This window comes from Erpetoichthys calabaricus, chromosome 8 (assembly GCF_900747795.2).
Source record: "Erpetoichthys calabaricus chromosome 8, fErpCal1.3, whole genome shotgun sequence".
In the NCBI taxonomy this organism is placed as follows: Eukaryota; Metazoa; Chordata; class Cladistia; order Polypteriformes; family Polypteridae; genus Erpetoichthys; species Erpetoichthys calabaricus.
This window is the reverse complement of record NC_041401.2, coordinates 15,439,719-15,728,076: the sequence shown is the minus strand read 5'-3', so window position 1 is coordinate 15,728,076 and position 288,358 is coordinate 15,439,719. Positions and strand designations below refer to the sequence as shown.

Sequence of the window (288,358 nt, the reverse complement as noted above, 5' to 3'; positions counted from 1 at the left end):
TTTCAAGATGTTAATATTTATCAGCGCAATGCTTCAATGCCCAATGGATGTCCCTTCATCCGAGATTGGATTGAAAACTGGTGCACTATGTGCTTCGTAGAGTTTTCTGGTTATTTGGAATCTTGCAATAGTATGTGTAGAGATTATTAGAAATTATCAATAATATAAAAATAACAAGAATCAGGACATTGTATGGCTGGGTTGAATGACCCCCTGACTGAGAGAGATACAATTTTATTAAAGATTTAAGGGTTTTTCAGTTACTGGTTTTGCCTCAACTCTCAGTTATGTTTTCTCTTCTGATCTTTCTAAAAATGAAAAATTAACTACTTGATCTCCAGAATAGGAGGATACAACTGCTTCTCTAGAGCAAGAAGTTGGTTGCATGGTGGCTTTCTGAAGCACCCAGGTTCTTACTGACTTTTGTTTCTGTAGGGGGTGATATAGCTCCCTAGTTGGAATAAGTTCTTTTGTAATTGCGGCGTTTTAAGTAACCGAAAACTATATAGATATGATATCACATAAGAGAAAATAACTTAGCTTTCTTTACTACGATTTACGCAGCATTACAGACGGGAAGCCATAATAGCAAGACAATACCATGGTGGGATCTTGATCTATACAGTCTCCATTTTTCGTCGCTGCGCTAGAAGGCTTTTCAGGACGGATGACATATCGCCCATCCGTCCGTCGGCTTCGAAGTATTTGGCTGCTGTACAAGTCTTTATATACTGTCTTCTCCACATGCAGGCCCTTACTTAGGTTCCAAACAAGGAACGGAGAGGATTCGATTTCATCTCTAACGTACAGAAATAGTACAATGCCCATTTTCGTAGTTGTACCTTCTCTCTTCAAATGCTTGCCTAGCAGTACTAAATGCTGAGAGCCCCTATGTACTAACTTTGGCCTGGCCTATACATGTGAGTGGATTTATAAAATAATTTTGTACAGAGCACAGTGACATTAAACTTATTACACCACACAAGTCCTCACGAGGCACATACTGTAAGTGCAGGAATAAGACACCCTGCTACCCTGCTGTCCATATAAACAAAGGGACCACACCCAAAACACACCCCCTACAGGACAACCCAAGGGACACAACTGTATGCCTTTTCCAAGTCCACAAAACACATGTAGGCTGGTTGGGCATACTCCTGTGATCCCTCCGGAATCCTTCTGAGGATAAAATGTTGGTCTAGTGTTCCACACCCAGGATGCAATCCACACTGTTCCTCCTGAATCCGAGGCTCGACCAACAACCAGATCCTCCGTTTCAGAACCCTGGCATAGGACTTCTCAAGGAGGTTGAGGAGTGTGATACGCCTAAAGTTAGAACACACCCTCTGGTCCCCTTTCTTAAAGATGGGTGTAGCGGCCGACCCCTTTACCCAGACTGACAACTACACACCTAAGACTATTTACTTGGCTAACCTGAGGATTCTCGAGATAATAACAAGCCGTACACCTTATAAACAGTTCTTTTTCCCCAAGCAACGAAATAACAGACAATGGAAAACAGTGATGTAAAAATCAAGTGCAGATATATTGAAAGTAAGCAAATATATATATACAAGGGCAGACAAATACTCAATATTATATATGTGTACACAATTCCCACTAACCCAAAGACACCGGTGAGATATTATATATATAACTTATTTACCCCGAGCACACAAATATATAGTAATGAAAGTAAATACAAGGCCCTCCCTTGCCCCTAAACAATAAATGAATACACACAGAACACGAAACACAAGCACTGATCAAAAACAAACGGCAGATGAAATGTATGTGATATATGAGTCCAAAGTTGTTAAAGTCCAGCAATAATTGAATACTGGCTGAAATGATATTTTGCTCTTTCCCGAGAATACAAAACGATCTCACTGTGTAAGTCCTCGGCAATGGCTGATTGAAATCCAAACCCCAGGGTTTCTCCGCACTGGCTGTCATGATGATGTTCTGGATAATGAAAAAGCAAGCAGTGAAATTGCGCAATGAACGTAAGTGATGATTTGGAAAATGAATGCGTAAAGTGGCTCCTTTCTCCTTCTCTCTCCTCCTTTCCCTGTTCTTCGCTCCCCTTACTTAAGTAACAAATATCCTGGATGTAATGGTTGTGGAAACAGGAAATGCCAGTCTCGGGGTCGTGGTCTCCCCGCATTGTCCTTCCCCATTTGTTTTCCGGGGACAACATTTACTTACACACACACACGATAGTAAATGGGATGATGTGAACAAAATGCGACTCAGCACAAACACAATAAATACCTACTATTATGTAGCCCGCTACATGGGAACCACCACCCCTGTTTGACAATCCAGAGGCACTGTCCCTGACTTCCTTTAAGAATTCAGGGTGAATATCATCCACCCCCTGGAGCCTTGCTACGAAGGAGTTTTTTAACCACTTCAGCTCCAGCTCCTCTGAGTACCCTGCTTTCTCAAAGGGGGGTGTGTTGGTGATATTTAGGAGGTCCTTGAAGTGCTCCTTCCATCGCTCGACAATATCCCCAGGTGAGGTCAATAGCACTCCATCCCTGCTCTAAACTGCATGGGCAAAGCAATGCTTCTCCATCCTGAGTCGCCTGACAGCTTGCCAGAAATGCTTCGAGGCCAACTGAAAGTCACTTTCTAAGGTCTCATCAAACTCCTCTCATACCCTAGTTTTTGCTCCCACAACTGCCATCACTATATGCCATTTGGCCTGCTGATACCTGTCAACTGCCAGTGGAGGACAACAAGCAAACCAAGCTTCTTCAGTCTGATGGCTTCCTCTGCGGGTTTGAGAATTACCACCACAACAGGAACCAATGACCTTATGTCTGCATCTCTGTACTCTATCAGCAATAGAGTCACGGAACATGACTCCCACCTCCTTATAGATAGATACAGTAGATAGATAGATGAGAGAGAGAGAGAGAGAGAGAGATAGATAGATAGATAGATAGATAGATAGATAGATAGATAGATAGATAGATAGATAGATAGATAGATAGATAGATAGATAGATAGATAGATAGATAGATAGATAGATAGATAGATAGATAGATAGATAGATAGATACTTTATTAATCCCAAGGGGAAATTCAAATACTCCAGCAGCAGCATACTGATAAAGAAAATATTAAATTAAAGAGTGATAACAATGCAGGAATAACAGACAATATCTTTGTATAATGTTAACGTTTACCCCCCGGGTGGAATTGAAGAGTCGCATAGTGTGGCGGAGGAACGATCTCCTCAGTCTGTCAGTGGAGCAGGACGGTGACAGCAGTCTGTCACTGAAGCTGCTCCTCTGTCTAGAGATGATCCTGTTCAGTGGATGCAGTGGATTCTCCATGATTGACAGGAGTCTGCTCAGCGCCCGTCGCTCTGCCACAGATGTCAAACTGTCCAGCTCCGTGGCTACAATAGAGCCTGCCTTCCTCACCAGTTTGTCCAGGCGTGAGGCATCTCTCTTCTTTATGCTGCCTCCCCAGCACACCACCGTGTAGAAGAGGTTGCTCACCACAACCGTCTGATAGAACATCTGCAGCATCTTTTCACTCGAGTGTCCAACTCATACAATCATAGATCTGATGATGAGACTACAAAATCACTCATCGACCTACAGCATAGGGTGCTCTGGTGCCAGGAGAACTTATGAAAGCCCTCATGCTCGAACATGGTCGTGATGTGACTATCACATAAGTCCAATTAAAAAGCACCACTCGGGTTCAGACCAGGTAGGCCTTTCCTCCCAATCACAGCCTTCCAGGTTTCACTGTCATTGCCCATGTGAACGTTGATGTCACTCAGTAGAATGATCAAGTCCTCAGTGGGAACACTTTCCAACACTCCACCCACTCCCTCCAAAAACACACTGGCATCTTATTTTTGCTTTATATCCTGTCATTGTTTGAAACAACAACATTAAAACTTCCCTTTTTGAAGCCGCTCATCTAGTGTGGGGTCACCGGGGGAACCAGGTGCAGAACCAGTCAATCCATTAAGTAACTTAAGTGGCTGCCAGGGGCGCCATCATCTGAGGGGCACCATTTATGAATGTTAAGGGGCGTGCACTCTGTTCATCAAACTCTGATAATACTGAATGGGCAGTGTTACCCACTGGGCACTGTTTGTGAAAGAATGCTCCATACATCAAGTCTGCAGTAACTGTATACACAAAGGGGTGCCATTTGTGCTACTGAAGGGGCACACACTTTGAACACTGAAGAGGAGATACCCCACCAGATCTTCAAAGTCTAATAATACCCACTCCCGCTATGGACAACAAAAGGCGATGTCCATCCACCCCACCTGGGGTCCCAAATGGGATTCAACTAGTGTTGGCCAGGTGCAGGGTAGGAACCAGACCTGGATAAAGTGCAAGTCTGTCACCAGGGCAAATAGAGGAGAACCTACTAAAGCCCTATTTGGATGGGATTAGTCTTACGCTAGGTGATGGGGTAAAGTAATTACTGTATAACTGGGGGACCACTCATTTTTAAGCCTTATTAGGATGGAATTAGCTTTATACCAGGAGGTAAGGTAAAGTCAGTGCTTGAATTGTACCAATACTCTGTACTGCCATTTCCCCTTTGTTGCTTCATTAGTACCAGTAGTTAATATATGCTTACCGGTGTGTACCATGAGTTCAGACCACATTAGCTGCTGTTACTTATACCAATATGTCTTTTGGACCTCCCATACCCTGCATAAGGGGACCACCCAATGGAGGTACCTCACCTTCTTTTTCATATATTATTTTGCATACATCACGTGCCTTCGGACCTCCAAGACGATAGCCCTGCTCCGCCATTACTTAGCACGCACAACAACGATGAGTACAGGCAGTTCTTATTTTTCCCCGACTTCAGGCATTGGGTAGATTAATTATTATTACTGGAGGACCTCTGCAATTTTAGCCCACTCCAAATCACTCAAATGGCTGAATTTTACGGCCGTGTCAATTCACACGGGACTAGTTTAACCTGGGGTTATTTTTTACAGACTTGTTCAAGACGTTAAAAGTCTCTACACTCTGAGATGTGAACATGTAGCTCATAAACACCCACCTGGTGTAAAACGAATCCCATCTGAACAAGAGAAAATGCATAAACTCCACACAGATTGAAACCCCAGACTCTGGAGCTACGAGGCACCCACTTTAAAAAGCGTGAGACTTGTCTCGTTATTGCATGATATACTCGGGAGAAGCAGCGGGCCTGCTTGTCATGTAGAATATGAACATTTCACATCCATGAGAGCCTTTGAAGTTTGCAGAGCCAAGCGAGTTAGCGTCTGACACATCAGAGTTAGTTACATGAGAGCGGCCTTCATCCTCGATGTCGGCCAACCTTGTGCATGAATTTTGTTTATGACATTTCCTGCATGCCCTCCTAAACTGCCCACGGTCATTCATGTTTTATATTATAAAATTTAAAAAAAACTGAAAATTTAAGTCCACTGACTCCCAAGTGGCACTGGACTCTCCGGTGCCAGATCGCCGTGCCAAACCTCATCTTTGTTTGCCAGCTACAGTTGGATCGAAGGCATCATTGCATTTTTATACAATAGGAAAGCATAAATATTTGTCTGTAGCATGATGCAAGGATACCACAGTGCTTGAACCACAAACAACAAGCCACAATAACGTCTCAGCAAAAACATACTTCTTAGATGACAGGCTAGTGACTTACCACAAAGTATAAAGCATGAAATAACAGACACCAAAAATGTACCTTGAACTTAAGCCCCTAGGCAGACAGACCCCATAGAATTAAAAAAAAAAAGAAAAACCTTTATTCCAAAAACAGAAAAAGATGTTGATTAATATGTTCCACACGTCATAAGTGGAGGCCTTCTGTATTTGAACTTTGTGCAGTTTGTTTGAATTAGAGGGCACTGTGACCTCTTATTATGTTATACTTTATAAATGTTGGGGTGGCACAGCAGTTAGCATCTCACAGTTCCAGAGTCCTGGGGGTTTGAATCATGGATGGGCACTGTCTTTGTGTCCACATGGGTTTTCCTCTCATATCCCCAATATATGAGTGTTGGGTTGATTGGTGACTCCCATGTGGATGTGGGTGTGCGTATGGCACCCTGTCCAGGTCTGGGTCCCAAGGAGCACTTCCAGGGTAAGTCATTATAAAACTCCACTCAAATGTCAGAAGTTCAGAATAGTCCTACATAAGAGTGAAACAGCAGGTCTGAAGATAGAGAAGGAAAAAAGGACTTGCTGTCAGTGGGTTTATCTGATCCAGTGATCTAAGACAAAAATACTGTGAACAGCCCTACATTGTTTGGGTGATAGTTCTACTTAAGGTAGTTTGCAAACTCCACTCGCTGGCCACCTTATTAGGTACACCTGTTCAACTGCTTGATAACACTCATCAGCCAATCATATGGCAGCAAATCAATGCATTTCGGCATGAAGACCTTGTCTAGATGACCTGCTGAAGTTCAAACTGAGCATCAGGATGGGGAAGAAAGATGACTGAAGTGACTTTGAATGTGGCATGGTGGTTGGTGCCAGATGGGCTGGTCTGAGAATTTCAGAAACTGCTGATCTGCTGGAATTTTCATGCACAGAAATCTCTAGGGTTTACAGAGAATGGTCTGGAAAGGGGAAAATATCCAGTGAGCGGCAGTTCTCTGGGTGAAAATGCTTTGTTGATGCCAGAAGTCAGAGGAGAATGGCCAGACTGGTCCGAGCTTATAGAAAGGCAACAGGAACTCAAATTAGCACTCGTTACAACCGAGGTGTGCAGAAGAGCATCTCTGAAAACACAACATGTCGAACCTTGAAGCAGGTGGGTTACAGTAGCAGGAGACCACACCAGGGGCCACTCCTGTCAGCTAAGAACAGGCAACTGAGAGTACAATTCACACGGGCTCAACAAAACTGGACAACAGAAGATTGCAAAAAATGTTGTCTGTTCTGACGAGTCTCAATTTCTGATGCGACATTCAGATGGTAGTGTCAGAATTTGGCATCAACAACATGAAAGCATGGATCCATCCATGGATCGGTGGTGGTGGTGGTGTAATGGTGTAGGGGATATTTTCTTGGCACATTTTGGGTCCCTTAGTACCAACTGAGCATCATTTAAATGCCACATCCTATCTGAGTGTTGTTGCTGACCAAGTCCATCCCTTTATGACCACTGCATCCCCATATTCTGATGGCTCCTTCCAACAGGATAACACACCATGTCACAAAGCTCAGATCATCTCAGACTGGTTTCTGGAACACGGCAAGGAGTTCACTGACCTCAAATGGCCGTCACAGTCACTAGATCTCAATCCAGTAGAGCACCTTTGGGATGTGGTGGAACAGGAGATTCGCATCATAGATGTACAGTCAAAAAATCTGGAGCAACTGCATGAATTTTCCTTTTTGGTAAATTCAAGTCTTTTGAGTATCTCGCTATTATTCAGGGAGATTCTCACGTTCTAGTATTATCCGTGTATAGACCTCCAAAATTCAACGCGTCTTTCTTTGAGGAATTCTCTGACTTGATGTCAATCTTAATTACGAACTATGACACACTCTTAATAGCCGGCGACTTTAATTTTCATATAGATAATCAATGTGACCAAAAAGTAACAGAATTTATGAACCTCCTGGACTCTTCTGATTTGAGACAGCTCGTTAATCAGCCTACACATAAAGCAGGTCATACGTTAGACTTAGTAATTACTAAAGGACTAAAAGTTGATATAAAGCAGGTCATTGAGAGGGGTCTATCAGACCATTGTCTTCTACTCTTTAATATAGAAATAATGATAGAAAAACACTCATGAGAAGCATATTGTTAAAAAACGCTTCTTTGACTCATCAGCAGCTTTAAAACTTTCAAACATTCTAACCAATCAGTCCGTTTATAGTGCCAACTATAATAGCGAGGAGAATGTAAATAGTAAGGTGGAAAGATTTAATACTCAAGTGAGGGCTGCTGTTGACTTAGTTGCACCTGAAAAGACAGTTAAACAATCTTCTAGCATTGTTATACCATGGAAGACCCAAAGAGTGTCTGATTTAAAGAGAACATGCCGTAGAGCTGAGCGTAAATGGAGGAAAACTAAACTAACTATTGACTATGAAATATTAAAAGTTAAAATAACAGAATACAATAACACAGTCCCGTCTTGAGAGGCGCTGCTATTTCTCTAAGATTATAAATAACAATGCTAGTAATCCCAGAGCCTTATTTTCGACAATTGATCATCTGTTAAACCCAGGTAACTCAAAGGAATGCCTCCTAAGTACTTCCAGTAAAACCTGTGAGGCTATCGCTGTATTTTTCAATCAAAAAATTAATGATATTAGAAATAACATAGTATATCTCCCCAACACTAAGGATCCTCCTAAACCCCAGTACCCCATAATAAACAAATTAAAGTCTTTCACTAGGATAGATTTACCTGATTTACATAAAATAATTTCTCAAATGAAACCCTCCACCTGTGCCCTTGACCCAATACCAACAAATTTTTTCAAAGAAGTATCGGGCGTGCTTAGTGATAATGTTCTTGACATAGTAAACTCGTCATTAGATACGGGGGTCTTCCCAGACTGTCTTAAGACTGCGGTAGTTAAACCCCTACTTAAGAAAAATAATCTCGATCCCTCTGCTCTTGAAAATTATAGACCCATCTCTAACCTGCCTTTCTTAAGTAAAATTCTAGAGAAGGCAGTCATTATACAGTTAAATGAGCACCTCAATAAACATGCTATTCTTGATAAATTTCAGTCAGGTTTTAGAACAAATCACAGCACAGAAACTGCACTCGTTAAAGTAGTAAATGACTTGCGGGTAAATGCAGACAGAGGCCATTTATCTGTTCTCATCCTCTTAGATCTGAGTGCCGCATTTGACACCATTGATCATAAAATTCTTAAGAATCGCCTTAGTCAATGGGTGGGCCTCTCTGGCAGTGTCTTAAATTGGTTTGAATCCTACCTGGCAGGGAGAAAATTCTTTGTTAGTTGTGGTAATTATAACTCAAAGACACATGATATCCTATATGGTGTTCCACAAGGCTCTATCCTGGGTCCACTGCTCTTCTCAATCTACATGCTTCCATTAGGTCAGATTATCTCAGAGCACAACGTGAGCTACCACAGCTATGCTGATGACACACAGCTGTATTTATCAATAGCACCTGATGACCCCAAATCTTTTGATTCGCTAACACAATGTCTAACTTGTATCTCAGAATGGATGAATAGTAACTTTCTCAAATTAAATAAAGAAAAAACCAAAATCTTAGTGATTGGCAATAATGGATACAATGAGGCTATTAGAAATAAACTGGATGCATTAGGATTAAAAAGTCAAATCGGAGGTAAAAAGCTTAGGGGTAACCGTTGATTGTAATCTGAATTTTAAATCGCATATTAATCAGATCACTAGGACAGCATTTTTTCACCTAAGAAACATAGCAAAAGTTAGACCTCTTATATCATCGAAAGATGCCAATAATGGATACAATGAGGCTATTAGAAATAAACTGGATGCATTAGGATTAAAAGTCAAATCGGAGGTAAAAAGCTTAGGGGTAACCGTTGATTGTAATCTGAATTTTAAATCGCATATTAATCAGATCACTAGGACAGCATTTTTTCACCTAAGAAACATAGCAAAAGTTAGACCTCTTATATCATCGAAAGATGCAGAGAAATTAGTTCATGCGTTTGTCTTCAGTCGGCTAGATTACTGTAACGCACTCCTCTCAGGACTACCCAAAAAAGACATCAATCGTTTGCAACTAGTGCAGAATGCAGCTGCTAGAATCCTTACCAGGAAAAGAAAATCCGAACACATTTCTCCAGTTTTGATGTCACTACACTGGTTACCTGTGTCATTCAGAATTGACTTTAAAATTCTGCTTATGGTTTATAAAGCTTTAAATAATCTCGCCCCGGCTTATATATCGGAATGTCTGACACCTTATATTCCAAATCGTAACCTCAGATCCTCAACTGAGTGTCTCCTTAGAATTCAAGAGCAAAACTTAAAAGAAGTGGTGAGGCGGCCTTCTGCTGTTATGCACCTAAAATCTGGAATAGCCTGCCAGTAGGAATTCGCCAGGCTAATACAGTGGAGCACTTTAAAAAACTACTGAAAACACATTACTGTAACATGGCCTTCTCATAACTTCACTGTAATTTAATCCTGATACTCTGTATATCTAATTCATTATAATAACTATTCATTCAAAATCTGTACTAACCCCTACTCTCTCTTCTGTTTCCTTTTCCGGTGTCCTGTTGGTGGTGGCGTGCGCCACCACCATCTACCCAAAGCACCATGATGTTCCAACAATGATGGATGGATTAAAAGCCAGAAGTCTGTATGACCATCAGTATCAAGTGACTCCGTGAAAAACCCGAACTACAAAGAGGACTATTTCATTTATGTTAGGTAGAATGCCCCAAAGGGGACTGGGCGGTCTCGTGGCCTGGAACCCCTACAGATTTTATTTTTTTCTCCAGCCTTCTGGAGTTTTTTTTTTGTTTTTTCTGTCCACCCTGGCCATCGGACCTTACTCCTTTCTATGTTAATTAATGTTGTCTTATTTTAATTTCTTATTTTGTCTTTTATTTTTCTTCTCTTCATTATGTAAAGCACTTTGAGCTACTTTTTGTATGAAAATGTGCTATATAAATAAATGTTGTTGTTGTTGTTGATGCTATCATGTCAATATGGAGCAAAATCCCTGAGGAATGTTTCCAGCACCTTTCTGAATGTATGTCATGAAAAATAATGGCAGCTCTGAAAGCAAACGGGGGTCCGACCAGGCACTAGCAAGGTGTATATAATAAAATGGCCGGTGAGTGTAAAATGGGGTTGGCATACCTGGACTGTGAGCACTAGCACATCGAGTGTAAGGCCACATATTGGGTCAGTGGAAGTGGCAGCACCAAAAAAAGTGTAATTGACCATATATAATAACTCTTTCTAGTTGTGATTTGAAGATCCTTAAAGTGTCACTCCCCACCTTACTACTTGGTAATTTATTCAGTTCATCCATGGTCCTTTGCGTCAAGAAAAACTTTGTTACATCTGTGTGAAATCTGCCCTAAACAAGTATGCAGACATGTCCCTGTGCTACAGTTGCAGCATTTATTTTAAAGCAATAGCCTGGATCCACTGCACTAATTCTTTTCACAGTTTTTAACTCTCCAGTCACGTTCCCCTCTTAATCTTGGTTTGCTTAAACTGAAAAGATTGAACTCCTCCAGTTTCTCCTCATAGTTGATACCTGTTATTCCTCTAATCGGGCTAGTTGCTCTTCTCTGGACTTTCTCTAGTGCCACTTTGTCTTCTTTGTAGCTCGCAGACCCAAAACTGAACACAGTACTTCAGGTGAGGCCTCACTAGTGCATCATATAACTCAAGTGTATTACCTCCCTTGGCTTGTACCCCATGATTGTACACCAAGCACTATATAACCTAACATCCTCTAAGCTCTCTTGTTCACTTCTGTCCACTGTCTTGATGTGGAAAGTGACAAGTCCACTATGACTCCCAAATCCTTGTCATAAGAAGGTTCTTTCAAGTTTCAGACCTCTCCTTGCATATTGAATTCTAACATTTCTACTTCCTACATCTAATACCTTACATTAAATTTAATTTGCTGCAAATCTGCCCAAGCCTGTATGCTGCCCAAATCCCTAACTAACGATTCAATGTATACTAGATTATCTGCCAATCCACCTAGCTTGGTATCATCTTCAAGCTTAACCAGTACTTCCAGTGCCACTATAATGTGCGAAACACTTCCAAGTCTGGTGGAATCTTCATAAACAGTTTGTCTCCTAGTAAAAAAGAGTGCAGTACCCAAGAACCCTGACAGAGCTACTTGTCTGAACTACAAAACCCACAAAGCCTTGTGGCAATCCAGATGGGGACCATGCCAGAGGAGCACTGCCTTCTATTATACTAGGAGACAAGCTGTTTCTGAAATAAACACTCCCCAAGTCCATTCACTAGTCTTTCTCCATAACTAGGATGAAAACGTGGAGCCATTCCAATCGGGTTGCACCTCTGTCTGTATTGTCCCTCCATAATGGCCACCTGGCCTATTAAGGATGAACTCTCCATCCCAGTCGGGACACAATGTCTTTTATGCTCCATTATCTGCCTTTCTACCTAGATTGGTATCATCTGCAAACTTAACCAGCTTGTTATTTATTTATTTATTCATTTATTTATATTAAAAACAGCAGCCACCCAGCACTACACCCTGAGGGACACCACTTGTAAAATCCTTTAATTATGATTAAGTTCCTCATATCATAACACTTTGCTTCTTGCTACCCACAGACCATACTCTGAACTCCCTACATCTTTGAGTTTGAACACTAACCTTTCCTCAGAAACCTTCTGAAAATCAAGGTAAAGAATATTAATAATAATAATAATAATACAGGTAATTCTTTACATTTAGAGAGCACATTTCTCACTTCCCAAAGCTCTTCAGTGAGTGGGAAGCCACTTCAACCACAACCACCACCACCAATGTGTAGCATCCAGTTGGGCGATGCGATGGCAGCCATTTTGCACCGGTACACTCACCACACATTTGCTATTAGTAGATGAAGTGGTGAGAGAGAGATAACCAATTACAATGCACAACAACATTTTTGCTTCTTGAACACTGTTGGATGTCTCTTATTGATTTTTGGGTGCTGATCACGAATATCACATCAAAATTTACCATCACGTACCCTTTCAGTTTTGTCATGATTTTTTCTTTTATTTGTATCCAAACATTTTCGCTCCCGTAAGTGACTTATCAACAACGGTTTATGCAGCCTGGGCATGTCCAGGTATGGAATCAGGCCAGGTTGGAAGCTGTTCTGTGGAACTTGACATCCTGGGCAGGTCTGAACGATCTTGACGCTGTGCTCAGCATGCTATAAAGGTGGCTTGCGTACACCGATCCTGCTCATTTGGTTAATATCGATAGTCAGTGTGTATGTATAGTATCTATCTGTAGCAATATAACAGTAAGTAAGCTTGATGCGATAGACATTTTGGTGTCGGGCGATATGTCTCGTCAGTGTCGTTAACAGCCGTGATACATTCTGCTATATCTGTGGCGAATATACACTTGTGCATCAGAGACGTTGGATGACTGCTCTTGTGAAGAAAGCTTATCATCTGTATTTCGGCTGGTGATCAAGACAAGGAATGGGCGCCTCATATTTGCTGTGCGACATGTGCTGTCAGTCTGAGAGCCTGGCTCAGAGGCACTCGAAAGACAATGCCGTTTGCTGTTCCGATGATATGGCGAGATCAGAAAGACCGTGTGACGGACTGTTACTTCTGTTTGTCTAATGTGTCTAGTTTCTCTTCCAAAAACAAGAAGTCAATTGAATATCTTAATCTGCCTTCAGCAATGAGACCCGTGCCACATGACGACAGTCTTCCAATTACGAAACCTCCAGAGGATTGGACCTTAGATGAACCAGATGAAGAAACTGCAATGCAGGGTACTAACAGTGACATTGACCCGGATTTTGAACCGTGCTTATCAGGCGATCCATATCTGATAACACAGTCCGAATTGAACGATTTGGTCAGAGATTTGGGTCGGTCAACAGCAAAAGCCGAACTGCTGGGTTCGAGACTGCAGGAATGGTGTTTGCTGTTCCCAGGTATGAAAATTCCTGTGTTTCGAGGCCAACATCATGATATAACCAAATTTTTTGTACAAGTCGACAGTCTCTGTTTCTGTTGTGACATTGAAGGATTGTTCTCGGCCTTGGGTTGTGATCACAACCCGGAAGAGTTGCGTCTCATTGATTCGTCAATGTTAAGCCTGAAAGCTGTTCTGCTACACAATGGCAACGTTTATCCTTCAGTATCTGTTGGCTATGCAGCACACATGAAAGAAACATATGAGAATATGGAACTGTTGCTGAAGCATGTCCAGTATAGCAGGTACGACTGGAATATCTGTGGAGATCCTAAAGTTGTTGCTCTGTTACTAGGACTGCAGCTCGGCTATACAAAGTGCTGTTGTTTCATTTGTGAATGGGACAGCCGTGCCAAAGAGTCACACTGTTCTCGACAGAACTGGCCACTCTGTAAAAAGTTAGTTCCAGGACAGAAAAATGTGGCACATGAATCGCTTGTCAACCCGGCAGAGATATTTTTGCCTCCTCTTCACATAAAACTGGGACTCATGAAGAATTTCGTGAAAGCACTGAACAAGGAAGGTGAAGGTTTTCGTTATTTAAGACAGATGTTCCCAAGAATAATTGACGCCAAGATCAAAGAGGTCATTTTTGTTGGCCCTCAGAACAGACATTTTAAGAGTGACAAGCAGTTTGAAGATCTGTTTTGTTGTGCCAGAAAAAATTGCCTGGAAAGCCTTCAAAGATGTTGTTGACAATTTTCTGGCCAATTACTGACCTCCAAACTACATTCAGCTGGTAGACAAACTTCTCAAAGCATACAAGACAATGAAGTGCAACATGTCACTCAAGATTCATTTCCTTCACTCACACTTGGACTTCTTCCCCGCAAATCTTGGTGCTGTCAGTGATGAACACGGTGAAAGGTTTCACCAGGACATTGCTACGATGGAGAAACGATACCAGGGCAACTGGAATCCATCAATGCTTGCTGACTACTGTTGGACACTGCAACATGATGCACCAGACACTGAATACAAAAGACAATCAGGAGCAAAACATTTTAATTTTGTTGAATTTAATAGCTTATGCAAAACATAAATGTGACTAAATACGTTATTGTCAGTAAACATATAAATGTCTATTTCTCAGAGTTTTCCTATGTGATGCCGTAAAACCAAAACTATGTTTGTGCATACCCAGTAGGTACCTGTCACAATCAGCAAAAACTTTTCAGGAAACAATACTTTTCAAAAAAATTGTTGTGCAGTGTTAGAGATAGGAGATGATTAGGGCTTGGAGGCCTACTCTTATCACAAAAAAATCCAATGTTCAAAACAAAAGTGCAGTGCGGATTCAATAAATCTATATATATAAAATCCCTATGTGCGTCCAGGTGTCCGTGTGTGGGTGTCATCTGGTGAAGTGCGCATGCGCGGGGCACGGTGCGATGTGCGATATTATTGTCAGAGAAAGTTAGAGGCGTTTTACGGAAATACAAATCAGTATTACTGTGAGAGGAAATTAAAGGTACACAATACAGTGACGCATATTACAGCCACATACAAGCCAGTATTACTGTCAGAGGAGATTAAAAGGAATATTAGCGACGCGCACGCCTGTATTACTGCCAGAGAAAATTAAAGGTATATTACAGACGTACGGACGTATATTACGGACGTACAAGCCAGCGGACGTACAAGACGGTATCCTTCAATGAGAGCGCGCACAAAAAGGCGAGCCTCAAAAGGACGACCTCAATTGGGCGCAGCGAATAAAGGCGCGCATAAATAAAGATCTGCACCTGTTGCTCTTCACATATTCCAGAGCCATTTGAACTAAATTATCTACGCGCCTATATTGAATAGAGCCGTACAAGACAGTATTACTGTCACAGAAAATTAAAGACACACAATACACGGCAGCAGCCCACGAAGAACGGTCAGCTCAGCAAGTAAACATCAACAAAAGAAAGGCTGAAAGAAAGAAAAATACGACCAACAAAAAGAATGAGGTCAAAGTCCCTTGCATTTAATATAGACTGTTCCTACTAATGTTTATGCACTACTGTTCTAGCGCCCGTTATTGTAACGGGCTAAATGACTAGTAAATAAATAAAGAAATATATGGGCGGCACAGTGGCAGCACTGCTACCTCGCAGTAAGGAGGCCTGGGTTCGCTTCCCGGGTCCTCCCTGTGTGGAGTTTGCTTGTTCTCCCAATGTCTGCGTGGGTTTTCTCCCACAGTCCAAAGACATGCAGGTTTGGTGCATTGGCGATCCTATATTGTCCCTAGTGTGTACTTGGTGGGTGTATATGTGTGCCCTGCAGTGAGCTGGTGCCTTGCCCAGGGTTTGTTCCTGCCTTGAACCCTGTGTTGGCTGGGATTGGCTCCAGCAGACCCCTGTGACCCTGTAGTTAGGATATAGCGGGTTGGATGATGGATGGATGGATATTTTGGGTCATCTTTCACTTTTTCTCTCCAAATGCCTTTTAGCCTTCCTAATAACCTTTTAACCACTGCTCTCATACTCCCTTATCGTTTATGCTTTTGTCACTAGTCTTCTATGCCTCATACACCTTTTTCTTTTCTTTGTAACTTCTTTTTAGCTCTTTACTTATCCACAACCTAGTCTTCTTTAATTTCATACCAATTTTCAGATGAACTCGTCTTGCACTTAATGTAAAACACTTTTAAACCTGCGCTATGTCTCCTCCACAGTCTCTACTCTTAAAAGCTTATGCCAATTTATCTTACTTAGGCATTGCCACATCTGCTCAAAATTTGTCCTACTCAAATTAAATTTAACCATTTTAGCTTTTGAGTATACACTCTGCCAAAACACTGTGAAATCTATTACATAATGGCGCTTGTTCCTAATGGCTCAATTACATTCATACCCTGAATCCTAAATTATTACAGAATTGTTATTAAATCTAGACAGTCCTCCCACCTCATTGGTACTTTACTATAATGTCTTTAAAAAAAAAGTCACTGATCACATCCAGAAACTCCTGCTCTTGTGCATCGAGTTATAATATAGTCTCCCATGACTATCTTATCCCCCTCTGTACTTGCCTTTTAATATTATTAAAAAGATTTAGTGAGGAGTCAAGCAAAATGACACCTTTAATTGGCCAACTAAAAAGATTACAAAGTCCAAGCTTTCAAGGCAACTCAGGCCCCTCAATCTCACCTGAAAAAGGGGCCTGCGTTGCCTCGAAAGCTTGGACTTTGTAATCTTTTTAGTTGGCCAATAAAAGGTGTCATTTTGCTCGACTACTCACTACATCCATAATGGCTAACATGGTACAACAACCTAATACTAAACTGAAACACTGATTTGCACCAGGAGATCTATAACTGCTTTTCTCTTTCTGGGGGTTTAGATTAATATCACCTCCTTAATTAAAGCAGGGTACAATTTATTTTATTTGAATCAGGTTAAGAAAGCCAACCTTAAGCCCCTGTTAAACATTCCAAATTCCACTCAGCCACAAAAATAATCAAGTCACATTAGAAAATGTAGAATGTAAAATGTAGAAAATACTGTACATACATCCATAAACGTATATTGAAGAATGAATGTAAGAAAATAAAAAACTAAACAATGCAAACATCTATACATTTACCACTGGCCCCTGCTCATGTATTCCAACCCCACTCAAAGCACAATTCCTTCCAAGTTTCTTTCCCCTCGCACACGCACCCACATATAGATAATAAAAAATCAACTAACCGAATAAACACATATATACAGTGCATCCGGAAAGTATTCACAGCGCATCACTTTTTCCACATTTTGTTATGTTACAGCCTTATTCCAAAATGGATTAAATTCATTTTTTTCCTCAGAATTCTACACACAACACCCCATAATGACAACGTGAAAAAAGTTTACTTGAGATTTTTGGAAATTTATTAAAATTAAAAAAACTGAGAAAGCACATGTACATAAGTATTCACAGCCTTTGCCATGAAGCTCGAAATTGAGCTCAGGTGCATCCTGTTTCCCCTGATCATCCTTGAGATGTTTCTGCAGCTTCATTGGAGTCCACCTGTGGTAAATTCAGTTGACTGGACATGATTTGGAAAGGCACACACCTGTCTATATAAGGTCCCACAGTTGACAGCTCATGTCAGAGCACAAACCAAGCATGAAGTCAAAGGAATTGTCTGTAGACCTCTGAGACAGGATTGTCTTGAGGCACAAATCTGGGGAAGGTTACAGAAAAAATTCTGCTGCTTTGAAGGTCCCAATGAGCACAGTGGCCTCCATCATATGTAAGTGGAAGAAGTTCGAAACCACCAGGACTCTTCCTAGAGCTGGCCGGCCATCTAAACTGAGCAATCAGGGGAGAAGGGCCTTAGTCAGGGAGGTGACCAAGAACCCGATGGTCTCTCTGTCAGAGCTCCAGAGGTCCTCTGTGGAGACAGGAGAACCTTCCAGAAGGACAACCATCTCTGCAGCAATCTACCAATCAGACCTGTATGGTAGAGTGCCCTGATGGAAGCCACTCCTTAGTAAAAGGCACATGGCAGCCCGCCTGGAGTTTGCCAAAAGGCATCTGAAGGACTCTCAGACTATGAGAAAGTAAATTCTCTGGTCTGATGAGACAAAGATTGAACTCTTTGGTGTGAATGCCAGGCGTCACGTTTGGAGGAAACCAGGCACCGCTCATCACCAGGCCAATACCATCCCTACAGTGAAGCATGGTGGTGGCAGCATCATGCTGTGGGGATGTTTTTCAGCAGCCGGGACTGGGAGACTAGTCAGGATAAAGGGAAAGATGACTGCAGAAATGTACAGAGACATCCTGGATGAAAACCTGCTCCAGAGCGCTCTTGACCCCAGACTGGGGTGACGGTTCATCTTCCAGCAGGACAACGACCCTAAGCACACAGCCAAGATATCAAAGGAGTGGCTTCAGGACAACTCTGTGAATGTCCTTGAGTGGCCCAGCCAGAGCCCAGACTTGAATCCGATTGAACATCTCTGGAGAGATCTTAAAATGGCTGTGCACCGACGCTTCCCATCCAACCTGATAGAGCTTGAGAGGTGCTGCAAAGAGGAATGGGCAAAACTGGCCAAGGATAGGTGTGCCAAGCTTGTGGCATCATATTCAAAAAGACTTGAGGCTGTAATTGCTACCAAAGGTGCGTCGACAAAGTATTGAGCAAAGGTTGTGAATACTTATGTACATGGGATTTCTCAGTTTTTTTATTTTTAATAAATTTGCAAAAACCTCAAGTAAACTTTTTTCATGTTGTCATTATGGGGTGTTGTGTGTAGAATTCTGAGGAAAAAAATGAATTTAATCCATTTTGGAATAAGGCTGTAACATAACAAAATGTGGAAAAAGTGATGCGCTGTGAATACTTTCCGGATGCACTGTAATTATTACCCACAGCTGGCATACTCCCTGGAATCCGGGACATCAATAGTCACAACTGAAGAGAACTGGGCAATGAGGACACATAACAGCAAGAGTAGCTATAAAAATGCTCACTACTCTTATCACAAAAAAATCCAATGTTCAAAACAAAAGTGCAGTGTGGATTCAATAAATAAATATATATATGGTGGTAGTGGTAGTGCCTTGCACTAAGGAGATCTGGGTTCGCATCCCTGGGCCTCCCTGCGTGGAGTTTGCATGTTCTCCCCGTGTCTGCGTGAGTTTCCTCCCACAGTCCAAAGACATGCAGGTTTGGTGCATTGGCGATCCTATATTGTCCCTAGTGTGTGCTTGGTGGGTGTGTGTGTGTGCCCTGAAGTGAGCTGGTGCCCTGCCCAGGGTTTGTTTCCTGCCTTGTGCCCAGTGTTGACTGGGATTGGCTCCAGCAGACCCCTGTGACCCTGTAGTTAGGATATAGCAGGTTGGATAATGGATGTAGATATATGTAAATACTAGAGGGCTTTGCCTCCTGCTCGCTTTGCTTGCCAACCACTGTGCTTGCACTATGCGCTAGTCCTCTTTGCGGTTCTGTCGTTCGCGTATGGAGATGCAGATGTACAATTTACCAACTATTTTACATTACAGCGAGTAAATCCATCCATCCATTTCCCAACCTGCTGAATCCGAACACAGGGTCACGGGGGTCTGCTGGAGCCAATCCCAGCCAACACAGGGCACAAGGCAGGAACCAATCCCGGGCAGGGTGCCAACCCACCGCAGACAGCGAGTAAATAACAATATTAAAAAATATTAAAACGTAATAATAATTTGAATGTAAAGTATGTTTCATGTTGTGTTAGAGTTATTCGTTGTGTAATACGATTTCGTTCTGTTTGGCTTTGAAATTAACACGCAAATACTTTTTAAACTTACATTTTTAACTGTAAAACTGAAGTAAAAACAATTGTTTGAATTAAATTTTCATCAATATTGCATTGAATTGTGATTCTGTGTTTGGACTTTCATTGTGACAACGTAACGTATAACTGCACGTGAGAGAATTTCGTTTCTTTCTCTCTATTAAATAAAATTACTTTTTTAAATGTTTTGCTCTGAGATTTGTAAATTGTCTTTGCAAAAGCTATTCTAACGGGAAACTGTTAATGTTTTAATACAAATGGCATATCAAGATCTCCTTTGTTCTCTAATGTTATACCCTGAAGATGTACTACATTACCTTTCTTGGATACACCCTTCTTTCTACAGTAATTCGTGCGGAGGAAAACCGGACGATGTTAACAGTTGTAGATATTCTTCGTGATATTGTAAGTTGATGTCTTCATGTTCCGTACGATCACCACCAACTGTTTCAGCACAGTCTATTGATACGCATTTAACCAATCTGCAGTTTAACCGATCGTCATTTTTGGCGTTAATTCATTCGACTTCATCGTTTCTCGGTGCTAGGATTGTCCGTGTACTCATTTTTACTGTTGATAACCCTTTGTGATGAAATGTCTCGTCTCGTCAGAGCAAGAAATGTGTCTGTCTAAAGCATTCACATGAATGACAGGTGAGAGTACCGTGTGCGTAGTTTTCTATTGTTGTGAGGAGGGCGGGGCTTGAAAACATCTCATGGCCAAAATCTCAACTTGAATGGACTTGAAAAAATCTTCCGAAAAGTCTTGTCTTGTCACAGGATTTTTTTACTATAATAGAGAGATATAAATCTTGATATATATAAATATATAAATGATCTAGAATGAAAACAAGTGCCTTTTTTGAGGCTAAAAGTCAATACATAAATATATAATTAAACATTCTAGACAGATTAATAATCCAAGTTAAAGCATAGTTAAGACCTGCCCATAAAATCCAACAAGAGAAATGGTGCTTCCATTCCAAGCTGAAGTCTCCTCTGTTCACCTGCTAAGGTCTCCTCAGCAAGAGAAGATGTACACCAGCAAGCGCAGCCATCCTTTTATTGGCTTGCATCTCTGCTGCCACCACTCACCCATCAGCTGGGAATCCCTCATGTCCTGTAATCTTCTCCCACTGCCTTCTCTTGGCATTTTGTGAGGGGCTTCCGGGAGCAGTTAGTCAATCCTGCTCCCCCCGGTGTTCAACAACAGCAACCCTACCCCGTGAGCACCATCCTGTCACTCCATATAAGACCACTTCACAACCACTTGCCTCCATTCCACAATATCGACTTTGCCATAGTCCTGTCCTTCCTTGTTTTCCTCCTCATCCTTTCCATTTAGCCTCTGGACTCTGTTTCTTAGTTCATTTTTGTTCTGTTTCTGTTCCCGTCTAACCAGTTCAGGCTCTTTTTATTCAATTGTGGGCATTGGTGCATTGATTACGATCTCTAGAGCACTAATGAGGAAACCAGCTGGGCTGACCGCATCTGCACATGAATGTGCTATCAGCCAGTTTCCACTTTAACACCCTGGGTCCAGCTGGCCACTCTACTGCCCACAACTACTCCGAGGCGTATGCACACTGTTTTTATTTAAAATTTGCACACTACCACGGATCCCTAACATGCTTTATCACAGTATGCATTCCAGGGATTGCATCTAGTCAAAAAGCAGTAATAGGTTGTCAACTGTGATGCAAGTTCTGAATAAGGTGATTGAGACAATAACAATCCAGACGAAAAGTATACAACTGGAATATCAGAGTCGCATGCCAATCTGATCTGGACTCACTTCTCAAGTACAGTATACTCACTCAAGTATGAAGGTGTACATCTTTTTGGATGGACTGCCATTTAAAACCACAGCTCATCGTCGCTGGTCAATTCCATGTTACGCCACGGTGCTCCAAACCCAAACACCACCCTTTTCTACATCCATCTAACAATCCAGGTTCACCTCCAGACCAAGTTCTCCGGAATTAAGCCATAAAGGGGTAGAAAACCAAAAGGACCCTGAGCATTTAAATGACAAATCAGCAAGATTTTCTACTCCAACAAAAAAGTATAATAAAACCCATTACAACCTTTTGGGGCTCCTCATCTCTACCTATAACCCCAGAGTCATCAGAACCTCCATCCAGCTCATCAAGGTCCTGAACATGGTTGGATACCTCAAACTCTGGGGTTGATGCCCCTGGGCAGTTTACACCTCTTGCCAATGCGTTTATGCCCAACTCTGACCCACCTGATTTTGCCTCTCTGCTCTTGAGTGTCTCTTTGCACTACTTTGGAGCTGCACACTTTCTCCCTAAGGGACATGATCCAACAATTCCTTACTACAATGCAGACTGCCAACTTCCAGAAAGTCCAACATCATACAGTACTTGCATTGTACTGACCTCCTGATTTTAAATTTGTTTTAGAAAGTATTCTGACTCCTGCACTTTTGCCACATTTTGTTACATGGCAACCTTGTACTAAAATCGTTAAAGCTCTTTTGTCTTTCTTATCAAGCAACAATTAATATCCAGAATGACAAAGTGAAAACGTGATTTTAGAAAGATCTGCCAATTTATTGAAAATAAAATAAAACAAAACATCACATTCACGCAAGTATTCATGCCCTGTGCTTTGACTCAGGTGCATCCCGTTCTGTTCACCATCACTGATATGTTTGGAGACCACCTGTGGTCCATTTAATTCACTGACATGGTTAAGAAAGGCACACACTCTATGGAAGGTCCCACAGTTGGACAAAAACCAAGTCACGAAGTTGAAGGAATTAACCGTTTAAGGAAGAGGCAGGAAGGAAAACCTGTAGCCACTGCAGTCTTCCAGGACCAGAATTGGACATCCTTGCCAAAGGGAAACTATTTTTGGTTGTCAAAAGAAGGATGAAGTAATACAATCTGCCACAGATGTCAAACTGTCCAGCTCCATGCCAACAATAGAGCCTGCCTTCCTCACCAGTTTGTCCAGGCGTGAGGCGTCTTTCTTCTTAATGTTGCCTCCCCAGCACACCACCGCATAGAAGAGGGCGTTTGCCACAACCGTCTGATAGAACATCTGCAGCATCTTATTGCAGATGTTGAAGGATGCCAGCCTTCTAAGGAAGTATAACCGGCTCTGTCCTTAATCCACTGCATCCACTAAATAGTATCATCTCCAGACAGAAGAGCAGCTTCAGCGACAGACTGCTGTCACCGTCCTGCTCCACTGATAGACTGAGGAGATCGTTCCTCCCCCAAACTATGCGACTCTTCAATTCCACCCGGGGGGGTAAACATTAACATTATACAAAGATATTGTCTGTTTTTTACCTGAATTATTATCAATCTTTAATTTAATATTGTTTTTGTATCAGTAAGGTGCTGCTGGAGTATGTGAATTTCCCCTTGGGATTAATAAAGTATCTATCTATCTATCTATCTATCTATCTATCTATCTATCTATCTATCTATCTATCTATCTATCTATCTATCTATCTATCTATCTATCTATCTATCTATCTATCTCTAGTTCAGTCTGCCAAAGATGGACCTTCTTGTTATTCCATCTTGTCTACCTTTCCAGCACCTTATCTCTGTTAAGCTTAGCTCATTATTGTCAACACCCACCATGCCAAGTCGGTACACAGATTTGGGGTAGTAATCAATGACCAGCTCACCTTCATGGACCATGTTGCTATAGTCTTTTGGTTTTGCAGAACAACACTATACCATATCCACTAGATCAGACTGTATCTCATAGAGTTTGCAACAACAACTCCTGTTGCAGGCTTTGGTCTTGTCACCTCTGGACTACTGCAACCCTCTGCCAGCAGGAGTACCAGCATGAGTCACGAAGCCAAGGAGATGATTCAAAATGCAGTGCATGTCTGGTATTCAACCAGCTGAGGCAGGCACATCACTCCTCTTTTCAATACACTACATTGGCTCTGTGAAGCAGCACACATTAAGTATATATGGAGACACCTGTGGGTGCTATGGTCCTTCTCAACCACTCAGGTCTGCTGATAAAGGGTGTATAATGATGCCACCTCTGTGTCATATCAAATCTCAGTCCAGACTTATCTCATATGTAACTCCTAGCTGGTGGAATAAGCTGCCCACCTCCATTCAAACTACTTAGTCCCTCAGAAGACCCTCTAGTTTGGTGAATTTCTGTCCATAGCTGTTTTGTAAACTAGCAGTTGAAATTTGCTTGCATTTTATTCTGCACTCTTTACTTATGATGGTAATTTTTTTTGTCGTGAAACACGTGTACCTAAAGAGTCACCCAGACTGACGTTTACTCGATTATATTGGCCTCTTTTGTAAGTCACTGCCGATAAAGGAGTCTGATAAGGAACTAAATGTAAATGTAAACTCTTCACATGATGGACCCACAAAGAATCTTTACTTATTTAGATCTGTAACTGGTTCTGTAAGTAATCAGCAATAAATTGTAACAGATTTGTAAAATACCAATGGCTTCACCATTTTAAATGGACTTTTGCTCAGGGTCACTTCAGGTTTCCTTAATCTATTAGCATCCAGCCTAATATACATTAAAAATGTTTATTTTCTCCACATTAGGAACTTTTTAAAAGCCCAAAGAATCAACTTCATATTCATAGAACTCTCATAATAATAATAAAAATAATAATAAATGTATTTAATATAGCACCTTTCCCCATGTTCAAGACGCTCTTCTTTGTATGAGATGGTTTTTTGTCAAGCAATAGCACTATGGGGGGACCACATAACCCAGTAAAGAGTACACAAAATAGATAGATAGATAGATAGATAGATAGATAGATAGATAGATAGATAGATAGATAGATAGATAGATAGATAGATAGATAGATAGATAGATAGATAGATTAGCACTAAAACATAAGTAACATGATAGTTAGAATTTGTTACTAACCCTCACCTATTCTGGTTCTCTTCTTGGTACTCAAATGTGGCACTTGGTGCCACGGCCCACCTGCCAAGTTGTTTTGCCTGCCTAAGGTAAAGTCATCCCTGATGGAGGATCACAGGAATCGTTGGGTAGAGGGGTCCTTTTATCGGATTGGCTGGCCCAGCGCTGTTTCAGCTGTGGAATGGCCAAATGGGGGAGACAGCTTGATGGCTGAGGTCTCCAGGACTCTAAACAAATCCAAATCCTATTATGTGATATCATCTACTGTTAAATTCTGGTCCATACTTGTAAATTTTTTATTTTTATACTGTATTGAGGATTTGTTCTATTCTGCGTATTGTATTGTATTGACCCCGTTCTTTTTGACACCCACTGCATGCCCAACCTACCTGGAAAGGGGTCTCTCTCTGAACTGCCTTTCCTAAGGTTTCTTCCACTTTTTCCCTACAAGGGTTTTTTGGGACTTTTTCCTTGTATTCTTAGAGAGTCAAGGCTGGGGGGCTGTCAAGAGGCAGGGCCTGTTAAAACTCATTGCAGCACTTCTTGTGTGATTTTGGGCTATACAAAAACTTGTATTGTATTGTATAGATATGAAAGGCACAATAGATAGATAGATAGATAGATAGATAGATAGATAGATAGATAGATAGATAGATAGATAGATAGATAGATAGATAGATAGATAGATAGATAGATAGATAGATAGATAGATGAGTCCATGTAGTATCTGAGCTACAGTCACATTTCTAAGACCGTTATGTGGTGTCACCCTTGGTGTTCCAAGTGAATGTTAAGGTGACTGAGAGCTCAGATTGCCCGATTTTTATTTTTATTTTTTATTTAAACATCCCCACCCCCCATTGTTGTTGTTGCCGGTATGAGACGCTAAACCTGAAAGGTAGTGAAATGCCAAAGGTAACAGCGCGCCGCTGCGCTTATTACAATAACATGAATCTCCCGGAATTGCTTTGCCCGGAGTATCGCATGCATTTCAATTGGAACTTTTTGGAAGGTCGGGGTGTGGATGAAGCTGATGGCTGATATTTTGTAAAGAACACTTTTACGGCCACGTTTCCAACACATCAGACACCTTATTTTCTAATAATCCAGAGACAGCGACAGTCTGCTACTGACGAAGCGTGTCCCCATTACTCAGCTTTGTCCGTTTGGTCGTTTCTTAAAATTTTGAAGAAAAAAAATGCGAGCAAAAGTCTATCTATTTAAAACCAACATTCTGGAGGATTGGCTCCTAACATCTGAAGCCAGTCCTCAGTGTATACGCCTGTCAGGTTGGGATTGGTTAACAGTTAAGGTTAACGATAGGATGTCTATTGCGATGATTATGATTACTACTGTATTTAGATTCAACTAAATAAGATAATTTCACATAACACCAGCGCTACTAAATAAACAAGGGATGCGGTGAAATAATCAGTGGTATTGTGCAGCGCACATTTCCAGCTTCGCAGAATTTGCGGTGTTGATTCAGTTAAGAGCAGAGCGTCTCGTGTTTATTTTTTGAGGGTAAAGAACATTTTTTTTAATGGGAGCAGCTTATTTCAAGTGGTCTGATTTCCCCCCATCACACTGTGTCCAAATATTTCCAGATTGACATGAAGGAAGGTTGCATGATTTGAAAGCAGATGGGATTGAGCCGCCGCCACCGCCGCCGCTTCTTCTCCTTTCACTTTGTCGCTCGCGTTATTCCGGAGAAGCTCGAGCACCGAGGGCGCCGTCTAATTAGAAAATCGACAAATAAATAAATAAACGAGCACGCGAACAAACACAGCACTTACTCAGCCTTAGCCTCGCTCAAAGGACATTATCGAGGGACGGGCCTTTTATTTTACATCATTTTTATATGCAAATGAGCGTCTAATTAGCCCGGTTCTTTAATGTATTCCGGGATTCTAATCACTAGATTACAGAAACAAACTTTAACCTTGTTTATATTTTAAGAAAATTAGACTCTTTGCGCACGGCGATTCCCACCTCATTCAGACGAATCCAGCGCCTCGCGTCAGGTTTCCTTCTTAGTAATTTATATTAAGACAGGCGATAATCGTTTACACCGTTTTTTTGACACCGAGTTTAAACAAGCCTTTTTAACTTCAATTCTCGATGTGGCGGAAGAGCGTGGTCTTCGTTTATTGAGGTATTTTTGAAAACAATAAAATAAAAATATGTGGTGGGTTGGCACCCTGCCCAGGATTGTTTCCTGCCTTGTGCCCTGTGTTGGCTGGGATTGGCTCCAGCAGACCCCCGTGACCCTGTGTTCGGATTCAGCGGGTTGGAAAATGGATGGATGGATGGATAAAATAAAAATAAAGCGGCAGCATGTTGTAATGAATTTGACATATGTTAACACCTTTTAACAGTAAATATTTTTCTAAAAAAGGAAGAAAGAAAGAACTATATAATAGATAAACGTGCGAAAACCGAAAGAAAGAAAGAAAGAAAGAAAGAAAGAAAGAAAGAAAGAAAGAAAGAAAGAAAGAAAGAAAGAAAGAAAGAAAGAAAGAAAGGTACTATATAATAGTGAAGGTTTCAGATGTGAAATATCAGTGGGTTCCTCATTTTAAAAAGACACATATTGCCTGACTCATGGCGACAACGATACATTACAGATTTCTGTTTTGCTCACATGCCCTTTCAAAACCCAAAAAAACCGCGTTAATGTGCAAAGAACCCTTCACAGAATGAAATTGTTCTTTGACAATCTAGATAGATAGATAGATAGATAGATAGATAGATAGATAGATAGATAGATAGATAGATAGATAGATAGATAGATAGATAGATAGATAGATAGATAGATACGAAATGCACTGTATGATTGATAGGGTCTGTATGAGAGAGTGATGGGAAGGGTACTATGCTAGCTAGATATGAAAGGTGCTATATATCAGATTGATACACGAGGACTAAATATTAGCTCAATAGATACGAGAGACACTATATATTAGATACACATTCTTCATCATGAGGTCACTGTTAATACATTTTTCTACAGTTTTAATAAATTGTATTCCTTGCCTGCATAAAGGAACATAAATTTAACATTCAAGTTTAAAACTATACTGAAATATACCTTGTATATTATATGTATGAAACCGAAAAAGTTTCTCCTATAGCGGTATAGTCTGAATTCATTTACAGCTTCATGCTTTAAATAAACCCTAGTCATTCCTTATCAGGATGTTTAGATTTCACTTCTAACTAAAAAAAATCAAGAAAAAAATATTGAGTTCATTAATTGTGTGTGTAACATGCTGCACATACGCAGTGTTTCAGGTTTTCTCGGAGATCTTCCATCGTTTTCTTTTTGAAAAGATTGTGCATTCATGCTAAACAACTAAACACCAAATATACAGGGCATGGGAAACTGAATAAAGTGAAGAAAACTTTCAGAGGCCCACGGTGAAGAAAAAAAAAACAGAACAACGGTCAATTTCAGGTGAAACTCCCAGAAGTCATTACAGCGTGCAGGTCTGTTCAGGTGTTTTGTAACGAAGTTTCGCACGTTTGCTGTGGAGGAATTCACTGCTTTGGCTCATGTAAACTCTTACCTGTGAAATGAGTCTGACGCTTCTAAGTGTTGTATTAAAAAAAAGTAGGTAGCAATTGAGGAAAGATGGACAACACGTTAAAGATTTCCTAAACGCATACTCGTGTTTTAGTTTGACAGGATGGGCGCTACGCTATTAGATAATAAACTGTGACTCACTTCAGAAGTAACCTGCTTTTTCATTTCACTCTCCTTAATCGAATGCTTAATACAAGAAACACTGACGCGATTTATTCTGACTCGAATTTTACATAGCTGAAGGTTCTCTAGATAGATAGATAGATAGATAGATAGATAGATAGATAGATAGATAGATAGATAGATAGATAGATAGATAGATAAGGCACTATATAATAGGAATATATGAATGAAAGGGCACTATATAAAAGATATATAGATTTCCGAAAGTCACAATTCCACAGACTGCGGTGGGCTGGCGCCCTGCCCGGGGTTTCTTTCCTGCCTTGCGCCCTGTGTTGGCTGGGATTGGCTCCAGCAGACCCCCGTGACCCTGTAGTTAGGATAGAGCGGGTTGGATAATGGATGGATAGATGGATGGACAATTCCACAGACGGTGTGAATATGTCCTTTTCACATCCCGTGTTTATTTCTCGTATAAATATAATATTCCGAAAGGTGTTGTATGTTTTTCAGGATGAGTTTAAAACTCTAAAGCAATAATGGCAGAGCCACGGTAGAATTGCCCCCATATAGCGGAAACTGTAAATTAGATTTTGAATATATTTGTATACATGATTATGTTTAAATCTGTTAAAATTAATATTTTACAGCTGTTCGCTGATTATAGTTATATATAACATAAGTCAGAATTATGACAACACTTACACACAGAACTATGACGATTAAATAAATAAATAACACAAAAAGTTAACTTGATCGTGCGCCAGTGAATCGTATAATTAATTCAAAGTCATTTCAGAATTAAATCATTAATATAATAAAACAGAATGGTGAGTGCACATACGCCAGTCGTGAAGTCTTTCACAGATAAGTGTATTCTGAGACTCCTGAAGCTACGAAGAGCAAGCGAGAAAGAAAGAAAGAAAGAAAGAAAGAAAGAAAGAAAGAAAGAAAGAAAGAAAGAAAGAAAGGTAGGTGAGTCATTTTAACAGTTTTTTTTTTATATTTTACAGGTTTATTACAATTAGTCAGTGCGCTTTTTTGCCAACTAACTAAACGCCGCTTACAATTTATAACATCGGGATGATGGTCCATTTTTATTATTTTTATTTATATGCATTTTAGATTGTGTTTGAGTCTAACATCACATTTTTGTAGTACTTAATATTTTTATCCATAACAATGAGAGGTAAGTTTCCCTCTTAGAACAAATAAATTACTATCTATCTGTCTGTCTATATACAGTATCTATTATATAGTGCCTTCCATATAAATAATATCGTATTGTAATTTATCACAATGTATTTTATCTAAGCCCAGTTTTCTATACTTTAACACTGCGTATAGAAGAAACGGATAATAATAAAATAATAAAAATAATGCTTTAATATGCCTATCTGACTCCACATTTTTATTGAGTTGTTTTACATTAAATCCGAAACGTTTGGGCGGATGAAAGTATAAGCCCCGTGAGTGCTTCAGAAGTTTCGAGGAGTTTGCGGCTCTTGTCGTCCAGTCTGCTAAACGTCGCAGTGAATTCTCTTCAGTCCTTTAATGTGGCAAGTGAGCGAACATAAGCGAACTTTGAATTCCTGTCCGATTTCGTTTACATTTTTTCTGCGACATGTTTGCCCGAAGAACACACGCCGATCACTGCCCTCCATGTTCCCGCACCCCCTGATGTCCTCCCCCTGATAATTGGAGTATTGAATGGACGTGACACGTTTGTAGCCATGACGGCGTTCACATGTAAATGAATGACATTTGCACCCACACCCACATGCGGAATTGTAGCTTTCAGGGTAACCGCAGCTGTGGTTGCATTTTAACTGAGACGAGCACAAAAAAAGTGGAAGCGTGCGGGGCTTAAACGCACAATTTAGAACATACACGACGCGAGATTCCTGGTTACAGTAAACGTTTAGTCTTCGCATTCTCGTCCAGCAAAGCCGATGCGGGACTCTCTGAAGATGGAGGGATTATCTGATGAGTCTACTAGGCCCGCAGCAGCTTTATGATTTTAAGGGTTAATCTGCTTGTCTTCGTATTAGCATTTTAATTACACTTGTTTTTACACTTCAATCAAAACAGGTACTTCAAATTAACAGGTAGGCTCACGAGACCCTTTCAGATTATGCAGAATAAATTAGAAGCTTAATTGTTTACAAACTATAAACCTCTTTTCGCCTGCAGAAAAAAAAGGAGACACGTGAAGCTGATTGGCTAGCCCAGTTTCTAGAGAGGTTCGTGCTCCTCACTGGTGGACGACTCAATTATTAGTTTACAGATATTTCTGGTGACTCTTGGGATTTTTTTTTTTAAGTAGGTAGACCTCAAATGCCAAAGGAAAAGGCATCGGCTGTCTGCAGGCACAGGGCAGGCCGGCGCCTGTTGGCTTCTGTCACTCAGCCGGGGCCACACGTTTAATGGGAGAAAACTCGACTTTTTAAATACAGAAAGTTTGAAATTAAACGGATCTGGGTTAATCAATTGGCCTTTGTTGTTTAACGCGGTGATGGATGGACTTTGAGTCAAAAGACTGACTTCAGTAGCGCTACAATGGACGCAAGACTGTTTTGTCCTGACCAAATAAATCATTCGCATTGTTTAAGGTACATTGATCAATCTAATGGCTCGTAATGGGCTCCTAATTGCTACCAGAAAAAAAAAGTAACGCACACTTGCATCTGAACGTGAAAGGATTCAGTTTCGGATTGAAGCGGTGATGGCGGATTTGGTGCCAACAACTGAACTTCATGTCTGGCTGTCGATTTGTCTGCAGCATAGAACTGCACTTCATCTACCTGTCTGTCTAACTCTCCGCGTTTCTATATATTTACCTGCTAATCTATCCATATATCGATATATACATAACTTATGGTTATCGATGTATCTGCTTATCTAAGTTAATATCTAAAAATCATTATTTATCTCTATAGACAAGGAGACTCTTTAAAAAATAACCGTTCTAAAATGGCACGTTACTGAGCTGTGTAGTTCTTTTACATATTATTTCATATAGTGTCTTATCTATCTAGTACTGTTTTTCAAATCTTCCTTTCTAATATAGAGTGCCTTTTTATTTATGTATACAATTGAGTGCCTTTTCAATCTAACTATCCATATATCTCTATATACCTGCCTCTCTTTTTATGTGTCGATGTATATAACTACTCAATCGATGTATCTGTGCATCTCCGTTTATATTTAAACAGCATCTTCTATCTATTGATAGGTACACCCTTAAAAAGAGGGCTTGGAAATACTACTTCATTGGGTTGTCTGGATCCTCTTATCTGTCTGTCTATTATGTAGTGGTTTTCAAATCTGCCTATCAATTATAAAGTGCCTTTCCTTCATATATTTCTAATATATAGTGCCTTATCTATCTATCTATCTATCTATCTATCTATCTATCTATCTATCTATCTATCTATCTATCTATCCTGCCGACTATACTAAAATATCTATCTATCTATCTATCTATCTATCTATCTATCTATCTATCTATCTATCTATCTATCTATCTATCTATCTATCTATCTATCGTCCTTACTGTTATTTAGTTTATTCCTATCTATGATACAATGCTTTTTCTATCTTCTATATACTGCCGTACCTCTGTTATCTATTTATTTGTTATATAGTGCCTTTTCTATATATCCATCTATCTATGATATAGTGACTTTCTAATCTATCTGTCTTATTTATATATATATATATATATATATATATATATATATATATATATATATATATATATATATATATATATATATACACGCACACACAAACCCTAAATACGGTTCTTTAATAGCGCTTTACTGTTTTCTTTGCTTCTATTGCTTGACAGAGCGCCACTTCGTTCTGCGAATGTTTTTTTTTAAAGTATGGGCTTTAAAAAATTCATTTTTCATTTATGGTCCACTGGCGGGATACTAACAGATCAAGAAACTCTGAACTCAGCCTGCGTGTTGCAGTAATAGTACTTTTAAACTCAGGAACCCATTGGCATTTTATAAATCCGCTATGATCAATTCATGGTCATTTTTGAAGCCAGTTACGAATTTTAATAATTTACAGATATTTCTGGAACCTCCTTGAGGATGGTTCTGGTTCCCCTATGGCACCTATGTGATTGACACCTTCATTTTTTAGATAGGACAAGCACTAAATATTGGCTCAATAGATAGACAAAATTGGCACAATATATTTTTAGAGTGTGTATAGATTTATAGATATTTAGATAGAAAAGGCACTATATAATAGAAATAGACGATGATAGATATACATAGCACCAGAATAAATGTAAGACATCTTCTTGATTTGATCGAATCGGTTCTCGTTATCGTTCTCTCTTTAATTCCGTTTTCTTTTCTTTCTTATTCAATTCGGCTATTAATATATAATAGTGATGGCCGCGCTTCTAAGTATGTGTTGCACGGTGGTTTCATTTTAGGCGAAAGGGACCACCCGTAACATTTCATTCGAGTTATCTGCCCCCATATAATAACAACGACTCGGTAAGATTCTCTTAAAATGGCAACTTACTGGTCAACAAACTTTTTCCTATTTTTTTTTCGTTGTCCACTCTTTCACGCGCCTCTTTTATTATGTCAATATTTTAATATATTTCAAAATATTAAATCAACTCCCCCTTTTTATCTTTTCTTTTCTATATCGTGAAAAGCCAATTCAGATAATTATATTGCTTTAAACAAAATGGGGCCGAGGGGCGAACAGGCTTATTTAGATTTCGATTCCATTTCTTTTCTCGCGATTCTCTTTCCACGACAATGTGGTTCACCGCAGACGGGGCTCAAAACGGCTGGATGTTGAATAATCTGAGAATAATCACTCTAATTAAATCCGCGCACTTTGGATTGAACATTCATCTTCCTCTCTGACAAACGATCCCATCCTTTAATTCGCCATGTCCTTTAACCTCCGATAAAAAAGCCAAGATCCCAGATAATTTACCGAGATGCTCGATGAGAAATTAAACTAAACAAAGAATGTGCTCGTAGCGCACTTGAGGGGGGTTGACCTCTAAATGAAAATGCTGCTTTGCTGAGACACTTTAGTTCTCGACAATGTCATTTTAAATGTTTATTTTACAAATATTTAGATATATATGTGTACAGGGAAACGGTGTGATTTGCAAGTCGCTTTGGAAAATATCGTAGACCCCCCACCCCCACCCCCGAAAATTAAACGTATAAGATATCGTAACTCCTGAAATTAATATGCATGCATTGGTAACTGAAATACACTGTGCCAATAAGAAAATTCTGTTTAATGTGTAAAATTGAAAGTAAATAGAAGAAAAGCTATTGATTATGTCATAAAATTGACAAATTTAACGAAAAAAATATCAATTGCGGCAGAAATGCCAGTTTAGGTAATAAATCACGCACATTCGGCTCTATGGAATATATTTGCAGTGTCTCTTTTTAAACTTAACTCGAATGACGAAATGAATAAATGAATGTGAGGGCACTATAAACTGCGGGTCATATTTATTATTTTACACGTCAGGCAAGCTGTTAATATTTGTCACCATTTTGGCTGGTCCATTTTCACGAGGTCTGCTGCCATTCCGCATTTCAATCGAATTTGTTTATGCAGAATCGACATTTAATCGTGCTAATTGCTCTCCAGTCAAATTGCCATGATTGCAAAAAAAGGAAGCAATTTTCAAGCTCCGTGCCAGGGATTTGAAGAAATTGTTTTATATTCACCTCTCTGTAGGTGGGGATTTAAGGCACTGAGCCTCCTGCACAAATTACGCTTGGACTGACTGGCAGCATTCAGGCGCTATAATAGAGCATTATTTGGCCGTTTTGAATACTATAATGTACCGCGTTCTGCTGAAAGCCATTCTGCCGAAAATTGCTTTAACTTTTAAAAGGACGATGATTCACTCCACAGCGGCCATTGTTACGTTGTCATTACCCCTAAATGTTTTAGCAGCCGGAGCAACACATTGGCATAATGCATTGATCTTCGTTTTTCTGTCTTTCCTCAGCCCACCCCCACGCGGCTAGTGCTAAGTGGACTCTTATTTAAAACATTGCGACTTTTTTTGGGGGGGGCATTTGATTAACTGCAATTTCCACCGAAAGTTCGGCTCAATATACTGCACACGTGTGTGATGCCAACTCATTTGAGTTCTTCATGCCAAGTAAACAAGCTGGCATTTCCATGCAGACTTCATTTATTAATGTCAGGTAAGCTGACTGTTATTTTTCACAGAATAAGCTCCGGCCACCAAAGCGTTCCTCTAATATTATAGGGGTGAACCGAAGTTGACTTTGTCCCATTTGGTGTGTGATATTGCAGATTATACGATGGCACATGTACTTACTGACTGCCCTTTCTAATAACCCCTCCCTCTTTCCCCCCCCTTAGGGCTGGCCAAAAAGGCTTTGACACCCTACTGTCATCTCTATTAAAAAAAAGAAAGAAAAAACCGTCAAGTCACACAAACAGCCCATTGCGCCCAAGTTAAAGCAGACAGACAAAACGGTCACCTGTTGTGAGAATTTCACTTCTCTTCTCTTCTCTTTGAGCGTTCCTCTTGACTTTTTTCGTTTCTATTCAGGGGAAAGATAAAAGCCATACTAGTACAACCGTCACCATTTAGGTATAAGATGTACCTCGTCTGTTTCATCACTGATGACAAGTCACGGGTGTCAAATCACTCAGGGGCTCAGTGTTAACGGGACACCGCTTGAAGTTCTTGGTCGAGTAATACTCTTCTTCTACGTCCCAAAGCGTTGTTTGTTTTCCACGGGGGCACGCAGTGATTAGGCATTTCTTTATTTCTTTCAGAACCCCCTCTTCATCCCCTCACCGTCGTGTCACGCGGCTTCCTAACTTCTGCAGCGTCGGACATCCTCTTATTTCGGCAGAACTAAATGAAAGAAACGTCCAAACTGACACACCGAAAGCCTTGCACTGGTTCGTTTCAGTTTTAGCCGCCGAGATTTGAAAAATATCCAAATTCAGAGAGGAAGAGAGGGAGCTCGAGAGAGAGAGAGAGAGGGAGAGCGAGCGAGAGAGAGGGAGTCGCGCACGAGCACGCAGCTGCTACTTCAACTCATTCTTTTTTTTTTTGGAATATCAATTTTTATGCCTCAGACACACACTTGACAAGGAATCGTCGCATTTGGGAAGCACATAATATGTGCCGTCCAGAGATGCTATCGTTGTGTTCAGAACTGAGAAGTGAAGTAAACGAAAAGTAAGATCTCCGTTAAGGTGCGCGCGTTTTGTGTGTTAATACGCAAGAAGTCACAGCTAACAAATACAAAGATAGTAAAAAGCTTTATACGCTTGGGGGAACAAAATCCACAGACAGAAAAAAAAAGAAACTCTCCGACTTTGCGGATTTTGCTGGGATGGCTCCATGCAACAGTTACTGATTGACACAAGCGCGCTGTCATCTGCGCAAAGCCGATTGGTGGCGCCGCAGTTCTCGTGGCGCAGCTCGTACGGCGATTGGCTGCCCGCCCCGGCCAGCTGTACTTCAAAGCGCGCGCTCTCTACAACTGGGTCGAGTTATAGAAGAGAGAAGAGCCCAAGTGAAGTCAGTGTAGTGCAACTCGAGGAGGGCGCCGCAACTGGGATCCAAGTCGCCGCGCATTCTGCTATCCGGTGGTGGTGGTGGTGGCGGCGGTGGTGTTGGTGTGTTGTTTTTTTTTTTTTTTTTTTGGGGGAACTTTTTTTTCTGTTTTTGTTTTTGCTTCTTTGCCCTGCCATTTCAAAGCAAAGCAGAGTAGGCCCTGGCTATGGCTACGTCTATACTCGGGGTAAGTTTTAACAACCGTCATGAAAACCGCCGGATATTGTTTATTATGCAGATAATTTGTTTTCTAAGCACAGCCAGATCTTTTAATGGCAAGAACCAACACCAGACGGGATGCCGGTCTATTGGTAAATGATTTTACTAAATATATCCATCCATTTGCAGAACCCGATTTCGGTAAACGGAACACATTTTGCTGGGGAAAAAAAAATTCTGGACGGGAACCCCCAAATGCAATGCAATCTTTTTGCATTTTCTTTCTTTTAAAACGCCCACTCACATTTTTCCAGTTAGCTGAAAGGAACCGACACTGGACTGGTAACCATTGCCGCTTTATTTATACATTTTTGTGTTCGAATCATTTATTATTATTATTATTAATATTGTGTAATCGTGTATTCGAGAGGGCCGTTTTAATAAAATAATCGTTACTTGCACTTTTATGTTTTGTTTATGTGTGGTAAACATGAAACTGACAAACAGCGTCTATACATGGGGGTAGTAAATGTAGCGCTCCGAACACGGGGAAAGCGCTATATAAATAAAATGATTATTAAAATTACTACCATTGTTAAATGTGCTATGGATTCGAGAGACGTTTTGCGGCTCAGCGTGTGAAGCGGTTCAGTTTATTTGTGCTTATTTTCGGAAGTCTTTCTCCTCCTTCTTGTTTTAATTGTGTTTGCGGCGTGAAGCCATTAATAGCTTTCCCCAACCCCGCCATGCGCCCACCGATTTTCTGCTGCTTGCACTTTTAGCAGTTGATTTCACGGATTTAAGGACTAAAGGAGCGATCGCGGAGGATTTCCGATTATTTTGATAGCGTCCGTGACAAAAGTCACTGTCACAGTAATGTACGGTAGTGCCAGTGGCCGTTTGTGGAATCAAATGGACAGTCTTAAGGTGCGAGTTATTTATTATTATTTGGCCGACACCTTTATCCAAGGCGACTTATACGACAAGATACGATTGGTTACATGAATTTTTGTTTTCCCGAGGTGAAGTGACTTGCTCAGGGTCTCACACAGTGTAAGTAGTGGGATCTGAACCCATCACCTGAAGGTCCAAACGACAGCTTCACACTCCCAGTCTATAGTCTTAAGTGTATGGTTAAGTAAGTTATGGTGGTATGCATTGTGCAGGGCACTATATAACTTTTTATGTTGTTGTTTTTATTGAACTATAGGAAGAACCTCGATTTGGAACTACCCCATTAGCCATGTTGGCTGCGACATGCAACAAAATCGGTAACACCAGCCCTCTGACCACTTTACCCGAGTCCAGCGCCTTCGCCAAAGGGGGATTTCACCCGTGGAAGAGGTCTTCCAGCTGTAGCCTCGGCTCGGGCCTTTCCGGCTTCACGGTGGCCACCGGCCGCGGATCTACTGGACTTACGACGAACAGCGGCTCGGCCAACAGCGCCTTCTGCCTGGCCTCCACCTCGCCGACCTCCTCTGCCTTCAGCGCCGAGTACAGCAGCCTCTTCTCCAACTCCACCGGGGTGCCGTCGCAGGAGTCCGGCCAGTCCGCCTTCATCTCCAAGGTGCACACCTCGGCCGAGTCGCTGTACCCCCGGGTAGGAATGGCGCACCCCTACGAGTCGTGGTACAAATCGGGCTTTCACTCGACCATCTCGAGCGAAGTTGCTAACGGAGCATCCTCGTGGTGGGACGTGCACACCAATCCCAGCTCTTGGCTTGAAGTCCAGAACCCGGCGGGGACCCTCCAGACCCCGCAGGCTTCTCTGCACTCGCAGCTCAGCGGCTACAACCCGGACTTTTCCACCCTGACCCACTCGGCTTTCAGCTCGACCGGAATCAGCCCCACGGCCTCTCACCTGTTGTCCACCAGCCAGCACCTGTTGACGCAGGAGGGCTTCAAACCCGTCATCCCCTCCTACACGGACTCTTCTACGGCCAACGCTATGATTTCGGGGGCAGCGTCGGGCATCGGGGGCTCTGCCCGCTCAGCCCGCCGGTACTCCGGTCGAGCGACTTGCGATTGCCCCAACTGTCAAGAAGCCGAGAGGCTCGGTCCTGCCGGAGCAAGCCTGAGAAGAAAGGGCCTGCATAGCTGCCACATACCTGGCTGCGGGAAGGTCTACGGGAAGACCTCTCACCTCAAAGCCCACCTGCGGTGGCACACCGGGGAACGGCCGTTCGTCTGCAACTGGCTCTTCTGCGGCAAAAGGTTCACGAGGTCAGACGAACTTCAGCGACACCTGAGGACCCACACCGGGGAGAAAAGGTTCGCCTGCCCAGTGTGCAACAAACGTTTCATGCGCAGCGACCACTTGAGCAAACACATCAAAACGCACAACGGTGGCGGAGGGGGCAAAAAGGGCAGCGACAGCGACACCGACACCAGCAACCTGGAGACCCCCCGGTCGGAGTCTCCCGACCTCATCTTAGATGGCGTGAACTCCACTAGGGTACAGGGCAAGGACTCGACCCCCGTACAGAACGAATCTTAGAAAAAAAAAAAAAAAAACTTGTTCCCAAATAACCTAAGAAATGGACAACGTGGCTTTCTTGGAGGTGACCTGTCGCGGCCCCGAACTAAACGTGCAGGCATTTTGGAGGCTGAAAAAAAAAATGAAATAAATAAATAAAAAAGCAAACGGAGGGAGCGATTAAGGTTTCCTGTTTTAAATCGTTTCTGATGGAACTTAACGAGCAGCATCACTTCAAAAGAAAATAAAAAAGATATTCAAAAAACGACCTTCAAGAAGGACCACATGTGTGTGAAAAGATGAGTACTTATTTCTCATTGCTATTGTCTCGGACAGTTCGTCAGAAGAAATGAATAATTATGTTATGCCAGAAAGCGCATAAAACAAAAGTGGAAAAAATCCTGAAAAGGTGAGCAAACTCGACGAGCAAAGCCGGACTGCCATTGTAAATCGTGCATATTTTCTGTACAGACGATATGAACAAGGACACATGCTATTATTATTATTATTATATTATTATTATTTTCTTGTGAATGTTTAATTATGCTAGTTTCGTGGTTGGGTTCCTGAAATTCAGGGAATTTCTTTTTACTTTTAAATGCACTTTGTGGGTATCGAGTATGTATGTAAAAATATTTAAAAAAAAATAATGAGTTAACCATTTCTTTACTTCGAGTAATTGAGCCTCTCATATTTTAAAAAATTCCTTAAAAATATTGTATAAAATGCCGCAAGTATAAACTTTTCATTTTCTTATCATTAAAGGAATCTAATCATCACAGCTATAGAGCTTTTTATTTTTTGCTTCTTTCTTTGTGTGTGCGCAAAACTGCAAAATTAACAAAATATTAAAATTGATTGGAAAGCAGAGAAAGAAAAGCGCACTTTGTTGATTCGTTCAGACAAAAAGCTTTACCTAAAATATCGGGCCGATTATTCGAAAATGTCGCTGTGTCGGGCTCGAGGATTTCGGGTTTTTATCTTTTTCTTTTTTTTTTTTCCCAAGCACACATTTCTCTGTGGAATAAATCATTAGTTAATATCCCGGAACAGACATTTCATGCCCAGATGAAAATCTTGTTAAATCTTATTAATTTGGACTCGCAGCGCACCTCAGCCCCTCGTGTCTTGTAGCCCCTTATTAGGATTCGTGTCTTATCAAATATCTAATTAATCTGCGCGACATTATTTGTGTTCGGCCGAAACGGATTGTCGCTGGTCCGAAGGGAAAACGCTTCTCGATCGCTGTTGACAAAGATTCCCCATGAATATCTTATTTTAATTGTGTGAATTAACTGCTCCCATTTGCATGTCAAATAAGAATGGGGGGGGGGGGGGGGGGTGTTTAGAGAGAAAAAAAAATGGCACCCGAGGATAAAATGTAAGCGTTTTTTTTTTTTTTTTTTTTTTAGAAAGCCAAAAAAAACGGAACACTTGATTTGATGCTCTGGAAAAGGCAAGTGTTTCCATTGCTTTTGAAAAGAGGAAAAGGGGGTCTATGCAAATGGGATGTGTAAGGGGGGTCTGAAATGCTTCTATCGACGTGCAGTCAAATGGTGCTCGCCTGGTATTTGAATATCAGTAGCCGAGAATTGAAAAGGTTCAAGGATGCTCTCTGACTTCTTTGTCATTACCCATCGCAGCGTCCGATTGTAAAGAAAAAAAAAGAAACTCGAGGAATAATTAGAGGCTGCGACCGGGGCTGGGAACACGTTGGGGACAGGAATCTCATTTAGACGCTCCTTTTCACAAGCCTACTGTTAAATTGACCAGAAGGCAATTATTTAGACTAAAATCATTTTCATTTCCCTTTGTACCCCTACGGCTGGCTTTGCAACCATGAAGATAAGGGGCAGACAAAAGTAAAAGATCGCAGCCGACAGACACTTTGGAATTGTAGAGCTAATCCATACGGTGTATTTTTTTTTTCCAAGAGAATTTACATTAACAAATATTGAGGTATACGTATCTGAACAAATATATGCACGGGGGGTAAAGATCGGCGCGTGTGTTGCGATGGCTAAAATGGGAATAATTTAAGGCGCAGCTGTTGCGTTTATTTTGATAGTTTGCACACTCCTTTGTGAGGCTTGAACGACGAGAAAAATTGTGAACTGTAGCGGCTTCACTTTCCAGTGGGATTTTCTGTACCTCAACGGGGGCAAAAAAAAAGTTATAAATTCACTCAAATAATAACGACACGTAGAAAGCGTTAAAATGTGTAGGACCGGCTGGAACAATAAGGTGGCAACGGAAAACAAGACATTAAAAAGAGATGCCGCAAATCTAAAAGAGTAAGAAGCAGAGCGGTCGGGACACTTAAAAGTGTAAGAAATCGGACAAACGAGACAGCGGAGAGCATTCGGTCCATCAAGCCAAGCCGCAAGACTTCCTGTGTTTGTTTTTAAAAATCACTCTAATGTTGTTTAAAAGTGCGTGTTTGAGAGCGTCTCTGCGGCGTTCAGCAGGTATGAAATCGCGCGAGCAAAAATGGAAAGCGGATAAATCGCTAAATCCGAGAAAAAAAGACTCCAGTTTACTCACCGCTGAGATTAAAATTAAATATCATTTGGTATATTTAGAAAACCCAACCTGCGCAAACTAGAATGATTCGGGCGTTTAAATCTATGTTTAAAACAGACTTTTGTAGGCGATTTATAAAGTGCTTTTAAATGATAAATGTGCAGACTTTCTAAGTAGCTCTTTCTGTTTCTTATTATCCCCAGCTCTTCTGTGTTGTGTTATTTGCGTTCATCCTCCTAAATCGTTCGTTTACACGGCCAAACGTATTCTGGTCTTTCCTCCTATCTGTGCCTCTTAGACGCGGCCCCAGGATTACGTCTGAGTCTGGAGAACAAAATCAAAAATGTGAACAGCAAAACCGCCCGCGTTAAACTGTCTGTGGAAGTGTGATTATTTATAGACGTTCAAATTATATTTCATGTATTGTAAACCTGGGAATACACACTCGCACTTCAAAGGCTCACTTTAACACCGTCAGAGCTCATTTAACGCTGCCGGTCCTGCTGGACAGCCGAGCCACTCAAAAGCGGCCAAAGTGTGGCGTGCATTTAGACGGCGACACACTTCTGTAGGAAGTGACATTTATCACCTCCGCTTCTTTGAGGCAAGCGACGAATTTTTATTTTGTTTTGCTTCACAAGGTGATCTGTTTTATCCACCTGAGATAACCAAAGGTCATTGTCGTTAAAACTGAATGGAAACATCGCAACAGGTCAACGTGTAGTTAAATTCCACGAAGAATGCAGCAGAATCAGATAATATTTTTAGGGAAAATAATAGAAAATAAAATCTTAACTTATTGAGTTATACGTATTGTATTCACATCCAGATGTTTTTTACATCCTCTTCTATACCTTTCTTTTCTATGATGTCGTTAAGATCTCATGTACCTATTGTATTGGCACAGTGCCTTTCTGTACTTCTACCCATTATGTCAATGAAGAGCGCTATACAAAAATATATTAAAGTGATATAGTGCCTTTCATAGCTATCTATTACATCAGCACAGAACTAAAGATATGTAAGGCACGTCAGTGAAGAGCACCATACAAAAATAAAGTGAATTAAAGATTATCTCGATATAGTGCCTTTCATATCCGTCTGTTATGTTGACACAGTGCCGCTCATGTCATAAATCTGTTACAGCAGTAAAGAGTATTATACACAAATAACTTGAATTTAATATCGATATAGTGCCTTTCAAATCTATCTGTTATGGTGGCACAGTGCCGTTCATATCATACATCCGTTACAGCACTAAAGAGTATTACAGGTATACACAAATAACTTGAATTTAATATCGATATAGTGCCTTTCAAATCCGTCTGTTATGGTAGCACAGTGCCGCTCATATTATAAATCTGTTACAGCAGTAAAGAGTATTATACGCAAATGACTTGAATTTAATATCGATATAGTGCCTTTCAAATCTATCCATCTATCTGTTATCTCGACATAGTGTTTTTCAGATCTGTAGATCTGTCAGTGAAGAGCACCATACACAAAACGAAGTAAATCGGATATTATATCGATATACTGCGTTTCAACTCTCACTCTATTATATAGCGCCTTTCCTATCTATAGATCCATCAGTGAACGCAAATAAATTGCACTGAATATTAAATCAATGTAGTGCCTGTCACATCTGTTATTTCGACATAGCGCCTTTCTATCTGTAACATTAGTGAAGGGCGCAAAACAAAAATAACGTGAACTGAATATACTGTCGATATAGTGCCTTTCGTATCTGTCTATCTGTCTGTCTGTTATATAGACATATAACTACAAATACGAAATGCACTATCTGTTACATCAGTGAAGCACAATACACAAAATTAAACTGAATAGCACATCGATACCTTTCATGTCTTTCTGTTATATCAACATAATAAATACATTTAGAGATATACAAGGCATTATATGAGTGCAGAGCGCTGTACAAAAATAAACTGAATTAACAATTACATTACTATAGTGCCTTTCAATAACAATATTATTCTATTATATCGACACAGTGCCTTCCATATGTGGTTTAATCCAATATATCAGTGAAGAGCGCTGCACAAAGATAAACTGAATCGAACATCATATCGATATGGTGCCTTTTATATCTCTCCATTATATAGTGACTTACACGTCTGTCTATTTATTACATAGTGTCTTTCATATCTATCTGTCTGTCGACATAGCGCCTTTCATCTGTGTTAGTTTCTTTCATATCTAGCTTTTTATCTTTTATATTTTGTCTTTCACGTCTGTCTAACTTAGCGCTTTTTATTATTTTATATAGCGCCTTTGCTAAAACGCCTACTTTTATCTCTTTTTACTCTTAACATCATAAATCTTTTTTTTTCGCGTTGATTTCTTCCAGACTTGGACGCAGATTTGCTTTGTTGCCCTCGCACGTATTTATGCATAATAAATTCATATTTTCGTGATCTAGCATTCATATGCAATCCTCTCTCGGGCTGTAAAATCGGTGATATCGATATAAAATGGGAACAATAAAACAGAATCAATATGACTATCATACGTTGTATTTTAGATATTATGAATCTTTAGTTATGTGTACTATTTTTATAATAATTCAGTATTAGCTGGTATTTGCACCATAATAAATACCACCATTAATGTCAATACTATTACTTGCTATTTAGCACTAGCCTTATTAACATGATCAACACCAAACACTAATTATTTATAATCGTTTATGTTACTGATCACGATGACAAACGCTATTCGTTTATTTTTTAATGTAAGTCAATGGGCGTAACGTATTTTTATAAACATAAACCATGTACTTTAGGGTCCACATTAAGATGACTTAAAGGGGCCCAGTTTTCTTGTATATTTCTGCCAATAATTCCCATCAAATGTGCGTAATTCTGCTTTCTGGTAACCACAAGTGGCACATACAGGTGGGACCACTTGATTCTTGTTCACTTTTATAATTCGGGTTTCTTATAACAATCCACCGAAAAGAGGCCCCTGGCTGACATGTCGCTTTTCTCCACGTTCTCAGAGCCCCGTTTGCAGTGAGCGCGCCACACCGCCGCCCCTCACGCCCACCCACGCCTGCGGTCCCAAGCCGACTTTCGGGGCTCCCGACGGACACACTTGAGTCCTTGTCGCTGGCCGTACCGGGGTGTTTCGAGTCTGGGAACTTCACAACAAACAAACGAAATAATAATAATAATCGCGTGGGCCCAAAGAGTCGAGAGGGACCCGATGCCCCCGAGGACGTTCGGCCTTCATTCTCTACTCGGAAGCCCTCACTCCTCCTCGGATCAATCAATCGAATTTAAGATCGACGGGTCTTTTGGCAGTTGCGGCCGTGGCTCCCTTCTGTTTGTCGCCTTGTTCTATTTGGGTTCGAAGACTGAGTGACACGAAATTAGGAGGGCTTCGATGTTAGGAGAGGACACGAATAGGACGGTGGTCGACCCCCTTTTCTCCGGAATGCCCCCTTACTGAGCTTTGGGCAGCAGAGGCTTTGTTTTCAAAGCACAATGAAAAGAGATCAAAAAAAGAATATCCAGGTCCTGTCTATGCCGGGGCAAAGGGTGACAATGCGCAGCTCACTGATCAAGGCCTTTTGGAGATGATCTCTCCCCTTTAAGGTCACCGCGTGTCCATCATGTTGGACTCCTCCAGAGGAGCCTAAATTAAATTAGCGCAATGGAAAAATGAAAACACGAGTGTGCTATGTGCAAGGTCACTAAGTGCCACAAACGAATTCAACTAAAATCTGAAACTGGCAAGAAAGGCGTGCAGTACAAAAAACAAGAAAATCCTCAGCAGTCTGCGCCCTCCTGCACAGTAGCCGGGGCACGCCGCGCGAAATTCCGCAAAACCTGTTTGAGGTCCACGCCCGTTCTAATTACTGAGGGCCGTCATGGGACTTCCTCTCGGAGGCTTTTATGTTTTTATGTTTCGCGGCCGTCTACGGTGAGGGAGGACCCTTAAGGCACGAGAAGAAGAAGAAGAAGAAAAACTGTTACTTCGTGGGCTAAAACCACGAAAGATCTCGCAAGTTTGAACATATTCGATGAGTAACGAGCGGCCACGGCAGTCAGCAGTCATTGCTTGGAAGGCAAATTCCGATCAGCTACAAGGGAAGACATAATGGACAACAAAGTCTGCGAAAGCGGCCAACTTTCAGGTAGACTCCAGTACTAGTGTCCATGCCGAAGTACATATAGCTCCTTTAACGCACCGACTTCAATGACTTTATCTCAAGAGTCAGGCGTCCAAGAGTCAGACGCGAACCCAAGGAAATAACGCGCAATTACACCTCATTTGTTTGCACGTTTGTCAGACGCACTTGAACGTTTACTGCCACTTAGCGCCAATTTGACCTTTGGCACTCTGTCGCCATCTAGAGATGAAACGCGGGATAAACGGCCGCTTGTGAAGCAGTGAAAGAAACGCGGGCGGAAAGAGCAGCCGTGGCGCCTACGTGGTGGGCTCTGACCCACCGAAAAGAATATGCGGACGGCTCATAGTGGAAAGATGCCGATTCGGTTAGGAGATCCCAGCAATTAAACCAAGAAACGACGAGCACACTGGCGTCATGTCCGGGGATCCTTCCTGCCTTGCGCCCGATCCCTGCCAAGATAGACTCCAGCTGCAAACATATAATATAATATAATATAATATAATATAATATAATATAATATAATATAATATAATATAATATCCATCCATCCATTTTCCAACCCGCTGAATCCGAACACAGTGTCACGAGGGTCTGCTGGAGCCAATCCCAGCCAACACAGGGCACAAGGCAGGAACCAATCCCGGGCAGGGTGCCAACCCACCGCAGGACACACACAAACACACCCACACACCAAGCACACACTAGGGCCAATTTAGAATCGTAATATAATATAATATAATATAATATAATTGATCCTGCTGTGGATAAGCGAGTTTGCAAATGGATGATATAATGTAATATATGATATCCACCCATTCTCCTAAGCCGCTTATTAAGGAGAATATAACAACATTGGATAAACTGGTTTTAAAATGGATGGATTGATGGATGGATAATATAATGTAATATAATATAATTTAATATCCATCCATCTTCCTAACCCACTTATTAATGTAATGTACTATAACAATCGTGTCCTGGAGAAGCGGTTTTAAAATGGATAGACGGATAATATAATATAATATAATATAATATAATATAATATAATATAATATAATATAATATAATATAATATACTGAATCTGCTCTGGATACGCGAGTTTTTAAACGAGTGAATAGATGGATAATATTATGTAATATCCATCCATCTTACTAACATGTTTATTACGAATAAAATAATATGACACTGCACTGGATAAGCTGTTTAAAAATAGATAGATATAATATAATATAATATAATATAATATAATATAATATAATATAATATAATATAATATAATATATCTTGGTCAATGCGTGGTTACGCGTTTATTCCCGACCCTCCTGTGTTCCTGTTTCGTTCTTTACCGCAAGTCTACGTTGTAAATGAGCAACAATGCGCGATGGACGGCGTCCCGTCCAGTCTCTTCTTAGAGCCGACGGGACCTGCCAGCCATTAATGTAAAAACAGGGTTCAATTTGCGGCGGATGGATTCGATTTCGTTGCGCACACATTGTAGTAAATTCGCTGCTTACTGTGGCTTATAGGCCTACCATTTTCTACCGTGCATGTCAAAGGATCGGATACAATGTGCCTCTCGTTATCTCGAAGTGTTTTTCAGATCGCTTCTAATGTTCACATTGTTGGCGTCGCTTCTTACAAAAGTCAATCTGGTGACATCGTATCCTTGCAGGTAATCTCTTTTTGCTGCATTTCTAATCCGTGCATTTCTCTCGAATTCCCCGAGGTGCGCATGGCTGGATCCAACACTGGACGGGGCGCCTGCCTTCTCCGGCCTCGGTCCCGCACCCGTCAGCACACTTCATTTTGCGGGTTAATCCCCTAATTCGTTTGGCTCAGTCTGCACTCGGGTTACGGACATGCATAGTCTACACGAGATTACAGTTCCTTTAATTGAAATCGCCTCCTTTTTAGCAGAATCGTCAAAACGCGCGGCATTGCGGAGATCCTGCCAGGGTAAAAATCCAAGTCTGTAGCTTAAAGCTAACCTTTTAGCGCAACCGGGTTACCTGAGTGTTGTAATTACAGTAATTATGTACATCAGAACTACATACTAATTACATTAACATCAAATCATTCTTAATCGAAATCTAATGAGCTAGAGAGGAAGAATTAATCAATGACAACATAAATACGGACCCTAATAAATATTAATTTAACAATTCTGCAAACGGTGCACCAAATGACGAGCTACCTGTGCATGTAGGAGAACATCATCACCCCCTCGTAAGCAAAAGAAAAAGTTGAGTTCGCTTTCTTTGAGCTAATCGTAAATATCCCAGTGGGTGTCGTTTATCCTTGCGCAGGTCCCCTGAATGTCATGGCTGAGAGGTAAACATCGACATTGCGACCTGAGGGAAGGAGTGAAGATCAGCCAGACATGTTTGAAAGTCCCGGCTCTTTAACGGTATATCCACCGTACAAGCCATTGCTCGAAAAAGAAGAACCGTTTCGTTCTGGGAATATAAAAGGGGGTTCTTTTAGCTTAATATGTGGACAGCACGGAAATCGTTCATGTCTACAGAACACTAACAGATGAAGAAAAACTCATCGGAGTCTGCAGCTGCAGATGTGTAACACAGGAGATCCGGGAGGACGAAAGCCGGCGACGAGACAACTGTCAAATCCGTTATTATCTGTTCATATTTTTTATTACGCTTCTTACGGATCAAAATTAAAGATTATTAGAACCTTCACGGGGATGGCTGCTTTGGGGTCCTATATGACATCGCCCCAAGAAACCGTCCAGGCCCCTTCATTCATTTTTAAGAGTCATGTCCACCAAAAGAGCCAAAATGAAACGCGTTCCAGAACGGCCACGGACTTGACACGGGCCGCCACCTGTGCGAATGTGTTCCGATTCACATGCCACAAAACGCGACGTGTAAGTAAACGGAATTTGAGGTTCGCACGAAGGTTTTCTGAGAGACCCTTTAAATCGGGGTTAGCCCACCCTGCCTGACAGGGGTTTGGTCATCAGTGAGGATTCTCAGCAGGCAGGTAGAAGTGCGCGGCGTCCCGTCCAGTGATGTCTCCGGCCGGACACACGAAGGCTCTGCCACCGCAAACATCGCACTTGGATTAAAGAAAAGCAATGGAAGGAACTTTTTATTATTTGTAGCAGTTATGTGAATACACTTCTCGCCATTCCACTCCACAGTGGACATGGATGGACGGATGAGACTGCGAGCAAGAGCCTCCGTGCTGAGTTTTCCACAAGTCTTTCCACGTCAAGTTAGCTCTTTGGACTTTGAAAAGGTCCCCGATACGCGGACAAAACAATAATCTCTGATGTATGGAAGCAAAATACTAAAGTATCAAGAAAACCTGAACTTATTTGTGCGGCCTCATCCATGGTGCCCACTATGCCGTGACACTTCTGGTTTGTGATGGTGCCATTGCGTGACCCGTGTCATTTTAAAATTAGGGAATCATTGAGATTCCATGAATATCTAGCTGAGGTTATTTATTATACCTGCTAAAATCTAAATAGAAGTTTAGTCTGGGACCTTCCTGTGCATGTCTCATTTGGGAGCCCAACATGATGTTCAGTATGAAGAACCGCTCGGGCAGCTTCATTTAGAAGAGAGCTGGTGCTGTGCTCGAACTTCAGGACCAAAGAGGACCAAAACACTCACTGGAAACGTTCGGTCGGAAATAACAGCACATCGCAGGAGCCGCACGCACACACACACACACACACACACACACACACATCCTTCAAGTCCGCAAAACGAGACGCGTACACATTACACAGATTCATAGGAGAAGATTATGTTTGCATGCGGCTGGCTCCAGCTTTCCGCCCTGGGCTTTTGCAACCAGAAGACCCCTTCATCTGTGACCCCCAACTGTTTTTAGTAGGTTATGGAGTGAAACGTTATATAACTGACAGATCCACTCTTTAAAACTAACGGCTCTTTAATGTCATTTTACTGGGCTGTGCGGCTCCCTGTTTCACCATCGCTTCATAAACAGACTCGGACAGGGCGCTGGTCCATCACACCGGTGAGTCCCCCTAATCTACACGTCTTTAAGGGGTCAGTGAAGAAGAAGAAGGAAAAAAAAAACAATCAGAGAGAACGCAGAAAACATGGAACTCTCCACTCTTAAAAACAATGAATCTACAACGACACCTCACTGCATGGGCCAAAACTGAAAGTTAAAGAGAAATCTTTAAAGTATAGTAGGCAGGATATTAACAGACCAAGAAAACCTGAACTGAACCGGCATCCTTTTAAAATCACGAAGTCACAAATCCGCGATCATCTTTATATCCCGCTTATCCAGGGCAGGGTCAAGGAGCAGCTGAAGAGTATGCCAGGCAACTGTCAGGCACAACAACACAAACACATTTCCCTCTGGGATAATAAAGTCTGCTTAACCCAACCTGGACAGGACTCCACAGTAACGATCTAACTGTGATTATTTATTATACCTGTTACAAATCTAAATAAAAAAGTTAGTTATTGAACCTTCATGTGGATGTTGTTTTAGGTCATCAAAATGGCACTCCTATGGCAACACTGTGAAGAACCACTTAAGCATCTTTATTTTTAAGAGGATAGATTTTAAAAAGACACATATTGCCTGACTCATGGCGACAACGATACATTACAGATTTCTGTTTTGCTCACATGCCCTTTCAAAACCCAAAAAACCGCGTTAATGTGCAAAGAACCCTTCAGAGAATGAAATTGTTCTTTGACAATCTAGATAGATAGATAGATAGATAGATAGATAGATAGATAGATAGATAGATAGATAGATAGATAGATAGATAGATAGATAGATAGGGCACTATTTAACAGAAATATACCGTATGAATGAAAAGGAACATTATAATTGATACATAGATTTGAAAACCACTACATAGACAGACCTGCGTGGAGTTTGCATGTTCTCCCCGTGTCTGCGTGGGTTTCCTCCGGGCGCTCTGGTTTCCTCCCACAGTCCAAAGACATGCAGGTTAGGTGGATTGGCGATTCTAAATTGGCCCTAGTGTGTGCTTGGTGTGTGGGTGTGTTTGTGTGTGTCCTGCGGTGGGTCGGCACCCTGCCTGGGATTGGATCCTGCCTTGTGCCCTGTGTTGGCTGGGATTGGCTCCAGCAGACCCCCGTGACCCTATTCGGATTCAGCGGGTTGGAAAATGGATGGATGGATGGATACATAGACAGACAACCAGACAACCCATAAAGTGCCATTTTAAAAACTTAATTTTAAAGGGTCTATCTATTTATGTTGATAATAGAGAAATATAAATATATACATATATAGTTAAATAAGCATGTTAATAGATAGATAGATAGATAGATAGATAGATAGATAGATAGATAGATAGATAGATAGATAGATAGATAGATAGATAGATAGATTACTATTAACAGAAATATACTCTATGAATGATCAGGAACTCTATAATTGAAAGATCGAATTGAAAACCGCCACATAATAGACGGACAACCCATAAAGTGCCATTTTAAAACCTTAATTTTAAAGGGTGTATCTATTTATATAGGTAATAGAGAGATTTAAATATAGAGATATATAGTTAAATAAGCATGTAAATAGATAGATGATTTTTTTTTACTTTTAAAATAAACTTTATTTTGCACAATAATAAAAAACATGAACGCAGCAGTAATATGCAGTTAATAAATATGTAACAATTTCTCAAGAAAGCTAATGATTGCATTACTCCACTACTATTGCCCAGTACACCCTTCCTACTCCACATAAAATTGTAGATAGATAGATAGGAAATGCACTATATAATAGATAATAGGGCACTATACGATAGATAGATAGATAGATAGATAGATAGATAGATAGATAGATAGATAGATAGATAGATAGATAGATAGATAGATAGATAGATAGATAAAGGCACTATATAATGGATCCTCGAGGGGTCACATTTTCCATGCATAGCCCTCTTTCCGTGGCTGAATGGCCGCCCGCCTGTCGCTTTGTCGCTCGTCTTTCCAGTTTTGCGCTTTGCAGATAATCAACAGGTCGTTCATTTAAAAACTCCACTAGACCGCCAAACGGTTTCTTTTTTAATAAAATGTTATGTTTCGTCAAACAGAATTCCAGGTGCGTGATAAAAGAATTCAGGCTAACATATACTGTAGGTCTGTGCAGAAGTCTGCTCTATTAGTAAAGTGCCATTCTCACCCAGTCTCTATTTATTTATAGAGCGCCTTTCCCAGTTAGCCCCTCGTTATTTGGCAAGTTCAACGTCTCACACTGACTAAAACGTTTATTATTATTATTTTTATTATTTGACTGACGCCTGTTTAAAACTCCTTATTAGTTGTCTGACGCCTTTTTCTAAAGCGACTTAAGACGTCTGACATACAATTGGTTCCCCTTCTTTAGTTTTTCCAGTTGACGCACAGGCAGGTGAAGTGACTTGCTCAGGGTCACACGTGCAGTGACATTAGCGGGTTTTTGAACCCACAGCCTCAGAGTCTAAAGTCCAGTTCCTTAACCACTACGCCTCCCCGCCCGTCTGTTAACTATTTCCTCGGAGCTCTCAGTCGCCGGCCAGTTAAGGCGCTATATGACACGCGTGCCGTTCGGATTTTAGGAGACACGTGAGTTCTCCTCATTCACAACCCCCCCCCCCCCCCCCTTTAATTACTGAGCGTGTCCTTCAGCCGTCGTCTTAAAAAAACTCCGAAGTGCGCGAAGAGGTTCGACGTCAACTGCAGTTGAGTTTTCCAAAAACAGTTTTCTGTTCAGCGCTGGCATTTCCTCCCGTCCATTACTAAGCTGGCTTGCCGCACCTCCACCGCCTCCAGGGCGCAATAAATTCCTGGGCTTCATATCCGATCGGTGTCCTAGGAGCCAGAAGCGCCTCTTTCAGGAAATGGCTCATCTTCGCTAAACACCTTAATCATATCCGCGCTGTCAAAGGCGGACAGGTGATGACAGCGCAAACGCTTTTGAGAAGGAGAAACGCGAGGCATTTCAACTTTGCAAACTCACTGGAAGAACCGCTTTGACTACAGCGCGCGTGGCCGCAGGGCCAGTCGAGAGACGGCGCCACCGTCGTGCGGCACAGACGCGCGTGTCCATCATGAGCCTTGGTGGTCGCGGCAGGGGAGGGGGGCCTAACCCGGAGACAGGAGTTGCAAGGCAGGAATTCCACACAATGACATCGACGACTCACAAACAAGTTTTTTTGTAAATGTGACAGAAAACACGATGCAGTTAGGCAGAGGACATAATAGTTAAAAGTAATACAGTATGGGGGGGGGGGGATCCACACATGTCATGCAGGACCCCCCACTGATACTGTTCAGTGCACCATATCTACACGTCTTTAGGGTGGGAGAGAGAGAGTATGAAAGATCGGAGAGAACCCCACACAGACACACCAAGAACACGGAACCCTCGACGCTCTGCAACATCACCGTTCCATCATGGCGCTCTATTGGGTTGTGTGGTTCATCAGAGAGCAGTGGCCTGTTATGGAGCCATTTCATCCTGAGAAGGATTCTCTGCCTAAGAAATTACTTCCCTGGGCTTTTGAAGAAGGTCTTAATAATGTGGACAAGCACAAATCTGTAAAGTGTAGTAGGCAGGATATGAACAGATGCGATTGTCCCATGCGATTGTTACCATCCATTCATAGATATTTATGGAACCCTTAACGGATCAAAATGAATAAAAGATCTTTTAGGGAGCCTTCATGTGGATGGCTCTTTCAGGAACTAAAAATTGTTCCCTTATGGCATCACTCTCAAGAACCACTTTGTCGTCTTTATTTTTAAGAGAGTAACAGGGATGGGGTCTCCTGGAAATGGGAAAAAGCTGTGCTAACTACTGCGCCGCCGACCTCTTCTTTACTCTTCATCGTTTCTGAATGGTTCTGCAGCTCAGTAGGAATAAAAAACTAAAAGTTCCATATGAGAACAAACTGTCTAAGGACAGATCCACGACTGGCGTCCACTACGTCCGGATCAATAGAAACAAAGCTGACTCTGGCGTATTGAAGAGCTTCTCTAAATGTTTATACCACCAAAGTATACTAAGAAAGCTTATAGTGTTGGCCATAAAATATAATCGACTAATTAAGACAGAGTCCTGGAATGTGTTCATTAGAAAAGGAGCCATAAATAACTTATAAGTGTCTATTCTGTTGTCTCAACAAGAATTCCTGTGTGTCACTTGCCTTCCTATGCCAGGACTTGTTTGTCACATAGTGTTACGTCTTTGAGGAATCAGGCTGAAGCCCACCTTGTTCCTTTAGCTTTGTCATGCAAAGACAATCCAGCTGATCTGTAGAACTTACCCTCAAATTCTCAGACCCTCCTTATCCATCTCTTGGAGTGGGGAAGAAAGGAATTTTGGGCTGGGGTGCACTGAAGGAACCAGCCCTTTAAAGGGTCCATTTGAGAGTTGTCATTTATCCAGACCGACACATTTGTAGGAATGAGGGAGGAAAAAACTAAGAAGGCATCGAGCGGACTCTCCACCAAGTAAAGTGCCAACAGGATCCTTCAGAGCGATGCCATAGGGGAACCATGTCTTGGGAGTGTTCCTGGGATGAGCTTCAGCTCTTCTGCCAACCTGTTCAGGTTAAGTCAGGTTTGGAAAATGGATGGATGGATGGACGGGCAGACAAGAGGTCCCAGAAAGAACCACACAAGCCAGTAAAGTGCCATTGCAGAATTGTTCATTTTAAGAGTGAATCTGTCTATCATAGAACTGCTCATCTACCATCCAATATCTGACTCACTACAACCAGGTGATGGTCACCGAGAAAAGGGATCTTCAGGAGGAAACCTGCCCTGGCAGCATCAGGTGGGAAACAACAGCCAACTGCAGGTGGAAACCTCTCCTATTCATCCATGTTACGGTAAGTGCCGGTGTCTCATTATGAGTTAGTCGATTTGAAGGATTGTGAAACAAAGAACATGACTGACGTTTTACACTCAACTACTATACTGCATGTATATAGATAGATAGATAGATAGATAGATAGATAGATAGATAGATAGATAGATAGATAGATAGATAGATAGATAGATAGATAGATAGGAAAGACACTATATAATAGATAGATAGATAGATAGATAGATAGATAGATAGATAGATAGATAGATAGATAGATAGATAGATAGATAGATATGAAAGACACTATATAATAGATAGATAGATAGATAGATAGATAGATAGATAGATAGATAGATAGATAGATAGATAGATAGATAGATAGATAGATAGATATGAAAGACACTATATAATAGATAGATAGATAGATAGATAGATAGATAGATAGATAGATAGATAGATAGATAGATAGATATGAAAGACACTATATAATAGATAGATAGATAGATAGATAGATAGATAGATAGATAGATAGATAGATAGATAGATAGATAGATAGATATTAATTTGGTATAGTCAGCAGGATAGATAGATAAATAGAGAGAGCAGAACCCTAATTATCCAAGGTAATGTGACTGTCATTAGCTCCATTTCAGATTAAAAATTATACATATAAAATATTTTGCCAGTTTATATGGTACAATATCACTTTTTCACCTCTTTTTATACCTTAGTAGTGTATTAGATTGGTACTAAAATTTTGACTTTGATATCAATACCAGCTTCTGGACCTCAGTACTGGTGCAGTTAAACCCTCCCTGTTTTATCCCAGCCTCCCTGGAGTGCCGCTTCCCTCTTGATTGCCAGGAAGTCTCGATCACATCGAAGCAATTTCCATATGCGCTCAGTACAGTATTCCAACCAAAGCCTTTATAAATTACTGTATAAGAAAAGTCGTGTGTTACACTTACAGGATCACCTTGGATAATGGAACGCCTCAGTAAATTGAAGCACAGATAATTACTGTTCTGTTACATATACATATATATAAATAAATATATAAATTATATATATATATATATATATATGCATGCTATATAAATACATATGTTTTTATATTCAGATTTATATTCAGTCCTAAGAATTTAATACTGTACTCTGATCTGCACCCTGTGAAATAAACGAACCATACACTGTGGCACAATGTGGCTTTGCCTCAGTCGCTGACATCCCAGGTTTGAGTCCCCATAAGGGGATGCAAATGTGCGCACACCTGATGAGCCCCAATAAAGACAAAGCACATGTCGTGTACTCTTTGTATTATTTGGCAAATACTGTATCTCATATCTATGAGCAGTTTCTCACAACTGACAGGACATGGCAGATGTTTGCCAACTGGCCGACCAGCCACAACCATTACCTGGTAGGTGAGCACCCAAATAATCAGATTGCAGTTCAGACCTATGGAGATTTTATATATGTATATCTACTGTCTATATATAAAATCCTAAGCCTAAAGGTGCAACGATTTTATGTGGCTTTTTATGTCACGTTTTTTGTCACACTTTAAATCAGGCTTATTTTAAAACCTACAATATATATGTTTGGTATCATTCTTTTCAGAATTTATCGAAATTTAATGTGATGTTAGATTTTCAGATTCTTATTCCATTTTTAAATTATAAACTAAAAAATATCAAGAACTCACATCCCGCAAGACGAGACTTTGTACCATGAGATTGAAGCACACCCGGGGCTGGAAATAAAAGACAAAGAGTAGGACAGCTGCTGTACAGGCTTTTAAATGTTCGAAGTGACACACGAGATGCAGATCACAAAGCACAACAGCAGCAGCAAGCCAGCAGCTGATCGAGCAAAGAGGAGGTAAAGAAAAATCGAATTGTTTCCCGTTGTATCTCCGTTTAAGAGGGGGTTTCGGAGGAGCGACCGCATCTCGTTGGGGTTCGTTCAGCCCCCCTCTTCACAACACGAGTGGCAGAGACCCGCAGTGGCTGGCACATAGTGCAGGCTGGGGGGGTTGACGAGTGAAGCGAGCAGGGGGCAAACACCCTAGCTTATATTATATATATATACATATTCATGGCATTTGTAGTCTGAATCACAATCTGATTGTATGGGTGGTTACCTCCCAGGTAACACTTGTGGTTGGTCAGCAAGTATGCTAACATCCCTATTTCAACCACACATATATATATATATATATATATATATATATATATATATATATATATATATATATATATTATATGCATGTTGTAACCACTAGGGAGTGCCAAAGAGCCCCAGACTCCACTCACAAGTGCACAGTCATGGGTTCAAATGGAGATTATTTAATTACACAAAAGCACTTTTTACAGGCTCTTCCTCCAATAATATCATCCCAGATCCAATTCAATGACATCTCCAGTTCTGATTCCCCTTCTCCCTTCTCCTCTCCCCTAAGCCTCATCCACCACCTCCCAACTCACGCTCTCTGAATGAGGCAGACAGACTCAGGAGTAGTTCCTGTGCCACAGCGCTGCTCTACAAAACAGGGAGATCATCTCTATGCAGTACCCCCTTGATGGCACCCAAGGACCCCTAGCAAGGCTGTTCTTCTCCACCACAAGTTCCTGGCAACCCTGTGCATGTCCAAATTGGGATCATGCCAGAGGAGCAACTCCACCTATCATACTGGGGGAAATGATCTCTCTCTGGTTCATAGACGTCCCCAGTCCATCCATCATTCTGTCTCCCTGACTGGGACAAGAACTGTGAACCTCCATCCAAGTGATCCGTCCATCATGGCTTCCCGGCCAGGTAAGACATTTCTTTCCATCCCAGCCAGGGTGCCAGTCCTCCTGCTGTGACATTCACAATGTGTATATGGAGTATGTGTAGTGTGTTACAGTGATGTATTGTTATTTTAATTGGCTGTTTTCATTTCGAGTTGTTTTAGCCCTCCTTGGTCGTCCCACACCTAACAGTCTGTGTCCAACATCTGCTCTCTTCAAAAGAAAGGTGGTGCTTCAGAGAGATGCTATAGGAGAGCCACCCACATGATGGTTGGGTGAAGACCAGCACTTCATACAAGCCCACAGACGCAGTTCAGGCTGTCTTGGTCTTCTAGGATCCTGTCGAGTACACATTTTGTCCACATATCAGGAGCCTTTCCAAAACCAAATGTACCAACTTGACATGCAGACAGCTCCTCCCAGAATTAAACGGTTCTTCATCCAGCCTTGGCTCAACGACAGACAACTAAACCCATTAAAGTGGCATTTTAGAACTAATTATTCTTAAGAACAAATGTGCAAGCCAATTTTGACAACAGAAGGATGTGCTAATTACTGCGCCACCCATCCACTTCTCATTGTCAAGGACCTGTAAAGTACGCTTCTGACGCCAAGACTGTCAGGGTTTACACGGTGCACACCGAAATGGCTGTCATGACTGAAGGGTGACTCACCACATTAATGAAGTGACAGGTGACAACACGGGGGAATGTGGCGCCTTAACGTGGGTTGGGCACACGCTGACGCTTTAGCAAGCTGGTGACAGTTAATTGTCATCTCACCTCAGTTCAACTTGAATGTAACGTCACCAGTGAGGTGTAAGCAGCATCAGAGGGATGAGTTGTACATCAGCAGGCCAACTGGTAATGGAGGACGATCAGCCGGCTAGCGGGTACATGTCGGTCTTCATGAACATTTTTGGCCATTCGGTTTTGCTCAAACCCTCATAGGTCATAGAAGGAGACGTGTTTGAGGTGTGAAGCTACAAACTAAAGTAGACATTCATTAACAGTTTTATAACTCAATTAGTTAGCACAAGGTGGGCATCAGCGCTGGATGGGATGCCAGGGACGCCCCCCTACCCAAACCAACTCAATCAGGGCCCTTTGGGAGGCGTGGCAGCAAAACTAAAACACGGAGAGAACATGCCATCGGCACGCAGATTGGGATTCAGAGCCAGCAGGGCTCACCTTTTACACGTATCGAGTTTTTTTTGAGTGCGTGTGGACAGATGTGAAAGGCGCTATATAAAAACAAGATCTAACAAAGCCAGACCTGAAATGGACCTACAGAAAATACACTCGGGAAAAATCAAGGTACCAAATTGGTCCTTCAGAGCAATGCCACAGGGGATCCACTGTTGGATCCTAAGAGACCCATCTACAGTACATGAGGGTCCCTGGAAGAACTTTATTTAGGAGTAATAAATAACAACAAAGAGATGATAACAGATTACTGAAATCCCAATGGCTTCCTAATTTTCAAAAGGATTCTTGCTGCGTAGAATCACACACATACAGTAAGTTCAGGGTTTCTTGATTTGATGTATCCTGCCTACTACGCCATATATTTCCGTTTTGTCCACATATTAGAAACCTTTTCAAAGCACAAAGGACCAACTTCATATGGAAAGAACCCGTCAAAGGAGAGAAAGGCCTTTTGTCAAGCAAAGGTTCCACAGAGAAGCACACAACCCACTAAAGGACCATTTAGAAGTGTCCAGAGTTGGCACCATGGTTGAACTTCCTGCTTCACAGCGTCAGGGTCTTGGGCTGACATCCCAGCTTGTTCACAGTCTAGAAGTTTGCTTTCTTTAGATACCCTCAAAACCTTGATGTTTTCCACAGAGGAGCAGGTTTGGTCTCTAAATTGTGCCCAATGTTAAGGCGGTGTGATTGGTGGTAGACTGGCATCCCTTCTGGAGTTGGTTCCTACCTTGCACCCAGGGCTGGTAATGGTTCAACACAGGCCTGGCTTCAGGGGGGCCATTTAGCCAAGTCAAGTATGCAGTCAGGAAGACACACGGTGTGTTGGATTTTTGGGACTTCAATTCCATGTTCTTCAGACACCCGGCTTTGCCATCTTACTCTGGGGGCAGGGCTGAGCCAACACAAAGTGGGCACCAACCCAACACAGGGCACAGAAACCCTCAGAAGGTCAAGTCAGAGTCGGTAAATCAATCAACATACGCGTCTTTGAGATTTGGGCGAAAACCTCAGGTTAGACACTGGGATCGGCTGCACGGCCAGGATTTGAATCCAGGACACTCACCTTTACACCCCAACTCTTGAAATGGGGCAATCTCAGAATCAACATTCAAATCTACCCTCCAGTTTTTGGGGATGTGGGATAAAAATAGGAGTACCTGGAGGGGCAGAACGTGCAGCGTCAACGCAACTCTGTAAACTCTTTGTGCAAACTGCAAATGAAGCCTCAGGACGTTTGAACAGGACAGTCACAGTTAAAGAGGGGCGCAGTGCAATGCGCCCTGGCGTGTATCCTGTATCCGGCGGTATATTTCTCATGCAGGTTCCACCAGGTGTTCCGAGGTTTTCTTCTTGCATGCCCGACGACTCCAAAAAACGGTGAACGTGACCCATGGCGCTTCGTCCAGGACGGGTTCCTTTCTGCCTTTAGCGGGTTGATAACGTTACGTTAGAAGGGTCCCGATATACGTGGTGCAAAGCTCCATCCCTCGAGGTTTAGTCAAAACGCTCACACTAACTACTGGAGAAGACGCGAGATGCCTCACAGACTTGGCAAGGACTCGAGTGAAACCTGTGATTAAACGTCCATCTTCAGAACAATTATTACTCAAGTGCCCGCTAATGGCGCTCCTCCTTTTTTATTTTACTTGATGACAGTTTGCAAAGCAGAGGATCTGCAAACTGAAATGACTTGCCACTTTGGCCTCATTTGGTACGCTTCCAGTTGTGCTTCTAGCTTTGATTGGTTTGTTTCTTATTACGGTGACGAGAAGGAGAAAAACACTTGAGGAGGGCGACGGGAGCGCGGAGCCGCTACCTGCAAGACGGCGGGCTGCGCAAGCGCCTAAAGGTTTTAGCACATCTCTATTTTATAAATTACCACAAACAACAATCACCATTTCTTAAAGATGAGATCTACGCTGAGATGTTTTTATTTCTTTTATTCCTCCCAGCACTTCTGATGTGCGGCTTCACTTCTCTACTCGGCGTTTCTTTTCTTAACGGAATTTAAGAGTTGTTTGCTGCCATCTGCTGGCCAAAAAATACATTACATGCCTACCAAGTATAAGGTGAAGTGTATAAAGTGCATAAAGTGAGGATCTTCTTCTATCTTTTATAGGAGCATTCTGCCCAAAAGTGATATTTATTAATGTTATGCACCAAATGTGGCTTATGATGGTGACCGAGGAAATGTTTTAATCTTATGTTTTTTATGGAAAAGGAAGATTAAAAAGTTTTTGCTAGATATAATCCAATGGTGACCAAAGCTGTAAAACGACAAATGATACAAAAAAAAAGAAAAATACTCACGTTACTCATAAATCACATGCCATTTATCCACGCGTTTGCTTCCAACAGGCAAAACATATGCATTTTTGGCTTAAATACTGTTAAATAGATTCTTCCAAAAATCATCACATCAAAAATTGGTAACACATCTATGTTATTCTGTACTTTTGAATTGAAGACCAAAGAATGAGGGGAGAGCCAGACCTTCAAGTCAGAAGTGCACTATTATGGAAATATATTTCCTGTTTAGGATGTGCATTGATTTTTCTGGAAGTTTCTGTCCACCTTAATAAAATAAGGAGTGTCTGTATATCTGGTTGCTACAGCTGTGTCACTCCAACAGATGGCACACCACAATCCTCCACCTTAATAAAAGGATAAGTTACTGGGTGTCTGTCTGTCTGTCTGTGTGTGTGTATGACCAGTTGTTATGTCCCTGTCATTCCAAAAGATGGCACATCACAAACATTTTTAGTAATAAAATGCATTGAATATGTCATTCCAACAGATGGCTTATCAAAAATATTAACTCTGCTGTTACAAATTCCACACCAAATGCCATATAATAAAGACACATGCATTGCATTTGTCATTTCAAACATTTGTAGTATTTTATGACAATGACAAATACAATGCATTTTATTACTACATGCTTTACAAAATACATTAAAATAGATTGTGTACTGCAAACAACACTGAAGTCTACATTGATTATTTAAAATTTAACTCATCATAGATACAGTTAGGTCCATAGATATTTGGACAGAGACAACTTTTTTCTAATTTTGGTTCTGTACATTACCACAATGAATTTGAAATGAAACAACTCCGATGCAGTTGAAGTGCAGACTTTCAGCTTTAATTCAGTGGGGTGAACAAAACGATTGCATCAAAATGTGAGGCAACTAAAGCATTTTTTGAACACAATCCCTTCATTTCAGGGGCTCAAAAGTAATTGGACAAATGAAATAACTGGAAATAAAATGTTCATTTCTAACACTTGGTTGAAAACCCTTTGCTGGCAATGACAGCCTGAAGTCTTGAACTCCTGGACATCACCAGATGTTGGGTTTCCTCCTTTTTACTGCTCTGCCAGGCCTTTACTGCAGCGGCTTTCAGTTGCTGTTTGTTTGTGGGCCTTTCTGTCTGAAGTTTAGTCTTCAACAAGTGAAATGCCTGCTCAATTGGGTTAAGATCAGGTGACTGACTTGGCCATTCAAGAATTTTCCACTTCTTTGCTTTAATAAACTCCTGGGTTGCTTTGGCTGTATGTTTTGGGTCATTGTCCATCTGTATCATGAATCAGTTTGACTGCTGTATTTAGCTGGATTTGAGCAGACAGTATGTCTCTGAACACCTCAGAATTCATTCAGCTGCTTCTGTCCTGTGTCACATCATCAATAAACACTAGTGTCCCAGTGCCACTGGCAGCCATGCACGCCCAAGCCATCACACTGCCTCCCTCCACCGTGTTTTACAGATGATGTGGTATGCTTTGGATAATGAGCTGTTCCACACCTTCTCCATACTTTTTTCTCACCATCATTCTGGTAGAGGCTGATCTTGGTTTCATCTGTCCAAAGAATGTTTTTCCAGAACTGTGCTGGCTTTTTTAGGTGTTCTTTAGCAAAGTCCAATCTAGCCTTTCTATTCTTGAGGCTTATGAGTGGCTTGCACCTTGCAGTGCACCCTCTGTATTTACTTTCATGCAGTCTTCTCTTTATGGTAGACTTAGATATCGATACGCCGACCCCCTGGAGAGTGTTGTTCACTTGGTTGGCTGTTGTGAAGGGGTTTCTCTTCACCATGGAAATCATTCTGTGATCATCCACCACTGTTGTCTTCCGTGGACGTCCAGGTCTTTTTGCGTTGCCGAGTTCACCAGTGCTTGCTTTCTTTCTCAGGATGGACCAAACTGTAGATTTTGCCACTCGTAATATTGGAGCAATTTCTTGGATGGGTTTTTTCTGTTTTCGCAGCTTAAGGATGGCTTCTTTCACCTGCATGGAGAGCTCCTTTGACCGATGTTGTCTGTTCACAGCAAAATCTTCCACATGCAAGCACCACACCTCAAATCAACTCCAGGCCTTTTATCTGCTTAATTGATAATGACGTAACGACGGACTTGACCACACCTGCCCATGAAATAGCCTTTGAGTCAATTGTCCAATTACTTTTGAGCCCCTGAAATGAAGGGATTGTGTTCAAAAAATGCTTTAGTTTCCTCACATTTTTATGCAATCGTTTTGTTCACCCCACTGAATTAAAGCTGAAAGTCTGCACTTCAACTGCATCGGAGTTGTGTCATTTAAAATTCATTGTGGTAATGTACAGAACCAAAATTAGAAAAAACTTGTCTCTGTCCAAATATTTATGGACCTATCTGTAGGTAGCACAACTATCCATCCATGTATTTTCCAACCCGCTGAATCCAAACACAGGGTCATGGGGGTCTGTTGGAGCCAATCCCAGCCAGCACAGGGCACAAGGCAGGAACCAATCCCAGGCAGGGTGCCAACCCACCGCAGTACCACAACTAGGTGTAGTAATAAAATGTATTGCATTTGCTATTCCAACAAATGGAATATCACAAACATTAACACTGCTTTTACGAACCCCATACCAAATAGCATATAACAGAGACATTCACATTGCTTTTGTCATTCCAACAGATGGTACATCATAAACATTTGTAGTAATTCATGTTATTAATTACATGAATTAATAACAAGTAACTGTGTGCATTACAAAATACATTCCAATAGATGGAATTTTAGTATAGTCATCAGGATAGATAGATAGATAGATAGATAGATAGATAGATAGATAGATAGATAGATAGATAGATAGATAGATAGATAGATAGATAGATAGATAGATAGATAGATATGCAAGGCACTATATAATAGATAGATAGATAGATAGATAGATAGATAGATAGATAGATAGATAGATAGATAGATAGATAGATAGATAGATAGATATGCAAGGCACTATATAATAGATAGATAGATAGATAGATAGATAGATAGATAGATAGATAGATAGATAGATAGATAGATAGATAGATAGATAGATATGCAAGGCACTATATAATAGATAGATAGATAGATAGATAGATAGATAGATAGATAGATAGATAGATAGATAGATAGATAATTTTAAAATAAACTTTATTTTGCACAATAATAAAAAACACGAACACAGCAGTAATATGCAGTTAATAAATATGTAAGAATTTCACAAGAATGCTAATGATTGCATTACTCCACTACTATTGCTCCGTACACGCCTCCTATTCTGCACATAAAGTTACAGAATTGTTCATAATAAATAAGTAATTCATAATTATTTCATTATACCACTACTCCCCTGTATACGCCTCCTAATACACACATAAATATAAATAATTGTCCATAATAAATACACATTTCATAATAGAGTAGATGTAGTGCTGCCATCTGGTGGACAGTTATTAGTTTTTTTTTCCAAACTCCCTCTTGAGGCTGCCATTCCAAACAATCCCACACTTCAATCCACCATTTTAATTTTTGTGATCTCCACTTGTACTTTATTCCACCCTGAGCAGCACCAGCCATCCCTGCCAGTCCTGAATAAACAAGACGCGTGCCATTGGCATGCAGATGCTTAAGTTTACCACACAGATGTTACACAGCAAGTGTCCAAAGGATTCATGCAAAGTGTGAGGGAGCAAAGAGGATATCCAGCCCTTGGAGTTTGCAGGTTCTCCCGGTGTACCTGTGGCTTTGTTCCTGTCACTTCAGTTTCCTGCCAAGTTCTAAGGACTGGAAAGCGGACAAGTGCTCAGGTGTGCCTTGGCACAGACTCTCATGCCATCCAGGGCGGGACCCTTCAAGTGCTTCAAAGTATAGAGTGGAAAAGTGCACAATGGAATGACACAGGTAGCAAATAAAAGTTGTTTATTTTTATTATTTCATTACATTAAATAGAGCGATCAGCCTTTTAACTGAAGGACGTTGGGTGTGGGGAGTCAATTCAGCACCAGACAGGCAGCAGACAAGGTAGAATGGGATGAGACCACCCTGCTCCTCCTGGGTGCTTTGACCTTCCATTAATCAAAAGAAAAGAAAAGAAAAGAAAAGAAACAGACTGAAATTCAGGACCAAAGCGCAGAGCTCACCCGAGTAGTGGACGTGATGGTGGGACGTGTGAAGTGTTCTACTCGAGCGTTTAGTAGACGCGGCTCCACGTTGTGGATGTCTAATCACAGCTGAGGCAATTCCACCGACGCCGGGGTCAACAACCAAAGCCGCCATCCACGACGGTGGTCGTTTGAAATTCAGATTTCCAGCCGCACTGTCATATCGCGGGTCTTCTGCCTCTCGAGCTGTAGGACTCTTCACGCTCTGCGATTCGAGTGCACTGTGGTTGGATTCTTAAAGAAAAAAGAGGAACTCTGATTAATAAAAAAAATGAAGAAATAAATAAATAAATAAAAGGCATTTGACAATGGGAATATTTTCTTTGAAACTGCAAGTGGTGTTGAGTAGCGGACCCCAAGTCCAGCCGTGTAGCTGAAGAGCTTCGTCCCTGCCAGCCTTCTACAAACTGGTTTTGCTAAACGTTTACTGAATGAAGCAGGAACTGGAGGGTTCGAGGCATTCCCACGTTTTGCTTTGTAATATTTTGTCCTTTTTAATGTCCTGTTTATTATTAGCACTAAGCACACATATGCCATGCATGGTAAGATATTGTCACGACCCGGGGGAATGGAATTGGCGTCTTAATGTTGAATGTACAAAGGACCGTTGGCATCTTCAGCGCTGTTCCCTCCTGCCGCTCAGGTCTTCAGTGTCGCGATGCGCTCCCAGCTGCTTGTCTTTTTGTCCCTTCATGCACACCGTCCAGCTCTGCCATACCTGCGTTCACAGGCAACCCGCATGCCGCAATATTCCTTCCTGCTCCGAAATCCAGGGTCAGATCGAAGTGCTGTGTCCGAGCAGGGACGTGCAGTCAGGGTAAAAGTAAAAAAAAAAAAAACAAAAACAAAAACTAAAGGATGATAACATAAAATAAATTTGTCCATTAGTCTGTGCTATAAATTTATCTTCTGTATGATTCCAATAATTCTGATCATTTTTATAGTTAAAATCGCTGAATTGACGTATTTCCTGTTCAAATACAGAGGAGAAACACGAGGTGTGGCAGCGACGAGCCTCACCTCCTCTTGGACTGCACGCTCCCTCACACACGGGGTGTTGCTGTCTCTCTGAATGTCGCCAATATAATGTTAGCAGACACGTTTATTATACACCCTGACTTTCCACAGTCTGGCTAATATCTTTAACGAATGTGTGTGACATATTTAGTCTTGTTGATCTGTCATAAAACAGCAGTGAAAAGGCACAGGGTAAGGCAGACAGTACCGTGCTGCCCTGAAGGGGGCGCATGTGAGCCCAACAGGTGCTGCTGTTCTTCCACGCAGAGGCGCCGATAAGTTAGCGACATCAGAAACTCAAGCGCACTGCAGCGTTTATTTTTATTTTTCATTCCTACTGGCTGCCAAAACAAAAGGTCAGGATTTTTAAAACTAAAGGAAAATAAGAACGGACTTTTACAAGAAAGTGACGGAGTGAGAACGGACTTTTACAAGAAAGTGACGGAGATTTTCGTGGAGAAGGATAGGCGCATGGACTTCATTTAGGAATAAACGTTAAGACCATAAACGGCTTTCAATTTTATAAAAAATGAGATCAGACTAAGAAAAAAACAATCGAATATTTAAAAACTAAATTTTGACCTTAAATAAAATATTCTTTTGTTTTTCTTGTTATCCTTTTGTTGAACAGTGTCTATTAAAATAGATTAAAGCATCAGAATAAAACAGCTTTAAAAAAAACTAAATATTTTGATTAAGGTCAAAATTGAAATCCGTTTTTTTTTTTGTATATCACTAAATACTTCCATTTGTAGTTAATGAGTTTGAATTGTGGAATTCATACTTCAGAACACTCCTGCCTTGTGCTCTGTGTTGGCTGCGATTGGCTCCAGCAGACCCCCGTGACCCTGTGTTTGGATTCAGCGGGTTGGGAAATGGATGGATGGATGGATACTTCAGAACACATAGAGGGTGCAGAGCAAATGGCTCTCTCCGCTCTCTCTCTCTTATCCAAATATGCGCCTTACCGATGTGTGTGTAAGGAATTCTGATGAGATGTGAAACATAACCAATGTGTATGCTGCCAATCAAATAGTCAATAAGCTACTCTTTTGCAGAGGCGTAGCTAGGGTTTTCAGCACCCGGGGACAACTGAAGATTTCGCGCCCCCTCCTGTGTGCCAAAATGCAATGGGGAAGAAAAAGAAATTTTTAAAATGGCGCCCCCTGGATGCTGCGCCCGGGGACAGATGTCCCCCCTTTCTCTCCCCTAGCTACGCCACTGCTCTTTTGGGTTCATACATTTGTAAATCTGGCTGGGAGCAGGGGCTGCTCTGGACTCGTGGCGGCCCTGGGCAGAGAAAGAATCGGTGGCCCCTTCGCCCGCCAATGTCAATATGGTATCTTATGCACGGCGGATGGCCACGTCCGTTGCGGACACTGCATAGCTGCCTCGTTCTCATGACACAAGCGTTTAACTTTTGCTGAAATTTGCCGCTGCGTTTTGCCAGCTTTCATGTACTCGAAATCTCTTCATTTTGCTTAGAATGGGTATGCAAATGTCTTGTGTCCCTTATCCGACCAGATACTCACTATGACTATTGCGCTAACACTAATACTTTATTAAAATTAGGTGAAACATTAACTTGTAAGAGGGGAGGGGAATTGCCAAGCTGTTGCCAAACTTAATCTGTACACTGTTGTTTAGACACAACTTAAAATTTGACAACATGCTTAGAAATAAAATTTAATGAAAAATAAAAATTTAGTAATACGGCTTAGACGTTATTAGTGTACATGTCAAATGTCAACGTCATGTCCAAGTGCCAGTACTCTAGTAGCTGCTCATTTACAATGGAATAACTCGCATGATTGAAATGTTCCATTAACTTAACGAAAAACTAGAAACATTCCGTCCTAATATGAAAAATTCCTATCCTGTGCTTTATAACTTTATTTCATCATACTAATAATCGCAGCTGAAAACCACTAATTATCGCTCACACCGATGACCAGAGAACAATAAAATGAATAATTCATAATCTAAACTAATTCCATCCATCCATCCATTTTCCAACCCGCTGAATCTGAACACAGGGTCACGGGGGTCTGCTGGAGCCAATCCCAGCCAACACAGGGCACAAGGCAGGAAACCAATCCCGGGCAGGGTGCCAACCCACCGCAGGACACACACAAACACACCCACACACCAAGCACACACTAGGGCCAATTTAGAATCGCCAATCCACCTAACCTGCATGTCTTTGGACTGTGGGAGGAAACCCACACAGACACGGGGAGAACTATCAAAAATCCACGCAGGGAGGACCCGGGAATCAAACCCAGGTCCCCAGATCTCCCAACTGCGAGGCAGCAGCGCTACCCACTGCGCCACCGTGCCACCCACCTAAACTAATTATTAGTACCAAAGAATTTCAATACTAGATATGAGATAAAATAAATTGCAGTAATGTATATGCTATCCGAAATGTCACGGTATCGAAACAGAAATTGGCAAAAGGCAGTTTTGACCAAATTTTTCGCTGCAACGTTGTGTACTGACAACTAAAACAACTTGATGACATAATGTGGTATATTGTATAGGACTACAGTATATAAATTGCAGTACCGGACAGATAATGTTTAGTAGTTTAGAAAATTAATTTGAATGTCAAACAGTAACCAGTACATAACATTTACTTCATGAAACAGCCGGCCCATGACCAGACCAGAGTCCACGGCCCACCGGACTCTTTAACAGCCAGTCCACCCCTGGGTCAGGGTCATTTTTTTCTTGAGCCTCTGTTACCGTCTTTGTCGATTTTGTGATGACAGACTTGAAAGAATAACGTGTTTTCAACAAGTTCTGTTTCCTTTTGGGGAAAACAGCAGCAGAAGTTGTCACAAAGCTTCGAGAGGCTTTCAAAGAAGAGGCTTTGAGCCAGACAAGGGTCATTATCTTAAGGTGCTCAAGCAATTGCATGATTCTGTGCGGAGAAAACGACTCGAATTGTGGCGATCAGGTGAGTGGCTTCTGCATCACGACGACGCTCCAGCCCACACAACATTGAGTGTGTGGCAGTTTCTCACGAAAAACAGCCATGAATGAAGAATGGGACCAAAACATCCTCTGAGAGCAACTTCTCCCAACCATCCAAGAACAGTTTGGTGACCAACAATGAACAATCCAGCAGGCTGGAGCAACGGGCCATAAGGCAAAAGTGATAACTAAGTGGCTCATCAAAATTTGGGGTCCATGGCCAGGAAACTCCCCATTGAGAACTTGTGGTCAATCCTCAAGAGGTGGGTGGACAAACAAAAACCCACCAATTCTGACAAACTCCAAGCATTGATTCTATAAGAATGGGAGGTCATCACTCAGGATTTGGCTCAGAAGTTGATTACCAGCCTGCCAGGGTGAATTGCAGAGGTCTTGAAAAAGAAAGAAGGGCCAACACTGCAAATATGGACTTTGTGCATAAATTTCATGTCATTGACAATAAAAGCCTTTGAAACTTATGAGATGCTTGTCATTCTACTTCAGTCCACCATAGAAACATCTGACCAAAAGATCTAAAAACACTGAAGCAGCAAACTTTGTGAAAACCAACACTTGTGTCAGTCTCAAAACTTTTGGCCACGACTGTATGCTGTGCAAGTTTGAGACTATTTATTGATTTTTATTATTATTATAATTATTATTATTGTTGTTCATTTTGGATTTGTATCTATGTCATCACACCAATACCTCATTTATGAGATGTCAGTGCCCATGAAAGCAAAACTGTATTTATGAACCTGCACCTGAAGAAAATAAAGAAACATACAGAAGCTGACTGTGGTGCATGCTGGGATTTGGAAGACCACTTGTAAGTAGTCAGACATTAAGACTAGTAGGTGAAAATAATATGAAACAATCTAATTAAATAGTTGCATTGAGTCCCGAGAGCTCGTAGTTTGTATTGTTTTCAAAAATGTCAACCCCAAATTTTGTCGCCATAGGTGACCACCTAGTTGGCCTAAATGGTAAAAGCAAAATGAAAACATGAACAAGACATGAAATGAAAGATCTGTCAAGGATTGGTTTCTGTGACATGAAAGTCTTGTTTTATGTCCTTTTTGCTCTTTGTTGTACCGTTTGTCTGTGTTGATGTTACTTTTGTTAATTATCTGCCTGTGTAATGTCCCATGTGTTTTGTGGGCAGAGCCACCTGCCAATCACCACCAGGAATGTCTGTCCTCCACCCTACAAATCTGGAGGGTCTCCCACAGTTCCTGGTGTTCAATGTGAGGGCGCACTGGGAGTCGTTGACTTTGTCTTTCTGGTTCTTCTGTGATTTATTGGATTTGTAGATTTTCGACTTTCTGCTCTGCTCTGTGTTTTGATCTTGCTATTGGATTATTCTATCATCACCGGTTTGATTTGGATCGCCTTCATGTTATATTTTGCCTTCGTGCTTTGTGGAGCTTCATTGTGACTGGGAAAGCAATTTTTTGTGAAGAATAAAATCTGTAACTTTATAAAGATTCTGGAAGCCCTTCTTTGTATAGTCAGGGTTTTTGAAGGAATTTTCCCCCTATAGATAGATAGATAGATATTTTAGCATAGTCGGCAGGATAGATAGATAGATAGATAGATAGATAGATAGATAGATAGATAGATAGATAGATAGATAGATAGATAGATAGATAGATAGATAGATAGATACTTTATTAATCCCCAAGGGGAAATTCACATACTCCAGCAGCAGCACACTGATAGAGAGTGATAAAAACACAGTGCAAGTTAAAAAGTGCAAGGTGGAGAGTGCGAGGCAGGTATAACAGAAAATAACTTTATATAATGTTAACGTTTACACCCCCGAGTGGAATTGAAGAGTCGCATAGTGTGAGGGGAGGAACGATCTCCTCAGTCTGTCAGTGGAGCAGGACGGTGACAGCAGTCTGTCGCTGAAGCTGCTCCTCTGTCTGGAGATGATCCTGTTCAGTGGATGCAGTGGATTCTCCATAATTGATAGGAGCCTGCTGAGCGCCCGTCGCTCTGCCACAGATGTCAAACTGTCCAGCTCCGTGCCTACAATAGAGCCTGCCTTCCTCACCAGTTTGTCCAGGCGTGAGGCGTCCCTCTTCTTTATGCTGCCTCCCCAGCACACCACCGTGTCAAAAAAGGCGCTCGCCACAACTGTCTGATAGAACATCTGCAGCATCTCATTGCAGATGTTGAAGGACGCCAGCCTTCTAAGGAAGTATAGTCGGCTCTGTCCTCTCTTGCACAGATCATCAGTATTGGCAGTCCAGTCTAATTTATCATCCAGCTGCACTCCCAGGTATTTATAGGTCTGCACCATCTGCACAGAGTCACCTCTGATGATCACGGGGTCCATGAGGGGTCTGGGCCTCCTAAAATCCACCACCAGCTCCTTGGTTTTGCTGGTGTTCAGGTGTAGGTGGTTTGAGTCGCACCATTTAACAAAGTCCTTGATTAGGTCCCTATACTCCTCCTCCTGCCCACTCCTGATGCAGCCCACGATAGCAGTGTCATCAGCGAACTTTTGCACGTGGCAGGACTCCACGTTGTATTGGAAGTCCGATGTATATAGGCTGAACAGGACCGGAGAAAGTACAGTCCCCTGTGGCACTCCTGTGTTGCTGACCACAATGTCAGACGTGCAGTTCCCAAGAAGCACATACTGAGGTCCGTCTTTAAGATAGTCCACGATCCATGCCACCAGGTATGAATCTACTCCCATCTCTGTCAGCTTGTCCCTAAGGAGAAGAGTTTGGATGGTGTTGGAGGCACTAGAGAAGTCCAGAAACATAATTCTTACAACACCACTGCCTCTGTCCAAGTGGGAGAGGGATTGGTGTAGCATATAGATGATGGCATCCTCTGCTCCCACCTTCTCCTGGTATGCGAACTGCAGAGGGTCGAGGGTGTGGCGGACCTGTGGCCTCAGGTGGTGAAGCAACAGCCGCTCCATAGTCTTCATCACATGTGACATCAGGGTGACAAACCCTGAATTCCAGCCTGAATTTCTTGCTACTCCAGCCGCTTTTAGGATCCTCCAGGATCGATGTGTGTGTACTTCGATGTTTGATGAATGGTTCGATGTGGTGAAGCAAAATGCCGACATACAAATGTAATTGTGGTACTTTTATATTCAAGTGTCGCATATTCCCCAAAGTAATGAAGTGATACATTTTAAAAGTCTCACAAATCATCTTCTGTGCCGTCTTTTTTTTTTTTGGCACCTTCACAACACCATCAGAATGTACGGCAACGTATTTGAGCCACAGAGAAAAATAAGGACATAATGAAAAGGTCTATTTTGTGATTAAAGTGGAAATTTTAGCTTTAAACTCGAAATGTCCACTTTAACCTTGTAGTTTACTTTATCATTAAAGTAGACCGTCGTAAACGTCATCTTAAAACCGACCCAGTTGTTAAATCGTTACACGCTTCTGGGGCTTCCTCCTGAACTGACAGCAGCGGCAGGCTGCAATCGCCACACAGAACACATTACATTTGTAATATTCACAATAATATGTTTGTGAATTTCCCCTTGGGATTAATAAAGTATCTATCTATCTATCTATCTATTCCAGCTCTCTGCACATTTACAGTTTTTAGATTTATACTTGATATCACTTTCATGATTAAATATATTAAAGTATGTATGTTACATTTTACAGATAAATCGTTAACTTTGTTTAAATAATGAATACTGCTAATAGTTACACATATGGGAGTGGCATGGTGGCAGAGTGGTAGCGCTGCTGCCTCACAGTATGGAGTCACGTCCCTTGTGATCCCTGCCTGGAGTTTGCATGTTTTCCTGGTGGGTTTCCACAGTCTGCTCAGTTTTCCATCCAAAGACATGAAGGTTTGGGGATTTGGTGAAGCTACAATGACACCAGTGTATGTGTGTGCTTGTGTTCACCTTGCGATGAGCTGATGCCTCGTCCAAGGATTTTGTTTCTGTCTTGCGCCGATGCTGCTGGAATGGGCGCATCCCCGAATTGATGGATGTAATCGTTAAAGATCCTATTCAGAGATATTGTGTCAAGGTGTCCTCGGAATTTAATGGATGTTTTGGGCACACGTGTCGCATCGTTTGAAGTATAAACCCGGCCTTAGGCACCTTACTTTTCAGCTGATGATCTTGACTAGGGCTTATTTTCGGAGTAGGTCAGTATGAGCTAAACAAAAACGCTTGACGGAATGAATGGCCTCCTCTTGTTTGTCAGATTTCTTGTGTTCTTATACCTCCATGTATGTAGTGACATAGAGGGAGCTCTGTACGTGCAAACGCATTACACACATACTGTTCATGTATTAAAGTGAGCATCAGTATAGAAATCAACCTGCCTGGTGCCGGCTATGAGCGCAGCACACAACAGTCAGTCAATAGTAAAGGAGTAATCGCATCACAACAACAAATTCTACAAGCAGCCACAGTGTTTGGCAACATAACACCTCCACTACATACCCCGAGTCATTCTTTGCAATTAGCGGACACCTCTGTAATATATGACTCAAGAATCGACCATAGAACTCCTGTTCTTAAGTTGTTACATTGGCTTCCAGTGATGTTTCAGGCTGATTTTGAAAATCTCTTCCTTACATATAAAGCCTTAAATGGCCGAGGGCCCGTTTACTTATCTGAACTTATCATGACTTACAAACCGGAGTGCACATTAAGATCTCAAGATGCCAGCCTGCTTATGATTCCAAGGAATAATATAATAACAGTGGGAGGTCGAGGATTTATAGTACCCCAATGCTGCGGAATGGTCTGCCTGCTACTATAACAGTTGCCCCTTCAGTGTCAGCTTTTAAAATGAGGCTGAAGACTCACGACTTTAGTCCAGCACACCCTGACTAGAGCTGCTGCCGTGCATATCACATTTCTGTTTGTCATTTGTATAAAGATATAAATCAATGAACCATTACTCACATTACCTTCTGTTGTGCTTTACTTCTCCATATCGTGTTGCCGCCTGTGGTGCCACTGGTCTAATTCTAAGCTGTTTTCCTGTCCATGGAAAAGACACCTGAGATACTATTAGCCTTAAGATTAGAAGGTGGAAATATTAGACAGTTCAGGACAGACTCTACTGTAGAATGACCAGGAACTGGCCGGGGGCTCCAGAACGGTGGTGGTGTCTTCACTTTTCCTGTTAGAAATGACTGTGGACCAAAACGAGTTTTATTTTCCCTTTGTATTTTGCTCACTGGAGTCGAGTTTTTCTTTTGCTCTCCTCTGTTGTCAAGTGCCCATCAATCAAAAATGAATCAACAGACAGATAACGTCGACGTCAATCACTTTCAAAACATTTTGTTTTCCTGTCTGTTTAAACAAACCTGTGTCTTTATAAATTTTCCTGATGGAATTAGTAGTCCGTAAAGTCTGTAATTGCATATTACCTGAGAACTTGTCACAGTGCTCTGAGCCTGTCCTCGATGAAAGGCGCTATAAAAATAATAACTAGTATATTGTACTTGAAAGAATAACATCTCATAAGCAGGTTATGTATGAGTGGAAGGCTTATTAAATACACAGGAGCTCGTGATGAACTGAATATTGACTGAGCTTCATGGCTGCCTACAGCACTTCATATGAGATCAGCAGTGTCTCAAAACATGATGGGAACATCACTGCTTCCTTAGAGGGACCTTTCTGTGTATGCCTCTCACCCCTCAAACATCCACCTAATGGTCACATAGCAAGAGGCTGCTGCATTAAGTGAATTCTTACGAGCAACCACTTATCAACTTATGAACAATATCATAAATCCACAAGAATATTTTGTATTTTCAACAGAAAAAGGTATTATAGCGAACTCAGGGTCCGGACCTGTGAGGGATACGCTCCAAAGGTGGCCATGGACTACCTGGAGAAGCCAGCTATAAAGCAGCCTGTGAGCAGCAGGTAATGGGCACAGATACGGTACGGAGAGAGCACTTCAGACACATCTCCTGGCTGTTAGGCCCAGCGGCGGGATGCTTGGGCACCATCAAGCCTCAAATTGGACCCTGGGCTTCTGTGGGATTACAGTGATCCAGGTAAACAGTGTGACATTCGGGTTTCCTCTGACCATGGGTGAGGTGGAGCTGGGCAGTGTGCTATAGAAGACAAAGTGGCTGGGAGTGAGTGTCACTGATGAAGACCTGTACAGCATGGCATAATCAGCATTGAAGAAGCCAACAGTCCTGTTAAGGTTACTCACCAGCAATCTGCGCAAAAGGCTAATTCCATTCCTCCATCTCCCGCACCCCCTGGGTCGTTACACTACGGGAATTGCTGTATTTGAGACTGTGAGAGAAGACAAAATAAAGATAGAAATCTTAACATAAAAGTTTAATGCAAACAACTTAAGTAATGGAAGTCTATGAAGAAAGATTTGCATGTTGAGCCATAAAAGACTTCATTTGCCCTGTCCAGGGTTGGATAACGCCTTGCTATTAAGGCCTAGTCACATTACCCCACTTTACTAGCGATGTTCAATCATTTTACATTGGTGTTTCCCAACTGGTGGTGTCGGACCGCCACCGTTCAATAGAAAGTTTCTGCCAGTCCATGAGAATCGAGTATGTCACATATTTTAACTGCAGAAGCAAGCAAGGCACATCACCAGAAGCTGAAAACACGTAGAGGGGGAATGCTAAAACCCACCTCTCCAGCTCTTGGGTTGAAAGTTAAGAAATCTAGCTCCTTGAAACTCCAGACAGACCCTCACTCTCTGTTCTCCGGTCTAATGCTAATAAATCAGGCCGATCAAATCTCCAAGCGGACCACCACCCTCTGCTCTCCGATCTAATGTTATTAAATCTAACCACACAAAACTCAAAGGGGGAACCCCACTCCTGATCTTGGATCTAATGTTAATAAATGTAGCCGCCTAAAACTCCAAGCGGATCTCCACTCGCTCTCCGATGTAACGTTATTAAATCTAGCTGCATGAGATTTCAGGTGCCCCCCCCACCCTCTGTTCTTTGATCCAATGTTATAAAATCTAACCGCACAAAACTCCAAGGGGGAACCCCAAACCCAATCTTGGATGTAATATTAATAAATCTAGCTGCCTGAAACTCCAAAGCGGATCTCCACTTGCTCTCCAATCTAACTTTATTAAATCTAGCCACACAAGATTCCAGGTAGTCCCTCCACCCTCTACTCTTTGATCTATTGTTAACCAATCTAGCTGCAGACACTCCAGGTGGACCACCCTCCTCCCTTCCCTTGGTATGTGATTTCTCCCCAAAGGTCCAAGAGGAGTTGCCCAAACTTCAATCGGTCCACATGGCAGAAAGGCTGAACACCACAGATTTGTATAACCTTAGCGGGTTAGGGGTTATCGTTGGGTGCTCCGGTGACGTTCATGTCATGTAGTCTGACATCCCCAGTGCCTCAGTCCAACCAAGATTGCAAGTTGTCCCAAGAGAAACCAAACAGGTTAGATTTTGTCAAAAGTCAAAGGGGTGGGCTCTATGTGCATGACAGAGCTAGCAACCAATGAGCACTCTGTCGGAAATACAGCATTTCTAATGCAATGACATAGGATAAAGGAGACAAGAGGGGGTTTGGACTTCACAAACAGGAGCGAGACTCGTCTGTCTGATGTCTCATGTTTTACACACCATAACAGAATGGAAGAATGAAAACAAGGGCCGAGATTATGGCTGAACTCTCCGGACCTGTAATTCTGTTGCAGTGTCAGGCGGCAGGTGATACTTTGGATATGTGAAACTGTGCTGGAGAGCCTTCTAGCAGTCATCAGATTTGACATACCCTACGAATGCCAGTTGTGTAAGCTCACATACTCGGACAACGAGATGAGCAATAGCAGTCATCAAGTCTGACATCCCCTCTGACTAGGAGTTGTGCAATGTGACATTGGCTTAATGCTGCATGTGACACTTCATGTCATGGTGACGATTATTTTTTTTTTTAACTGGATGATGCAATTATACTCCGTGGGGTTGAGAATGGCGCCTAAAGTGTAACAGTGAATCAGGGATGGTCAAAGACACAAGCAGATGCAGTGATTAGTGCCACTGCACATGTTAACAGCTTTAAATAAAACTTCACTAAGTGCAAGACAGTTTAGTTTTAAAAGGGCGTACTAAGAGGAGAGGAAAAAAACGAGAGGCAAAGGAAGGAGATCCGATCAATCGAGGCGTAGAGAGAGTAGGCAGATGAGAAAAGAATAGATGGGGTGTAGCAGCGGAGAAATGGGCAATGCCAGGAGACAGATGTGTGTGCATGTACAGCAGGGTCATAACTGATTTGCTACAGCGAGGGGTGGGGATGATGGTGGGCTGATGTGCAGTTTGCAGATACCAACCATTGAGTCTGTAAGTGGAAGTTCAAACTGTCTGGGTTCGATGGCGAGGCTTCAGATACAGCGCAGCGAACTAACCCAAGAGCTTGGAAAATGAAGCCTAAGATGGCGGGAGGAAGGATGAGGCAAGTAAGAGTCACTAGTGGACTCGTGAGGGTGAGTGGTGAAGGTGTGACGGGGTCTCATCCATAGGCCGAGGAGATTTGCTGGAAGTGTTGTTTGTCCGGTGAAGGTCTGTTTGGGGATTTCTCCAGGCGTTTGTTTATCGCTTTCACGGATGGATGCCTGGTTAGTTTTTATTTATGAATGTATTCATTTATTTATTTACCATGGATTTACCAGTTTGCACTTTTGGCACATTGATATTGTGTTACGTTTCAGCCATTGTTCCCCTTGCCTAGGGGTTCAAATTACTCGTTTATGTCTGTTTTGTTCATTTTTTTTTGTTAACATTGTTGATCATTTTGTTTCTCAGTGTTGTAATAAACACGCAGAAACAGTAAGAAGTGTTGAGGCACCAGTAGGCAAACCCCAAATAATCAGAATCTTAAAAAAGAAAAAAAAAACACGAGTAAGGGCGTTACGTGACACCTTTTCAGACGGGACACTGGCTTCAACTGCCAAAGATGGCGGGGTCTTCCAGCTACAGTGGACCCTCGGTTCACGGCTATAATTTGTTCCAAAACTCTGGTTGTAAACCGATTTGGTCGTGAACCGAAGCAATTTCCCCCATAGGACTGTACGTAAATACAATTAATCCGTTCCAGACCGTACGAACTGTATGTAAATATATATATTTTTTTTAAGTTTTAAGCACAAATATAGTTAATTAAACCATAGAATGCACAGCATAATAGTAAACTAAATGTAAAAACATTGAATAACACTGAGAAAACCTCGAACAACAGAGAAAACTAACATTGCAAGAGTTCACGCTATACTGAAGCCTTATGACCCGATCGCTGTAAACTTTTTTTTGTTTTTTTTTTAGTTTTAAGCACAGGGAAAAAAAAGGAACATTTGAACAAATCCGAACTTTATTTAAAAGCCAACCATAAGCAACCAAGTAAGTAACATTGCAGGAGTTCACGCAAATAGCATTACAACCCGATCGCTGTAAACACTCTTTCTAAATGAGTTTTAAGCACAGGGGGGAAAAAATGAACATTTGAAAAAAGAGAAAAGTAACATTGCAACAATTCACACTACGAACCAAAAAATGAACATCTGAAAAATCCGTAATACAAAAACTAACCATAAACCACCAAGAAAACTAATCTTGCATGAGTCGAGTTCTGGCATGAAGTGAGGAGGAACTGGGTGGAGAACAATCCGGTCTCGTCGCAGTTTAAGACTTGTAGCGGGATGTAGCCTTCGTCCGCCACTAATTTTGTGAAATTTTACACGAATTCTTTCGCAGCTTCAGCATCGGAACTAGCAGCCTCTCCATGCCTTACCACATTATGAATGCCACTTCTCTTGCAAAACTTTTCAAACCATTCTCTACTGGCTTTAAATTCCTCACTTTCACCACTCGTAGAAGGATAGTTTTGCAGCAAATCACCATGAATCTTCCTGGCTTTCTCGCATAACATCGCCTCGCTTACGCTATCCCCTGCAAGTTGTTTCTTGTTCAGCCACACTAGCAACAGTTTTTCCACCTCTTCCAGCACTTGAGGCCTGTGCCTGGTTAATGCCGTAACTCCTTTCGCAACATCAGCTGATTTAATAGATTCTTTCTGCTTTAGAATAGTCGAAATCGTAGATTTTGACTTCTTGTACTCGGCGGCAAGATCAGTAACACGAATGCCACGCTCATACTTTTCAATAATTTCTTTCTTTACTTAGATTTCAATTTTCTGCAAAACTTTGTTGAAGTTTAGTCTTCAACAAGTGAAATGCCTGCTCAATTGGGTTAAGATCAGGTGACTGACTTGGCCATTCAAGAATTTTCCACTTCTTTGCTTTAATAAACTCCTGGGTTGCTTTGGCTGTATGTTTTGGGTCATTGTCCATCTGTATCATGAAATGTCGCCCAATCAATTTGACTGCTGTATTTAGCTGGATTTGAGCAGACAGGATGTCTCTGAACACCTCAGAATTCCTTCGACTGCTTCTGTCCTGTGTCACATCATCAATAAACACTAGTGTCCCAGTGCCACTGGCAGCCATGCACGCCCAAGCCATCACACTGCCTCCCTCCACCGTGTTTTACAGATGATGTGCTATGCTTTGGATAATGAGCTGTTCCACGCCTTCTCCATACTTTTTTCTTGCCATCATTCTGGTAGAGGTTGATCTTGGTTTCATCTGTCCAAAGAATGTTTTTCCAGAACTGTGCTGGCTTTTTTAGATGTTCTTTAGCAAAGTCCAATCTAGCCTTTCTATTCTTGAGGCTTATGAGTGGCTTGCACCTTGCAGTGCACCCTCTGTATTTACTTTCATGCAGTCTTCTCTTTATGGTAGACTTGGATATCAATACACCTACCCCCTGGAGAGTGTTGTTCACTTGGTTGGCTGTTGTGAAGGGGTTTCTCTTCACCATGGAAATGATTCTGCGATCATCCACCACTGTTGTCTTCCGTGGACGTCCAGGTCTTTTTGCGTTGCCGAGTTCACCAGTGCTTGCTTTCTTTCTCAGGATGTACCAAACTGTAGATTTTGCCACTCGTAATATTGTAGCAATTTCTTGGATGGGTTTTTTTCTGTTTTCGCAGCTTAAGGATGGCTTCTTTCACCTGCATGGAGAGCTCCTTTGACCGCATGTTGTCTGTTCACAGCAAAATCTTCCACATGCAAGCACCACACCTCAAATCAACTCCAGGCCTTTTATCTGCTTAATTGATAATGACGTAACGACGGACTTGACCACACCTGCTCATGAAATAGCCAAAGAGTCAATTGTCCAATTACTTTTGAGCCCCTGAAATGAAGGGATTGTGTTAATAAAATGCTTTAGTTGCCTCTCATTTTTCTGCAATCGTTTTGTTCACCCCACTGAATTAAAGCTGAAAGTCTGCACTTCAACTGCATCGGAGTTGTTTCATTTAAAATTCATTGTGGTAATGTACAGAACCAAAATTAGAAAAAAGTTGTCTCTGTCCAAATACTTATGGACCTAACTGTAGCAAGCTCAGAATGTACACCTATTAGTTTCAATAAGCAAAATTTATTGTTCTAAAAGATGAAAGAATAAGCAACCAAATGCACAGAAGATAACAATGAAGATATCCTCGAGTCCTCTATTTTTTCCTTTGGTCCCAGTTGCGTATTTTACAAATCAAATCGTATACCAAGTACCCCTGCTATCCCTTTGTTTCAGTCCATGACATGTGAATCTCTTAAGGGGCTCAAATAAAAGCAAATTCCCATAATTTGACACGTTTACCACAGCGTTCCATAGGGTAGCACAACACATTACAAAGTGTCATTGTGAAGGTTAAAAAAAAAAAAAAAAAAAAAAAAAGGAAGAAGAAGAAAGCGAAGACGAGGGCCACTCATTACTGGACCGACAGAGGAGCTAAAGAACCCTGCTGAACTTCCTACCAGGGGGACACACTGGAGTGGTGACCTCCAGGGCTCCACTTCAAAATGGAAAATGAGAGATCTTTGAAAATATCCCCTTAGACCCGGGGAGGCCAGGTCACTGACAAATGGTGGGATTACACACAGGACGTATACACGTCCAACGTTAAATGCTAAATTTTAGCTTTAGCGCACACTCATTCACCACAAATTCAAGAACAACCCTTTCATTTGTAAGTCGTCAGCAATCACGCAGCACACATGGAGTAGAAAATCTAATTTCAGCTTTCAGCGTACAACCTACAGGGGCCTTGTTGGTCGATTCCTCCTGGATGATCTGAACAGAACGGCTTTAGAGGTTTACTTGTATTGAGCTCTGTATGCTTTTCTGCCCCATTTGGAATTTTCTATTAAATTAATAAAACAAAAACTAGAAAAAAAAAATATTTTTTTGCATTACTGAGCAATCAGTTCTTGCACTTTCTTTAGGCCTTCCTACCTAAATGCCACATGAAAATCTGAATGCCATCTGAAGAAGAGACGCCATCTGATTCAATTATATAAAAGAATGGACCCCTGGACTCCTCTTAGCGCTGCCGGTGCGGCTTTTGACATAGTGTTATTAAAATATTCACATTTACTGTATGATTATCATGACTGTTAACAACCATTTACTTTTTTTTGTACTTCTTCTTGGTGTCCTGCAGTGATGCTTGGCATGGAATCACAGAATAGACCAAAAAAATAAATAAAAAAGGGGCATCACCAGCGACGGACCCAATATGAGACTAAGGAGTTTATTATTTACATCTCTTGGCAGTCTTGTTAGTAAGGTCAATGCAGCACAAAAAGACATCAGAGCAAGCAAGACTTGGGAAAGCACGCAGTGCATTCACATGACTTCAGCCCATCTAGAAGTCCAAACAGTACAGCCCAAGAACAAAGGTCAGACATGTTAACTGCAATGTCAGACCGGTTCTTTTGTATGGCTCCAAGTGCTAGCGTGTTTGAATAAGATCGACGCTTTTCACAATGGATGCCTCAGGAAGATCTGTCGAAACTTCTGCCCCAGGAAGATCTCTAATGAAGACCTTTACAAGAAAACTAAGAGCCAGAATGTGGTGCTGAAGATCAAGCACCAATGCTTAAGATGGCTTGGCCATGTCCTCAGAATGGACCAGAACCATGTACCTCTGAGACGGAAGTGCAAACAAGGCCAACCTAAAACAACCTGATGGTGAACTGTGATAAATGAGCTGAAGGAGATGGATTTAACATGGGGTGAAGCTCAAGGCAGGACCAGATGGAGGCAAACTGTTAACACTTTATGCTCCTTTCTACAAGAAGAGGATTAATAATAATAATAATGATAATGATAACGATGATGATGTTGTGTGTGTGGCTTTTCTAGGTTTGGTATTAACACTATTTAAATAAGACAATAAACTTGAATTTGACAATATTATAATTTACAGTGGATTCAGTGGACCCTGTCACGTTCTGCACACTTGTTACTTGTACAGTGTTGAAGGTTTAATTTTAAATACAACTGCCATTTTCGCCAATCAATCTATACTCAATAGCCCATAATGGCAAAGTGAAAACACATTTTCAGAAAGTTTTGCAAACTTATTAAAAATCAAAAACTTAAGTCCATCATTCCTATAAAGCATTCAGACCCTTTGCTGTGGCCTTCCACATTGTGCTCTGGCGCTGTGTTCACGGTCAATTGTTACAGTGTTAATAGTCACAGACTTCATTGACATACAGTGCCCACCATAAATATGCACACCCCCAAAAGATCTTTCATAAAAATCATTGGCCACCCTTTAGAATGAATACTTTCTATGGGGTCATTCACCATAAAACAGTCCAGCAAATCTGGTTGCAAATGAGATCTGTTAGTACAGAAAAGTAGACATAATGATTTATGAGCCAGTCCACTCTAATGAAGATCTTAGGAATAACACTTGATAAACAGACTAATGAATCATCACACAGGTGACCACCAGGTACAGTGCCCTCCATAATATTTAGGTCATTTTTTCTTGTTTTCCTCCTCTGCTCCACAGTTTAAAATTACAAATCAAACAATTCAGACATCGTAATTAGATACTGCAGACTTTCATTTAAGGGGATCTGCATACATTTTGGTCACATGACACATTTTCTACACAGTCCCACCCCATTTCAGGGCACCGTAATGTTAGGACACAGCAATGACAGGTCTATTAAAGCCGTTGTCATATTTAGGACTTTGTCGCATGTCCCTCACATGCAATGACTGTCTGAAGACTGTGATTCACAGACATCACCAGGTGCTGAAGGTCTTCTCTGGTGATGCTCTACTAAGCCCCTAATGTAGCCATTTTCAGCTCCTGCTTGTTTTGGGAGATTCTCCCCTTATGTTTTCTCTTCAGCATATGGAAGGCCTGCTCCAGTGGATTTAAGTTGATTGACTGGCTTGGCTGTTCAAGAATTCTCCACTTTTTTTTTTTAGCTTTGATAAACTGCTGTTTGGACCATTATCTTGTTGTGGAATGAATGAGTTTAGAGGCTTTTCTGGAACTTGAGCAGATCAGATGTTTCTGTACACCTCAGAATTCATTGTGCCACTGCCATCCACAGTTCAATTATCAATGAAGAGAAGTGTGGCAGGGACCAAAACTACAGTTTGCCAATCCAAAAGCACTATACCCGACCTCTAAGTAGTGTTGAAGAGGCATGTCAGCCAAGACAGCCCAAAACCACCCAGAATCTTGAAGAACTCAAGGGTGAATATCATCCACTCCTGGAGCATTGCTATCGAAGTGTTCAACTCTAGTGAATGTAACCCTGACTCTGCTTTCTGGTGGGATTTAGGATGTCCTCAAAGTGCCCAGGTGAGGTCAGCAGCACTCCCTGTTTCTCCCTCCTGAGTTGCCCGACTGCCAGAATCGCTTCAAGGCCAAACCATTGCCTCACAAAACTCCTCTCACACCCAAGTTTTTGCTTCAACTGCCTCTTAAGTTCCACAAGCTAGGCAAGCTCAAAACACATGCTTCTCCAGTCTGATCGCACCCTTTACTGGTGGTATCCACCATTGGGTTCAGGGATTACCATCACGACAGGTACCAACAACCAAATCGACTGAAGACCTGCACTGCCACCTCAAAAATGGAGGCACAGAGCATGGCCCATTCAGCTTCAATGTCTCCAGCTTCCAACAAAGAAATTTGTATGGAGGTACAAGATGAAGATCTCCTGGAAGGAGGTGTCTGCCAAATATTCCTAGTACATCCTCACTATATGTTTGGTTCTGCCTGGTCGGTCTGGCATTTTCCCTTGCCATCTGATCCAACTCACAACCAGGTAGTGATCAATTGGCAGCTCAGCACCTCTCTTTGCCCAAGTGTGTATATTATATATATAAATATATATATATATATATATATATATATATATATACACATATATATATATACAGTGGAACCTCAGTTTGATTTGGTCGTGAACCGAAGCAATTTCCCCCATAGGATTGTATGTAAATACAATTAATCCGTTCCAGACCGTACAAACTGTATGTAAATATATATATTTTTAAGCACAAATATAGTTAATTATACCATAGAATGCATAAACTAAATGTAAAAACATTGAACAACACTGAGAAAACCTTGAACAACAGAGAAAACTAACACTGCAATAGTTCGCGCTATAGCGCTACGAACCGCTCGCTAAAAACACTGTTTTTTTTTAAATGAGTTTTAAGCACAGTGAAAAAAATGAACATTTGAAAAATCCGTAATTTAATAAACCACCAAGAAAAGTAACATTGCAACAATGCACACTATGAACCGATCACTGTAAACAGAACTGAAAACAAAACAAAGCCTTCTCTACCTTATGCGTCCCTCCCTCTCTCGGCGCGCGCCTGTGTGTGTGTGCATGTGTCTCTCTTTTGCGAGCCTGGAGCGCCTGTGTGTGTGTCTCTCTCTCGCGCTGCCTGTGTGTGTGTTTGTGTCGCGCTCTCTCGCTCGCTGCACAGGAAATGCACAGGGAGAGACTGAACATGTACAAACCGAAAGGGAACCTGGCTTGTTCGTATACCGAGTGTGTGGTCGTGAACCGAGGCAAAAGCTTGGCGAACTTTTTGGTTGTAAACCGATTTGTACGTGAACCGAGACGTTCGTGAACCGAGGTTACACTATATATATATATATATATATATGGTTGAAATAGTATACTGTCAAATAAATGCAGAGTACACGACAAGTGTTTCGCCCTCATTCTGGGCTCATCAGGTGTACACACTCCACCGCACTCCCTTTCGGGAATCGAACCTCGGACGTCAGCGCCAGAGGCGATGCCCCCAACGTTACGCCAAGGCGTGTGGTTCGTTTATTTGACAGCATGTAGATCGGGGTAATTACATTCACGGCATTCGTAGTCCGTGTCACAATCTGATTGTATGGGTGGTTACCTACCAGGTAACGCTTGTGGTTGGCCAGCAATCTGCAAACATCCGCCACGGTGCCCTCAGTTTGTGAGGAGCAGATCATAGAATGGTTGAAATAGTTTACTGTCAAATAAATGCAAAGAGTATAAATAAACGAACCACACGCCGTGGCGCAACGTCAGGGGCATCGCCTCTGGCGCTGACGTCCGAGGTTCGATTCCCGAGAGGGAGTGCAGTGGAGTGTGTACGCTTGATGAGCCCAGAATGAGGGCGAAACACGTGTCGTGTACTCTTTGCATTTATTTGACAGTAAACTATTTCAACTATTCTATGATCTGCTCCTCACAAACTGAGGGCACCGTGGCGGATGTTAGCATATTGCTGGCCAACCACAAGCGTTACCTGGTAGGTAACCACCCATACAATCAGATTGTGACACAGACTACGAATGCCGTGAATATATATATATATATATATATATATATATATATATATATATATATACACACACACACAAGGTGAGACACAAAAATAACCAGACTGGTAAAAAAAAAAAAAAAATTATATATATATATATATATATATATATATATATATATATGTGTATATATATATATATATATATATATATATATATATATATATATATATATATATATATATATATATATATATATATACACACACACACACATATATTTATTGATGAATTACAGCATTCTAAACATTGTCCCCTTCTATATACTCCCCCTCCCAATCTCTACACCATTCCATTGATTGAAACAGTGCTGGAAGTCTTCTTGCTTGAGGCTCTTCAACAAGCTTGCCATTTCTGTCTTCATTTCATCCATTGAAGAAAAATGTGTTCCCTTCAGGTCACTTTTGATTGTCGTAAAAATCACAGGGAGCTAAATCGGGCGAAAACTGCTTTACGGAAAAAGCATTGTGCACAGGAACATTGTCTTGTCTTGTGTCACTGCTCGATTTCTTCACCCGACATTATCACAGCAACTTGTGTAGTGATTGTTGTGCGAATACTGACTGGGCTCTTCACAGGATATACCTAGCCAGTTGGCGGATTGAGAGGGCATGTAGGAGGGGATATAGTTCTATGATTCACGTCCGGCCGACCTCCAGACGGTTTTCCAGGAAAGCCCCAAGCCCATTCTGGTTATTTTTGTGTCTCACCTCGTACATATAAAATGAAGCAGCACAGTGAGGCAACTGCTTGGTCTGCTTAGGCTAAGCTGGCAAGTCTCTTTGCTTGAGGCAGATGCCTATGAGTTGATGAAGCCGTACACGTGGGGTGCTATAAAGCAGCTACACACAAGTCTCAGTTTGGTTTAAGCATCAGTCCACATGCAGATAAAGCTGCGCACATGGGGTGCTTTAACACAGACATATTTAGCACTCATTTACTCATCATAACTAGGTAGAATTGGTAAATCAAAATAACAAAGCAACTTCCACAACAATACACTGAGAAATATTAACAGATTCTGATTCATCCTGCTGTACCTTTGGAAGAAATAATTTACTGGCAAAACGTCCATTTTTTCCCCCGCACAAAAACAAACCCAAACACACTTAAGACCTACCTGGAGTGGACGCATGTAGACGGACCATCACAGAGCCCCGAGCTCAACGTAACTGAAGGTGTGTGGCGAAAACAATGGACACGGTAAAGAACAAAATGTCAAATAAAAAGTTATGGAAAACCCTGCATGAAGCTTGGACGAACAAACCAGAGTACAACGTGAAAAAAAATTACACAGCAGTGGACCAAAAAGAAAAAATGTATGTTTCCTTTCTAAGTGAGGCCACACAAAATACTGACTTGTTTTAAAAGCACACATAATTCTTGCTATTTTTATTTTTGCTTATTTTAATGTAATATAAAGTTTTCTCCAGCAAACAAACAATCACTGCCCCGCATTCTACCTTTAAAAATAATTCATTGTGTAAAGTAAGGCTTTTGCCCAGTACTATAAATTAGTATTGTTTCTGTTACCTTTGTTGTTCAGGTATCTCTGACTTCTCCAGGAATGTGATGAACAGCTTATCCATGGCACCGGTATATGAGCACAACACAGCTTCAGGGTCAAAGGGCAGAAGGGGGGCAGATTCTATCCCAGAAATACTGAGGTCAAGGCATTGCAAGGTTCATTCTCATTCAATCACACACACACACAATTTAGAACAGCCAATTAACCTAACACACACATTTTCGACAATGGGAAGAAAAGCAGTAGTTATGCAGGTTGCATGGTGTATCGTAGCCCCGACACATGGCTGACTCAATGACACACCAACAATTGCTCACACCAAGCTCATTTTTAAATAATAACTAGCGATTTGGAACATATTAAGCCAATATTATTTTATACAGTGACTTTCACCATCCACCCTGCGTGGAGTTTGCCTGTTCTCCCCGTGTCTGTGTGGGTTTCCTCTGGGCGCTCCGGTTTCCTCCCACAGTCCAAAGACATGCTGGTTAGGTGGATTGGCGATTCTAAATTGGCCCTAGTGTGTGTGCTTGGTGTGTGGGTGTGTTTGTGTGTGTCCTGCGGTGGGTTGGCACCCTGCCCGGGATTGCTTCCTGCCTTGTGCCCTGTGTTGGCTGGGATTGGCTCCAGCAGACCCCCGTGACCCTGTGTTCGGATTCAGCGGGTTAGAAAATGGATGGATGGATGGATGGACTTTCACCATGAACATTATCCTAAAACATTAAATGTTACATCTTTGAAAGGAATGTTCATCTGAGCAAAGCTTGTTGCACCTCACTAAGGTGGTGGTATGAACTAAACCCATTTGCTAATGAACACCTGTTTAGCAGCTTACTTTATACACCAAAATTCAGGGGTGCCGATGTCCCAACAAAAATTAAAACATGAGGGAAATCAAATAACGGAAGCTGCTGTGTTCGGACAACTTGGATGTCATGGAAAAAGTGTCTGAATTATGATGATGCATTGAGCCACAGTGTCATTAAAAATGATGCCATCTATTCACAAACACATTTAATAAAGCATGCTATAAACTAAGCCATGATTTCTTAAACTATGGGTTGTGAGCCAAAATGGGTCATGGGGTGCAGCATTTGGGGACTCCACTATTTTATTCAATAGTGAAAGAGACACGTACGGTCTGTGAAGTGTCTTGTGAGTAATCACCACGAGCAATTTAAACAATCAACATTGCCTCCAGCGGTTCAAGTCCTATCTGACTGATAGGCAAGAGTTTGTTAGTCTTAGCTACAGCAGGTCCAGCTCAGCGCCAGTCACACAAGGAGTTCCTCAGGGCTCTGTCCTCGGCCCTCTTCTCTTCTGTATTTATATGCTTCCCTTTGGCCATATTATTCGTAGCTATGGACTGAGTTATCATTTTTATGCAGATGACACTCAACTCTATTTCAATGTCAAAAGTGGAACTTCACCAGAGCTTTCTCAGCTCACAACTTGCCTCAGTGAAATTAAAACCTGAATAGAGCAGAACTCTTTAAAATGAAATTGCAACAAAACTGAACTCCTGCAAATTGGCACTAAAGCGCTACTTAAGAAAATGAGCTCCTTTTCAGTCACTCTTGACGGTGATCTCATCAGACCTTCTTCTGATGCAAGGAATCTTGGTGTCATTTTTGATTCCTCCCTTTCTTATTCCGCTCACATAAACCACATTAAGAAACTTTCTTACTTTCACCTCCGTAACATATCCCGTGTTCACTCATTCCTCTCCTTTTCTAATGCTGAGAAACGTGTCCATGCTTTTATCACATCCTGCACCGATTATTGTAACTTGCTGCTGTCAGGTGCCTCTTCTAATCTTGTATCACAGCTCCAGTTGATTCAAAACTCTGCTGCAAGAGTCCTTACTCGAACCAGCAACAGTGAGCACATCACACCCATCCTGCTTCGCCTTCACTGGGTCCCTGTGTCTTACAGGAATATAAAATTTTATTAATAACCTACAAAGCTTTAAATGGCCTAGCACCGGACTATATCAGTGACCGTCTAAATCACTAGGCTCAATCTTGTTGTGCCTCACACTAACCTGCACTGTATGGGTGACAGCTGGGCCTTCAGCTCCATAGCACCCTGACTTTGGAATGACATCCCGAAATTAATTAGATTAGCCGACTCCATTCATTCTTTTAAAAAACAACTTCAAACTCATCTATTTAGTTAGGCTTTTAACTTAACATTCTGACCTTTCTTTCAGTTTACCTCTCTGCCCAGGTACTCAGGATAATTTGTGTGTCTGTTATATCACAAATTAGGTTATTTGTTAAGTTTTTCTTTTAGTATTGAATTTAGTATTTTACTCTGGTTTATTGTCCTTTATTCTATTTAATGCTTTGTTATCTGTTTCATTGTTCTATTCAGGAAAACATTTGTATCCAATGTTACACATACCCTGCTGTTTTTTTTTTTCTAAGACTCTGTGAAGTGCCTTGAGCATGGCAAAGGCGCTATATAAATAAAATGTATTATTATTATTATTATTATTATAAGAATTTAGGCTGCGGTTCTCCAAAGGGAGCCACCCGCTATGACTGTTGGCAGAGATTCTCCAAGGAGGAAAACCCCCTGACCACTCAGCTGTAGGCAGCAATTAAATAAGGGGAAACGCTTTGACTGGATTATGAAAAAAAGGATGGATGAAATACGAAAAGCATTTTATTTCCATAGACAGTTCATATATTATGCACTGGATAAAAACTTTGTGAGAGGTGAATATAAACTCTAGTAAAACAATATATCCAATTTCAATTTTCCCAAAAATCATCTTTTAATACCATCTGTGGTATACAAATTAAATCCAAGTATATGCAGTAGGTTTTTTGAGTAGTACACCCAAATCCTAGAGCCATATAGCACAAGTTGGTCATCACAGGAGCATAGAACACCATTACCAATAACAAGCAATGCAAAGGTTTCATCTAGAACAACAATAGTACTCAAAACAAACTTTCACCTGACGTTAGCCACAAATTGTTTCTGATTTCGTCTAACTTCTATTATGAAGGCATAGATTTATGTTTCTCATCTGCGTCACAGAGTGCCACTAGAATATCTCTATTTAGAAATGTTTCTTCATTTTATGTGTTTTGTTTTATATACCTCCTACTTTCCTTAATCTAGCTTGGTAGCGTTCGTCTTATCGTTTTGTCAACTTCAATCAACGTTCTGGGCCTCTCTCAGTTGTGGCTCATCAGATCCCTGTCCTTACCATTTCTGGTCTATTCCCTACTGTGGCTCCTCCAACCTCGGTCTTTCTCTCTGGATTTAGCTTGATTATGGCTCCGCCAAGCTCTGTCTTTTTCTCTGTACCTCTCCCGACTGCGGCTCCTGCACTCGCTGTCCTTTTGTTGTTTCTCTCGTTTGGGACTTCTGCATTCTCTGTGCCTTTCCTTTTGTTTGTCCCTACTATGGCTCCTGTCCCTTCTGTCTCTGTGCTTTTCTCTGCTGCGGCTCCTCCGACTTCTGTCTGTTTCTCTGTGCCTTTCTGGACTGCTGCTTCTTCTGTCTTTGGACATTCTTCTCTGTTTTGAAGTCCCTGTGCTCCCACTTCTTTGCCTTTGGTCCTTTTCTGTATTGTCCCGATTGCCTTTCTCCGACCTTTTCTTCATCCTGTACCTCCCATCCTTCTGTTCTGATCGATCATCCTGGCTCGGACTCCTACTTTTTGACATCCTTCTCTCTTTGCTGTCCCATTGCCTTTTCGTCCTGTCTCTAATGGGACTTTTACTTGTTGATGTACTTCTGTCCTCATTCTCACTTTCGTTACTAGAGGTCCGAGATGAATGACGTCTTTTCCTCCTTTGACAGCCATCTTCACTATCACTACTTAGATTGCCCTCTCTTGCTTCTTTTTCCTTCTTGTTTTTTTTCTTGTGCTTCTTGCTTTTTTTGTCACCTTCCGACTCACTGTCACTGCTGCTTGAACTCTCACTAGAGGACGAGGTGCTGCTTACTCTTTTTTGCTTGCCTTTGTTTTTTTTCTTATTTTTACGCTTCTTTTTCTTTTCTTGTTTTTTTTCAAGGCGGTCAAGTTTCCTTTTGGCAAAAGAAAAACAAAACATAAAAATTAGTCAACTCCCCATTTAAAAAAAAAGGTCACCTGATCCCATTCTTACATTACTGAAACTCTACAATGGACGCCACTCAAGACTTTTTGTAGTGTGAATAATAACTGAACATCTAGTGAAATTACTGGGTATATCTCATCAGTCCTGCATGAAACTTATTTGATCAAAACAAGTACATTATACAAGTTAAACAGCTTAAAAACAAACCCTAAATTTTAAGTACTTAAATAAATCAAATGCATATAATTTCCCAATGCCTTAACTACAAATAATTCACACATAACCACACATTATGCCAGTAAAAATGATTAAACAGTATTTGCTGGATTAAGTCACCCACAGCACAGCCCATCACATCACATCTTAATAAATACAATTATTTAGTCATTTGTTCTTCAGCTCAGCTCATAAATACAGTGGCATGCAAAAGTGTGGGCCCCCTTGTTTAAAATGTCTGTTACTGTAAATAGTTAAGTGAGCAGAAGATGAGCTGATCACGAAAAGGCATAAAGTTCTTTTCAGCATTTTATGCAAGATTAGGGTTAGGGTTTGTTGATATTTTTGTTTCGCACAATTGTACAATGAAAAAAGGAAAGGAGCCCCATGCAAAAGACTGGGTACCGCAAAATATGTGAGTTCTCAGATTGTAACGGCCGACCCCTGTAACATATAACAAACAACAACGAATAACAACAATGAATGAAATACGGAATGAATGATCGTGAACTTGAGTCCGAGCGTACAACTGTCCTGATTGCGGGTGACTGGTCAACAGATACGAGATGCGTTTGTATTTCCCGGAATAGATGGAGCAACCTCACCGTGAATCCTCGGCTTGTGGTGGATGATGTAATCCGACCCCGGGGTCTCTGGTGATGAGGGAATTAAAGTCAGTCCGGCGAAATGAAAACAAACTGGATACCAAGGCACGATGTGGTGAACAGCAGGTAAGTTGATGCGTCATGGTGAAAATGAAAATCTCTGTCTCTCCTCTTCTTGTTCTCTCTCGATTGTTTATATAGTACTGCCGGATGTAATTGATTGATCGTTAACAGGTGTTTTCCATTTTGGGGCTGCGGTCTCTTTCCATCACCCGTCCCCCTTGTATTTACGGGGATGACATTTACTGACACACAAAAACAGCAAATGGGATGATGGAAACAAAACGCACTCAGTACAAACATTGAACAACACTATTACTATGTAGCCCCGCTACAAGATAACTTCTCCCAAGGTGGTCTTAGACCTTGATTAGCTCATTAGGACTATGGCCTGTTCACAGTCATTATTAAGGAACCCCAGGTGATGCATTAAATTGCAAAGCTGTATAAATTCTCTGATTCCTCAAACCTTGTCCCGACAATTAGCAGCCATAGTCTCCTCTAAGAAACTGCTTAGCACTGTGAAAAATAAAAGAATTGATGCTCATAAAGCCAGAGGAGGCTACAAGAAGATGGCAAAGCATTTTCAGGTATAGCTCAGCAGTTCACAAACTTTTCTGTTCACGGTGCACTTGATGTTTCAAGATTTTTCCACAGTGCCCCAAGTTAACCAATAGTATAGTTTATAGTTTTATAATACATAACTGACAGTTGTAGTGCACTTGGCGCAATTAGTTATAAAAAATTAAACACAAATTATCACAAATGTTTAGAATAGTTTTTATAGCCAATTCTTCTCTGAGGTGCACCACATAGTTGAAAAAAAGCCAATTTTCCAAATTAGTGGACTAGGACGATTGACCGTTTCAAATTAAATATTTGTTGATGTTTTCATATGTTGTAATTTGTTCAATTCAAAGTCATTTATACTCCTTTTACACTTAAATTAATATAATTGTTAAGAACCAGCAATAAACTTTTATTTGAACAGATTCAACAAACATACATTATAAAAATCACAACAATTTATTGGTGGGAATAATTAATGAGACGGATGAGCCTGTTGTTCACAACACAACTTTTGAAATCTCGTAATCATACTCGATACAACCACCCTTATTTCCTGGTCTACATTGATTTTCGCACAGTATTTGCTTTTTATCATAGTGACCTCCGAAAACCTAGCTTCGCATTAATATGATGTCGCAAAAGGAATTATACATTCGCTGAATTTTACTACTTAGCAGTGGATATTCATCTTTTACTGAGAGCCAAAAGTCAGTAAGATCCATGCTGCCAAATTTTACCTTAAGCGTAGTGTCGCAAGGCAGTTTAATAAGATTTTCTTCTTCTGCAGAAGTAATTTCAGATCTATATGCATTTACGATTGTTGCCTGACATCTGGATGAGTTCATTTGGGTCTGTTCTCAAAACGATACTGTTCAGTCTCATCAGTGGAGCATCATTTATTATGAATAAACTGATCACAGCACCAGAGAAATACTTAACTTAGAAAAAGGGTTAGATATTGTTATTATAACGGTGGTATTATTATTTCTATGTATTTTGAATTATTTTTGGATTTGTCATAGTTGTAAAAGATGTCTAATATTGGAATATTTTGAGGTGCCCCTGTAGGCCAGTCATGGCACCCTGGAACCACTGAGGTAGCTGTTTCCTCAGTTTGTAATGTTATTATGAAATGGCAGTTAACATGAATGGTGGAGGTCAAGTTGAGGTCTGGAAGACCAAGAAAACTTTCTGAAAAACTGCTCATTGGATTGCTAGAAAGGCAAACAAAAACCCCGTTTGGCTGCAAAAGACCTTCAGGAAGATTTAGTACCACAGTGGTGGTGCACTGTGCTACTGGGCAGTGACACCCGAACAAATATGACCTTCATGGTAGAGTCACCAGAAGAAAACCTTTCCTGCATCCTAGCCGCAAAATTCAGGGCCTGAAGTTTGCAAATGAACATCTAAACAAGCCTGATGAATTTTGGAAACAAGTCCTGTAGACTGATGAAGTTGAAACAGAACTTTTTTTGGCAACAATGAGCAAAGGTATGTTTAGAGAAAAAAGGGGGCCAAATTCCAGGAAAAGTCCATATTAAGCATGGGGGTGGATCAATCAGGCTTTGGGCTTGGTAGAGGGATGAATGGATTCAAATAAATACCAGCAAATTCTGGAAGCAAACATCACACCATCTGTAAAAAAAGTTGAAAAAAAGGATGGACCCTAAAATAAGATGATGATCCGAAACACACCTCAAAATCAAGAATGGATTACCTCAAAAGGCACAAGCTGACAGTTTTGCCATGGCCCTCACAGTCCCGACCTTAACATCACTGAAAATCTGTGGATAGATCTCAAAAGAGCAGGGCATACAAGACGGCCCAAGAATCTTGCAGAATTCAAAGCCTTTTGCAAGGACAAATGGGGGAAAATATCCCAAGTAAAAACTGTGATATTTGCCATAGGAGGACTTACTAAGTACTGACCATGTTGGGTGCCTAAGCTTTTGCTTCAGGCCCTTTTCATTTTTTTGGTATTTTGTACCTGTGAATGAAGGAAATAAAAATATAATCTTGCTTAAAATATTAAATGAAATGTGTCATCTTTAACTTTATGCCTTTTGGTGAACACTTCATGTTCTGCTTGTAGCAGTGCGGTAATCAGTAAGAACTGCATCTCCCAGCAGTCCATGCAGGGGCTGTCAGGGTCAAAGGTGGTCAAATGAGGTTAAAAGGAGGGCAGGGCAAAAAAGGTTGTTTTGTTGCTGTATGTGGTGTGTTGCATTTATCTGTCGGACTGCCTGTTGTTAATTCAGCCATATTTAATAATTGTGTCCTGGAGTGTATTCTTTTGTTGGGGTCTGGATCATCTGTCTACCTGTGTACTGAGGACTGTGTTTGGATTCATTGGCTTTCCCGCTAGAAAAGGAGCGCTCCTGAAACCATCCATCCGCATTCATCCTTTTAGCAACTACCGGTAGGACTGTGTTTTCCCTTCCCTTTCAACATACAGATCACTGGACTTAAATCTCGTCATCTTTCATTTCATCCGGTTTGGATTTTCTATGGACTTTGCTGTGTAGTGTTTGTGTTTATATGTCAAATGCAATATCGCCGAAGGGGTCAGGGGTAGTATTATGGTTTTCATTTAGTTGATTTAATTTCATTATATTCTTAATTGTTTAATGTTCCCAGTGTGCTTTATTGGGTCTCTGTTGTGAGTGTGTGTGGGTCGATCCAAGGTTCGGGGTGTCCCTGGGATCTCCTCCACTAAAATAAATAAATCACCATCACATTGACAGTGTGAATCTTAGCAGCACCTGACCGCTACATGTTTAAGTATTCACAGTAACTGACATTTAAGCAAAGGTGCCCAAACTTTTGCACGCCACTGTAGCTTTTTTCACATGCAACAATTTTTCTTTAAATGTTTCTCTAATGCAAATACCATATAAATAACTAAATGCTTTGATTTTGTAAGTAATAACTCTACATGTTATTACACATTGCGCAGTGTGGCATACTGGGGAAGGCTTTGGACCCTGAGGTTGTTGATTCAAATCCCACTTGTGACACTGTGTGATCATGTGCAAATCACATGATACATAATACATGTGCTCTCTAAGCATGTCACTGACTGAGTATTACACCAGGTATACTAATACGTATAAAAATGTTCGTAATTTCCTTCATTAGTAAATATTCCAATATACACATACACTGGCAGATAGTGTGGCATAGCGGATAAGGCTTTGGCCTTCAAACCCCAAGGTTGTGGGTTTAAATCCCACTACTGACACTGCTTATTATGTGTTTATGGTTCGTTGTGTAAAGAAAAACTTTATAGCTTCTGTGAAAAATCTTCCCTTAACATGTTTCCACCCCATAACCTTGTGTTCTTGGTGCAGAATTCATTTGAAAGTAACAAATGCCACCTACTCTTCTAATTCCTTTCATGACTTTAAGCACGTGAACTCTGTTCTTTCTCTAGTGCCGCCATGTATTTTGGACGCTAAGGGCGCTGCTGACCCGTGAAACCCAACAGACAGACGTCCAGGACACACGTATAAAAGCACCAAGAAGAATTTTTAATATTTTCTTCAAATATGTGCACAAAGCACCACACACTCCACAATTCCCCAATAACAATAATTAATACTAATACAATAACAATAATCCTCCACTCCCAGCAGCTTTGTCACCCAACCTCCCAACTCCGGCTCAGCTTGCTGGGTCTCCAACAGTACTTTATATATTCCATGATCCGGAAATATTTCTCCTCTTCTTCCGGGTCAAACGCCACATCATCCTCCTCAAGCATCCCGAAAGTTCTGTGGGCTTCCGTCCTCGTGACTTTGAAGTACTTCCGTGTTGTAAGAAAAGTAGGAGTCCCCAGGTCCTTTATTAGCTCCCCCTGGCGGCACCCACGGAACCCAACAGGTCTGAGAAAATGGACTCCACGTCCCATGATGCCCTGCAGGAATCCGGGGTACATTTACCATTCAGGGGAGCTGCCTCCTAGCATCCTGGGGGAGGCAGTGTCCTGGAAAGATTGCCCTTCTCCATTCATCCCATTCTGGGACGTCCTGGCCGGATTGAGCTACCGGCTGTCTCTCACAGTATTTATTGTACTATTGAGACCAAAACTGAGCACAGTACTCTAGTTGAGGCCTCACCGGTGTGTTACATAACTTAAGCATAACCTCCCTTGACTTATACTCCACACTTCATGATAAATAACCTACAGTCCCCTCCACAGTTATTGCATCCCTGACAAAGAAGTTAATAAAAATAAAAAAAAAGGTTATAAAAAAAATCACCTTTTGGTGAATTACCTTAATCTCACACTTAAAAAAATGAGAGAAATCCAACTCTTAACGTAAGCAAATTTATTCTGAGAAAAAGGAAAATTCGGACATAAGTGTCAGTAGGCTTTGTGCCCTAGGAAATAAGTTACCAGAACTATTCTAGAACATTTCAGCAATTATTTACCGCTCTGATGCAGATCTTTCTGATAATTAGGTTGTGATTATTATGATAGCAATTGACGAGAATTCATAATTAATTGGAGAATTACAGCATTTGAGGGTTCCTCTAGAGTGCCTCTTACTCTTGCACGATTTAGCTCAAAAACTAATCAGCACATCGTCATCTCATAACAGGCTCAAGTTTCCAGTTTGGTATTTTTCAGTCAAGCCATTTTAGCTCTCGATCACCCTCAAGAAACTGTGACACACACCCATCATTGAGATACTGATGTTTTTTCGGTATTGAGAGACCCTAAAATGTCGAGATCCGTCGAAAACCGGAGATGAAATTTTTTGACAAAACTAAAGCTTTTGCTCCTGCCCCATACACAATAGGTTATAGTAGGAGAGGGCGCAAAGCAATAATGCCCCATCAAGAAATAATTACGTTTAACAAAACCATATGTGCCACAATTATTGGAACCCCTGCGTTTAATACTTATAAGGTTGGAGAATATACAGTATGTGGTAGGGCTGGCGCCCTGCTCGGGGTTTGTTTCCTGCCTTGAGCCCTTGTGCTGGCTGGGATTGGCTCCAGCAGACCCCTGTGACCCTGTAGATAGGATATAGCGGGTTGGATAATGGATGAATGGATGGAATATAGAGTATAGCGGGCGGAGTGGTGGCTCTGAGGCTAAGGATATGCGCTGGTGTCCCGAAGGTTGCCGGTTCGAATCCCCGTCAATGCCAAAAGAGATCCTACTCTGCTGGGCCCTTGAGCAAGGCCCTTGATCTGTAATTGCTCCGGGGGCGCTGTACAATGGCTGACCCTGCGCTCTGACCCCAAGGGGTATGCGAAAACTAGCAAATTCCTAATACAAGAAATTGTATAAGGCGAAATAAAGAATATAAGAATATATATCAGGGAATCTGAGACAATTCCACCTTACAGAATCTCTGCAGATCACCCAGGGTCATTGGTCCACTCTTGTACACTCTCCTCTTCAGTTCACCCCACAGGTTTTTAATGGGATTTAGGTCTGGGGACTGAGACAACCATTGCAGAAGCTTAATTTTGTGTTGCTTTAATCATTTTTATGTTGATTTAGAAAACAGCCCCACAACATCACTGAATGTCCACCATACTTGAGGGTTCGGATGGGTTCTTTATTTATAGCCATGCTTGTTATGTCAAGTCCACCTTGAGTGTCTGTTCCAAAAAAGCTAAATTTTCATTTCATTTGATCAAAGAACACAGTTCCAATCAAGGCTCTAGTGGCATTTAGCAAACTTCAGCTGCTAACATTTGTGGATAAATGACGTGAAAGAGTTTGTTCTGGCTTGCCTTCCAAATAATCTTTTATCATGGAGGTGGCATCTGATGGTAGTTTTGGAGACTTGGTGACCCCATGATGCTACTTTTTTCTGTATGTCTCAAACAGTGATCCTTGGGGATGTTTCGGGGCAAATAAACTTGGGTTCTTGCCCAGGAAAGGTGTTAACCGTTTCAAATGAATTAAACTTTTTAATTTTTGCCCTAACTGTATATTTGGACATTTTCCTGCAAGCAACACTTTTTTTATAGCCATTCCCTGACTTATAAAGGTCAGCACACTTTTCTCTCATTTGAATTCTGTTATCTCTTATCTTTCCTATGTTGATGAAAGAATAAGGGAATTTGGCCTTTGTGCCACCTCATACTTATAAAGCCAAGTGAAACACATAAGACGTGTATTGCTGTTTGATGGTTTCTACAAGCTCTGATAAACTTAAAAAAGTCACCAATATAAATAGAAAAAAAACACTCTGCTTGCACTTTGTCAGTCAGTCATTATCCAGCCCGCTATTTCCTAACACTGGGTCATGGGGGTCTGCTGGATCCAATCCCAGCCAACACAGGGCACAAGGCAGGAACTATTCCTGGGCAGGTCGCCAGCCCACCGCAGTGCACATGCACACACACCCACACACCAAGCACACACTAGGGACAATTTAGGATCTGCAGTGCACCTAACCTGCATGTCTTTGGACTGTGGGAGGAAACCGGAGCACCCGGAGGAAACCCATGCAGACATGGGGAGAACATGCAAACTCCACGCAGGGAGGACCCAGGAAGCGAACCCAGGTCTCCTAACTGCGAGGCAGCAGCGCTACCACTGCATCACTGTGCCGCCTGCTTGCATTTTGTTCATAAGAAATTCTTGGGTTGCCAATAATACTGGCAAGATTATTTTTTCTCAAAATAAATGTACTACAAATAAACATCAGATATTTCTCATTGTTTTCAGTGTGAGATTAAGGTAATTCCCTACAAGGTGATTTTTTTATACAACTCACCTTAATTATCTTTTCATGGGGTGCCAATAATTGTGGCAGGGACTGTAACACACTATTGTCTTTCTAGATTGCTTCTGTAAACTGTCTGAATGTAGACAGTGATGAGTCCACTATGCCTTCTAGGTCCTTCTCATGAGGGGTACTTTTGAGTTTCAGCCCTCCCATTGTGTATTCAAATCTAACATTTCTGCTTCTTACATGTAATACTTTACATTTACTTACATTAAATTTAATCTGAAACAAATCTACCAATCTAACAATTCAGCAGATTCTCCATTATCTGCCCTTCCACCTATTTTGAATAATCTGCATACTTGAACCAATGTATTGATTACATTGATATTTTTGTCTAGCTGTGTTTGAACCATTTGTGTTCCTACCTACAGAGAGCACCCTGCATTCCCGCATCTTTTAGTTTAATAATAATAATAATTCTTTGCTTTTATATAGCATTTTTCTCATTACTCAAAGCATTCAGCGATTGCAGGTTAAGGGCCTTGCTCAAGGGCCCAACAGAGCAGAGTCTTTATTTGCATTCACGGGATTCGAACCGGCAACCTTCCGACTGCCAGTGCAGATCCCTAGCCTCAGAGCCACCACTCCGCCTTGATCACAAACCTTTCTTGTGGTACCTTATCAAATGCCTTCTGAAAATCAAATTACAGTTAGGTCCATAAATATTTGGACAGAGACAACTTTTTTCTAATTCTGGTTCTGTACATTACCACAATGAATTTTAAATGAAACAACTCAGATGCAGTTGAAGTGCAGACTTTCAGCTTTAATTCAGTGGGTTGAACAAAACGATTGCATAAAAATGTGAGGCAACCAAAGCATTTTATTAACACAATCCCTTCATTTCAGGGGCTCAAAAGTAATTGGACAATTGACTCTTTGGCTATTTCATGGGCAGGTGTGGTCAAGTCCGTCGTTATGTCCTTATCAATTAAGCAGATAAAAGGCCTGGAGTTGATTTGAGGTGTGGTGCTTGCATGTGGAAGATTTTGCTGTGAACAGACAACATCGGTCAAAGGAGCTCTCCATGCAGGTGAAAGAAGCCATCCTTAAGCTGCGAAAACAGAAAAAACCCATCCGAGAAATTGCTACAATATTACGAGTGGCAAAATCTACAGTTTGGTACGTCCTGAGAAAGAAAGCAAGCACTGGTGAACTCAGCAACGCAAAAAGACCTGGACGTCCACAGAAGACAACAGTGGTGGATGATCGCAGAATCATTTCCATGGTGAAGAGAAACCCCTTCACAACAGCCAACCAAGTGAACAACACTCTCCAGGTGGTAGGCATATCGATATCCAAGTCTACCATAAAGAGAAGACTGCTTGAAAGTAAATACAGAGGGTGCACTGCAAGGTGCAAGCCACTCATAAGCATCAAGAATAGAAAGGCTAGATTGGACTTTGCTAAAGAAAATCTAAAAAAGTCAGCACAGTTCTGGAAAAACATTCTTTGGACAGATGAAACCAAGATCAACCTCTACCAGAATGATGGCAAGAAAAATGTATGAAGGCCTTGGAACAGCTCATTATCCAAAGCATACCACATCATCTGTAAAACACGGTGGAGGCAGTGTGATGGCTTGGGCGTGCATGGCTGCCAGTGGCACTGGGACACTAGTGTTTATTGCTGATGTGACACAGGACAGAAGCAGCTGAATGAATTCTGAGGTGTTCAGAGACATACTGTCTGCTCAAATCCAGCTAAATACAGCAGTCAAATTGATTGGGCGGCGTTTCATGATACAGATGGACAATGACCCAAAACATACAGCCAAAGCAACCCAGGAGTTTATTAAAGCAAAGAAGTGGAAAATTCTTGAATGGCCAAGTCAGTCACCTGATCTTAACCCAACTGAGCAGGCATTTCACTTGTTGAAGACTAAACTTCAGACAGAAAGGCCCACAAACAAACAGCAACTGAAAGCCGCTGCAGTAAAGGCCTGGCAGAGCATTAAAAAGGAGGAAACCCAACATCTGGTGATGTCCAGGAGTTCAAGACTTCAGGCTGTCATTGCCAGCAAAGGGTTTTCGACCAAGTATTAGAAATGAACATTTTATTTCCAGTTATTTCATTTGTCCAATTACTTTTGAGCCCCTGAAATGAAGGGATTGTGCTCAAAAAATGCTTTTGTTGCCTCATATTTGTATGCAATCGTTTTGTTCACCCCACTGAATTAAAGCTGAAAGTCTGCACTTCAACTGCATCTGAGTTGTTTCATTTAAAATTCATTGTGGTAAAGTACAGAACCAAAATTAGAAAAAAGTTGTCTCTGTCCAAATATTTATGGACCTAACTGTATGTCATAGGCATCATCCTGACTGTTATCCATTTGTTGCTTTGTCTAGAATTCCAACATATTAGTGAAACACAACCTTTCTCACTTGAACCCATATTGAGGTTGTTGCTAATACTATCTGCTCTAAACAGGTGCTGCTCTGTTTTTTCCTTAATAATTGTTTCAATTAATTTACCTGTGGTGCACTATAGGCTTACTGACCTATAGTTACTTGGATCTTCCCAATTCCCATTTTTATACAATGGGAATTACGAAAGCAATTATTATGATAGATTCAGGCTCTTATTTAAAAACAAGTCCTTCATCAAAAACAAGGGGCGCAGCTGGACGATAGTTAACGGCAAATTTCAAACAAATGTTAGAAAGTTTGTCATTCAGAGAACCATAGATATGTGAAATAAATTACCAAGTAAGGTGGCAGACAGTAGTATTTTGGGGACCTTCCAAACTTAACTAGATGATATTTTGTGAAAGTTAGGTGAGTAGAGACTAATGGACTGTGCTGAGATGAACATCCTGTTCTTATCAAGATTGTTTTTATATTCTTGGACCAACAATTTAGAGAACAAAAGCAGTTGGGCAATAAAATTTAAATCAAGCAATGTATTATAATTCTGAAGGAGTGATGTACTTTAAGTAAGGCAATGGCCACATTCCCACATACAAATGTCTGACCCAGGCAAGTCAAAAGTAATAGCAAAACTGAGAAAGTGAAATAGAACAGGCACTTGCATACAGTGATCATTTTGCAAATATAACATGCATGGAGGACATACCTTAATAACTTCTGCTTCTGCTTTGTAGTTAAAGATTTTAAAAATTCTACTTCAGGGTCTTCATCATCTTCACTTTCAACAAATGTCTTAAGGAAAAAAAATTACAGTAAGGGGAAAACCACGGTAGGAAAAAGTACATTCTAAAATGAGAAAGCCAGGGAGTGTGCCATATTTTTTGAATGCAAGTAAAGTACATTTTTAATGCAGAATTTCACTGCCAAGTCAAGTTACAGAAGGGGGGAAACCCAGCTGCAAATCTAGGGCATTTCTTCTATGCCGTAATTTCATAAGCCAGTCTCATTAACTCTGCCCACTTGACTAAACTTGGATAGCTGAGAGCGTTATGGTTTGGATAATTGGGCATTTCAAGGCAATCAAACACAAATTCAGGATCTGCCATAGATATTGTTGAGTTTTGTGATAAAACAGATTATTACCTGTGATGGATCACAAAGAGTCACATTTCTCCCCAGCACATTTTGTTTCAGTGCAAACCCACCGTTTCTCATCTCCGCTATTAACTCGGAGGGGTGCATCGACGGACCTGTTAAGAGAAATCACAGTCTGAATGTATCATTGATGTCTGTCTACATTTCCACTGACTCCACAGTAGGAATTCAGTTGAGGCTTTGTTAACAAAAAGTGTGACTAAATCAACTCAATGATCTTCTGCTGAGCAAATCATAAGATATTATTCTCCAAAGCAGCAGTTAGAAGATTCAGAATACAAAATAATTGCATTTTTCTCTCGGCACAGAGGGAGTTCTCTCATACCTCTGCACTATCAACAACACAGAAGCTGGCTATTGTCTGAATAAACAGATTATTATTGATACATTATAGTTCCTGATTGCAAAAGTAGAAACAGTGCTAAAATGGGTAGGTGAAGTTGACTAGCAAAATACAAAGAGAGGGAAAACTTTTAAAAGTGGTAAGAATAGGAGTGAAGATAAGCCATTATTAACTCTAAATTCATCTGTCATTAAATTTTAAAAAAGCAGCAATTATTTTTGGCGTTTAACGTCAATACTTCCCTTTCTTGTAAAAAGGCCTACCACTCAAGGATGCAAAAGAAAAAATTCTATGTAACACATGATTATAAAAGAAATATAATCACACAAAATGCAAATACATTGCTCCCCTTATATATACATATATAAATGGTTATCTTTGTAGAATAAAATGCATAAATACAATATGTTTGCCAACTGTTACAAAAAAAAGAAAAAACAAAACCTTTTTTTTTTTTTTTAAATGACAACCTACACACAAATAATTCTAGTTAACAAAATAAGAAATTGTTATAGCAGTGCTGGTGCCGTATTAACACTCCACAGAAAGAAAAATAAAGAGAACAAGGAGTCGACATATTCTCTGTGCGACTCTTCCATGTATTACCCAGGCATACCGTGCACTAATCTGGCTTTCTGCTAAAAGGATTAATAAATCACAACTACTGTATGGTACTCAGCTTACTATTTATTTAATTATGCTGACATATCATACATCTCCAGACATTAATGTTTGAGGAGTAGTTAGTTGGCCATTACCATTTCAGTTATGAACTAAACTGCTGTGGAGTCTTTTGTGGGGTTATCTACTTTAGTTATAATAGCGTGCATACCAAATAACAATAATAATACATTTTATTTATATAGCACTTTTCCCATGCTCAAGGGACTTCACAGAAATTCAGAAAGAACAACAGAGCATATATAATATTGGATATAAATAACATCTGTGTAAATACTAAATAAAGATAAATACAGGATATACAATTATACATTGAAATACAGAAACCTGAATATAACACAAAAATATGAACACTACAAAAAAATTCTGAACAAATATCCTAATGTGTTGTACAAACACAAATCTTCATTGGCTTCTGGACAGAGAGGTTAAACTTAAAGAAGGCTCAGGCTGTCAGGGTATGTTAAATGCCCTCCTGAACAAATGACTTTTGAGTTGTTTTTTTGTTAGGATTAATTGAGTCGGTTGATTTCTCCATTTTAGGGAGGTGGTTTCAAAGTCTGGGCACTGTAAAGCCGATGGCTCTGTCACCCAGAGAAGGTAGATTAGTTTGGGACACAATGAGATTGTCACAATCAGTGGACCTTAGTGGGCAGACAGGAGTACAGTCATGGAGGGGGTGACTGATGTTGTCCGGTGCAAGGCCATTTAAACAGCCACTTCTCCATTGTTAACATGACAGGGTTTTTCATTGAATTAGTTCTTATTTTGTACCTTACTAATAAGACAATTGAACAATTTATTTTGCGATACAAAATACTGTCAAATGTATCATGTATTGTATAACATTACCTCCCAACTGCAATGAAACATAAAGGCAAACAAAAACGTCTTTAATTGAAAGCAGGGAATTTCAAAATGTGATTGAAAAACTAGAAATAGGCATAACATCAAACTTGAACAGACCAGTTATTTAATGTCTGTATAAAGAAGTGAGGGTGCAAGCTGTTGATGCACAACATAGACATCACCATACGAGAACGTGGGTTGGAACTGGTGGGCGAAAATCCTTTAATAATCCTTTAGCGTCTTAGATGTTTAGGCTCACAAAGTTTTTGTGTGTTAAATAAGCAAGTATTGTTCTAAGAGATGCAGTTGTATTGAACTTATTCTTGAAAGGTCTGTAAACAAGAGTGCCATTGCAAATAAGGCACTCTATACTTACTATATATATTTGGGTATAAGTCGGGTCTTGAAACCCGAAAAAGCGATCATAAAAATCAGATCCTGACTATACACCCGTTCAAAAATGCGACACTTAATTTTTTTCCCATCTTCTTGCCTCCTCCAATCTTGTTTCTCAGACGCATCAAATTTTGTTGCAGCAGCACAGTTACCAATTTCTTTCGCTACTTCAACAAGTTTAATTTAAAACCAGCTTCATATTTTCTTCTGATCAAATGCTCCATCGTAGATAAGGGATGCTCTTACGATAAAGGTGTATGAGGGTGTGAGATACAAAAAAACACAAATAATAGAAAAACATTTCTTCGGAATAGTTCAGATATTACCGTGTGGTCACGTAGGCACAATACATAGGAAAAAAAAGGCAGTATACTCCGTGGTTACTCTCTCAGGTGGGTGTTAGCATATCATAATCTCTTGGACCAATAGTGTGAGTTCTCCGCATTCGAGTTATACGACCGACATTATAAAATACCAGTAGTGGCACACTGCACGATAACATGCAGTGAATACACTTGACTTGAGCATTCCTAGTTTTCATACTCTCTCTGTACATTTACCATTCGTTTGCTCAGAGGTTGATGCACTTGCTGCTTCCTCAGCAGCTCTTCTTTTCTCCACCCTAGCAGTCCACTTGTTCTCTTCTTTCGTCAGCATCTTTTCGCATTAAAACTGATTAAGTCAGTGTTTGTGTTGCAATTACTTAGTACTTTTTCTTTAATTTTTCATTTAAGCTGCCAATTAAGTCATCATATACCTTAAGAATGATTTAAGAAAGCTTTAGTCTACACAGTGTCTCTCTTCAGTGGGCCAAGCAAACTGCATAGGGTAGATATCATGCTTTCAGTATTTTTGTCACTTGCATCTTAACTACAGCAGTGTAAGTACAAGTTTAATTAGTCAAATGAACAATATCTCACTCAAATGCATACAACTTAGCAGTTTACCAAAATGTTAATTCTTCTACTAGTGATGAGCTCACTCTCTTTGCATGTCAGCTTTATATTTGTCAACCTTGGGTCACAGAGTTGTACGAGAGACAGGAAAGCGAGACCAGGTTTCCAAGGCAAAAAAACTTTTTTGTTGAAGAGGCAGGAACAGCTTTAAGGCTTCGTTCAAAATAGAAGCTTTTACTGTGCTTCAGCACTCAAGCGCGTAAGATACGAGCAGCTCCCTTCCTCAAATTAAGAGAACACAAAGCCATCTTCCTCGAGCAGATTCAGTGGCTGAGAAACAATGGCTGGGGCAGACACAGTCTAGATAAGTGGAGGAAGGAGGGAGTGCCGAAAGGGCAGGTCATGGCTCAGTTTTAAATGTTCTAAACAACATGCAACAAGCACATTATGCGGGTGTGCAGCTGATCCAGTAGAAGGCAAGTTAAGGGTATGCTTGTTTCTCAATGGTTTACTGTTTAACAAAGTGTCAGCATGCAGCTCCCAGCATCGGCTTGCAGGAAAGCGCAGCTGATCAGCTACCAGGATGTCTTGATGCAGCTGCCAGAGCAGCGGTCACAATTTGTTGTTATTCATACTGCAATTACAAAAACAGATATAGACATTCTACACCATCCTAGAATACTGGAATGTGCACTTTCAAGGGCAATTTGAATTAAAGCATTAAACTATACAGTACTTTTTGATACAAAGGCTTCTAACTTGGTCAGAATGTAAAATGAAAGTGAAATCATTTCATAAATGTTCACTGACATGTTTATATACTATGGAAAATATGAGTTTTCCAGGGGAATATGTCATGTAAAACCCCATTGCAATTGGTAGTTCCTAGAGGAACTACTTTGGCCTTTTTGCCCAAACACACTTAATTGTTAAATTATGCTGATCTTTTGTTTGTTCACAATTCAGACATTTCATCAATGACACGTGGTTCCTAGATGTGCTAGTGTGGCCAGGGGAAATCTCATGGAAGACATTCAAGGATGTTGTTGAGAAATTTCTTGCATACTACAGGCAAACTATGTTGCCAAAGATTCACTTTTTGTATTCACATTTCTTCCCTGTTAAACTTGGTCCAGACATTAAGCTTTCACCAGCACCATGCAATGATGGAAAAGCTGTATCAGGGCAATGGAATCCATCAATGCTAGCTGACTATTGCTGGACAATGAAACAAGAAGCTTCAGATGCTGAATACAAATGAGCATCAGCAGCAACACATTCTTAGTTCAGCTGAACTTCTGCAATGTGTCATCACCATTATGCAATTGAGCACAGTAAAATAATTAACAATTAATTTCAAGAACACAGTTTCACATGGCAAATGCATATATACCATGCTTGTGATGAAAAATACCAAAACCTGTCCTTAAGGCCACATCAACTTGATGGCGGCAGGGAAAGTCAATCTTGATTTTCCATCAGGTTATATAAAATTTAGTCATATTAAGTGAAAGAGAGGAAAAACACAGAAGGGATAAGAAAACTAATAATAAAATGGATACAAGAATATGGCGGTAAAGTAACTGGCATGTTCATTAATCCATACTGTATATCAAGTGATTACTAGGCTAAAAAAAAATCCACCCCAAACACACAGATTCAAAACGCAAGCAGTTTTGAAACAATCCTTAATCCACTGAATTGCAGCGGAAATTAGTCCTCAGCGTTTACAAAGATTACAAAAGGAATAAGTTTAGAACTAGCAGGCAAGCCGCCACCACCCCCCACACCACCAGCCCTTCATTTCTGGATTTAATAATAACCCAAAGAGAACCCCACCTGGAAAAATAAATACAGTGGAAATAAAAAGTTTTCACAACCACCTTCCAAAATCGCAGATTTTGTGGAATACTAAAATGAAACCAAGATAAGTTCTGTCAGAACTTATTCCACCTTCATTGCAAAACTGCAATCTATGCAAAGAAGTTGAAAATAAATCAGAAACTGTTTAGTAAAAGAAGGAAAAAAAATAATACAAAAACCTGGTTGCATTAGGGCCGATTTATACTTCACGCTCAGAATGCTTATGTGTATGCATAATGGCTGCCACGCATTCCCAGCGTTCATTTGACGTGTCTTCTGAGCACGTTGTCAGAAATGAAAACGACGTGTGCACAAGTTGCAGTACCACCAAAAATATGGGTGGCATGTGTGTTTAAATTTTGGCACATGATGTCAGTTGTTGTTTACTATCTACAAGAGGCAGTGCAGCTCCAACAGGATAAATCTGCATGCTTCGATGTTCGATGAATGGTTCGATGCAGTGAAGCAAATCATCATACTTAAAGGTTGACCTGTGAATGTATTCATGGTGCTTTTCTTCATCCATTTCTTGCACAGGCAATATAAACATTGCATATTATCCATCATAACGATGCAATACATTTACAGGTTTTACATACCATTTTTTGTGTCTCTGTTTTTTTTTTTTTTTTTTTTTTTTTTTGCACCTTTGCAACAGCATCAGAATGCAAAGAATTTTTATCTTTCTTCCCTCAACCTACAACACAGCGAAACCGGACAGTGTTTTCTCACCGTGATCATTTCTCACTCTGCCGCCTGGTGGAATCCTCCAATTTACTTAAAGTACGCGCTCAAGCACATACATTGCGTAGCATTAAGTATATCCCCAGCCTAAGTGTGCACACCCCTTAAATTAATACTTAGTTGAAGCCCCTTTAGATTTTATTACAGTACTTAGTTTTTTTGGGTAAGAGTCTATCAGTTTGCCACTTCTGGACTTGGCGATTTTTGCCCACTCCTCCTTGCAAAAAATGTCCAGATCTGTCAAATTTCGAGGACATCTCTTGTAAATAGCTCTCTTCAGGTCACCCAAAAGGTGTGGGTGGGCTCTGACAGGGCCACTCCAGAACATCGATCATCCTTTGATGAAGCCATTGCTTTTCTGATTTTGATGTATGCTCTGGGTTGTTGTCATGCTGAAAGGTAAAGTCCTCTTCCTCTTCACCTTGCTACCAGACGCTTGAAGGTTTTGTACCAAAATAGACTGATACTTGGAGCTACTCAGGATTCTATCGATCTTGACTAAAGCCCTAGTTCCAGCTGAAGAAAAGCAGACACAAAGCCTGATGCTACTTCTGCCATGCTTCACTGTGGGTCTGGTGTTCTTCTGAATATGTGCTGTGTTGTTTTTGCCCCAAACATACCTTTTGGAATTACCGTCAAATACTTCAATCTTGGTCTGATCAGACCATTATACATTTTTCCACATGGTAGTGGGAGACTGGGTATACATTTTTGCAAAGTTTAGCTGGGCTTGAATGCTATTCTTTATGAGAAAAGACTTTCATCTTGCTACTCTACCCCTCAATCCAGATATATGAAGAATACAAATGATTGTTGTCACATGTAGGGAACAAGCCAGGAAATCCTGCAGATCCTTTAATGTTGCTGAAGGCCTCCTGGTAGCCTTCTTGACCAGTTTTCTCTTTGTCTTCTCATCAATTTTAGAGGGATGTTGTTGTGATGTGAAATTTTGCATGCAAGTTGATAAATATTTTATATGTCTTTATTTGTAACTTAAACAAAGCAATGTAATATTAGTGTTACATTATTGATAATAACAGCGATGGTTTAACTCTTTCAGGGCTGATGTCGACTTTTGTCAAAAGGAGGAGTTGACAATGGTAATCAACTGTAAACTGTGACAAAACCAACTGTTACATTGGACTCTCATTGCAAGAAGGAAAGTTAGCTTCATTGGTTTGACTGAGATTCCCTGTGCTAACGTGAGTAGCAAGGCGCACAAAATGGCAAAAATGGCACTGACATCTGGCGAGAGATCAAAGCAAATGCAAAAAGCAAAATACTCCATGGACGACGTCTTGCCTGTTATCTCTGAACTGGACTATGACTCGTCAGACTCTGATTTTGATATAAGTGACTGAAAACAAAGGCGAGGTTCCAACTTCAGCTGATTGTCAGAACCACAACTAGCTGGGGACCAATGTTCACCAGGGAGGACAGCCACTTAACAATCAGAATGTAATGCACTGCGACCGTGACTGCCGCCGCTGCTGCTGCCGCCCCAGCTGCGCAAAGACAGCCTGGCAGCAAGCCTGCCGCTCATTCTTGGCAAACTGGCAGCCACAGCATACAGCAACAGACGTTTTATGTTGATTTCTGTGTGAAACCATCGTTTTTTTGGAAAAAATATTCAGCCCTCAAAGAGTTAAGAACCCCTTCCCCCCTTTTAGGAATGAGTCTCTTTGTAATTTTACGACAGGGTTGGGGGAAGTGCCTCAAATAAGTTTGGCTAAGCTAAAGTCTCTCAGTAAACCCCCACAGGAAAGCCAGACTGCCTAACTGCCAAACTTTACAGGGGTAGGTGTGAAGGTGTTCTCTGTCCCATTGGTCTAAAGTATGGCTGTTTGGAACTGGCTTGTATCAAAAGCCTTTAAGTATCATGACATCCTATTGGCTGTAGGGGTTGGACAGAAAACCTATAAATTTGCTTGCTTTATCCAACTCTCTCTCTTACCAAACTGATGAAAGACCATCACACACCATGAACTGAAAAAGACAACACAATGAAGAGCACAGCTCGGCAGCCATATTGAGACAGGCATGCGGCCTGTTCTGAAGAAAGCTGACCACAAATGAACTGGAGACATTTTTAAGTAACTAACAAGTCTGTGTGCCGCCTGAAACTACACATCACCATTTATCAGGTTGTATGGTTGCCAGTGTTCAAATGTACTTTACTTATGGTTATTATTTATGAATATTATAAATAATACATTATTTAAATTCTAACTTAACTCCTGCTTGTCTTTTACTACACCTAATTGCCTGGGGTTATAAATGTAGAAGGGAAGGTGGGGAGAAGTTCTAAAGTACAATACCTTAGAAACAGTGGTAAGTCTGGGAGATTTGAGGCATTCTGACAAAGGCTACATATTAATAATACAAAAGGGGAAAGTAGAGTAATATACTTAATTATATATTACTCTACCAAGACAAAACAGACGTCCTGACCTTGGTACAGTCACTGTTGAGCCATATTTTCTCCACTTGATGATGATTGTCTTCACTATGCTCCAGGGAATGCTTAATGCTTTGGATACTTTTTTGCACCCCTGTCTGGATTCATACCTTTCAATGATGAGATCCTGTTCATGTTTTAAAAGCTCTTTGTGGACCACAGCTTTTGGCGTGTGTTGCAACCAAGAAAATAACAGAATAATCCTACAGGAAGAGCCAAACATTTTCTGAGCTCAATCAGAGCCACTTGAATTGATGTCAGGTGTAAACTAACTACTATTTGTGATGAGCCTTATTGTTGTGTTCTGAACGCAGCCACATCCTTGATTATTAAAGGGTCTGCACATTAATGCAGACAGCTTTCTGTGGTATTTTTATTCCTTTATTAACTATACAATTTCTGAGTTGTTTTCACCTTCTTTGAATAGACTGCAATTTTGCAATAAAGGTGAAATAAGTTCTGACAGGATTTATCTTGGATTCATTTTTTATTACACAATTTTGGAAGGGATGTGTAGGCTTTTAATATCCACTGTACATGTGAAGAGGCTGAAAGCTAAGAATAAATGGATAGAGGGGCACAGCATATGACACCTGCCAGTCCAGCGTGAAACTGAAAAATCCCTGATCTACCCCTATGGAGTCCAAAAAATAGTTTTTATTGGCAGAATTACAATTAGTTAAAGGAGCACCTCACAAACAATTGCATGTAGTACTGAACAAGGCATACACATAACCAGGAATTAAAATCAGACTCTAAAAGGAGTGCCTTTAATAAATGGCACATCAAAACACTTGCCCCATTCCCTGTCCACAGTCACCACAGCAATGGCACTGCAAGAAAAACGACAAAGTAACCACAATGTCACAATGGTTAAGAATCAGTTGAAATAAAACCACTAACTACCACCAAAGAAAAATGTCAAGCGAGTAGATCTGAGGCTCAGTTTCAATTTAGTAGAGTATACAGTCGTGGCCAAAGGTTTTGAGAATGACACAAGTGTTGATTTTCACAAAGTTTACTGCTTCATTGTTTTTAGATCTTTTTGTCAGATGTTTCTATGGTATAGTGAAGCATTTCATAAGTTTCAAAGGTTTTTATTGACAATGACGAAGTTTATGCAAAGAGCCAATATTTGCAGTGTTGGGCCTTCTTTCTTTTTCAAGACCTCTGCAGTTCGCCCTGGCATGCTAGCAATCAACTTCTAGGCCAAATCCTGTATGATGGTAGCCCATTCTTGCAGAATCAATGCTTGCAGTTTGTCATTATTGGTGGGTTTTTGTTTCTCCATCCGGCTCTTGACGATTGACCTCAAGTTCTCAATGGGGTTAAGGTCTGGGGAGTTTCCTGGCCATGGACACAAAATTTCTATGTTTTGTGCTTCAAGCCACTTAGTTATCACTCTTTTTTGCTTTATGGCATGGTGCTTCATCATGCTGGATTGTTCATTGTTGGTCACCAAACTGTTCTTGGATGGTTAGGAGAAACTGCTCTCTGAGGATGTTTTAGTACCATTCTTAGGCAAAATTGTGAGTGAGCCCAATGTCTTGGCTGAGAAGCAACCCCACGTGACATGAATGGTCTCAGGATGCTTTACTGTTGGCATGACACAAGACTGATGGTAGCGCCGCTCACCTTTTATTTTTTTCCGTTTGCCCCAAACAATCAGAAAGGGGATTCATCAGAGAAAAATTACTTTAGCCCAACAATCCAATCCCAGAATGTCAGCCTGTCCCTGATGTTTTTCTTGGCTTCTTTGCTGCCCTTCTTGACACCAGGCCATCCTACAAAAGTCTTTGCCTCACTGTACGTGCAGATGCACTCACACCTGCCTGCTGCCATTCCTGAGCAAGCTCTGCCCTGGTGGTGCCCGCAGCTGAATCAACTTTAGGAGACAGTCCTGGCGCTTGCTGGACTTTCTTAGGCGCCCTGTAGCCTTCTTCACCATAATTGAACCTCTCTCCTTGAAGTTCTTGATGATCTGATAAATGCTTGATTTAGGTCCAATCTTACTAGCAGCAATAGCCTTGCCTGTGAAGCCCTTGTTGTGTAAAGCAATGATAACTGCACATGTTTTCTTACAGGTAACCATGGTGAAATGCAGTGGAAAAGGGTTTTTTTGGGGATTAAGTTAATTTTCATGGCAAAGGGGGACTTTGCAATTAATTGCAATTCATCTGATCACTCTTCCTAACATTCTGGAGTATATGCAAATTGCCATCATAAAAACTGAGGTAGCAAATTTTGTGAAAATTAATATTTGTGTCATTCTCAAACCTTTTGGCCTGGCTTCTAGGGCATTCCTAAACACTGGGTGATTGGAGTCTTCAGAGGGATGCAATGGGCTTTATTCTGATGTAGGTGTTGATCAGAAAACCTAAAGAATTTAAAAAGAGGACAAGGACTGGCAACACCTGTCCACATAAACTATGTGCATTATGCCCATATTACTTCAGATTTAATGTTAATGGCTGACATATGAGATAGGAACTGAATCAGGTTGTCCTTTTCGAGGCCTTCAAGCCTTAAATTATCCCCGTGGACCCAGTCTTCTTAATTAACCAGCTTCAATTTCAAAGGAACATTTTCATGAAAGACACCTAAGACAGCAGGGACCAAAAACCTTGAAATATTTTTTGCTTTTTTTTCCTCAATGACTGCATATTCAAAAAGTTAATGGAAGTATTTAAAGAAGCAGTATGTTTAAGAAGCAGGTTTCTCATAGCATTCCAGTAAGACTTATCGCCATTAACAAGTTCCTAGTTGAATGGTATTTCTTGGGTGAGTTAAACATAGCCAAATAGAATCTCCAGCCTGATGAAGACAACTTTGCAAAGGTAGGTTGGGACAATAAACTTAATGAGAAAGGGCTCCAATTCAAGTAGTGGGAAAGCAAGTTCTAGCTAGTCAACATAACAGAACACCATGCGACTTCCCCCCATGCCTTCATCGTAAGTTTTCCAGAATGAGATTGTGGGTGGAAACCACATGCAGGTTTCCAGGCAGCTGAAGCAATTGACCTGTGAAATTGAGCAATCTACAGTACAGAATGGTTTATTAGTAGGCTTAGATTGATACCTGCAGAAAATATTTTGTTACGAGGGGAATGATAAAGTAGGATATGGAACAAGGATGGGAAATTCTACTACCAAGGAGCATACATTGTACAAACACCACAGGCTTGTGTTCACTCTGCTGCAGACTGACTCTGACTGTGATAATGGGCAGAACTTTTAAAACTGTACAATTTAGGAGGAGTGATCATGAGCTACTCTAGGGTTCTAAACCTACTATTATTCTTTCAGAATACAAAAAATAACAACATACAAGTCCTGTACTAAAATTTGCGAGTGCATTTATTTCACATCAAAGTGGCACATCCTGTACAAAATCAAGCTCTATCTTCTTTAAGTGTCTTGCGGCGGTCCTGAAAAACACCCTAAAATTTATGGTAGAAGTTCACTTCACTTCTGCTACCATACATGAAGCTTCTTTAACTGCTACATTACTTTTGTAGTGCAGCACCTTAATGAGATATTTCAAGGCCATAAAGAGGTGGTAGTTCTGGACTGTATGAGCTATAGCCTGAAATTTCAGTTCAATTAACTGTGTTTCTATACAGCACATTTTCTTTTAGACATCTTGCATCAGTGTTCATGTTTACAAATATACTACAGTAAAAATAAAACGTAAAACGAGTACACACAATGTATATATTGTGAATGTTCGCCTGCACCTTTTTTTTTTTTTTTTTTTTAAAGCTGATTCAATTACAAAGAAATGCACTTTTAAATCAGTAACTGACTCAAAGTGCAGGATCTGCTTCCAGTCTTGTGCAGGTCTCATATCTCACAGTAAGAGGGAACCTTTAAAGCCAACTGGTTTACTGTGCTTTCTGTTTACTACCCAGCAGCATTTTCTGTCTTGCAGATCATCCACAGAGCACACTGGGGCTGATGGAGATGTCTGTGAATTATTTTTATTTTCCAGGTGGAAATGACTAAAGTCAAATGAGTGGAGCATTTTATCAGAATTGCAGTGTACCAGTAAAATACTCCAATATTGTTCTTTCAAGTTCAAGAATAAAGGACTTTTCTGATTTCTTTCCTTGTGCAACTCTGGACCCGAAATGCAACAATATATACATTTATAGTTCTTTAAGTATATTTGATTTCAAGTAGGGGCGGCACAGTGGCGCAGTGGGTAACGCTGCTGCCTCGCAGTTGGGAGACCTGGGGACCTGGGTTCGCTTCCCGGGTCCTCCCTGCGTGGAGTTTGCATGTTCTCCCTGTGTCTGCGTGGGTTTCCTCCGGGCGCTCCGGTTTCCTCCCACAGTCCAAAGACATGCAGGTTAGGTGGATTGGCGATTCTAAATTGGCCCTAGTGTGTGCTTGGTGTGTGGCTGTGTTTGTGTGTGTCCTGCGGTGGGTTGGCACCCTGCCCAGGATTGGTTCCTGCCTTGTGTCCTGTGTTGGCTGGGATTGGCTCCAGCTGACCCCCGTGACCCTGTGTTCGGATTCAGCAGGTTGGAAAATGGATGGATTTCAAGTATCTTAAAAGTACAAATGCCATTTTACTCTGTTGCTGTGTATCATCATTTATCTCCTCCTCTGAGTTTACCAGGTTAGCTGGGTGACCCCCAAACCTTGTTCCTTCACATTCTGTAATCTTGGTGATCCTATGGGTGAGACCTTTTCTTAACATCATTCAACACCATCTACAAACACATTTTCTTCAGCAACCTGTTTTTCTCCCATCCCCTCCACCTCCAGCTTGGTGTACCTCTTCACACCCAGTTATCCTCAGTCTTTTGTTCCACATGCCCAAACCACTCTAGAGTGTTTTTCCTCATCACTTGTTGTATTGCCCGCCTATTATGTTTTTCTGTTAACTCAGCATTTATCCTCTCAATGGCATTTTACTCAAATTGGAAATCTTAGTGATTGGCAAAAAATGGATATAATGAGGGAATTAGAAATCAACTTGATCAGTTAGGATTAAAAGTCAAGACAGAGGTAAAGAATTTAGGAGTAATTATTGAGTCTGACCTAAATTTTAAATCACATATTAATCAGATTACTAGGACAGCATTTTTTCACTTAAGAAATATAGTAAAAGTTAGACCCCTTATAACTTTGCAAAGTGCTGAACACAGTTCACACTTTTGTTTAAAGTCGACTAGATTACTGTAATGCACTCCTCTGAGAACCACCCAAAAAAGACATCAATTGATTGCAATAAGTGCAGAATGCAGCTGCTAGAATCTTAACTAGGAAAAGAAAATCCGAGCACATCTCTCCAGGTTTGATGTCACTACATTGGTTACCTGTGCCATTTAGAACTGACTTTAAAATACTGTTTAAGGTTTAAATAATCTCACTCCATCCTATATTTCGGAATGCCTCTCACCCTACACTCCAAATCGTAACCTTAGATCTTCAAATGAGTGTCTGCTTAGAATTCCAAGAGCTAAACTTAAAAGAAGTGGTGAGGCGGACTTCTGCTGTTATGCACTGAAATCTGGAATAGCTTACTGATACAAATTTGCCCCGCTAATATGGTGGAGGACTTGATAAAAACTCATTATTGTAACATGGCTTTCTCATAGCTTCATTTTAGTGTAACCCTGAAATTCTGTATATGGATTTAATTATAATTTTTTTTCATGGTTCCAAAATCCGTACTAACCCCTAATTTCTCTGTTGTTCTTTTTCTGGTTTTCTGTGGCAGAGATTTGTGCTCCCACCACCTGATCAAAGCACCATGCTGTCCCTTCTTTGATGGATTGAAGGCCAGGGGTCTACATGACCATCATCGTCTAATTCTTCCACTTGAAGCCTGAAAGCCATGAGGACTGATTGAGATCATTTACAGTGCATCAGGAAAGTATTCACAGCGCATCACTTTCACCACATTTTTTTATGTTACAGCCTTATTCTAAAATGGATTAAATTCATTTTTTTCCTTAGAATTCTACACACAACACTCCATAATGACAACATGAAAAAAGTTTACTTGAGGTTTTTGCAAATTTATTAAAAATAAAAAAAGCTGAGAAATCACATCCATCCATTTTCCAACCCGCTGAATCCGAACACAGGGTCACGGGGTTCTGCTGGAGCCAATCCCAGCCAACACAGGGCACAAGGCAGGAACCAATCCCGGGCAGGGTGCCAACCCACCGCAGGACGAGAAATCCCATGTACATAAGTATTCACAGCCTTCGCTCAATACTTTGTCGATGCTCCTTTGGCAGCAATTACAGCCTCAAGTCTTTTTGAATATGATGACACAAGCTTGGCACACCAATCCTTGGCCAGTTTCACCCATTCCTCTTTGCAGCACCTCTCAAGCTCCATCAGGTTGGATGGGAAGCCTCGGTACACAGCCATTTTAAGATCCCCCCAGAGATGTTCAATTGGATTCAAGTCTGGGCTCTGGCTGGGCCACTCAAGGACATTCACAGAGTTGTCCTGAAGCCACTCCTTTGATATCTTGGCTGTGTGCTTAGGGTCGTTGTCCTGCTGAAAGATGAAATGTCACCCCAGTCTGAGGTCAAGAGCGCTCTGGAGCAGGTTTTCATCCAGGATGTCTCTGCACATTGCTGCAGTCATCTTTCCCTTTATCTTGACTAGACTCCCAGTCTCTGCCGCTGAAAAACATCCCCACAGCATGATGCTGCCACCACCATGCTTCACTGTAGGGATGGTATTGGCCTGGTGATGAGCGGTGCCTGGTTTCCACCAAACGTGATGCCTGGCATTCACACCAAAGAGTTCAACCTTTGTCTCATTGGGATTAATAAAGTATCTATCTATCTATCTATCTATCTATCTATCTATCATCAGACCAGAGAATTTTCTTTCTCATGGTCCGAGAGTCCTTCAGGTGCCTCTTGGCAAACTCCAGGCAGGCTTCCGTCTGGCCACTCTACCATACAGGCCTGATTGGTGGATTGCTGCAGAGATGGTTGTCCTTCTGGAAGGTTCTCCTCTCTCCACAGAGGACCTCTGGAGCTCTAACAGAGTGACCATCAGGTTCTTGGTCACCTCCCTGACTAAGGCCCTTCTCCCCCGATCGCTCAGTTTAGATGGCCGGCCAGCTCTAGGAAGAGTCCTGGTGGTTTTGAACTTCTTCCACTTACGGATGATGGAGGCCACTATGCTCATTGGAACTTCAAAGCAGCAGAAATTTTTCTGTAACCTTCCCCAGATTTGTGCCTCGAGACAATCCTGTCTCTGAGGTCTACAGACAATTCCTTTGACTTCATGCTTGGTTTGTTCTCTGACATGAACTGTCAACTGTGGGACCTTCTATAGACAGGTGTGTGCCTTTCCAAATCATGTCCAATCAACTGAATTTACCACAGGTGGACTCCAATTAAGCTGCAGAAACATCTCAAGGATGATCAGGGGAAACAGGAGGCACCTGAGCTCAATTTTGAGCTTCATGGAAAAGGCTGTGAATACTTATGTACATGTGCTTTCTCAATTTTTTTATTTTACATAAATTTGCAAAAATCTCAAGGAAACTTTTTTCACGTTGTCATTATGGGGTATTGTGTGTAGAACTCTGAGGAAAAAATTAATTTAATCCATTTTGGAATAAGGCTGTAACATAACAAAATGTGGAAAAAGTGATGCACTGTGAATACTCTCCTGATGCACTGTATTTTTGTTTTTATTGTATTTTGGAAAATATCCCAACTTTTCAAGAAATGGGGTTTGTAAAGGCGATGCTTTTGTATGGTCAGAATTTCTGACCTATACAGTAATCCCTCCTCCATTGCGGGGGTTGCGTTCCAGAGCCACCCGCGAAATAAGAAAATCCGCGAAGTAGAAACCATGTTTATATGGTTATTTTTATATTGTCATGCTTGGGTCACAGATTTGCGCAGAAACACAGGAGGTTGTAGAGAGACAGGAACGTTATTCAAACACTGCAAACAAACATTTGTCTCTTTTTCAAAAGTTTAAACTGTGCTCCATGACAAGACAGAGATGACAGTTCCGTCTCACAATTAAAAGAATGCAAATACATCTTCCTCTTCAAAGGTGTGCGTGTCAGGAGCAGATGTCAGAGAGATAGCCCTATTGATTTGTTTGATCTTCTCTGTTTGGCTTTTAAGTATGCGAAGCACCGAGGAATAAAGCTGTTGAAGACGGCAGCTCACACCCCCTCCGTCAGGAGCAGAGAGAGAGAGAGAGAGAGAGAGAGAGAGAGAGAGAGAGAGAGAGAGAGAGAGAGAGAGAGAGAGAGAGAGAGAGAGAGAGAGAGAGAGAGAGAGAGAGAGAGAGAGAGAGAGAGAGAGAGAGAGAGAGAGAGAGAGAGAGAGAGAGAGAGAGAGAGAGAGAGAGAGAGAGAGAGAGAGAGAGAGAGAGAGAGAGAGAGAACAACTTTTAAGTATGCGAAGCACCATGCAGCATGTCGTTTCAGGAAGCAGCTGCACAAAAGATAGCAACGTGAAGATAATCTTTCAGCATTTTTACACGAGCGTCCGTATCGTCTAGGTGTGCGAACAGGCCCCCTGCTCAATCCCCCTACGTCAGGATCAGAGAAAGTCAGCGCAAGAGAGAGAGAAAAGTAAGCTGGGTAGCTTCTCAGCCATCTGCCAATAGCATCCCTTGTATGAAATCAACTGGGCAAACCAACTGAGGAAGCATGTACCAGAAATTAAAAGACCCATTGTCCGCAGAAATCCGCGAACCAGCAAAAAATCCGCGATATATATTTAAATATACTTACATATAAAATCCGCGATGGAGGGAATCTGCGAAAGGCGAAGCGCGTAATAGCGAGGGATCACTGTATATGATTTTCTTGATTGTGTGCATTACTGTCTCTGGATCATGCATGTGTGCATGCATGCAAGCCATCGTATCTGTCTGCTGATCAATTTCTTTATATTCAGGATTATTTCTGGCTTGTCAACACAGTTCAGTGACTTCTCTTCTCTTGGGGGGGATTGAGTGACTCAATGAAATGCTCGATATAAACAACAGTAAACTTTCCACGTGATTGTAAGCATGCTTTTCTCTGTCTTTGTCGCTCTTGCATTCTGTATCCTGCACTTCATGGTAAGGAGATGGCACTGGTCGTCTTTTTTTTTCTTCGTATTAAGCTATTCTTCAAACATCTATTCAGCCACTGTGAATTGCTTGATGCTCAGCAGATGTCGCTATTCTCCTTTTTCTTTCCGCCATGTCTCTTGGCTTTCCAATTACTTTGCCATTATAAACTCAAGACAAGAGGTCACTCTGTCAAGGGTTTTTTATTTTAATTTCTAGAATATATCAAGTCATAAGCTTTCAATTTGGATCAAGATCAAGGTTCCAGCCCCAGTATTTAGCAAGTAAGCTATTAATAAACTTTAGCATTTTATACATAGATAAAATACTGATAATTCCATCACATTTGAATCAGCATAAACCATAAGCATTTTAACATACCTGCTCCATCATTTGCCATTGAACTTGCATTGATTCCAGATAATCCAAACAGTGGACACTCTCGATCAGTATTCACATGTCCCCATTTGTGGCACTTGATGCACCTAACATTCCGCACCTATTAGGCACCAAAAATAAAAACACAAATGGTGGAACATGGTGAAACACACAATCATGATATTTTCAATATAGCTAAATATTTTTTCATATTAAACAAAAATTATTGACCATGTTTAGCAAATTCAAAATATAAAGAAGTGTTTAAGTCAGCTGTTTGTACTAACATGTAGTATTTATTGACACATAACATATTTGAAGTCATGAAATTTTTAAAAACAATAAATTAACAAAAGAAAAGCTTAAATGCTACAGTGTTTCCTTACTTAAATCCCCCTACAAATTTCAGATTGTTAAAATAAGACTAAGTTCTAAACTTGAAGCAGTTGAAAACTAAGAGGCTTATTATTATTTTTCCAAAGTTATGTTTTGTGCTGTTACTGTTATTCCTCTTGTACACTTTCAAAGCATAACTGCTACATCACCACATAGCTAAAAGCCCACTTTGCACCTCTTCAGATGGACTCTTGTTAAATCTTGTCATACATACTTCAAATTTTAATCCACACATGACTTTATCAATTTGTTACTGTACTGCAAGCAAATGCTTCACCTGTATATTTATTACTTGTAATTGTCCTGTATGAAGATTATTAATTAATTATTACACAACTTGAAAGAAAAACTTGTAAAAAGATGAAGTCTGTTACCACATTTTCTTTTACAGTTGCAGATATTCCCTTAAATTGGTGCATCATGTTTATGCCCTGTGCTAATCGCAGGGGAGTTTTTATTCAACAGTAGCAAAGATGTCCTCATTTTGCATGTTGTGTGGATTATACAACACAAGTAATGTAAGATATTTTCCCCCATGGATGTATTTGAGATTGTTTGCTTTGTCCTGTGATGGTCAACACAGACACCTATTCTATTGTATGCTTTTTTATCTCCATTCTCCATGAAAAAATGAGATTAAAATGTTTTCTCAGTCATCAGTAGAAAATACATGAGGTAAGTAACATAAAAACATCATTTCATGCTTAATGAATCATAAAGTGATTAGGCAAAGGTTTATGTAGGGGAGGAAAAAAAATGAAATGGCAAAACAAGTGTAGCAATTGAAGGTAAAGATCAGAATGATGACCGAAGTGTTTGGCAAGCAATGTGGAAAAACACTAATAAAATGTGTATACATTTCTATTCCTTGATTTACTAAAAATACATTGCCATGACTTTTTACCTTTTTTACTTTTGTGTATTCGATCTCAAAAGAAAATTTTTTACTAACCTGAATACCAAATGGTTGATCCCTAATGTTCATGTCATCCTTAGCATATCTGTTTGAAAGACAAAGAAGTTAACAATAAAATAGCACCATTTGGTATAATACTGCTGAAGAAGAGAACATGAACCCACAAACTCTACCACACAAGATAATAATGAGGACTATTACTATTCTTAACATAAAATACTGTTGTTCAAAATCATGTTTTGTCGTTTACCTACGCGTATTTCTAAAGAGTGATTGTTATTAAGTGATAGCGTAAAGTATACTTCATAACATATTTTAGGAGAGTATGTGGGTAGATGAGCTGAACTTTCACTCCTCCAGTTACTGTATCTTTTGCACATCATTTCAACTGAGATTTGCTGTATCATACACAAAAAAAAAAAAAGAGTTGTAGAGTTGTGTTTGCTACTAAAACTCCTTCCGTCCATTTTCTGAACCTGTATTTTCAACTTTGGGTTAGAAGGAGCTACAGAATATCATAACAGAATTGGTAGATAAAGCAGGATGATGTCATGACAAGCCCACTAAAAATATATTTATTACTTAGGACTGTTCTTTTATATTTGGGACCCATCTTTGCGTACGCCAACTTCCATGTTCTTCCGCTCCATAAATCCTGTTCAGCGTGAAAAGTAACACACGTGCACGCGCCTGCCGCCACTCCCCAACTCCTCCCAGAATTACGCCTTTTTGAATATGCAAAAGACAATGGCTAAAGCATGGGGGAAATAGAAGAATTTGAGCAAATACCAAGTGGAGGCAAGGAAAAACATACTATTTGTTGGTTTAAGCAGTGATATAAACAACAAAAGGAAATTGATCAAGTAACAGAGTGAAAGAGAAACTTGAAAGTTCAAGTTCAGGAAGTCGCTAAGTGTCCGAAATAAATATAAAGTGGTCAGACATCAAAGTCGCCGTGAAAAGGCGAGTCGTAGCCCACCGTCTGAGTGTCATATGGAAGCATATTAGGGTACAGAGAAAAGAAAAACAAAATAGGAACACAGTTGAAAAAAATGTCCAAAAATCAACTTTAATCTCGTCATTTCCACTATAATCATGTACTTTATTTTTTCATCAAAGTAGAACGTCATAAACTTCATCTTAAAATCATTTAATTTACTAGTTTCTCAGATCCCATCGTAACTAAAGCAGCAAGTTAAATGCTTCTTTCTATTTGTTCTTCTATGTGCTCTGTGTGTGTGAATCACTACGTTCTTCTTAAATGGGCTTTCTCTTCCGCCGGCAGGACACAGAATACATTACATTTGTGATATTACCCTAGGTTCTTGTCTATAAGCCGGACTCACGTATAAGCCAGAGACCAAAAATCATAACGAATTTTTAAAATAAAATCGTATCATAGATAAGCCGGACTCATGGATAAGCCAAACGTACTATAACCTATAACTAATAGAAGGGAGGGAGGTCAGTGGTCTCACTCGCACCCATTTAATTTTTTTAAGGGGGGGAGAGAGTGTGAGATATTGGCGTCTCTCTCACTCCCCGCATGGCGCGGTTGGAGCGGCCGGAGCGCATTCTTTCTGCTCTGGGCGTTGCCGAGTCAACACGCGCGCGTAGCGGTCATTTAAATTGTGATTTTATATGTAAGCATATTTAAATATATATCGCGGATTTTTTGCTGGTTCGTGGATTTCTGCGGACAATGGGTCTTTTAATTTCTGGTACATGCTTCCTCAGTTGGTTTGCCCAGTTGATTTCATACAAGGGACGCTATTGGCAGATGGCTGAGAAGCTAGATTGCTTACTTTTCTCTCTCTCTTGCACTGACTATCTGTGATCCTGACGTATGGGGATTGAGCAGGGGGGCTGTTCGCACACCTAGACGATACGGACGCTCGCCTAAAAATGCTGAAAGATTATCTTCACGTTGCTATCTTTTGTAAAGCTGATTCCTGACACGACATGCTGCACAGTGCTTCGCATTCTTAAGAGCTCGAAGGGCACGTATTGATTTTTCACTGAAAAACAAACTCTCTCTCTCTCTCTCTGTGCTCCTGACGGAGGGGGTATGAGCTGCCGCCTTCAACAGCTTTGTGCCGCGGTGCTTCGCATACTTAAAAGCCAAACAGCACCATTGATTTGTTTGCTAGAGATTGTTTTCTCTATCTATGTGACATTCTGTGCTCCTGATGCGCACTCCTTTGAAGAGGAAGATATGTTTGCATTCTTTTAATTGTGAGACAGAACTGTCATCTCTGTCTTGTCATGGAGCACAGTTTAAACTTTTGAAAAAGTGACAAATGTTTGTTTGCAGTGTTTGAATAACGTTCCTGTCTCTCTACAACCTCCTGTGTTTCTGCGCAAATCTGTGACCCAAGCATGACAATATAAAAATAACCATATAAACATATGGTTTCTACTTCGCGGATTTTCTCATTTCGCGGGTGGCTCTGGAACGCAACCCCCGCGATGGAGGAGTGATTACTGTATAAACCGGACTTATGTATAAGCCGATATTCTATTTTTTCATTTTCACAACTTTTTTTCCTTAGATAAGCCGCGGCTTATAGACAAGAACTTAGGGTACAGCTCTCTGAACAATTTAAATATTAAGATGTATACTTGGTATCATTTTCATGATGATAGGAATTAAAGCATGTATTAAACATGGGGATACGGGGGCACAGTGATAGTAACGAGCTGGCACCGTGTCCAGAGATTGTTACTGCCTCACACAAGATGCTTGCTGTGCTGTGCAGAACCTTTGATGAAATAATTTACTGCAGCAGTACTGTCTCTTTCAAACATGCTAACCTCCTATTCCTGTCCTTCCTTTTCTTTCTCCAAGTAACCAATCGCCACACAATCAGTTCCGTAAAGATGCCAAGCCATCTGTAACCTTAGAACGCCGATTCTTCAAAACCTTTATCAAACATTGAAATATCTTTGTAGTACATGTTTAATTATTCCATCCATCTATCCATCCAGGGTCACACCAATCCCAGAAAGCATACAGCGCAAGGCAGGAACAATCCCTGAACGGTGTGCCAGCTTGTCGCTAGCTCTGCAGCACCATGTCCTCACAAGTTTAATTATTAACAATATACATTATTTAAATTAAGTTTAAAACTTATCTGTATAATGTAATAAACATGCTTTACTGCATTTCATCTTAAAAATGATATCAAGAGCTCCAAGAAGACAGTGCTTGGAAATCTAAATCGACTTAGAAGTCAGTCATCATCATATGTAAATACGCGCTTTATAAAGTGACTCAGGTTGTGCAATATTATAACTGTAGTGCAAGTTTACAGTGAGGTGATTGTACTTATAAGTACAAACAGTTCTACCAGGAGCAATTGATGGACTAATTGATTGCGTTTAGAGCACTTGGGATGAAACTGTTTCAGGATCGCAAGGTCCCTAAGGGAAAGGCTCTGAAGCGTTTGCTGTACGGGAACAGTTCAAATAGATTGCGCGCATGAATGAGACAGCGTGTGCAAGATGCTGTACACCGATAATCCGATCAGCTGCTGTACAGCTGTGATTCCACACTCAGATACAGTGGGTTAAATACTCAGTGGTGCACTGGGAATAACAACACTAATGCAGTGATGGTATTTAGAATAATTTGGCCATTCGGTGTATTATTATATGGTTACAGGTTGATTACAATGAGATGCCTTAAACTAATAAATGATATGTGGTTAATTTCAGTGCATTTGATAAAGCCGCGACAGGGATGTGAATCTAAAAACTAAAGGGAAACCACACAGGAACAGTAGCACTGCTTTGACGCTGGGTGGCGCCAGTTTGCAAAACCAAGTAGAGAACTTGCATACGCAAGGGATTGAGCTAGCGTGAAAATGTGTGTGGGTTTATGCCATGTTTAATTTTTATACATTGCAACGTGAAAGTGGAAACAGGCGTATGCAACATTTTTGTGCGTAAGCACCGTTTAAAAATGAGGTCCCAGGTGATTTCCAAAACACTTCCACAATAACAGGATAGCAACATCCTTATGGATTAATAGAAATATTTGAAATACACTTTTAAAAAAGGGTATTTTTGCAATGGAAAGCTAAAAGACAAAACAGAAAAAGATAACACTTCTGAATAAAGGAAATGACACAATAAGGCAGTTATGGTGTTCCCTAGAAAACGGATTGGAAAATAGCCAAATTGGGAACGTAAAAAAACTGCCAGAAACATTTGCTGAGCACAAATTTGATTATCAAGTAGCAACCTGCTCAACAGCATGTTTAGTCCACTAGGTTCAAATTAACATAACCTATTCTCAAATATATATGAACTATCCTACAGAACCAATTTTTTTATATCACATTCACTTAATGAAAAAAATAAACACAGATATTGTATATACTCACATATACAGTGGTGTGAAAAACTATTTGCCCCCTTCCTGATTTCTTATTCTTTTGCATGTTTGTCACACAAAATGTTTCTGATCATCAAACACATTTAACCATTAGTCAAATATAACACAAGTAAACACAAAATGCAGTTTGTAAATAGTGGTTTTTATTATTTAGGGAGAAAAAAAAATCCAAACCTACATGGCCCTGTATGAAAAAGTAATTGCCCCCTGAACCTAATAACTGGTTGGGCCACCCTTAGCAGCAATAACTGCAATCAAGCGTTTGCGATAACTTGCAATGCGTCTTTTACAGCGCTCTGGAGGAATTTTGGCCCACTCATCTTTGCAAAATTGTTGTAATTCAGCTTTATTTGAGGGTTTTCTAGCATGAACCGCCTTTTTAAGGTCATGCCATAGCATCTCAATTGGATTCAGGTCAGGACTTTGACTAGGCCACTCCAAAGTCTTCATTTTGTTTTTCTTCAGCCATTCAGAGGTGGATTTGCTGGTGTGTTTTGGGTCATTGTCCTGTTGCAGCACCCAAGATCGCTTCAGCTTGAGTTGACGAACAGATGGCCGGACATTCTCCTTCAGGATTTTTTGGTAGACAGTAGAATTCATGGTTCCATCTATCACAGCAAGCCTTCCAGGTCCTGAAGCAGCAAAACAACCCCACACCATCACACTACCACCACCATATTTTACTGTTGGTATGATGTTCTTTTTCTGAAATGCTGTGTTCCTTTTACGCCAGATGTAACGGGACATTTGCCTTCCAAAAAGTTCAACTTTTGACTCATCAGTCCACAAGGTATTTTCCCAAAAGTCTTGGCAATCATTGAGATGTTTCTTAGCAAAATTGAGACGAGCCCTAATGTTCTTTTTGCTTAACAGTGGTTTGCGTCTTGGAAATCTGCCATGTAGGCCGTTTTTGCCCAGTCTCTTTCTTATGGTGGAGTCGTGAACACTGACCTTAATTGAGGCAAGTGAGGCCTGCAGTTCTTTAGACGTTGTCCTGGGGTCTTTTGTGACCTCTCGGATGAGTCATCTCTGCGCTCTTCGGGTAATTTTGGTCGGCCGGCCACTCCTGGGAAGGTTCACCACTGTTCCATGTTTTTGCCATTTGTGGATAATGGCTCTCACTGTGGTTCGCTGGAGTCCCAAAGCTTTAGAAATGGCTTTATAACCTTTACCAGACTGATAGATCTCAGTTACTTCTGTTCTCATTTGATCCTGAATTTCTTTGGATCTTGGCATGATGTCTAGCTTTTGAGGTGCTTTTGGTCTACTTCTCTGTGTCAGGCAGCTCCTATTTAAGTGATTTCTTGATTGAAACAGGTGTGGCAGTAATCAGGCCTGGGGGTGGCTACGGAAATTGAACTCAGGTGTGATACACCACAGTTAGGTTATTTTTTAACAAGGGGGCAATTACTTTTTCACACAGGGCCATGTAGGTTTGGATTTTTTTTCTCCCTAAATAATAAACACCATCATTTAAAAACTGCATTTTGTGTTTACTTGTGTTATATTTGACTAATGGTTAAATGTGTTTGATGATCAGAAACATTTTGTGTGACAAACATGCAAAAGAATAAGAAATCAGGAAGGGGGCAAATAGTTTTTCACACCACTGTAAGTCGGGTCTTGGAACATAAAAAATCGATAACAAAATCAGACCCCAACTGATATGCCCATTCAAAAATGCAACAATTAATTTTATTTATTTTTACATCTTCTTGCTTCCTCCAATCTCACATCAGTTTCTCAGACGCATCGAATTTTGTTGCAGCAGCGCAGTTACCAATTTCTTTCGCCACTTTAACGACTTTTAATTTAAAACCAGCTTCATATTTTCTTCTGATCTAATGCTCCATCGTAGATAAGGGATGCTCTTACGATAAAGGTGTATGAGAGTGGGAGATACAAAAAAAAACACAAAACAGTGCAAACGTCGCTTCTGAATTGTGCGGGTATTACCGTGTGGTCACATAGGCACAATACATAAAAAAAAAGCTGTGTGCTCCGTGGTTACCCTCTCAGGTGGGCGTTAGCATATCGTAATCTCTTGGACCAATAGCATGAGTTTTCAGCATTCGACTTATATGACCAATATGATAAAATACCAGAAATTATACGGTAAAATCAAGTCCCGACTTATCCACAGGAGAACTTAAACACGAGTATATATGGTAAATCTTCGAAGTGTGATATTTTGGTACTTCAAATAAAAAAATGGCCTTGCTTAATGAATAAATGTTAAAATATTAATTTCTCTGTCACTGTCAAATCATTTAACCCTACAATTTTACATTTGCTTCACATGAAACTGTTCCTACTTTCACAGATTAATTAAAAGCAATTGAGTTGGTTAAAGATGTAAAGAGATCAATATGTTTCATAAACAATTATATTTCCTTAATTTAATGAAGAAAACAAACTACTGACTTTTCTCGGGGTGCTACTTTCTGCCACTCAAATTTATATTCCGATTCTCCTTCTTTCTGTAAATTTAAAAAATAAGGACGTTACATTTCTTTTCAATGACAAAAAATAAACAGTTTTAAGACAACATGCTAAAAAGTGTCAAAACTCTTACCTCCTTTGTCTCTTCTGCAAGATGTTAAGAACATGAAGAAAAAAAAAAAAAACACAGGAAATTATTTTATGAATTCCAATACTGTTTTTTTTTTTTTTTTTTTTTTTTACTAATATGCATGCCATGTAGGGACACAATTTTACTCCTTGTCTTGTACAAATCAATTTCTGTGGATCCAACATACACTAATTTCACTTGTTTCAAGCAATTTCTGGCGATTCAAAATGTAAGGTGCAGAAACCAATTTAAATAATTAATAACAAAATTAGGAGTTTTAAAAATTGTAATTATCAATGCGTGGTTATCATTGAGTTTCCATTCTTTGTCTTATGCAGAGGTGACTGCTCACCAGAAAATTAACTTATACCGAAAAAATCTATATCATATCCATCCACCCTCCCATCATCTTAAACTGCTTGTCCAGCGCCAGGTCGTGGGGAAGTTGGATCCTATACCAGTAAGCATTGGACACAAGCCAGAAACAATCCCTGAACGGGGTGCCAATCCATCACAAGGGTTATCAATATTTTCATAAAAGACAACATTCAAACTATTAGGTCCTACAGGGCTGCCCAGTTTTCACTTTTTTGTATGTGTGTGATATCAGTCAACTAAAAGGTGCCCTGCAGAGATTAGCAATACACCTGTGTGTGACCTGGCACTTGCCAAACCTAGTGTGAAGACTTTTTCACATTAACCAGTGCTACAGAGTTACAGAGAGAAATAATGGGGCACAGACAAAGTTTCACTTTATCAACAATCTGCTGTATTTAGACATCACGGAAATAAATGTCCACTTTAATATTTTTGCCTGTATATTTAATGTTTGCAGAACAAAATTATTGCCAGAAATTGAGTATGTAGTGTGAGACTGACTAAATAGCAAAGATCCAATCCGTCTAGATAGGCCACCTCAAGAAACAAACAGGCAGTTCATAGAATGATCTGAAGTTAACCAGGGCATGTTTCGCCAGCAGCAACAGGTCGTCAAGATTTGGAATATGGAAATCCACTACTCTAAGACGGTTAGGCAATCCAGTGTGAAATACAGGCAGTGACCAAATTTAAAGCAAATGTTTATAGTCTTTTAAATCACTTTTATACTGTGTAATTAATATTCTACTCAGTTCTGCAGGTCATGGTAGCTGCTACTACAAATTGATGTTTTAAAGGAAACTCAGACCCATTTCCGCAAATTTTTTGCATTAAAAACACACTGTGCTCATAGACTCTTAACCAATTAATAAGGAGAAAAGGTGGATCTGGTGAATTCAATTCAAATGCACAGTTTTATAGGAATGCATCTGTCCTGTTTATCTTCTACGTCAAGTTTCCCTGGAAGCATTAATAATATTTTAAATTGACGAATTTTTCATGTTTTAAGCATACATAATCAATAATGGACATGTGAATTATGCGACATGAGTTACATTCAAATTTTTCTGTTTTATCCATGGACATCGTTTTCCACCGAAGCAGAAGGGGTCTTCATTAGATAGATAGATAGATAGATAGATAGATAGATAGATAGATAGATAGATAGATAGATAGATAGATAGATAGATAGATAGATAGATAGATAGATAGATAGATAGATAGATAGATAGATAGATAGATAGATAGATAGATAGATAGACTATTAATCTCAAGGGGAAATTCACAAATTACGTTCCATTACACAAATAAGTTGTTTTTTTTCAGTCTGCACAAAAACATTTTTCTTTGCCACCAATACAAACTACACAGGGTAACATATTAAAAAAAACATTTCTGACCACAGTATTCAATTACATTTTCAATGGAATACTATATAATAGCTGAATAAGGTGTAACAGTAACACCTGAATTAAATATGATAAATTTTAAAAAAGAATTGTAAATTAAATGTAGCATTTTAAATTTAATTAACCAAAAGAAGTGGCCTATAGAATGACTCTAACCTAACTATTTTGAAATGTGGTCGTAAAACCACCCTAAATGTAACAATATACCGCATATGTGTTTATTTTTGTATATGAGTGTGGACTCAAGATATCCCAGAATTGGGGGGGAACACTTTATTATATAACTTACAGCATTTCCCTTTTACTCCCTTTGAGATTCAATACTGTCATTTGAGTGCTTATTCCATTTCTGTTCTCACCTTGTCTAGAACCTCGTGAAATATTTTCCTGGATTTCTAACATGTTAGCAAATCATCTTCCCTTCAGTCTCAGTTTTGATTTTGGGAACAAAAAGAAGTCCCAGGGTGTGATAGCTGGCAAATTTGGAGGGTGTAAAGCAAAAAACACCTTGTTTTTGGTACGGGTGCACTGTCAAGGTGAAAAATATGGTTTTGCACATGCCACTGCTCAGAACGCTCTTTTACCTGATGCTTTCCCACAGACACCTCAACATTTCAGTGCAATGTTGCTGATTAACAGTCTGTTCACGAAGGACAAACTCTTTATTAAAAAAAATCTGTTAATGTGGAAAAATTCAATTATCATTGTCTTGATGTTCCATATGACCTGATATACTATGTACATCAAAAAAAATGCATGCACAGATGTTGAATAAACGTCAGAAATACACATCTTGTTCAACTCAGCACAATGCCACTCGGCAGACAAATTAACCAGATGGTGGGCATCCCATACTTAGTGGTATAGTCTATAACTTCATCCTAATCCCATGCTTTTCACGGATTTCAGGAATTTTTGGGTCCCGACGCTTATATTGCATAATGTTTACTATTTTTCAAAATTATGCTGTGCTTATGTCAAATTTATTTTTTTTATTATGCTTTATATGTAATTAGTGAATAAAATGTTAGGTTTATAAAAGTGAGTATACTTAGTTCAAATAAAATGAAATACATTTTTAAAATGTTGATGTAATAAAAGAGCAAACACATCCAATTAGTGCATTAAAAATCACTAGTAACTCATTCAAATTCAACTTACACCTTCTTTACACAATATTATGAGAAAACTAAGCATTAGAACTATTCTTAAACTGACACCAAAAAATTAAACCGATAATAGGAATACAACAATAAATTTCTATAATCAAGCAGCTTTCCAATGGAATGGTGGGGCCTGACGGTCTCATGTATTTACAGTGCCACACTAATGCATTTAAATATCTGAACCACAAAGGATATCTTTATCTTTTTTTAATCTATCATTATTTTCAAAAATATAACTTACCCTTTGATGCTCCTGGTGGTGCCTCATACATGAAGTTTAGTCCATTTTTAACTTTATCATCTCCCATCAATAATCTAGAAAAGAAAAAAAAGGCCAGATTATAATACACATAGTAACATAGTAATATAACATATTATACGAGTAATATAACATGTAATATGAGCAATATAACACCCACAGAAAAATGAGTGGACAACAATTAAATGCTGACAAAGTTAAGATAGACAGTTAGATAGCTGCATAGAGATAGACAGGTCTTTATTCATCCCAAGGCAGAAGTTTGTTTTACAGAAACTCAAATAAATAAATATTAAAACACCCCACCCACCCAATACACACAAGTACTACTAAAAAGAAAGAAACCTTTTGAGGTGTCACAGTCCCAGTGAAGCAATATGCAGACATAATGCCAATGGTATAAAGGAGCTCCAGTAGCATTTCTTGACACACTTCTGCTGAATAATTCACTGGCTGAAAGTCTTCAGTGTTAGTGTGTCAAAGAGAGGATGTGCAGCATTGTTTATAATGACCACCATTTCTCTCTTCATTCTCTCCTCCACTACTGTCTCTAGGAGATCCAGAGTGTGTCCCACAAATAAGCCTGCCTTCTTAATCAGCTTTTTGATTTGCTGAGCCTCTCCTGAAGTGATGTTACCAACTCAGCACACCACTGGCTATCACAGTTATAGAACATGAACAGGATGTTACTACCCACATTAAAGGGATGCAGTCTCCAAATTAAAGAGAGTCTGCCATTCTTTTTCTTCTACAGTTCCTCTGGGTTACTAGATCAGACTGTCACTGATGTGGACACTCGAATACTCATAGCAGTAACCTCCACATACACTCACTGAATAGTGACTGGGCATAGAGGCTCTTTGCTGCAGTGAAAGTCAATAAGCAGCTCCTTGGTTTCGCCGATGCTAAATTGTCTTTGCAACAAGAAGCAGAGTAAAAACAACATACACAATTACAGTACCAACAAATATATTAAAACTATAATTAATGAAGGCAAGTTCCAAATGCAATGGATCGTTAAATGATTAAAGCTAAAATGGCATTGTATCACTATAAACCACATGATTAGGTAGCAGTAATCTTAACCCTCTGAGTAGATGCAACTGGCATCAAGTTCTAGTTAACAATGGAAAAGGCTATACTGACAAGATTTAACTAACTTGTTTATTTCTAATTTGCAATGGCTAAAAATGTAGAGAGTTAGATCTTATAAACACTTTAATAATTCAGAGAATGTTTTATTCATAGAATCAGTCAGTCATGTCATTTTATAACCCGCTACATCCTAACACAGGGTCACGGGGGTCTGCTGGAGCCAATCCCAGCCAGCACAGGGCACAAGGCAGGAAGCCAGCCCACCGCAGGGCACACACACACCCACACCCACACCCACCAAGCACACACTAAGGACAATTCAGGATCGCCAATGCACCTAACCTGCATGTCTTTGGACGGTGAGAGGAAACCCACGCAGACATGGGGAGAACATGCAAACTCTATGCACGGAGGACCCGGGAAGCAAACCCAGGTCTCCTTACAGCGAGGCAGCAGCGCTACCACTGTGCCACCGTGCTGCCCTTAGAATCAAAGTTATATATTGTATATACATATATAAGAAATTGACGCCTTCAGCCATTTTTAATTAGTAAACTGATGCCCACTTTCTTTTCTTAAAAATAAAAATGTTGTTAAAAGTGTTACAAATCTGCATGCTCTAAATCTGGGGTGGGCAGCGTCAGTCCTGGAGGGCCACAGTGGCTGCAGGTTTTTGTTCCAACTCAGTTTCTTAATGAGAAGTCAATTATTGCTGATGAAGCACTTATTACTCGAGTGACATTTTGATGGTTCATTTTAGTGGTCTCGCTTGTTAAGGTTCCCCACCTTTAATTGCTTATTTCAATCTTAAACAGCTGCAGTGTTTAAATGGCTCCTTATTAGCAATAAGGACAAAGGAGCCAGCAGTTCTCCATCTACACCTGTGGGGATCCATCCTGCACTTTCTGGTTTAATAAAACACTGACAGACTGATGTTTATCCATTTTAGGTTTCAAATCATTTGGATGATATCCATGTAGTACTAGGGTGTTGTACCGTGTTAGCCATTATGAATGTAGAGAAAAGCCAAGCAAAATGACACCTTTTATTGGCTAACTAAAAAGATTATAATATGCAAGCTTTCGAGGCAACTCAGGCCCCTTCTTCAGGCGGGATGTAATTAATGGAAAGAAAAAAATCTACAATATATGAACCTAACATTGCAGACTAACAAACGATAAAATTAAATAAGGTCTGAGATTGGCGATGATTGGTTTTTAATTAAGCAATTGGGTTGGAAAGAAAACCTGCAGCCACTGCGGCCCTCCAGTACTGACACTGCCCAACAGTGCTCTAAATCACTACATGACCCACTGTGCAACAGGGAGTTAAGAATTCAGTATCAACTTTGATATAACCGGCCAGTGATGGAGCCATGCAATGGGTGACACCTCAGCACCACATTAGCTCAGATGGAATGGAACAGTCCAAGGTTTTTTAATGGTGGCTGTAATGCCAATCCTGCCACCAACCCCCAAGTTTTCCCTGCAGGTTGGAGGGCCTACTTGCAGGGCTGGATGTAAGTTAACGTGATACCCAAGACGGAGCAATTACAGATTTAGGGACCAGCTATGTTATATGGGTTGGAGACGGTGGCACTGTCCACAAAGCAGGAGACAGAGCTGCAGGTGGCTGAGATAAAGATGTTAAGATTTGAATTGGGTGTGATGAGGATGGACAGGATTAGAAATGAGGATATTAGAGGGTCGGCTCAGGTTGGACGGTTGGGAGAGAAAGTCAGAAAGGCGAGATTGTGCTGGTTTGGACCTGTGTAGAGGAGAGATGCTGAATATATTTGGAGAAGGATGCTAAGGATAGAGCTGCCAGGGAAGAGAAAAAGAGGAAGGCCTAAGAGAAGGTTTATGGATGTGGTGATAGAGGACATGCAGGTGATGGGTGTAACAGAGCAAGAAGCAAAGGACAGAAAGATATGGAAGAAGATGATCTGCTGTGGCAACCCCTAAACCCTAAGAAGAAGGCCTTGCTCAAGGGCCCAATGGAGTGGAATCACTTCTGGCACTTAGGGGATTTGAACCATCAACCTTCCGATTGCCAGTGCAGATCCATAGCCTCGAAGCTGCAAAATTACTATCTGCTTAAGTTTGGATATCAAAAAATTAAAGTCTGAAAATAATGCTTTCATAAATTTTCTTCTCATTAATTAGCCACTTTTAAAAAACAAATACAAGGAGACACAAATGAGCACATACCTATTGTTATATGTGTCTTGCTCCTTGACGTACTGCTGCATTAGCTCCTCTTGCTTTTTCTTTTCAAATGTTAATTTTTGTTCGGCCATCCATACCTACAAAAATAATGCAACAATCATCAAAAAATGCAAATTATTTGTTAAGTATATTCTATAAATTTAGACTTGTAAAATATGTTATAAAAACTATACCTACACTACAGCTGCACAATATGGACACAATTTTGTATACAGCTGCAATTGTAAAGTTAGTTACAACATTAAAGTAAATTTAAAAAATGTATATAGTACACAAATATAAACATTATAAAAATATGACTGCTCTTTTTACCTTTAGCCAAGTTTTCTTTCTTTTTAGTAATTCCAGTGTGTATTTCAGAAGGGTTGTCCACTATAATATTTATTGAGCTGCTGTAAAAAGCTAAATTTCCTCCTTGGGTACAAATGAAGTGCTATCTGTATTATATATTGAAGACACATATGATGTATATATTTATGTATATTGTACATACATAGACACATACAATTACAAAAAAATGTACAGCATATGAACCCTTTGGAATGACCTGGTTTTCTATGTTAATTGTGAGTGACAGAAGGTTAGAGATCATCTTTTAAGTCACAAGTATATTCAAACACAATATCCATCCATCCAACCCGCTGAATCCGAACACAGGGTCACAGGGGTCTGCTGGAGCCAATCCCAGCCAGCACAGGGTGCAAGGCAGGAACCAATCCCGGGCAGGGCACCAACCCACCGCAGGACACACACACACCAAGCACACACTGGGGACAATTTAGGATCGCCAATGCACCTAACCTGCATGTCTTTAGACAGTAGGAGGAAACCCACACAGACACGGGAGAACATACAAACTCCACACAGGGAGGACCTGGGAAGTGAACCCAGGTCTCCTTACTGCGAGGCAACAGTGCTACCACTGCGCCACCCAAACACAATATGATTAAACTAATAACACACAAACAATTCTAATCTCTCTTTATTGAAGACAAACCACAAACATTCACAGTGCGCAGTGGAACAAGAAAATGATTAATAAATGGTAGAACCTAACTTTGTCAGCGATAATCAAGCGTTTCGGTTAGCTGCAAATGAGATCTGCACAATCTTCAGGAGGATCTTTGGACTATTCCTCATTACAAAAAGGCTTCAGCTTAGCCATATTCTTAGGATGTCCGCTATGAACGGCTCTCTTGAGGTCATCCCACGGCATCTCTATTGAGTCACGGCCAGGGCTCTTACTGGGCCACTCCAAAAAGGCGGATTTTCTTTATCTGAAGTCATTCCGCAGCTGATTTACTTCAATGTTTAGTAATGCCCTGCTGCATCACTCAAATTCTACTGAGCTTCAACTGGTGGACACACAACCAAACCCCCATACCCCCCCGAACCCATACATTATCCTGTAAGATGCCTTGATAAACTTGGGAATTAATTTTCAGATCAGTCCCCAAGGCAGCAAAGCAGCTCCAAAGATGCTCCCCCCACTGTGCTTCACTATTGGTAAGATGTTTTCACATAATTATGCAGTGCCCCTTTTTTTATATATTTTAATTTTATTGATTTTTTTTTTTTTTTAAATCAAATAACACTCCATACACATAACTCGAGTTTTACAAAAAGAAAAGAAAAAAAAAAAAGGTTTGAACAAATCACCCCCAAGTGAGAAAGAGAGCTAGGCCAGCAGTGTAAAACTTAATGCTAGTGAAGACAAATGGAATAGCTAAAATAGTACATGAATAAAGATAAATGGAGTAAAAGAGCTTATTCTAAAATGTTATTGATTAGATCCTGCCAGGTTTTGAAAAAGTTTTGTAAAGATCCTCTAAATGTGAATTTGATTTTGTCCAGTTTCAAGTAGTAGTGTCACACACGTGCACATGGGAGGCAGCTAAAGGTCTTGGGTGAGGGCAATTCCGAATCTGACCGGGATGTGGCAGAATGCACGGATTCCTTTTCTCGCTTTCCTGCAGACCATTCACGGGAAGTTCCACCTGACCCTGTTGACGTCACCTCCGGGTCCGGACCAATAGAGGAAGGTCTTGCCGGCTCTGGTTCCCTTGATGTTACGTCCGGGCTCAAGCCTATGGCTGAAGACCTTTCTGATCCCCGCCCCTCTGACGTCACTTCCTGCCCTGACCTTTAAAAGCCTTCACCTTTTCCTTATTCCCTCAGTTGTGTTTTGGACTCCAGTTTGTGCACATCAGTGCTGTCATTTACTTGCAATTTGCAGCCAGGCAACCAAATATACGGGTGGCTGCCCCAAACATTGCTATGGCTCTTTGTGGAGTTTATGACATACGAGGTGCGATCCAAAAGTTCCCAGAATGCATTTATTCTTGTTATATCAATCGCCGCTAGATAGCAGTTCAAGTTGTCCTTGAGAGCTGTTATCACGCTTTAAAATGTCAGCGCAGTTGTTTTTCAAGTGGCAGTTCTCGTTTAAACTTCGGTTGTGTCTGTGAAGGGTTGTTCGTGAAAATGAGTGATTTGAAAGAGGAAAGAGTGTGTGTTAAATTCTGTTTTAAACTGGGAAAAACAGCAAAAGAAAGCCATGAAAATGTTGCAACAAGCATTCTACAGGGATGTTCTAAGGCGTTTGCGAAATTGAATTCGCCGAACACGCCCTCAGATATGGGCTGACAAGTCATTTCTTTTGCATCACGACAATGCTCCAGCTCACACATCTCTGATTGTGTGTGAATTTTTGGCTTCTAAAAAGTTTACTGCCATTCCCCAGCCTCCGTACTCCCCTGATTTAGCACCGTCTGATTTTTTTTTTTTTTATTTCCTAAGATGAAGATGAGGCTCAAGGGACGCAGATTTGAGACGGTGGAGGAGATCCAAGCGGTAACAACCGACGTCTTGAACACACTGACAAAAAACGACTTCCAGAGGTGCTTCGAAAGGTTGAAATCTCACTGGGATTGGTGTATCAACTCAGCAGGTGACTATTTTGAAGGAACTGTTCACCATTAATTGTTATTTGGTGTGTATGCTTTTAAATAAATGCATTCCGGGAACTTTTGGATCGCACCTCGTATATCACATCAGTTACCCACTGACTTAGAATATGAGAGTTAGGATTCTTCCAATTGAGCGAGATAAGGCTACGTGCCAATAGCATAGTAAAGGTGATTACAGTTTGTTTGTCCTCCACTTTAAGCCCCTCTGTGAGCCCACCAAACACAGCTGTTAGTGGATTAGGAGGGATTGTGACACCACGGCTGTCCAATAGGCATTTAAATATTTTGGTCAGAAATTATGTTAATTTGGTGCAGGCCCAAAACATGTGGCCTAGTGTGGCTGGAGCTCGATTGCAACATTCGCAGGTTGGCTCTTGCCCTGAAAACATTTTGGACAATTTTAAATGAGAGAGACGTGCTCGATATACACTGCCTGGCCAAAAAAAAAGTCACCACCTGGATTTAACTAAGCAAATAGGTACGAGCCTCCTATTGGATAATTACTGCATGGGCGATTATCTTTCAGCTGGCAACAAGTTATTTAACCCCAACTGGTGCAATGAGTTGCTTCTCATTTCTTAAACAACCATGTCGAAAGACACATCTCGTGGTCGTGGAAAAGATGTTAGTCTGTTTGAGAAGGGTCAAATCATTGGCATGCATCAAGCAGAGAAAACATCTAAGGAGATTGCAGAAACTACTAAAATTGGGTTAAGAACTGTCCAACGCATTATTAAAAACTGGAAGGATAGTGGGGACCCATCGTCTTCGAGGAAGAAATGTGGCCGGAAAAAAATCCTGAATGATCGTGATCTGCGATCACTTAAACGTTTGGTGAAATCAAATCGAAGAAAAACAACAGTAGAACTCAGGTCTATGTTTAATAGTGAAAGTAAGAGCATTTCCACACGCACAATGCGAAGGGAACTCAAGGGATTGGGATTGAACAGCTGTGTAGCCGTAAGAAAACCACTAATCAGTGAGGCAAACCGGAAAAAAAAGGCTTCACTTTGCTAGGGAGCATAAAGATTGGACTCTGGAGCAATGGAAGAAGGTCATGTGCTCTGATGAGTCCAGATTTACCCTGTTCCAGAGTGATGGGCGCATCAGGGTAAGAAGAGAGGCAGATGAAGTGATGCACCCATCATGCCTAGTGCCTACTGTACAAGCCTGTGGGGGCAGTGCTATGATCTGGGGTTGATGCAGTTGGTCAGGTCTAGGTTCAGCAACAGTATGTGCTCCAAGAATGAGGTCAGCTGACTACCTGAATATACTGAATGACCAGGTTATTCCATCAATGGATTTTTTCTTCCCTGATGGCACAGGCATATTCCAAGATGACAATGCCAGGATTCATCGGGCTCAAATTGTGAAAGAGTGGTTCAGGAAGCATGAGACATCATTTTCACACATGGATTGGCCACCAGAGTCCAGACCTTAACCCCATTGAGAATCTTTGGGATGTGCTGGAGAAGGCTTTGCGCAGCGGTCAGACTCTACCATCATCAATGCAAGATCTTGGTGAAAAATGAATGCAACACTGGATGGAACTAAATCTTGTGACATTGCAGAAGCTTATCGAAACAATGCCACAGCAAATGCGTGCCGTAATCAAAGCTAAAGGCGGTCCGACGAAATATTAGAGTGTGTGACCTTTTTTTTTGGTGGCCAGGCAGTGGTGTGTATATATATATATATATATATATAATTGAATGCTTTGCGCATATGGAGCTCGATTCTCTGCATTGCCACTTTCCACTCCTTTTCTGAAATATTCAGTAGGAGATCCTTTTCACACTTTTCTCTTGGATCTTTGAAAGGGAGGGACTGTAAAATAGTTTTATATATTACAGAAATGCTGCCTGAGTCCTCGAGACTGAGCAATATTTTTTCTGGTATAGAGGTAGGTGAGGAAAATTGGACAGGTTCTGTATGCAGTGCCCTTTTAACACCACACATACATCTGTGTAACCTTCCCGAAGCAGTCAATCTTAAGTTTATTCCACAAAAACATAAGCATTGTGGAGTAGTGGCTCTGAGGCTAGGGATCTGCGCTGGCAATTGGAAGGTTGCCGGTTTGAATCCCGTAAATGCCAATAGGGACTCTGCTCTGTTGGGCCCTTGAGCAAGGCCCTTAACCTGCAACTGCTGAGCACTTTGAGTAGTGAGAAAAGCGCTATATAAATGCAAAGAATTATTATTATTATTATTGTGGGGTGTCAAGGTGGCATTTGGAATACTTCAGATACAAAGTGATGTATTTTTGGAGAGCAGCACCTTCCTCCTTGGTGTCCTATCATAGGCACCACGCCTGAGTTTTGTGTATGGTGGACTCATTAAGAAATACGTTATTGAAGAAATATGTTAACCTTTTCCAATATGTTCTTCAAGCCTTTAGTTGTTACTCTTTGGTTCCATTTCCACCTCACTGACCAGTCTGTGCTGTGCCATTAAAGTCATTTTGGCTGGGCTCCCACTTTTATGGAGAGCAGCCACAGTACTAAATCATTTCAACTGATGAATACCTAAACCCTTTGAAATGACTTTGTAACCCTTTCCAGCATTAGGCAAACCAACAATTCTTTTTCTTTAGTGAGGTAAGCTGAACATCAGCAGATGCTTTTTGGGAATAGCAAACTCAAAATGTGTGATTCTTTTCTATTGGTCAAAGTAGCTCTAAGCCACACCTCCAGTCTCTTTTTATTGGTTGGATTCCAGGTGTGCCAACTCAAAGCTCCAATTTGCTTTGCTTAAGTCCTCAGCAAAGGAGTTCAGACTTTTCCCAACCTACACTAAGAATGTTTGATTGATGTAATCAATACATACAAGAACAATACAATAATTTGTGTGTTTGTATTTAGACCAGACTGTGTTTGTTCATTATTATAACTTAGATGAAAACAAATGTATACATAAATGTAGTTATTTCCAAAGGGTTCATATACCTTTCCTTGCCACATGACATTTCAACATGACAATGCTGAATATAAGCAATTCAGGAGGAGGACCTTTGCAAAGAAAAATTAAAATGTGGTTAAAAACAATTAAAATACCATTTTTGGCTATAACAGTATGGAAAATAAACACATGGTGGTACTTCTGTGCTGATTACATTGTGGTTTGCATGCTGACTGAAATAGATCAGCCACAGCTCTACAGTCATGGGATGGATTCCTGCACCTTAATAATAATAATAATAATAATTCTTTGCATTTACATAGCGCTTTTCTCTCTACTCAAAGTGCTTAGCAATTGCAGGTTAAGGGCCTTGCTCAAGTGCCCAACAGAGCAAAGTCCCTTTTGGCATTTTACGTTATTCGAACCGGCAACTTTCCGATTGCCAGTGCAGATCCCTAGCCTCAGAGCCACCACTCCACCTTGTCAAACTGTATGTGACATCTGCACATTTCCTCTATGTCTTGCATGGGTACACTGGTTTTCTTAACACATCCTAAAGATACGCTAAGATTATCAGTGACCGTAAATTGCTGTAGTGTGAGTAAGTGGACCTGTGACTCTTTCAATATTAATGAGTGCCTTGGTGGATCAGAAAATAAATGAATGCTTAAGTCTGTGGTTGTTTTGGGAACCTAAGGTCAGTTGTTTTCATCTACAGTATACATGTCAAAGAAAGCTGTGGTACTTAGTGTGGGAATTTCATATTAACTTTGACCTTCCGAAACAGCCACAGTGCTTCAAATGTGTCTTACCCAACCTTTACACAGATGTAATAAATCCTGCCATTAAGCCCTAAACATCAAAAGCGAGTGCAAGCTTTTCATCTGTTTCCTATTATGCCAGTTGTTGTAGTTTTATACTTAAAGACCATGGCCTTAGTCAGAATTAGGAATGATCAGACACAGTAGACGTTCCAATCTATTTCCCTTATTAACTCATAATCGTTTGAACAATGATGGGGCCGACTGCTTATCACAGCTGTGTCTTTCAATTGTCAATTACCCCAAACTTTCAAACAAGACTTGAAAAACATTTTACTGAACCCCTCAAAAAAACAAAAGACATTTGCTTATTAGACCATGAGAATTCCCATTCTATCGAGCAATGAGACAAAAGTCTCTTCGCTCATAAATGAAATTTACTGAAATGGCTGCAAGTCAAATCCGAGCATCATCCTGTTCCCAGATGAACGGACGTCCCATCCTTGCACCGAAAGTTGGGGAGAGACTCCAGCACCCCAACACGATCTTCAAGATTACTGGGTTTAGAAAGCGAGGTCTAACATTAACTAGGCTGGTTCGTAGTCAAGTCTCAATTTAAAACTTTTAACTCTGCACTTTACTCAGTCATAAACACAAGTCACGAAGGTTTATACTTTCTGAGATTCAATAAAAAGCTATGTCATGTTAAAAAAAGTGGCCAACCTTAAAAAAGAAAACTGAACTCTAAATGTGCCAATAAAGACAAGTGACATGATAGCGACACACACAAATCAAAGTCGCCTGGATATTCCGGCTGCTGCCATTCCAATCTTACCTTTTTAATGTTGGATTTAGACGCAGGGTGGAAATCTTTCTTGCACATAAAATTAGCGAAAGACTTCCCCATGATGGAAAACGCTTTAGATGTTCCAATGAAGAAAAAAAATGAAAAAAATCCGTAATAAGAAACTAAAACTGTAGGAGTGTGTCGCACAACCCAAAAAAACAAACACGACAGCGCACGCGCCAACCCCGACTACGGGAAGCACAACAACTTCCGATTGGGGGACGTACCAAAATAAGAGTTCGAGTCAAACGTCATTCAGAATAAGAGTAACTTAATTCCCACACATTTTTACTACCCGATCTAATTGATCTACTTGTTTACACAGACGAATATGAACTTAACATCTTGACCCTAAGAGCCGTTAATCAATTTAATGAAAATCTATCTATCTATCTATCTATCTATCTATCTATCTATCTATCTATCTATTAAAATCATATTCCATTTGCTTTATATAGCTCTTTTGATAACTAAACCACATCCTGTTCACTTGATAAAATACCTTTCATATGTTCCTGGCTCTAATATAGCACCTTTCATTTCTAAGAATTATATAGCACCTTTTATATTTAATCAAAAGAAATCAAATTTTAGTTGTCACATACAAATTACACATATAGTATAATGGTAAGTGAAATGTGACTCAAAGACAATGAATGTGAATGTGCCTGTACTGTAAGAATAATAATCAAGTCAAGTTGGGGAGCATGTACTGGTATAGCATGTTGCCGCACCCACCACACAACGAAACAACTCGGGATCCCAGTTGGCAACCCCCCAGGCAGACACGCGGTCTAGTCACACCCTGTGGAAATGACCCTCTATCTGCCACAGTCAGGTGTTACGTGGGCAACCCCTTGGCCTGGTCCAGCCACTTGGGTCCTCAACAATGAAGATCACCCTCGGGGAAACGCGCCACATGGCCATAGTGCCGTAACTGACGCTCCCTCACAATGCAGGTAATTTGCCTCATTTTGGACTCCATGAGCAACACAAAGTCAAACCAACGGTACCCAAGGATTTTCCAGAGAGACACAGTACCAAAGGAGTCCAGTCTTCATCTCAGGTCACTGGATAGCGTCCATATCTCACAACCATATAGCAAGACAGGAAGCACTAGGACTCTAAAGACTTGGACCTTCGTCCTTTTGCAGATATCGGGCGCACCACACACCCCTTTCCAGCGACCTCATGACCCCCCATGATCTCCCAATCCGTCTACTGACTTCACAGGAAGAGTCACCAGAGACATGAATGTCACTGCCGAGGTAAGTAAACCTCTCGACGAGGTCAACACTCTCTCCGCAGACAAACACACTGCTGATGGCCGTGCCCAAGAGGTCATTAAAGGCCTGGATGTTGGTTTTTATCAGGACACTCGCAAGCCCAGACACTCAGACCCCTCACCCAGTCTGTTGAGTGCCCCAGTCAGAGCCTCCATTGACTCCATGAAGACCACAGCATCGTCGGCAAAGTCAAGATCCGTGAATCTTTCTTCACTAACAGATGCGCCACAGCCACTGGACCCCATGACCCTACCCAACACCCAGTCCATACAAGCACAGAACAGAGTAGGAGCAGAGCAGACCCCCTGACGAACCCCAGAATCAACTGGGAAAAACACAGAGGTCCTGCCTCCACTTTGCACAGCACTCACAGTACCAGTGTACAGGCCGGCCATGATATCCAGCAACCTCGAGGGGATCCTGTGAAGTCTCAGGATGTCCCACAGATCAGCTTGATCAACTGAGTCAAACATTTTATGAAAATCGACAAAGGCTGCAAAGAAACTCTGCTGATATTCACGTTTGCGCTCCTTGAGAACCCTCAGTGCCAGGATGTGGTCGATGGTGGACTTCTTAGGCGTAAAACCAAACTGTTCCGGTTGCTGGTAGGTGAGCAAGTGATCATGGAAATAATAATAATAATAAAACAACAATTTCAAAATACATCCATCCATCCATTTTCCAACCCGCTGAATCCGAACACAGGGTCACGGGGGTCTGCTGGAGCCAATCCCAGCCAACACAGGGCACAAGGCAGGAACCAATCCGGGGCAGGGTGCCAACCCACCACAGTCAAAATACATGGCTTTATAAATATCTAAAATCTTTAATAGAATTTTAAATATGTGGTAGTAATAAATGCAGTGATACTAAACTAATAAATAAGAACTAAATAATTAACTTAATAACTCTATATATCTGTCTAAGTCACATCCTCCAGGATGATACAGTGTCTTACAGATCTATTACATCCTATGCACCTAATATAGTGCCTTTCATATCTACAAACCCAATTTCAATATAAAAATATAACTAAAAACAGAATGCAATGATTTTCAAATCTTATAAACACGTATTTTATTCACAATAGATTACAGAAAACAAGAAATTTTGAAAATGAGACATTTTACTATTTCATGAACAATATGAGCTGATTTTGAATTTGATGGGACAGATGGGACAGGGGGGCAACAAAAGTCTGTAAAAGTAAGTGGTACCAAAAAGAAACAACTGGAGGAACATTTTTGGAACTACTTTGGTGAATTGTCAGCAGGTCAGTGACATGACTGGGTATAAAAAGAGCATCTTAGAGAGGCAGAGTCTCTCAGAAGTAAAGATGGGCAGAGGTTCACCGATCTGCAAAAACCTGCGTCTACAAATTGTGGAACAATTTCAGAATAATGTTCCTCAACATAAAATTGCAGACTTTGCATATTTCATCATCTACGGTACATAATATCATCAAAAGATTCCGAGAATCTGAAGAAATCTCTATGCACCAGGGACAAAGCTGAAAATCAATATTGGATCTTCAGTCCCTCAGGCGGCACTGTATTAAAAACAGGCTTGATTCTGTCATAAACATCACTCCAAGGGCAAAGGAACAGTTCCAGAAGTCACTGTCTGTGAACACAGTCCAATGTGCCATCCACAAATACAGGTTAAACTTCTATGATGCGAACACGAAACCATATTTGTACATGATCCAGAAACACTACTGTCTCCTCTGGGCCAACGCTCATTTAAAATGGACTGAGGCAAAGTGGAAAACTATTCTGTGGTCAGACGAATCGAAATGTGAAATTCTTTTTGAAAAACATGGCATCTCTTTTTTTTTTAGACACCTATTAAAATACATACTACATGGAGCACATTTTACAAAAAACTCTTTGTTGTGTTTTTTTCTAGCAACTTATTCACGTACAGTTTTGTCATAGACTACAATACAATGTCATTTTCTAGAGACAATATTCATAAAGAATTTAAGCACTCTTCAGTCATGGTAGACTCAAATTTGTTCTTTATAAAGGATAGCTTTGAAAAATTCCTTTCTGTTTCACAGCTCATAGAGAGAGAGAGAGAGAGAGAGGTTAGGAGCAGGCATTGATACAGCGCATTGCCGCACGCACCACATGACAAACCAACTCAGGATCCAGATTAGGACCCGAGTGCAGCCATGCAATGGGTGACACCTCAGCACCATACTAGTTCAGATGGAATGGAACCAGTGTGAGGTTTTTTATGGTGGCTGGAGTGCCAGTTCTGCTACCAACCCCCAGGTTTTTCCTTGCAGTTTGGAGGGCCTACATACAGGGCTAGATGCACAGCTCATGATAGTCATAAATACTAACTACAAAAATGTTAATAGTGTTTGTAATTGTTTAAATTTGTTTTATAGACACACACAATTTTTAAGCAATGTGGAATAAAGTTGCTTCTGGGGCCCTGAAGCTTAAGCTTCATTAGTTTGTGGCTCAGTCAGACTTCAGAGTCAAATGCATTTCATTTGTTATTCCAACAGATGGCACATCACAAACATTAGCACTGCTTTTACAAATCCCGTACCAAATGGTAAATAACAGAAACATATGCATTGTGTTTGTCATTCCAGCAGAAGGTCCATCACAAACACATGTAGTACTAAAATTCATTTCATTTGTCATTCCAACAGATGGCACATCACAAACATTAGCACTGCTTCTACAAATCCTGCACCAAATTGTAAATAACAGAGACATGTGCCTTGTGTTTGTCATTCCAACAGAAATTGCATCACAAACACTTGCAGTACTAAAACGCATTTCATTTGTCATTCCAACAGATGACACATCACACACATTAGCACTGCTTTTACAAATCCTGCACCAAATGGTAAATAATGGAGACATATGCATCACATATGATGGAACATCTCAAAGTTTGTTGTAATTAAATCCACTGCATTTGTCATTCCAACAGATGGTGTTTTGGAATTATTAGCACTGTTTTTACACATCCCATACCAAATGGCATATAACAGAGGCATAGCAACCAGACAGACACACAGATACACAGACACAAAGACACTTAATTGTTCATCTATTAAGGTGAATTATTAATATTTATTATTATTATTATATGTACTATGCATAAGATCACCCGGTTCTGTATGCAGAAGAGGTGTCACATTATTATTTGTATGTTTCTTTCGAAAAAAATGAACATATTAGATATTTATTTAATATTTACGTATTGCGACTCATCCCTCACTGGTTCTTGAAGCTATTAATAACAAAAGTTTTACAAATACATACATTAGAATGCTGCCTATACATAATGCTGACATGACTAACAATTATGAGAAAAAAATGTAAAGATTGCTTGATAATAATAATAAAATTACAACTCAAGTTCACAGCAGTTCTACATTCCTGACTGTATCTTGACCGCTGTAATATGGCGGACGGAAGACGTATTCCCGCAAATAATACGCATTTGCTTCAGTTAGCTACTCGGCAATAGACACCACCATCTTGGAACGGTCGATTCCGCTCATAGACAAGAAAACTGTGCTTCCGGTTAACAGCAGGTTAACTCCGTCGATATGGTAAATTCCAGGTAAAATTATCCTGAAATTATTAACAAAGAAAGTTAGGTACGTTTGTATTCCAAATAACTAAAGGCGGAACAAATGACTATTTTACTGTTAATAAAAAGGTCATACAGATGTTTACATATATATTTAATTACTTTTGACCTTTGACCTGTTCTGGCTGCACAAACCTGTGCGCATGCGTCTAAAGTGGACAGCGAAGAGGAGAACCTTGAAGTAAAGACGCACGGGTGACACCAGAACCGAGGAAACCGTTGACAAGTACCGTATAGTTATGTTTGTCTGTACTCTTTGCTGGTATTAGGGCTTATTTTTATTCTTGTGGATCTGTAGGTGGTTATTATGAACTTCCATGTAAAAGGGAATCCACGAACAGAATACTAATAATGCCTGCAAAGTATGACGGGTTTCCCATCAGTGGAACGATGTGTTTAAACTCGCAGGACCGTGAGGACGACAGGCGAGCGAACTTGTGATGGACTGCTGTTTAATGCAGAGATTTATTCCTGCTTTGCTGAACTCTAATTGTAAAAGCGGCCTCACAACAACGAGTTGTTGCCTTAATTCAGCGTGCCACTTAGTTCCGCGTATTTCCCATGAATTGTTTGGCGGACACTCCCGCTCCAAGTCATAAGAAGATTGATGAGACGGTTGTCCTTTTCACGGCTATTTGAACATCCCCACGAAATGTATCCAAAGTTTACTCCTCATTTGTTATCGTTGGCATCAGAAATCAGATTTTGATTCAAGCAAAACGAACAGCTCTGCTGTTCCCTAAAGCTTTGGTTCACAAGTTCAGGCCCGGTCTGGGGATTTGCTGTTGCTGCAGGTTTTTGTTGAAACTGTTTTCTGCTCTTTATTGGACTCTTAACTTACTTAAGCAAGCCGCTGTTTCCTAGTTTCATTTTTTCTTCCTCCATCTAGAAATTACAAACTGGATTCTTATTCAACCCATGTAAATCACATTAGGACTCTTTATTCTTTTCACCTCCGTTATGTATCCCATGTTCACTCATTCCTCTCCTTTACTTATGATGTTCAAACTTTTCCATGCTTTTATGACATCTTGCATTGACTACTATAACTCCCGCTGGCAGGTGCCTCTTCTAATCTGTTACCACAGCTCCAGTGGATTCAAACCTCTTCTGCAAGAGTCCTGACACACACATATACACAGCAGTGAACATCGAACAGCCATCCTGCCCTGCCTGTACTGACTCGTCGTATCTTACAGGTCTGGCTATAAAATTCTGTTACTAACCTGTAACACTTTTACTGGCCAGGCACCGGACTACAGCAGTGACCTTCTCCGTCACTCTTCTCCTTGTCCACACGCAAAGGTCCACTGATTTTGGCCATCTTGTTGTGCCCCAAGAACAACCTTCTTTCTTCTCCTTTTGTTTAATGGTGGTTGTCAAACCAACTTAGAGTGCATTACCGCCACCAACTGTGATGCAGAAAGGGAAAATAAAAACTAGAGCAAAAAATGCCAATATTTTCCAATTAAATATTTTCTAATAAACATAGTTTTTAAATAACAGAATATGGATCTTTTGAATTGAATCAATTTAAGCTCCCCAACCTCCCTTGTGCTCTATGGGTAATGGAGCCTTCAGCTCCACTGTATCCAAACTTTGGAATGACCCCCCCAATTAATGAAATCAGATGACTCAATTTATTGTTTTTACAAAACCATTTCAGTCTAAATTGTTCAGGAAGGCATTGAACCGACCCTGACATTCTGACCTTTACTTTTTCTGTCCAGATGCTTAGCATGATTTAGGTTTGTATCGCAGCTTATGTTGTCTGTTTTGGGTGGGCTTTTTTTTTTTGGTAGTATCTTGTATTTTTAGTTGTTTTATTCTGGTTTGTCGTCTCCTATTCCAAAGTGTTGGATATCCTGTATTAAACTTTAACTTAGTTTGTTATGCAGGTATTATTTGTATCCAATGCTGTATATGCCCTTTTGTTCGTTCTGAATTTCTGTGACGCGGTTTGAGCATGAAAAAGGTGCCATATAAATAAAATGTATTAGCATTATTACTGAATGAAACAGGTATTTAGATGTGTTAGAAGGGTCAGAATTTATTCTTTTTCCTTTGTTTTTTTTTAAACGATCTGGTTATTTACACAATTTTTTACTAATAAAGCACACACTGGAGTCTGCTCTGCTCAACATTAATTGTCAGAACCACAGAAAAAGTGGATTTAAATAAAAATAACAAAACAATGTAAAGATAACAAAAAAGTACAAGTATGTCTTAATCTTATCTATACATATAAAAGGCAAAGCCCTCAGTGACTCATCACTAGTTCTCCCACTTTCCATGTAGGTGGGAAGCTGAAATTTTGCATGCTCATTCCATGCAGTGTACTTACAAAAGTTGGTGCTGAGTTCTGCTTTTCATTCCCTGCTCCACCGCTTCTCGTCTTCCTTCATACTTTCTTTCTCAACGGGTGCAAGTTTACCCCGAATAACATGTCTATTCCGGTGATCACTGTCAATCACAATTTCACCGACCCATACCCAGTGGTTTCCATGCCCTGAGATTGCGCCTGCCTCTTCCATTCTCTCTCTTACGTAATGAATGGCCATATCAGTCTCAGCCTTGATATCTTCAGAGACATTGTGTCTTATGTACTGAATGACTGTGACAGGTTCAAGGTGTAGACTGATGACGGCACAGGAGACAATTATACTACACAGGACCACTAGAGCAGTGAAATGCTTCAGCTCTCAACCTATGGTTCTGCATGTGAACTTATAGCTGCCATGGAATTGTTTCGTTGTTGCTTTCAAGTGTATAGAAATGGGGAAATATTTTACACCTTTGGACAACTAGGAATGCCTGTTAGATAGATAGATAGATACTTTATTAATCCCAAGGGGAAATTCACATACTCCAGCAGCAGCATATTGATAAAAAACAATATTAAATTAGAGAGTGATAACAATGCAGGTATAACAGACAATAACTTTGTATAACAGGGGTGGGCAAAGTCATTCCTAGAGGGCCGCAGTGGCAGCAGGTTTTTGTTCCAACCCAATTGCTTAATAAGAAGCACTTATTGCTCTAGAAACACTTCTGCTTCATTTTAGTTGTCTCCCTCATTAAGATTTTGAACCCTTATTGCTTATTTAAGTCTTAAACAGTTGCATTCTCGGTTTTTAATTGATACTTATCCATATTACTAACCGAGAATGGTAAACCGGATATGGACGCAGGGACCTGCCCGTGGACGCAGGAGACATAGTGCGCAGGCGCCACACAAAGCCCCCCTCCCCAGAGTGAAACGGGAGAGACTACGAACCGTCTGACATGCCGCAAGCAGGATAAAGCGAGGTCAGAAATAAAAGACAGAGTAGGAAACAAAGTAAAACGTCATAAAGAGGTTAAAGAACGGGGCCAAACACATGGAGAGCAGGTTACAGATGATGAAAACTGGAATGCAACAGCTTAAAAAAAACCTACGCATGAAACACATGCACAGCGAGATACAGAATATAAAAGCAGAAAAAACGACAGTTAAACGTCCACACCACACAGCGGAGGCAGACCCGGAAGGTGCAGGTGCCTACATCGCGCGTCGGAAAGTACGAAAGGCAAAGGCGCCTACACAGCATGGTAAAACCCGACATAATACGGAAGGCGCAGGCGTTGCCGCCATATTGTGAGTGGCACTACTGCGTAGTGAAGGCGCAGGCGTCACCGCCATATTGTGCGTGGCACTACTGCGGAGTGAAGTTAGGAATAATGTGCTGCTTGGGATCGTACAAAACGGCGAACGCGACCCACCGTCTGAAACTGCGGAGGCAAAGTAGGCACGGGTTCAAACCGAACAAGCTCGACTGACGGATATACGCCTACAACGGGCGTCTCAAACCGCAGAAGCAGGGCAAGCACGGATTCAAAACAACACAAGCTCCTACAACGCGCGTCTGAAACTACGGCTGCCCAGCGGCCACGGGTTCAAAACGCCAGGGGTAGGCGAGCGAAGCGAGCAGGGGGCAAAGCCCCCTTGTTAGCAATAAGACGCAAAAGACAAAAGAAACCAGCAGTTATCCATTTTGCTTGTTACCCTTTACACCTGTGTGTATTTATCGTGCACTATTTGGTTTAATTAAATACTTGGAAGGAAAGAGAAGAGAAAAAAGTGAAGGATTGAGAATTACTCATCCGTTTTACACTTCAAAGTATTTGGATGATATCCTTAGAATGGAAAAAAAAAACTAGGATATGAGAATGACTTGACATAGCAGAGTTAAAGCACTCACCAGCCATGAAATGTAATTATTGGCAAGGATTGTTTTCTAATTAAGCAACTGGGTTGTAACAAAAACCCGCGGCCACTGTGGCCCTCCAGGAATGACTTTGCCCACCCCTGTTGTATAATGTTAACGTTTACCCCCCCCCCCGGGTGGAATTGAAGACTGCATAGTGTGGGGGAGGAACGATCTCCTCAGTCTGTCAGTGGAGCAGGACGGTGACAGCAGTCTGTCGCTGAAGCTGCTCCTCTGTCTGGAGATGATCCTGTTCAGTAGATGCAGTGGATTCTCCATGATTGACAGGAGTCTGCTCAGCGCCCGTCACTCTGCCACATAAACATCTTAGATTCACGGGTAGCGATTTGGGTAGTGGACACTTCGATGTTTATGAATGTTTCAACACTGACAACATGGACATAAAGTTATCAATGAAACCTGTTGTATCTTCACAACGATTGACAAACGCGGAATGTAACTTGAACACAACACCTCCTCCAAATATGAATCTGAGTGAAAGAAATAATGATAATCAAATCCTTGATGACAACAACACTCATAACAGTAACAAAACAATTACATTGACAATCATGTTAGGTTATTTTTAAAATGTTGCCTTTTCTTTTTCATAACTTCTTTAACACACTACTTCTCCACTGCAAAGCGCGAGTATTTTGCTAGTCTATAGATATAAAAGTCAACGTGTGTATGTTTGTTGTATATATATATATATATATGTTCCTGAAAAACGTCTGAACGGCTGGGGCGATTTTGATGAGATTTGGCATTGTAGAAAGGCGCTATATATGCGCCGACCCGACACAGATTCACACTGGAGGCACACGTATAAAATAAATAAACTTTTATTTTCTTCAGCTGGAGGGCACGTCTTTCCTGTGTCCCCCAGCCACAACACAGTCCCAAAGCACCAATACAGCAACACCAAACGCTCTCTCTCTCTGCACCACCACTCCTCCCAGGCAGCCTTCTCCTCCTCCACTCGACTCTGGCTGCTGAGTGGTGGTTGCTGGCCCCTTTTATTGGGCACCCGGAAGTACTCCAGGTGCTTGATTGCAGCCGGGTGTGGCGAATATGCTGCCCAAACAGGCTCAGGAGTCCCAGCTGTAGCACCCCCTGGCGGTGCCTGCGGAACCCAACATGAAGCCCTGGGGGAGTCCGAGGCACCGCTGCAACCCAGGGAGGCTGCCATCTAGCGTCCAGGGGGAGATACTGGGTTTCCCATCCTTGCTCCCCCAGAAGATATGCTGGGCCCCAGCCGCCTGCCACAGCGTACATACGTTTCAGGACCCGGAAAAAAAGAGAGGCTACTTTACAACTTTTACAGACCACCCCTTATCCCTTTTTTCGACCCCCTTTCATTCATGTATAAGTTAATTGGGGATGAGATCTGACCTTTGTGCTGCCATCTGTTGGTGAATCGAGTGTCAGGCAAACCCATTCATGCTATAAGACCACTGCTAAATCATCGCCCCGCTGAGAAATGACTGAGCCCGATGTCCTCATCATTTAAATTATTTTAATGCTGTTTCAATTTGTTTTGAAAAATGCAAAACAGAAAAGCCTCTGAATATCATTTTTGAGCCTTAACTAAGAATATTACTGCCAAAGACAAACTTTTCAGTGTGGAGGGATAGTTAAGGATTTATGAGAGGAGAGGGACCGTCCCGCTGAGAAACGGGACGATCTCCAGTAAAATAAAATTCTTGGTTGTAAGAACACTTACCGTATTTACTTGCGTAATCCCCCCCCACCCCTTTTTTTAGTAACATTTTTGTTCATATTTGTCTATTTCCCAATGGTAAGTGATTGATAAAGTGTTTACTTATTTCTTACTTCATTTTCACTATTTTTATTCTTCGCGATTTTAATTAAGTGCTTTTATTCTGAAATTCCTGCAAGGAAATGTAAGGCTTTTGGCCAAGTGCAATCTAAAGCTAAAAAGATGGAAGAAGTGCGAAGACAAGAAACTCCCGAGGAGCAGAGTAGCCGGCTTACGACGATGCGAGAGAGAGCTCAAGCTTCAAGAACTTCACAGACAGCACAACAGCGTGAGGCCCGACTTCAGGATATGAGGGAAAGAGCTACTAACTACATCTAGAGCTTCAGAAACCGAACAGCAACGTGACATTCGACTTCAGGAGATGAGGGAGAGAGCTACTACATCTACAGCAGTGCAAGGCAACCTTTTTCGAGTTGCGGCGCACTAAGTCCAAAAATTTTCTTTCGCGGCACACCTGAGGGACTGCCCATAAATAAAGTCGTGACGACACAATCTATGGACAATCGCCAATAAAAACAGTAGCGTTCGTATTTTCTTGTTCTATATTTGCTCCACCTTCTTCTCTCCGTACAGTGAGCGAGATCTAACAACGAGACTTTTTAAGTCTCACAAGATGTGTTTTTGACTCCTCTGGTGTTGATGTTATGATGAATGGTGAGCAGCGAAAATTTTAACTTGCATTCAAAACAAATACATTCGTTTATTCAACAATCTGATTAACCGTTATCTGTTTTTCCAACATAAAATATATTTTTTAAACATTATCTTTTTAATCAACCAAAAGTTCAAAAACACTAGCAATTTTAAATATTTTACAAAAGTTTTCGTGGCACCCCTAGAAAATTCCACGGCGCAACCGGTTGCCCGACAGTGATCTAGAGCTTCAGAAACCAAATAACAATGTGACATTTGACTTCCAGATAAGAGGGAGAGAGCCAGAATGACCAGGGTTGACGAACATTTTAGCTTGCTGTTTAAAGGATTTCACTATGACTGGCATAACTCAGGGTCCCAGTTTAGGACCCCAGTGCAACCATCCAACAGGTGACACCTCAGCACCACACCAGTTTGAATGGTATGGAACAGTGTGAGGTTTTTTTTTTTTATGGTGGCTGGAGTGTCAATTCTGCCACCCACACCCAGGTTTTTCCCAGCAGGTTGGAGGGCCTGAATGCAGGGCTGGACACTGATTAACGTCATACCCAGGAGGGATTTAAGTAATAACATAAATTAAAGGTAACAATGACTGATATACTGGTTGAAACAAAAACCTACAGCCAAAGGGGGCCTCCGGGATTGAATCTGAGAACCACAGGGCTAAAGCATCTAAAGCACGGTGGCATATTGCTGCTTGAATGAAGGATAAACCCAAGTGACATCCAGGTGGAGTAGCAATTGGATTTTAAATCTGTTTCATGTGTCCTAAGCAGAAGTTTCCAATTTAAATTTTTATTAGCTGCTATGTATGTTTTTACAGTTCCATTGCACACTCGCGGCACTAGAGTGAATTGTGAATTTCCCATTGGGATTAATAAAGTATCTATCTATCTATCTATCTATCTATCTATCTATCTATCTATCTATCTATCTATCTATCTATCTATCTATCTATCTATCTATCTATCATAGTGAGTTTCCACCTTATGTCTGCACATACAGGTGGTAGTGTTGCTGTCTCACAGCGAGGAGTTTGCGTGTTTTCCCGATGTTCACATGCGTTGCCTTCCACATTACTAAGATATAAAGATTAGATGAACTGGCAGTGCTAAATTATCCTGTGTGTGTGTGTCTTTAATGCGATGGACTGATGCCAGTCCGGGGGACCTCATTTATATAAAGCTTGCAAACCAAAATGAAACAGCTTCCCCTTGGCAATATTTTTTGTAAATATAACATTAATTTTCACAGTTCTGCTGATGACACCCACCTCTTCCTTTCCACCATCTTCGCTTGTCGACTGCATTGCTGAAATTAAATCCTGGTTTTCTTCTAATTTTCTTAAACAGTGACAAAACTGAGGTTCTCCTCATTGACCCAAAATCATCATTATCCAAAGCCAATAATCATTCTCTTGTTATTGATAACTCCGTTGTTTCCCCTTCACCTCAGGTCAAGAGTCTGGGTGTCATCCTTGACAGTACTCTTTCTAATCTCACATTAATAACATCACCCGGTCTGCTTACTTCCACCTACGTAATATTAATCGTATCCGCCCCTCCCTCACTCCCCATACCACTGCCATTCTTGTTCACAGTCTTATTATTTCTCGTCTCGACTATTGCAATTCGCTCCTCTTTGGTCTCTCTAATAAATCTCTCCCAAAAGCTTCAGCTGGTCCAGAATTCTGCAGCACGCATCATTACTCGAACCACATCTATTCACCATATTACTTCAGTCTTGCAGCAGCTTCATTGGCTCCAAATTAAGTCTCAAATTGATTTTAAAATTCTGCTGTTAACATTTAAGGCCATTTATAACCTCACCCCTCCATATCTGTCCCACTTTCTTCATGTTGCCATTCCCTTCCGTAACCTTAGATCCTCTTCCTCCATCCATCTGACCGTCCCTCTCGCCCGTCTAACCACCACGAGGAGCAGAGCATTCTGCCGTTCTGGAACTCATTACCTACTGAGCTTAGAAATATCGAATCATTTTCAACAATCAAATGATAAACTTAAAACACATCTGTTTAAAATGGCTTTTTCTTTATGATTACAGTGGCTTTGTTTGGTTTTATTTTTTATATTTTCTGATGTTTTAAGTTGTTTATAACGTGTCTTTTATTTATTTATTTATTTATTTATTTATTTATTTATTGTTCGGTGTCCTTGAATTCTCAGAAAGGCGCCTTGTATAAATAAAATGTATTATTATTATTATTATTAAATGTGCATATGCTACTTCCCATGTAGATGTTGGGATTTATAAAAGAAAAATTGACTTGGGACCATGCGTGTATTTATGGCAGCTCAGACCAACATTTTGGAGAAACTGAGAAATAACGACACCCTTGATCAAGTAGGGAAATGCAGTCAAACCAGCCAAATGATGACTTGTGTGTATAATAATTCATATCACCGAGCTGTTGTTATACTGTGCGTTGACGTGACAGATTAAAGCTCAAATATGATGTATATACTGTATTCTAGTTCCCGTTTAAAAGGACCAATGCTGCGTATTTGCACTGAAGAACTTTTTGGGTTTTTCTTCAGTTCATATCGGCTACCTGTTGTCACTTCTCAAGAAACTGGCTGACAGGTCTGTCATGCCTGCTGTGCTGGAAGCCTTTAACTGATCTACAAAGTGCTACGTCAAGTTTTAATATGACGGGGATCCTTATACAGGCAGTGGCATGCAAAACTTTGGGCCCCCTTGCTTGAAATGTCTGTTATTGTGAACATTTAAGTGAGCAGAAGATGAAGTGATCTCCAAAAGGCATATATTTTTTTCAAGCCAGATTACATTTTTATTTCCATCATTCACAGGTACAAAATACCTAAAAAAAAAAAATGAAAAGGGCCCAAAGTAAAAGTTTGGGAACCCGACAGAGTCAGTTCTTAGTAAGACCCCCTCTGGCAACTATCACAGCTTGTAAATGTTATTTGTAGCCAGCTAAGGGTCTCAGTTCTTACTTGGGTTATTTTCACCCATTTGTCCTTGTACAAAGTTTCAAATTCTGCAAGATTCTTGGGCCACTTTGCATACACTGCTCTTTTGAGATCTCAACACTGATCTTTAATGATGTTTAGGTCGGGGGACTGTGAGGGCTACGGCAAAACACTCAGCTGGCGCCTCTTCGGGTATTCCATTGTAGATTTTGAGGTGTTTTTCAGATCATTATCTTGTTGTAGGACTCATCCTTGTTTTAACTTCAACTTTTTTTATAGATGGTATGATGTTTGCTCCCAGAATTTTCTGGTATTTATTTGGAATCCATTCATCCCTCTACCAAAGACATGTTCCCTGTGCCTCTGGCTACAACACCAGCCCAAAGCCTGATCGATACACCGCCATGCTTAATAGTTGGAGACGTGTTCCTTTTATGGAATTTGGCCCCCTTTTTTCTCTAAACATAACTTTGCACATTGTGGCCAAAAAAGTTCTATTTTGACTTCATCAGTCCACAGGACTTGTTTCCAAAATGCATCAGGCTTGTTTAAATGTTTATTGGCAAACCTTAGGTGCTGAATTTTGTGGCTGGGACACGGGAAAGGTTTTCTTCTGCTGACTTTACCATGATGGTCATATTTGATCAGGTGTCGCTGCACAGTGCACCACCACTCCAGAGTCTGCTGAATCTTCATGAAGGTTTTTTGCAGTCAAACTGCGGTTTTTATTTGCCTTTCTAGCAATCCAGCAAGCAGTTCTTTCAGAAAGTTTTCTTGGTCTTCCAGATTTCAACTTGACTTCCACTGTTCCCGTTAACTGCCATTTCTTAATAACATTACATACTGAGGAAATAGCGACCTGAAAATTCTAGTAGCCTTTTCCTGCTTTGTGAGCTTCAATTCTTTCATTTTTCAGATTGCTAGGTAGCTGCTTAGAGGAGCCCATGGCTGCTGATTGTCGGGACAAGGTTTAACACTAGAATTACCAGAGTCTACGAAAAAACTCGTAAATCCGGCCCACCTTAAAACCGTTCTCACCTCTCTTTTGTCTTCTAAATGTGCCGATTAAGAGGAGCAGCGAGCAGCCGGCTATTCCATCCCCCACCGTCGCAGAACGTTCACTAAGTTTTCCCAGCTCATGCTTTGTTTGATTATCTGGGAGTGACTGAACTGCTGGAGTTTTAGAATGGAAATAATAGATCGTTATTTGGAATACACGCATTTCATGTGTGTTCCGTTTCTACAGTAATCTGTGTAAAGACATTGTTAAAACAGAAACATTTTCATATTTAGTAATAAATGTTACAAAATGTAGGCATAAACTATAGAATGTGTGAAGCCTGAAGTCCAAACATCAAATAAACACTTTCACAAAAGGTTCAAGGATACTACAACTCTTTCCGTGGCTTAACGCTAAGGTATGCTGACTTGGACCACAGCAACCCTGCCATGCTACAGAGACGTGAGTTCGATTCCCAGCTTTGGAGAAAGTGTTTTTTTTTTTTTCCTCAAACGGACATAAAATTTATAAATTGGTATGCACTGTAAATCGTTAAGTTTAAAATGTCGATCGCGGTTATTTCTGTTGATTAATTCATGCTTTTTACTTAGAGTCAGAACAGGAGCTTGTTCAGCTTATTCAGCTTCTGATCTGACTCAAACAGCGCCAGTATAACTTCACACCCGATCTGACGCTGTTCGTTTTCAAATAATATTGCATTACTTTGACGATGTTTTCTGATTGGTACTATTCGCGGCATAAAATGATTTCTTCAAAACGTCACATATATTTGTCTCTTTCTTTTTTTAAAATGTGCGTTGTAGCACGCAGCAACTGGCCACCTGCATGTTCTTGCGCACACTGAATAAGACAGCGCTATATGCAATCATCAGTTTCAAATGTTAACAGTTAACAGTTATATAGCACGGAACGGAAATCAGCAGTTCTTATCATTGCACCACGCAAGCTGTCATATCAACCGCCATACTGTAACTTGCTTTCTTTTTTCTTTGGTTATAGTCTTGAATAAAAGTGCACCTGTTTTGTTATACTTTTACATCAACATATGTTCCTGTGTTTGAGCAACATGGGCATGCTCAAAAAATACACGTGTAATGCCACAAAAAGTGCATGCAGACACTTCAGTTCGCAAGCATTGGTATGACAATGCAGTCACAAGTACACTGCAGAGCTATAGCGCGTCTTTATGTGAAAACAGCAGTGTCAGATGGGGAGTGTCTGATGATTGCATATAGCGTTGAAGTTACTGCTCTTTACTATGCTTTCCTCTGCTTGTCCTGGAGTACAAAAGAAACAACATACAGCAACATGTGGAGACTAGCAAGATTGTGGGAAAAAAACACGTGGTCGTATGTATCGTGATACACTGCAGAGCTATAGCGCGTCTTTATGTGAAAACAGCAGTGTCAGGTGGGCTAGGGAAGGATCCTGAACGCAACAGAGAATGAAAAGTGAATTTAAAAAAATAAATAAATAAAGCTAACCTTTACAAATATCATAAATTTCACCGGCTGTTACAGACTGAAATCAAATGTATCTTTTTATTCTTAAACAGTAAAAATAAGAACACTTCACAAAAGGGAGTCATGCAGGATTGAACTCGTGACCTTCTGATTGCCAGTCAGCAACTGATACTGTTGCGCCACAGCGGCAGTCATAGTAAATGAGTGTCAATGTCGCACACTAAGGCGGCTTTTTTTGGCAGCGGCTTTTTTTTTGTATCTTTTGTGAAAGTGTTTCTTTGATATTTGGACTTCAGGCTTCATACATTATATAGTTTATGCCTACATTTTGTTACTAGAATATAAAAAAAGTTTCTGTTTTAACAATGTGTTTACACAGATTACTGTAGAAACGCAACACACATGAAATGCGTGTGTTCCAAATAACGATTTATTATTTCCACACTAAAACTCCACTTCACTCCCAGATAATCAATCAAGATATGAGCTGGAAAAAGTTCGTTTACGTTCTAAGTCGGTAGGGGGATGGAATAGCCGGCAGTTTGCAGCTTGTCTTTATCAATACATTTAGATGACAAAAGACGCTGGCGGAGAGGTGAGAATGGTTTTAAGAAGCAATTTAAGGTGGACAGGATCTACGAGTTTTTTCGTAGGCTCTGGTAATTCTAGTGTTAAAGAGTCAGAGAAGTTATACAGCTTTAACATTTGCATCACCTGGGGTTTCCTAACGATGACTGTGACAGACCATAACCCTAACGAGCTAATGAAGGTCTGAGACCTCCTTGAGAAACGTTATCCGAGACCTCCAATATCTTGGGGTGCCAACATTTGCATGGGGCTCCTTTCTTTTTTTCACTATACAATTGTACAAAACAAACAACAATACACTAATCTTGCATAAAATGCTGAAAAGAAATGTGTCATCTTTGTCTTTTAGTGATCAGTTCATCTTCTGCTCACTTAACTATTCACACTAACAGACATATTTTAAGCAAGGGGGTCCAAACTTTTGCATGGCACTGTCTAAAATAGCAAGTTGTTGCCAACATTAAATGGCAGTTTGCACCAGTGTCTGATTTCCTAACGTGATCAGAGCACCTTAATGCATAAGGGTACAGAGAGAGGATGAATCTGAGTTTATTAACTGTAAGCAGTGACATTCTGTTAACATACAAGTCAACTGTGATGCCAAGATGGGACTGACAATTGTTAGGTTCTGCTCTGGCATCTCCAGTTATAGATTGCATTCGCAGATCAGAATCGGAGAGCGTTGATGTGTTTTTCTGTCCTCCCATTACACACACACACACACACTTTCACACTTTGCAGTTGGCAAGTGATTCAGTATGTCATCAGACATTGGACGTTTTTTTAATTTACTTAATTTCAGGCATGGTGCGGGTGGAGCTCATGCCATTTACAGCAGCAGTAACATGTTGCCTTTTAACATATTTGCACTTATTACTGACACCCATGCTTAAGCCACCAAATAAAGGTTCTCTGGGGCGGCACGGTGGCACAGTGGGTAGCGCTGCTGCCTCGCAGTTGGGAGATCTGGGGACCTGGGTTCGATTCCCGGGTCCTCCCTGCGTGGAGTTTGCATGTTCTCCCCGTGTCTGCGTGGGTTTCCTCCGGGCGCTCCGGTTTCCTCCCACAGTCCAAAGACATGCAGGTTAGGTGGATTGGCGATTCTAAATTGGCCCTGTGGGTGTGTTTGTGTGTGTCCTGCGGTGGGTTGGCACCCTGCCCAGGATTGTTTCCTGCCTTGTGCCCTGTGTTAGCTGGGATTGGCTCCAGCAGACCCCCGTGACCCTGTGTTTGGATTCAGCGGGTTGGAAAATGGATGGATGGATGGATAAAGGTTCTCTGTGTGCCCCTAACTTACAGATGAGTACTCTTGTCTTACACTACTGGATGTGTCATGTGTGAGGGGGCTCTACCAGCCAAAGAAGGCCCAAAGCATCCTGTATGAGGTTGATCAGCATGGTCCATATATGGTTGTTTCATTGTGGCAAATGGGCAAGGTTCACAGACACACGTTTACAAGGTACCGTATATACTCGTGTTTAAGTTGTCGTGCATATAAGTCGGGACTTGATTTTGCCGAATCATTTCTGGTATTTTTTAATGTCGGTCGTATAGGTCAAATGCGAAAACTCATGCTATTGGTCCAAGAGATTACGATATGCTAACGCCCACCTGAGAGAGTAACCATGGAGCACTCTGCCTTTTTTTCTATGTATTGTGCCTACGTGACCACACGGTAATACCCAAACGATTCCAAAGCGATGTTTGCACTGTTTTGTGTTTTTTGTGTCCCTTATCAACGATGGAGCGTTCGATCAGAAGAAAATATGAAGCTGGTTTTAAATTAAAAGTCGTTGAAGTGGCGAAAGAAATTGGTAACTATGCTGCTGCAACAAACTTCGATGTGTCTGAGAAACTGGTGTGAGATTGGAGGAGGCAAGAAGATGTAAAAAAAAAAAAAAAAAAAAAAAAATTTTTAAATTAAGTGTTGCATTTTTGAGCAGGTGTATAAGTCGGGGGTCTGATTTTATGATCGATTTTTCGGGTTTCAAGACCCGACTTATACGCGAGTATATGTTATTTGTGATTTTTAAAGGGAAAATTTCATGGAAATGTGGGTACGCCAGGTTTCCTGTTTTTTGCCGCACACATATTTTCATGGTCAAAATCAAGCAAAGTTTTATAAGTGAGGCCCCAGGTGTTGTTCCTGCCTTGCTCCCAGATGCTTTCTGCCCTGAATAAGTAGGCCAAGGAAATGGAAGGATGAATGTCTGCTCATACAGTATGCAGTTAAGCCAGCCGGTGATTCTAATCTGAGGTAGTGAGAGTTGATTTTTGTATTCCTTTCATATGTCTGGAGCTTTCAGTTAGTAAATGAATGATTAACTGTAAGGGGTGAGTATCTCTAGTGGCAAAAGTGTGTTTTTAAGTACAGTGGTACCTCTGGTGATGACCGTAATTCGTTCCAAAACTCTGGACGCGACCCGAACGTAATTTCCCCATAAGATTGTGTGTAAATACAATTATTCTGTTCCAGACTATACGAACTATATGTAAATATATGTTTAAGCACAAAAATAGTTAATTATACCATAGAATGCACAGTGTAATAGTAAACTAAATGTAAAAACATTGAATAACACTGAGAAAACCTCAAACAACAGAGAAAACTAACATTGTAAGAGTTTGCACTAGACCCTTATGAACTGCTCGCTGTAAACACTTTTTTATGAGTTTTAAGCACAGGGGAAAAAAAATAAATGCCACTTCTCTTGCAAAACTTTTCACACCATCCTCTACTAGCTTTAAATTCTTCACCTTTGCCACTCGAAGAAGGATTTTTTTTTTCAGCAAATGGCCATGAAATCTTTCTGGCTTTCTCGCATAACATCGCCTCACTTATGCTATCCCCTGCAAATTGCTTTTCGTTCAACCACACTAGCAACAGTTTTTCCACCTCTTCCAGCACTCGAGGCCTCTGCTTGGTTAACATTGTAACTCCTTTTGCAACATCAGCTGCTTTGTTAGGCCCTGTATACGCAAACAAAAGAAAATGGGAAACGGACAATGAGAAATCATTGGCGCGTACGAACGCTGGCCGCCAGTGTTTCTGTTCGCCACCAGAGCATGTGGTCGTGAACAGATGCAAAATTTTTGCAAACTTTTTGATCGTAACCCGATTTGTACGTGTTCGGAAATGTTCGTGACCAGAGGTTCTACTGTATGCAGGTTTATATTTGCGTAATGATTTAGTTATCTGGTAGATGTCTTCACCAAAGTCTAATAACAAGATTTGGTATGTATTACGATTATTTCCATCTATTTTTTTACAGCAAGTAAGCAGTCAGGTTCAGTGACTTACCAAGCTAGCAAACTACTGGTTTGCAGTCCATTTCATGTGGTGAGTGTTTCTCAGATACAGTTAGGTCCAGAAGTACAGGGTGAGCCATAATGAAGTGCCACATTTCTCAAGGTCATTGCATGAGGTAGGGGGGGTGGGTCCTTTGATAGGCAGTCCCTTGTAGTTTTCAGTTGGCTACATGCCTTGGTCCGGTGCACACCATGCTTTCGCTGTCGAAGTGTTCTTCAAAAACAACTAATCCATCATCACTATGCAATGCGCCTTCTAAACGTACTTCAGCATTTTCCTCCTAACGGTGACGTCAAAAATCGGAAAACAGCTCTTCAGTGGGTGGCTAAGTTTAGTCGGATGGGTACAACGTTGAACAGAAAATCTCCAGGCCGTCATCAGATTGTACAAACGCCTTAAAACATCCAACCTGTGAGGGCATCAATTTTGCAGTCTCCTAGACATTCAGAGCGCAAAACTGCTTCAGCCTTAGGTATTGCCAACAAGTCTTTGAGGAGGATTTTACACAAGGACCTTAATTTCCATCCATACAAAATGATGGTAGTGCAGGAACTCACTGAGAGAGACGGGGAGAGCCGTAGAGAATTGTGTGCGAACATTCTGCAAAGCGTTCATCGAGATGTCATTGTCATGCACAGCGACGAGGCACATTTCCATTTGAATGGTTGCGTAAATAAGCAAAACTTTGGCTATTGGGCTGAAACCAACCCTGGTGAGCTTCATTACAGACCCCTGTACAGTGATCATGTTGCAGTTTGGTGTGCCATTGCAAAATTTGGCATTGTAGGCCCTTACTTTTTTGAGGATGGGGGTGCAACGGTCACCGTCACTTCAGAACATTACATTGAAATACTAGAGAACTTTCTGTGGCCCAGACTGGATGAAATGGATGTGGTGGATGCCTTGAGCAACAGGATGGAACAACAGCTCATACTGCACGGAGATCCATGCAATTTTTGTGGAATATGTTTACGGGGAAGCTGATCTCCCTGAGCGGTGATGTCGGGTGGCCTTTATGTTTGCCTGCTCTCGCTCTGTGCAGTTTCTTCATGTGGGGGTCTCTCAAGTTGAAGGTCTATACCGACCTCAAAACCTTGAAGCCCTCAAGGATGCTATTCGCCACACAGTCGCCACTATCCCCCATGAAATGGCCGAACGAGTCATGCGAGCATTCAGAAAGTGTGCATCGCTAATGACATCATTTTTAAAACACTCTATTTTGTATACTCTATCTTGCGTTGTAATGAAATTTATTTTATCTTGTAGCGTTTTTGTAGAATAAATGTTTGAAATGTGGTACTTCTTTTTAATAATAATGATTGTTTGCATTTATATAGCGCTTTTCTCACTACTCAAAGCGCTCAAATTACAGGTTAAGGGCCTAACAGAGCAGAGTCCCTATTGGCATTTACGGGATTCGAACCGGCAACCTTCCGATTGCCAGTGCAGATTTTTTTGGCTTACCCTGTATTTATAGAGTTGCACACATTTCATGGTTTTGGGTCTGTCTGCCACACAAAATGTATTTTAAAATGAAGCAAAGATAGATCTAATTCAAGTGTAGACTTTCAGCTTTTATTCATAGGGTTTAATAAAAATATAGTAAGAGCCATTTAGGAGTGACAGCCATTTTTAGAGATGTTCTCTCCATTTTTAGGAGCTCCAAAGCAACCGGGCCAGCTAGTCAATAATTATCCACACTTTTGTTTGGGTTGCCTTTCTCCAGGCACATGATGTTTCTACGGTCACAGAGAGGGGTGAAGTTTCAGCCTTGATCGGTTGGTTTCTCTTATTGTTCTCTGGGAGTTAACATGGCCACAGCGCTCTCTGTTTACACCAAAGAACACCATCCATCCATCCATTTGCCAACCCGCTGAATCCGAACACAGGGTCACGGGGGTCTGCTGGAGCCAATCCCAGCCAACACAGGGCACAAGGCAGGAACCAATCCCGGGCAGGGTGCCAACCCACCGCAGGACACACACAAACACACCCACACACCAAGCACACACTAGGGCCAATTTAGAATCGCCAATCCACCTAACCAGCATGTCTTTGGACTGTGGGAGGAAACCGGAGCGCCCGGAGGAAACCCACGCAGACATGGGGAGAACATGCAAACTCCACGCAGGGAGGACCCGGGAAGTGAACCCAGGTCCTCAGGTCTCCCAACTGCGAGGCAGCAGCGCTACCCACTGCGCCACCGTGCCGCCCAACGGTCTTTTTCTGTTGATCAGTGTCAAAAAAGCTAAATTAAATTCTCTTTTGATTCAGTGCTGTATAAAAATAAAAAGTGAAAACATCCAAAGGGGTGAAGACTTTTTATAGGCACTGCAGTTAGAAAGCCGACAGTGTGCTCTGCAAAAGCATTTGCCCAATTTTCTTGCTGAAAAAAATAACTAACCCTTTACTGAAATTTTGTTCTCTGTGATAATTCAGTAAACACCAAAGTTAGATTTCTAATGTGACATTGTTTTATGTTTGAAAAAAAAAAATGTTGAAAGAAAAAGGTTTACCCAAGTCACTGTGTGGTGAGATGTCAAGCAAAGTGACCCCTTTTATTAGCTAACTAAAAATATTACAATATGCGAGGTTTGGAAGCAACTCAGGCCCCTTCTTCAGGCGAGATGTAAAGAAAAAGAATAAGGGGCCTGAGCTGCTTCCAAACCTCGCATATTGTAATATTTTTAGTTAGCCAATAAGAGGGGTCACTTTGCTTGACTTCTCATTACATCCATAATGGCTGACACGGTACTACACCCATTTCACTTTGTAATAAACTTCTACATGTAGACTTAAAATTAATAAACATATTGTTTGCATTTAACAAACAGGCATGGCTGCCAGGCGTATTCCACCTTCTTCTTGTGACACCTTTGTGGCCCTGCCACCTGCTACAGTTGGAGAACGTGTCATTTTTGGAAAGAATTCCGACAGGCCCTGCGATGAGGTCCAAGAGGTTGTGTACTTCCCAGCTGCCAGTTATGAGCCAGGAACCAAACTCGAGGTGAGCAAACCCGTAGGGAGTGCGCTAGTTTTATGTGGCATTTGAACATGCAGCTTTGTCTAACAGCGTGTCCAGTCTCTTCTGGAGGCTTGTCTCAAACCACCCATCGGATTGATGTTCTAAGGCAGGGGTGGCCAATGTCGGTCCTGGAGAGCCACAGTGGCTGCAGGTTTTCATTCCAACCCAATTGATTAATTAGAAACCAATCCTTGCCAATCTCAGACCTTATTTAATATGATGGCTTGCTAGTCTGCAATGCAAGGTTCTTATATCATAGATTTTTTTACTTTCCAAGAATGTCATCCAAATGATTTGAAGCGCGATGCGACGTATGCTCCAGCGGACGCTCTCGCTACGCAAGCGTTTTACTGTTTATACTTGCGCACGTACTTTATGTAAATCTGGAAGAATCCACCAGGTGGCAGTGCGAGATATTATCACAGTGAGAACAGGTGCGGCTTCACTGTGTTGTGAATTGCCTGGAACACCCGTTAAATTCTGATGACACCTTACCGCAATATCTCTGAAAAGGATGTTTTATGATTAAATCCGTCAATCCAGGGATGTGTCCATTCCAGCAAGCATTGGGCACGAGGCAGAAACAATCCCTGGACGGGGCATCAGCTCATCGCAAGGTGAATACAAGCACTCACATACACTGGAGTCATTTTAGTGTCACCAAATCCCCAAATCTGCATATCTTTGGAAAGAAACCGGAGCACACTGTGGAAACCCAGCAGGAAAACATGCAAACTCCAGGCAGGGAACACCAGGGACGTGACTCCCTGTGAGGCAGCAGTGCTAACGCTCCGCCACCGTGTCACCCCCATGTGTGTAATTATTAACAGTATTCATTATTTAAACGAAATTAACGATTTATCTGTAAAATGTAACATACATACTTTAATGCATTTCATCATGAAAGTGATATCAAGTATCAAACTAAGGATTCTAAATGTGCAGAGAGTTGGAATATCATACATTTAATGTGTTCAGTGTGGCGATCTATTGCCATTTGCTGCTGCTGTCAGGTCAGGAGGTAACCCCAGAAAAAAAAGACGGCACATAAGACGGTAGGTGAGACCTTTAAAATGTATCGTGTCATTACAATTGGGAATATGCGACACTGGAATATAAAAGCACCACGAATGCATCTGTATGTCGGCATTTTGCTTCATCACATCGAACCACTCATCATCGAAGCGCACACATCGATCTCATAGGATCCGTATAGAGGCTTTCTGTCACATGTAGATAGTAAACAGAGACTCCGACGTCACATTCCACCTTTTATCACACTGTGCCCCCCGACTTTTTGTTGGTACTGCAACTCGCGCACGCGTCGCGTTAATTTCTGAGTACCTGCTCAGAGGACGCGTCAAATGAACGCTGGGAATGCGCGGCAGCCATGATGTGTTTTCGGGTTCTGAGCGTGAAATATAAACAAGCCCTAAAATGTTTGATTTTCAGTCTGTCACATTTTTCTATTAAGTGTTTTAATTACAGTAAATCAAATGGTGCAAGATGAACCCACAGAGATGTAAATGGAAACAAGCTAGATGGAGAACTGCTGGCTGCTTTGTCATTTACATCTTATTGTTAATAAGGAGCCATTAAACAGTGACTGCAGCTGTTTAAGATTGAAATAAGCAATTGAGGGTGGGGAACCTTAACAAGCAAGACCACTAAAATGAGGCATCAAAATGTTACTTAAGCAATAAGCGCTTCATCAGCAATAGTTGACTTCTCATAAAGAAACTGGGACGGAATAAAAACTTGCAGCCACTGTGACTTTTCAGGAGCGACTTTGCCCACCCCTATTCTAAGGGAAAAAATCAGCTTTTACTTTTCTTGACATTCATTTTCTTAGAATCCATGACAGCAAAAATCAATTTAATCACAAATGGACATCTTTAGACTTTGTTAATTTTGCAGTTATGAGTTAAATTGTTTAGAACGGCAGATTAAATTAATCTTCATTTATAACCCCACTGAGATTGCTGATAAGCTGTGTATGTAAATGCAGGTGAGGTGGATTGGTGATTTTAAATTGGCCCTAGTGTGTGCTTGGTGTGTGGGTGTGTTTGTGTATGTTCTGGGGTGGGTTGGCACCCTGCCTGGGATTGGTTCCTGCCTTGTGCCCTGTGTTGGCTGGGATTGGCTCCAGCAGACCCCCGTGACCCTGTGTTCGGATTCAGCGGGTTGGATAATGGATGGATGGATGGATGTTTCCTTATTTATTTTTTTATAATTTCCATTAAATTTATAAATGATATTTCACAAATTAGTTACAATCCATTTGGGCATAAAGTAATCCCTCACTATATCGTGCTTCGACTTTCGCGGCTTCACTCTATTGCGGATTTTATATGTAAGCATATCTAAATATATATTGTGGACTAGCAAAATACCCGCGCTTCGCAGCGGAGAAGTAGTGTGTTAAAGAGGTTATGAAAAAAAAGGAAACATTTTAAAAATAACGTAACATGATTGTCAATGTAATTGTGTTGTCATTGTTATGAGTGTTGCTGTGTTTTATATATATAAAATACACACACACACATATAAACATATATATACATATACATATACACATATATATACATATCTACATATATATATATATATATATATATATATATATATATATATATACATATACACATCCACATATCAACATATATATATACACATATATACACACACACACGCTTTATGGGTGATGATTGTTTTACTCTTTTTATCTTTATTTCATTTTATTGTAGAATCAACTCCTATCTGCGCACAGCAGGGCAGCCGTGGGCGGATGCGTATGGTGTATTCACTCCATGTTATCGTGCATTGCGCTGTCACTGGTATTTTGATAAAAGAATTTGAACAACATATAAGAAGCGTATAAATTATTAAATAGTAAAACATTAACATTTAAGAAGTAAAGTTACATTAAGTACTACTGCAGTGCCTTCGGGTATACCTCATTTTTTGTTTGCCCATTACATGCTTAAATGTATAAATTTTTTGGTGCACCTACCCGAGAACACGCGACATATAACAGAGCGTGGGAGAAGCATGGATTTTAAACACGCGTTGAGTTCATCTGCTGGTCTCCCTCGTGGAATAACTGGTAATGTTTGACTAAAATCTACAGCGAGTAAAACGACATTACCTCCTATTTTTTTTTTTACGATCTCTGAGATCTTGCTTTTTTCGGTTCAAGGCTTCATAAGCTCTTTTATGTTGTATGGTGTACTTATCCCAAACCATCATCTTTGAATGTTGCAAGACTTTCGCCTTGTATGTAGATCGGGGTAATTACATTCATTGCATTCCTAGTGTGAATCACAATCTGATTGTATGGGTGGTTACCTGGCACTGTAGGGTTGCCACCCGTCCTTTAAAATACGGAATTGTGCCGCGTTTGAGAATGAAATTGCGCGTCCCGTTTTGAATCAATACTGGACGGGATTTATCCCATATTTTTTGTATAATTTTTTTTTTAAAGCAGCGTCTCATGCAAATCATCCCACACGCATTTTATGAAGATGCCTCCTTTCCTAGTTTTGATTGGGTAATACTTGATGTCATCGTTAGTTTGATTGGTGTTTTTAACTGTCCAGTGAGGAGGGCGTGTCTTTTAAGTACAGTCTGCAAAGTGTTGGCACTGAGATGTGGCGTCAGCGCCATAGTTGAAGCCCCTAACGTTGCGGTCAGCAAGTCGGCTAACATCCGCCATGTGCCGTCTTTCAGTTGCGAGAAGCAGATCATAGAATGGTTGAAACTGTTGCCCCTAACGTTGCGCCACGGCGTGTGGTTCGTTTATACCTCGTGTCTTCTCATTAAACTTTTATCTCGCGAATATGTTATTGCAATCCGCAGCGGGAGCGTTTCTATAAACTTAATTTAAACTTACGTTTTACACCGTGCTTTGTTTCCCTTATGAACATGCTTGTATGCTTAACTCGCTCCGTTCTCAATTGTTTAATTAATTTTTTGCTCTTCGCTGTTTGCGGCTGTTCCTCCATTTCCCCCTACTTCGTTCTTTTATCTCGCGAATATGTTATTGCAATCCTTAACGGGAGCGTTTCAATAAACTGATTGAAAATAGTTTTGCATTTACCTTTTTAGTAAAAGGCGAGCTTTTAAGCCTGAGAAATCACCCCGTAAATGCACACGTTTAATTGGACATGTGTTAATATGTATGGTTACACAGTATTAAAAGACAGTGAACAACGTCAGTTACCTTTGTTCCCACGTTTGATAAAAGGTGAGCTTTTAAGCCTGAGAAATCACCCCGTAAATGCACACGTTTAATTGCACATGTGTTAATATGTATGCTTACACAGTATTAAAAGACAGTCAAAAATTAACGTCATTTACCTTCGTTCCCGCGTGTGACTTGTGCTGTAAATGTCTTCCTTGTTTTTAGTTCACATGATTACGTAGGAGGCGTGATGACGCGATACGTGACTCCGCCTCCTCCATTACAGTGTATGGACAAAAAATATGTTCCAGTTATGACCATTACGCTTTGAATTTCGAAATGAAACCTGCCTAACTTTTGTAAGTAAGCTGTAAGGAATGAGCCTGCCAAATTTCAGCCTTCCACCTACACGGGAAGTTGGAGAATTAGTGATGAGTGAGTCAGTCAGTCAGTGAGTCAGTCAGTCAGTCAGTCAGTCAGTGAGGGCTTTGCCTTTTATTATTATAGATTTTTTGCTGGTTCGCGGATTTCTGCGGACAATGGGTCTTTTAACTTCTGGTACATGCTTCCTCAGTTGGTTTGCCCAGTTGATTTCGTACAAGGGATGCTATTGGCGGATGGCTGAGAAGCTACCCAATCAGAGCATGCGGTTAAGTTCCTGGGTGCTCATTGGCTCAGAAACGGACAGCAGCATTCGATTCCGCTTTGCATTAGCCAGCATCTCGTCTTGCTCATTCAGCATCAATGTGTTTTGCTCTGTAAAGAGTTAACTTTTGTGTTTATCTTTGTGCGTAGTCAAGCCCTTCGTTATGTCTCCAAAATGATCTGCTTCTGCTACTGCTTCCGGGGCCGTGCCCAAGCACCAATGGAAAATGTTAACGATTGCCGAGAAGGTAAAAGTTTTGGATATGTTGAAGGAAGGGAACAGCTACATCGCTGTAGGACGCCATTATGGCATCAATGAGTCCACCGTTTGTTATATTAAGAAGGATGGATAGAATATAAGATCTATGGCCGCAGCGTCCTATAACCAGGGCGCGAAACGAGTTGTAAGTGAACATAATAAGGTGGTTTATGCTGTATAACTGTGCGGGCAATGTGTATAAGAGTGTGGGAGAGTTTATAAGGGCTTAAAATATATAAAAATAACCATATAAACATGTGTTTTTTACTTCGCTGATTTTCACCTTTTGCGGGGGGTTCTGGAACACAACCCCCGCGATCGAGGAGGGATCACAGTACAGTGCTATATCTGAATTAATCCAATCTGACATCACATCCGCTACTCAGGTAGAGAGCCAGAAATTGGAGGATTTAATATGAACTAATCACTCCTGTTGAAGCATCCTGAAAGTTAGCAGAGGCTGTGCACGCCTAATTCATTACGAACGACATTAATAAATCTGGACAGTTGCTTGTGAAGTGAATTAGATTTTTTTCAGCTTTAAATAAAATGGCCTAGCTTCCAATGAAAAGCTAGAAATTGCTACAATGCTGTGGGAAAAGCCCCCTATCTAATAGCCTGTTTTTTTATGTATTTTACACAAAGAATGGCCTGAGACCTCTAGATAAAACAACCTGAGTGAACACACAATCGTTTTTACTTTCTCGTATAGGGAAAGTATTGGAATCTTCCAAAAATTCCATTTCTAGACTTTGATGAATCTCAATGATTTAGACCTCCCTGAGTCCAAAAATACTATTTTTGGAAATATGTGTGTTTGTCTGTGTGTAAACATGATAACTTGAGTACACTTTCACTTAGGTCAACCAAATCTTGCATACAAGTAATTAGGTACAAAGCATAGATTTCTATCAACTTTTTGGGCTATTTCCGCTAACTGTAAAAGTGGTATTTTACCTTTTATTCACACAGCTGCAGTCAGATTTATTCAACTTTTGTAATAATTGTTCAATATATTATTAATTTGATTTGTTGTTGATGGTTCTTTAATGCACATAATATAAAAATATAATCATTGTCTTGCGGTTTACTCCTCAAATATCCTTCCCCATAACTGAGTAAAGTCTAGGGGAGACCATTCCCATTTTTTTATACCATGACTTTCTGTATTCAAGGAACAAAATTTTCCAAAATTTCTATCATCCATGTGAGAAATTAAATTCCCCATAGATTCAGAACTTGTCTGCAACACGTTGAGCAACAGTAACCAGACACTTCTTATAATCTGAGTCAGTCTGTCACATCAGTGTTGAGTAACTGTAGCCAACTCCTCGGCTTATTTATTCTGCTTATTTTTTTATAGCCCTCATCGCTGAGTGCAGGTGCAGGGCACTTTGACACATTTTCACGTAAAATGCAAGTATAAATTTTACAAATTACAAAATGTAGAATTAGAACACACAAACAGATTTGTTTAAACACATTGGGAAACAAAGCAGTTTGGAAACTGACTAACATAAATGGAAACCAGCAACTTATATTCGTTAATCATTTTAACTGTGGCTAGTTGACCGCTGTTTTGTGTGTTGTATTTACCAGTCCCTACAGGATTTTGTGGGCTTTTTTTGTGATTGTTGCGGCCTTAAATGTCTGATTTTGCGGCAGCTTTTTCAAAAAGTTGCGGTGAAAGTTGCAATGTTTTGAGGCTTTATTGATTTCTATAACATTGCAAGAACAAATGAATTTACAAAAGTAAAAGAAAAAAAAAAACCACATATTTAGTACAGATCAAATGCTCTTTCCTCTACATCACTGCATCAGTGACATATGACACACACACATACAACTTTAAAACGTTAAACAATGCACATACAGCATGTTTAATCATTTCATTTAATATTTTTATCTGTAAACATATTTATTTCTCTCATATTCGCTCAAACACACCCACACCACGTGCAACAGTTCGCTGACGACACTGCTATCGTGGGCTGCATCAGGAGTGGGCAGGAGGAGGAGTATAGGGACCTAATCAAGGACTTTGTTAAATGGTGTGACTCAAACCACCTACAACTGAACACCAGCAAAACCAAGGAGCTGGTGGTGGATTTTAGGAGGCCCCTCATGGACCCTGTGATCATCAGAGGTGACTGTAAATACCTGGGAGTGCAGCTGGATGATAAATTGGACTGGACTGCCAATACTGATGCTCTGTGCAAGAGAGGACAGAGCCGACTATACTTCCTTAGGAGGCTGTCGTCCTTCAACATCTGCAATAAGATGCTGTAGATGTTCTATCAGACGGTTGTGGCGAGCGCCCTCTTCTATGTGGTGGTGTGCTGGGGAAGCAGCATAAAGAAGAGGGACGCCTCACGCCTGGACAAACTGGTGAGGAAGGCAGGCTTTATTGTAGGCATGGAGCTGGACAGTTTGACATCCGTGGCAGAGTGACGGGCGCTGAGCAGACTCCTGTCAATCATGGAGAATCCACTGCATCCACTGAACAGGATCATCTCCAGACAGAGGAGCAGCTTCAGCGACAGACTGCTGTCACCGTCCTGCTCCACTGACAGACTGAGGAGATCGTTCCTCCCCCACACTATGCGACTCTTCAATTCCAGGGTGGGGTTGGATAAAAGTTAACATTATACAAAGTTATTGACTATTACACCTGCCTCACACTCTCCACCTTGCACTTTTTAACTTGCACTGTGTGAGTATGTGAATTTGTCTGTCTGTCTGTCTATCTATCTATCTATCTATCTATCTATCTATCTATCTATCTATCTATCTATCTATCTATCTATCTATCTATCTATCTATCTATCTATCTATCTATCTATCTATCTATCTACACATGCTGTGCACACACACACATCATTTGAGACGCAGACTGACAAGCACGCCTCTGTAACTTTCTAATTATGCCTGTTTTAACATTTTCCATTTTAATCTAACTCACCTTGTTTCTTTCAACACTTGCATCCAATCTGGAAGCAACAACCTCTGTCACGGTCACTTGTCGTGTCTGCAGTCCTCGCTTTTCAACCATTCTTCAGGCATGTTTTGCAGCAGACAAGTGCCTGTCAAGCCATGACTTTCGTCTGTGTTCTGCCACAGTGTTGCACATGGTGCAAAACAGTTTACCTCCACTTTCGTGTAATACCTCAGGAAATTGACTTGCATGGACTTTACCGGTAATATTTGATGGCAAATGTAATCTTTTTCCATAACACATCTTGCAGGCTCGGCTTCAAGGAAGTGAACCTGGCGAGGGGGGCTAAGGTGAGTGGTCGAATTTGCGGAAGAATAGCGGTGATTGGACAAAATTGTAAGACTACGCAAAATTTGTGGGGATTGGTTAAATTTGTATTAATAGTTGCGATCACGGCATCGCAACTTCCTGGAGGGACTGTTTTACCCCCTTTTTTGGCACGTCAATCTACCTGTAAGGGGGGGGGGGGTCTCTCTCTGAATTGCCTTTCTCAACATTTCTTCCATGTTTTTCCCCACTAAAAGTTTTTTTTGGGAGTTTTGTCTTCTTAGGAAGTCAAGTCCTGGGTGCTGATTTTTCTTGTCAAAAATCATCCATCCATTTTCCAACCCGCTGAATCCGAACACAGGGTCACGGGGGTCTGCTGGAGCCAATCCCAGCCAACACAGGGCACAAGGCAGGAAACAATCCTGGGCAGGGTGCCAACCCACCGCAGGACACACACAAACACACCCACACACCAAGCACACACTAGGGCCAATTTAGAATCGCCAATCCACCTAACCTGCATGTCTTTGTAATGTGGGAGGAAACCGGAGTGCCCGGAGGAAACCCACGCAGACACGGGGAGAACATGCAAACTCCACGCAGGGAGGACCCGGGAATCGAACCCAGGTCCCCAGATCTTGTCAAAAATCAGGACATGTTAATTCCCATCAAGACATTCCTTGTGTGATTTTGGGTTTTACAAGAAATAAATTGTTGTTGCTGACAACGAAGGAGAAGAACACAACTCCAAAAACTGCAGAACTGCTTTAATTCAGACACATTGGTAGGTTTTTGAGCGTGAACTGCTCCTCTGAGTTCCTGCCACAGCATCTCAATTGGGTTAATTTCAGGACTTTGACTTGGCTATTCTAAAACTTTAATTTTGTTTCTTCTGAGCCATTCAGGTATAGTCTTGCTTTTGTGTTTTGGGTCATTGTCCTGCTGCATTACCTAATTATATTTTAGCTTCAGGTCAGAACAGAGGACTGGACATTCTACTTAGGAATTTTTTGGTAAAGTGAAGAATTATTGGTTTCCTCAGTAATGGCAAGTCTTCTAGGTCCTGAGGCAGCAAAGCACCATCACACCCCCATGTTTTATTGTAGTTGTGATGTTCATAATGTTGAACGCCAGACATAGTGGGACCTGTGTCATCAAAAGAGTTCTACTTTTGACCCGTCTGTCCATAGAAAATTACTCCAAAAAGCCTGGGGATCATCTTGGTGTTTCTTTGCAAATGCGGGATGATCACTGACATTACTTTTGAATAGCAGAGGTTTCCACCTTGCCCCTCTCCTATGAACCCCATTTTTGCTCGGGTCTCTTACTTATCATGGACTCATGAACACTGGCGTTGGCCGACACTAGAGAGGTCTGCAGCTCTTTGGATGTTCTTTTGGGATCATCTAGGACTTCTTGAATGAGTCATCACTGTGCCCTTGGGGAAATATTGGCAGGTTGGCCTTTACTGGGAAGATTCCCCACTGTTCCAGATGTTCTTCATGTTCTCTCACTGTGTTGTGGTAGAGTCCCAGAACTTTACAAATGGCTTTGTAACCCTTTCCTGATGAGTGAGCTTCACTTTTTTCACATCTCTACTGGAATTTTGTAGGCATGATGCCGTCCTAGAAACTCTGTGGTGACAGTTTCACTCTCAAGGAAAAGGTCAATATATAGTGAGGCTTAGTCAGTTAACTGTGGTCAGCAATCAGAGTGAGTAACCAAAGGGGTAGTTACCCTTTCACATGGGCTATACAGGTGTTGGATAGCTTTATTACTTAAATATGTTAAGTAGCAGTTTAGAAATAGTGTCATATGTTTACTCTGGTTCCCTTTATCTAGTATCACATTTTGCCTAAAGATATGAAGCTGCTCAGTATGATAAATATACAAAAACAGAGGATGTCAGGATCTGATGCTACAATCTAATATGTCTAAAAGTAATTTAAAATCTATATAATTGTGATTAAATGTCTGGTAGTTGGAAATTATAAAGAAATAATTGATTTTTTTGTTTTATATCTAACAGCAGAATAGATATTGAAACCTTTTTAGAATTTAAAAGTTTTCAATATTTGCATTACTCATTAATTGTGGACACCACGTGTTGTTTCTGCTGTCCTCCTTTTTGTTTTCATCTTTAGTGTACATACATAGAGATTAACCAAGTAGATCACACTTTCCCAGTCGTCCTGAGCCGGCCAGCATGGATGTGGGGAGCAGAGATGGGTGCAAACGACTGTGGAGTGTGCATTGGGAACGAGGCTGTGTGGGGTCGGGAAGAGGCCAATGACGAGGAGGCTCTGCTGGGCATGGATCTTGTCAGGTTGGTGTGAAAACATTTTTGAAGTAAAATAATGTTCAACTATAAATTTTGATTACCTAAATGACTCGGCACATCTCTTGCAGCACCTCAGACTGATACACTACCTCTTCAAGTAGTACCTAATATATATCTACTGTTGTAAATGTGATATTTTAACTTTCCTTTGCAAACTTATTATTGATTTCATAGTTGCAAAACAAGGCCTTGTAAGTGAACTGCACTGAATTTATATAGTATACCAAAAGATCTTGACAGCCTGAATGCCCTCTTCTCATTTGTCAAGCTTCCTCTGTTCTTATATTCAAAGATATTAGCCTACGCCCGCCGTACCATACGTCGGTGTAAGAATAGGAATGGAAAACGGTGAGAAAGGAATTCAGAAATCAAGAAGAAGTAAATACTTCTTGAAAGACGCAGTTATGAATAGTTGTTTTGGTGGAGACGACAGATAATGAGTTGAAAGATCTAACCCTAGAAAAAGCCACGTACAACTGACGCTTCTGAAATTCGATTACGTAAATATAATCAATAACAACCTCAAAAAGATGTTGTTGTAGAATGTCTCTAAGTAATTCCTGCAGCTTAATCCAAAAGACTCGTACTACAATATCAGGTCTGTGCTCTGGTCTTTGGGTATCCGACAGTGCATGTAGAATTTCTGGCCAAGCAGGATTACATGTGAAAGTGATAAATAAATCGGGCTTTCTGAATTTACGTACTATGGCCATGGCATCCTGATAGTTTTGTTGCATGTATCTTGGACTTCCTGGAAATGTGGACAGTAATATGATCATTTTACCTACACGTACATTGTTATTTTCAGCGTTTGCTTGCAGTGCATCTGAAAGTCCTTTGTATTGTTCCACATGCAGATCTTGTTAATGTACTCTGAGATAGTTGATACGTGCGCCCTCTGTTTTAACATACGCATCTACAACGTACTGTTGGAATAGTTTGCCACTGGAGTGTAAAATACTAAATGTATTCCTCATTGCTAATCTGTACATGTAAAATTGGCATTGAGTAAGCCTTATTCGCTTGGCGGTTCTTTTATCGGGAACATGTTGTAAATCTTTGTGCCAGCCAATGTCTCCGTAAGGGAATAAAAGTGGGTAAACCATAGGATCGCAGTTCATATCGAGCGTGGAAATCTGTTTACAGGAGTTGCCTATGGGATAGATGCAAATGTCCCTTTCGGCAGACGTTTCGCCATCTTCTCTGACGAAAAGGGGCATTGTATCGTCGTAAATCCTGCCTAGGGTTTTCCTTGAAAACCATTCGTACAGATGCTGTTGGATTGGACTGAGCGATTTCATGCATGTGTTTGTATGATTTAGCGAAGGAGTTAATGGTTCTGAGCATGGAATCTAGCTGGAGAAGTACATTTTCGCTGCATGCAGAGTTTGCTTTATTTTGTAAGTGTACTTCAGTAGCTTGTGCTGTGTCAAAAACATACAACTGTCCATATCCTGGAAAGGTAGAAGTGTTAGTGTATAGTGGAGAGATTTGGTGATAAATTTGCCCGTGTATTTTAAAACAGTATGGTCTGTGGCCAAGAGTTTAAGTTATGTGTGCACCCATGGAAGCAAAAGCTAGAGAAGAGTTGTATTCTTGAATGTGTTCACGGTAATTTTTAGCTTCTGATGTTTGCTGCGTAAGAAGCTGTTGTAAAGACACAGGTGGCTCCTGCAAGGGTGGTAAAGCTACTTTACCGTTGTGGCAGCACCTCGAGTACTTGTTGGATGTTTTACGCAGGCAGCGTGGGGAAGGGTTTGAAAGAAGACGAATAGGAATCGAGAAATGCCATGTCGGCTGCGTGTGGGCGGGACTAGTTTTGAAGTGGAAGCAGGACGAACCAGAAGATAAATATATATATATATATATATATATATATATATATATATATATATATAAGAGATTGTAACTGGGAGAGGCTGCTTTAAAATTCAGGGTTTTATTCCAGCTGAGCCTGTAACCAGAGGCTAATTCTGTCTTTTCACTTAAGTCATTTTTTAATTGTCCATTTTTAATCTCCATGCAAGGTTTAACACTAGAATCTTTGAAACCTATTAAAAAATTCGTAATGCCAGGCCACCTTAAATTCTCTCTCATCTCATTATCAGTGTCTTTGTTTTGCAAATGTGTCAATCAGCAAAAGCAGCAAGCAGCCTGCTATCCCATCCTGCACCGAGGCAGCAGAATTCAAGTCAGATGCAAAATTCTCAGAGCTGATGTCTCTTTAGGTGTCTAGAATTATGTAGGGTAAATATGTCGTTATTTGGAATACATACATTTCATGTGTGTTCGGTGTCTACAACAATCTGTGTAAATGTAGTTGACAGGAAATGGAGGCAAGAAATGTTGAACAAATAACTAAAACAGAAACATTTTTCATGTTATAGTAATAAAGACAAAATGCTGACATTAAATGTATAATGTGTGAAGGCTGAAGTCCAAATATCAAATAAACACTTTCACAAAAGGTATAACAAAACAAGTGCACTTTTATTCAAGAATATAACCAAAGAAAAGGAAATGATTCAATTTACATGTTGCTGTCAATGTGTAAAAACTGAAACCCAAGTATCAATCGACACAAAGTAGACATGTCCGCTTGGCTGGTGTAGAGATAAAACCTACTGTTTCATAATCAAGAGGTTGTAAGTTTGATCCCGGGTTATCCTCGCAATTACCATTTTGAGAAGTGAGCTGCCACTATTATTACTGTTATATAATAAAAACAAAGATGTTGCTGATGAGGTGCAAGGGAATTTAAGGTGGCCCAGCATTACGAATATTTTCGTAGGCTCCAGGGATTCTAGTGTTAAAGGTGGGTGCCACACTCATTCCTTAATGGTCCTCTGTCTTACCCGCATATAATTGTATTGCTGTGGAGTCTCACCGTGAAGCATTTCAGTTCACAGATTTACACTGTAGTGGTCAGCCCACATACCTGCAATGTCTGGATCAGAAGCGGTCTCGTTAAAACAAGAGCTAATAGGAGAACCCCTTTAGTCAGCCGCACAAAGACACGCATTATCTGAGCACTGTGGAGAGTGCACTTCCTGGTGACGTCGGCTCTGTCTGTGTTAGCCACTATCTGTTCTGCACAGAGTCTCCACTACACTCCACCCATCCACAGTGCAAATCCCATCTCCGTCGCCACATGCATTGCTGTGCACTCACGCCACAAAGCATCTCCGTTCGCAGATTTGTACCATGGTGAACTGCTGGCAGTCATTTGCAAGCTCAGAAATGGTCTACTTACAGCATGAGCTAATGGAGTTCTATTACAATAATATTTGCATTCATGAGTAGGTGGAGCTAATAACGTGCAAACTAGATTAATATTAGAAACTGCCAACATTGCAACAAACAAGAATATTTAAGTACATATAATGCAATAGCTCACCACTAAAAGCCTTGAAGTAACAGAATGCAGATTGCATGCCACAGTGAAACTAGCAGCAGTAGTTTTTTTCAGGATTGCAATAAAAATCTTTCTTGGATGACCAACATGCAATACATCTCCACTTATCAGTCTTATAAAGAAGTGTGGTGCCAGTGAGACACTAGAGGCTGTTCTTGTGAAAGCCAAATGCCAGTAAAATTTCAGTGAAGAGGAAGAATTAAGCTTCTGATTAAAACCTCTGTTTGAATAAAAGGGCAGAATGATGGCTCTGAGGCTAGGGATCTGTGCCGGTTCAAATCCCATAAACACCAGAAGAGACTCTACTCCATTGGGCCCCTGAGCGAGGCCCTTAAGCTGCAATTGCTCGGACCCGGGTATGACGTTAATCTGCATCCAGCCCTGCCAGCAGGTCCCCCAACTTGCAGAGAAAATTTGGGGGTTGCTGGCAGAATTGGCACTTCACCCACCATAAAAATAAAAAACCTCACAGTGTTCAGTGTGGTTCTGAGGTATCACCCGGGTGTCTCAATCCGGGTGGTTCGCCGTGTGGTGGGTGCAGCAACGCGCTGTAATCAGCTCATTCTCCCAACCTCTCCTCTCTATTGAATAAAAGCCAGCATGCACCATGGAGCGCAATGTTAGGACACCAAACATGAAGAAATGGGGCTGCTAGATAGTTTGTGTGTGTCATCCGTTCAGTCGTTTCCAACCTTCGGCGATTCTATAAGCTAGCTCTCTCCACGCTTTTCGATCTTGCACAGCTTCTTTGAGCTGTGTTATACTCATGCCCGTGTCTGCTTTGATGGTGTTAAGCCAACGAGTCCGCTGGCGGCCGGGTCTTCTTTTGCCGCTTACCATCCCTAGCATAACCGATTTTTCTAGTGAATTTGATCGCATTATATGGCAGAAATAGGTAGTTTAGTGATAATTGTTAACAATTGTTAGATAGATGGGTACAATAATTGAATTAAATCAGAATGTCAAAACACTGCACAGACGTCTCTTCTGTGTTTTAAAATGGCAGCTTATTCAGGTCTTGGTATCTTCTGACGGTCAAAAATGCTCTGATATTTTCACCTTGAATTTAATTCTTAATATTTTCTTCTGTTGTAGACAAAGGTTGGATTTATTATTTATGCATAAAAAAAATCTCTTCATCAATGTCTTTGAGAAATCTTATTTTTTACTCCTTTTATGCTTTGGACAATATGCCAGTACTTTATGACAGAAATACCTGCCTCCTGCAGAACTAATGTCATTTCACCTGGTGTTTGTAGCTATCAGGCACATAAAGCTTGATTCCTTCTTTGCTTACTTATTCAGAATTTGGCTGTAAATGTAAAACATCTAGTGTGTTTTGTTTTTTGAGTATGTGTGGCATATTTTCTTGAGCAGTTAATAGTTTAGTGCTTTTAATGCCAGTTGACAGGAATGGCTTCATTATAAGGATGTTAACAATGTGATTTAAACTTTCATGGAAGACTTGGCCTCGAGAGAGCAGACACTGCTGAAAAGGCACTGGATGTTATCGTGGATCTACTTGAACAATACGGACAAGGTGGAAACTGTATGGAAGACGAGTCCATTTTTACATATCACAACAGTTTTCTGATTGCTGACCGGAAAGAGGCCTGGATCTTGGAAACATCAGGAAAATACTGGGGTGCGGAAAAAATAGTAGGCAAGTACATAAATATTATTGTAAAGATCTTTGTAATGTATATAATACTTTGCTGGCATTTATATTCGTGTGTTTGTCCTAATTTAGGGATTGAATTTGCTTGCTTCCAGGCAAACTCATTCAGTTGATGCAAGTTAAGTATATGGGTTATATACAGGGGTGGGCATACAGTGGGTTGAAAAAGTATTCAACCCCCTAGACAAAGTTTACATTTCCTGTAATATTTTTATTTGAAAAAACATCTTTAGTTTCATATTGTTACATATAAATGAGGGCCTCTTGGACAATAAATTTTCACAAAAAAATCCTGAAAATCAAATTATGCTGTAACGATACAGAACATACAGTTCGCTCCATAAATATTTGGACAGAGACAACTTTTTTCTAATTTTGGTTCTGTACATTACCACAATGAATTTTAAATGAAACATCTCAGATGCAGTTGAAGTGCAGACTTTCAGCTTTAATTCAGTGGGGCGAACAAAACGATTGCATAAAAATGTGAGGCAACCAAAGCATTTTTTGAACACAATCCCTTCATTTCAGGGGCTCAAAAGTAATTGGACAATTGACTCAAAGGCTATTTCATGGGCAGGTGTGGTCAAGTCCGTCATTACGTCATTATCAAGTAAGCAGATAAAAGGCCTGGAGTTGATTTGAGGTGTGGTGCTTGCATGTGGAAGATTTTGCTGTGAACAGACAACATGCGGTCAAAGGAGCTCTCCATGCAGGTGAAAGAAGCCATCCTTAAGCTGCGAAAACAGAAAAAACCCATCGGAGAAATTGCTACAATATTACGAGTGGCAAAATCTCCAGTTTGGTACATCCTGAGAAAGAAAGCAAGCACTGGTGAACTCAGCAACGCAAAAAGACCTGGACGTCCATGGAAGACAACAGTGGTGGATGATCGCAGAATCATTTCCATGGTGAAGAGAAACCCCTTCACAACAGCCAACCAAGTGAACAATACTCTCCAGGGGGTCGGCGTATTGATATCCAAGTCTACCATAAAGAGAAGACTGCATGAAAGTAAATACAGAGGGTGCACTGCAAGGTGCAAGCCACTCATAAGCCTCAAGAATAGAAAGGCTAGATTGGACTTTGCTAAAGAACATCTAAAAAAGCCAGCACAGTTCTGGAAAAACATTCTTTGGACAAATGAAACCAAGATCAACCTCTACCAGAATGATGGCAAGAAAAAAGTATGGAGAAGGCGTGGAACAGCTCATTATCCAAAGCATACCACATCATCTGTAAAACACGGTGGAGGCAGTGTGATGGCTTGGGCGTGCATGGCTGCCAGTGGCACTGGGACACTAGTGTTCATTGATGATGTGACACAGGACAGAAGCAGCTGAAGGAATTCTGAGGTGTTCAGAGACATACTGTCTGCTCAAATCCAGCTAAATACAACAGTCAAATTGATTGGGCGACGTTTCATGATACAGATGGACAATGACCCAAAACATACAGCCAAAGCAACCCAGGAGTTTATTAAAGCATAGAAGTGGAAAATTCTTGAATGGCCAAGTCAGTCACCTGATCTTAACCCAATTGAGCAGGCATTTCACTTGTTGAAGACTAAACTTCAGACAGAAAGGCCCACAAACAAACAGCAACTGAAAGCCGCTGCAGTAAAGGCCTGGCAGAGCATTAAAACGGAGGAAACCCAACATCTGGTGATGTCCAGGAGTTCAAGACTTCAGGCTGTCATTGCCAGCAAAGGGTTTTCAACCAAGTATTAGAAATGAACATTTTATTTCCAGTTCTTTAATTTGTCCAATTACTTTTGAGCCCCTGAAATGAAGGGATTGTGTTCAAAAAATGCTTTAGTTGCCTCACATTTTTATGCAATCGTTTTGTTCACCCCACTGAATTAAAGCTGAAAGTCTGCACTTCAACTGCATCTGAGTTGTTTCATTTAAAATTCATTGTCCTAATGTACAGAACCAAAATTAGAAAAAAGTTGTCTCTGTCCAAATATTTATGGACCTAACTGTATCCGTGAAATCTGCTGTTGAATAAGTATTCGACCCCTAATAGCTTGGAGACTGTGTGATTGTTAACAATGCAATAAGGGCAGTGAACACAGGTGTAAACAATCCAGTAATTAATCCTCTAGCTTGTTGACTGGTCTCTAAGTGATTCTTTAGGCCAGTTCTTGGGAACATACAACTGAGAAATCAGTACAAGTGGCTTATTTGGTGAAACCTGAAAAACTGACAAAAATGAAGACAAGGGAACTTTCCAATGACTTGAGAACCACTGTGATTAAGATGGTGCCAAGAAGATTGCCAAGCTCCATAGCCTCAGTGTGTCCACCATGAAGGCCATAATAACGAAGTAGAAAACAGTTTGACGCACAGTGAACATAGCCCACTTAAAATAACAAAGCAAATGTCAAGAAAACTAGACAGAGAAGTAACAGCAAATCCTAAGGTGACTCTCAGTGACCTGGAGTGGATGTGCACAAGACTACAATATCAAAGGTTTTGCACAGAGTGGGGATGTATGGCAGAGTTGCCAGAAAAAAAGCCACTACTAAAAAAAATGTTATCTGAAAGCTCGATTAGAATTAGCTGACAGACATCTTGAGAAGAGTCCTGCATTCTGGAGTCGTGTTCTTTGGTCTGATGAGACCAAAATCGAATTTTCAACACAACACAAAGGCGTTTGTCTGGCGGATAGAAGGGACAGCCAATGATCAGGCAAACACCATACCTTCCATGAAGCATGGCAGGAAGAGCATCATGCTTTTGGGGCTGCTTCTCTAGGGCAGGCACTGGGTCCCTTGTCCGTATTGAAGGAAGAATGGATAGTAAGAAGTATATCCAGATTTTGGAAGAAAACTTTCAAACATCAGCCACGAAAATGGGACTCGTGCGACGCTACCACTTTCAAAAGGACAATGACCCGAAACACTGTGCAAAAGTAACCAAAGCATGGTTTGACAAAAAGAAGATCCAGGTTTTGCAGTGGCCTAGCCAGAGACCGGATCTGAATCCGATTGAAAATTTGTGGCGTGATCTCAAAATTGCAGTTCACAAACGAAAGCCTTCAAACTTTGCCCAGTTAGAGCAGTTCTTCAAGGAAGAATGGGGAAAATGGCCTCCATCCAGATGTGCTAAGTCTGTAGATGGCTATCCAAAGCAATGGCAAGCAGTTATTGAGCAAATGGTGCTGCTACCTGTGTCATGTGAAGGGGTCCATTATTTTTTCAACAGCATTTTTCACAAAATGACTGTCACTTTGCATTTGTTTAGTTCACCAAGCTCTAAATGTTTCAAAATATGTGCACAGAGAAATAAAAGTTCACTGTGATACTCTGCATTGGTGATTTTTATCGGTTGTAATGATGTAAGATGGAAATACGGTGGCTTTCCAAAGGGGGTCAAATACTTTTTCAACCCACTGTAAGTAGGTTACAGTTACTTGTATGGAAAAAGACACGCAGGTTATGATTGTTATGCTCAAGCACACTTTAATAACAGGAAGAAGACAAAGAATACAAATAAATAATAAGATAATTAATAAATAATAATGCAAGAATAAACTGTGTTTTGGGTACTCACAATTGTAAACCTACTTTTGCCCACCCCTGTATAATGTATATTTTTTTGCAGAGTATGGTGTTGTAGGGGTTAGTGCTGCCAACTCATTAATCCCGCACTCCCTCATGGTCCATGTGTAGTTTGCATTGTCCCCACTTCATCCCACACCCTGAAAGGCCTGCTCATTAAGTTGATTAGAGATTCCAGATTGGCTGTACGTGAATGAGTGTGTATCAAGGTTATTATAGTTTTGCCTTTTTATATTAGTTTTTATTTCTGTATTTTTTCTGACCTTACTTGGAAATTCAGTTTAGTTTTAGTTTTCCTTCATCGTGTATTTTTAGTTTTAGTTTAGTTTTTATTTCACAAAGACATTTCTATTTTATTTTTATATCTATTAGTTTTAGTTTTAGTAATTATGGCATGGTGCTCCTACAGGGTTTAGTTTTGTGTCACAATCTGACAGAACTGTACACTTAACAGATTTGGATACGAGTTTAATGTTAGTGGAAGCTCACTACACTACATGGTTTACTATCTGGTTTTGTTTTTGTCTGATAACAACAAGCATAATCAAAACTAGATACTGAATATGAACAGCAAATGTCTGTCAGGAGTTTTCCTCTGACATGCTTGTTATTATCCTCATCTTAAAGATGTGCGAGTAGAGTTAACTGACAATTCACATAGCCTGTTTACAAAAGGGTGCCCTTTGACAGCCTGACATTCAGTCCAGGAATGGTTCCTGCTTTGCTTACGTTGCTAGAAGACTTCAGTAAAAGGTGGGTACCGGTCCTTCAGAAGGCACCAGTTCATCATAGGTCACCCACTCACTTACTCATACTGGGTTGGTTTAGAGCAGCGAAAGGCAACCTTTTTCAAGTTGCGGCGCACTAAGTCCAAAAATTTTCTTTCGCGGCGCACCTGAGGGACTGCCCATAAATAAAGTCGTGACAACACAATCTATGGACAATCGCCAATAAAAACAGTTAATTTTACAAGTTTGAAAGACATTTTATTAATAAAGGAATCAAAGGATAATTCTTAAATTTAATTAATGTGAATGTTGAGATTGTTTTTCAGCACATATGAGATTGATGCGAGGATCAATTTTCGAAAGACAGACGCGCATTTCCTTGTCGATCATTTGAAGTCTCTCGCGTTTCTTAGACTTAATTTCCGTAAGTGTTGAAAAACCTTGCTCACAGAGATAAGAACTTCCAAATGGTAAACTGGAAAAGGTCACTGAGTTTATAAAGTTTACTGTGTTGATCAGCTGTGTCAGAGCGAAAATAAGGTTAATTTTTCCATAGTAATACTCAGACGATTAAGTGGCGAGAGCTACAGCGATACTCTCTCATTGGCAAGAGTTGAAATGTAGCGTTCGTATTTTCTCATTCTATATTTGCTCCGCCTTCTTCTATCCGTACAGTGAGCGAGATCTTCTAACAACGAGACTTTTTAAGTCTCACAAGATGTGTTTTTGACCCCGCTGGTGTTGATATTATGATGAATGGTGAACAGCGAAAATTTTAACTTGCATTCAAAATAAATACATTCGTTTATTCAACAATCTGATTAACCGTTATCTGTTTTTCCAACGTAAAATATATATTTTTTTAAATTATCTTTTTAATCAACCAAAAGTTCAAAAACACTATCAATTTTAAATATTTTACAAAAGTTTTCTCGGCGCCCCTAGAAAATTGACGACAGTGGTTTAGAGACACTTAGATCTTTTTAAATATTTTCTCAAAACTTGTTTCACAAAGCCTTTTTTATAACCTAATTTCAAGTATTGTTATATTTCTTCCTGGTATGTTTTATACATTTTTATATTTGTGTGTGTAATAAAATTGTTTGCTTTTTGTGAAGCACTTTATAACTTGTTTTATAATTTACTAGCTGTGTAAGCCCATGCAATAAAAAACCCCGGGGGCCTAGAAACTTTTGAAATCATCATAAAAAAAATTGAAATGTAGAGATGTCAGGTAATTGAAAGGAGCTACTCTGGGCGTCTCTCTCCTAGGAGGATTCGTGTTACCGACATGCTCGCATTGCTTCTGCATTAGCGGCTAAGCGACTTTGTCTTTCTTCAGAGGTTTCGTTTTGCTGACGTGCTCGCCTCGCTTGTGTATTAGCCGCTAAGCGAGTTTCTGTTTGCTCAGAGGTGGAGCCCTTACCCCGACTCCACTTCTCACTTCCGGGCTGGACAGACACACACACACACACACTTCCACGTGTTGACATTTATATGTAAAACACGCTGATTGTGGTGCTGTTGTTGGAAAACAAAGCTAACTGGAGAGGAGCTCATACGAAGAATGAATGAGCCAAGGTTGTAACCCACTGTTGTGCTTGCTGGTGTTTGACGGTGCTGGAGTGAAGAAAACATATGGACTCAAAGTACTGTATATCTTATCCCATAATGCCCACCTCCCCACTCATTCTTTTTAGATGATTAACACGATCAACTACTTAAAATATTTGTTTACCTGGTATCCTTATCCCAACACATTTTTAAAAATTGCACAGTGGCATCAAGTGAAAAAATGCATTCTGTTAGGAGAGTAATTTAAAAAAGTGGCAATGTTTTGGGCAACTCTCCATACCCAAATACTCGGAGGAAGCTTTTCTTCTTACTCTGTTTAGATGAGCCTGAACACATGTAGCTCACCTTAGTTTGTAATATGTGTCCAGTCCGTTGTCCACAGCTCTTCTGGCTGCTCAGTCATTTGGCACGCTTCAGGACATTCTGCAGATTTTTGACTAGATTACGTGAAAATGCAGATTGACCCACTCAGGCATGTTATTATTTTTCTTTTGCTATTTTTTGTATGCTTACAGCTGCCCTGTTAAGTGTTAAACTTCCTTCCACCCTCCACACCCAGCTGAAGAGACAATGAAAAATGAAGCTTTTCAAGGAGGATGTTATTCTTTACTAGATGTACTTAATGAAAAGTTTTCAATTTTGTCCAAAAACGTATTTGTCTGTAAATCCTTATCATACTTGGTGGGGCACAGTGTTGGTGACACTGCTATACAACCAGGTCTAAGGCCAGGGTTTGATTTCATTCCCAGACAGCGTGTGTGTCCAATCTAGATGTGCTTCACACGTCTGCATGGGCGTCCCCAATAGGCTCTCCAATCATGTTAATCTGAAGTTACATTATATGACTTGAGAAATGCAGTTGCTGATCTCGTTGCCTGAACTTGTCATATTACATGACTTAAAAACATTGGGTATGTCAAATTAAATGACTGAATAACATCTTTCCAGCACAGTTTCACATTTCTAAAGTAGCGCCAATTCGTACTTGTACAAAGGCTTTACAGGTACTGCAAGTTCAGCCGCAACCTCTCCCCATTTTTCCATATCGTCATGGTAGGTAAAACATCATTTTAAATCAAACAGACAAGTCCCTCTGTTGTTTGTCAGGTCCAGGACACCCATTTTCTTTATTCCTTATAGCAGTATTATATGCATTGAACTTCCGGGTTAGCAGGCATTGGTTGTCAGCTGTCACACAAGCCCACTTCTAAAACTTAAAAGACAAACTCAAAGGGTGTGCCAGACGACAAGAGGATTATGTAAATAATCTTCTTCCTCTTTAACCTCCCCTTCATCTTTTCTCACTTCTGTGTGGGGTCGATGTGTTTGATCCACCTTCTCCATGCAGCTCAGTCCTGCACATCCTCGCCAGTCAGGCCCTTTTCCTTCAGATCTTCTTTAACTTTATCCATCCACCTCTGCTTTGGCCTCCCTCGCTTTCTCTACCCCTGTACTTTTATTCCCACAACTCTTTTGCCCACTTACTACTTATCTCTCCTCATTACATGTCCAAACCACTTCAACCTGCTTTCCTAGATATCTTCTTCCACTTTTGTTGTACCCCTGATTGTCTCATTTCTTGTTCTTTCCTTTTTTGTTACTCCACACCTACATCTTAACATTTTCATTTCTGCCACATCCAACTTCTTCTCCTACACTCCCTTTACTGCCCGTGTCTCAGCTCCATACATCATTTCTGGTCTGGCCACTACTTAAAAATACTTATATTTAACTTTTACTTGAATTATTTGATCACACAATACTCCTGATACCTTCTTCCAATTGTTTTATCCACACTCTATGGGTTGTCTCTGCATCTAATTCTCAATCCTGGGCTACCACTAATCCTAGATACTTAAATTGATCCACTCTTTTCCCTAGCTCTCTCTGCAGGATAACTTCTGAATCCTGATTATCATTACACCTCACATATTCCGCCTTCTTCGTATTTATCGTCAATCCTCTGTCTTCCAAAGCCCTTCTCCATTCTTCCAACTTCCTCTGCGCTTCCTCTTTTCTGCTGCATCGCAATGTCATCAGTGCAAAGCCTGCACTGGGGATTGGTCTTTTATCAAATGATTCAGCACCTCCATAACCAGATCAAAGAGGGTCAGGACTTAAAGAAGACCCCTGGTGCAGACCTCCCCTAACTGGGATCTTGTTTGTTACCCTAACGTTGCTCTCAATCTGAGTCCTCACTTACTCATACATACCCTGGTCCTCTTTCTCTTGACGTGGCACTCTATCATACTCTATCATTCTCCAAATCAATAAATGCCATATGCAAACCTTTCTGTTTTTCTCGATGCTTCTCTGTCAGCTGCCTCAATGCAAAGACTGCATCAGTTGTTCATCTCCCTGGCATAAAACCAAACTACTCCACCCTTATAACCCTTCTCTCTATAACCATCTTAATGATGGATGTCTACAAGTGATAATTACCAGAAACGTTGTGTAATGTGACATGGCCTTTAGGGTTAGCTGGTGACAATAAATGGTCGAGAATGCACTCTAATTGGACCAAAATTATATCCACCATTGTTTCTTGCCATACATTCATCATAGCCAAGAATAATCTAGCGTCCCATTAGCCTATAACGTGAAAAGTTATCCTGACCCTTAAGGACCAATAATGTACAACACAGTTACAGAACTCCACCATTTTTATTATTTGTATATAAAGTTCATAATTTTTTTCTTTTGAAGATGGAGTGCGTAACATTTCAAACCAATTTTCCATCACAACTAAAATTGACAGGGAGCATCCAGACATGAGGGACTATGCCAGGAGCAAAGGTTGGTGGGATGGAAAAAAGGAGTTCAATTTTGCGGCAGTTTATTCTTACTTGAACACAGCAAGAATGGAAGCGTCAGGCAGCAGATACTGTGAAGGCCGCAGACTTCTAAATAAACACAAAGGTAGGAAATCTCGATTAAAAAGTGTAAATTAGAATATGTTCAAATAATTGTAGCTTGTTGGGAGAAGAGAGTAAAATATAAAGTTAAAATACTAAAGAGACTCTGTGCTACTGTTTTAGAAGACTTTTTTTGCTACACAGATCAGATTTTATTGATAGATAAAATATTAAGATGTATTTAAAAATTCTATCTATCTATCTATCTATCTATCTATCTATCTATCTATCTATCTATCTATCTATCTATCTATCTATCTATCTATCTAATCCTGCCAACTATGCTAAATTCTATCTATCTATCTATTATATAGTGCCTTTCATATCTATCTATCTATCTATCTATCTATCTATCTATCTATCTATCTATCTATCTATCTATCTATCTATCTAATCCTGCCAACTATGCTAAATTCTATCTATCTATCTATTATATAGTGCCTTTCATATCTATCTATCTATCTATCTATCTATCTATCTATCTATCTATCTATCTATCTATCTATCTATCTATCTATCTATCGTGTTTTACATCTATCTACCTGTGTCTCTATTTGTCTGTTTGACTTTTTAACATTTGATCTTAAAACTGCTCATGCTTAATAGGAAATATAACAGCCAGAACCATGATGGAAATTCTTCGAGACAAAGAAAGTGGCATAAACATGGAGGGGGCCTTCTTAACAACTGGAAGCATGGTGTCTGTGTTACCCAAGGATGCTGGCTTGCCTTGTGTCCATTATTTCACGGGCACACCTGACCCTGAAAGGTAAACCATACACTTTGCTTTCTGTAGGTTTGCTTTCCTAGTGGGGAGAGGTCTGCAGTACTTTGGTGTATACAATTGAATTCAAAACGTATTGAGCAGGAGTCTCATTGGGGGTTACACTAAGGGCAGAGGCTACAGCCAATCTGTGTTTACATATACAGTCATATAAAAAAGTTTGGGAAGCCCTCTTAATTCTTTGGATTTTTGTTTCTCACTGGATGAGCTTTCAAAGGAGCAACTTCCTTTTAATATCTGACATGCCTTATGGAAACAGTAGGATTTCAGCAGTGACATTAAGTATAGCAATGTGCATCATAACAAAACTAGACAGGTGTATAAATGTGGGCCCCCCAACAGAGATATGACATCAATACTTAGTTGAGCCTCCTTTTGTAAATCTAACAGCCTCTAGACGCTGTCCTCCTATAGCCTTTGATGAGTGTCTTGATTCTGGATGGAGGTATTTCTGACCATTCTTCATATAAAATCTCTCCAGTTCAGTTCAATTTGATGGACAGCCTGCTTCAAATCATCCCATAGATTTTCGATGACATTCAAGTCAGGGGACTGTGACGGCCACTCCAGAACATTGTACTTCTCCCTCTGCATGAATGCCTTTGTAGATTTCGAACTGTGTTTTGGGTCATTGTCTTGTTGGAATATCCAACCCCTGCGTAACTTCAACTTTGTGACTGATGCTTGAACATTATCCTGAAGAATATTTTGATATTGGGTTGAATTCATCCAACCCTCGACTTTAAAAATTTGCCCCAGTCCCTGAACTAGCCACACAGCCCCACAGCATGATGGAACCTCCACCAAATGTGACAGTAGGTAGCAGGTGTTTTTCTTGGAATGTGGTGTTCTTCTTCCACCATGCAAAGTGCTTTTTGTTCTGACCAAATAACTCCATTTTTGTCTGATCAGTCCAAAGCACTTTGTTCCAAAATGAATCTGGCTTGTCTAAATGAGCATTGGCATACAACAAGCGACTCTGTTTGTGACGTGAGTGCAGAAAGGGCTTCTTTCTCATCACCCTGCCATACAGATGTTCTTTGTGCAAATTGCACTGAATTGTAGAACGATGTACAGATACACCATCTGCAGCAAGATGTTCTTGCAGATCTTTGGAGGTGATCTGTGGGTTGTCTGTCACCATTCTCACAATCCTGCTCATATGCCGCTCCTGTATTTTTCTTGGCCTGCCAGACCTGCTGGGTTTAACAGCAACTGTGCCTGTGGCCTTCCATTTCGTTATTCCATTCCTTACAGTTGAAACTGACAGTTTAAACCTCTGAGATGGCTTTTTGTAGCCTTCCCCTAAACCAGGAGACTCAACAATCTTTGTTTTCAGATCTTTGGAGAGTTGCTTTGAGGATCCCATGCTGTCACTCTTCAGAGGAGAGTCAAAGGGAAGGAAGCACAACTTGTAATTGACCACCTTAAATCCCTTTATATCTCATGATTGGACACACCTGTCTATGAAGTTCAAGGCTCAATAAGCTCATCCAACCAATTTGGTGTTGTAAGTAATCAGTATTGAGCAGTGACAGGCATTCAAATCAGCACAATGACAAGGGGACCCACAATTGTGCACAGCCAGTTTTTCACATTTGATTTAATGTCATACAACTAAATACTGCGTCACTAAAAATCTTTGTTCGGAAAACACAGCAGCACTCAGATGTTCCTAGGAAATGAAAGACAGACCACTGTTATCTTTATTGTTGAAAGGAGAGTCAATTATTATGCAGGCTGAGAGGGGTTCACAAATTTTTCATATGACTGTAAATGTATATTCTTGTAATTCTGAACTATATTCTTGGGTATAATTTTCACTTGCTGCCAACCGTAATTAACATTGGTACTGAATCCTTCATTTTTTTTTTAAGTGTGGCAATTATAAACTAGTATGTTTATAATCAAACGGGACATTTCAAAGATAACTTTGTTCATATGAATAATGCCATTAACATCAAATTATGCAATGCACAAATTGAGAACCTTTCAGAACGTCTGCATTTAATCAGTCTACTGTCGATTGCCACACAACCTAGCAGTACTCCACCCCAAAATGTACATATATATATTTTTTTACCATGTTACTTACACCATGTAGTTTGTAGTGGTTGCTGAGAAAAAATTTTAATCTCATTTTTCATGGAGAGTGGGCCTCAATGGTGACCAACGCTGGACAATCAAAACCGTCCATGAAATAAATCTGTTACTCATGTCACATAATGCACAAGTCAAAAACCATCCAGTCGTACAAACACAACGTGCACAAGGGATGTATTTTTTATTTTGCAAAAAATTTTCTTAAGTGAATAACTCCCGAAAATGAAAGAGAAGCCCCTTCACACAGGATCGCATTTTTGAAATGAACACCCGCCTCTCCCCATCATTCACTGGTCAAGAGACCTGTCTTTCAAGTGAAGATATTTCTCTTCTTTTAAGCTATTCTGGTGAGTATTTGAGGGACGCCGACAGCGCTATGCTGTTGTTAGCGATTATTTCTGGAGCTTCTGTAAAAAGCTACATTTCCCTCTTGTGGTAAAAAAATGGTGCGATCTAACTTTACAAAAGGGGTGAACATTTTGTAGCGTTGCTACCAGTTTTGAACACTGCCATGTCCTTCCGTATACTTTAGTGACTTATACTTTATATTTAGGCCACACCATTAGCTTACAACCTATAAAAAAAAAACAACATCCTTCATATTATCTGTTCTAAAAATCTGCTACTACAGATTGAAGATGGTCCATCAATATAAAATAGGTTTGGTGTGAAAAATCTGACAGGGCATCTAGAAATGGCCGTTTAAATCAGGTCACAGGATGGCACTGCACTGAGTCAGCATTTGAAGGCACTAAGGGTAAAATTATATTTGATCATTATATAGGATACGGCTACTTTATTAGACAGTAAGTTTTTGTTTTGATCAGTTCTTGTTTTATTAGGTGTGAACCACCTTTGCATGATCTTTTCTTAGGTCTGTCTTCAAGCCCTTTGTTTTTGTACAAGGCATTGGACACCTGAAAGAAACCTGCTCTCCTACCTTTGGACCTGATGATCCGGTCAAAAAAAGGCCCCGTTTTCAATCAAAGCCTGACCGCAGGCATGCCTTATATAAGAAGCATGAATTAGCAGCGGCAATCATGGAGACCACAAAGGTATGTATATGTACCCCAAAAAACACCTCTGATTTAACACACTGAGTGCTGGACCATTTATTACCAGGATGCAGCAGCACAGGTCTTTGCTTATATGATAAATAATGAACTCTTATCAAAACTTGTAAATATGTAAAGAAGTATATTAGAAAGCAACAGTTGTATTATCAACAGTAGCTATCAAAACTCTGGAAATGTAAACAAAGCCAATGAAAAACGTTAATTATTTATTTTCACCAGCAACACGACTAAAGGTCTGCATTTGAATACGAGAACTTGAAGCGTGGCAGCACATAGAGCGCAGCCTTAGAAGCACAAATATAACGTGTATTTTTGCGGTGCCCACACAACACGAATGGTCTGCGTTCAGTAAGCACCAGAATGTCCACATAGTGCTGGCAATCGGGACAAGTTGAAACATTTGTGATGAAGAAACATCTTCTAGGCAGCAATCCACATCAGTAACAGTGCCTACATCATCTAATTGATTGTGACTATCTTGATCGCTGTTGTTATCATCAAAATATTCATGCTGTAAAAAATCTAGTTGTTTCAAAACATCAGCAGCATTGTAACCTTTTTTGATGACACAATTACGCTTTGTGTATTTATGACACTATTTTCCACAAGCTGCTGTGTCCAAAAAAAAACAACTTTATGGCTATCCACTAGATGGCAGCATTGTAGCAGGTAACAGAGACGCAGCTGCAGAGATTGGCAACATGTTCAAGTTCAAGCACTTTATTGTCATTGTGTAACACAACGAAATTACTTTTTGTGACAGCCCCGAGGTGCATTTAAAGAAAAGTCAAATAATTCCAAATATGTCATATACAGTGTTAAGTGATCAAGTAACCAGAGCAAATTATTATTATTGCTCAAAGTACAGCAGCATAAATTGTTATTGCACCTGTTAATGAATAGTACATTACATATTCTACAGTATATTGTATTACATTAGTATATTGCACATTACCATTATAGCTTATTGCACATGTTCAATTAAAAATAATCTCAGACAGAGGAGATTCAGAGTTCAGAAAGTTTATAGCAGGTTGTATTCAATAAGGGCGCGCACAAAAGGGTGACCTCAATTGGGCGCAGAGAATAAAAGCGCACATAAATAAAAGCGATCTTCAAAAGGGCGACCTCAATTGAGCGCCGAATAAAGGCACGCGTAAATAAAGGCGAGCTTCAAAAGGATGACCTTCGGAGAGAATTAAATTAATTGTCCTTGATTATGCTAATAGACCGCATCTCGAATATCTACGTGGCATTGCACATAATCTACAGCTTCAAGTGTAACTTGCTTTCACCTTTTTATACATTCAGTCATTGCCTTAATCTAATTTTCTGTAATTCTGAAAACAACGAAATATAGAGAGCTTTAGAAATAGTTCGTTAGAAGTTCATGCATTAATTAATTGGATGTTTTAATATTCTTGCTTTCACCTTTTTATACGTTCAATCATTGCCTTTATCTAATAAATTTTCTGTAATTTTGTTGCGTTTGCCTTTATTCGCTGCACCCAATTGACGTCACCCTTTTGAAGCGCTCCTTTATTTATGCGCGCAGTTATTCGGCGCTCAATTGAGGTCGCCCTTTTGAAGATCGCTTTTATTTATGTGCGCGCCCTTATTGACGGATACCTTTATAGCAGATGGGAAAAAGCTATTCTTTAGTCTGTTTGTGCGCACACGGATTGACCTAAAGCGTCTGCCTGACGGGAGGAGCTCAAACAAAGAATTTCCAGGGTGAGTTTTGTCCTTGAGAATGTTTTTGGCCCTTCTCACACAGCAAGTCTTATACGAGAGTTCGAGTGATGGCAGTTCAGTCCCAATCATGGCCTCTGCTGTTTTTACGACCCGCTGCAGGGCTTCTTTAGCAGCCTTGGTGCAGCTGTTGTACCTGCAGGCCATCATGCAGTTTGTTAAGATGCTCTCTGTAGTGCCTCTATAGAAATTAACCAGCAGCTTCTGGGGGAGGTCAGCTCTCCTTAACTTCCTCAGAAAATCGAGGCGTTGTTGAGCTTTGCCTATTATAGCCAAGTTGTTGTCAGCCCAGGACAGGTCCTCTGAGATGGTGACTCCTAGAAACTTAAAAGGTGGAAACTCTCTCCACAGCATGTGCATTGATTGTTATCGGACTGTGATTGGTCATTTTAGAGGTCTTAAAGTCCAGAATAACTTGTTTGGTCTTTTTGGTATTTAAGACCAGGTTGTTGGTGTTGCACCATGCTGTCAGATTCTGAACCTCTTCCTTATATGCAGCTTCACTGTTGTCTGTTACAAGCCCGATGACAGTCGTATCATCCGCAAATTTAACAATAATGTTTGATTGGTGGATGGGTTGACAGTCATGGGTGAAGAGTGCATAGAGAAGGGGACTTAGTACACACATCCTTGTGGCACACCAGTGCTCAGGTTTAGGGTGGAGGATGTGTGTTTGCCCATCCTGACAGACTGGGGGTGGTTGGTGAGAAAATCCAGTAACCAGTTGTATATGGACGGAGCAAGTCCTAGTGCATAGAGTTTTTGGATCAGCTGGTTAGGTATGATGGTATAAAATGCAGAGCTGTAGTCAATGAAGAGCATCCTAACATAGGCGTTGGGCTTCTCCAGGTGCGAGAGGGCAGCATGTAGAGCCACACAGATGGTGTCCTCAGCTGATCTGTTTGACCGATAGGCAAACTGGTGTTGGTCTAGATCAGCTGGGATGGAGGCTTTGATGTGGGTGATTACCAGTCGTTCAAAGCACTTTGCGATGACAGGGGTGAGAGCAACTGGTCGATAGTTGCTGGCTATGCCTGTAGTGGCTGGATACTGAGGTACGAGTTATAGTGAACGTCGCCCGACGCCTTCACAGGTTCAATCGAGTTGACGCGTACCTCATCTTCAAAGTGTTAAAAATGCTCAGTACTGGCACAGGCTGTTTTAGCCATGGTGGCCTAATGTGAAGGAAGATTCAGGTAGTTTTCCTCAGAGTAAAGGAAAATCAGAACACTGCAGCAACCTCTGTCAGCAATTAACATATCACCACCTAACTCATGTATTAAAAATAAATATTCATTTCTCCTTTTTAAAATATTAGGGAGCTCGATTCGCTGCTACGCGCAAGCCACTTTGTGGTTCTGCCGCTCGCGTATGGAGATGCGAATGTACACTTTTACTGTAAAACTTGAGTAAAAACAATTTTTTGAATTAGGTTTTCATCAGTATCGCAATGAATTTTGATTCTGTGTTTAGACTTACATCGTGACAACGCAACGTATTACTGCCGTTGAGAGAATTTCGTTTCTTTCTCTAATAAATAAACCGACTTTTTCAAATGTTTGTCTCTTAGATTTGTTAATTGTCTTTGTAAAATCTGTTCTAACGGGAAACGTTTATAATACGAATGGCATATCAAGATCTCCTTTGGTGTCTGATGTTATCCAGGGAAGAAGTACTACATTACCTTTCTTGGATTCATCCTTCTTTCAACGGTAATTTGGGCGGTGGAAGACCGGATGGTCTTAACGGTTGTAGATATTCTTTGTGATATTTTAAGTTGATGTTTTCATCTTCTGCACCATCACCACCAACTGTTTCAGCACAGTCTATTGATACGCATTTAACCAATTTGCTGTGTAACCGATTGACAATTTTCGCATTACAGTAATCCCTCCTCCATCGCGGGGGTTGCGTTCCAGAGCCATCCGCAAAGTAGAAACCATATGTTTATATGGTTATTTTTATATTGTCATGCTTGGGTCACAGATTTGCGCAGAAACACAGGAGGTTGTAGAGAGACAGGAACGTTATTCAAACACTGCAAACAAACATTTGTCTCTTTTTCAAAAGTTTAAACTGTGCTCCATGACAAGACAGAGATGACAGTTCTGTCTCACAATTAAAAGAATGCAAACATATCTTCCTCTTTAAAGGAGTGCGCGTCAGGAGCACAGACTGTCATAAAGACAGAGGAAAGCAAACAAATCAATAGGACTGTTTGGCTTTTAAGTATGCGAAGCACCGCGGCACAAAGCTGTTGAAGGCGGCAGCTCACACCCCCTACGTCAGGAGCAGAGAGAGAGAGAGAGAGAAACAAACAAGCAACAATCAATACGTGCCCTTTGAGCTTTTAAGTATGCGAAGCACCGTGCAGCATGTCACTTCATGAAGCAGCTGCACAGAAGATAGCAACGTGAAGATAATCTTTCAGCATTTTTAGACGAGCGTCCGTATAGTCTAGGTGTGCGAACAGCCCCCCTGCTCACACCCCCTACGTCAGGATCAGAGAAAGTCAGCGCAAGAGAGAGAGAGAGAGAAAGTAAGCTGGGTAGCTTCTCAGCCATCTGCCAATAGCGTCCCTTGTATGAAATCAACTGGGCAAACCAACTGAGGAAGCATGTACCAGAAATTAAAAGACCCATTGTCCGCAGAAATCCGCGAACCAGCAAAAAATCCACAATATATATTTAAATATGCTTACATATAAATTCCGCGATAGAGTGAAGCCATGAAAGGCGAAGCGCGATATAGCGAGGGATCACTGTATTTCTTTTGACTTCATCATTTCTCAGTGCCTTTGTACTCATTTCTTTTGTTAATATCCCTTCAGGATGAAATTCATCAATAAGGTTTGGACATAATAAGTCTTCTTTAATTGGGGACTTAAAGTGAGGAAAACGTAAAAATTTATAAGAGCTGAGAGAACAGGAACTGTATCTGACAAAAGCATTCACACAAATGAGAGGTGAGAGGGCCGTGTGTGTGGTTGAAAATGGTTAAGAGGAGGGTGGGACATGAAAAGAGTCATGTCTCATTGCAGGAGATTCTTTATATAACAGAGATTTATTTTACAAATAGCACTTTAAGATTTCATATTTTCAGAGAGAATTAGAACAATCAGGATGAGAACAGGCCATTCAGTCCAATAAAGCTTGCTTCATATCCACTTAATTCTTCTAAAAAAAAAAACAAGTCGAGCTTTGAAGGTCCCTGAAGTCCTCCTGTCTACCACACTACTTGGTCTCATATTCCAAGTGTCTGTGGTTCTCTGTCAAGACAAACTTCCTAATGTTTGTGTGAACTTTCCCCTTAAGTTTCCATCTGTCTCCCCGTGTTCTTGATGAACTCATTTTAAAGTCATCGTCTCGATCCACTGGACTAATTCCCTTCTTAGTTTTAAACACTTCAGTCAGGTCTCCTCTTCATCCCCTGTAAAGGCTCAGCTCTTTTAATCCTTCCTCATAACTCATCCCTTGTAGCCCTCAATCAGCCTAGTTGCTCTTCTCTGGACCTTTTCTTGTGCTGCTAAGTCCTTTTTGTAGCTTTGAGACCCAAACTGCCCTGCCACCAACATCCTCTTTTCCACAACAGTTTTGTTCCTGCCTTGACCCTGTGTTAGGTGTGGAATATGACCCGGACACAGACAGACGGAGAGCATTATAAAGTCCACCACATGTTTATTATACACTACTATTTACACTTATCGTGAGCACAACCCAGTGCCTCGGCACCAATCTCCCCTTCAGTCCTTGGCCACACAACACAATGCCTTCAGTCTCTCAGGTCCACCTCCACTCCTCTCCTCCGAGCTTCGTCCTACTCCTCCCGACTCTTGCCATTGACTGGAGGGAGGCGGCCCCTTTTATACACCCAGGATGGACTCCAGGTGCATCCTGAGGAGCTTCTGTAGCCACACCCCTGTGTGGCGGAAGCTTTGGCTGTGTACCCGGAAGTCCTCCGGGTGTCCCCAATCCTCTTCCCCCCAGCACTTCCGAGTGTGGCGGAAGTGTTGAGGTCCAGGGCTCCCAAGGCATCAGGGCACCCCCTGGCGGTGACCACGGGCCCCTACAGGGTAGAGCTTCCATGCTCTGTACATGTGGCCCCCAAAGCAACCAGGGCTGTTGCCCCCTCGTGTCCTGGAGGAGGCACAAGCCCTCCTCCGGTCCTCCTGGGCATCCCAGCCGGGTGCCACATAGGATATAACGGGTTGCACAATGAGTGATTGACATTAATCATCATCATCTGCCACAAATTCGCCCAAGCCTTTCAGTAATGCAAGTTCTCAAATCAGCCTAGTCGCTCTTCTCTGGACCACCTCTAGTGCTGTTATGTCTTTATGGAGACCCAAACTGCACCCAGGACTCCAGATGAGGCCTCACCAGTGTGTTATAAAGCTTGAGCAGAACCTCCTGTGACTTGTACTCCACACGTCAAGGCGCTATATAACCTGACATTCTGTTAGCCTTGTAAAGGACCTCTGAACACTGTCTGGCTGTTGATAGCTTAGAGTCCACTACAACTCCTAAATCCTTCTCATAGGGCATACATTTGATTTTCAGACTCCCCACTGTGTATCTAAGCCTCACATTTCTACTCCTACATGCTGACACTTTAAATTTACTTACATTAAATTGTATCTGCCACAGATCTGTAATAATTCAGCGGATTTTCGATTATCTGCCAAGCCCCGTAGTTTGGTATCATCTGACAACTTTAGGTTTACCAGTTTGTGTGTGAGTAGTGTAACGTAATGTAGGTGTTATGTAAGTGTTCAGGTGTTGCTGTTGAGGAGTCGAATGGCCTGGTGGGAAAAACTGTTCTTAAGTCTTGTAGTCCGAGCAGCCAGACTCCTGTATCATCTGCCAGACGGTAACAAGGAGAACAGCTGGCGTGATGGATGGCCGTGGTCCTTTATGATGCTGCTTGTTGATGGAGTAAATGTCTTCAATGGCAGGGAGACTCTTGCCCGTGATGTGCTCTGCTGCCTTCACCACTCTCTGTAGTGATTTCCGGCTGCTGGCAGAGCAGCTCCCATACCAGACGGTAATGCAGCCCGTCAGCAGACTCTCGACCACACTCCTGTAAAAGTTTGAGGTGATGTTGGCATTCATGCCAAACTTCCTCAGCCTCCTCAGGAAGTAGAGCCGCTGACGAGCTTTCTTGACCACAGTGTCTATGTGAAGGGTCCACGAGAGATCCTCAGTGATGTTTACTCCGAGGAACTTGAAGCTGTTAATCCTTTCAACTTCTACGCCGCTGATGTAGATGGCCTGGTGTTCTCCGCCTTGTTGTTTCCGATAGTCCACGATCATCTCCTTGGTTCTGCTGACATTAAGAGACAAGTTGTTATCCAGGCACCAATTACTCAGTGCCAGCACGTCCTCTCTGTAGGCCGTCTCATCGTTGTCAGTGATAAGGCCTATGATGGTTGTGTCGTCTGCAAACTTGACGATGGTGTTTGTGCCGTGTTTTGCCCAGCTTGTTATTTATATTCCTATCCAAATCATATTTATTAAAAATAACAATGCCCCTGGCTAGACACCACTCTTGACGTCACCCAATTCTGATGAGGTTCCTCACACCGTCAGCCTCTCCTTCCTGTGTCTGAGCCAATTCTGCACCCACCTACACACCACACCCTGAACTCCCACTTCTTTTAGTTTGATGCCCACCCGTTGTAACCCGTTTCACCCACCCCATCCGTTTCCTTTAATGTAGTGTTCCGGTGCCGCCAACAGTGGCAGCCTTTTCAGCAGCTCCGTGTAGGACTATGTGTACTTTTCTAATTTTATTTTTCTATTTTTATTTATTGATCACTCCTGTGAATTTCCCCTTGGGATTAATAAAGTATCTATCTATCTATTATATAGTGCCTTTCATTTCTATCTATCTATCTATCGTTTATTGCCTTTCACATCTATCTATCTATCATATAGTGCCTTTCACATCTATCTATCGATCGTATAGTGCCCTTCCTTCCTATCTATCTATCATATAGTGCCTTTCACATCCATCTATCTATCTATCATATAGTGCCTTTCATTTCTATCTATATATCTATCATATAGTGCCTTTCACATCTATCTATCTATCTATCTATCTATCTATCTATCTATCTATCTATCATATAGTGCCTTTCATTTCTATCTATCTATCTGTCATATAGTGCCTTTCACATCTACCTACCTATCTATCTATCTATCTATCATATAGTGCCTTTCATATCCATCTATCTATCATATAGTGCCTTTCACATCCATCTATCTATCTATCATATAGTGCCTTTCACATCCATCTATCTATCTATCATATAGTGCCTTTCATTTCTATCTATCTATCTATATATCTATGATATAGTGCCTTTCACATCTATCTATCTATCTATCTATCTATCTATCTATCTATCTATCTATCTATCTATCTATCTATCGTATAGTGCCCTTCTTCCTATCTATCTATCTATCTATCTATCTATCATATAGTGCCTTTCACATCCATCTATCTATCATATAGTGCCTTTCACATCCATCTATCTATCTATCTATCATATAGTGCCTTTCACATCCATCTATCTATCTATCTATCATATAGTGCCTTTCACATCCATCTATCTGTCTATCATATAGTGCCTTTCACATCCATCTATCTATCATATAGTGCCTTTCACATCCATCTATCTATCTATCTATCATATAGTGCCTTTCACATCCATCTATCTATCTATCATATAGTGCCTTTCATTTCTATCTATCTATCTGTATATCTATCATATAGTGCCTTTCACATCTATCTATCTATCTATCTATCTATCTATCTATCTATCTATCTATCTATCGTATAGTGCCCTTCTTCCTATCTATCTATCTATCTATCTATCTATCTATCTATCTATCTATCTATCTATCATATAGTGCCTTTCATTTCTATCTATCTATCTGTCATATAGTGCCTTTCACATCCATCTATCTATCTATCTATCTATCTATCATATAGGGCCTTTCACATCCATCTATCTATCATATAGTGCCTTTCACATCCATCTATCTATCTATCTATCATATAGTGCCTTTCACATCCATCTATCTATCATATAGTGCCTTTCACATCTATCTATCTATCTATCTATCTATCATATAGTGCCTTTCACATCCATCTATCTATCATATAGTGCCTTTCACATCCATCTATCCATCTATCTATCATATAGTGCCTTTCACATCCATCTATCATATAGTGCCTTTCATTTCTATCTATCTATATATCTATCATATAGTGCCTTTCACATCTATCTATCTATCTATCTGTCATATAGTGCCTTTCACATCTACCTATCTATCTATCTATCTATCTATCATATAGTGCCTTTCACATCCATCTATCTATCATATAGTGCCTTTCACATCCATCTATCTATCTATCTATCATATAGTGCCTTTCACATCCATCTATCTATCTATCATATAGTGCCTTTCACATCCATCTATCTATCTATCATATAGTGCCTTTCATTTCTATCTATCTATCTATCTATCTATCTATCATATAGTGCCTTTCACATCTATCTATCTATCTATCTATCTATCTATCTATCTATCTATCTATCTATCTATCATATAGTGCCTTTCACATCTATCTATCTATCTATCTATCTATCTATCTATCTATCTATCTATCTATCTATCGTATAGTGCCCTTCTTCCTATCTATCTATCTATCATATAGTGCCTTTCATTTCTATCTATCTATCTGTCATATAGTGCCTTTCACATCCATCTATCTATCATATAGTGCCTTTCACATCCATCTATCTATCTATCATATAGTGCCTTTCACATCCATCTATCATATAGTGCCTTTCACATCTATCTATCTATCATATAGTGCCTTTCACATCCATCTATTTATCATATAGTGCCTTTCACATCCATCTATCTATCTATCTATCTATCTATCTATCATATAGTGCCTTTCACATCCATCTATCTATCATATAGTGCCTTTCACATCCATCTATCTATCTATCATATAGTGCCTTTCACATCCATCTATCTATCATATAGTGCCTTTCACATCCATCTATCTATCTATCTATCATATAGTGCCTTTCATTTCTATCTATCTATCTATCTATCTATCTATCTATCTATCTATCTATCTATCTATCTATCTATCTATCTATCTATCTATCTATCCTCTCATGTGGCACCTCATCAGCTGTCTTCTGAAAGTCCAGATACATAATCTCATGTGTTCCACTCTGATCGTATCCTTTTGTTGTTTCCTCATAAGATTCTACCATATTAGTAAAACACGACCTCCTCCTTCTGAACCCATGGTGTTCTTGCCATGAGTATCAGTTACTAGAATTGCCTTATCTGGTGACAAATAAAAGTTTCCCGGTCACCAACTCCTCGTTCACATTGTTTTTTTTTTTTAAATAATGTAAGTTTAATGTTTTGTCTTGCAACAGGAAAGAGGAGACGACATACGGAAGAAGTTGATGACATTGGAGACGCAAAAAATTGAAGAAATGGAGAAGCTTGCTCAGAGCAGTATTTCAGACTGGACCTTAGTTGTCCACATCTTCTCAGACACTGTGCAGGACGAGCTGAAGGCTTACAGCTAACAATTATCTTGACATTTCAGACGATGAAATGAGTCTGTCGGAAAACGCATATGGAAATGTGTTTTAAGTGCTGCCTGCTTATTTGCTTTAAAGACTCATGTGGTGTAAGCCTGACAGTGAAGGCGTTAAGAAGGCATTTGGGTTCAGCATCATAAAGTAGATGGCCGTTTTCCTCGTTCAAGATCACAATTCACTCTTTTGCTTTTTCAGTAAAGGGAAGTGCAGGTGCAGATGACATCGTATTTCTATCAATTTTATATTTTTTGAGTTGTCTCTATCACTTAAACTTGCTGAGGTGATTTTTTTAATCAGAGAGTCCTGATTAATGTCTAGGACAACTCGCCATAATAAATGCTGATTTGCTAAATCCTTAACTGTTCTTATAAAGTAGCAGAAAGACAACAACATTAGACTTTTAACTAGTTTGCATATAATAATAAAATAAGGTGCAGTAAAATAAAGACTATCTGTACTTGGAAAATAAATATTACTTTGTAAATCTTGCACAGGAATGAGATCATCTTTTTTCAGCTGCTCCTGTTAGTGGTCACCACAGTGGATCATCTTCTTCCATATCTTTCTGTCTTCTCCATCTTGTTCTGTCACACCCATCACCTGCATGTCCTCTCTCAGCACATCCATAAACCTTCTCTTAGGCCTTCCTCTTCTCCTCTTACCTGGCAGCTCTATCTTTAGCACCCTTCTCCCAGTATACCCCTCATCTCTCCTCTGCACATGTCCAAACCAACGTAATCTCGCCTCTCTGACTTTGTCTCCCATCTTGAGTTGACCCTCTAATGTCCTCATTTCTAATCCTGTCCATCATTGTCACACCCAATGCAAATCTGAGCATCTTTAACTCTGACACCTCCAGCCCATATAACACAGCTGGTCTCACTACCGTCCTGTAGACCTTCCCTGTCACTCTTGCTGATACCTGTCTGTCACAAATTACTCCTGACACTCTTCTCCACCCACTCCACCCTGCCTGCACTCTCTTTTTCACTTCTCTTCCACAATCCCCATTACTCTGTACTGTTGATCCCAAGTATTTAAACTCATCCACCTTCGCCAACTCTACTCCTTGCATCCTCACCATTCCACTGACATTTCTCTCATTCACACACATGTATTCTGTCTTGGTGGTCCTACTGACCTTCATTCCTCTCCTCTCTAGAGCAGATCTCCACCTCTCCAGGGTCTCCTCAACCTGCTCACTACTCTCGCTACAGATCACAATGTCATCAGCAAACATCACAGTCCATGGGGACTCCTGTCTAATCTCGTCTGTCAACCTGTCCCTCATCATTGCAAATAAGAAAGGGCTCAGAGCCGATCCCTGATGTAATCCCACCTCCATCACTCCTACTGCAGACCTCACCACGGTCACACTTCCCTCGTACATATCCTGTACAACTCTTACGTACTTCTCTGCCACTCCCGACTTCCTCATACAATACCATAGCTCCTCTTTCCTCACCTTGTCATTTGCTTTCTCCAGGTCCACAAAGACGCAATGCAACTTCTTCTGGCCTTCTCTAAACTTCTCCATCAACATCGTCGGAGCAAACATCACATCTGTGGTGCTCTTTCCTGGCATGTGTCACACACGTGTGAGTAGGAGGCAGGTAAAAGGCTTGAGTAATTGTAATTTTACACTCGACCAGGGGGTGGCGAGGTGTGCAGACTGTCTCTCTCCGCTCCTTGCAGACCATTCTCGGGAAATCCCACCGGGCTCCAGCGCCTTTGATGATGTCACTTCTGGTTCTGGCCTTGAAAGCCACCATCTTACCTCCTCATAGTCAGTTCTGTCTTGGACTCAAACCAGTGAACATCTCTGTTCAATTTTCAACCTATTTTACAGCTGTGGAACAATATACGGGTGGCTGCCCCAAATCTTTATGATGTCTGTGTCTCATCATTATCACACATGACACCATCCCACTGCTCACTAATCATCACCTCACTTCTTAACTGAGCTTCCACTACTCTTTCCCATAACTTCATGCTGTTGCTCATCATTTTTATCCCCCTGTAGTTACTGCAGTCCTGCACATCTCCCTTATTCTTAAATATCAGCACCAGTACACTTCTTCTCCACTCCTCAGGCATCCTCTCACTTTCCAAGATTCCATTAAACAATCTGGTTAAAAACTCCACTGCCATCTCTCCTAAACACCTCCAGGCTTCCAGAGGTATGTCATCTGGACCAACGGCTTTTCTCTTCTTCATCCTCCACAGAGCTCATAGGAATGAAATAATAAAGATAAGGTCTGTCAACAATTAGAGCTTAATGTACACGAAAAATGTGAGAACATTTTTTTTATATAACATCTGATAAAAAAACTCCCAGCTGTAAGATGATATATGGATGTGACTAAAAATGAATATTTTCTGTGAGAAAGCTAAAACTTTGCTTGGTTCTTAAACACTAATGACTCACACTAAAATAGAAATGAGGAGTTCCAGTCGCTCCATCAGAATACACATTTCCATCACTTCCAGGCCTCATGGTTTTGCCTTCTGTGTGTCCAGTCGTAGCTTCCCATTCTTTACAAGTTTGTGTTAGCAGCCACAATGACGTGGTTGGACAGAGAGGCCCTCCATTTTGACCACGATAAGCTGAAGGATTTTTTATTTTGAGCTTGTGTTTTGTCATAACTGAAATCCCCCCAAACACACACCGTGTGCCCTTCACCCAAAGAGCGAATTTCTACGGGTTGTGCTGCAAAAATTTCACTAAAAGAAACCGCTTGACAGCATATTTTAAAGATAAAATTTTAATCTTGACAGAAACATGCAAAGTTTACACAGTGATGAAAAAGTTACTCTTTGTATGGGACAGTTGACTTTAAACAGACCTGCGTCTGTATTCGTGTTTATATCCACGTTTGGAATTACAATAAAGATCAGTGCCCTGGGGACCCCCACTGGCTGCAGGTTTTTGTTCCAATCGGATTCCTAATCAGTGACAACACACTGAGCTCATTTAATTAGATGGTATTAATTTTCTCTTATTCGACATTCAGAAAAGCACCGCAGTGTGATTTTTACATTTATAAGACATTTAGAAATATTTCTGCTTTTGCTAGAGATTTAAATGCTGAACTCTCTTTTGTTGATTTCATCATATTTTGCCCTTTCTCTGTGCACTTTTCCCCCCTCATTGTATCTTATTAATGACAATTAAAAATGAGCAGAGCAGACAGCCAGGCCAACAACACGGAATAATCAAACTACTTGAGCGTTAGACCCACTAATTAGAAAATAATGGGTTAATTAAACAATTAGAACAGCCGGAAAAATAGAATGAAAATCAAAGATGTAAAATATTGCTAAAAAGAACAAAAAATACATTATTCCCATATAACTGCTTGGTCAGTCGCTCAGATAGTCCGTCATTATCCAGCCCGCTATATCCTAACACAGGGGTCTGCTGGAGCAAATTCCAGCCAACAATTACTCTTTAATATTGTTTATTGTACCAGTATGCTGCTGCTGGAGTATGGGAATTTCCCCTTGGGATTAATAAAGTATCTATCATATAGTGCCTTTCACATCTATCAATCAATCATACGGTGCCTTTCACATCTATCTATCAATCATATGGTGCCTTTCATATCTATCTATCCATCATATAGTGCCTTTCACTATCTATCTGTCTATCCATCATATAGTGCCTTTCACATCTATCAATCAATCATACGGTGCCTTTCACATCTATCTATCAATCATATAGTGCCTTCCACCTATCTATCTATCTATCTATCTATCTATCTATCTATCTATCTATCTATCATATAGTGCCTTTCACATCTATCAATCAATCATACGGTGCCTTTCACATTTATCATATAGTGCCTTTCACATCTATCAATCAATCATACGGTGCCTTTTACATCTATCTATCTATCAATCATATGGTGCCTTTCATATCTATCTATCTATCATATAGTGCCTTTCACATCTATCAATCAATCAATCATACGGTGCCTTTCACATCTATCAATCAATCAATCATACGGTGCCTTTCACATCTATCATATAGTGCCTTTCACATCTATCTGTCTATCAATCATCTGGTGCCTTTCACATCTATCTGTCTATCATATAGTGCCTTTCACATCTATCTATCAATCATATGGTACTTTTCACATCTGTCTATCCATCATATAGTGCCTTTCACATCTATCAATCAATCAATCATACGGTGCCTTTCACATCTATCTATCTATCTATCATATAGTGCCTTTCACATCTATCAATCAATCATACGGTGCCTTTCACATCTATCTATCTATCTATCTATCAATCATATGGTGACTTTCATATCTATCTATCATATAGTGCCTTTCACATCTATCAATCATATGGTGCCTTTCATATCTATCTATCTATCATATAGTGCCTTTCACATCTATCAATCTATCAATCATATGGTGCCTTTCACATCTATCTATCTATCTATCTATCAATCATATGGTGACTTTCATATCTATCTATCATATAGTGCCTTTCACATCTATCAATCATATGGTGCCTTTCATATCTATCTATCTATCATATAGTGCCTTTCACATCTATCTATCTATCTATCATATAGTGCCTTTCACATCTATCAATCAATCATACGGTGCCTTTCACATCTATCTATCTATCTATCTATCAATCATATGGTGACTTTCATATCTATCTATCATATAGTGCCTTTCACATCTATCAATCATATGGTGCCTTTCATATCTATCTATCTATCATATAGTGCCTTTCACATCTATCAATCAATCATACGGTGCCTTTCACATCTATCTATCTATCTATCTATCTATCAATCATATGGTGACTTTCATATCTATCTATCATATAGTGCCTTTCACATCTATCAATCATATGGTGCCTTTCATATCTATCTATCTATCATATAGTGCCTTTCACATCTATCAATCATATGGTGCCTTTCACATCTATCTATCAATCTAACACAGGGCACAAGGCAGGAAACAAACCTTGCTGACAAAGTTATGGCTAAGAAACCCGCTACAGTTCCTGAACTGTGAAAGGAGACTGGAAGCGGAGTGGACCAAGATCAAACCAGCAAAGGGCCTCGACACTTCCTACTAAATTACTCAAAGCTGGAGCCCTCCAGAAATGTTACTTGCAATCTTCTTTTCTGCTGCAATGGCTACTGTTCTCCAAGGCTGAGCACTGTGCCTCGATTCATTTTGTAAAACATGCTAGTAGAACAGTGATAAACCATCCATCCATTATCCAACCCATTATATCCTAACTACAGGGTCACAGGGGTCTGCTGGAGCCAATCCCAGCCAACACAGGGCACAAGGCAGGAAACAAACCCCGGGCAGGGCGCCAGCCCACCGCAGGGCACACACAAACACCAAGCACACACTAGGGACAATTTAGGATTGCCAATGCACCTAACCTGCATGTCTTTGGACTGTGGGAGGAAACCCACGCAGACACGGGGAGAACATGCAAACTCCACGCAGGGAGGACCTGGGAAGCGAACCCAGATTTTGGCCACCGTGCCACCCTAACTGCTTGGTACATTTTAGTATTTTTTTTTTTAACCAGACTTAGTTTTCTAGAATAATAGAACCCTCAAGACGAGAACAGGCCATTCAGCCCAACAAAGCTCACCAGTCCTATCCACTTATTTCTTCCAAAGAAACATCAAGTCGAGTTTAGAAAGTCCCCGACGTCCTACTGTCCAAGTGTCTTATCGTTCTTTGTGTAGAAACTCTAATTTCTATATTGTTCCCAAAACACAGAACTTGGGGGGGGGGGGGGGGCAGTTCACTTAATGAGCCCAGGAGTCCAATTAAAAACAGAAGCTGGTGGGTCCAAAACCAGTAGCCACAGGGGGTCCCCAGGACGGAGATTGGGAAGCACTGATATAGTTAGTCGTTAGTTAGAGTTGAAGTTTGCTTAAAAAGAATTAACAGAATTGTAACTTGCACCCCAGTGAGCTCTAGCTGCTGTCGTACCTAAAAGTTGTTTCAAGTATTTCGGCAAACAAAAACGTAAGCCACAGGAGGCCGGTCGCAGAGAGCTGTGAGCTTTGGATGATCCCGTGCTGATCTGGTCTCAGCTTTCAGGTTTAGCGCTGTTTGCAGTCTGCCTCAGAACTGACCGAGACAGTGGTAGTGCTGCTGCATTGCAGTAAGGAGACTGTGGACGATTGTGGGTTCGCTTCCTGGTTCCTCCCTGTGTGGATAGCGCTTTGGGACTGAGAAAAGCGCTATATAAATGTAATGAATTATAATTATTACTAGACAAAGAGCCCGCTTCGACAACGTTAGATGAAACGGGCACGAGTGGAATAGTAATAAGTATAAGCACCACAAACCTGATATAGGTGTATGGAATGAATGCGTAATTGAATCAGAATGCGTAATTAGGCCTCGAGCTGTAGTCGAAATCGCCTTTCAGGCCTCTAGAGCTTTAATCGAAGTCGCCTTTCTCTTTGAATTTTCGTGGCCGTAAATCGGCCGCCTGCCGCGATGTCGGTCTCGTAAGGCTTTTCGGGTAGCTGTGCAGAAGGCGACTGCGCATTCGGCTTCGAATGGATGTGAGTGAGTGAGTGAGTGAGGAGGCTGCCAAATTATGTATCAAGATTATTAAGACTACGGCTAAGTGCAGCTATGGTGGGCTTCAGGGAGTGGGAGAAGGGCACCAAAGTTGCATACTAACTTAGAGCACCTCCTGAGCAGGCTCAGCTGCCTTCATACGGGGGGTAACATTACAAAATGAATTCCGCACGCGTCAGACAGGAGTGTTCCGGACATGAACAATGACAAATAAAAAGTGAAAACATACTTTATAGTTTTGTTAGAAGTATAGTGTGATACTGAATCAAATATGTTTATCTTAAATGACAAGTGATGCGTGGAAATATTTATATGGAGTAATACAAGATAGAAAAATATGGAGCAGCCTACATTTACTCATTAATAGGGAGTTTCCGTCCCTAATTAACAAACTGCACATTGACATTTGCTGTCAGTTTCCTCCATGCAGTTTTCCTTTGGAGTGTCGTGTTGGTGGTCCTCCAGCTCTGAGATAAGATCTCTCGCACTGTGTATCATCCATTCTTTCTGAATTTCGTCCCATCTCAGACTATGTCACTGATATACTTTGGTGACTCATTCAGTTATTAGGAAAAGCTTGGTCCATAATCAGTATGAACTCTCCTGTATGGTCTACAGAACTGGGAAACGAGTTACAGCAAAACCAGATTAAGACCCCCCAGACTGCCCCTGCACTTCTTCCAGGAAACTGTTACAATTCCAAACGGATTGGTCTTCACGTAATTTATTTCTTTTGTTTGCATTGGAACAACACTAAAAAAGCAGAAGGTAAAAAAAGGCCAATCTGCTGATCATTCCACACAGAACTTCAGATATGGATGGGGCAAAATTATTAGCACCCCCAACTTAAAATCTGGCAGCACACATTCCTTGGAAACAACAACTGAAATGAATGGTTCCTGTAACCACATGCGAGTTTCTTACACCTCTGCACTGGAGCTTTGGACCACTCTTCTCATGCCAGCTGCCCCAGATCTTCTCCTAACTGCTGTCCTGAGGTCTCTCCACGGGTGTTCTATAGGATTTAGACCTGGACTTAACGCTGGCCATGTCAGATGACTGATCTCCAGCACTTGGTCTTAAACCATTTCTGGGTGCTCGTTGAAGTATACTTTGGGTGGGTCATTCTCCTGATGGAAGAAAAGTAATCTGGACTCCTCTGCTTTTGAAAATGTTAGACCCATTTCTAACGTGCCTTTCTTAAGTAAAATCCTAGAGAAGACCGTCATTATGCAGCTAAATGAGCACCTCAATAAACCTGCTATTCTTGATAAGTTTCAGTCGGGTTTTAGAACAAATCTCTGCACAGAAACTGCACTCGATAAAGTAGTCAATGACTTCTGGGTAAATGCAGACAGAGGCCATTTATCTGTTCTCATCCTCTTAGATCTGAGTGCCGCATTTGACACCATTGATCATAATATTCTTAGAAATCATCTTAGTCAATGGGAGGGCCACTCTAGCAGGGTCTTAAATTGGTTTGAATCCTACCTGGCAGGTAGAAAATTCTTTGTTAGTTATGGTAATTATACTTCAAAGACCCCTGATATTCTATATGGTGGTCCACAAGGTTCTATCCTGGGTCCGCTGCTCTTTTCAATCTCCATGCTGCCATTAGGTCAGATTATCTCGGGGCATAACGTGAGCTATCACAGCTATGCTGATGACACACAGCTGTATTCATCAATAGCACCTGATGACCCCGACTCTCTTGATTCACTGACATAATGTCTTACTTGTGTTTCTGAATGGATGAGTAGTAATCTTCTCAAACTAAATAAAGAGAAAACTGAAATTTTAGTGATTGGCAATAATGGATATAATGAAGTTATTAGAAATAAAGTTGAGGCATTAGGATTAAAAATCAAGACGGAGGTAAAGAATTGAGGGGTAACTATGAACTCTGACCTGAATTTTAAATCACATATTAATCAGATTACTAGGACAGCATTTTTTCACTTAAGAAATATAACAAAAGTTAGACCTCTTATAACATTGCAAGATGCTGAGAAATGAGTTCACGCTTTTGTTTTCAGTCGACTAGATTACTGTAACGCACTCCTCTCAGGACCACCCAACAAAGACATAAATCGATTACGAGTGCAGAATGGAGCTGCTAGAATCTTAACTAGGAAAAGAAAATCCAAACACATCACAGCAGTCTTAGCATCACTACACTGGTTACCTGTGTCATTCAGAATTGACTTTAAAATCCTGCTTATGGTTTACAAAGCCTTCAATAATCTGCTCCATCTTATATCTCGGAGTGCCTGTCACCTTACACTCCAAATCGTAACCTTAGATCTTCAAATGAGTGTCTGCTTAGAATTCTAAAAGCTAAACTTAAAAGAAGTGGTGAGGCGGGTGGCCTTCTGCTGTTATGCACCTAAAATCTGGAATAGCAGACCGATAGAAATTTGCCAGACTAATACAGTGGAGCACTTTAAAAACACATTACTTTAACATGGCTTTCTCATACCTTCATCTTAGTTAAATCTTGATGTCCTGTATATTCAATTAATTATCATTATTATTCATGGTGGCTCCACAATCCATACTAACCCCTACTCTCTCTTCTGTTCTTTTTCCGGTTTGGTCGCCACCACCACCTGATCAAGGCACCATGATGTCCTTACATTGATGGATTAAAGGCCAGAAGTCCACGTGACCGTCGTCATCAAGTCCTTCCATGAGAACCCTGACTACCACGAGGACTGACTGAGGTCATTTATGTTAGGTAGAATGCCTAGAGGGGGCTGGGTGGTCTCATGACCTCTGAACCCCTGCAGATTTTATTTTTTTTCTCCAGCTGTCTGGAGTTTTGTGTTTTCTGTCCTTTCTGACCATCGGACCTTACTCTTAGTGTTCTCTTAATCTCATTAATTCTTACTTTGTCTTTTTTTCTCTTTCTTCATCATGTAAAGCACTTTGAGCTCCATTACTTGTATTAAAATGTGCTATAGAAATAAATGTTGTTGTTGGAAGACCCATGACTGCTGACAGAGACCCAACTTTCTGACACTGGGCCCTAAAACAAGCTGGGTGCCACTTATCCATTAGCCTGAGGGGCAGGCGATGTAATGTGCGAGTAACCGCAGACATGTGTCGTGTGAAAGAATGCAAGGTGCCACTGCAACAGAAAAACGCCGCCATTACTTTTTGTTTTTCACTCACATTTGCCAAGGCCCAGATTTTGTGATGCCATGCACACAGTCAAGGCATCCAGTGCCAGAAGCAGAAGCAAAATATCTGTGAACCTGTGCCACGTTTGGCTGTACTGACCCTGGTCTTTCCCCTTTGTGTTTGCTCTATCACTCAATTTTGGTCTCATCTGTCCACTGGATGTTCTCCCAGCAGGATGTTGGCTTCTTCAGGTAAGTATTGGCTTTTTTATGTCTCGGTGAGAACAGGGTGGTCTCCTGCCGGAGTGTCCCATTTCATTCAGATGGCAACAGATTGTAGCATTGCCACATAAATATGTATATGGTTTGTTTTTTTCTCTCTATGTAAAATCCCGTTACTACTTGAGAATACAGAAGATGGGATGTTGGATAGAGAGGACCTTTTGGGAGGTATGGGGCTGTCATTGTGATTTCCGGGAGTACCATGGAAATGGACACACTATTTAAATAGGGGCGCGAAAAGGCAGGAAGAGAAGACAGCTCGAGTTTTTATGGCGGAGGAAAAAAGACACAACCCATCTGAGTCCAGGAGAAAGATTGTTTTCGGGGAGCACCACAAGTCCAACGCAGTCTGGGGTGGCCACCTCGAAGATTCTGGATACGCTGAGGTTACCGTGAAAGCGATCGGAAGCAGTGTGAACCGTAAATCTTTTATTCTGGGATCGGCATGTCTAAGGAACTGAACTATGGGGAAATAGGAGAATCGGAAAAAGACTAAATTAAATGGACGGTGGGGAAAATTCTTGGGATATATAATTTTATGCCTTGTGTTTATTGTATATATTGGAAGTGGGGGAATTTGGGAGATTGTAGAAAATGTATTAATTACATTATTTTTGTTGCATCTTTCCTCGGTGTGGTTTAGTAAATATCACTTTTATTATTATAAGTCATCTTTCTGCGCTGTGGGAAGGGGCTGAAGGCAGTTTGGGCTTGACCTGCAATCATCACTATAATTTTTCACTGTAAACTTAGTGTAGTGACCCTGCGCTCTGACCCCAAGGGGTATGTGAAAACTAACAAATTCCTAATACAAGAAATTGTATAAGGTGAAATAAAGAACAAGTGTAGCGGATACAATCATTACAAGATAATGCGAGCTGCCACTGGTGTATCCTGTGTCTGTTAGTCAGCTAGAATTTGTTTGGATTGCATTTTTTGTTATTATCCACCATTCTAAGGGTCCTTCATTGCAATCTTCCATCAGTTTTTCTCTTCCGTCCACGTCCAGCTACAGTGACATGGCCTGTAAACTTCTTAATGACGTTGCACACATTGGACTCGGAAACGTTAGCATCTCTGGAGGTGGACTTAAGAGTCCTGTGATTGTCCCCAAGTTTGGTTCGCAAAGCCTCAGACGATTCTTCACTCGATGTCCGCACCGCCCGCTCTTCTCCATTTCAACAGGGGGGATTTCTGTATTGCTGGCGCCCGTTACCTGCCACGGGTGAGTTTAAATACCAATTAATGGAGCGTCCCGTGACTGAAGTCCAATTATTTCTTACAACTTGGAAAAGGAGCCGCTAATTGTGTCCAGTCCATTTCGGGAGTTCGGTGTGGCATGACCTCAGACTTGGCCTTTTATGTGTTGTTCAAATGTAACCAAAAGAAATAAAATACAACACGTGAAGACCAAAGCATTTGGAATTGCAAGCATTACTGGGAGAAATGCAAGGGAGACAATATTTGGTTTTTTTTTGCCAATACTCTCTGCTCAATTCGTGTCACTTGATTGTGCGCTACGCATGTGCTTAGTGTCTCCGCCATTGTCACTAGACTACCGGTGTGCGCATGTCCAGCGACGATAGGCAACATCTTTGTGAAGTAACGCATTTGTTTTTGTGAAATATCAATATACAGTGGTGATCAAAATTGGGAGAACAACTTACAGCTTCCTAAATTTCAATTTTACTGCTTATACCTATTTGAAATTATCCTAAACTGGAAGAGGAGGGCCATTTTTCATAATTTAAAATATATTGTGAAGTATAATCTACAAAAAAAAAACGAAGGAATTTGAAGAACTCTGATCAAAATCAGAGAACACTCTTGGATACCCCCCGGTTATTGGTGCTAATCTGACGAGCCCCATTTAAATCGGGCAGCTCTAAGATGCACCTAAACCCTGCGGCAGATGAAGGCCAAAGGGCCCACCGCTCTCAGCCACTACAACAGAAGCTGCTCTGTGATTTCTAGAATGCAGCAGCTCTACAATGACAATGCTGGCAGTCCACATAAGACAAATACACGAGAAGATGGGATAAGGCAGAGCCTCTCAACGGGGAGTCGGTTCAACACTGCAGCTGGAATTTCTCGCCAATTCAGCGTTGAACAGAGTAAGGATCGTTCTCGGCGTTTTAAGATGATTCCGACTGAAAGCCCACACCTCTCATCAGCAGAAAGAATCAAAACGCTCGACTAACCTTTGCTGAGGAGCATGTTGTGTGGACAGAGAACTGGTCCAGAGTTCACTTTAGTAATGAGAGCAAGTTTAGCTTATCTGGGTCCCCCGAGGAAACATGTTTGGTGTCAAACTGGGGGAAGACTGGACCCAAAGTGCGTCGAGTGGTTGGGCCTCTTATACAGCTACATGGCAGGGTGACTACCAATGTTTATCAGAACCTCCCTCCCTGTGAGCATCTCCCATTCAGCCCACAATCTTTATGCAAGACGATGCCCCCCTGAAAAAGAGGTCAAGCAGTTCCTCGAAGCGAACAACAATGAAATAATGAAATGGCCAGCCCAGAGTCCAGATCTACAATCTCTGGAAAAATCCTTGCTGACAAAAGTTATGGCTAAGAAACCCGCTACAGTTCCTGAACTGTGAAAAGAGACTGGAAGCGGAGTGGACCAAGATCAAACCAGCAAAGGGCCTTGACACTTCCTACTAAATTATTCAAAGCTGGAGCCCTCCAGAAATGTTACTTACAATCTTCTTTTCTGCTGCAATGGCTACTGTTCTCCAAGGCTGAGCACTGTGCCTCGATTCATTTTGTAAAACATGCTAGTAGAACAGTGATAAACCATCCATCCATTATCAACCCATTATATCCTAACTACAGGGTCACGGGGGTCTGCTGAAGCCAATCCCAGCCAACACAGGGCACAAGGCAGGAAACAAACCCCAGGCAGGGTGCCAGCCCACCGCAGGGCACACACACACACACACCAAGCACACACTAGGGACAATTTAGGATCGCCAGTGCACCTAACCTGCATGTCTTTGGACTGTGGGAGGAAACCCACGCAGACACGGGGAGAACATGCAAACTCCATGCAGGGAGGACCCGGGAAACGAACCACAGGTCACCTAACTGCGAGGCAGCAGCGCTACCCACTGCGCCACCGTGCCGCCCTTGGAAAAACCACGTGTTCATAAATCGTTCTCTAATTTTGATCAGCACTGAAATAAGCTTCCCTAGATGTCCGTGCAGAACCAGTTTTTTCATTTCCAATGTTGTCGGGGGCTTAGGCCTCTTGTGGCAGCACTTGGGTGCTCATAGCAGACCAGTTTAATAAAGCAGACTTTCGATTAGTTACTGAATGAATTACCAACGTCGAAGTAAATACCGTTTCGCTGGTTCATTTAACTTTATGAATGCTCCAACGTCAACCATAGCTGTTAGGTCACAAGCACAAGCTGTTTTGTGACTGATATGGGAAAAGGTGTAACAGAGAAAGGAGACACTTCAAAAATGACATCTCACAGCAGTTCAACCTGCAGGCTTGAGGATCTGAAAATCACATTCTGGGGATGTTAACTTGTTTAACCCATTAACTTCAAAAATTTTTTCTCAATTTATTTATTTATTTTTACTTTATTTCTGTCCATCTACATCTGAATAGTAAGAAAAACATCAATTTTCCATTATAGCACCAGCATTTGTTTCCTGAAATTTCACATTTTAGTCCGATCCCCACATACTGTATTTTTGATGCCATTCTTGAAAGCGTTCCACGTGTTCTCCAACATCGCATCTACAGTATTGTTTTCTTGCATTTTTCTTACAAACTGCACATTTCCTCTCTTTGCCCATTTCTGTGTGTCCGGATGAAGATTTAGGGAATGCCTATAGTCAAGCCCTTTCCTGTAAAAGTCAATCCCGAAATACAGGGCTATTCAAAATGAAAGAGTAGATTTCAAAAATGCATTTCAAACAAACTGTAGAAGACAGAAAACACATTCCACACATCACTGGATAGAGGAAAGTTCAAAGTTGAAAAGCCCACCTAAAAGTACCAGTGAATGCCATCGAGCGCGGTTTCTTGTTTATAGTAAAATGGCGGCAACACCACAAGAGAAATCATTTTGTGTGGAGGTCTGGCATTACTTGAATGACACCATTCCAGGATGATGAACTGGAAGAGGTGGACAACAATACCTTGCTCATCATCTATGGCAGGAAGGCCGCAGTGGCTGCAGGTTTTCATTCTAACCATCTTCTTAATTAGTGATCAATTTTTGCTGTGAATCACTTCTTTTACTTAGCTCGAGTCATGAGGTCGCTGGAAAGGGGTGTGTGGCGCTCCTGATATCTGCAAAAGGACGAAGGTCCAAGTCTTCAGAGTCCTGGTGCTTCCTGTTTGCGAGACATGGACGCTATCCAGTGACCTGAGATGAAGACTGGACTCCTTCAGTGCTGTGTCTCTTTGGAGAATCCTTGAGTACCGCTGGTTTGACTTTGTGTTGCTCATGGAGTCCTGAAAGAGGCACATTACCTGCGTTGTGAGGGAGCGTCAGTTATGGCACTACGGCCATGTGGGGCGTTTCCCCGAGGGTGATCCAGCTCCTAAGATCCTCATTGTTGGGGACCCGAGTGGCTGGACCAGGCCAAGGGGTCTCGCCCACGTAACACCTGGCTGTGGCAGATAGAGGGTCATTTCCAGAGGGTGGGACTGGACCGCGTGTCTGCCTGGGGGGTTGCCAACCGGGATCCCGAGTTGTTTCATCATGTGGTGGGTGCGGCAACGCACTGTGCCAGTGCCTGCTCCCCAACTTGACTTGACTTGACTCAGGCCCCTTAGTTGTTTCTTTTTCCTTAATTAGCGGTCAAACAATAATGAGACACAAAACAAGCGGCCACATGACCAGCTCACCTGTGCCCATCACCCAATATCTGAAAATAGAGAAGGGTGGAGTTCTCAGTACGGCCGATATGCTCAGGTCATCAAAACATCTTGACGGCGTTCTTAGAAAAAAAACCCAGAAAATCATCAGTTTTGGAAATGTCTGCTGTGTCAGAATGAATAATTAAATAACGGGTTTAATTAACAGCAAGCATCAGCTTCTCACTAAGAAACTGGTTGGAGACTGAAGCCCCAGGTTAAGCAGGTCATCTGTCGGCTTGTTTCACATCTCATTTCTGTTTGGCTGTCATTTAATGAGGAAACGAAACAATTCAGAGGACTGAATCCTTCTAACTGGGCTACTAAAATGAAGGGAAAAAAGTGAATCAGCAGTGAAAACTGATTAGGAGAAAGGGTTAGAATGAAAACCTGTAGCCGCTGCGGCACTCCAGGCCTGGAGTTCGACACCCGTGGTCTATGGCAGGGGTAGGCAACGTCGGTCCTGGAGTGCCACAGTATGTGCAGGTTTTTGTTCCAACCCAGTTCCTTAACGAGAACTCAATTATTGCTGATGAAGCACATATTGCTTAAGTGACATTTTAATGCTTCATTTTAGTGGTCTCGCTTGGTAAGGTTCTCCAACCTTAATTGCTTATTTCAATCTTAAACTGCTGCATTCAGTGTTTTAATTGCTCCTTATTAGCAATAAGATGTAAAAGACAAAGCAGCCAGCAGTTCTCCAGCTAGCTTTTTTCCAATTACATCTGTGTGTGTTCATCATGCACTGTTTGATTTAATAAAACTCTTAATAGAAAAATGTGACAGACTGAAAATGATCTGTTTTAGGCTTCAAATCATTTGGATGATATCCTTGGAAAGGAAAAAAATCTACTATATAAAAGCCTTACATTGCACAGACTAACAAGCCATAAAATTAAATAAGGTCTGAGATTGGCAATGATTGGTTTCTAATTAAGCAATTGGGTTGGAATGAAAACCTGTAGCCACTGCAGCTCACCAGGACCGACATTGCCTACCCCTGTTTTACATCTTATTGCTAATAAGGAGCAATTAAAACACTGAATGCAGCAGTTTAAGATTGAAATAAGCAATTAAGGTTGGAGAACCTTAACAAGCGAGACCACTAAAATGAAGCATTAAAATGTCACTTAAGCAATATGTGCTTCATCAGCAATAATTGAGTTCTCGTTAAGGATCTGGGTTGGAACAAAAACCTGCACATACTGTGACACTCCAGGACCGACGTTGCCTACCCCTGGTCTATGGTCTCTATACCTTCACCCCTGCGATTTTTATCTATGGGGTTACATTAAAGAAAGAGTGTTTGTTCCACCCATGCCCGCTAATCTTCAAGATTTGCGACACTGAATTGAGAAAGCTGTGCATTCAGTAACTCGTGTGTGGCAAGAAATGGTCCACCGTTTTGATGTTTGTCGCACTACACATGGTGCTCATATTCAATGCATGCAACCTCAAGAACCACAGGACCAAACTTTGAACTTTTTTCGATCCAGTGATGTGCGGAATGCGCTTCTGTCTTACAGTTTGTTTGAAATACATTTTTTAAATCTGCTCTTTGGCTGAGTGATGGCTCTGAGGCTAGGGATCTGCACTGGCAATCGGAAGGTAAATGTCAAAAGGGACTCTGCTCTGTTGGGCCCTTAACCTGCAATTGCTGAGCACTTTGAGAAGTTAGAAAAGCGCTATATAAATGCAAAGAATTATTATTATTATTTTGACTATCCTGTATTTGCTGAAATTCTAGTCAGTATCAGCTATGAGCCCCATTGTACCCATCCAAATTACAGTGACATGAAAAAAAAAGTGTCATTATCACATTCAACACTCACCAAGAATCAAAATAAATTCGCCGTCACCAAAATTAGCCTCGGTGAGTAACGTCTTTTCTGCTTTCAAAAAAAAAAAAAAAAAAACAGGTTTCATTTTTCTGATGAAAAGCGGTATCTGGACCAGAAAAATGAGCTTGTCCTGCTCAACACACCGCATGCATGAGGTCACGTCAGGTTCCCTTTCACAGGGCACGTGACTGACAGATGGCGTTACTAGATGGGTTTAAAGTACATAATCCCCAAGTGGGGATCACGGTAGTTAATGGGTAACCACCATATGAAATGATAAAAGTAACCAGTGTAGCGTTTGTGCCATCATCTCGTCATACCTGATAATTATTTTATCGTTTTAAATACAATGCATACAGAAGGAAAAAAAAAAAAAAAAAAAAAATCACATTTCAGAGTGCAATATTTAAACTTTTCACCTAGCAAAATAACAATATTTAATATATTATGAATACATTTCTATCTTTGCATTTTCTTCAGTTTTTAAATTCAAAATCTGTGTAAACAACATACATGGAGTAACACACTGCTTTTGGTTTGACCGGCAACTGCATCTCTTGGTCTTTAAAAGCTTAAACATGTGCATAATGTGAATAATATCTAAATTTCAAAGGCGTGTTTTGTTTTTTTTTGTACTATTAAGTGCCGCTCTATGCACAGTCCTCATATTCAAGCTTGACACAGTGTACCTGAAGATTGTGTAGCAGTCAAATTGGTGCCATTGAAACAATAATACTTCCTTAGATGCCCATTCTCTTTAACTTCTTAAAACGATAAAACAGACTGTCGTCCTGAAATTCATATTGCCCTGATATGTGCTGCAGAATGCCTCCTTGTAACAGTTGTTCACCATATTCCGTTGCTTCTCCTCGATCGTGTGCCAAGCCGACACGAAGAAGCCAGTCTACCAGGTCACAGCCGCAAAAGATGTCGGTGGACGTCCTGATGCCACACCTGCATATCAAAGGAATGATTCACCCACTTGCTCTGTAAAGGTGGCAGCAGCACTGCTAGGCACGAAAGGAGACATGAGGAAAAAGCAAAAAGACGGAAAGTAGGGAAGTAGAGTCAGAGCAGCAAACAAGCAGTAAAGCAAAAGACTGAAAAAAATAAATGATAAAAATTACCTTGGATTTAGTAACAAAAAACCGTGAACATGCATCAGAAAATAGTAACGTGACTGAATTATTGTTAGATGCATCATTAAAGAGGCACCGTTTCACCCCCATAAGCCAGCCTGCAAACTTTACATGCAAAAAGATGGGAAAAAAAAGAGAGACACCCAGGAGAAAAGCTCACACCCGTCCCCAAAGCTTTCAGTGTCTGCTGCACAGTCTGAATGTTAAACCAAAAATGATTTTGACAAGCTTCCAGTACTAGTAAGTTTCATGCTCCACAGAGATGCAAGTTCCAAAATTCAACTCTTACTTCTTTTAATTAGAGAATATGGCCTTGATGATGCAGTACTGGGACTGTGCAGCAAAAGTCACTTTTGGATAGAAGCGCCCCGTTGTGTGTGCTGTACATCGTTTTATAACACACTGCACAACTGGAACCTAACGTTACAAGACAGGACTTTCACACAAAAGCGCAATACACTTGAAAGGGGGAAGTTAAGATTCAAAATCCTAACCATTTGAGGATCACTCCAAAATAGTTTAGGTGTCCTTTATAAGCAGCTGTTAAATCAGTAATGATGTTATTAATGAAAATTCATGAATTATGCTATTGTTATTTTGGTTTGTTTTATATCATGCAAAACACACTTCATAAAATGTCTTATAATATGTCTTATATAAAGGGGTTTGGGCCCTATACAGTAAGCAGTCTCTGTGGGCCCCTTCCTCTCAGAAACACACTTTTCATTACAGGTTTCAAGGGTCCCCCCACCCAGTGGGCTCTGGGTAATCATTACCCTCCCATTTATGGCGCTCATGCTTATATATGAGGTTATTAAATATTACTCATTTACTTGTAACACATTGTCCTGAAAAACTCTGTATGAACTTAGGTATGTATAATAAAATATTTGATTGCCATTTTTAGTTTCATGCTTTACAAATACCCCATTTTGGGTCATATTAATCACATTATTCTATTCAGGTGTTACAATTCAATACAATATATAGCAATATGCGCAAGATATTTTGGGGTGGCATAGTCGTATACTGCTTTGTGCGGCTGCCTTGCAGCTCCAGGAGATAAGAATCAAATCCTAGCTGGAATTAACCTCTTTTGAATTCTGATGCTAGGATATCTGGCCCAAATGATTGTTTTAGTCCAAACTGAGGAGGTCATATATTAAATCAGATTACTAGGACAGTATTTTTTCACTTAAGAAATACAGTGATCCCCCACTATATTGCGGTTCAGCTATCACGCCCCCGCTACATCGCGGATTTATTAATATTATTATTATTACTAGGGGGCTCCACACCCAGCTCGCTTCACTTGCCCACCCCCGGGTTTGGTTTACCGGATAAACAATTTAAAGAGATTGTTATTTTCATGGGAATTGTTACATATGCATTATTTTCATTTTTACTTTAAAACTTCTGTAAAAACAATATTTGTCCTTTATTTCCTGCCCCTGGCGTGGTTACATCTTTTTCTCGCGGGTCTTATAACGCTACTTGCGTTGTGAAGGGGGGTCTGAACACACGCTAAAGAGATGCGATTGGTTCAGCTGCTGTCTTGCTGCTGTTGCTGGCCAGCTGTGTGTTGTGCTTGTTGCGCTTTGCGTCAATCACTTAAAAGCCTGTACAGCAGCTGTCCTTTTGCCTCTTCACGTCTCTACCGCTAGCATTCTGAAGGGGGGAGGGAGGGTGTGAGGGCTGAACGCACACTAAGAAAGAAGTGCTCGGACCATCTGCTGGCAAGCTGCGTGTTCTGCTTGTCGTTGTTTTATGAGCTGGGAGCAGCTGGAGTTTGTTTGCCAAAAGCATTCCTACAACTGCGAGGTTAGATGTCAGTGAACTTGTTTTAAATTGTTTGTAAGTAGGGCGTGACGTGCAAAAGTCACCGTGTCATGGGTTTTGCTTCCTAAGGTGGTAATGTCTAGTCATGCATGTCGTCACAGTGTCTCTCCGAGATGATCAGGTCATGATCACTTCGCTCAACCCCCAGGGAGGCACAATACGCTCCTGCCACTTCAGCTCTTCACAACGCGAGCAGGAGAGACGCGAACACACGCTAAGGAGAAGTGGATGGATCAGCTACTGACTTTGTGCTGCTACTGCCAAGATGCCTGTTCGGCTTGTCGCTCTGTACGTCGATCATTTAAAAGCCTGTACAGCAGCTGTCCTTCTGACTCACTGCCTTGTCTTGCGTGATGTTAAAATGTCTTCTGAGAAGATCAAGCCTCGTCTCCCTGGTCTTCCTGCCAAGATTTTTTTTTATAATAGAGAGATGTTACTCATATCCTTAGCCCAACATCCACATATCATACGTGTTTACAAAGTGTGTTTTAATAAGTTTACATGTGTTTAAAGTGTGTGGGAGGGGTATTTTAAGGCTTAAACTACAAAAAAGTTTATTTATATACTGTATATATATAGACTTATATATATATATATAAATCTTTCTATATCATGGATTTTCACCTATCGCTGATGGGTCTGGAACGTAACTTCCGCGATAGGTGGGGGATCACTGTATAGCAAAAGTTAGATCTCTTATAACTTTGCAAGATGATAAGAAATTAGTTCACGCTTTTGTTTTCTGACGGCTAGTTGACTGCAACGCACTCCTCTCAGGACCATTCAAGAAAGACAATTGGTTACAACAAGTGCAGAATGCAGCTGCCAGAATCTTAACTAGGAAAAGAAAATCTGAGCACATCACACCAGTCTTAGCGTCACTACACTGGTTACCTGTGCCATTTAGAATTGACTTCAAAATACTGCTTATTGTTTACAAAGCCTTCAATAATCTGCTCCATCCTATATTTCAGAATGTCTCTCACTTTACACTCCAAATCATAACCTTAGATCTTCAGATGAGGGTCTACTTAAAATTCCAAGAGCTAAACTTAAAAGAAGTGGTGAGGCGACCTTCTGCAGTTATGCACCTCAAATCTGGAATAGCAGACCGATAGAAATTTGCCAGGCTAATACAGTGGAGCACTTTAAATAACTGCTAAAAACCCGTTATTGTAACATGGCTTTCTCATAGCCTCATTTTAGTTTAACCCTGATATTCTGTATATGCATTTAATTATATATTTTTTCGTGGCTCCAAAATCCGTACTAACCCCTACTTTCCCTGCTGTTCTTTTTCTGGTTTTCTGGTGTTAGCAATCTGCACCACCACCACCCGATCAAAGCCCTGTGATGTCCCTACATTGATGGGTCGAAGACCAGATGTCCACATGACCCTCATCATCTAATTCTTCCATGCGAAGCCTGAAAACCATGAGGACTGATTGAGGTCATTGATGTTAGGTAGAATGCCTAGGGGGGCTGGGTGGTCTCATGGCCTCAGAACCCCTACAGATTTTTTTTTTCTCCAGTCGTCTGGATTTTTTTTGTCATTTTTTCTGTCCTCCCTGACCATCAGACCTTACATTTATTCTATGTTAATTAGTATTGCCTAATTTTATTTTAATATTTTGTCTTTTTTTCCCTCTTTCTTCATCATGAAAAGCACTTTGAGCGACATCATTTTTATGAAAATGTGCTATAAAAATATATATTGTTGTTGTAAAAACTATGCAATTTTTCTGCTGGGTTTATTTTAATCACTGCAGTTTAATTTTTCATTCAAAAATTAACATATTGGGTGGCACGGTGGTGTAGTGGTAGCGCTGCTGCCTCACAGTAAGGAGACCAACATTAGCATTCCGGGTCCTCCCTGCCTGGAGTTTGTATGTTCTCCCCATGTCTGTGTGGGTCTTCTCTGGGCGCTCTGGTTTCCTCCCAAAGTCCAAAGACATGCAGGTTAGGTGGATTGGTGAAGCTAAATTCGCCCTGGTGTGTGTGCGTTAGTCCTGAGATGGACTGGCACCCTGTTCAGGGTTTGTTTCTGCCTTATGTTCTATGCTAGCTGGGATAGGATCCAGCATCCCTCTCCCCGTGACCACATTCAGCGGGTTAGACAATGACATTCGTTTGTTTGTTTATTTATTTTCTTCACAAGACAACAAACCTCATATAAATTAATAAAATGTTTATAGACTGTAAATAGCTGCTTACAAAGGACACCTAAACTAATGTGTTATTTTACTTTGCAACAATGCAAAAACCTTCAGCAAACATAAATTGATAGATAAGTATGACAGGTGCTTTATAGGGTGATAAATTAATATGAAAAAGGTGCTATATTAGAGTGATACGAAAGCCACTTTGATGGCAAATGAAATATTTTATAAAAGAGAGTATATCAAAACCATGGGGATAGAGACAAAAAGAGAGATCAAATACAGTATGTGAATGATAGATTTGAAAAGCACTACATGAGAGACAGACAGACAGACAGATGGGAAAGGCATGAGATGAAACATATACTAAAGCAACTGCACTGCTCAGAATTTGACAATGCTGATTGCTGATTGGCTTACCCCAATTGCAAAACTGCATGATAGCCATGCCATGTCAATGCTTTTGTGACCAAGTGGATCCAATATCTACAATATGAGATTAAACTGAAAGCCATGGCTCTCTTGATTAAATGAACACAATTAAATGACCATAGTGAGTGTGGACATACAAGGGATGGTCAAAAAGTTTCTGCTTTTTTTTTTTTTTTAAACTCTATTATGAATTTCAAAAACAAAAAACATCACTTTTCTACATTGTCACCTTCCTTTGCCATGCAATTTTCCCAGCTTGGTACCAACTTTTTATTGCCATCAACAAAAAATGTTTTTGCCTTCACGGTTTCTGGTGAAAATATAAAAGTGCGCAGACTTTTTGAACATCCCTCGTACATTTATTTATGTATCTGTTTATTTAAAAAGCTTCTGTAAAAAGCCCAGTTTCCCTCAGGGATTAATAAACTTTATATGTCTCTCTTTAATAAAGTATTACAGTGTGGGCCGTATGGAAATTCTTCAAACTGGATCTCACACTATTATAAAAAGTCCGTGACCCGCCCAACAGATTTGTCTTTTTAGAAATTTTAGTTCAAAGACCTGCCCAAAAGTCACCTCAACATTCCAGCAATGATTCTGCACAATAACACAAAGAAAAAATGGCACAGAATCAATAAAGAAAATTGTGGTTTCAGGGGCGATGGGTGGGAAGATGACATCTGTTTCAGGCAAAAAATAAGAGGGTCCTTCAAGAACTTTTTGTTTCCGTGCCTTTTTTCTGAGTGTATGGTACCTCAGTCAAACTTTTCAACAGTGTAGGCTTTAGTCTGCCGCTGTCAGTGTGCAAGCTGCTACCAAGTTGTGAATGTGGTTTTGCTTTAATCAGTTTGCACCAAAGAAGAACACAGAAATGTTTTTTGGAGGGAAGACGAATGTTAACTGAAACCCACACCTCTTTACGTACTCATTATGGAGGCAATTCTTACCCTTACTAAAGTGAGCAGAAGTAGATAGAGAGATGTTCCAAAACAGCTAGGCTAATATAATGTGCATAAGCAGAATGCTTAAGCAGTGATGAGATGTTGGACAAAGTGGGCACTGCCCATTCTGCTAGGCTTTAGTGGCACACCAGGGCTGCTAAGAAAGCAGATTTAACAGGGATGTAGACATCCAGCTGCACAAAACCCCAGGATGTCATCTGAGAACACAAAGGTGTAAATCAGAATTGAACTGACATCTCTTCAGAGGCCCCTCTGCAGACTTCGAGCCAGAAGGTGTGAAATGGGACTCCAGCAAGAATAAAGATCTATAACACTGGTCAACAAGCATTTTGCTACTGGGAGTCTTTCACCTTTACTTTAACAGGTTTCACTTGCAGGCTCCAAATCTGAAAACCGTTTTCATCCAGCATGTCCCGTTTTCAGTTATGAAGTTCCAGGTTTTGGACAACTAGGGTGACTGGACAGCAAAGGAGGATAACCATTTGGATAAATACTTGTAATTCCACTAGGGATGCCATTGAGATAAATGATTTCACCACACTATCAGCTGTGAGATGCTTACCTTGTTATTTTTTTTTTTAATTGTTAATTATTAATTAGCAGAAAAAATATTTGTTACTGATTACCAGGTCTTATATGACTCTAAAGCATAAAGACACAACTCAGACATGACGGTGCAGTAGATCGAGGTTTTACTGTTAAACATAACATTGCATTTCAGGACATTTTGTTTGTTAGATTCACCATTATTTTGAAAATTCTGTCAAGGCGATGGACAGAAACGGCAATGCATTTAAGAAACAAGTTTGGTCTCGTGAAAAGTGAAGATAAAATTAAGGAAGGTGTTTTTGTTGTTCCTGAAATCGGTGAACTGATGCTTGATGTGGAGTTCAAAAGGAAAGTGAAGCCCACTGAATCAGCAGCATGGGAAACATTCGTGCAAGTTATCCAGACTTTTCTTGGCAGTCACAGAGCGGAAAATTGTGGAGAACCTGCTGTAAGCATATAAGCTTATGGAAGCCAGAATGCCACTGAAGATGTATTTTTTACATTCTCATCTCGACTTTTTTTCCACCAAATCTAAATGATGTTAACGATGAGCATGGGGAAAGATTTCATCAAGATATAAAGGTGATGGAGAACTGATATCGGGGAAAGTTCACTCCGCACATGATGGGTGACTACTGTTGGTTCTTGCAAAGAGAGATGGATGTGCAGTACAAGCGCTAAAGCGAGTGCCTCAAACATTTTGGAACACCCTGACCTCACTTTTATATTGAGGTAAATTGAAATAAATATACTTTAACGCAGGGGTGCCCACACTTTTTCGGCTTGCGAGCTACTTTTAAAATGACCAGGTCGAAATGATCTACCTACATTAAAAATGCTATATTTATATATACAGTATATTTATATATACACACACACAGTATACTTTATACATAAAATATATGTTGTTGTACCTTGCATAACTGAATAACCTTTATGGCACAATAAATTCAATACATTTACGGTCACTACAGTATTTGGATTTAATAATCTTCATGTGGGAAAAGGCTCACTTGCATAAACAAGTAGAGCCGAATAATGCAGTCAAGGAGGTAGCACATTTCCTCATGTGTGGGTACTTTTCCTCTGTGAGTAAGTTCCAAAACTGTCCATGAGCCCCATACTTCAGCTGAATGTCATCCTGTAGTGTCAAAATCTCATCCTCCACTGTAGAGGAGTTTTAGGTGAAACAGTGTTGCAATTTTTGATGCGGGTGAATCACTCTCAACATCTTCCCTAAATGGACAGCACTTAAATGTAGCGATTGGCTCAAGTAAAGCTGAGTCTTGAAACCGTCTGTCAAAGTCTGACAGACAATTTTCAATCTGCTCTGTGTAGTGTATGCTGTCAAGTTGCGCACATGCCTTCCATTGCGTCTCCAGCTCTGACGCGAGGTTTTGGATGTTCCCCAAATCAAGGCCCTGCAGCTTTGAGGACAGATGTTGTACTTTTCGTTTGAAAGCATTAACTGAGCTAATCATATTGACCAAGGTCTTGTCTTTTCCTTGCAGATGTAAATTAAGCTCATTCAACATGTTGTTCAGATCGTTATTAAGTTGCTTGTATTCTGCATGTTTAATGACATGGAGAAACTCTTTTTCCTCCGGCCAGGGGTCTCGAAATCTCAGCAGGAATTTCTGTTCTTGGAAGGACTTCTTATGCTTAATGATCGAGTGACTCACCCGGAACGATGCTTCGGTGTGTCTGCCTTTGCTTTTGAATTCACCCGAGTGAAAAATGACGGCTGTCTGATTAACTGCGATTTTAGTTCCCTCTCCTTTCTCTTTCTCAGATCGCTTTTCGGAAGGAAGTCAGTTTCCTAGTTTTGTATGAACAGTTCGAAAGTGCCTTTCTACATTTTCCTTCTTTGGAATAGCAATGATAGATTGACAGATCAGACAAACGCACTTCGATTGTGACATTGTGAGAAAAAAAAAAAATCCTTTTCCAATTCCACATCCAGCCCATAAGCCTCCCAACAAATTTTTTTTAAATTCCTTCTTTAGTCGATATAAATTGGAAGGCTAACTAGATCACTTAGATAGCCGGAGTTTTTCAGTAGCTCGCGCGTTTGATCGTGCGTGCGGGATGACCAGTGTGTTAGAAGAAAGGAGATCTCAGACTGGCTGCCCTGTATGTCAATCAAGTGGCAAATGCCATAGGAAGGATATATGATACACTAACATTTAAAAAAAACAATTTGAATGCAACGCGATCTACCTGCACTACCTTTCCGATCTACCGGTTGATCGCGATCGACGTATTGGTCACCCCTGCTTTAACGTGTCTCTAGTATCGTCTTCTGGTTTGTTTTCAGAATAAACACGTCAAAACAATTTTGGTGGGACAGAGTCCAATCTCCAGATATCGTGTTGATATATTATATTGATATTCAAAAGTGTCAAAATGTCAATGACGTGTTTTCAAAAACCTGACGTGCTAGCTTTATTCTGATTTCATATATGGAATCAATGTAAAAACTTAATAAAGAGCTGCTCTGAAGTTCCCAGTAGCAAACAAAAATATTTTTTTGTAGACCAGTGTAATTCAAGGAATGAAAACTAGGACAGACAGAATAACTTGCCTATTAGAAATCACTGTTTGTTGTAATGGGAAGTGACTTTAATCCAATCAGGAGAAAGTATATATTCCCTTAAAACTCTCTGAATCATTCAAAATATTCCCTGGACACTCACTGAACTCCCTGGGGATGCAATCAGGTAGGGGATAATAATATGCAAGAATGGCTGGCTCCAGGCATTTCAGATTAGGGATGCTCAACCTGTAGATTAGTGTGTTAATTAGATTTGGGTTAGTGTGCCAAGAAAACATTCCTCACACTGTTGCAACTCCCAACACCAGTCCGTATAGCTGACACAAACCAGGATGGATCCATACATTCATGGCATATATGCCATATTCTGACCCTACAGTCTGAAACATTACATTTGTCAGATGAGATCTTTAATCATTCAGTTTTGGTGATTATGTGCCATATCTTTCTGTTCTTAGGTGACAAGGGTGAACTCTGGTATGATTTCCTGCCTTGTATAGCCAGCATGCTCCATGATCCAACACATTGTACATTCAGAGATGCCATTCTGCACAACACTGCTGTAAACAGCAGCTATTTGCGGGTTTGTGGGCTTTTCTGTTTGCTTCAAATGGCCTGTCCACTCTCTTCTGACTTGTCATTAACAACACTACTGCTCACTTGACATTTTTTCTTATGACTCCATTTTCTCTAAAGTCTAGAGACTGTATTGTGTGAAAATGCCATGGCTAACGTCCCTCAAATCACACATCTTGCCAATTGAAATGTAAAAACTAAACCTCTTGACTGTGTAGGAGCAATCAGTTTGCATTTGCAAGCTATTACACCTAATAATTTGGCCACTGAAAAACATTTAATACTGTAGCAATCATTTATTACAAATCCATTATGTTCACGAATGTGAAATCGAGTCCACAAAGGAAATTGATCATCTCATAATACGAACCCTGGTGGGTTCTTTGACTGATTGACTGGGTCAGTTGTTTAAGTGGAGTGTTGCTTTCCTGGAATGAACTGCACAATGAAAAGCAAAATGCCTGCAAAAAAAGCTAAAGTCACATACGTACCTTCTCTGCTGTACGATATCCCGGACACACTGGTCTTTATGATACCTGACAAACTGTCTGCAGGTCATCCTAATTTCCTCCGACACTGCAGACTCGTTCTCATCCACCTTTTCTTTACCCATAAACAGGCCTGCAATCCTTACAATGACAAAAAGCGTGGAGAGTGTTCACAAAAATGGCACCACACTTTTAAAATAAGTGCAGAAAAAAAATCCAACAATGAATGCTTCCAATTTTGTGGTATAAAACTTTTGTTTCCATTTAATTAATATGGAAAAATTAAAAAAGGACTAAACAAGGAAATGAAAAAAAAAAATCAGCATGGAATTAAATTTTATTAATATACAGTGGTGGGCAAAATTAGGCTTACATTTGTTTGTATGGAAAAAAAGACATGCAAGTTATGATTATTGCAATAGCTTTATTAACTCAATAGCTTTATTAACTTTACTGACTCAAAAGAATGTCAGAGTGGCACAGTGCACTCAGGTACAATCTCATTGCCCAAACATGCCTGCCTCATGTACTCATAACTGTAAACCTACTTTTGCCCACCCCTGTATATATGTTGCACTATAACTGTAAAATATATAAGCAACACTCTAAAAAACATATGAAAAAGAAAGAACACAAACTGAAACAGTTCAGGTGAGTATTTAAATCACCACCAACATGAATTAGTCCTCACCTAGCCAAGAAACAGCCTGCCACTTTCACAACATACACCAAGTTAAATGGTCAATGCATGTTGAATATTCATTACTATACAAATGTGATTTCAGTGCCTTTAAATACCTCTGGTGAGACATGAACTTTTATGACAAATTAATCTAGAAGAACAAATAACCATCCAAGTATACGGTTACTCATCCAGTTTACCCAAAAACAAACTGCCATGAAAAGGAAGGATTTCAGCACTGACCTTTTTTTGAATGGCACAATTATCAGATGCTTATCCAATCCAAAAATGCCAAACGTAATAAAGCCCTACAAGGTAGATAATAATGGACAATTGATTAGCTAATAAACATTAATACACCACAAAACATAAAAATCGTACTGGGTAAAATTTCATCAAAACGATGCAAATACCTGGCCATAATTAAAAATGGCACAGAAGAACTGCAGCTCTACATAAAGTTGTCCCGGTTCCTGATTAAACAGCCACCACAAACAACTAGAGAGATTCTAAAGGGGAAAAAGTATGATACATAAATTAATCCAGTGCAACTATAATACTAGCTTTTGTGACTATTAATAATATAATGTCATTTAAAATTGTATATTAAATATTTAGTTTGGATTATTGTGTTACAATGTTCCAGAGCAATTTCAATGGCATAGGAGTGTGTAAAACTGAGATGCCATCTTTTGGATCAATTAATTACATTAATGAAATTGTTCCTTATAAATCAGATGGCACTGCTCATTCAAATCCAATGTGCTTCCCTCAACCTAGTTCTTGTACAGACTAAATTTTCCTGTGCATTATACCGGATGCACAAAGGCTGGCAAACCAAGTGACAGGTTAATAAAACAGGCATGGCGCAGACACATTTTCAGTAAACTGACATTAGGGTATTATGGCTACATTTCCCTGAAAGACAAATGGCAGAATTTGACATCTCTCTATTATATAAAAAAATCCTGGGATGAGCTGTGACTTTTTCAGAGAGATACTTTCAAGTCCTGCGAGACGACACTTTGTTCCAAGAGATTTAACCATGCCTGGGGCCGGAAATAAAAGACAAAAAGTAGATGACAAAGTAGAACATCGTAAAGAGGTTAAAAAACATTGGCACGATACACATGGACAGCAGGTTAGAGATAAGGAAAGTACTAAAATTCGAAAGTCTCAAAAAAATGATAGTAAAGATCGCATTAGCACAAACAAACAAATTATTACTTGGTGAAATAATGGAACAGCGAAAAGAGATCTAATATATTGTTTCGATTTAAACTTAAGTCAGAGACTTTTAGATCGTCTAATTCGTGTTGCCATCAGGGAAAAGTAGTGTTTCTTCCCAATGAAGAGGTGTATCCGCGTTTTCTATAAGGTAAAAACCTTATATTGCATACATATGACCAAATGCAGCCAAATTTTGATACTAAGATATTTTTTCTCCCCTCAAAAACACTCTGTTCCTTCATCTTGAGCAAATCAGTTGTAAACTTGGCTATATGTTTATCTTCTTGCCGTAAGGCCCTCAGATACAAATGTCCATGATACAAATTAGAATTCGTATTTATTTGAAAGAAGAAAAATCCTTTAGGATTTCAAGAAGCAAATCATTTCTAAACCATGACATTACTACAAACACCAAACCTAACAGATATGACATTCCTATTGTTGAGTACATAATTTATTTTAGACAAAATGGGCTCCAAATAGGCTAGTAAGACCATCTTTTTATTTATGTTTCGAATACCACCTTTTGCTAAACTTCAGATAATAACCAATATTGTACCCACTCTTTTGTGAATCAGGGTTTTTGCACATGGCAGAGGTACAGTCTGCAGTAGTCCACAGCTGGTATTTCAAGGCCCTGTTTCATCCTTTAACACTAGAATTACCAGAGCTTACGAAAAAACTTGTATATCCGGCCCACCTTAAATCGCTTCTTAAATCTGTTCACACCTCTCCGCCAGCATCCTTTGTCCTCTAAATGTGCTGATAAAAGACAAGCTGCCAGCAGCCGGCTATTCCATCCCCCCACCGACTTAGAACGTGAGCGAACTTTTCCCAGCTCACGCCTTGATTGTTTACCTGGGAGTGAAGTGCAGTTTTACAGTGGAAATGATAGATCGTTATTTGGAAGACACGCATGAAATGCGTGTTCCGTTTCTAAAGTAATCTGTGTAAACACATTGTTAAAACAGAAACTTTTTCATATTTTAATAATAAATGTTACAAAATGTAGTAGGCATAAACTATAGAATATATAAAGCCCGAGTTCCAAAGATCAAATAAACACTTTCACAAAAGCTTCAAGAATGCTTCAACAGCTTCTGTGGCGTAGCGCGCTAAGGTTTGCCTCTTAGCGCAGAGCAGCTTTTCCTTGCCTCACAGACCTGAGTTCGATTCCCCGCTGGGGATGAAGTGTTGCTTTTTTTTTCTTTTCTTTTAAACCTCAAACGGACATCAGACTCTCTAAGTAAGATCGGGGGAGGGGTGATGTTAGAGCGCCTGAGCTTATTCAGTGCAGCAGGGACAACGCACATGTTGTTCTTTTTTTCTTTCAGTACACGTGGCTTCCCTGTTTATTTATATATCTAGTGACTTCTCTGCCTGTCTGTCTCTCTATTAGATAGATAGATAGATAGATAGATAGATAGATAGATAGATAGATAGATAGATAGATAGATAGATAGATAGATAGATAGATAGATAGATAGATAGATAGATAGATAGATAGATAGATAGATAGATAGATAGATAGATAGATACTTTATTAATCCCAGGGGGAAATTCACATAATATAATTACGCAGTATGTGTAAAATTGTGGCCCACTCTTGAAAGTACAATTACTTTAAATCATTGGCACTTACAGGTGTTTAGTCCCTACTACAATGTTTTAATTCAGTTTGGCTCTAGATTTCGACTCAAAAATGCCCTCGTCTTCAACTGTTTTGATACAAACTTGTTTGTGTGTTTACATTTTACATTTTGTTTGTGAATTTCCCATTGGGATTAATAAAGTATCTATCTATCTATCTATTAGTAAAAAAAAAATTTAAACAAACAAGAAGTTTGGCACTTTTTGAAAGTAACTCCTGTCTAGAGTTTAATGATCTAATTGTGTGAAGTGTAATCATTAATCCTTAAGCATACACTTTAGTTCCTCCAGTCTGCAGCAGAAGTGAAATACTAGTTACAAATACTGATGAGTGTGTGTCTCTTGGTTGTACCAATTAGTGGATCAGGACATAACCGTGAGGTTTTTTTTTCTTTTTTCTTAAACACGAAGTATTACCAGCACTGAACATGAAACAACATATGAGGGCTGATGGATGGACGACCACAGTCCGATGACATGCTTCTGTGTTGCCTAACATCTCTAATTCTTATAATTTTTGCTTTCCAGGACTGTGTCTGGTTGTAAAATGGACATAAAAGTAACTCTTCAGGGATATGTCATGAAAAGTAAATATATTTACTGTAAAACATTTGATTATATTTCAGAAATTTCTCACTTACTGCAAAAAGTCCAACAATGAGTAAAAGACAAAGGAGAACATGTCTGGCCAGCTGTCTATCAGTGTTATGCAGTTTCTGCTCTTCTAATACCAGCAAACAGCTCTGTGATTCACAGTTTCTCGCACATTGACCTGTTCATCAAAAAAAGACAGTCAAGATAGGTAGTAGCAAAAGATGGTGAAGAGCAGGGACTGTGCAGGGACTATGGTTTTGCTAAAGTGATACATCAAACAGGAAGAAATACATATACTTTACTAAATCTTAAGAAACATCACTATTAAATCTTGAAATATATACTTGTTTAAATACAGTAATCTCACGATTACGCAACCTTTAAATAAGTGATGTTCAACCAACATCTAAACAAAGATTCACATAATATATAGAATTACACATAAATGAACAAAATATTCATAAAATGTGAATAAAAACTCAACAATCATTAACTGCAAAAAGTCACTAAAAATGTTACATAGTTATTTATTATAAAATGTAATGCATTACAAACTGTATTACTTTTCTGTTACTTTTTCTTCTTTTGTATGAAACACTACACATTTCACTGGCTAGCATTTCTTGCTAAATCCTAAACCCATATATGAACCTTCATGAAACTGACCAAAAACGTGGTAAAATTGTGTTTTATAAATAGTTCTTTGTTTGCTGTGAAGTAAGTAACATCCATTAATTTTTACCATCCTCGAAGCGAGCCCCTAAAGATTCTCTGTATGATCACTAGCCACTGTGCCACAGGATCATGCAGTTTCAACATATTTATATCAAACAGCTGAATGAAAACTAAACTGCCATTTTATTTATAGGCCTCTGCTACTGGAAAGCACACAGCACAATCTTTTCTGATTGGCTGAGCATTTGATCTTCTGCCATGCAAACATCTTGCCTTAGACCTCGTGGGTGCTATGATAATCACTGGCTCCATGTGACCCTAAACGGAACAGATTAAATACATCTCTCACCACATGCAGGATTAAATGTACACCTGTAACTTCTGTTCAGTCCTTTTCATTTGATTGCATGCTACACATGTGCTTAATTAATCTCTTCCTTCACACATGTCCACAACGTAATTTTTTTTGGAGTGTTGGGAAGAACCTTCATTGGTAACTCATTTTTTTTAAAGTAATGTGGGCATTTTTTTTCAATAAAATAAGTACTGCATTATTTTAAAAAAGTAATCTGACTATGTAACACATTACCTTTAAACGTGTTACACCCCAATGCTGGTCCCAACCATAACCCAAACCCGGTCATTGTCTGTGTGTGCACTGTCTCCACGTTTGCCTGGGCTTTCCTCTGTGTACTAAGAGTTTCTTCAGCATTGGCCCTGGTAACGGCATGTTCAGGTGTGCAAGTATGTGGGCCCCAAGATGGATTGTTGCCCGATCCAAGGTGTTTCTTACCTTACACCCAATTCTACTAGGATAGACTCCAGTAACCCCATAACTCTGAAGTGGATTAAGCAGGCTTAAGAATATATGTACTGTATGCATGTATATACTTCTGCCATGCAAACATCTTGCCTTAGACCTCGTGGGTGCTATGATAATCACTGGCTCCATGTGACCCTAAATGGAACAGATTAAATACATCTCTCACCACATGCAGGATTAAATGTACACCTGTAACTTCTGTTCAGTCCTTTTCATTTGATTGCATGCTACACATGTGCTTAATCTCTTCCTTCACACGTGACCACAACGTAATTTTTTTTGGAGTGTTGGGAAGAACCTTCATTGGTAACTCATTTTTTTTTTTTTAAGTAATGTGGGAATTTTTTTTCAATAAAATAAGTACTGCATTACTTTAAAAAAGTATAATCTGACTACGTAACACATTACTTTTAAACGTGTTACACCCAAACGCTGGTCCCAACCATAACCCAAGCCCGGTCATTGTCTGTGTGTGCACTGTCTCCACGTTTGCCTGGGCTTTCCTCTGTGTACTGAGAGTTTCTTCAGCATTGGCCCTGGTAACGGCATGTTCAGGTGTGCAAGTATGTGGGCCCCAAGATGGATTGTTGCCCGATCCAAGGTGTTTCTTACCTTACACCAAATTCTACTAGGATAGACTCCAGTAACCCCATAACTCTGAAGTGGATTAAGCAGGCTTAAGAATATATGTACTGTATGCATGTATATACTGTTTCTGACACTGTTACATGCTAAAAAGACCTAAAACGTATGTAGCATAATGCAGTGATGCACCTGTATATATCAACACAACCAACTCTTTTCTCAGAAATTACTTTTTAAAACTTAAATTTGCAATGTAGTCATTTCTGGATTTTTTTGTCTGTAACTATACTCTTCCACTAACATCCTATTCCATGCTATTCAACATGCTATGTCAATGTAAATGCTTACTCTTTAAATCATTAGAAAACTTAATTTCTAATCTCTGACAACTGAAAAAAAGGAAAACCAGTAGGTATGATATCTCACTTAATTTAGTTCAACTTGAAATCATACCTGCTTGACCATTTGGAGCATCACGTCTGCTACCACAGGCAATCATATCAGGCACAGGTGCAGAAGAACAGCACATTTTACCATTTGACAATCCACAGGGGCAACTGTCTATAAGAAGAGAACAGAGAAAATGTGTTTACTTTTTAAATGATATGGAACTTTATTATTATTTGCACACAAGGATTTTTAAAAATCATGAAACTGTTGTTCATATATTCAAACCCAACACAGGGTTTTTTTCCTTCAACTTGGCTTGACTGATCAGATGTATTCCACTGTATTTCAGCAATTTCCACATGACCTGATAGTTCAGAATTTACTGCCCTTTAGGTTTTTGATTAAAAATTAATACTAGACTTTAATGGTCCTATTCAATACAGCTATGCAACTCTGTCAATGAAGGACTACAATTATTGCAGATGTTTTGTCTTTGTGGGTCTGCACTGAAGGTGTAAACAGAAATAATTTCTGGTGTTAAACTTAACAAGGCAGATACATGCTGTAACAAGTGAAACCAATGAATACAAATACTGTAGAGAAACATTCACTGGTATTCTATTTCTTTAATGTAAGCAATTTCAATTACCAGAGTCAGTGTGAGTGTCAACAAGGAGTTCATTATTTACACTAATGTATGCTAATGGACAGTAAACTCTGAAAAGCAGGAGGCTGTAAAATAAGGATGGTTCAGATCTGTTAAGTAAAAGCCTTGGGGGTGGGGGTGGAACAAGAAAAAACAAACTCCTTAGAAAGTTGGAACACAAAATGTGAAATATGAGTAATTTGGAAACATCAGTTTTTTTTGTTTTTTTTTTTTATAAAGTGAAAGAGAGAAAAAACAAATCACACTTTTTCATTTAAGAAATTGGTCATCTACAACAAGCATGGCCCCCCATGGATATAGTTCAAGATGCTCCATTTAGAAAATACAATGATATCATAACGTGTTTTAATACAAGCAGAGCTTTTTATATGTGTGGCTTTATAATGCATTCACAAGGGCTCACCTGGAGTACTTTGTGCTGTGGTAACACCGTCTTCTCTTAAATGTCATTATTATGTCTTAATAATGTCTGGTAAACTCCTGATTTGTTCTCAAAGTCGTGTAATCATCAAAAGATAATTCATACCTTCCTGAATGCTTGCTTCAAGCTGTGGTGATAACATAGTTCCCCTGAGTTGAGGAGATTCTTGATTGTCCAGGGGTCTTAGGTCTTCACTTGTTCCAGGTAAAGACGTTTGATCAAGCACTTGGTAATTTGAATCCTGGTAGCTGCGACTCAGGAACATTAGAGATACGCCAGCCACAACTATACTGCATAAAAGAACAACTGCTGTACTCATAATCTACAGAGGGTGAAAGAAAAATGTGATCATGCTCTTTAAATTTTTTGTATACATTAAATGGTGATTTTATTTTTTGTATACATTAAATGGTGATTTTCATTAACCTTATTGTTCTGTTACTGACTCTGCAATAAAAAAAACTGCCCATCTGAGCCTGTACACCACTGGAGGCAGGAATCATTGTTAAACATTTAGATAAAGGTTTTTAATGCTAAAAAAACTGGAATCAACTGGCCTGATGACCATTTATTTATTTCCCACACTAATCTACACTCCATGGGTGACAGGAAGTTCAGCTGTATAGCGCCCAGACTCTGGAATGACCTACCGAAATTAATCAGGTCAGCTGACTCCATGAATTCTTTAAAAAAAAAAAAAACAACTCAAAACTCATCTGTTCAGGAAGGCTTATAGCTCTACTTGACTTTATTACCCTTCTCTCAGTTTACCTCTATGTCAAGTTGCTCATGTAACCTGTGTGTGTGTGCGAGACCATCAATTATGTTGTCTGTTAGGATTTTTCTCTGAATTTACTGTCTTAATCTTCTTTATTTATTTATCTGGTTTGTACAATGCTATATACTGTATACCCTGCCATTCTATCTTAAACTCTGTGAAGTGCCTTGAGCATGGGAAAGGTGCCACATAAATAAAATGTATTATTATTATTATTTATTATTTATTACACACGTTACCACGTAGATCCTCTAATAAAAGGTAGGTATTCACACCAGTTTACAGTATATGTAGAGAATAATGTTACTTTTTATCTTATCAATGTCTATTCTTCAACACATTATTGGTTCTCAGGAAGTATAACTAATACATATTATAAACAGAAAAGAAAGAATAACATGTGACCTTATTTTACTAAACCATGTGATTTCCAGGAATCCAGTGCTTGTGTCATTAAAAACAACTCCTAAATATAAAGTACCCAATTGCAGAAACTGGATTAATCGAACAGATGCAAAACAGTAATAAAAATTGCTATTTGTGTAAATACATATATTGTATAAAATAATATAATATGTAAAAACCTAGAAATAAACCCTCAACACTTTCCCAGAAGCCTAAAAATAACGTTTATAATGTAGTGCTCCTTGGCATCTTGTTTAATGACAAGTTTTCTAGTTGTATGGACAATATGGGGAAAGAAGCCAATCAAGGCTCACTGGAAGTAAAGATGTGTGCCGTAGAACGCTGTAGAGTGACAGGCCCACTGATATTCAGTCAACTAATGCAACAGTTTAGCAACAGACAAGAATCAGACAACAGCAGATAAATAGGTTCTATAGGTGCAAGAGGTAAACAAAATCAAAGTTAAAATTAGAAATGTAAATAAAGCAAAATGTGAAAGAAAGAATACAGTAAACATGATAAAGAGGAAGAAAGTGTTAAAAAAATCAGAAAGAAGTGCAAGAGAAAGAAGCAGAACTTCAAAGTGGAACTGAAAAAGTGACAATTTGTGATAGAAATAGGCCAAAAGGAAGGAAGTGTGCATAGAGTTTGTAAGGCCAAAGATACTGTCTCTAGACTAGGTCTGAGATCTATAGTGCATTATTATTATTATTACTGTTATTTTTTGGTTGATACCTTATTCCAAAGTCTTAACCAGTATGCCACCATGCCTACCCAGTGTATGAAAATCTGAAAAGATTACAGAACTGACAGAAAAAGCCTGGCATGCAGAGGATTTTGGAACAATACAAAACAAAATTAATTAAAATACTCCAAAGATGTTACAGGAAAATACCATCCCAGCAAAAGCAAAAATTAATTCAGAAACGGATGAAACAATTGTTTTATCTCTTTCAAGAGATATATACCCTAGGTTCTTGTCTATAAGCCGGACTCATGTATAAGCCGGAGACCAAAAATCATACGAATTTTTAAAATAAAATCGTATCATAGATAAGCCGGACTCATGGATAAGCCGAACGTACTATAACCTATAACTAATAGAAGGGAGGGAGGTCAGTGGTCTCACTCGCACCCATTTAATTTCTTTAAGGGGGGGAGAGAGTGTGAGATATTGGCGTCTCTCTCACTCCCCGCATGGCGCGGTTGGAGCGGTCGGAGCGCGTTCTTTCTGCTCTGGGCGTCGCCGAGTCAACACGCGCGCATAGCGGTCATTTAAATTGTGATTTGATATGTAAGCATATTTAAATATATATCGCGGATTTTTTGCTGGTTCGTGGATTTCTGCGGACAATGGGTCTTTTAATTTCTGGTACATGCTTCCTCAGTTGGTTTGCCCAGTTGATTTCATACAAGGGACGCTATTGGCAGATGGCTGAGAAGCTACCCAGCTTACTTTCTCTCTCTCTCTCTCTTGCGCTGACTTTCTCTGATCCTGACGTAGGGGGTGTGAGCAGGGGGGCTGTTCGCACACCTAGACGATACGGACACACGTCTAAAAATGCTGAAAGATTACCTTCACGTTGCTATCTTTTGTAAAGCAGATTCCTGAAACGACATGCTGCACAGTGCTTCGCATACTTAAAAGCTCGAAGGGCACGTATTGATTTTTGACTGAAAAACAAACTCTCTCTTTCCCCCTGCTCCTGACGGAGGGGGTGTGAGCTGCCGCCTTCAACAGCTTTGTGCCGCGGTGCTTCGCATACTTAAAAGCCAAACAGCACCATTGATTTGTTTGCTAGAGATTGTTTTCTCTATCTATGTGACATTCTGTGCTCCTGACACACACTCCTTTGAAGAGGAAGATATGTTTGCATTCTTTTACTTCTGAGACAGAACTGTCATCTCTGTCTTGTCATAGAGCACAGTTTAAACCTTTGAAAAAGAGACAAATGTTTGTTTGCAGTGTTTGAATAACGTTCCTGTCTCTCTACAACCTCCTGTGTTTCTGCGCAAATCTGTGACCCAAGCATGACAATATAAAAATAACCATATAAACGTATGGTTTCTACTTCGCAGATTTTCTTATTTCGCGGGTGGCTCTGGAACGCAACCCCCGCGATGGAGGAGGGATTACTGTATAAGCCGGACTTATGTATAAGCCGATATTCTATTTTTTCATTTTCACAACTTTTTTCCTTAGATAAGCCGCGGCTTATAGACAAGAACTTAGGGTACTTCTTATATGAAAACTGTTACGTAATGAATAATCAATAATAGAGAATAGTGAATTTATAAACCTGAGTAAAACACTACTTGACTTTATTTTAAGCAAAAAAAAAAAAATGTTCTACTCAAAAAGGGTAAAGAGATGTCATCCCTTCCAAAATAATTTTTAAATAGATAGAAAAGATAATATACTGAAAAGACACCTAAAATGGTGTCTTTATATATATATACATATACAGTAATCCCTCCTCCATCGCGGGGGTTGCGTTCCAGAGCCACCCTCGAAATAAGAAAATCCGCGAAGTAGAAACCATATGTTTATATAGTTATTTTTATATTGTCTTGCTTGGGTCACAGATTTGCGCAGAAACACAGGAGGTTGTAGAGAGACAGGAACGTTATTCAAACACTGCAAACAAACATTTGTCTCTTTTTCAAAAGTTTAAACTGTGCTCCATGACAAGACAGAGATGACAGTTCTGTCTCACAATTAAAAGAATGCAAACATATCTTCCTCTTCAAAGGAGTGCGCATCAGGAGCACAGACTGTCAGAAAGACAGAGGAAAGCAAACAAATCAATAGGGCTGTTTGGCTTTTAAGTATGCGAAGCACCGCCGGTACAAAGCTGTTGAAGGCGGCAGCTCACACCCCCTCCGTCAGGAGCAGAGAGAGAGAGAGAGAGAGAGAGAGAGAGAGACGGAGAAAAACAAACAGTCAAAAATCAATACGTGCCCTTCGAGCTTTTAAGTATGCGAAGCACCGTGCAGCATGTCGCTTCAGGAAGCACCTGCACAGAAGATAGCAACGTGAAGATAATCTTTCAGCATTTTTAGACGAGCGTCCGTATCGTCTAGGTGTGCGAACAGCCCCTCTGCTCACACCCCCTACGTCAGGATCAGAGAAAGTCAGCGCAAGTGAGAGAGAGAGAGAAAAGTAAGTTGGGTAGCTTCTCAGCCATCTGCCAATAGCGTCCCTTGTATGAAATCAACTGGGCAAACCAACTGAGGAAGCATGTACCAGAAATTAAAAGACCCATTGTCCTCAGAAATCCGCGAACCAGCAAAAAATCCGCGATATATATTTAAATATGCTTACATATAAAATCCGCGCTAGAGTGAAGCCGCGAAAGGCGAAGCGCGATATAGCGAGGGATCACTATATATATATATATATAAATATAAATAAAATAAATAAATAAATAAATAAAATACATACATACACACACAGTATATACTGTGAGAGTTGATTTTTTACTAATAAATATGATTTTCACATATTGATTATACTGAATGACTTCTATTCTTGTTAACTGTTACCTTTTGCCTTTAGTACTCTTAGAAAGCATTTTAAATTAAAGCCCCTTGATCTGTGACCCAGTCCCCACTGCTACTTCTCTTCAAGGACAAGTATTGATAAGAGATTGATAATGTATAATCTTGTGTTGAAGAATCCTGACTCCAAGTGTTCTGTTTATCAGTAACTAACAAGGACACAAGATGTAAAACTAATCACGCACTACTGTAACTGACAAGTATATGTAAGAAGTGTAACCAGCATCTGTAAGTCAGTCACTGAGTAGATCCATATACATGTCAATAAAGGTATTCTTCTTATCCTGGACTGGCTTCGTGAATAAACTTTGACAAGTATGGCAATGTATATGTATACACAGTACATATACATACATATATACACACACATACACACCCACACACATTATATATTATATATATATATATATATATATATATATATACACACACATACACACACACACACACATACACACACAAAAAACACACATACATACATATACAACTATTTGTAGCTAGAAATTCGTAAAGAGAGGAGTCACGTATCTTAAAACAGCTTTTGATTCTTAAGTTTTCAACTCCTACCAGGGGTCATCATCAGAGGAAAATGATTAGACATACAGGAATCAAAAGCAATATATAGCAAATGAGGAAAAGAGGGGTAAGTGGGTTTAAGGGGAGGGGTGGATGTGGTGTAGCGGGTCCACAGCTCAAGTCAAAAAGGCCACTTTTTAAATAAATAATAGCCACACTCGCGGCTTAGAGAGGGGGAGTGGTAGTGTGGCCGGAGCAGGTTCTTGGGTGAATTCGTGATGCGGGCGGTCCTCACTTAAGTGCACAGGTGAGGAGTCATCCGCATCCATAATTCATACTGGGAGCTGCTAATTGCCACACCTGATCCACGTCCCCGTGATAAATAATATAAGTGCGAGGCGGCTAGGGGAAAAGAGAAAAAGAAAAGAAGGGAGAAGGAATGAAAAAAAGAACGTGAATGGAGGTTAAGGGAGAAGGCAGGAAGCAAGAAGGAGAAACCCGGTGCAGGAGAGCAAGAGCGAGTGAGCGCAGACTCGCGCTGATTGCAGGCAGCGGGGGAGAGGCGAGCCCGAGTGGGGTGTTTGGCCGGCACCCGAGGGCTGACGGGTAGTGGTGGCTCCTGCTGAGTGTTTGTTTGGAGCAGGAGTGACCAGAAGGAGGATGGCTCGCCGCATAAGGCTAAGTAGGCAGCGAGAGTCGGGACTTGGGAAGTGAAAGCCCCAGTGAGTGCCCTGGTCGCTAGGGAGTCCAAGTCATGGTCTGGTGAAGCCTACCAGAGCAAGGGATCAGAAAGGCAAACAGACCAGCAGTAGAAGGCAGAAAGAAGGTCAGCGCTGCAGGTAGGATGGCTCCCCTGGTGCATAGTCTGGATGGGAGAAGCAGGGGAGTCACCAGTAGAAAGGCACCAGGATCTGTTTTTAAAGGACTGCTTCCAGCGACTGTTTTAACCTCGTTGTTTTTAAAGGATTTTTATATCGTGTTTTAACCTCCACCCTTTCACCTGTTTTTATTGGATTATTTATTTGAAGATTTAAGAGGCACTGCACTATTTATTTGGACACTTTGTCTTTGATTTTTGTTGTTTTAAATAAAAGCACTTTTTGCACCACCCCCTTGCTTCATTGTTGTGCCTCACTGTCCAGCTTATCGGTGACATTACCGAAGGTGTCGGGTTCAGAGCTCCCAGAAGCAAGATGGGAGCATGGAGCGGAACCTGCATTGTCACAGTGGATTAATAGGGTGTTGGTCATAAAATCCTATTTAATATGTGGAAGTTCTTCATTTTAAGCCTGCATATGCCGAGTTCATGTCCAAGTGTCTGTTGATGGTGTTTTTTTATGACAGCCACAAGTCATCCAGCTCTCTGTCACTTGTAGTATTAGCTTTGCATTTTACTTGCACCATGTCCCAGTTAAACATGTGTCCAGTTGAACTTTTATGTGCATATATCAAAGATTGCGAGTCCTTCCGCCTGACAACATTGTGATGATCTGTATATGTGTTGCGAGTGATTTAGATGTTTGACCCATGTATACAAAAGGGCGTGCACTGCATAGTATACTGTATACTGCGTTCCTTCTCTCTGCTTCCAATTTCCTGCTTTTGATATTAAAAAGGATTGACCGTAGGTTTATGCACTATTTTGATGCCAGATCTGGAGAGGATGCGCACTGTACTTTCTGATGCACTGTGGTGATAAAGAAGGCTGTGCCAAATGGAAAGGGGGTTCAGGTTGGAGTCAATTGTTTGCTGAGGTCGGTCTCTGGCATCTCCTATGTAAGCATTACTTGATAGCCATTTGATGTGAAAAGATGGAAAAGATAGCGTCTTTCATTCTTTTTCATTTCCTTTATATTACAATGGGTGTAAATCCTTCTGAACAATGTCTTAATGCAACTCCATTTATGTGATAAGGGGTGATTGCTAGAAAAATGTAATATTTTGTCTGCATAACGTTCCATGTGATAAACTCGTAATCAAAGTGGTGTCGCTACCTCTTTCAATGGAGATGTCGGGGAAATTAATGTGTTGCTTCATTTCTCTTTCCATAGTTAACTGGATTTCAGAGAACATTGAGTTAATGTGGCTGTGGAATTCATTCAGCTGGTCACTTTTCAATATGACAAATATGTCATCGACATAGTTCACACCTAAATTTTGGATATGCTGAGTTAGAGCCACACTTTCAAATTAGATTGCCATCAACAGACACTTGGACATGAACAGCATATGCAGGCTAAAGAAGAACATCCACGTTAAGACTTTATGACCAACACCCTCTGAACCACACCTTATTATTCCCCCCTACCTTATTTTCCAACATTACACAAAATATTGGAAAAGAGCTTTAAATACTACGCTATCCCCAAAATTAAAATTACCATGTTATGAGTGTTTATACCATCAAACACTGAATAGTGAAAAAACCTAAAGGAGAACTTCTGGCTCTCAATTCATACACCTAAACCAAAATAGATCTCAAAAAGAAAATTCCAGCATCACAGTCATCCTAAATATTATAAAAACAAATTGTCAAATAATTACAGTGTAGTGGAATAGCCAAGTCTATATAAAAGTATGTTATTTCAATGCTCGAAGCCATCAGTTTATGAAAAATTTCCAATCTGGAACAAGACAATCAATTTTCAAAGAGGAAAAAAATGCAAAAACTGTTCAAAGTAAATGTGAGATTATTAACCAGATGAACCAGATACTAAAGAATGTGCCATAACATACTGAACTAAAGGAATGACCTATTTCGCATTCAGGGAACATGTTAGAATAAACTTGTTTTATTTAACAAATAATGAAACAATGCATTACAAGGATTGTTATTCAAGGTAAACACCGGAGTTCACACACGAGACGGTTTTTAAAATTGTTTGTCTAAAGCACTGAAAATTAATGGTTACTTGATATGCTTTGGAGCAGTACTGTTCACCCACTTTGTAAAGTTTTAATTTTGGTTGTGTACGTCATTTTTTGTAGCATGTCAAAAATGTGTCTTATCCTACCTGAGGTTTTCCATAAAAAAAAGCAGAATCCAGTGTCTCTTCATTTTTATGTCCAGCAATTAGAAGCATGCCCACAATGAAGGCTGGGATTCTATAAAATAGGATTATTTATTTCACTTTCTCTTTAAATTATATGACTAAAATCATTCTAAGACAGCATGTTATTTGGAAATGTAGAAAGAAAAAAAGACAGAAAAATTGAAAAATGCTACAAACTTCATAGGCAGACCAAGTTAAATTAGTCTTCAACTGTAAAACAGCCTGTATATATACAAAGTATAAAAGTCATAATTTATCATGAAAAAGAGCAAATGCTCCAGATTTTAAGTAACAAAACTAATTAGATAGATAGATAGATAGATAGATAGATAGATAGATAGATAGATAGATAGATAGATAGATAGATAGATAGATAGATAGATAGATAGATAGATAGATAGATAGATAGATAGATAGATAGATAGATACTTTATTAATCCCAAGGGGGAAATTCACATACTCCAGCAGCAGCATAGTGATTAAAAAAAAATAATCAAGATAATAATAATGCAGATGTAACAGACAATAACTTTGTATAACATTAACGTTTACCCCCCAAGTGGAATTGAAGAGCCACATAGTTTGGGTGAGGAACGATCTCCTCAGTCTGTCAGTGGAGCAGGACGGTGACAGCAGTCTGTCGCTGAAGCTGCTCCTCTGTCTGGAGATGATCCTGTTTAGTAGATGCAGTGGATTCTCCATGATTGACAGGAGCCTACTGAGCGCCCATCGCTCTGCCACAGCTCCGTGCCTACAATAGAGCCTGCCTTCCTCACCAGTTTGTCCAGGCGTGAGGTGTCCCTCTTCTTTATGCTGCCTCCCCATCACACCACCGCGTAGAAGAGGGCACTCACCACAACCATCTGATAGAACATCTGCAGCATCTTATTGCAGATGTTGAAAGACGCCAGCCTTCTAAGGACGTATAGTCAACTCTGTCCTCTCTTGCACAGAGCATCAGTATTGGCAGTCCAGTCCAATTTATCATCCAGCTGCAGTCCCAGGTATTTATAGGTCTGCACCCTCTGCACACAGTCACCTCTGATGATCACGGGGTCCATGAGGGGGCCTGGTCCTCCTAAAAATCCACCACCAGCTCCTTGGTTTTGCTGGTGTTCAGGTGTAGGTGGTTTGAGTCGCACCATTTAACAAAGTCCTTGATTAGGTTTCTATACTCCTCCTCCTGCCCACTCCTGATGAAGATGCACTGTAGAGGACTCCCCAGCTCCAACGCACAGGTCTTCAACAGTTGTGGTGATACTCCATCTGGACCCACTGCTTTGCTGGCATGAAGTCTCCTCAGCTCTCTGCTTACCTGGGCTGCTGTAATTGTGGGTGGCAGGTATCGGCAGAAGGATGGGTGGAGGGTGCAGTACTCAGAGGTGAGAGTGGGTTAGGGTGGTCAAACATGTTAAAGAAGTTGTTCATCTGGTTTGCTCTCTCCACATCTCTCTCGATGGTGGCACCCCGCTTCAAGCTGCAGCCAGTGATGATCTTCATCCCATCCCACACTTCCTTCATGCTGTTATTCTGCAACTTCTACTCCAGCTTTCTCCTGTACTGCTCCTTCGCCGCCCTGAGCTGGACTCGGAGTTCCTTCTGCATGCGCTTGAGCTCATGCTGATCACCGCCTTTAAAAGCCCTTTTCTTCTGGTTCAAAAGGTTCAAATTAATTACTCTGCATTTAAAGGCAAGACTTAAGAAGTATACCTCCAGCATAATATTGACAAGATTATGTGAATAAAATAATTGCCAGTGGCCTTGCACACCCCTTGGATGGCTGCACGCAGAGGTCAGGCAGAGTTGGCTGGCTTTTTGTCAAAAAAGTTTTCATACTCAGAAATCACTGCAGTATACATTAGAGTGCTAATGAAAAAATAACTTGATTAGGTGAGTGGGTTTAGAATATTTAGTAAGTGCAATAGGAAATTAACAGTATGTTTTAGATTCAATATTTGGAAAAAGGACCGAAGTGCTTCTGCTTGTAGTAATAGCTGCTGGGGACTAGGTTGCTGATCTTACCAAAACTATTTCTGGAAATGGAAAGGGCAAGCTCAGTTATAGGACACACTCTGGGTCTCCAGGATGTACTGGCAAAGGAGAGAGTTAAAACAAAACTGAGTGCCATTATGAATGGTGCTGCACATCCTCTCTCTGATACACTAACACTGAGGGCTTTCAGCCAATAAATTATTCAGCAGAAGTGTGTCAAGAAACAGTACGGGGGATCCTTTATACCAACAGCAATACGCCTGCATAATGCCTCACCGTGGCTGGGACAGCCAAGTCAGGAGTTTTCTTTCTTTTTAATTTTTTTGTTTTATAGTCATTCTGTTGTGTGTTCAGACCAATCTGTATGTATATATTTATTTATTTACTTACTTATCTATCTATTTATGTATTTATTTAAAGAGCTCCTGAAAAAAGCCAACATTTCCCCCTGGGAACAAAAAGTTCTATTTCTCCATTTTATAAAATGCTAATCTATACCAAACACTATCCAAATGTACTTAAAAAAAAACTGCACAACTATACATTTTTAGGCATGTTAAATAACTTGCTCAAAGCCATACTGTGAGTCAGTGAAGGGGACAGAATGGATGGTTTTATGGTTTATAGTGCAGTGCATCTGCCACTACACAATCCTGCTTGTTTTATAAAAAGCAGAAATCATAACATATACAGTACATTAATGTGAAATATTATCAAAAATAAGAATCATACTAACCCCCATCCTGCAATTATAAAAGCTGCCATGCGTATCTTCGGCTCATCATCCTTCCTTAACAGCAGCAAAGAAAGAGCTATTAGCCCTAAAGAGACAGAAAGTGATGGTAGTTCATGTTCAAATAAGAAGTAAGATAAAATGAGGTAAGCATTCAGACAAAGCAAAATTAAAATAGCCAGGAAAGCATTAAAGCAAATGTTGTGTAAACTGTATCCATTATTATTGGTTTAAGTGAAGAAATAAGTGAACTCATACAGGACTGCTGTAAAGTTTGAAGAACCTTTCATAGTATAACATTTCTCCATATTAAGTTAAGTTAAAACACTTTACTAACAGCAATTTTCAAGCATGTTTAAAATTAGAAAAAAATGTTTGCATGTAAACACACATGAAATATTAATCTACAGAAGAACAAGACCATTACTCTGCATTTAGAACTGGTTTGCATGTAAACACACATGAAATATTAATCTACACAAGAACAAGACCATTAATCTGCATTTAGAACTGCACAAAGCATAAAGCTGGAAAGCCTACATGTTTGTCACATGCACTGTATTTGTAGTAAAGTGCAGCTGAATTGGTCCATTGAAAACTACTGAAGATTGATGTAAAACATATATAGTTTATTCATGGATGGACCCCTCCTGCAGTATCTTGGCTGCTACACCAAAATGAAGGAGTAAAAGAGGTGGTGAAGGCCAAATCCCTCATCTGGTTTTCAACTCTACATCCAGCCTCTTGAAATCTGAATGTGTCCCAAGCCCGTAGCCCCTATCAATGACACTTTTAAGGTGCCACTGTACACAGTCATTTCAAGTACAGAGAGAAAGAGAAACAGGCAGCCAGACATACACTCATAGTAATTAAACATCTTCTCTTTATGGGTCTTCCTATAAACAGCAGTCAGGCAAAAAGCAGATTTGATTGAATTATGTGTTCACCTTGCTTTTCTTTTCATAGACCAGTTCCTTCATGTTTTAACAAACATAAGGGCAACTCAAAAGAACTGCTCACAAATTTCCATTATTATTGTTTCAGGACCCCATCTTGCAGGTATTGTTTACAACCAATAAATATTTGAACAGAAGAATTTAGACAAGAACAGACCATTCAACCCAACACTATTCTCATATTTTCTCTAAAATAATATTAATACTATGAGAACCTTCAAAGCTCAACTTATCTATACTACCTTAGTCATTATTCCATGTCTATGGTTCTCGATTTGAAGAGAACTTTCTTACATTTGTGCAAAATCTACCCTTACCACATCCATGCAGATACACCACATGTATCTGTGTCAAAGCATTTACTTTAAAGTAACAGCAGCAACCCACCGTAGCGATTCCCCTCATAATTTTAAACATTTCAGCAATGGCATCTCTTTATCTGTATTTGCTTAAATTAAAAAGGTTCAGGTCTTTCAATATTTCCCCATAGTTCATACCTCTCTGTTCTAAAATCAGTCTGCTCTTCACTGGGCTTTCTCTAGCACAGCTATGCCTTTCCTGTAATTTGGAGACCTAACTTGCACAAGGTTTTTGGTTACTGCATACAGTAATCAAAACACAATTGTAATAATCTAAGAAAAATCACACCAAAGCATGAATAATTTAACAATTTAATTTGCTGCTTAAGTAACTGGTGACAGAGTTGGAAATTATAGCATTTCGCTGCTCATGGCAATTATCTATGTGTTATGTCAGCCACTCTTAAACAGATGGAGTTAAACAATTTTAGAAAGCTTATTTGCTGTGATCACAGCTTAAAACTTTTGACTACAATATCATTTGCAATCTCAAGCAAAATATTTCTGAATTCTCATATCAATACAGTGCATCTATCATATGTACTCTACACACAAAATAGCTTACCTGTCCACAGGTAAGTACTGTAAAGGGAGCTGTAGAGCAAAATGAATGACAGAATCTGACCAATAAAGTTATTTTGATTGATGATAAACTTCCACAAAATCATTCCAACACAGACCAGAAACTGGAAAAGAAAGAGAGAAGTAATTATCGATATGGTGACATCTGGTATATTTTATAGTTTTTGAGCGACATAAATCAGTTAATTCATTTAAATATATAAAAACAGATATGAATATAAGGGCGGCACGGTGGCGCAGTGGGTAGCGCTGCTGCCTCGCAGTTAGGAGACCTGGGTTCGCTTCCCGGGCCCTCCCGGCGTGGAGTTTGCATTTTCTCACCGTGTCTGCGTGGGTTTCCTCCGGGCGCTCCGGTTTCCTCCCACAGTCCAAAGACATGCAGGTTAGGTGGATTGGCGATTCTAAATTGGCCCTAGTGTGTGCTTGGTGTGTTTGTGTGTGTCCTGCGGTGGGTTGGCACCCTGCCCGGAATTGGTTCCTGCCTTGTGTTCGGATTCAGCAGGTTGGAAAATGGATGGATGGATGAATATAAATTTGTAGCAAAATGGGATTTTTAAAATATTTTTGGCAGTGTGGCACTATTATGACAACTCCAAAGACTGAATGTATGATTAATAACACGATTAATCCTAACCAGGTTTTTGCGGGGGGAAGAACAGGAACCCGCCCTGTATAAGAAGCCCTTTTGTTTTATTTATGGCCCACTCACTCACACACACACACTTACTGTACATGATGTTTACAGTTCAAGTTTTTTGTCAGCACAGTGAACTTTTTTGTTTTGTACTTTACTTTTTACATGTCTGGCTATCACGCCAGATTTTACCAATCTACAAGTGTCATGTTCAGTATGATATAACCCTGGGTCTCCTAGGGTGGGGATTACAGTGATAGATGGCGGTCAATTTAACTCAAGTTCTGTAAACATGTACATTGTTTTTCAAACATAATGTTTCTGGAAAAATACTCACCTGTGCTAGAAGCAAGTTTGTGGTAAACAAATGAGGAAGCCTTTTAAACTTCTTGCTTAGAATCATGACTGCCACAGACCATACCTACAAAGATATATTTCAATATATGTTATAATAGTAAAGGGCATATTTACCTTGCATTAGTTATACTTCCTGCTTCTTAGACCAATGACACAAATTATGGAACAGGAACATGTCTTTTAGCTTTTTGTACAACACGGCCTCATTCTGTCCTTCCAAGGTCTAGTCTCCTAATTCATTTGATTTATTCATTCTGATCTCAATTATTAGGGCACATCAAATGAAAGTGGGGTAGAATATAATTAAGTGTGATGGGAGGTTTAGGGCAGCATGGTGGTGCAGTGGGTAGCGCTGCTGCCTCACAGGAGACCCGGGTTCGCTTCCCGGACCCTCCCTGCATGGAGTTTGCATGTTCTCCCCATGTCTGCATGGGTTTCCTCCGGGTACTCCATTTTCCTCCCACAGTCCAAAGACATGCACGTTAGGTGCACTGGCGATTCTAAATTGTCCCTAGTGTGTGCTTGGTGTGTGTGTGTGTGCACCCTGCTGTGGGATGGCACCCTGCATGGGGTTTGTTTCCTGTCTTGCGCCCTGTGTTGGCTGGGATTGGCTCCAGCAGACCAAGCAGATGGGAGGTTTATGAAAGCTAAAAGAAACTTCTTTATAAGTGTGTATATTTCCCTTATTGTCCAGCTTGAGCCAAAGATCACGGGTCATTCCACGGAAGTTCACCCAGGTGGCGTTCTACGTGAAAACTCCGGGTTATCGCACTTCTCTTTGATAAGCAGTCCAAACACTACGACTTTTAAAAAATATAAGATATGTAAAGAGAGCTTCCTTAGGGTTTTAAGAGTAAGACAGTTCATATTTTAACTTGTGATGAATATAATGAAAATTAAAGTTATTAAAACTGTGTTATGTACACTATATTGTACTGGGACAACTGCCTTTACACACAAGTTTAATGACATCCCATTCTTAATACATAGGCTTTAATATGGAGATGGCCCACCCTTTGCAGCTATAACAGCTTCAACTCTTCTGGGAAGGCTTTCCACAAGATTTAGGAGTGGGTTGATGGGAATTTTTGACCATTCTTCCAAAAAAGCATTTATGAGGTGAGGTACTGATGTTGGGCGAGAAGGCCTGGCTCGCAGTTTCCGCTGTAATTCATCCCAAAGGTGTTTTAGTGGGTTGAGGTCATGGCTCTGTGCAGGCCAGTCCAGTTCCTCCACACCAAACTCGCTCATCCTTTTCTTTAAAGACCTTGCTTTGTGCACTAGGGTGCAGTTATGATGGAACAGGAAGGGGCCATCCTCAAACTGTTCCCAAAAAGTTGGGAGCATGAAATTGTCCAAAATGGCTTTTTATGCTGAAGCATTAAGAGTTCCTTTCACTGGAACTAAGGGACCAAGCCCAACCCCTGATAACCCCCCCCCCCCAATCAAAATTTACACTTGGCACAATGCACTCAGGCAAGTACCGTTCTCTTGGCAACTGCCAAACCCAGAATTGTCCATCAGATTGCCATACAGATAAGGACGATTTGTCACTCCAGAGGACACATCTCCACTGCTCTAGAGTCCAGTGGCGGTGTGTTTTACACCACTGCATCCAACGCTTGGCATTACACTTGGTGATGTAAGGCTTAAATGCAGTTGCTCAGCCATAGAGACCCATTCCATGAAGTTCTCTCTGCACTGTTCTTGAGCTTTTGAAGGTCTCTAGCTGTTGACTCTGCAGAAAGTTGGAGACTCCTGCATACCTCAGCATGCGCTGTCCCCGCTCGGTGATTTTATGTGGCCTACCACTTCATGGCTGAGTTGCGGTTGTTCCCAATTGCTTCCACTTTGTTATAATACCACTAACAGTTGACCGTGGAATATTTAGTAGCGAGGAAATTTCACGAATGGACTTATTGCACAGGTGGCATCCTATCACGGTACCATATTTGAATTCACTGAGCTCCTGAGAGCAACCCATTCTTTCACAAATGTTTGTAGAAGCCGTCTGCATGCTTAGGTGCTTGAGTTTACACACCTGTGGCCATGGAAGTGATTGGAACACAGGAATTCAGTGATTTGGAGAGGGGTCCCAATACTTTTGCCAATATAGTGTATATAATACAATACAATTTATTTTTGTATAGCCCAAAATTACACAAGAAGTGCCGCAATGGGCTTTAACAGGCTCTGTCTCTTAACAGCCCACCAGCCTTGACTCTCTAAGAAGACAAGAAAAAAACTCCCAAAAAACCCTTGTAGGGAAAAAATGGAAGATACCTTGGAAAAGGCAGTTCAAAAAGAGACCCCTTTCCAGGTAGGTTGGGCATGCAGTGGGTGTCAAAAAGAAGGGGATCAATACAATACAATACACAGAGCAGAACACAAGTCATCCTCAATACAATATAATAGTGCAATAGAAATATTACAAGTACAGAGCAGAATTTAACAGTAGATGATATCACATAATAGGATTTGCGATTTGTTTAGAGTCCTGGAGACCTCCGCCATCAAGCTTCCTCCCTCATTTGGCCATTCCAGAGCTGAAACAGTGCTGGGCCAGCCAATCTGATGAAAGGACCCCTCTACCCCACGATTCCTGCGATCCTCCATCAGGGGTGACTTTGCCTGCTATCGAGAAGAGTAGTATTGGTAGTGTATCTACCAATAATAAATATTTTATCTGCCCTATCAGCTTCTTTGTCTCAAAAACTAGGTTTAATACAATAACCATTTAATTGTGGGTGGAGTACAGTAATCCCTCGATACTTCGAAGTTCACTTTTCGCGGATTCACGACTTCGCGGATTTTATATGTAAGCATATTTAAATATATAACGCAAATTTTTAGATATAAAAAGACAATGGGTCTTTTTACTTCTGGTACTTGCTTCCTCAGTTGGTTTGCCCAGTTGATTTAATACAAGAGATGCTATTGGCAGATGGCTGAGAAGCTACCCAATCAGAGCACGCAGTTAAGTTCCTGTGTGCTGATTGGCTCAGCGACGGAGTGCTGCATTAACCAGGAAGTCTCATCTCACTCATTCAGCATTAACGTGCTCCTGCTACTGCTTCAGGGGCCGTGTCCAAGCGCCAACAGAAGATGCAAATGATTGCAGAAAAAGGTAAAAGTTTTGATTATGTTGAAGGAAGGGAACAGCTACACCGCTGCAGGACACCATTACAGCATCAATGAGTCCACGATTCTTTTTATTTAAAAAGGAGGAAAAGCATATAAGATCTACAGCCGCAGTGTCCTTTAACCAGGGCGCAAAACGAGTTGCAAGTGGACATGATAAGGCAGTAGTCTGGATGGAATCTGCTTTAGGAATCTTTGCAACAAGGTCGACGACATCATGACCGCCTACAAGCTGCTACGTGTACTTCACTATACAGTAAGTGTAAACTTATCTACCGATTTCATATTGCTTAGCAGTTGTCCCTGTTATTAATAGAGTAAAGGGTGGGTTGTAAACAATACAGGGAGGGTTTAAAAACGCCCAAATACATGTTAAATAATTAAATAAATGTGGTGTTCCTACTTTGCGGAAATTCAGTTATCGCGGTCGGCCTTGGAACCTATCTCCCGCGATAAGTGAGGGATTACTGTACTATCATACAGATGATGTTTTTTTCCTTAATCTTGCTCCACCAGTGATATAAGAGATGTTGTTAAATGTGTTTTATGTAACAAAGTCTCTACAGTATGAATAATAAAATTACTAAGTAAGTGATCTGATAAAATTATAAAAAAAAATACAAAATTAATTTTATTGTAATCATTCATACAAATCTATTAATTTTACAAAAAATAGGATTGAAAAACAAGTCGACCCCCACCCCTGAGAAAGAGAGCATGGCCATCGGGGTAAAACTTAAGGCTTGTAAACATATCTAAATTGATGAGTTTAAATAGGCCAGTAGAGATGAATGGAGAAGAAAAAGAAATGCGGAGATAGAATAAGCTCTTAAAGCACCGAGGAAGCAACTAAAATTTTATTGATTATATCCTGCCAGGTTTTTAAAAAATTCTGTACAGAAGTGATCTGATAATTAATTTTTAAAGGGCTATAAAGTAAAGAATGTGACTGATTTCAGAGCATATAACTGAAAAGAAATTCTCTCTTTATGCTGAAAAAAAATCTATTTTTTTTAATCATTCCAGTATCTTTATTGGTTCAGGAGACATACAACATCTCACAAAGGTTTCCGAATCTTAAAAAATTGTGGCAGCTGCCACCATTGGAGGGGGCTTGTGGAGACAAGGAAAGGGGAAACTTTTTTTCCGTTATTTTTGGCCATCAGTTTATCAATCTACACTAGTTGACAGACTTCAAGACAAACCTACATGATGCTATACTGCATAAGTCATTTATTAGAACATGTGCTAGGCAAGCCTATGATCTATCAATTACACAAAGTGTGTGTGCTCTTGCGATTTCTTAGTTATTAGCATACATGCACACACCGAGAAATCCATAAGTAAGTTATAGTTTTGAATACTAATCTCAACTGACAATTGTTTGTCTGGATGACAGTGGGACTGAAGTTGTACACTTAGTGCCCTATTTACACCTTGTGACCATTTCCTTATTTTGGCTGCTGAAATGTTACATATTCCAAAATATGATGGCCATTAAATTGTTGGTTAAGGACTGATTTTATTAAAATTTTGGGAAGAAATTCTGGATGCATTTTGCTCATAAAATTTCACTGATAATTTATATACAGACTAGAGAACATATTACTAATTCAGTGTTATTACTAATTCAGTGTTGCTTCTTCCTCATTATTGCTACACAGAATGCTGTTTTGAGCAATTGGCGTTTCAAGGTTGCCAATGCTAGAGGTGGTGATTAGAGATAGTAAGGGATAAATATTGCACACATTATGATCAATACACTGAGAATAATCATAAGGATGTTTTGAGCTATATATAGTTTAAGGATCCACAAGGCAGTGCTAACCTTCTGTGCAATAATTGAGGCTGAAATTGGAGACTTTGCTTTGCTGACATACAGGTCATGAACTATGTGCTGACCTCATCCTTTTTTAGTTGACTGAGAAGTGTGCACTGCTTCTGTGTGGCAGTTTATTTACATTACAGTGCTCACTTCTAAAACTTTGTTTTTGGTTTCCATTAAAAGGGACGTACAACAGATCCGCGCCCCTCCACCCCCTTCAACTGCACATTAGCAGTTACCGTGTATACTGTAAAAGGCGTGTGTCCTCTTCCACAGAACAAGGCAAGAAAAAACAGTCTGACACCACCTTTCAATATAGAAATTTACACTCTATGTTTATATGTAGCAGGATGCAGCTGACTTATCTAATATTTTTCTTGTTTGCTTTAATTCCTTTTTTCTTGGAAAACACAAATTACTTAATACTAGTGACCTTGGCACCAGTTAATTACCAAATTACTATTCCTCTGGCCCCTACTCCTTTATCTGACCTTGCTCTATGGCATAGTTATCTTCTCAGTACAATCCAGACCTCCATGGCAAGGAGACAGAGGGCAGAGAGGAGGGCAGAACAAAGCTCCATGAGTCAAGTTTGGAAATGCAAGCACAATTTGTGATACGGCTCTGGAGGAACAGGAAGAACTAAAGAAGCTATCACAGAATAGCAGATAAAATGGTAAAAGATATTTAATGCCTGTTATGGGGGAAAAAAATTCAGAACACAAAGCAGACAAAACAAAGGCAACATTCCTAAAAAGCCAACAGAGGACAAAGAATTTAAACAGACAGGCAAGAGAGGGAAACACGATACATTTGCAGTACAAAGACTAACATGTTACAACACTAGAACATTAAACTAAGCCCACACTCAGACTCAGTTTATATCTCCTGCTCCCGTCACCTACATAATTAGCTTCACCAGGCAAAAAAGAGACTTGCAGGGTAAGCAGCAAACCAAAAAAAAGAAATCAGAAGTTAGGGACAAAGGCCAAACGCTTACTTGACAGCGGGCTGGTATATTTTTACAATTACATTCTCTCTTTTTAGTTATTTTCCTTTTCATTGTTACACACAGAATAAACACCAACAGGATTCCAATATACAAGCTAAATAAGAAAAATGAAAACTCTTAAATACTGTACTGTATAATCTAGAATATTTTGCGATTTATTTGTAAGTAACCAAGGGCTAATTTCATTTTATAAAGTTTACTAACAAACAATGAAAATGGTTGAATATACATTTATATATTATGCAATCCTGCAGTCTGGCTATACCCTTAAATAAAAAAAGAAAAGAAAGAGTAATCTTACCACTTACCAAAGCAAATAAAGTGATTATACTTATATCAAAGCTGGCATTCTGAAGTGCTGAGAGAAGCAGTTGGGAGTCCATCCAAGGAATAGTCAATAACCAAGCAGATACATACATGATAGGGGCAGAAACAAATGTGCTTATTACCATTCCTGAGGTGACCTGTTGAAAACAGATAATAATAATAAATTTTGTTTATATAGATGGTCACAATACGTCTGTCAATTACTCCAATCAAAAGTAAATGTGACACAGAATCCACAATTTCAAATACACACGATGTTTTAAAATTCAACAAAGACAAAAACTCAGAATCATTACATCTGTACTGCACAATATTTAGCTCCAAGTCTATACATTGTGACATTTACAGTGACACTAACTGTGGTTCAGAGATACTGAGCAATTAATTTTCGAGCTATTGTGTCCAAGGACTTGCATCCTGACACACTTCAAAAAGACAGACATCACTTTTGAAATCCACTGATATCTCAAAATCTACATGTCGACGTCTGTCACCACCTTATATACAGTCATGTGAAAAAGTTTGGGAAGCCCTCTTAATTCTTTGGATTTTTGTTTCTCATTGGCTGAGCTTTCAAAGTAGCAACTTCCTTTTAATATATGACATGCCTTACGGAAACAATGTCACTGGTGAAATACTACTAGGTTTACTGGATTAACAGAAAACATGCAATATGCATCATAACAACATTAGACAAGTGCATAAATTTGGGCACCCCAACAGAGATATTACATTAATTGAACCTCCTTTTGCAAATAAAACAGCCTCTAGACGCCTCCTATAGTACAGTGTTTTTGACCATTCTTCCATACAAAATCTCTCCAGTTCAGTTCAATTTGATGGCTGCTTCAAATCATCCCATAGATTTTCGATGATATTCAAGTCAGGGGACTGTGATGGCCATTCCAGAACATTGTACTTCTCCCTCTGCATGAATGCCTTTGTAGATTTTGAACTGTGTTTTGGGTCATTGTCTTGTTGGAATATCCAACCCCTGCGTAACTTTGTGACTTATCCTTGAACATTATCCTGAAGAAGTTGTTGATATTTGATTGAATTCATCCAACCCTTGAATTTAACAAGGGCCCCAGTCCCTGAACTAGCCACACAGCCCCACAGCATGATGGAACCTCCACCAAATGTGACAGTAGGTAGCAGGTGTTTTTCTTGAAATGTGGTGTTCTTCTTACTCCATGCAAAGCGCTTTTTGTTCTGACCAGATAACTCAATTTTTGTCTCATCATTCTAAAGCACTTTGTTCCAAAATGAATCTGGCTTGTCTAAATGAGCATTTGCATACAACAAGCGACTCTGTGGCGTGAGTGCAGAAAGGGCTTCTTTCTCATTACCCTGCCATACAGATGCTCTTTGTGAAAATTGTGCTGAATTGTAGAACGATGTACAGATACACCATCTGCAGCAATGTGGAAAGTTTTTTGCTGACACATGCTGTGTCCCTTAATGTAGATGAACCAGTTTCTCAAAGCTACAGGACACCCATATATTGCTTCTCACCAAAAGAGTGTCTCTTCATGGTTACTTCGAGCAGTATAATGTGCCATGGCACAAGTGAAGAACTATCTAAGAACAGTTTCAGGAATAGTAGGAAGAAGTTAGTCTATGACAGCTGGGCATTTGAACACCAGATCTCATCTTATATAAAAAGCTGTTGGTTTAAGTGAAAGTAGGTGTATGCAAGAAGATACCACCAACATTTATGTACATCTCAAATTCACAAAATGGCTAATGGTTATGTCATTATGCAAATCAATTTTTTAATCAGAAAAAGTAGTTTGATGGCAGCAAGCTGCCAAGTTACCTAGTCTATTTTTATTTGATCGTATATAAAAATGCCTTTTTGGTCAATGGAAATGTAGCAAGTGCAAGTTCTCATACTAATTTCAATACTCACTATTTCTAATTCCATGTTATACTGGCTTGCATAGATTGCTACACTTGGTGCAGTTGGGAAGACTCCATAGAGAAAGGCATAGTTTGACAGACTTGTGTGGTTTCCTGTACTGCTGTTCCTGTCTAATAATTCCACCATTTCTCTGCATATAAGTGGCATCACAAGGCTGTGGAGAAAAAAAAAATACAGACAGCTGTCAAAGTGAAATGTTAAGAAAATATAAAAAATGCATTTTGCTTATTTTGAGAAAAGAAACAAAATGTTGATTTTTTTTTTTTCCCCATCAAGTTTAACGTAATCTGAGATTTTAACATTAGATTAAAACAACAGTTTGTCTTGTTCTAAAAAAGCTGAGGAAAATGCAATTATTCTGGATTACACTCAGAATCTTGTATTCAGTTTAATTTTGCTAAAAGGATAAACTGTTAACCACAAGAATAGAAACTTAATATTTAAAATTATAAAGTTACACAATCTGTTTGCATTATGAATGTTAGACATCTGAATTACTACACTTCCGTACTTATAAAGTGTCTTGCGATGTTGTTCAGTAGGAATAAGATAGTGATCAAGAGACTAAATACCTCTGTGTGTGTGTGCGTGTGCGTGTGATTTTCTACACAAATGACTTCAGGAGTTCATTTAAAGATATAACAATGCGCTATCATATGTTATCTTGTTTAAATTTTTTTGTATCAGTTGTACTAGACAGCATGGGATGGCTGGGATCCCAGCCAGGATGGATGGTACCTTATCTGGCAGTGGAGTGCTTTTTAAAAGGAAGGATGTGGGTTGATGGTCATCCTGATGGGGTTTGGTTAGTGGTATTTTTCCTGGTCGGAGGTCCGTTATAATGGCTGGACAGTGAGAGATTGCTTCCCAGTACCATATGCTTCCACAGTACATTGGGTGGGGACATCCCTTTGCCGTGCTTCATTTTTGGACACCCGCTGGGATGCACGAGAGTAGTTTTTTTTGGTGGACAGCCCCCATGGGGTCCTCAGGTGCCGCTAGGAAGAGCTGCTGGAGGCAGGCCCTCTTGTCACAGGGAGGTAAAACCTGACCTGGAAGTGCTTCCTAGATGCAATATGATAAAGCCAGAAGTACACCTAGGATTGGTAGAAAGGAAGCTACTCCGCTTCACCTGGGGAGTCAGAATTGGAGTTGTGGAGTGTGCACGGTAAGTTGCAAAAATAAATTCAATTATTTGCACCAGGAACTGTGTCTGTAAAGTTGTGTTAAAGGTTTGGGGTGGCAAGACGCATCTTAATGGCCACACTGTAATAACAAGTTTTCTATTTTCTTGGCTGGTATAATAAAAGTCTACCTACAAACCAACCAACCACATCTTGAGCTGCTAATCTGGGGATTTTTGGACAAAAAATAGACAATGTGCAGCAAAGCAATAAACTTGTGTGTACCCACTCTGATAAAATATGCGAACCAAGATATTTTTGGGACAGCTATTTCAAGAATTTACTGAGGGAGCACATTCACACGTCAGGGTAACCAGACAATTTCTAACAACATTCACATATAAACCTGTCATCCAACGTAAGTGGGTTTGTGACTAATAATTTGCACTACATTAAAACTACATAGGTGAGCAGCAATAGTCAAGTGCTAAGTATATCATTTATATTTATTATTAGTTTTAATTCTAGTACATTATACAAAAGACACTGCTGATCAGAAACTATGAAACCGCAGTCAAATATGATATACACTACTAGTCAAAAGTTTTAGAACACCCCAGTTTTTCTTCAAATTTAATCAGATGAAGTGCAATAAATGACAAAAAATGGTGAAAAGGTAAGCAGTAAACTGACAGAGGTTTACATTTGATGTTTAGGTTAGCAAAAACTGAAAAAAAGGAAATTTCAGGATATTACAAATGGGGCTTCTTCAAGGAACAACTAACAGGTTACAACCTACAGATATTCTGCAGCAATTAAAGTAAACGAAGCCTTGCAACTTGAAGCAACAATTTGCACAGGTGTCCCAACGTCTGTTGATTATTTAAAAAACTTCGGTGTGTCTTCAAGTTGGAACTGTCTGTGTTACTACACCCTCTGAAGTACTACTTGGACAATATTACACACATTATGTGCAGATTATTATCTGAGCTAAATATAAAGATATAGTGTGATGTTGAAACCGGCAGTGTCAATGATTATCCTAACTGAAAATACTAAAAGGGTTTCTTTTTGCACTGACAGCCACAAAAAGACAAATGCTGAACAGCCATCACTTTTAGGAGAGGGGCAGCTTGTACAGAAGGGGCCCAATCCATACTTACACTGCAGTGTAATAGCTAAAAAGAGTTGGCCTGCATATCACATGGCTGTCAGACACAACCCATATACTGTGCGACACACAGTCTGCCAGTTGACCTGCCAGTACAACCACTTCATTTCCAAAGAACTCTGGAACACACACTCCACTCTAAATTAAATGATGGAATTATAAAATATTTTTCTTGATATTTAAACTGTACTCTTGATTTAAAAATAAAACCATAACAAATACTAATATTTCTCTCTGATATACACTTGATAATCCACATTTTACTAACATAATAAAATCACATATGTTCATTTCTTTTCACTGATTTAAGAAATGTGTTAAACTAGATAGATAGATAGATAGATAGATAGATAGATAGATAGATAGATAGATAGATAGATAGATAGATAGATAGATAGATAGATAGATAGATAGATAGATAGATACTTTATTAATCCCAAGGTATCCATACTCACAGCTTTGCCGTTATCAGAAGGATAAGAGATACAAAGGTAGATTTTGTAAGTTTTCTAATTTGCCCCACCATAGTCAAGCCAAGGTAGAATAGGGCAGAGCCCCCAAAGGAATTTCCCAGTCCATCCACAAACTGCTCTATAATAGCAGGAATCTTCTGGCCCAGGATAAAGTGCATTGAGATTCCAACAATGACCATGAAAACAATGGGATTTTTCAGAACCTGAAGCAACACCATTCCAATAATTCGTAGTTTGCTCTGCTGTGGAGTACGATTTTCTTTCCACTTTTGAATCTCACAAAACACAAACCCTATTGGATTTAGAATCATAAGAGAGATTGGAGCTACCAGGTAAATGTACTGAAGATACTCAGGGTATGTGTTCCCATACAGTGCATCAACTGAAATAAAGAGAGAAAGAAGGTCAGTAACGCACAGTTTATTAACAATTTAAATGACAAATTCACTATATAGAGGACACGACATTTTGAATTGAAGACCTGCCCCTTCCCTTATTTGCTGGTCAAGAGTCTTGTCTTCAATTCAAAAAGTGACTTCCATGAGGCTTAAGTTTCATGTTTATGATGTGTGCTGAATATTCTACAAGTAACTAAGAATATTTTTGCAAAAAAGAATGCATTTTGCACATTTTAAGAATATGACTGGATAGCTGATGTGGATTCTGCAGCACTAGTAACAGGAGTTTTTTTCTTTTTTTAAAAGGAAATTTTCTACATCATTTGTTATATTAACTTCTGTTATGTCACTTTTTTTTTCTCCATTCTGCATGAAAACACGAGATAAAAAAAACCAAATCACTACAAGCTACTATGATAACTTTTGGGTGGAGTGTTCCTTTACTGTATATTCTGCCGTTCTTTATTATATTCTGTAAGTGCCTTGAGCATGGGAAAGGCGCTATATACGTAAAATGTATTATTATTATTAATCATGAAATAAATTACCCAAGTACCCTTTAATTTACATTCCTAACTTTCCTTTTTTTTTTTTTTTTTTTTTTATAAAAAAAATACATATACTGTATATAAATAAATGATATATAAGGCCTTAAATAGTATTTGCCCTATGTCACCTCAGAGAATATAGTAATACTCCAGAGCATATACGGACCTAAAGTTGTAGACCCGTTTTAAATTCTAAGTAGGGAAAGAAAAAACACTATGATGGTACAGTGCAGCCGGAAAGTATTCACAGCACATCACTTTTTCCACATTTTGTTATGTTATAGCCTTATTCCAAAATGGATTAAATTCATTTTTTTTCCTCAGAATTCTACACACAACACCTCATAATGACAACGTGAAAAAAGTTTGAGATTTTTGTAAATTTATTAAAAATAAAAACATTGAGAAAGCACATGTACATAAGTATTCACAGCCTTTGCCATAAAGCTCAAAATTGAGCTCAGGTGCATCCTGTTTCCCCTGATCATCCTTGAGATGTTTCTGCAGCTTCATTGGAGTCCACCTGTGGTAAATTCAGTCGACTGGACATGATTTGGAAAGGCACACACCTGTCTATATAAAGTCCCACAGTTGACAGTTCATGTCAGAGCACAAACCAAGCATGAAGTCAAAGGAATTGTCTGTAGACCTCCGAGACAGGATTGTCTCGAGGCACAAATCTGGGGAAATTTACAGAAAAATTTCTGCTGCTTTGAAGGTCCCAATGAGCACAGTGGCCTCCATCATCCATAAGTGGAAGAAGTTTGAAACCACCAGGACTCTTCCTAGAGCTGGCCGGCCATCTAAACTGAGTGATCGGGGGAGAAGGGCCTTAGTCAGGGAGGTGACCAAGAACCCGATGGTCACTCTGTCAGAGCTCCAGAGATCTTCTGTGGAGAGAGAACCTTCCAGAAGGACAACCATCTCTACAGCAATCCACCAATTAGGCCTGTATGGTAGAGTGGCCAGACGGAAGCCACTCCTTAGTAAAAGGCACATGGCAGCCCGCCTGGAGTTTGCCAAAAGGCACCTGAAGGACTCTCAGACCATGAGAAAGAAAATTCTCTGGTCTGATGAGACAAAGATTGAACTCTTTGGTGTGAATGCCAGGCATCACGTTTGGAGGAAACCAGGCACCGCTCATCACCAGGCCAATACCATCCCTACAAAACCAGCAAAACCAAGGAACTGGTGGTGGATTTTAGGAGACCCAGGCCTCTCATGGACCCCGTAATCATCAGAGGTGACTGTGTGCAGATGGTGCAGACCTATAAATACCTGGGAGTGCAGATGGACGATAAATTGGACTGGACTGCCAATACTGATTCTCTGTGCAAGAAAGGACAGAGCCACCTGTACTTCCTTAGAAGACTGGCATCCTTCAACATCTGCAGTAAGATGCTGCAGATGTTCTATCAGATGGTTGTGGCGAGTGCCCTCTTCTACGCAGTGGTGTGCTGGGGAGGCAGCATTAAGAAGAAGGATGCCTCACGCCTGGACAAACTGGTGAGGAAGGCAGGCTCTATTGTTGGCATAGAGCTGGACGGTTTGACATCCGTAGCAGAGCAACGGGCACTCAGCAGGCTCCTATCAATTATGGAGAATCCACTACATCCATTAAACAGTGTCATCTCCAGACAGAGGAGCAGTTTCAGCGACAGACTGCTGTCACTGTCCTGCTCCACTGACAGACTGAGAAGATCATTCCTCCCCCAAACTATGCGACTCTTCAATTCCACCAGAGGGGGTAAACGTTGAACATTATTCAAGTTATTGTCTGTTTTTTTACCTGCATTTTTTATTACTCTTTAATTTAATATTTTTTTTGCTGCTGGAGTATGTGAATTTCCCCCTGGGATTAACAAAGTATCTATCTATCATCTATCTACAGTGAAGCATGGTGGTGGCAGCATCATGCTGTGGGGATGTTTTTCAGCGGCAGGAACTGGGAGACTAGTCAGGATAAAGGGAAAGATGACTGCAGCAATGTACAGAGACATCCTGGATGAAAACCTGCTCCAGAGCGCTCTTGACCTCAGACTGGGGTGACGGTTCATCTTTCAGCAGGACAACGACCCTAAGCACACAGCCAAGATATCAAAGGAGTGGCTTCAGGACAACTCTGTGAATGTCCTTGAGTGTCCCAGCCAGAGCCCAGACTTGAATCCGATTGAACATCTCTGGAGAGATCTTAAAATGGCTGTGCACCGACGCTTCCCATCCAACCTGATGGAGCTTGAGAGGTGCTGCAAAGAGGAATGGGCGAAACTGGCCAAGGATAGGTGTGCCAAGCTTGTGGCATCATATTCAAAAAGACTTGAGGTTGTAATTGCTGCCAAAGGTGCATCGACAAAGTATTGAGCAAAGGCTGTGAGTACTTATGTACATGTGATTTCTCAGTTTTTTTATTTTTAATAAATTTGCAAAAACCTCAAGTAAACTTTTTTTCACGTTGTCATTATGGGGTTTTGTGTGTAGAATTCTGAGGAAAAAAATGAATTTAATTCATTTTGGAATAAGACTAACATAACAAAATGTGGAAAAAGTGATGCGCAGTACATACAGTATGTATCAATTAGTTCTGTAAACAACTGTAAATGGCAAATGAATCTGCTGTATTCTCCTCTTATCTTTTCTTGCAACATTAGCAAGTCTAGACTGAACAATGCAGATCCATAAAAGCAGCACTTAAAGCCAACTGTGCTTACAGTAGCAAGTTAGGAATAACAGCTGTTTACCTACGACAGTAGAAGTTGTATAAATAAAAGATGCTATGATGTAACAGGGCAGCCTATTTAGATCTACAGGTTAAATTGATGAAACAAAATATGACACAATGGCAGGTAGTATCAATAAATAATTAAATGATAACTGCAATAATTCAATATTGAGAAGAACCACTTTTACAACATAAAAGCAGTAAATACAAAATTTGAATTAAAATGCCATAAAAGCAGGGGACTGGATGGGTGATTGAAAATACTGCGTGACCCATTCACTAATTTAAAAGGTAGGGGAATAAACTATATATTATATACAGTTGTCATTTATATAAAAAGTAATAAACAAATGAATATAACGCACCCCACAAACCTGAATTTGAACAGGCAGCACTGAGAATTTTATGTTGCCTATATTTTACACATAAATACTATTTACACATTTATATACTGTATAACATCAGCAATGCTATACCTTTGATTACATACATGTTTGAGTTTTTCAACTTTATTCAAAAGATTAAAATAAAAAAGAGAGAGAGAGAAAAGTGCACAACAGTTGGATACTTTCTGAACAAATAAAACACAAGTGCCTTTGTTCTCAGCTTTTCCTGGATGCGGGTTAAGTCTGTAAAAATATTTCACATAAATACTTTACAAAAAGGCAGCTAACAGGGTTCTGTTCTCACTAATCTGCTCTCTTTCTACCTAAATACGCCCTCACACAGCTTTTGGAAAAAAAAAAGCAAGCGAGAACATGTTCAAGATGTTTGCTTGGTGGGTCTACTTAACTTTGAATAAATAGTTTGCGAAAGATTTTTTAAAAACTTAAGATCTGTTGACAATTAGTTTTTAAATGTATCGGAGTATAAGAAATTGTTACTGATAGCTGCTTCACAACTGCTGTTTCCCTTATTAATGATAAAAGAATACATTACAAACGTCAATTTATGTAAAAACATTTACACTTGGGCATTTCAAAGTCTCTTGTCCTTCTCTCAACCAAATCATCCATCTATTCCCTGAAGCAGCTATTCTAGTATAAGGTTGTGGAGAATGGCTGTTTATTCCTGCAGCATCAGGGAGAATACAAAAACAAGACCTGGGGCTGTAAGTCAGTCTACTGCTTTACAGACACATTGCTGACAAAAAACAAATCCTTTTGAATTGCAGAAGGTATACTGTGTAAAATATAAAAGACAACAGAGAAAAGACACTTCACATATAAAGAATGTGTTAACTTCAAGGCACACTGGTAAGAATGTAAACCAGGAGCTAGGTACTGTGAAGGAGCAATGTCATCCACTGCAAGTCCTTACTACTCTTAAAGTAATCCATTTTCATTGCAAATCCAACCAACACCAATCTGTGTGGAGCCTGTATAGGTTTTCTCAGAATACTCCCTTTTTCCTCCCATATCCCAAAAGTTATGGGATCAAGTTTAATTTTCAAGAGTGTGGGAGTGTTTGTGAGAGTGACCTATGCTCCACTTCTGCCACCTCCACAGATGGCTTTTGCTTTGTGCTCAATGTTTAAAGTAGACACAGTCTTAATGTTTACAATATGTCATTCACAGATTTTATCACACTGTAATTGTATTAAGGGACACTCAGCTTGGATAACAAAATTTCACCATAAATGTTCTAGGAAACACCACTAACATTTCAATACATCAAGTAAGATTCAGCAAAATAAAGAATCAACTTACCAATTCTGACTTTTATAAATGAAATCACACACACAAAAAACATAAGGATGTTAAAACTATTAAGAAAATTGACTAAATATAAAAAATGTAATTATAAATTCAGAATGACTTTTATCTACTTACCAATGGGGTATCCCAAAGCAAAATCATTGCTTTGAGTGGCAAAAATGGAAAAAAGTCCTGCTTTGCTCAACCTGCTGTCTGGACTGGCAACTAACAATGTGAGCACACACACAATAACAAACACAGTCACTTTGGCAATCAGAATGCTCCAAAGGAAAGACCAGATGACATTTGCAAAATCTAGCAATACCATGTTCTTGAATAGTAAAGCAGGAAGAGCAAATTTGGACACAAAATTACCAAGCCCTTTGGCCTGTGAAGATGTTATCATGTTTGCTCTTCCGGCAATATAGCCACACAAAATTATTCCAAAGCATTCCAGTAAAGCTGGAAACAGCTTGTCAATGGACATAGATGGAGGTATAGCCATTGTGGAAGTCAGTGTCATGTTTCTTAGTCCATAATTATAATTCTCAGTGCTTGGCATGACTGTCATCAGATATTCTCAGTACCAGGACTGGAACAGATGGGAATTGTTTCCACTGCAGGAGCCATCAGATAAACTTTGCTGCTGAAAAAGAAAGAAAACAATAAATAAAAACAACGTAACAATTCTCCCAATGGCAGTCTATTTATCTATTTATATTTATTTATCAGTTATTTATCCATAAATAAGCGAAGGTTTATGGATGTGGTGAGAGAGAACATGCAGGTGATGGGTGTAACAGAACAAGATGCAGAGGACAGAAAGAGATGGAAGAAGATGATCCGCTGTCTCATGGTTCAGTTTAATACATTTAGGCAATTACTACAAATTTACTCTTAATACTTCCATATTATGATTTGGTAAATAGGAGAGGCTTAACACAAAATATCAGGAATTAACAAATCTGCAAGAAAAACAAGTTAGAAAATGTACGCCTGGTGTAACATTCAGGTGTGTTGGGCCACTCTGTGAACCGATTTGAAAATTGGAGTACAGTGGAACCTCGAGATACGATCACCTCTGTATACGAGAAATTCAAGATACGAGGAAAGTATGAGCGAAAAATTCGGATCTAAATACGAGCATTGGCTCGCGTAACAAGCCACGAGCCAGGCTGTGGGTATGCGTGACACGTTTCCCGATCCGCCTCGACTCGGGGATTCACCCAAGCTGACGCTGCCCGCCCGTCAGCTCACTCAGTGTTCCTTGTTCTCCCGTAGCGTGTGCTTGTGATTTCATTGTTTTTTTTTGCATTTAACGTGAAAATAATTATTCCACGATACCTCTCAAGAAGATTGTTGCCTCAGATAGTGCTGCAAAGAAAAAAAAAGAAAGCCATGGCCGTTGAAATTAACTTACTTACTCCCTATCGTCTCCCTCAAGCCAGCCAGGACTCTTCATAAAGGTAAACTACAGTTATATTATTTACCAGTGTTATTTATTAAAGGTAAACTACAGTATATATTATTTATCAGTGTTATTTGTTAGGAAAATTGATTTTTATGTTGATATTTTTGGGGGTGCGGAACGGATTAACTGGATTTCCATTATTTTCAATGGGGAAGTTTGTTCTAGATACGAGAAATTCGCTATACGAGCTCAGTGCTGAAACGAATTAAACTCGTATCTAGAGGTTCCTCTGTATTTCAACTTTTTTTTTTTAATAAATTTCCTCCAAGAAACATTTTTTTGTTTATTAAATATTTTTGTAACAGTGAGTCATATTCAAAAGTGATTGTGTTAAACAGAATGCAATTCCACGTGTTAGCAGACAACATTAAATGTGTTTTTAACAACACTTTACAACGGTGTTAAAAATTAGCACAAAAAGGCTTTATACATAGCCAATGGCATTTCAAGTAATCTGAAAATGGCATTGATGGAATGTGATATTGGTGGAGGGTTTGCGGCTATAATTGTTATTCAAATTTTCTTAAACATAACATTTTTGAAAGTATGCCACCCATAGAGTAGTATTCAATAATTAGCAACTGAAAAAAATAAATACTCATTTAAAATATCCAATGCTAGCACAAAATCAGTATCAATATTACCCTATGAAATGAGAAAAAGTACTGAAATAAGTATTAATATTAATAAAGTATTAAAACTAATATTAATAAGAATATTATCGAAAACACAGTATTTTGATAAAATTATATAAATAACTAAGAATTTGGAAAGTAACTGATTATTGTACAATGCCAAATCAGAAAATGCTGGGACTGTATGGAAAATGCAAAAAAGCGGTGATTGTTAAATTTACTTTGACTTTTATTTCATTGCAGACAGTATGAACCCAAGATATTTCATGTTTTGTCTGGTCATACTCATTTAATTTGTTAATATACATCCAGGTGTGACACGGTGGCCCAGTGGTAGCGTTGCTGCCTCGCAGTAAGGAGCCCCGGGTTCGCTTACTGGGTCATCACTGTATGGAGTTTGCATGTTCTCCCCGTGTCTGCGTGGGTTTCCTGCCACCTCCCTCCTGTGTGTGTGTGTGTGCCCTGCGTTGGACTGGTGCCCTGCCCAGGATTTGTTCCTGCCTTGCGCCCTGTGTTGGCTGGAATTGGCTCTATCAGACCCCCATGACCCTGTGTTAGGATATAGCGGGTTGGGCAATGACTGACTGACTGACTAAATATACATCCATTCCAGCATTTCAGGAATGCAATACATTCTAAAACAAAGTTGGGACGGGAATATGAAAGGTGACAATAATGTTGAAGATTTTAATCTCAGTCTGAAGACAGAAGCAAAAGCGTCTCTTCATGAACATATAAACCACAACGTACGCTCAGCCTGTTGTGTGTTATACTGGTATGTAATCATCGGTGAGTAAACAGCAATCCTGCTCCATCCTTGTTATTAGAGGCCAGTGTGGTCAGATTTTCTGCCTGTAGATCAATTGGGGTTACATTTCCATCTGAAAGGTTTGCAGGGTTCGGGGTCATGGCCCCCTGTGATTGTCACGTGGTATCACACGGAGAAAAATCTCAAAAGCAGAGTTTCAAACCAGGGCTGTGGAGTCAGTAGATAAATCCTTCAACTCCGACTCCTTAGTTTCTGGTACTTCTGACTCTGACTCCTCTGTATTTAATATGCTAATGTATTTTCCATGTTGATTGAAGGGAGGCAACATACACGTCATTTAACCACAGAACTACTGGCTAGGAAGCTGACTCTCCACCGTATTGGCCAGTTTGAACAAAAGACAAGAACCCCTGAACACACATCAGGCCATAGCACACACCTCCACCTATATCATTACACTTGTTTACATTCAAATTAACTTTTTAAAACACATTATATCTGAAATAAAATGAAAACACATTTTGTAATGTACCATAATCCAGATTACAATATGTGAATGTCAGGTTGTATAATAGCTCAGCTGAACTTCACACTAGTAGTAACACAACTATGTACTGGGCTTTATTCTTACATCAGAGAAGGACTTAATTATGACTGTTGTTTGTGAAATGGGACATTTGAACTTGGCATTTTTTTTTCATTACAATTTAAATTTATTAGGAGTCGGAGTCGGTACATTTTTGCCAACTCCGACTCCAGGTACACAAAATTGTCTCTAACTCTGACTCCACAGCCCTTTTTCAAATAACTCATATACTTATGTGAAATCAAATAGCAGGGGTCTGTCCCCCCTTGAGGTTTTATGTGAGTTGTAAGTGTATCTTAAATAAGACATTTACCACTGGTCGGGATCTATTTTGTATACAAGGGGTAAGAAGACTAGGGGCTTGACAGGACTGTTCATGTATATTACATTGCAAGTGCAGGCCATGTCAGTTGTAAACTGTGAGTCAGGGGCATTGATGGCATGCTCCCAGGACTGTTGGTTGTGCAACATGACATAGCCAGTGACTCTGCCCAACTAGATTGCAACTCTCCCTAATAAAATCAGAAAGGTTTGATGGTGTCTTTAGCTGTGGGGGCGAGCTCCAAGTACATGAGAGGTGAAACCAATAAATGCTCACCTAGAAGTACAATGCATATAATGCAACAATGAGGAGTAAGGAATGTGATCATTTTAGATCATCGCAAACAAAAAAGAAGCTCATTGCGTTTTATAAAAAAACAAAAGCCAGAGACCACACCTGTGAAACCTTCACTCAGGCACCGTCTTCGTCAGGCAGCACGTTATTATTTCTCAGAGACAGTTCATGATACTATGGAAATGTGAAATTGTGCTGGAAAGTCATCACACAACAGCATGGTTTGACCTCCCCAGCCATTACTAGTCACATAAATTGATATGAACGGGCAACAACTTCAGGTACTACAGTTGTCAAGTTTCACATTCCCTCCAACAAGAAGTCATAGAATGTGGCATTGGCTTAAACTATCAAAATGTTTTTGCTACCAAAAATGTCTCTTCAAAACACCTTACGCAGAAAATTGATACCAAGTATTGTCATTTCAGGGATTAATAGACAGAAAAACTTGGCTTTTATAATGCCATTATTCCAAAATGTTTACACAGACGCACAGTCCGAGGAGTCACTGTGAATTACTTGGTTGCAGCATGGCTCGGGCAAGTAAAGCTGTTTTTTCTCTTTTTGGATAAATCTTTATTTTTTGAAGATGTATGTTACAGGGCTCAGAACATAGACCACATTGTTTTTTGGCTGGGTGGGGGAAACAGGGTGGTGGGTTTGCTTTTAATCTAATATTAGTGATAAGCCATCAATTTCAGTGAAATTAATCTTTTTTCCTTTCAAAGAAATAATAGCAAAACTAAAACATTAAGGGACCAGTTAAATTTATACCATTGATTACATCTTGCCTGAAGAAGGGGCCTCGAAAGCTTGCATATTGTAATCTTTTAAGTCAGCCATTAAAAGGCGTCATTTTGCTCGACTTTTCACTACATTCATAATGGCTAACAAGGTACAACTCCCTAGTACTACCACTGAGAGAGGAAGAATGGTGTTTAAATATATAGTATTTGTTTAAAGACGAATGTACACTTTTTTTTTTTCTTTTTTATACACAAGGGGATTACACTTTTCATCAAGCAGCAGGAGTGGTCCCTGGCTAAGGAGAGGCAGTCTAATCAGTGCATTGCAAACAAAATTTAAATGGGAAGAGCACAGGTATATATTTATGGCTCTGTGCCACTCACAGGGTCCAAAAGACAATGGTTTCTTAACCTAAACATTGAGAGCATTGCTTACGTAAAAGTGTCGCACAGAGCGGAGTTCTATATACTACTTGAGCTTCTCTGATGATATTGTGATGAATTACAAGCGCATGCATGGCTTATATTTTCCAAGCCTATTCTCACAATGTTGTATCCACATCTACATATTTAATAAATGTAGGTGGAAAACAATACACATTAGCCTGAGAATGCTACCTTTGGCAATTTAAAAAAAGAAAAAAAAAAACATTCATTTATTAATATGGGAAATGCAGACATGCAGCAGTAAAGAGGTCATCGTGTACTGCCCCAAGTTGAATGCCACGTCCAAACTTTCAATGCTGTTGCGCTTCTGCAAAGTTGAACCTTGAATTGTAATGAACCAACAATATAAGGTTTTCATCATGAACAATAAGCAGTAAGCACCATTACCTCATGGATCCAGCGCACCAGGTTCAAGTCCTGGCCAGGACACTGCCTGAAGAGCATATTCTACTCCTGTGTGCACTTTTTTTTTTTTTATAGACCGGGGTCTCCAACACGTCGATTGCGAGCTACCCCTTTCCAAGTAGCTCGCCAAAGGGTTAATGAATCCTACATAAATTTGAAAACTTGATTAGTCAAATTAGTGGTGGGTGATCTTTCCATAAAACCGTATCACGATCCTTTTAACACAAAATCACGATCCACAATCTGAATTGCAATCTATCTTTTCAATGTGGCATACACTTAAGAGAATATCCGGACTCAAACTCATCAAGACCTAAGTAACACTTTATTTTTAAATATCAAACAAAGTTGAATGCAACTGTTCTCTCGTTCGCTAGCTAAGCGGAGTTAAGGAACACGTCCCGATGCTGGCGAGTGAGTGAGGAAGGCCCCTTCCCCTGGGCCCGCTGCGTGTTTCTTGAATTTGCGCAAATAAATCAGTACCACAAGCAAACTCTGATACAAAGAGAAATGAGAGATGTCGCAAAATCAACTAGAATGTTCAAGCAAATTATAGAAAAAAACCCGATCTAAATCCGTTAAGTAGTTCTCTCGTGAAAAGCAGACAGACAGACAGACATTGGATTTTATATATTATATGTTAGTAAACCTTCAAAATAATGTGCAGTTAAAGTCTCAACAGCATTCTCAGCACTTCTGGAGCTTAGTAGAGCCCGATAACTATAAGAATCTTCACCAAGCTGCTCTGAAAATGTCTGCTTTGTTTGTGTCTCCATACCTCTGTGAGTGTGACATGAATGTCATGAAATCAAAGTTCAGAACATGACTGACAGACGAACATTTAAATGACTCCATCAGAGTGAATCTCAGTGGCTCCACTCCACCAGACACCTGCCTCTCTTGTTGAGTCATCTGACGAACTAAACAACACATCACACGTGCGACTGGACCTGTGAATAAAGTGACACAGTGACATACGACAAAATGACAAATGAAGAAGTCATATCTGTGTATTTGGAATTGCATTGTTTTGTTTTGACAGCATTCATGTTTTAATTCAATAGTGTGAGATACACTAGAAAATGCACACAGACATACAAAATGCACTTGCAGGTGAACTAAATATTTTTTTGTGATGTTTTAATGCAAAATATGAGTTGTGGACACCGACATTTTGTAAATGTTCAGGCAAAACAAGCTTATTCAGTTTATTCTCATATCTTATTTCAACACAAACAAACATTAGAAAATATGAGTAGCTCTCGGCCATTTTCATTTTGTAAAAGTAGATCTCTGGGGAAAAAAGGTTGGAGACCCCTGGTATAGACATTCTTCCAAGTAGTCCACGTAGATTTTATTATCTTTTATTATCCCACACAATGCAGGTTAACTGATCTGTATGAAGTTACTGTGGTAAAGTTATTCAGCACATTTGGATGGTACTGAGCAGATGTTCATTACCCCAAAATAAAACTAAAGAAACCAAACTAGACATCACTAAACTATCATGATCCTAACTTCTAAAGATGTGCAAGTAAGACTCAAATCATATCAGAACATTACAGTTTATAAATCAGAATATAGTAAAAGGACTTCTGAGTGGAAATATACACTTATGTTACAATTAACTACTGTTTTCACTTCAGCTATTTATTGCCAGCAGTGACTTAATTATAATGGATGTGTTCACAATTCAACTAAATGCAAATGGGTATCTTTGCTTTTTTTCTGAAAATGAATGGCAAATTCAATTTGCTGGTACATTAACACATAGTGAGACCAAATATAAATACAAGAATGAATAATCAATACTGAAAAAATAAAAAAAGGAAATGAGTTTACAGTTTCTCTTTTCTACTTCTTGAATATATTTGCTGAAAGGCAGGTTTGCACTCACATTACATTACCATTACTATACAGCATTATTTCCCTATTAAGCATGTAGGAGGATTAACAACTTATTTTTCAAAACGAAGTTATTTTTTGCACTTTTTATATATCAATGAAGTACAGCAAACCTTTCATTTGTGTGTTTTTTGTGACCTTGTAACTACACATATTCACATTACACAAAATGAGGACAAACTGGCCATTTCTGATCCACTGCCTAAACACCGGTGCAACACTAAACTGTTTGACATTATTGGCAACTAGGGGCCAAAAACCAATTAATTGCCACAAAATGGTGAACAATCTCAACTGTCAATATTGAGCCCTGGAATTGTTCTGGATTTTTGGTGAATTACTGAGAAACCATTCTTAAAAGTAGAAGGAAGCAGACGTATTATTACAGAGCATCTTAATTACTCTAAATATGGGTTTTTAAAAATGGCAACCAAAAGTTAATGCCAGGTTTCCATGCTTAGCAAGCACTTTTAAAACTTAATGTTGAGCCTTGATTTCAATTAGCACTTGTGTGTAAATAAACCACAAGCAACAACTTCTCCAAACTTTGACCTTTGGCTGGCTTTTTTTTTTCCTGAGGTAGCTGAAAACTTGAGGAACTCTCTACACAAAAATTACACATTTCCAATCAACTTAACATTCGCGACTTTAGCATACAGGAGAAAAGCTGGAGTTGATGGAATAAACCCATGCAAACTGTCCTCTGTACACATAACAATACTACTACTATGACTATTACAGGGGTCCCCAACTCCAGCTGCAGGTTTTCACTCTAACCCTTTTCTTAATAGGTGACTTGTTTTTGCTAATAATTAACTTCTTTGAGTTAATTTTAAATTTACTTGCTCTTGAAGACTCTGACACCTTAACCATTTCATTTTCCTTAATTAACAACCAAACAATAATAAGATACAAAATGAGCCAAAATATGACCAGCAAACTGTGTCCACCATACAATATCTGTAAATAAAGAAAGATGAAGGTCTCGGGAACATTGTTTAACAGTGGTCTTAGAAAAGAGAAAATAGCAAGGATGTGCTATTGCACAATGAGAGCAGCAACAAGCCGTGGAATTAAAGAATGGGTTTAATTGACAACAAGAATTTGCTCCTAATTAAGCAACTGGTTGGAGTGAAATTGGTTAGAGGTTTAGGTCCTGATTTTGCTGGTTCACTCACTTCACATTTCATTTCTTTTTGGATGCCATTTAAGGAAGGAAATGAAGCAATTCAGTGGAAAGATGAAGAAATTCAGGGGAACAAATCTTAAAAAACCCAAGTCAATTGAAATAATTCAAAAGAAATTAATTAGCAGCAAAAACAGGTCACTAATTAAGAAAAGGTTTTGAATCAAAACCTGCAGCCACGGTGGTCCTCCAGGACCAGAGATGGGGAGCCCTGCTCTATTACAAAGGGAGAACAAGCAAGTTCTGCACAGGCAGTGTGACTGGATGTATAATCTAAATCAAGGCGCTGGAACCATAAGGCATTGGCAATGCGCACTACCAGCATCATGCCATTTAAATAACATGATTTTTCTACCTTATTTATTTTGAAATAGTATAAAGGAAAAAAATACTGATACATTTAGTTTTCTTTAGGACGTGAATATGCCTATTAAACATTTCTGGATGAACAAAGGATAAAGTAAATGACAGCAATCTCAAAAGTAGGAACTGGTTTAACTGCACTACTTGGACTGAGTTTGAGACTATATACCCTGTAGTTTGTTAAAATACAAAACACAGAATATTTTGAACAAGAAGAAAATGTGGTTTAAAATATAGATATACAGGGTAGGATTCAAAAGTAATTAGCCTCATTTTGTTCTGACGCGAACGAACCTCGCCGCGCGCCCCTCTTGCCAGCGACGGCGACGGTGGGTGCTGGCTTCACAACGCAACGGAGCTCCTACTGCTCCGAGCTTTCAGAGCGGTAGGATCGGCCTTGACGGGAACCCCTGTGCGGTAGTGCGTTACACGGCGGAATGGAAAGTTCGTTAGAGCAACGGTACGCGTTGAAGACGAAGACCATGCTCATTGCCTTCTTCGGAGTGAAGAGGATCATCCACTACCAGTTTGTCCCGCAAGGACAGACCGTGAATGCTGCTTACTACTTGGAAGTCCTGAAAAGGCTGAAAAGAAGCGTCGCGCGCAAGCGAAGGGACATCAAAGACAGCTGGAAGCTTCACCACGATAACGCGCCCAGCCACACTGCCTTCATCGTGAGTGCCTACCTGGCCCGGGTGAACGTTCCGGTGGTCCCCCAGCCTCCCTACAGTCCGGACGTGTCGCCTTCTGACTTCTTCTTGTTTCCGCGCTTAAAATCAGCGCTGAAAGGAAAACGCTTCGACTCGATCGAGGACATCCAAGCAAATGTCAAGGCAGCCCTTGCAGCCATCCCGGAACAGGCCTACATGGACGCCTTCGAGTCATGGAAAAGCCGCCTACAAAAGTGTATTGATGCAGGAGGTGCCTATTTTGAAGACTATTAATTAGTTGTACCGATTTGCTCAATAAATTTGTCTTTTTGAACAAAGGCTCATTACTTTTGAATCCTACCCTGTATTAGGGGCTTCGCCCTCTGCTCACTTCACTTGCCAATCCCCCTGGCCTGCGCTACGCGCCAGCCACTTCATGTCTCTGCCGCTCGAGTATGCGAATTTCACTTTCACCAAACAACAAATCTTAATTCTCACGGATACGCTTCTTCATTAAGAAGAAACACTACTTTTCCCTGATTGCATGAATTAGACAATTTACATGTGTCCGACTTAAAATTTAAAGCTGAACAATATACTTCTGTCATATCACCTATGTCCATATATTCTATCTCTTTTCACTGTTCTGTTATTTCATCCATCCATCCATCATCCAACCCACTATATCCTAACACAGGGTCACAGGGGTCTGCTGGAGCCAATCCCAGCCAACACAGGGCGCAAGGCAGGGAACCAATCGCGGGCAGGGCGCCAGCCCACCTCTGTTATTTCACTGAATAATAATTTATGTTTGTTAGCGCTAATGCAATCTTTACTATCAATTTTCTGAGACTTTCGAATTTTAGTACTTTCATGATCCCTAACCTGCTGTGCATGTGTATTGTGCCAACGTTTCTTAACCTCTTTATGACGTTCTGCTTTGTCTTCTACTCTTTTGTCTTTTATTTCTGGCCCTGGGCATGGTTAAATATCTTGGCACAAAGACTTGAATTATTCATCTGAAAAAGTCTTGTCTCATTCCATGATTTTTTTATATAATAGAAACATTTATATAAACTCAAGATGAGTGCATGGACATATGGTATACAAAATAAATGTTTTTAAACAGTTGTTTACTCTATATGACACTCTGACCAGAAATAAAATAAAGCAAGAAGTCATACCTTCTTAGGTGCACAGCACCTTAACCACTAGCAAGAACAATTCACTTACACCTAGTCCTGCTCCCAATTCTCGTCTTTCTCAGTTTTCTAAGCTACCTTCTTCCCCACTACGGAGATCTAAATTCTTACTCCTTTACTAATCTATTTGTACTTAATTTACTGTAGTCTGTACAGTTTTTCTACTGACTGTGAAATAAATTTAAAAACCCCTTTGGGTCCACTATAATCTCACTGTTACCATCCAACATTGCTACCATCCTCATCATGCCGTGTTTAACAAAACAAACTCTTTATTTCTTCATTCTGATGACTAATAATTATTGCTTCTTTTTCATTCTCTTTATTTGCATCTCCTCTTGACTGCTTTGCTTTTCTACTCCAATCCACACATACAGTAGCTGCCTCTTTGGCAACTATTACATTTCCAAATTGTGATGCCCATCCCTACTATTGTTACATACTGCATTCCAGTAACTCAACTGTTTACCTGTGCTGATTTAAGCTTTTCATGCAGTTTTCTCATACTTCACTTTTTTTTTTTTGCAAACCACACAGGTTCCTTTACAATATTTATTATTATTCATGAGTTCTACTCTATTTGTGTGATTTTGCACTATTGCCTATCAAGTGATAGAAGGAAGCAGTGCTTTAACTCTGACTAAAGATTTAATTCCAAAATATGGAATTACATCTGGGGATTAGAGGTTCCCAGTAGAATATTACAATCATTAAGCCACAGCTCTCTCTTGCCTCTTTAAAGGTTTCCCCTTTATCCCAGACCCTTAAGGTGATACAACAGTAAGTATAAATTGAAACTGCCACTCAGATTCCAAAGAAGCTGGTTATGTTTGTTTCAAAAGGTTATTGTTATTAAATTCTTCTAGTGCCAGAGGCCTGTATAAGCCTGCTTGACATATATGTAGTGTTGCCTGTGGCTAATACTTTGTGCTGTAAAAAGTGCAAGATTATTGGTTCAAACCCCAGCTTTGACATGTTGTGTAAACCTGAAAAAGTGACCTAACCTGTGCAGATGTCTGAAGACAGTACTTCCAGTCAGATGGGGTGTCCCTTAAGGGTTCACTGTCTAACCAAATTCTCCTTTCTCTAACCTATTTTGACTGCACACTGGGAGCAACCATTTTGTGTAGTAAATGGTCAGTTGCATGTTATACTGATAAGAAATCAATTGCAAGAACAATACACTTCCACAAAAGTCACTGTGGTGTGTTTGCTCGACTTTCCCTGGCCAGCAATGAAGGAGTCTGTTGACTGAACAAGTGCCCATGTAGTGTGGTTCTTGCCTATCTTTATGTGGATGGGTTGTAGCTCTACTTTCAAAAATAAAAAAATCAATCCATTAACTGGGCAGTGAAGAATCTGACCCATTTTTTATTGCTGTTGGAAGTATGCTATATTGCTATTACAATTTCCTCAAAACCTCACTGGCCAAACTGAGGAATTAAAGTAAAATAATCAAAAATATCCCAATACATCACAGGCAGCCACTTGCATAAATCCACACTTTATGAACTGGTATGGATTTGGAATCATGGCTCCGACCAATATAAATATTCAACCGCTGTCAGAGCTGCTGCTCCTCTTGTTTAATACTACTCTTATTATATTTAGCTATAATTGTTTTTTATCGGTAAATCTGTTCCATTCCATTTGACTTTTACGTTTCCACTGTGGTACTTCATCAGTCTTTGAAGTGGATGCATTGTCATATATCATGGAGCTGGCTTTCAGACATCTTATATCCAAATACCTATTGCCATCATGGCTGGCGCAGTGGGTAGCGCTGCTGCCTCGCAGTTAGGAGACCTGGGTTCGCTTCCCAGGTCCTCCCTGCGTGGAGTTTGCATGTTCTCCCCGTGTCTGCTCGGGTTTCCTCCTGGTGCTCCGGTTTCCTCCCACAGTCCAAAGACATGCAGGTTAGGTGCATTGGCGATTCTAAATTGTCCCTAGTGTGAGCTGTGTGTGTGTGTGTGTGTGTGCCCTGCGGTTGACTGGCGCCCTGCCCGGGGTTTGTTTGTCATCATTTGTTTACAGGACAATCATTTTCAGAAAACTGAGCAGGACAGTTGGAATTAGTATTTTAAACCAGTCTAAATTTTATAGACAATACTATATATTTATGTCCTTTCCAATTTCCTTTTCAGGTCTCCAACCAAAATATTATATTGATAAAATACTAGTTGGCTCTGCCCCCTACTTGCTTCGCTCATCAACGCCCGGGCAGGTGCTATGCACTAGTCACTTTCACGGCTCTGCCGCTTGCGTGTATAGAAGCAGATGTACAATTCAAACAGGTTGTTATTTTCATGGGAATTGTTACATATGCATAATAGAACTAACTGTTTTACATTACAGAGAGTAATTAACCATAGTAAAAGATAGTAAAACATAATCGAAAGAAAATTGTGTTTCATGTTGCGTTATACGTTTTTGTTCTGTTTGGCTTTGAAATTAACATGCAAATACTTTTTAAACTTACATTTTTACTGTAAAACTTTAGTAATAACAGTATTTGGAATTAACTTTACGTCAATATCGCACTGAATTTTGATTCTGTGTTTGGAGTCACATCGTGACAATGCAACGTATAATTGCCCGTGAGTGAATATCATTTCTTTCTCTCTAATAAATAAACCAACTTTTTCAAATGTTTGTCCCTGTGATTTGTTAATTGTCATAGCAAAAGCTATTCTAATGGAAAACTATAAATATTTTAATACGAATGGCAAATCAACATCTCCTTTGGTGTCTAATGTTATCCCCTGAAGATATATTACATTTCCTTTCTTGTCGCCTGTTAATATTTTACTTGTCAGAATTGTTTGACCAATTTTGAATACAACTAATCTTGTCCTATTGTATAGCCCATCACTCAGACATAAATTATGCAATAACATTACGATACATCCTTCTTTCAACAGTAATTCGGCCGGTGGAAGACCAGACAGTGTTAACAGTTGTAGATATTCTACATGATATTGTAAGTTGATGTTTTCATCTTCTGCACCATCGCCACCAACTGTTTCAGCATAGTCTATTGATATGCATTTAACCAATTTGCCGTGTAACCGATCAACAATTTTTGCATTAACTCGTTCTCAAATACAGAGGTCTAAGGAATTAGAAACCTAGGTACAAATCAGAAAGAAGTCCTGGACAGGAGTTCATCTATAGCACAGGTGCCGAACTCCAGTCCTGGAGGGCCTCAGTGGCTGCAGGTTTTCATTCTAACCACCTTCTTCATTAGTGACCATTTTTTTTGCTGCTAATTAACTTCTTTTGCCTTAATTTTAATTAACTAGACTCAGCCCCTTTGTTGTTTCTTTTTCCTTAATTATCAGTAAAACAATAATGAGACACAAAACAAGCTGCCCACACGACCAGCTATCCACAATATCTGAAAATAAAGAAAGGTGAAGGTATCAGTAAGACTGAACTCTCAGATCACCAAAACATTTTGACGGTGTTCTTAGCAACAACAGAAAATCAACAAATTTTGGAAATGTCTGCTTTGGCAGAATGAGAGCAGCAACAAGCCATGGAATTAAAGAACGAGTTTAATTAACAGCAAGAATTAGCTTCTCATTAAGAAACTGGTTGGAGTGAAATTGGTTGGAGTTTGAAGACCCAGTTTAGCTGGTCATCTGTTGGCTCGTTTCACATCTCATTTCTGTTTGGCTGTCATTTAATGAAGAAATGAATCAAGTCAGAGCACTGAATCCTTAATAACAGGGCTATTAAAACAAAGGGCAAATGAGTTAATTAGCAGTGAAAACTGGTCACTGATTAGGAAAAGGGTTAGAATGAAAACCTGCAGCCACTGCGACCCTCCAGGCCTGGAGTTCGACACCCCTGATCTATAGGTAGGAAGACTTACATATACTTATCCTAATAGGCACATCTTCACAGGGAAACAAGCCTTCTTGGAGAAAAACCATGTTGGCACTGATAAAGCATGAAAACTCCACACAGATGATGATCAGGCCTGGAATTGTGGGGCTCCGAGGTAACAGTACTAAGCCCATCCCAAAAACATGTCACCCTCTTGCTAGAAACATCAGCAGCCTGACGAAGACAACCAGTCTTATGCACCCAATGTCTCGAAAATAACATAAAGCTGAAATTTGAAGGTGCTTAAAGTCTTACTCTCTACCACACAATTTGGTGAATCATTCCAGGTGTCTATGCTTCTCTGTGTGAAGAAAAACTGTCTAATATTTGTCTGACATTCACCCTTAACATTGTCTCCATGCCCGAGGAATGGAAATACCTAAGGATTTTTTCCTTCTCCTTTCCCTCGGCAGGATTAGTTTTTTTTTTTGTTTTGTTTTCATCATGTGTATTTCTCTTTTTCTTTTGTCATCTTGTCTTTGTACTTTAAGTGCATTACACAACCTTATTAAATATTCTGAATTATTCTCACTAAATTTGATGTCGCTTATTTACTCTCAGAGTGTACATCTTTTTAAAAAGTGTTTAAGAAATATAGGATATTAGTAGTTTGCACCTGAATTCACTCTTAAAAGTTCAATGTCATTTTCAGTTTCTCATGGTTAGTGCCCTTTTATAAAATTTTCTTGCAAAAGCCATTATCCCTGCCCATCCCATGATAATCACATCCAGTATTTCTGTACAGAATATTGCAAAGAATTGAATACTGGCAAAAAAAAATCTACAGTCACATAGGAAGAGTGAGATAACTCCACAAAGACAGTAATAATGCTGGGGTTTTATTTATCACAGTTAACAAACAGCACACAGCAAATAATGGGGAAACTCAACAAAGGAAAGAAATTTACATTACAATAACGAATCCGTACAACGGCATGAAGGAAAACAAAACCTAGCGCATCTAGTGGAATGCAGCTGTGATGTGGCATGAAGAAAAAGGAAATAAAAAAAGTACAAATGAAGCTGAGAAACTAATTGACACTAAATGATCAGTAGCACTAATTCTGAACGTTTGCTCACTTTCTGAATCTGTTTAGACCAGAACAGATGTTTAGGGAGTCAGAGCCGATTCAACTTAGTACAGCATTCCAGTGCAGAACTGCAAACACTCTGGTCATGATGGCAGTTCATCCCAGGGCACACTCCTGTTTAGTCACTAATATACATTTGATTGGGCTCACCGAGGAAAAAACAGAGCACTCAAAAACGGGTGAATGTCCACACTGCACAGAGGATTCGGGATCCATGAAGCTCCTGCTGTAACCATTTAACCAAGTCACTTTATTCTTCATTAAAATTTTAGAACTGATAGACTACGAAAAGTTAAGAAATGTGAAAGGCACAAATCCACATGGGGTCACGACGTATACTGTACATGCTGTGCAAAGTGCCATACGATGGAGTGAAATAAAAGAAAAACGGTACGCGCGTCCAATTTCCTCCTCCAGTCCAATGACATACAATCTGGCTTTAAAAAGTGGCTGCAGATTTAATGTTAATATTTATTATTATTATTATTTTCACGTTTGATCCTTTATGTCATTGCTCCAAAAACAGAAAGCATTTTCCCTAACTCTAAAAAAATGAAGGAATAAGAGGTATAAGACTTGTCAATGTAATGATCAGCTGTATCGGCACACCAAACTATATTTACTTCTATAAATGAACAATCAGTTAAAAAAAATGCAGTGCGGTGTTCACGAAGCCCCCATCTGCATTCCAAAAGAAGTCAATGAAATGACAGGATGAGTCCAGACACCGGAACATATAATGTACTTGGAGGAATAGAACTCAGACGTAATATGTATATGTGACATATATTATTAAAACAATAATATTAAATAGATACCGCAAGCGCACTGAAATAACCATTTCATACCTACTTCCTTCCATCCGTAATCACCAGTCAGCGTTGTGCAACTTTCCACGCCGTATCTGTAGGACATTAACAAACAAGGCCAGGACGGACATCGTGATAAGCCAATCACAATAGCATTATTCATTACGCAATACACCACTGTCCAATCGAATTGAACGGAAAGGTTTCTTGGGGTGGAGCCGACTGCGCTCGCTCTCACGCGGCATTCTCACGCGCCGCTCTTGGTCGAGTGGAGGTTGACGTCATATGGAGTGGATTTTGTGTTTTATTTGAAAGTGGGCTGCGTGATATCTCGCTGCAAGGTGCCGGACACGAGCATTTGAATGTGCACAGGCAGGTTCAT

General features: G+C 40.3%; 5 protein-coding genes and 1 long non-coding RNA gene across 17 annotated transcripts in view; 2 read left to right on the top strand and 4 right to left on the bottom strand.

The window, feature by feature from the left end:
* The window catches only part of ola1 (Obg-like ATPase 1), a 296,977-nt gene extending 261,844 nt beyond the window's left edge, over positions 1-35,133 (bottom strand). Inside the window, exon 1 of the mRNA XM_051930680.1 lies at positions 35,114-35,133. The gene's annotated coding sequence lies outside the window, so the exon portion shown is untranslated. The remainder of the gene's footprint in view (positions 1-35,113) is intronic.
* sp9 (sp9 transcription factor) lies at positions 30,575-39,623 on the top strand. Of its 3 annotated transcripts, none has more exons than XM_051930672.1 (2): positions 30,575-30,688; positions 37,577-39,623. In XM_051930672.1, exon 2 carries the CDS (start codon positions 37,610-37,612, stop codon positions 38,861-38,863), a length of 1,254 nt encoding a protein of 417 aa, XP_051786632.1. In that variant the 5' UTR covers positions 30,575-30,688; positions 37,577-37,609; the 3' UTR covers positions 38,864-39,623. The 3 variants fall into 3 exon arrangements, with proteins under 3 accessions (XP_051786632.1, XP_051786631.1, XP_028662107.2); XM_051930671.1 differs by lacking the exon at positions 30,575-30,688 and adding an exon at positions 30,928-31,192; XM_028806274.2 differs by lacking the exon at positions 30,575-30,688 and adding an exon at positions 35,867-36,394.
* A 50,249-nt stretch (positions 39,624-89,872) lies between these two features.
* Positions 89,873-143,089, bottom strand: cir1 (corepressor interacting with RBPJ, CIR1). Its single transcript, XM_028806273.2, has 10 exons — positions 142,891-143,089; positions 135,410-135,504; positions 132,087-132,160; positions 128,896-128,909; positions 128,745-128,800; positions 121,958-122,006; positions 120,613-120,730; positions 102,922-103,028; positions 102,485-102,570; positions 89,873-91,165 (listed from the first exon to the last, which is right to left on the bottom strand). The coding sequence occupies exons 1-10, from the start codon at positions 142,960-142,962 to the stop codon at positions 90,349-90,351; spliced, it is 1,488 nt and encodes a 495-aa protein (XP_028662106.1). The 5' UTR covers positions 142,963-143,089; the 3' UTR covers positions 89,873-90,348.
* Positions 143,090-147,945: 4,856 nt separating this feature from the next.
* scrn3 (secernin 3) lies at positions 147,946-206,478 on the top strand. 4 transcript variants are annotated; one of them, XM_028806267.2, is made up of 9 exons: positions 147,946-148,041; positions 163,798-163,865; positions 166,670-166,842; positions 177,354-177,535; positions 182,429-182,628; positions 191,218-191,430; positions 192,033-192,195; positions 195,188-195,368; positions 205,612-206,477. In XM_028806267.2, the coding sequence occupies exons 3-9, from the start codon at positions 166,672-166,674 to the stop codon at positions 205,765-205,767; spliced, it is 1,266 nt and encodes a 421-aa protein (XP_028662100.1). In that variant the 5' UTR covers positions 147,946-148,041; positions 163,798-163,865; positions 166,670-166,671; the 3' UTR covers positions 205,768-206,477. The 4 variants fall into 4 exon arrangements, with proteins under 4 accessions (XP_028662100.1, XP_028662098.1, XP_028662099.1 ...); XM_028806265.2 differs by lacking the exon at positions 163,798-163,865; XM_028806266.2 differs by lacking the exon at positions 163,798-163,865 and having other exon boundaries at positions 147,955-148,052.
* Positions 204,659-221,144, bottom strand: LOC127528929 (uncharacterized). Of its 2 annotated transcripts, XR_007935552.1 has the most exons (3): positions 215,370-221,144; positions 209,517-213,524; positions 204,659-204,774 (listed from the first exon to the last, which is right to left on the bottom strand). It is a non-coding gene; the product is annotated as an uncharacterized LOC127528929 (long non-coding RNA). The 2 variants fall into 2 exon arrangements; XR_007935551.1 differs by lacking the exon at positions 204,659-204,774 and having other exon boundaries at positions 208,530-213,524.
* Positions 221,145-222,907: 1,763 nt separating this feature from the next.
* gpr155a (G protein-coupled receptor 155a) lies at positions 222,908-288,091 on the bottom strand. 6 transcript variants are annotated; one of them, XM_051930615.1, is made up of 17 exons: positions 287,986-288,091; positions 271,340-271,850; positions 265,825-266,224; positions 263,063-263,228; positions 261,132-261,287; positions 254,826-254,909; positions 253,838-253,958; positions 251,961-252,045; positions 249,194-249,284; positions 241,025-241,241; positions 239,895-240,002; positions 237,406-237,536; positions 234,298-234,393; positions 234,128-234,192; positions 233,206-233,343; positions 228,062-228,127; positions 222,908-223,458 (listed from the first exon to the last, which is right to left on the bottom strand). In XM_051930615.1, the coding sequence occupies exons 2-17, from the start codon at positions 271,773-271,775 to the stop codon at positions 223,245-223,247; spliced, it is 2,574 nt and encodes an 857-aa protein (XP_051786575.1). In that variant the 5' UTR covers positions 271,776-271,850; positions 287,986-288,091; the 3' UTR covers positions 222,908-223,244. The 6 variants fall into 6 exon arrangements, with proteins under 6 accessions (XP_051786575.1, XP_051786577.1, XP_051786576.1 ...); XM_051930617.1 differs by having other exon boundaries at positions 288,016-288,090; XM_051930616.1 differs by having other exon boundaries at positions 271,340-271,847; positions 287,986-288,082.
* Between the last annotated feature and the right edge of the window lie 267 nt (positions 288,092-288,358).

Coding starts and splice junctions, on each gene's coding strand:
- sp9 (XM_028806274.2), top strand. CDS start 36,374: ATGGCTACGTCTATACTCGGG. Junction 36,395..37,576: donor TGGCTACGTCTATACTCGGG/GTAAGTTTTAAC, acceptor ATTGAACTATAG/GAAGAACCTCGATTTGGAAC.
- cir1 (XM_028806273.2), bottom strand. CDS start 142,962: ATGGGGAAGTCTTTCGCTAATTTTATGTGCAAGAAAGATTTCCACCCT. Junction 135,505..142,890: donor CTAAATCCAACATTAAAAAG/GTAAGATTGGAA, acceptor TTATTTTTGTAG/GTATGGATGGCCGAACAAAA. Junction 132,161..135,409: donor CAAGACACATATAACAATAG/GTATGTGCTCAT, acceptor TTTCTTTTCTAG/ATTATTGATGGGAGATGATA.
- scrn3 (XM_028806265.2), top strand. CDS start 166,672: ATGGCTGCCAGGCGTATTCCACCTTCTTCTTGTGACACCTTTGTGGCC. Junction 182,629..191,217: donor GGGTGCGGAAAAAATAGTAG/GCAAGTACATAA, acceptor TTTCTTTTGAAG/ATGGAGTGCGTAACATTTCA. Junction 191,431..192,032: donor ACTTCTAAATAAACACAAAG/GTAGGAAATCTC, acceptor CATGCTTAATAG/GAAATATAACAGCCAGAACC.
- gpr155a (XM_051930615.1), bottom strand. CDS start 271,775: ATGACAGTCATGCCAAGCACTGAGAATTATAATTATGGACTAAGAAAC. Junction 252,046..253,837: donor CAGTACTTACCTGTGGACAG/GTAAGCTATTTT, acceptor CTGTCTCTTTAG/GGCTAATAGCTCTTTCTTTG. Junction 234,394..237,405: donor TCATTGTTGGACTTTTTGCA/GTAAGTGAGAAA, acceptor TTTCCCCTTTAG/AATCTCTCTAGTTGTTTGTG.